This window comes from Orcinus orca, chromosome 11 (assembly GCF_937001465.1).
Source record: "Orcinus orca chromosome 11, mOrcOrc1.1, whole genome shotgun sequence".
Classification (NCBI taxonomy): Eukaryota; Metazoa; Chordata; class Mammalia; order Artiodactyla; family Delphinidae; genus Orcinus; species Orcinus orca.
The window spans coordinates 33,160,022-33,403,814 of record NC_064569.1 but is presented as its reverse complement, the minus strand read 5'-3'; the positions used below and the strand labels follow the sequence as shown (position 1 = coordinate 33,403,814).

The following is a 243,793-nucleotide window of genomic DNA, read 5'->3' as shown; positions in this document are numbered from 1 at the left end:
ACATGGCCATATATTTTCATTTTGAGAGGGTAAATACCTAAGAGAAGAATTGTTTGGGTTATGTGGTAAATTTATGTTTAACATTTTAAGAAACTACCAAAATATTTTCCAAAATGACTCTACCATTTTACATTCCTGCTAACAACATGTGAGGGTTCCAGTTTCTATACATCCTCACCAAGAACTGTTATTGTCTTTTTTTTATTAGAGTCATTTTTGTGGGTGTGAAGTGTCATCTCATTATAATTTTAATTTTCATTTTCCTAATAACTAATGATATTGAGCATATTTTCATGTACTTATTGGCCATTCATATATTCATTTTGCTGAAATGTCTATTGAAATCTTTCCCCATTATTTGTCTTATCATTGAGCTGTAAGAGCTCTTTATATATCATGGATACAAGTCCCTTATCAGATATATGATTTACAAATAGTTTCCAATGGATTGTCTTTTCACTTTCATATCATGTTTTCTGAAGGACAAGTTTTTAATTTTAATAAAGTCCAATTTATCAGTTTTTTCCTTCCATTGTTTGTGATTTTCATGTTCTTTCTAAGAAATCTTTGCCTAACCCAAGACCATGAAGATTTACTCCTATGTTTTCTGTTAGGATTTTCATAATTCTAGGTCTTACATTTATGTCTATGATCCATTTTGAGTTTATTTTTGTGTATGGTATGAGGCAAGGGTCTAAATTCATCATTTTGCATGTAGATATCTAATTATTCCAGCACTATTTGTTGAAAAACAATCTTCCCTTCCCTCACTGAACTGTCTTGGCACCTTTATTGAAAATCGACATAATAAATATGAGGGTTTATATCTGGACTCAAAAATATATCCATGACTTGTCAAATTCTAATGATAATTAGTACTTTACTTTTCTTGTGGTGCACTTTTATTCTACTTAACCTCTTCTATTGGTTTATATGCTAGTGTTATCATGTTTCAATTTCTATATATTTTGAACCCCCCCCCAAATCCTAGTATTATTATTTGATACAGTCCCTGTTTACTCAGATTTACCCATAGCTTTACCATTTTTGTGTTCTTCATTCCTTCTTGCATCTGGAAACTTCTACCTAGGACCATTCTCATTTTTTAACCTAGAGAACTCTCATTAGTATTTCCTTTAATACAAGTGTGCTGAAGATGGATTATCTTAGTTTTTATTTGTGTGAGACATTCCTGAGGAATATTTTCACTCGGTACAGAATTTTAGGTTAGTAGTTGTTTTCTTTCAAGCTCATTGAAAAGTGTGTTCCGTTATCTTCTGGCTTCCATTGTCTTTTAAAAAATATATTTTATTGGGACTTCCCTGGCAGTGCAGTGGTTAAGACTCCATGCTTCCACTGCAGGAGGCATGGGTTCAATTCCTGGTCAGGGAACTACAATCACACATGCCATACAGCACGGCCAAATATATATATATATATATATATATATATATATATATGATTATTACCTTTGGGATTTTTATTCTGAATATTCTCTTCCAGTTCTATCATCCAGATGAGTAATTACTTCTTAAACTTTGTCAAAAATTCTGTGAAATCAACATGTTGCAGTCTTAATTTTGTCCATAATGATTTATATTTCTAGAATTTTTTTCAAATTTGCAGTTGTTTAAGGATAGCCACAAATTCTTTGTTACACTTCCTATTGAGATATTAAGTCCAGCTCCTCTCTCTGAATCTGAGCTGACTTTAGTGATTTGCTTGGCTAATAGAATGCATTGGAAGTGATGTTCTGGGACTTCCAAGGTTAAATCATAAGAAGTTCTGCAACTTTGACCTGAAATGCTTGCTCTTGGGACACTTAGTACTCAAGATGCTCCCTTTGGGAGCCCAGCCATCATGTTAAACAAGCCATGTGGAGAATGTGTTGCCACTCGTCAGAAGTTCTAGCTGAGCTCCCAGCAGACAACAAGCATCAACTTGTCTGCTAATATCCATGCAAACAAGTTGTCTTGGATATTCAACCTGTTTAAATCGTCCAATAACTGTAGCCCCAGAATAGAATTCCTAAGTTTGCAGTTGGACACGGGAGCAGACTAGGATCAGCACTAGATTAGCCTCAGTGCTTCTCTTTCACTTTTCTTTTTCATGCCATCCTTCTCCCACATTTTTCTAATTAATTTTCAGAGTTTTCGAAACTCCATTTTTCTATTCCTTTTACTGCCACTCTTATACTTCTTTCTCTGGACATGAAAGTATCCATTTTAGACTATAAAGAGGTGATGGAAAATGGAGTTAAATAATACAATTGGAATTCAGGAGAGAAAACAATGTACATAAAATGTGCAGAATATTGAAAAGAATGGTTTTATTTTTTTAAGGCCAAATTTTACGAAGTTATTCTCTTAAGTTTAAAGATCAATGATTCAGAACTTGTACAAATTTTGGAAAACAATTAAACCAATTATACTGCCATAGTATGATGGAAATTACTTGCCTTACTAGACACAAATATACAGAAATCCTGGTGTTGGTGAGGAAAATTAATATCTTTTTTCGCCTAACATTATAATATTTGTTTTTCAGGGAAACATTATGTGACCCATCGCTTAAATAAAATAATAAATTAATGAGATTTTGTTTTAGGACAAGGTATAACTTTCAGTGGAAATGATTTGACACAGCACACAAATCTAAGTACTAAACAATCTGTGTTATAGGGACTTTAACATACTAATAATCTACAATGGAAGATTTTCTAGGGAACATTTAATTCAGGGAAAACTTTTTTAAACAATAAAAGGTATGGTGATAATAAGTACTACTTTATGTATTATGTATAACATTTTAAGTTTATTTTGTTTCCTTTGCTTAAGGGGTAGTAATTATATAATGTATTACTGAATGCTCACTAAATATTAATTGTGCCTAGGTTATTTTTAAGAAATTTTACTTTTTATTGATTAGGAAATATAAAATATTTTCTCCAAATTTTAGGCAGGTAAATTCTAAAACAATATGCCCTTTATTTATTTTCATATTACTACATATTAAGCCATCACTTCCCATATGCGGCTACTGCTACTGATAATATATATCCTATGTTGAATGCTTACAATGTGCCAAGAACTATTCTGAGCACTTGAAATGTATTTTCTAATTTAATCCTCCTAAGAATGGAAAGGGTAATGCCCATTTTACAGATGAAGAAACCAAGTCACTGAGAAGTTAAGTAATCTACATGTTTTATGGCTGTAATACTAGGTGACGCTTAAGTTTATGCAGAGTCAATCTAAATAACACATCTTGCTTAAATTATATAAATTACTTAAATTATATAAGTTATATAATTTTCTAATACCTTTTTTAAAAATGACTGTTAAGGACACTGCAATTAACTTCAGTAGAATGTCAGATGCTAATACCTAAAGGTTATGATAAAGTTAAAGGATAAAGATTAAATTGACCTGTGAAAACTTAAGCAATCAAAAAAATTCCAGCATAAATGAGAAAATACATCTTACTGGACTAGTCTTTTGAAACCCACATTTTCACCTCCATAGCAAATGTCAGGAATTCTAAGGTTGGACTTGAATGTTTTATGGCAGTATTAGGTGATGATCTCAGTATGAGCTTTTCCAACATTCTGCATTTTTCTTATACTGTCAAAATGTATGATAATTGGTCTTTAAAATCCTTGCTCAGAAAGATATCTGTATTTTTATAAAAGTTTTATGTTCTATAATAATAGTTTAGCCTGGAAAATGTCAAGATTCTTTTTAAATAGAACCTCTAACTCCTTTTTAAAAAATGTTCTTGCATACCTTCATTTAGTTCTCATCTGATAAATCTGAACATATAGCTTTAGATAATGTATGCCTTCACCATACCATTTGAAATTAAAGAATCAAATTGTAGAAACCCATATACATCAAATTATGAACTGCGTCTTTAAAATAACCTCTGAAAAAATATCTTTACTTGAATAAGCTAGAGAGATGATGATTCATGCCATAATTTTATCTCATGAAACTATAGCAAATCTCTTTTGGCTAACATCCCAGCCAAACTCTAAATGTGACTTAAATCTAGATGGAACATAGTTGTCAGATTCTGTACTCATTTTAAGTTTCTTAACTCTATACTCCAAAACTGTATTTGACCACCTGTAGCCACCAATTACAGAGAAGACTGAAAATAAAACCATGCTTTAGATTTTAAGCCCTAAGTATAGCTCTGGGAGGTGCAATAGTTACATTAAGCACTAAGTAATTTTTGCATTTTCATTCAGTTTTGTGTGTTTCTGTATCTAGCATAGAGGATTTTCTTAAATAATCATAATAGGAAAATGAAAAAAAGAGCTACAATTTGAGGATCTCTGCACCATGTACATTACATACGTTACTGCCAACGAGCATTACGATCCTGGAAGATAGGTGGTGCTCACAGGCAAAGGTGGTACTCGTTGCTCTAGTCTTTTGTCCTCTGACTCAGTCTATAAGGAGGAGTTTGGTTTGGCCTGGTTTGGTTTAAGGAACACTGCATTGGCCACATCCAGGGGCTCGGTGTATGGCCATTTATCAAATGCCGTACCAAGACTGGGATACCAATAAGAGCTAAGAATTAGTACTACACCTTTAAAATGGGACCAGCTCTTTCTCTTTTGATTTTATCCTCACAAGAGACCTACTACCTTGGAAATAAAATCGTCCCTTAAGAGTTGAAAAACACTTTATTCTGAATGTTGGCAGTAAGGAGTTAAAATATATGAAATGGCAACTTGTAGGGATGCAAGCCTCCTTAGTGCTAAAATGAACAGTTTTAGCTCATAGCTGAGACTCAATCTAAAAATTATAGAAATCACTTAGATTCACATATGGTGTCATTAATTACTCGAAGGAAAAACAATGAGATCTTTCTTTGCTAGATTTCTATCTATTAATTAAGTGGGCTAATAATCTGCATTCGTTTTGGGGAATAATAGCTCCAAGTTATTTCTAAAGGCAAGCGAAACACTTTCTCCTATGGATACCCAGCATTCAATTCATGTTATAAACAAAAGGATGGGAATTGAGAGAAGAAATCTTACTTTCAATCCATCCTCATTACAAGATGCTTACTTATAGATCATAATCCAAGATTGTAAACAAGCTTCAACTAAAAAGCCTACAAATAAACTCATTTTAGAAGATGGGAGGTCATAGGGGCTGATAAACCAGTTTACACTGTTCTAATGTAGCTCTCCTATCTCATGTTGCACGACGGATCAAAGTCTCTACAGACCATTAAGGAAAAACTAAAGCAAAAGTAGTCAGAGATTGAAACCAGATACAGAGAAGGGCACAAGCCGGTGCCCAATGAGATCTAGTGAAATAAAGCAAAAGCAGAATCAGTAACTGGCAAAGGACACAAACCAAGTTGCCCAAACGAAACAATAAAAACTAGTAGAGATAGAAAGAGCAGAGATCTAAAAGATAGTTAAGATTTAGATCTGCTTGGGCTAAAAGAATCAAATCAAAGAGAGCACACACACACAAAAATGTCTTTGTGGAATCCATCAAAGATGTGCTGTAGCAGCCTGAGCCAGAAAGCATGAGAATGAGTGTGAATCTCTCTCTGCTAATAAGACACAGCTCAAGGCACCTGACCCACCAGGATTAAATCAGAAGAGCCCTATCTGTATCATGTTACTAAGAGAAGGTATTGGCCCTTTTGCAAAGGTTCTGCCAATTGGCTCTTTCTAAATGTGGAAAAACACTTATCACCATTCTTGGGACCATTGGGGTTATTGGCTCTGACTTCAGATAAGTAGGATAAACAAACCTCAGCTCAAATGGAAGCTTCTTCTGTTGCATTCCTCCACACCAGGCTCTCACAGCTAATTCTGATTGAGAACTTCTAAAGGATTACCCATATCTATTTATTTGCTTTTCTCATGTGTCTGTATCTTCACATATACCTGGTTTAACGGACAGCTCTTAAGAGTGTTGTCATTTCAGGTATTTCCTAATGACTAAATATTTGCCCTATTTTGGCAGTGCTAATCAGCTCACCTGCAGATAGGGTTGTCCAGTGTATTTACTTTTTGCTTTTGTTTTGGGCAAGGGTCAAATAGCTTATGATGGGCCCCTTTTTAAAAGCATTAGTGATATATTTATTTAAATAATATTCTCACTTAAGTTATATGGGGACAGGCAGGATAAGGTATCAATCTGCCAATGGATAGGCTGATTTCACATGATCTCTCCACTAAAAATTATGAAATAGGAAATGGAAAACATTAAGATTTCTTTAGAATTCTCTTTTACGGTTATACACATTGCCCTACACCTACCATTCTATGCTTAAGATTGCTATGATAGAAAAGCAGGATGGTAGAAAATGACTGGGGGTAAAGTGCAAGAAAATGGAATGAATGAGAGAGCCACTTATAATTTGTTCAGATTTAAGTACTGGATTATCGATTTGCTAATAGGATGGTTCCCCCCCCATGGAAAATATATGCAAAGCTGACATATAATTTTTGGTTTTTTTAAATTGCTATATATTACTATACCTTACTTGTCTAAAAGACATTCAGCCAACAACCTCTCACCTCTGTATTATAACCAAGAAGCAGGAAGTAAGGGGGAAGGCTGTAATAAACCAAATGAGAAATTAAAAGTTTTGTCCTCTAGTGCTCACCCAGAAAACAACCCTTTGGATTTTCAGTCAGTCTCTGTTTTCCCTGCCTGTGGCAGCATAGAAGCAACAGATTAGAAAGGAAGACAAGGCAGGTAATAGAAAGCACAATGATAGCATAAGAAGTAGAATAATGAATATGAAGGAAGTGACAGCTGAATAATGAGGGAAGTGACAGGAAAAAATGCAAAAGCAGATTAAAGACCTTAAAAAATTTAGGCATCTGAGGGTATCTATTATATATACAAACAAATTACACATCTGAATAAGGGAATATCTTTTATATGATACTAAGGAGTTAGATAAGTAATTAGAAGTCATTAAAGACCTTTAAGTGTTAGAATAACACAGTCAGATTTAAATTTTAGTTTTAATCAAGCAGACAAGGAATATTTAGCAAGAACAATACTACCTGGGCTGGTACTAGGGCCACAGAGGTGAACAAGTTACACTCCCTGTTCTCGTGGTGTTTACAATGTGGAGAAGAAATTATAGAAGGAGTCAAAGGCACGAGACCAAGCAGAGGAATGGCTAAAATACAGAAGATGTTAAAGAGGTAAAAGCAACAAGACTTAGACGTGGATGTGGAAGGTGACAGGGTGCCAAGATTCTAAGATGAGTCCTGATTTCCAATGTGGGCAGCGGGGTAGATCATGATGACATTAAGCAGGATATGAGAAACAAGAGGAAAAATGTATTTTAGGGAAAGGATGAGTTCACGTTTGAGATGTTTACGGGACAGCCGGAAGTCAGAAATACTGTTGTGGAGTTCTAAAGAAAATTCTTGGCATTATCACTGATGGTTAATTTTATGTGTCAAACTGACTGAGCTAATGTCTGCTAGGATTACCGGTGAAACATTATTTCTGGGTGTGTCTGTGAACATGTTTCTGGAAGAGATGAGCATTTGAATCAGTAGACTGAGTAAAGTTCAGTGTGGGTAGGCATCATCCAGTCCATCAAGGGTCCAAATGGAACAAAAAGGCAGAGGGAGAGCAGATTCTCTCTCTCTTCTGGAGCTGGGATACCCACCTCCTCCTGCCCTCAGACATCAGAACTCCTGTTTCTGGGGCCTTTGGGCTCTGCCACTTGCACCAGGGGCCCCCAGGTTCTCAGGTCTTTGATCTCAGGCTGGGAGTTACAACATTGTCTCTCCTGGTTCTCAGACCTTTGGACTTTTAGTCTGAATTATACCATTGGCTTTCCTGGTTTACTAGCTTGCAGATGACACACTGTGGTGTATCTCAGCCTCTAGGATCACGTGAGCCAATTCCCATAATAAATCTCACATATACAGCTCCTACTGGTTCTGTTTCTCTGGAGAACCCTAACTAGTACACTCATGTATACATGATGAGGGAAGCTGGAGGTGAACATGAGAATACTGTATATAGAGTGAAAAGAAGATGAAGTCCAGGAACTTGAAACATCTATGTTTAAAATATGCATAGACGAGGACAAGTTAGGAAGGATATTGAGAAGGATTTTGTTCAAGGAATAGGAAGAGAATTAGGAGAGAATAGTGCTATGAAAACTAAGTAAAAGGTCAAGTAAGGTGAGTGTTGAGAAACGATTTTTGGATTTGACAACTAGGGCATCTTTAGTAAGCAGTGAAAGGGGGAACCAAAATCTAAAGGTTTGAAAAGTGAATGAAAATGGACAGAATGGGGAGAGCAATTGCAGACTTTCTCAAGAGGCTTGGCTATGAGGGTATGGCTGACAGTCTCTAAAATGGCCACCTGGTATCCATACCTTTGTGAAACCTCCTCCCCTTGAGTGTGAGCTGGACTTAGCAGCTTGTTTCTAGTGAATAGAATATAGCAAAAGTGATAGAATGTCACTTCCCAGATTGGGTTACAAAAAGACTAGATTCTGCCTTATTCACCCTTTCTTGTACACTCTGCTCATTCCAATGAAAACCATCTGCCATGCTGTGGGCTGTTCTGCAGAGAGGCCCACATGGCAAAGAACGCTGGAGGCTTCTAGCCAATACCCATTAAGGAAATGAGTCCCTTGGTCCAACAACCTGCAAGGAACTAAACCCTGTCATTACCAGATGAATGAACTTAGAAATGGATCCTCCTCTAGACAAGCTTTGAGATGACGGTCACCCCAGCAGATATCTTGATTACAGTCTTGTGGGAAACCCTGAGCCAGAGGACCTAGCTAAGCCATACCAGGGCTCTTGAGCCCCAGGAACAGTTATTTTTAAGTGCTAAGTATTAAGGCGATAGGTTAGACAGCAATGGATAACAAATACAGAAGATAAGGTGTGAGACAGTGATGCCCTAAGAAGAAAAGATTTTGGAAAGAGACTTTTTTTTTAAGATCAGAGAAATTCAAGCATTTTATATGCTGAAGAGCCAGTACAGAGAGTTTGAAATTAAATCAGGGAGGAAAGATAATTAATTGGTAGAGCAAAAGGAGATGAGAGGGTATCAAACAACAGCCTTGTTACTCCAAGTGTGGTCTGTGGACCAGCAATATCAGCATCGCCTGGAAGGTTGTCAGAACTGCACAATCTCTGGTCCCACTCCAGACCTGCTGAATCAGCATTTTAACAAGATCCTCTGATTATTCATGTGCACTGACCCAGAACACAAGTAAACAAAATAGACTGAGTCAGTAGGAAGGTAATCTCCACTTGACACTAGAGGGACTAGAGAAAGAGATGGAACTATAAATAAATTTGTAGATGAAGTTGAGAAAGTGAGAACTTGTTCACAAACATTGCTTCAGTATTTTCTATAAAATACAAATTCATTCAGAGCACAGAGCTTGAAATGAGTGGCAAAGAATTACAAAAACTACTAAAATGGATGGAAAAGGAAACTGGCCCAGAAAAATGTATAAGTATTTTGCAAAGAAGTACTAGGAGCTCAGCTGTGATGGGAGAGTAAGAATTTGCTGGGTGTGGGTTTAAATGGTTTCTGCAGTATTGCTCAGCAGCCTGTGCATAGCACCAGAAAAGGCAGATAGCAGAATCACTGCAAAGATGTGGTAGTAGATGGGAATTCCCTGGTGGTCCAGTGGTTAGGACTCTGAGCTTCCACTGCAGGGGGCATGGGGGTTCGATTCCTGGTTGGGGAACTAAGATCCCACATGTCGTGCAGTGTGGCCAAAAAAAAAAAAAAAAAGATGAGGTGGTAGAAATGGGATGGCAAATTGAAATAATGCACTAGAACATCTTGGCTGCAAAGGAAAAGAAGCTGAGCCCAAGCTGGGAAACACAAGATTTAATTGACTAGTGTCTAGAAGTGAATATGAAGAAACAATAAGAATACTGGGAAAATAGACAATTATATTTGGAAACCAAATTAAAAGAATACAAGATTTCAGAGGTGAAAAACTTGGACTGTGAAAATATTTCATCTTTCCCCTCCATTCTAAGTCCCTCTAAACAACAGAACAGATATAAAAATTGTAACCATATCATTTAACAAGCTCAACGTAGGTTATGATTGGTGAACTATGTTATCCCTTTAAAACTTATTAAGTGAGGGAAGTAGTTCTGTTGCCCCATTGAAATCTCCAGCAGGTCCCCAAGACTCTCTTGGTCTCTCTTTGGAAATAGACTCTTATGTTTACTTTAAGTCACCAAACACAGTCTGAATATGGAAATTAGTATGGTCAATTCTTTGCAGGAATAATAATTCTAAAACTGATTTGGAATGAAATCCTCTCTTCTCTTACAGTTAGGGCCAGCTTCAGGCAGGCCTCCTGACACGTGAAAGAGGAGATGTCATGACTTTCTTTTCCTTCTTTGTGTTTCCTCCCTCAGCGTGCTACTCATAACTTATGGTCCCTTGAGGGTTGGGCCACAAAGAGAGAGGAAAAGAAAGGGGACACAGAAAGTTCTCATTTGACAGATACTGTTATAAGTGACCTCCTTCTCTCTAGGTCTTGCAGGTGTTCAAAGTGGACTCTCTCATGGGTGTTCTGTAGGTCCTTTGCTGTGTTTATCCAATTGCATGTGCTGTGATGAATTCATTTCCCTCAGTGGGCCCTGCTACTTCTCCTCTAGAATCTCAGCCCACTCGCACAGACCCCCTCTTGAGAGGGTGTCTCTTTTCCTACGGCAGAAGCACTGGAACGCTTTTTTTAAAATATTTATTTATTTATTTTTGGCTGCATTGGGTCTTCGTTGCGGCATGTGGGCTTCACACTGTGGTGGCTTCTCTTGTTGCAGAGCATGGGCTCTAGGCGTGCGGGCTTCAGTAGTTGCGGCACGTGGGCCCAGTAGTTGTGGCTTGCGGGCTTAGTTGTCTTCCTGGACCAGGGATCATACCCATGTCCCCTGCACTGGCAGGTGGATTCTCAACCACTGTGCCACCAGGGAAGTCCCTGGAATGCTTTTAAAATGACCGTTGGCTGATATCCCTCCCAAGAGTTCTACACTTCATCCCTGATGGTTGTGCACTTTGGCTTGTGTCAGAAAGGAATGCAGTTACTTCTCAAAGCAGAAACATCTCTCTGTGGCTCTACCCTGACTCCCCAGCCCAATGGCAGATGCCAGACCAACGTGCTTCTCAAACTCCAGGGAACACATATCAAGCTCTCCAGTGGTCCCTTGAAGTCTACTCTGGCTAGGCTTGAGGGGATGAGGGAGTGGAGGGTTGTAGGACAGGAGTAGAATTAACATTATGGCAGTAGCTCTCCCCACAAAATCTCTCCACACATTTTCTCCCTCCTCTATTTTCTTAACCTGTTTATACCTTCATCGTGGGTCTGTTTTCTAACTGCTTTTCAATCTCCTGCTTTGAAAATCTTTATATGAGTCTATCACTTCACTTTGTGATCTGATTATCTACTGTCTTATGGTCTGGGTCAGAACTTCCAATTTCACAACCAGTCACACTATAAATAAATTCACGACAGTGTTGAAAGCAAGTAAAGATGCTCTTGGTGGGCCAAAAATTATGAAGCATCCCTCAAGGCAAAAAGTAGCTGGACTCAGTTTGAGGAAACAACCAAAGCCCAAAACAAAGAAAAAAGAGGACTGTTAAAAATATGGGAGTGGGACTTCCCTGGTGGTGCAGTGGTTAAGAATCCGCCTGGGGGCTTCCCTGGTGGTGCAGTGGTTGAGAGTCCGCCTACCGATGCAGGGGACACGGGTTCGTGCCCCCGGTCCGGGAAGATCCCACATGCCGCGGAGCGGCTGGGCCCGTGAGCCATGGCCACTGAGCCTGCGCGTCCAGAGCCTGTGCTCCACAACGGGAGAGGCCACAACAGTGAGAGGCCCGCGTACTGCAAAAAAAAAAAAAAAAAAAAATCCGCCTGCCATGCAGGGGACACGGGTTCGAGCCCTGGTCTGGGAAGATCCCACATGCCGCAGAGCAGCTAAGCCCGTGCACCACAACTACTGAGCCTGTGCTCTAGAGCCCATGAGCCACAACTACTGAGCCCACGTGCCACAACTACTGAAGCCCACGCAGCTAGAGCCCGTGCTCTGCAACAAGAGAAGCCACTCCAATGAGAAGCCCATGCACCACAGCGAAGAGTAGCCCCCACTCGCCGCAACTAGAGGAAGCCTGCATGCAGCAATGAAGACGCAACGCAGCCAAAAATAAAATTAATTAATTAACTTAAAAAAATATGGGAGAGGTTTTAGGGATGCTAAAGGTTCAGAAGGACTGTACAGGGGGAGCAAGAAAGAGCCCAATGAAACTGTCAGAAATACTGGTTGGAGTACAAGTAGCCAGAGAGCTTAGGTCCTCCCCCTTCTTGGTTTATGCCAAGCGGCAAATAGTGGAAACACACAGATCTCACATAGTCTAGCCATTCTACTCCTAGATATTTACCCAAGAGAACTGAAAACATATGTCTATACAAAGACCTGTACGTGAACATGCATAGCAACATTCCTGATAAAAGCCAAAAATTGGAAACAGTTCAAACATTCATCAACTCACTGATAAATGAATAAACAAAAAAATGGTATACCCGTACAAAGAATACTACTCAACAATAAACAGGAATTAGCAGCTGACACATGCAACAATGTGGATGAACCTCAAATTATTATGCTAAGTGAAAGAAGCCAGACACAAAGATTCCATATTGTATGATTGCAGTTACATGAAATTTCTAGAAAAGGCAAAACTATGGAGATAGAAAATCAATGTGTACCTGAAGCTGAGCGAGAGAGGGGATTGACTGCAAAAGGACATAATGACATTTCAGAGGATGATGAAAGAGTTCCAAAACTGAATTGTAGTGGTGGCTACACAATTGTATAAATTTGTAAAAAATTATTGAAAAATCATCCACTTACAATGGGTTTATTGTATGGCATATAAATTATATACCTCAATAAAACTGGAAAACAAAACCTTATTGGTTACTACCAAAATAGAAATAGAGTGTGTAACTCCTAAACAGTTAAAATAAAAATGAAATCAATAAAATCTGATTAACAGAAAGCAAAACAGGGATAAAATGAAACGAGAACATGTACATAATAAATATAATGGTAAAATTTCTCCAAACTTATAACTGTGAACATCAAAAATGGATTAATTTGCTAATTAAAAATGGACTACTCTTTTAAAAACTTAGGTATACATTAAAATTCTAAGAGTTATCTCTATACAAAGCAACACACAGACGAGCTCAAGGAGGCAACATGGTCCTGACTGTGGCTTTGGGAAGGGGCTGGTTGAAGGAAGTCAAGGAATGTCAAGATCAGGGTGTTGGATATAAGTACAGGCATACCTCGGAGACACTGCAGGTTTAGTTCCAGACCACTGCAAGAAAGCAAATGTTACAATAAAGTGAGTCACACTAACTTTTTGGCTTTCTAATGCATATAAAAGTTATGTTTACCCTATACTGTAGTCTATTATGTGTGCAAGAGCATTATGTCTAAAAAAAAGCAATGTACATATCTTAATTAAAAAATACTTTATTGGGCTTCCCTGGTGGCGCAGTGGTTGCAAGTCCGCCTGCCGATGCAGGGGACACGGGTTCGTGATCCGGTCCGGGAGGATCCCACATGCCGCGGAGCGGCTGGGCCTGTGAGCCATGGCCGCTGAGCCTGCGCATCCGGAGCCTGTGCTCCGCAACGGGAGAGGCCACAACAGTGAGAGGCCCGCGTACCGCAAAACAAAAACAAACTTTATTGCTAAAAAATGCTAACCATCGTCTGAGCCTTCAGTGAGTCATAAATTTTTTTTTTGCGGGTGAAGGGTCTTGACTCAATGCTGATGGCTGCTGCCTGATCAGGGCTGTGTTTGCTGAAGTCTGGGTGGCAATTTCTTAAAATAAAACAATAATGAAGTTTGCTGCATCAACTGACTCTTCCTTTCACAAACAATTTCTCTGCAGCAGGCAGTGCTGTTTGGATAGCCTTTTTTACCCACAATAGGACATCTTTCAAAATTGGAGTCAATCCTCTCAAACCCTACCGCTGCTTTATCAACCAAATTTATGTAATATTCTAAGTCCTTTGTTGTTATTTCAACAAGTTTCACAGCATCTTCACCAGGAATAGATTTCCTCTCAAGAAACCACTTTCTTTGCTCATCCATAGGAAGCAACTCCTCATCCATTAGTTTTACCATAAGATTGCAGCAGTTCAGTCCCATCTTCAGGCCTCACTTCTAACTCTTGTTCTCTTGCCATTTCCACCACATCTGCAGTTACTTCCTCCACTGAAGTCTTAAACCCCTCAAAGTCATCTGTGAGGGTTGGAATCAACTTCTTCCAAATTCCTGTTAATGTTAATATGTGGACTTCTTCCCATGAATCATGAATGCTCCGAATGGCATCTAGAATGGTGAATCCTTTCCAGAAGGTTTTCAATTAACTTTGCTTAGATCCATCAGAGAAATCACTATCTATGGCAGCTATAGCCTTATGAATTGTATTTCTTAAATAATAAGTCTTGAAAATCTAAATTATTCCTTGATGCATGGGTTGCAGAATGGATATTGTGTTAGCAGGTCTGAATACAACATTACTCTCATTGTACATTTCCATCAGAGCTCTTGGGTGACCAGGTGTATTGTCAACAGTCATTTTTTAATTTTTTATTCATTTAAGTCTATTTAATTATTTATTTTTTCGCAGTGTCGGGTCTTAGTTGTGGCACATGGGTTCTTCATCGTGGTGCTTGGGCTTCTCTCTAGTTGTGGCACGCAGGCTTAGTTGCCCTGCAGCATGTGGGATCTTAGTTCCCCTACCAGGGGTCAAACCGGCGTCCTCTGCATTGCAGGATGGATTTTTAACCACTGGACCACCAGGGAAGTCCCCTATTGTCAACAAACAGTCATGTTTTGAAAGGAACCTTTTTTTCTGAGCAGTAGGTCTCAATGATGGGCTTAAAATACTCAGCAGAAGTGTTGTAAACAGATGTGCTGTCATCCAAGCTTTTTTGTTCCATTTATAGAACAGAGGCAGAGTAGATTTAGAATGCTTAAGGGCCCTAGGATTTTCAGAAGGGTAAATGAGCACTGGCTTCAACTTAAGGTCACCAGCTGCATTAGCCCCTAATAAGAGAGTCAGCCTGTCCTTTGAAGCTTTCAAGCCAGGCATTGACTTCTCCTCCCTAGCCATGAAAGTCCTAGAGGCATCTTCTTCCGGTGAAAGGCTGGTTTATCTATATTGAAAGTCTGTTGTTTAGTGTAGCCACCTTCATTATTTATCTTAGCTAGATCCTCTGGATAACTTGCTGCAGCTTCTATATCAGCACTTACTGCTTCACCTGTGCTTTTGTATTATGGAGAGTTTCTTTCCTTCAACCTCATGAACCAACGTCTGCTAGCTTCAAACTTTTCTTCCACAGCTTCCTTACCTCTCTCAGACTTCACAGAATTGAAGAAAGTTGGGTCCTTGCTCTGCATTAGGCTTCGGCTTAAGGGGAATGTTGTGACTGGTTTGATCTTCTACCCAGACCACCAAAACTTTCTCCATAACAGCAATAAGGCTATTTTGCTTTCTTAACATTCCTGTGTTCACTGAAGTAGCAGTAACTTGTCTGTTTGGTGCAAGAGGCCTAGGCTTCAGCCTGTCTTGGCTTTCCACATGCCTACCTCACTAAGGTTAATCATTTCTACCTTTTGATTTAAAGTGAGAGATATGCAACTTCCTTTCACTTGAACACTTACAGGCCATTGTAGGGTTATTAATTGGTCTAATTTCAATAGTGTTATTTCTCAGGGAACAGGGAGGCCCAAGGGGAGGGAGAGAAATGGAGGGATGGCTAGTCAGTGGAGCCGTCAGCACACACACTACATTTATCAATTACGTTTGCCATCTTTATATGGGCATGGCTGGTGGCACTTCAAAACAATTATAATAGTAACATCGAAGTTCACTGATCACAGATCACCATAACAAATAATAATGGAAAAGTTTGAAATATTGTGAGAATCACCAAAATGTGGCACAGAGACAAAAAGTGAGCAAATGCTGTTGGAAGAATGGCGCCAATAGACTTGCTCCACATAGGGTTGCCACAAACTTTCAATTTGTAAAAAACACAGTATCTGTAAAGCGCAGACAAAGCAAAGTGCAATAAAATGAGGTATGCTTGCATTGAAACTGTCTGCAATGATTATGGAATTCGGGCTGGAGAGTGAGATTGAGGGGGATTCTCTGGGAGGTAGGACAATGATAGCAATAAGGAATGTTAAAGGGTGGAATCAGTGGTGTGTCCCTGGAAGAAGGAAGTGTTTTTGCATTAGAGTGGAAGAATGATGGTTAAAATTGACAAAGAGAAAGGCAGAGAAAGATGACTCCTCCTCTCAGGCCTTTGCTTTGTGGGGTATGAGAGAAGGAGCAACCTCTTCTCCATGGGCCTCTAGTGAAAATGGTGTGATAAGAAGGCAGCCAGTGAAAGCATGGGTTGGGGGAGGCACACCCACTGGGGGAGACAGAAATAGAGAGGGTATGTAAGAGCTAGGTCTGGATTTGCTAGTACGTAAGAGAATTTCGACCTACATTAAGCAAATGAGGAATTCCTTGATCTTATGAAATAAAAAGTCTCAGAAAAAGCATTGCAGGGTCGGTAAGATGACTTTACGAGATCATCAGAGAAGGATCATGCTTGCTTCTTGAGACACCATTCTTAGCACCTGGCTTTTGACCTCATCGTACCAAGATGGCTCCTGTAATGCCAGACATCAAGTTCTGTTTACAGAAGGAAGAAGAGAAAAAGGGCAAAAGTGTGTGCCAGGTTGAGTCTTTCCCTTTTAATAGCAAAATAATAGTTTTTCTGGAAACTCTGAAGTAGACTTGCGTCTACATCTCATTAGCTAAAATCATGTCAAATGACCACTCCTAGCTTTAAAGGAGCTTGAAAAATCAAAATTGTTTGACCTGGGGCACATTGATATTCCAAGTAAAATTGGTATTCTGTTAGTAAAGAATAAGAGATAATAGAATTCTGGATATGTAGTAAGTGAACACCAGAGTATTCATGTATTACGATCTCATGTTGTTCTAAAAGGTACTTAAGGAGGTTTTACAAAGATGTTAAAAACATAGCAAAGATTTTAAGAAGTCTTAGAGATAGGGACTTCCCTGGTGGTCCAGTGGTAAAGAATCCACCTTCCAGTGCAGGGGATGCAGGTTCGATCCCTGGTTGGGGAACTAAGATCCTACATGCCGCAGGGCAGCTAAACCCGCGCGCCACAACTACTGAGCCCTTGAGCCCTTGTGCCACCACGGCACAACTAGAGAGAGAAAACCCGCATGCCACATCCAGAGAGAAGCCCGCATGTCGCAACTAGAGAGAAGCCCACGTGCCTCAACGAAGACCCGACATAGCCAAAAAAATAAAAAGAAAAAATGTTTTAAAAGTCTTAGAGAAAAAGCAAAGGAGAAATAAAAATAAGATCATACATTGGAGATGGAAGTGGGATTCATTCACAGAAGTTGCTATAAGCTTTCTAGCAGCCAATTCAAAGAGGAAAGCACTTTAAAAAGGAAACTCCGTGTCGTTAGAAAAGGGTTTGTTTGGTTGGTTGGCTGGTTGGTTGGTTGTTGGGGGGAGCGCTCCAAAAGGCATAGTAAAAGGGCTAGGATGGGTGGGCAACCACCAGAGGTAGAGTGATTTATTGGGGAGAAAGTACAGAGCAGTAGCATGACAGCAGTACTTCAAAAGACAGTGTAAATACTGGTGGAGGAGGGAGATTATGGTTTGCCATTGTGAGAGTGATTGAAAATGACAGAGATTAGAAGCATGTTAGTATCAACTGGCTTTGAGGTTCAACACTGCTCCAGGCTAAGGCCTCTGATGGTGTCAGACCTGATGAGGCTGAAGTCTAGACCTCTGTCAAGAGTCTGCAGCCTTCCTCTTATACGCATTAGAACAGTGCATGGTCTGTGTTGTGAGCTCCTCAGGAGACATCCGGCCAGATGAGAGGGACGCGGTTCCTAAAGTGTTCTCTTGCTGAGTAACTGAGAGAGAAGGAGGCAGAAAGCTGTGTTAGTTCCAAGGATCTCACTTCTCAGTGTAGTTTGGGCCCAATGTGACTTAAAAGCTATAGTTTCCACTTAAGGAAATTAAAACTCTCTTCAATGTGCAAGTAGTACTCACATTCCTAAAGCTGTCTCTCCACAAACAAAAGTTTGTGGGTACTCGCACCACTTCCATAGATGGTAATAATATAAGTACTATTGATTCTAAGACATGATTGTATTTAGCTTATTTATCTGTGTGTCTTTTTTTAACATCTGCAGTATATTCTAAATGAATAAGGATCTAGTGTTTTAAATTCCTAGCATCTAGGACAATGCCTGATAAATAAATAATAATAAACATGGCTTAACAAATAAACATTTAGTTCTTTGTAGTTTTTGTATCTTTTATTTGCTTCTCATAGTATTTTAAAAACAGCATTATGGAAAATTCTGGGGACTTCCCTGGTGATCCAGTGGTTAAGACTCCTCATTTCTACTGCAGGGGGCGCAGGTTCGATCCCTGGTCAGGGAACAAAGATCCTGCATGCTGTGCAGCACGGCCAAGAAATTTAAAAAAAAAAAAAAAAAAGGAAAGAAAAGAAAAGAAAAATCTGGATGAAACCATAAAATAGCTTATTAAAGAAATTATTAATTTTTTAAAAAACCTGGGACAAAAGCTATTTCCAGAGCTAAGTGCTTTGGAATGTCAGATTTTCTTTTTGCAAACAAATAAAATTTAAAAAGTTAAAAATCCACATTCTAAATATACCTCTGATATTAGAATTTTAGAAAACAAATAATGCTGTGAACATACTGCTGCTCTAGTTGTCATGTAAGTACAAGGAAATGTTAGAAATTCTTTGTTGAAGTATCTTTCCTCTCAGTAGGTTCTTCCTGACTCTTCCCACGAGGCATACTATTGTCCATCGTCATCTGAAATCCATTTTCTTTTCTAAATATTCCTCTTAAATTTGGCAATAACATATGAAAAGCATTGTTAATTAAGTATATCTTTCTTTTAAGACTTTAGCCAATAGTGTGGTGGTTCCTCAAAAAATTAAACATAGATTTACAATGATCCAACAATTCCACATCTGGAGATATACCCAAAATAACCGAAAGCAGCGATTTGAACAGATACTTGTACGTTAGTGTTCAGAGCAGCATTATCCACAATAGCCAAAAGGAGGAAGCAATCTGAGTGTCTGTCAACAGATGAATGGATTAAAAAATGTGCTATATATATTTTACTCTCAAAAAGGAAGGAAATTCTGACATACGCTACAACATGGATGAACCTTGAAAACATTAAGTGAACTAAGCCAGTCACAAAAGGGCAGATAGCATGTGATTCCACTTGCATGAGGTGCTCAGAGCAGTCAAATTCATAGAGACAGAAAGCAGAACCGTGGTTGCCAGAGGCTGGGGTGGGTGTGAAGGGGGAATGGGGAGTTATTATTTAATGGGTACAGAGTTTCAGTTTGGGAAGATGAGAAAAGCTCTAGAGATGGATGGTGGTGATGGTTGCACAAGAATGTGAATGTACTTAATGCCCCTGAACTTAAAAATGGCTGTATACGTAAAAATGGTTAAAATGCAAATTTTATGTTATGTGTATTTTACCACAATCAATCAATTAGTCAATAAGACTTTAGCTCATGTAAAGATCTAAACAGTTACAAAATTAAAGGAAAAAAATCACCATTTTAATAGTTATAACTAAAGCAATAAATAAAAAGTGACCATAGCTTTGTGTCACTAAAACTTAATAGCAGAGAGTAATCTACTACAACATAAAATCACCTGGAAACAACGATTGCTGCAGAAAAAACTCCATTCTAAACATCTGTGTTAGGTTAGCTATGATAAGATGTCAGGTTGTATTTGGTAGAAGTGAAAGATTTGTTGCAGAAATTCAGAATCAGATAGTTGTATCCCAAAATAACCACAAATGTTAAAAAGTCAGTTCTTAACAAATTAATCTGTAGATTCACCCCCATTCTGATCAAAATCTCAGCAGGATTTCTTGTAGATATCAGCAAGCTGATTCTAAAATTTTTATGTAAAGGCAAAGGAACAAGTATAGCCAAAACAATTTTGAAAAAGAAGTTGGAGGACTCACACTATCTGATTTCAAGATTTACTATAAATCTATAGTAATCAAGACAGTGTGGTTTTGGCCAAAGGATAGACATATAGATCAATGGAACATACAGAGTCCAGAATTAAATCCTCAAAAATATGGTCAATTAATTTTTGACAGTGGTACAAAGGCAATTCAATGGAGAAAGGTTAGTCTTTTCAACAAATTGTGCTAGAACAATTGAATCCACATGCAAAATATAAACTTGATTCATACCTGACACTTTACATAAAAATTTGCTTAAAATGGATCATAGACCTAAAGCAAAATTTTAAACCATTAGAGGAACGCATAGGAGGAAATCTTTGTGACACTGGGTTAGGCAAACTGTTCTTAGGTATGACATCGAAACCATAGTTCTTAAAAGAAAAAAATGATCATTGGACTTCATCAAAACTAAAATTTTTCCTCTTTCAGAAACCTCAAAGAAAATGAAGATAAGCAACAGATTGCAAGAAAATATTTGCAACTTACATATATGGAAAAGGACTTGTAAACAGATGTAAAAAGAGCTCTTTAAACTCAATAATTAGATACAATGGAATATTATTCAGCCATTAAAAGGAATGCAACTTTGATATATGGTACAACATGGATGGACATTGAAACATTATGCTTAGGGAAATAAGCCAGACACAGAAGGACAAACATTCATTTATATGAGGCACCTAGAATAGGAAAATTAATAGAGACAAAAGGTAGAATAGAGGTTACTAGAGACTAGGGGAAGGTAGGGGAAAGGGGGTGTTAGTGTTTAATGGGTACAGAGTTTTTGTTGGGGATAATGAAAAACTTTTGGATATAGGTAATGGTGATGGTTATACAACATTGTGATTGTATTTAATACCAGTGAATTATATAATTATAAATGGTTTAAAAAGTTAAATATTATATATATTTTACTAAAATTTTGAAAACATTAATAAGAAATAACCACATTTTTAAAAATGCACAGAAGTTTTGAACAGATACGTCACCAAAGTAGATGTACAAATGGCTAACAAGCCCATGAAAAACTGCTCAACATTGTTCATCATAAAGGAAATGCAAATTGAAAACACAATGAGATGCTGCTATATACTCACAAGAATGACTGTAGTTAAAAAAAAAAAAGAAGACTGACATACCAAGTGCTGATGCATATTTGGAGCACCTGGAACTCACATACACAGCTGGTAGAAATGCAAAATGGTATGGAACTTTGGGAAGATGTTAGGCAGTTTCTTATAAATTTGAACATAAAATGCCACGTGACCCAACAATCCCAGTCCTAAGTATTTACCCAAGAGAAATGAAAATTTATATTCGCACAAAACCCTGCATGCAAATGTTTATAGCAGCTTTATTCACATCACCAGACTTGGAAACAACTCAGTGTCCTTATACTGGGGAATGGATAAACCACCTGGGAATTCTACTCAGCAATAAAAAGGAACAAACTATTGACACAAGGAATAGCACTGATGAATCTCAAAAGCATTATTCTAAGTGAAAGAAGCTGGACTGGAAAAGCTATATACATATATCTGTATGATTCCATCTATATAAAATGGTAGAAAGGGCAACTCTAGGGGTGGAGAACAGATCAGTAGTTGCCAGGAGTTAGAGATTGAGGGGAAGTTTGACTACAAAAGGGCTGAATGAAGGAAACTTTTTGGGTGATGAAATTGTTGTACATCTTTACTATTCCGGTGGTTCTGTGACTCTATGCGTTAGTCAAAACTCAAAGTAGAGTGAATTTTACTGTATTAAATTGAAATATAAGTTTTTAGAAATAATCACATATATGATAATGAAAAGTGTAGTTAATAATAATAATAATCCTACCAAAACGAGATGTGTAGGAGTGGAGACGTAGTACCTTCAAGTACATACCCCCAGGTAGAAAATCCACAAACTGGAGGATAATTACCATTTCAGAGGTTCTCCCCAAGGAGCAACAGGTCAGAGCCCCACATTAACCTCCACAGCCCAGGGTCCTGCACCATGAAGACAAGCCCCCAGAATGTATGGCTTTGAAGGCCAGCAGGGCTTAATTTCAGGAGAGATACAGGGTTGTGGGAAGTAAAGACTCAACTCTTAAAGAGCACACACAAAATCTCACCCGCTCTGAGATGCAGAGCAGATGCAGTAATTTGAAAGGAAACTTGGTCAGATGAACTTGCTGCTATTGGAGAGTCTCACAGAGAGTAAGGAGGCTATTGGGACTCACCTGGGGGCAAAGACGCTGGCAGCTGCCATTGTGGGAAGCTCATCCTACCACCAGGACACTGGTGGTGGCAAGAGCTATTTTGGAATCCATCCTCTAGCTTATTGGCACTGAAACCTGGTCCCATGCACCAGCTGGTCAACACAAGTCCTGGGATACCCCCAAACCAAGCAGCTAGCTGGGGAGGGACACAGCCGCACCAACAAGCAGGCCAGCTGCCTTAGGACCCCCTGAGTCCCAGCTGCCCCAGACCTGGTCCCACCCACCAGAGGGCCCAGGACCAGGCACCACATACCAGTGGGCCAGAACCCAGGCATCACAACTAGTCATCTGACACAGCCCTGCCCACCTGCAGTCCAACACCAGCTCCAGGAGCCCTGTGCCCCACAGCCAGAGACCCCAGGACCCTGCTTCACTTATCAGTGGGCCAGCACTAGGCCTGGGACCTGGCCTCCACTCCCAGGGGGTGGGTACCAGTTCTGGGACCCCTGTGGTCCCACAGTCAGCCCTGCAGCTAGCCATGTCAAGACCCAGTGCCTCCAGCAGGCTGGCACCACCCTAGGATTCCATGGACCCCCACCTCACCCACCAGTAGGCTGACAACAGTTCAAGGATACCTTGGGCTCCTCAGACAGCTGCCCCAGGATCTGGCCCTGCCCACCAGCAGGTCAACATTAGCTCTAGGACCCCTGGTCCTGCAGCCAGCTGCCTTGTGACCTGGCCTTGCCCACCAGCAGGCTGGCACCAGGCATGGGACTCCCTTGGCCATGCAGACAGCCATGCCAGGATGTGGCCTTGTCCATGAGTGGCCTGCAGCCTCTGCACAAGGCAGGGCCTGGCAACCAAACAGGCTGGGGACCAGTTATGCCTACCACACCACCCACAGTAGTCAGCTCACCACAACAGAAGGATACATGCAGCCCACATAGAGGGCACCCCTAGAGCACAGAGATCTGGTTACCAAAGGGAGTATGCTTCTGGGCCCCATGGGACATCTCTCCAAAACTGGGAAATGTAACCAAACTACCAAATACATAAAAATAAAATTAGGCAAAATGAGGTGACAGAGGAATATGTTTCAAATGAAGGAACAAGATAAAACTCCAGAAGAAGAACTAACTAAAGTTGAAGTAAACAATCTACCCCCAAAAGAGTTCAAGGTAATGTTCATAAAGATGCTCAAAGAACTCAGGAGAAGAATGGATAAACACAGTAAGAAGTTAAAAGTTTCTAACGAAGAGTCAGAAAATATAAAAAAGAACCAAACAGAGCTGAAGAATATAATAACTGAAATTAAAAAAATACGGTGGAAGGAATCAGCAGTAGATTCAGATGAAACAGAGGAATGAATGGATCAGCGACCTGGAAGACAGAATAGTGGAAGTCACTCAAGCTGAACAGAAAAAAGAAAAAAGAATTCTAAAAAATGAGGACAGTTTAAGAAACCTCTGGGAGAACATCAAGCATACTAACATTCACATTTTAGGGGTCCCAGAAGGAGAACAGAGGGAGAAAGCAGTAGAGAACATATTTGAAGACATAACAGCTGAAAAATTCTCTAACCTAGGAAAGGTAACAGATATCCAGGTCCAGGAAGCACCGAGAGTCCCAAAGAGGATCCACCTATAGAGGACCACACCAAGACACGTTGTAATTAAAATGGCAAAAATGAAAAATAAAGAAAGCATGTTAAAAACAGCAAGGGTTGGACTTCCCTGGTGGTGCAGTGGTTAAGAATCCGCCTGCCAATGCAGCGGACACAGGTTCAAGCTCTGGCCTGGGAAGATCCCACATGCCATGGAACAACTAAACCTGTGCACCACAGCTACTAAGCCTGCACTCTAGAGCCCGTGTGCCGCAACTACTGAGCCCGCGAGCCACAACTACTGAAGTCCACGTGCCTAGAGCCATTGTTCCGCAACAAGAGAAGCCACGATGATGAGAAGCCCGCACACCACAATGGAGTAGCCCCCGCTTGCCACAACTAGAGAAAGCCCGCGTGCAGCAACGAAGACCCAGTGCAGCCAAAAATAAATAAATAAAATAAATAAATTTAAAAACAACAAGGGAAAAGCAACAAGCTATGCACGAGAAAACTCCCATACAGCTATCAGCTGACTTTCCAGCAAAAACTCGGCAGGCCAGAAAGGAGTGGCATAATATATTTAAAGTGATGAAAGGGAAAAATCTACAAACAACAATACTCTACCTAGCAAGGTTATCATTCAGATTTGAAGGAGAGATGAAAAGTTTTACAAACAAGCAAAAGCTAAAAGAGTTCAGCACCACAAATCTGGCTTTATGAGAAAGAGACTTCTCTAAGCAGAAAATAAAAGACCACAACTAGACTATGAAAATTAGGAAAGGAAAAATCTCACTGGTAAAGGCAAATATACAGTGAAGGTAGTAGATCAGCCATGTATAAAGCTAGAAGGAAGGTAAAAAGGCAAAAGTAGTAAAATCATCTATATCCACAATAAATAGTTAAGAGTTACAAAAACCAAAAAGGTGTAAAATATAATGTCAAAAACAGTAGAGTTAATACTTATCTTTCTCAAGGTATTCCAAAAACTTGCAGAGAAAGAAATACTTCCAAACTCATTCTATGAGTACAGCATCACCCTGATACCAAAACCAGACAGAGATAGCACAAAAAAAGAAAATTATAGGCCAATATCACTGATGAACATAAATGTAAAAACCCTCAACAAAATATTAGCAAACTAAATTCAACAATACTTAAAAGAATCATATACTGTGATCAAGTGGGATTTATCCCAGGGTTGCAAGGATGGATCAATATCTGCAAATCAATCAGTGTGGTATACAAATTGTGTGATATACAAATCAGTGTGATTAACAAGTTGAAGAATAAAAAGTATATGATCATCTCAATAGATCTGGAAAAAGCATTTGACATAATTCAACATCCATTTATGATAAAAACTCTCAACAAAGTGGGAATATACTTCAACATAATAAAGGCCATATATGGCAAACCCTCAGCTGACATCATGCTTAATGGTGAAAAGCTGAAAGCATTTCCTCTAAGACCAGGAACAAGACAAGGATGCCTACTCTCACCACTTTTATTCAACGTAGCTTTGGAAGTCCTAGCCACAACAATCAGACAAGAAAAATAAAAGGAATCCTAATTGGAAAGGAAGAAGTAAAACTGTCACTGAAAAGATACTACACATAGAAAATTCCAAAGACGCCATCAAAAACTGCTGGAACTCCTCAAGGAATTTGGTAAAGTTTCAGTATACAAAATCAATATACAGAAATTTGTTGTATTTCTATACACTAACAATGGACTATTAGAAAGAGAAATTAAGAAAACAATCCCATTTACAATCACATCAAAAAGAATAAAATACCTAGGAATAAATCTATCTATGGAGGTAAAAGACCTGTACTCACAAAACTATCAGAAGCTGATGAAGGAAACTGAAGATGACACAAACAGATGGGAAGATATACTGCAGAACTAGAACAAATAAATCTAAAATTTGTACAGAAACACAAAAGACTCCAAATAGCCAAAACAACCTTGAGGAAGAAAAAGCTGGAGACGTTATGCTTCCTGATTCCAAAATATACTATAAAGCCCCAGTAATCATAACAGTATGGTACTGGGACAAAAACAAACACACAGATCAATGGAACAGAATAGTAGGCCCAGAAATGAACCCACACTTATATGGGCAATTAATCTACAACAAAGGAGCAAGAATATACAATGGAGAAAAGACAGCCTCTCTAATAAATAGTGTTGGGAAAACTGGAGAGCTACATGCAAAAGAATCAGTCTGGAATGCTTTCTCACACCACACACAAAAATTAACTCAAAATGGATTAGAGACTTAAATGTAAGACCTGAAACCATAAAACTTCTAGAAGGAAACATAAGCAGTATGATCTTTGACATTGGTCTTAGCAATATGCTTTGGATATACCTTCTCAGGCAAGGGAAACAGAAGCAAAATAAACAAATGGGACTACATCAAACTAAAAAGCTTTCACACAGCGAAGGAAATTGTCAGCAGAAGAGAAAGGCTGCCTACTGAACGGGAGAAGATATTTGCAAATGATATATTTGATAAAGGGTTAATGTCCAAAATATACAAAGAACTCATACAACTCCACATCAAAAAAACCAACCCAGTTAAAAAATGGTCAGAGTACATGAATAAACATTTTTCCAGAGAAGACATATGGATGGTGAACAGACACATGAAAAGATGCTCAACATCACTCACCATCAGGGAAATGCAAATCAAAACCACAAATATCACCTCACACCTGCCAGAATGGCTATTATCAAAAAGACAACAAATAACAAGTGTTAGCAAGGATGTGGAGAAAAGGGAATCCTTGTCCACTGTTGGTGGGAATGTAAATTGGTGTAGCCACTATGAAAAACAGTAAGGATATCCCTCAAAAGATTAAAAATAGAACTACCATATGATCCAGCAATTCCATGTCTGGGTATTTACTCAGAAAAAACAAAAACACTAATTCAAAAAGACATATGCACCCCAGTATTCACAGCAACATTATTTACAATAGCCAAGATACAGAAGCAAACTAAGTGCCCGCCAACTGAGGAATGGATAAAAAATGTGATATATATACACACACACATATATATACAGTGGAATATTACTCAGCCATAAAAAAGAAGCCTTGCCACTTGCGACAACATGGATGGACCTGGAGGGTATTATCCTAAGTGAAATAAGTCAGACAGATACTGTATGATTTCACTTATATGTGGGATCTAAACAACAAAGTAAATGGATGAACAAACATAACTAAATAGAAACAAACTCACAGATATAGAGAACAAACAGGTGGTTGCCAGAGAGGAGGGCAGTGGAAGGAGGAGAGAAATAGGTAAGAGAGATTGAGGGATACAAACTTCCAGTTATAAAATAAATAAAATGTACAGCTATGAAATGTACAGTGTGGGGAATACAGTGAGTAATTATGTAATATTTTTGTATGGTGATAGGTGGTAACTAGACTTATCATGTTGATAATTTTGAAATGCATAGAAATATCGAATCACTATGTTGTATGCCAGGAACTAATATAGTGTTATAGGTCAATTATACTTCTAAAACAAACAAGCAAGCAAACAAACTTATAGGAAAAAAGATCAGATTTGTGTTTACCAGAGGTTGGAGGGATGGGGGAGGCACAACTGGATGAAGGCAGTCAAAAGGTATAAACATCCAGTTACAGAATAAATAAGTACTAAGGCTGTAATGTACAACATGGTAAATACAATTAACACTGCTGTACATTTACATGAAAGTTGTTAAGAGAGTAAATCTTAAGAGTTCTCATCACAAGGAAAACATTTTTTTCTATTTCTTTAATTTTGTATCTCTATGATATGATGGATGTTCACTAAACTTATTGCAGTAATCATTTTGTGATGTATGTAAGTCAAATCATTTTGCTGTACACCTTAAACTTATACAGTGCTGTATGTCAATTATGTCTCAATAAAGCTTGAAGGAAAAAAATAATCCTGTAGATCAATTGAGGTGATTAGTGAAACAATGAGTATATGATCAAGAAACATGAAAAATATCAACACAGATACTGCACAGTATGTGAGGAGATGTGCTAATGTAAACATTTTGCCAGGTGTGATAAAGACAAGGTGATTCTGCACCAAAAGCTGTCTTTCAAATATGCATTGGTAAGTGGATCACTATACTACTGCAACGATAAACCCAAACCATATTTTAAAGAATACTATAGAATTAACCACTATATGACATACGAAGAGCCATAATAATATATGAACAAATTTTGCCAACAGATTAGTTTCTGCTATCTGATAAAACTAAAAGGCAGTGGAAAAAATGCCTTGCTATTAAAAACACCAGAGAAATTTATCTGGGAGTGGGGGGGGTGCAGTATGTGACACTAGCAGAGGAGCTGAAAGCAAATGTGGAAACTCAAAACCATCAAAGTAAAGCTGCTTATCCTCCTAGCAACTGGCATGACTTCATATACATGAAATCTTACTTGGACATCTTATCACATAGAAATGCTTTGATGTCAGTTTAGAATCAAGGACTTCTATATGCTTCTTAAATAACCAGAGGTTTCTATCTCCATAAACTGTTATAAAGTTCTTTTGTTAAAATAAGTTAAGATTGATTTTTTAAATGATCACATCTAGGGACTTCCCTGGTGGCACAGGGGTTAAGAATCTGCCTGCCAATGTAGGGGACACAGTTTCAAGCCCTGCTCCGGGAAGATCCCACATGCCACGGAGCAACTAAGCCCATGCGCCACAACTACTGAGCCTACGCTCTAGAGGCCGCAAGCCAAAACTACTGAGCCTGTGTGCTGCAACTACTGAAGCCTGTGCACCTAGAGCACGTGCTCCACAACAAGAGAAGCCACCGCAATGAGAAGCCCACGCATCACAACGAAGAGCAGCCCCTGCTCGCCGCAACTAGAGAAAGCCCATGCAGCAACGAAGACCCAACGCAGCCAAAAATAAATAAATAAAATTATTTTTAAAAAATCACATCTAGTGTTTGTAAAGTGTATTAACTGTGTGAAGAATATATATGTGTGTGCACATATATATATGTATATCTCCTCATTTAAACTTAGGTTGGAATTTTAAGGATTTTAGAAACTTTCAAACCTATAAAATTCTGTTATTCCAAAGTAGTTCAAGAGTTTTATGGCAATTTAGTCATGGAAATACATACATTATAAACATTCTAATTAACTTTGGTACTTTTTCTCCATAATAACAAGAAATTATAGGATTTGTAGAGACTTACAGTTTAGGCAGCTGCTACCAACAGTGCGTGGTATTTGAGCTGTGGACTTGATTCAAACAGCAACTGAGATTCCATCTCTCTCTCAGACCACACTATGTGGATAGAATGCTAGAATTTTAGAATTTTATACCTGGAAGGGACATGAGAGATTTTTTAGTACAATCCTCTCATTTTACAAGTAAGAAAACTGAGGACCAGAGAAGCTTAATGATAAATCATTTGACATATATTTAGATACCAAAAAACAACTAGATTAAAAATAGTTCCAGAGTAGGAAAACCAGAGCCAACTCAAATATGTTACAACCTTCAGCTGATTATATACCTCTCTCCTTGTTGTTTTCATCTAAAAGATAAATAATTTTTATTATCTGTAAACTTCTAGTTGTCTGAAGTGCACAGGGAACCCTGAGCAGAAGAAATCCCTGTGTTTGGCCTGGCTACCACATAGGAGCATCAGTGGGTCCAGGGAGGATGGGTTGCCTAAAAGTTCCACTAAGTTTTTAGGGCTTTCAACCCTCACTGGCATTCAGCTGCTGGTAAAAAGAAATGTTTACATAGTTTACTGTGTACTAACCATAGTACTTTATGTATATCAACCCACAATAATTCTACGAGGCAAGTATTAGTATCATTCCCATTTTATAGATGAGGAAACTGAGGTACAGTTTAAAAGGTTTAATAACTTGTCCAATGTTAACCAGGCAGTAGTAAATTGTAGAGCTGCGATTAGCAACTGTTAGTCTGGCTCTAGCCATTCTGTTGTTACCTCAGAAAAACTGCATCCTTTCTAAGGGCTTTACATATATCGATTTGTTTAACCTGCATAATAATCCTATAAATACCTAATATTATTAGCTCCATTTCATAGATGTGAAAGCTGAGGGACAGGTTAGGTAATTTGCCCAAGGTAACACAGCTAGTAAGTTTCAGAGCCAGAATTTGAATTCAAGCAAACTGCCTATGGATAACGCCCTTAACCACTGGTTAAGCAAACAGTTTTGTTTTGCTTATTGTCAAAATTTATTCATATTAAAATTTAAAAATATATTTAATCTGAGAAATATGAAGCAATAAATAACATGTAAAATATGTTACTTAAGTATATTACTGATATACTTTTGAGAATATACTAATGAAATGTACTGTTTAAATGGCAGTGTGTTTGCTGCAAGAAATCCTTGTAGGAATTGCTGGAGTTTTATTTATATTACTGCAAAAACCGATGCTAGTTCAATCACTTTCATATGAAGATATATGACAACAGATTGAAGTTTCTCCTTAAACATCTGTCTCCAAGATTATGTCTAAGGGAAATATTACTTTCACTAGTGAGAAATTTGACATTGCAGTTGTGTTTGTGCTATTGGCAGAAAGATTTGGGGCGCTTAATAAAATTTTCAGACGTTACAGTAGACTTTTCTGGGTCAAACATGTTAATATAAAAATGTTTAAAATATATTTGACTTTACTAGGGGTTCTAAGTGTAGCTATAGTATTTATATTTTGTATTGGAAGTCTATCAGATTACTTAATATATGATTGAGGATGAAACCTTTACAACTGTGGAGTCTATTAACATGCTCCTTTTTATAATAAATACAACACCATTAACTTACTTGGTTATAGGATATGCACATGGAGTTGCTTTCCTTGCACTCCTCTCATATTAAAGATGCAGATGTGTGAAGGCACCCAACAGAGTTAGTGATGCAGTATGACTGCAGTTAACAAAGACTATTTCAGTTTTGAACACTCTGATTGCTAGGAATATCAAAGTTATGACCTTCTCAACAGCTAATCCCACCATACTACATTAAATATTCTCATAGACTGTAAATTTTGCCATTGAATATCTATAAGATCTATAAGGATAAATATAAAAAACTTATCCCAGGGGCATGTGTTAAAAACTTAAAATGGAGCTAATAAGAACTAGTAGAAATGAAACAGAATTAGTAAGAAAATACAGAGATAAAAGTGGAGTTGGGAAAGAACAGGAAACCTAAGAAGAAAGTGTGTCAAATAGAAAACTAAAATAAAGGAGAAAAACTTGGAAACGAGCAATTGAAAAGGCAGTATCTGTAGAAAACAAAAGAAGGAAAACATAAGGAAAAATGAACATAAAATAATGAGAATGAAACCAAAACAAAATACTGAAGACCAGCAGATTAAAGAACACATTTTTAAAAACTTTTTATTTTATATTGGAGCATAGCCGATTAACAATGTTGTGATAGTTTCAGGTGCACAGCAAAGTGACTCATCCATACATATACATGTATCCAATTCTCCCCCAAACTCCCCTCCCATCCAGGCTGCCACATAACATTGAGCAGAGTTTCCTGTGCTATACAGTAGGTTCTTGTTGGTTATCCACTTTAAATATAGCAATCTGTACATGTCGATTCTAGACTCCCTAACTATCCCTTTCCCCCATCCTTCCCCTCGGTAACCGTAAGTTCAAAGAAAACACTTTTAACAAAAAGACTTCTTTTTTTTTGGCTGCGCTGTGCAGCTTGCAGGATCTTGGTTCCCTGGCCAGGGATCTAACCCATGCGCCCTGCAATGGAAGCGCAGAGTCCTAACCACTGGACTGCCAGGGAAGTCCCCAAGAAAAATTTTTAACAAGAAAAAAAATCTATAAGAATGGTGCTATTTAATACTCAAATAGCTGTACATATAAAATATTCACTCCATTGTGTAGTAAGCAGATATCCTTTGCACCAAAGGGAAATCACAGTGCAGACCGCTAGGGCTTTGGAGAAAATCCATGTTCCCTTTTTAGATAATTATTCTCCTTTTTAGGAAGAGCTCCAGTCTTGCTATTTAGCCCTGGGTAGAGACTGAATGCCTAACCATGGGACATCAAGTGACCACAATAACTGAGCTTCCTTTTATGAAATGAGTGCTATTTGGACCACCAAATGATAAGGCTGATTGTGCTTGGCAGCAATCTATCACCGAGTGGAAATTGTATATGATATTGGATTTGAGCAAAGATGGAAGGCACAAGTAATTGCATGAAGTGTCCTTCAACAGTGACTCTTCCTCTCCTTCAATCTATATTTACAGCCTTATGGGAGATTCTTATAACTGGTTTATTGAGGAGGAAGGTGAAAAACCCAGGACTGGTTTACAAATGGTTCTTCATGATATACTGGCATCAAGCTGGATGGTTGTATCATTACAGTTCCAATGGAGAGGTGGCCCTGGAGGGCAGTAGTGGAGGGAAATTCTCTTAACGAGCATAATCGAGAGCAACACATTGGACTGTCCACCTCCTCTGGACTGAAACACGATCAGAAGTATGGATCTTCAGTGATTCGTGAGCACTTGCTAACATTTAGATTGGACTGTCAGGGACTTGGAGAGGACAAGGTTGGAAAATTGATACAAGAAGGTCTGGGGAAGAGCTATATGGATAGACGTCTCAGAACAGGCACAGGGTATATGAAGATATTTATGTTCCATGCAAATTCTTACCAAAGGGCATCACTTGAAGAGGAGGCTTTCAATAATCAGGTGGACAAAATGATGCTCCCTTGATGTCTGTAAACCACTGTCCCCAGCCACCCTAGTGCTTTCTCAATGGACCCATGTGCAAAGTGGCCATGTGGCTGAAATGGAGGCTCTGCATGGGCACAGCAATATTATCTGCTCACCAAGGCTGACCTTGTAGCCTTGTTACATTGTCACTGCTGAGTGCCTAACTAATCAACAGCACAGACCAACACTGGGTCTTCTGTTTGACACTCTTCATTGGAAGGACAAACCAGCTACCTGCTGATTGGTTGATTATATTGGACTACTTCCCTCGTGGAAGATGACAGAGATCTTTTCACTGGAATATATATATATATATATATATATATTTTTATATATATGATATAGATTTGCCCTCCCTGCCTATAATGCTTCTGCTGGCACCACCGTCCATGGACTCACAAAATGCCTTATTCATTTTCATTCTATTCTGTACAACACTGCTTCTGATTAAGGGCCTGGCCAGATAGAACAGTGGAGTGGATTACTCAAGATTCAGTCAGTTTAAAGACAACATCCAGAAAGAATGTGGTTTCACATTTTACATCATCCACATCTTACATCTTAAAATGCAATATATGCTTTGAATCAGAGCCCAGTGTGTCGTGTGTCTCTCCCATAGCCAGACTAAACACGGGAATAAAAAGATGAAAGTGGGAGTGGCTCTTCTCACTATTATATGTAAAAACCTGATTGCAAAATTTTTGCTTTCCATCCTCCTAACATCAAACTACTGATCTGGAGATCTTGATTCCTGGGTTAAGAATGCTTCCAGGGCTTCCCTGGTGGCACAGTGGTTGAGAGTCTGCCTGCCGATGCAGGAGACACAGGTTCAGGCCCCGGTCCAGGAAGATCCCACAAGCCGTGGAGCGGATGGGCCTGTGAGCCATGGCCGCCGAGCCTGTGCGTCCAGAGCCTGTGCTCCGCAACAGGAGAGGCCACAACAGTGAGAGGCCCGCGTACAGCAAAAAAAAAAAAAAAGGATGCTTCAAAAAGGGGCCACAACATGGTTCTTCTACTGGACTAGAAGATGAAACTGCCAGTTGGGCATTTACTGCTCCTCATGCTACTGAGTCAGCAGATCAGCTTTTTTTGGATGGAGAGATTGATCCTGATTACAAAGGGAAAACTGGGTATCTGGTATACTGTGAGGGTAGGAAGGACATGTCTTCAACCCAGAACATTCTTGAGAGCACCTCTTAGTATTTCAATGTCCAAACGTAAAAGTTAACGCAAATTTCAGCAACCAAATCAAGGCAGGACCACTGAGCATTTAGGAATGAAATTTTGGGTCACCTTTTCAATCTGAATTCATTCTCAAATTCTTACAGATCCACAATCCTTTGTCCACAATTCTGTAATCTAAAAGCACTGAAACTTGAAAGCATTTTCACATTTTGCCTGTTCTAATTTAGCAGTAAAACCTGAGTAGAACTGATGTGAAGTAACTTATAGACTTTATTTTTCCACTTAGTGTGAAAATTTATATGTTTTGCAGAAACATTAATGCATTTGATTATAGGTCACTGTTTCAGAACCCACGTGGAGTGTTAGGTAATTACACAGTTTTGGACCATACTGCCTTTTGAAAAATCCCAAATGTGTTACTTATGAAACATATCCAGCCTTTAAGGGTTTCAGATGAGGACTGTGAATCTGTATCAGTAGTGTTACAAGAATGTGCTGGATATGTTTATTTAAAAAAATCTTTGTTGAACTTTTTCACTGGTGTAATGGGGTGAATTCTGTTCCCCCACCCAATTCATGTTGAAGCACTAACCCCTAGTACCCCAGAATGTGACTGTATTTGGAGACAGGGTCTTCAAAGAGGTAATTAAGATAAAATGAGGTCCTTAGGTTAGGCCCTACTCCAATATGACTGGTGTCCTTATAAGAAAATGAGGTTAGGACACATATACAGAGGAAAGACCAGATGAAGAAACAGAGAGAAGGCGGCCATCTGTAAGCCAAGGAGACAGCCCTCAGAAGAAACCAACCCTGCTGACACCTTGATCTTGGACTTCCAGCCTCCAGAATTGTTAGAAAATAAATTGCTGTTGCTTAAGCCACCCAGTCTGTGGTATTCTGTTTTGGCACCCCAGAAGCTAATACAACTGGTAACATATAATTTTTATGACCAACAAACATCAACAAAGGTATCTCCATTTTGTAAAAACAAAACACCAACTGACTAAACAAAAACCAATCAACCTTTTAAAATGTGATTGGTTTTACACCTGTAGCTTGCTATTGTTGTACTTCATTTTGAGTTCTTTCAGGGAAGGTTTGTAGCTTATTTCTGCCTCATTTATACCATTTTCCCCCTCAAATTCCAGTTGATAAACAAGATGGTACTTCTCATTTCAGGTAATAGCTCCTGTTGCCTAATAACTATATATAAAGCTTTAATACATAGTTTTTATTGCTGTTGTTATGCTCGCCTTGTTGATATAAACTCAGGACTAATCAGAACAGCCTGGGGTCTCTGGGATCCAAGGTCAGTTTCTTGATATAAGACAGGTGCACTCAATCTTTTTTATCCACCTCCACAGAGAACAGAATCCTGTGTGCAGGAGTCCATGCACGTTTCAGTAACTTCTCCAGTCTCTACCATTCTCGGAAGCATAAGAGAATGGAAGTTAATATTATTATATTGATGGCCCACGGATTTTTTTTTTTTGGCTGTGCCATGTGGCTTGTGGAATCTTAGTTCCCTGACAAGGGATCGAACCCTGGTACCCTGCAGTGGAAGCGTAGAGTCCTAACCACTGGACCACTAAGGAATCCAGGGATTATTTTAATTTTTAAAAGGTACAGCATTAGAAAACTTCAAGAATTTATTGTTAAATGGTTAAAAACTATTGTTAAACTGTACCATTTTACAAGTGACCCTAGTGAATTGCATGTCTAAAGTACTGAACTCTGGTGTACTAAAAGGATACATGAATGGGTAAGAACCTGCATCATCTAGTGACAAGCATCTTTCTCTTCTCCGCCAGCCACTCTTCCAGACAGGTAAGAAACACTTTAGGAAAAAGGTGTGATTTTTGTGGTGAAGTAGGAGAAGTAGCTCCTGTATCTCTGTCTCCATGGAAGCCTAGTACAGGAAGGGGTTTTTCTAAGATAAGCACCAATAAATGGGAGGCAGCGGGTACAGTGCAAGGGCATGTGCCTTGGTATTTCGCAGAAAATGGGTTTCTGGTTCTTCTACAGGGACTACATTGCAGAGTTGTAAAGTAGTTTGGAGAGTTGTACATTTCAGCAGTGATTGATGATCCACTGCTCAGAATGTGCTTAACAGGCTGTAAATCCTGGTATGAAAAAAAATTACCTCACTGTAGAATTGTGACACAGGTGAATGTATTCATTCTGAGAATATTTACTGACTGCCTACTATGTGTCAGACTATTCTAGGGGCTGGAGACGCAGTGATGAAGACAATGGATAAAAGTTCCTGCCCTTCTTGAATTTATGATTCAGAGGTGGAGCTTACTTTATAATGGTGGATGTTATATTCTAGCGAAATGGTGATTTGCACGTTGGGGATTTTTAGAGTGCTCCATTTGCTTTTCTTTTGATTTAAAAATACTTTGTTGCCATCACTTTTGCAAGTAGGCCACTTTTTGTTAATCTCCTTGATAATCTATCCAGCTGAGGAATTTAAAAACATCACAATACCTTAGACTTGGAAGGGACCTGCATTGAGATAATAGTTTTAACTCCTTTATCTTACAGATGGAAAAAAGGAAGTGACTTACCTAAATTTACCATTACATTACTGAGAGATTGAAGACTAGGCCTTAGATCTCTGTATGCTTTCCTCAATCATATTCCTCATGGTTTCTGGGTTTCTGAATTGAGGTCTGAGTCATAAGAAGCGATGCTTGCAAAAAACACAGATGGTGCGATGAGTTCAGAAACGGCTGTAGATTGCAAACCTGATTTGGTTAATCAGAAAGCAGGGCTTGAAAATAGAAACAGACTCACAGATATAAAAAACAAACTTGCTACCAAAGGCGAGAGAGAAGCAGGGAGAGACAAATTAGGGGTATGGGATTAATAGATACAAACTACTATGTATAAAGTAGATAAGCAACAAAGATATATTGTACAGCACAGGGAATTATAACCATTATCTTGTTATATTTATAATGGAGTATAATCTGTAAAAATACTGAATCACTATGCTGTAACCTGAAACTAATACTGTAAATCAACTATATTTCAATTAAAAAAAAAAAAGCAAGCATGACTTGGTGAAATACTGACGGGGTATCTGAGCTCTAATCCTGGCCAGTTCATTAAAGAAAACATTTAACCTGGTCCCTAAATTCCTTCTTTCAAATGTAGGGATAGGCTAGTTGATGAGAACATTTGCATAGTACTCTGAGCCCTTTAAAACATGCATTTATGTAAAGAGATTTACAAAGTGCCAGCACATAGTGGTAAAAAGTGTCATTAGGCTAAGAAGTCTCAGAGCCTTAGCAAAGTTCTTGATCAGCGTGGTGACATAATGTTACCCGCATTTATTATTAATCTGGTTGTGAATTACTGAATAGATTGAGGAGGTGGGGCTGGAGTTTCAGAGACCAGTTGGATGGGTTGCCAGAGTCCAGTACAACACGAGGGCATCCAGTACGCTACGGTAATGAGACCTGGGAGGAAAGTGTTCTTTTCTTAACAACGTTCAGGGCACATGCAATCTCGTTATTTACAAAGAAGAAAAAAGGTTTTATGAGTGTTTTTTGTTGTTGTTTCTTTATAAAGCAGCTACTGTAGAGGCCTGGGAGGCGAGAAGAGCGCATTTGGAATTAAACCAGGGTTAGATTCCTGGCTTTATCCTTTTCTAATTAGGTAATATAGAGGAAGTCACCTAACCTCTCGAGCCTCGGTTTCGTTTCCTCCAAATTAAGGGCGACAATCCCTACTTGGTAGAGCATTTGTGTGCACAAAACCAAGTGGCTTAAGGCACCTAGCAATGGCGCTCACTGGTGGCTGCCGCCTGCCCCCGGGTATCCTTCGAGCTAGGGCTGAGACGCCAAGGACCGCCCAGGCCCGGAAAGCGGTTCTACCTGGAGACCGCAGTCGCGCACTCTGCTCCGGAGTCGGGCTGACCTCTGAACGCCGGCCCCCGCCTTGGACCAGGCTTCGCGCAGGATGACAGAGCATCTCTCGCTGGAGGGGCTCCCAGGATGCCGACAGGAAGCGGGCGGCACCGGGCGGAGAGGCGGTGACCGCGCCTGAGGCTGCGGCGGCCACCCCCACGCGGCAGCCCGCGAACTCGCCGCGAGTGCTGGGCCGCGCTGGCCTCGTTTGAAGTCTCCGGCGCGGCCGCTGGTTGGCGGGCGCGGGTCACGTGGCCCAGGCAGGAGTTTCCCCGACAGCTGGAGGCTGCGTGGGATCCGGCGGCGGCTCCGGAGCTCGGCGGTGCGGCCTTCCCCGCCCCCTCCCTCCTCCCCCGCCCGCTTCCGCCCGTCTTATTATCCTCCTTATTGACAAATAGAGCGGCCGCGGCGGCGACTCTCGGCGTGCGTTTGTAGCCAAGCCATGGGAGACAAGAAGAGCCCCACCAGGTAACAGCGCCCGGGCCCCCGGGCCCGGACTGTGCAGGCGGCGGGGCCCTTGCGCCGGGCTTCAGGCGGCCGCCTCGCTCGCAGCCCGAGCAGCAGGGCGAAAACGGGGGCGGTGCCGCCGCTGCGCGAGCGCTGCCGCGTGAGGGGCCGGCGCCGGCCGCCCCACAATGGAGTCGCGATGGCGGCGGCCGGAGCGGCAGCTCGGGGTGTCCGAGCGGCGGTGGCGGCGACGGCGGCGGCGGCGGCGGCTGCTGCTGCGGCAGCGGCCGCGCTCACGCCCCCGCCTTCCTGACTCCCCTCCCCCTTCGAGCCGGAGCCTGGCGCGCTGGGGGCCTGCAGGGCTGGGGTCGCGGGACTGGGGCGGGGGGCGAGGCGGGGGCGGCCGCGGGGCCCGGGCGCGGCCCGCTGGTGACCCCGCGCCGCGTCGTGTCCGGGTTGTGTCCTGCAGGCCGAAGCGGCAGCCGAAGCCGTCCTCGGATGAGGGTTACTGGGACTGTAGCGTCTGCACCTTCCGGAACAGCGCCGAGGCCTTCAAGTGCATGATGTGCGATGTGCGGAAGGGCACCTCCACCCGGTGAGTCCCGGGCTTGCCCCGCGCGGCGCCTGCCCACCGGCTCGCGGCGCCGAGGACGCCCCTGCGGCCGCCGCCCCCTCCCGTGACACTGGCAGACCCGGCGGGCGGAGGCGAGCCTGAGGTGGTGGCCGCGATAGGAACTGGGTCAGATTGATCGCGACCCAAGCGATGCTTTGCGGTGAGGGGTAATTGAAGAGGCTGGAACGTTTTTTGCTGCCAAGAGAGAATAAATTGTTTAAGGGAGGCATTAGCTACTGCGATTTAATTCGTGTCGCTGGGTGTAATGCCCCCCCGCCCCCCACCCCTTCCCCACCACACAGTCCGGATGTAATAACGTTGGCTGCATTGTTGTGTTAGTGTGCAGGAATCAAAGAAAAACGATGAAATCCTCTTTAGGAGCGAAAGATGTAATTTAATGTCGTTCCTCAAAAAAGTATCTGATTATAGAATCCACAACAGATTAAGCTTCCTTTTTTTTTTACATAGACGTCTGGAAGGGTCAGATCAGGGGTTTGTGTAGTGTTTTTAATCCCAGGTCCTCTAATATTGTATAAATAAATAGTTGGAGGTGAGCCCAGTCACAGGGACACATTTTTTCTGAAAGTGTCTGAATATCTTTAGTTTGATTAGATGGCAATCTGTTAGACTATACAAATGGGATAAAATGATCTCTGCTTATTTTCAGTCTTTATTTTATTGTAAGCTTACAGTATGATAAGAGTCTTTTAAAAAACCACTTAAGTGTATTAAGTGGATAAAGAAAATCATTCAGAAAATTCAAAGTCTGTGGCATTCTTGATCTGCCAGCACTTAGTTACTGTGATTTATGGCCTAATATTTAGATGGCATATACTCTTGATTAAAGTCTGTTAGAAACTGGATTATCATGAGAATACTAATGCGTTATACTGTTGTTTTTAAAAAGGGCTATACAATAGTAACATTAGAGGAATAAATATATTCAGTAGGAGTTAGATTCCTAAAAATGAGATACCCAGATTTTTAAACACCATTTACAGCATTTTATTAAATTTTTAAATGTGAACACATAAATGGTTGTCAAAACTTGAAATTTTAAGATTTGCTGAGTGAAGCTAGCTGCTTTTGACATACCTGTCTTTTTGTAAACCACAATATGCTTTTCGTATATTAATTCTCATTACATTGGATAAAATATATTAAATATTTTAATCATGTCCTTTAAAAAGAAAATTTTCAAACAGCTGCTAAATTCAAGGGAATATAACAGAACATGCTAAAAAGAAAAAAGTACCATTTGCTAAAATGAATGTGGTAACTATTTTTGGACCCGTGATTTAAGTATTTTGAAAAGCAGAGTATCTTTGTATCTCTAAGTCTATATAAGGTTGGATTTGGCTTAGATTATATTTGTATATCTATGTTAGTACTTTGTACTTTTTTAAACGCTCAATAAGCAATTTTCAGAAAAGGCAGGAACTTTAATGTGGAGACAGTTTTTATAATCTTAATCTCTGGTGCGATATTGTTGCTTTTTGTTGTTCCCTCTCTATTTTCTTGTAGCCACTAGAAAAATACTGAAACTAGAAGAGCCTGTATGTTTATTTGCAGGGACAGCAAGGAAGGGGGGAAGCTGGTGTCCTACTCCACAGCCAGTCTTGGGGTTAGAGGAACCCTGAGAAATAGAGTAGGTGGTGGCAGCTCAGAAGAGAAGAAACAGGCCGAATACCTGGCACCTGGAAGAAGAAGGAATATAGTGCACAGGGGAGTTGGCCCAGGACAGAGAAGTGGGCCTAGTTTAAAAGAGGCTTGAGGCCCACATGGGGGCCCCTGATTTCTTACCAGTACATCTGAGCTCTTATAGATCCAATTTTTAGTGGTGGAAACATTACTTGAGAAGGACTCAGAGAAGCATTGTCATTTGGATTGAAACTGAAGAGGCTCTGGGCAACTCACCAGAAGTCTAAGGGACACTCTGTTCCTAAAAGTAAGTGTTCTACACTACGACCCTCTCAGCTTCTTCCTTCCTCTCTCTGAATTTGTCTCTTCTCTTTTGATTTTGGCCCTAAGTTAAACCTAAGAGCTCTAATTTCTCTGTTACCTGTTATTTTTCTCCCGTTGTTTCTGAAATTCAGAGTGGAATCCATGTTTGGGTAGAACAATGGAACAGGGCACTGTTAATAGGGCAGATATTGATTGCACCACAAAATATTTGTCTCTCTGGTAATATTAGAAAAACAGGATTAAAGGGCTACATAACACTGGAGAAGCAAAAGTTTCAGTAGTTAAAAGAAATAATTCTCTACGACTGACATGTTAATTAGCAGTTAGGGTAATTTCAAGAATAAGGTTGGCAATTACTAAAGCAGGGACTGGATAGCTGCAGAGCCCAGGGATGCAGTTTGCTAATTACTTGTTTTTGTGACTGACAAACAGGACTCGAATCCCTTGGGTCAGACTCACCTTTGAACTGATTTTGTCTTAGTCACCAAATGTGAGGCCAAGTCTAAGCCAATCCCAGAAATTTGAAAAATCTTCTTTTTAAACCTCCAGAGAAGATGGAGTCCATGACCTCCCTTTTTTTCTTTTTTCTTTTTTTTTTTTGTGGTACGCGGGCCAGTCACTGCCGTGGCCTCTCCGTTGCGGAGCACAGGCTCTGGACGCGCAGGCTCAGCGGCCATGGCTCACGGGCCTAGCCGCTCCGCGGCATGTGGGCTCTTCCCGGACCAGGGCACAAACCCGTGTCCCCTGCATCGGCAGGCGGACTCTCAACCACTGCGCCACGAGGGAAGCCCCATGACCTCCCTTTAAAGTCTTTCTGACAGTCTTTTTTGTTTAAAGGATATCTGATTCAAATCCTTTATATTGCAACAGATGACCTTTTCCTTTGGCAATATCCCTGGTAGGTTATGTTCTTCTGCAGAATAACTGTATGGAATGAAATGAGGTTATATTGATAGCAGTATTTCAAAATGAAATGTGATTTGAAGTAGCTTCAATTCCTAAATTGATAAATTATATTCTTTAAGTGTATGCCATTTCTCTGATTGAATTTTAATTTTGTACTTGCTGGCCTTAATTAGTTTAAATTTCACTAATCTTTTTTAAAATCTAGACTCTAAATAACTAGATAGTTCAAAAGTGAAGTTTTCTACAATGTGCTTTTGTGAAAGAATCAATGATAAATGTCAAACTGACAGGAAAAATGTAAAAATGAAAAAGTTACAGTGACAATTATTTTCAAAGGTACTACACAATTTCCTTCATCTTTATATTTGAAATTCTTTTAACGCAGTAAGTGTCTCAAATATAAACCTAAGAAACTTTAAGAAATCAAGAACCATTCTGAATCATCAGAGAAAAAGAAATATTTAGTATAGTGTGTGTGAGGGTAGTACAATCAATGTATTGAGTTAGACTAGTATCTTATTGCCACTTCATATAGAAATAGAAATTAATGCTTAATTCAGATCGCAGATACTTAAAAATGAAAATGTTAGAGCTATTTGTTTTGGTTTTGAACTGTGATCTAAATGAGAACCCATAAAACACCTAGTCCAGAGCAGGCTTTCAAATGTAATTTCAAGCGTAACAGGTAATGTTATATTTTCTCAGGATAAATTGTAGTAGTCCCTTTAGGTTTCTCAGAGATGTTATGTTAGAGAACGATGAGAAAGATTTCACATATTAGCAAGAGTACTGGGTGTTATACTAGGAGTCTGGCAGTGAATTCTTGTCTCATTTCAACCACTTCAACATTCAGCAGTTTTTATTGAACGTCTTACTTTGTACGAGGGCTGAGCTAGGTACTAGACATACAGTGGTGGGCAAAATAGATGTTTGTTTCTTCTGTAAAATTTTATGATTTGCTGTGAATTCAGAAACACTTTGAATTGTAACCAACTCTGTACATGAGGTAGTATTAGCTAATCTTTATGTGTGAGCTGAAGAGGTGAAATTTTCTTGTTAAAAGAAATAGTGTTTATAATTGAACAAGTATTATGGTTAGGATCTGACTGTTGTTAAAAAGAATGAGTTATTTCAGCTTCTATAAAATGGAAGTAAACAATATAAAATTCACATTTTGAAGAAAATTAAACCAGTTATCATCTGATAAAACTCTTTTCCAGTATCATTGTTGTCTTGTCATACTTGCTTTCTGTCTTCTAATTTGAGGCTTGGCAGATTCTCCTAGACCCTTGGTGTGGGAATGTGAGAAAAGAATTGCGGACCATCTCAGTCAGTCTGTTTTTCAGAATGCAGAGTTCTGAGCCTCCCTTACCTGAGGATCCTTTCCAGCTACCACACAGGTGTTGTTCAGAGACTCCTTATTCTAGGAGGTTGGTTGGTTTGTTTTTCTCTCTACATCTTGGGTTAGAGTAGTCACACGGGTTCATTGTTTAAGAGAAATTTTGAAAGTGGTTAGTGTTTGGATAGTAGTGGTTTTCAAAGTGTGATCTGATGAACCCTGAGGGTCCCTGAGGACCTTTCAGGGAGTTCATAATCATACTAAGATGTTATTTGCCTTTTTCACTGTGTTGACACTTGAGGAGGTGGTACAGAGGCAATGGTGAGTAAAACTGCTGGCTCTTTAGCATAAATCAAAGCAGTGGCACCACATTGCTATATTCATCGTAATCTTCACCACCATGCACATGCAGTAAAAATAATGCTAGTTTCACTTAAGAATATTGTTCATGAAGCAGTAAAAATGACTAATTTTAGCAAGTCTTGTGTCTTCTTTAATATTCTGTCTGATGAACTGGGAAGTACAAGTAAAGCACTCCTGCTGCATACCAAACTAGTGTGGGTGAGTCGCGAGAGAGCAGTTGGAGTTGTTTGTAGTTGTTTGAGTTTTGAGCAGAACTAGCTTTTTTCATAGAACGTTATTTTTATTTGAGAGAATGCCTGGCAAACTGTGGTTATTCAGACTTGGATATTTAGCAATTTTCTCAAAAATGAACACAGTAAGTTTGTCACTTCGGAGAAAACAATTGATAATATTTGTTGCCAATGATAAAAATTGAGCTTTCAAGTGAAAATTAGAATTTTTGAAAACTTGTAACCACTACAGTGAGCTTAAGAGCCTCCTAGTAGTTTAAAGATGAGATCAGATGGTTATATCAATGAATGTAATTTCTGATATTTTATTATGTGGTTTGTCAACATTTGGAAAATTTGCATCACTCAGTAAACCAGTATTTCCCAGTAACCAATGTATGATGTTACAAAACCATGCATAGATAATCCACTCAAAGTATAAAATAAACCAATGGATTTTAAGGGAACACTATGAAAACTTCATTGACGTGCTTCCAGATTTCACATGCAGCTAACGTTTGAGAAACAGCTCTTTGTTGTGCTTTTATTTAGTATCAAAGAAGAATATCCACAATTATCTGAAAAGCCTATTAAAATACTCCTCCCTTTTTCAACTACATAGTTGTGGGAGTCGAGATTTTCTTCATATTCTTGAAACAAAACAACACATTGCAACAAATTGAATGCAGAAGGAGATATGACAATCCAGATGTCTTCCATTAAGCTGGGTAGTTGAGTACTGCTAAGCTAAAAATATACAATTACAACTCTTCACACAAAGTTATCTTTGTTTTGGAAAATATAGAGTTTTCTCATAAAAGTATATTATTTATATTAAAATATGATTTTTTAAAAATGAAATAATGTATATTTAAGTTTTTTTCTCAGTTTTTATTTTTGATATAGTAATTTATTTCTTGATTTAGATAAGACCTAGATAAACAAAAGCTCTTTTAACTTTTGAGAGTATAAAGAGTTCCTGAGAGCAAAAAGTTTATACACTATTGGCATAGAGTCTTATTAGCTTTGGTTTCTGTATACAGCAGGTTTACTTCGGCAGGCATTCTTTCCCTTTCCTTTATCCTTTGTTGAGTGAGAGCTCTGATATAACCTAGTGACCTAGTTGTTAAACTCAGGGACCTAATCTCAGTCTTCTTTCCATGTCACCTCAGTAGTATTTGATGTTGGCAGCCTTTTTTTTTTTTTTTTTTTTTTTTTTTGCGGTACGTGGGCCTCTCACTGCTGTGGCCTCTTCCGTTGTGGAGCACAGGCTCCGGATGCTCAGGCTCAGCGGCCATGGCTCACGGGCCCAGCCGCTCCGCGGCATGTGGGATCTTCCCGGACGGGGGCACGAACCCGTGTCCCCTGCATCGGCAGGCAGACTCTCAACCACTGCACCACCAGGGAAGCCCTCCAATAACTTTTGCGATTATATTTGTAACAATATTACCAGATTATTTTGTCCATAATTTGTAGGTATTTATTGATTCAGCATTATTTTTATTTTCACAATTTTGCTTCATATTTTGATACTGTGTTATTTGATTAAAAGCACAATTTTTATAGTTAGATGAGTAACTGAGATGAGTGATTCTGAGTATTTAAACATGGGAATAGTATTTTTATAACACAGTATTTGATTATTTTGAAGATTAAATAAAAACATAAAGAACTTAGCACGTCTTACCATATTTTATTCTTATACACATTCTCAAAAGCATGTATGTGTACAAGAGAAAATAAAACTTTTATCCCAGTTTTAGAACATTTTTAGCTTTATCATTTTTTTGTATTGACATATAACATTATATAAGTTTCATGTTGTAGCATTATTTCAAGGATGACATTGTACATGAATACCTTAGCATTTTTAAGGTATAACTTTGGAAAATTGTGTATTTATTACCTCACAACATTTTCTTTAGGTCTTGTTATTTAGATTACTGAAATTTACTTAGTATAGCTGAAAATGAGAAGTATTTCTCCTAAACTACTGAAGTCATGAAAGAGTACAGCATATTATGAAATATATTTTATTACTCGATTAAATTGTGGGTTCTCTGTTAAATGATATTTAAAGTTAAAATAGTTGATGTCAAGAGCCTATCAAAAACTAAAATATACTAAACATAGATTTGTAGTATTTGTGATTGTTTAATTGAAAAATAGTTTAGAATTCAGATTTTGCATTTGTTTGAACTACACTGAATTTAAAATTAATGGGATGAATTAAATTTAATTATAATTCAAATGGAAGTAATTTTTACCTTATGATTGAGACAGTATTATGTTATCTATGAACATGTTACTTTCAAAGATAAATCAATTGTACAAATTAGCAGACACCTATATAACTATAGAAATAGGCAGACGTTGAAAAAAGAATTTTCCCTCATCTTGTGCTTCTTTATTATTTCTAATTGTTCAGTCAAGCTAAAAAGATTAGTCATTGATATCTTTCTAGAATTTGTTATTTTGCCTTGCTCGTTAACTGCTTATTCTTCAAGATCCAGCTCACATATCTAGTCCCTGTGACATTCTCCTAAGCCCATCCCAAACTTGCATTCCTTTGTGTTTTTTGTTGATATCTCTGATTGTGATCTCTATCTAACTTCAGCATTTCCTCATAAACCCAGAGTTGATTTTGTCTTTCTTATGAAGCTGAGTATTCTCTCTCAATGGGACAAATTAGCCAGAGAGAGGAGGATGGCTGTATTCTCTTCCTGGAATTAGTTCCTCAAAGTCAATTTGTGATGCTTACCTTTATTCTATCATTTAGCATACTATGGTTCTGTTAGATGTATGCATTTACTCTCGTTATGAGCTTCTTAAGAGGAATATGAGTTTTTCATTATCTTTTTCGAAGATGTTTAACCAAGTGCCTGGGAAATAATAGGTGTTCAGTAAAGTTTTGTTGAAAGAGGAATATAGGTATTAGAAAGGAAGTTATTATTTTTTTTTCAATAAGCTTTGAAAAAGTTGGAATTTTGATACAGGTTAAGTCATTATTTGGAAAAGAACCCTCCTATATACATGTGTGAATTATTGGAAATAAATTATCAGAAGTGAACAAAATTCTAGAATTCTGCACATGCTTATTCTAGGTTTCTTTGCTTATTCCTCTTTCCTTCAAGGTTGGATATCTGGCCAACATACTTTGGTAGAAAGATTAGCATTCTGTGGGGTATCAAGTTTTCATTCAATGAAACCTTAGGTGTTTTTTTTTTTAAAGACACATTTTCCTTAAATAATTATCTTTTATAACTTGTAATGTTAGTGGTTTTACAAGTGTGTAAAATATTATTATGTCATCGTGACTTTGAAACTAAATTATTCATTTAACAAATATTTACTGAACACTTAACAGTGTTTATTGGCTTTCATGATTGCTAAAATCTCTACCTTTTGTTATATATGACCTGTGGTTGATAATCGTCTGTTTTAAAAGATTCAGTAGGGGGGCTTCCCTGGTGGCGCAGTGGTTGAGAGTCCACCTGCCGATGCAGGGGACACGGGTTCGTGCCCCGGTCCGGGAGGACACCACAAGCCGCTGAGCGGCTCAGCCCGTGAGCCATGGCCGCTGAGCCTGCACGTCCGGAGCCTGTGCTCCGCGACGGGAGAGGCCGCGACAGTGAAAGGCCCACGTACCTCAAAAAAAAAAAAGAAAAAAAAAAGATTCAGTAGGCATTTTGTTCTGTAATGTTGTTTATTATGGAAATTTACAGAATTACTGAGAATTTTAGAGCTGGAAGGAACCTTTTAAGAGCTTCCAAAGTGTTTAGTCATTTTCTGAGAGAGGCTATTTTTTATTTCTTGAAACGTTAGTGGTAGAGATAAGATAATTTTCAGGGGGAAGATCTTGAGGGGTATGGGGTAGAGATGTTATTATTTAAACTTTTGAAATTGTTGAGGCCACAATTGTTTCCAAACCCTTTCCTCTGGGATTTTCAACTCTGGAGGATTCTTGCTGTCCTGCAGTCTTAGAGAACTGCCAGGTAATGCATAGCAATCTGCTGGGTGAGGTCTTTTCTATTTGTTGGAACTCATGGCTCTAGCTTAGTAGCCTCTTGACAAGTAAGAAAACAGGCCTGGAAAGATTGAGCTGTTCAAGGTCAATAGTTGGTTAGTGCTAGATTCAAATGTTTGGATTTCTAAGTCCTTTTTATTACCTTGCTGTGGTAGCATTCAAATTTGTAGCAAGTAACTTCTTAAGGATTTCTTCTTGTAAATTTCATCATACCTGCATCTAGTGCTGTACATCTTGAGAACTTCTAACATTAAACCTACTACTTACAACTGATATAAGAACTTATGTTAAAATCTGGGCTAGCACTATAGTGAATGAAAAACAAAATGACGGTCGGTTGTTTTCTCTATTTTAAGAAATATTTTTGAAGTTAAAATGTCAAACTTCATTTTGATGTCTTTTACAATAACGTTTATTGTGTATATCTTGACTTCTTTGATATCATAGTATTTCTTAGGAGAAAAATCTCAGTAAATATTATTTCCCTCTTTTATTTGTGATATAAATTCTAAGAATCTCTGATAGTATAACAAATTACAAATTTGAGTGTATGTGAATGTGTGTGTATGATAAAAAATTTGTACAGTTCTCTGACAGTTTTTAGACATGAGCTAAATCACTTCACCTTTACATAACTTATAGTCTGATCAGGGTTCTTTTACACAATATCATCCTTTATAGTATATACTAGCAATGATCAACCTAAAACAGCAGCAAGTAGATTATATTCAATGCCAGAGAAGTAGTTGCTCAGGAAGTAGAGCTCTATGTGTATTTGTAAAGTAGGCAAAGTTGTTTTGGTCCTTTTTTCATCTTTCTCCATCCTTTTTTTTATTTACTTTTTGTCTACCCAGGGCCCAAAGTCTCCTAGCCTACTTTCTAAAATGTTCTCATTCCTTTATTTACTAGAAAATCTTTCCTGTTTTAGGTAAATCTTAATAAAGTAGTAGTTTCAAGTGTGAACGTAAGTAACCTGGGCATGGGGGATAGAATTATTTATTTCTTTAAGATAATAACTCTTTTTCTGATGATAAAAGTGTTGCACGTTCATTGAAGATACTAAAGTGTAAGGAGGAAAATAAGAATGCCCACCATCATAACATCTCTCAGGCCAGAGAGATGTTAGCACAGCATTGAACGCACAGCCATCCATTCCTTTAGCCGTACTGTTCTTTCAGGGCCAGCTTTGGGAAGCCTCTTGTCAGAGAGCAAGTTGCAGGAAATAAGGGAGTAAGGAGGAGATGGGTTTGCCAGTAAGAATCAAGTAACAGGTTTCTTGGCATAGAGAGAGCTGTCCTTCCCTCAAAAGGGCCCAGAGGTTTTGAATTGTGCTCTTTGGAGCCCCGAGATCTCCTGAAATTATCTCAGTGGCTGCCAATGGGAGCAAACAAGTGGGACTTTGTGTTCCCACACTCCACTTCAACCAGATCATCTATGCTCTTATACATTTTATTTGTTAGGATTTCTCTTAATTTTTATTTCCTAAATGAGTTTTGCTATTAAAACCTTTTTTTTGAGAATCATTGCCCTGTTCCGTCCATTTAGCCTTCTACCACTCAAATTCTGCTCAGCACAGGCTGGATTAATTGTGTGACTAATTCTTAGCCTCACATTTCAAAGGGAAGAGCTAATAATGAGTTTTGTATAATGGTGGGGAGATTTGAAGCTTTTCCCTTTGAAAAGCCTTTTTTCTTTCTCCCTCCTTCCCTGTTCCTTTCCTTTTTTCTCACCCATCTTCTTAGACATTTTGCTTTCTTTTTTAAGACCAAGGCTGATAAGGCCCAGGGCTCTATAATCATTGATAAGTAATGAGCAGTACAACTTACAGATGAAAAATATTTTAAATTCATAATGTCATCAAATTGTACTTTTTGATAAAACTTAAGGCTATTTCATCATCTATATGAATGTGGTTATCAATTTTGCTCAGTATTCCCTTGTTGCCAACTTTTTGTAAACTTAATGTCTCTGATTCACACAGCACTTTTCTGTAATATTCCTTGGTAATTTACATTTTAATTGTAGTCTTGCCATCTTCCACTTATGTAGGATTTTATTATACATGTTTTTAGTGCAGGAAAATATATCTAGTTTTATTTTTCCACTGTGTATTTGTTTTTAATTTTTATGTGTACTCATGATAATGGAAAGCAGAAAAAAGAAAAGAATGTCTATATTTATGAGTTGCTTGCAATTATGTAGTATAGTGGTGAAGAGTTTTGATTCTGGAGCTCAACTATTTGTGCTTATATATTAGTCTCACCACTTACTGGCTGTGTGAACTTGTGAAAGTTACTAACTTTGAGCCTCAGTTCTTTCAGTTGTAAAATGGAGATGATAATAACAACCAAGTGTTGTGAGGATTAAATGAGATAATTCTTGTAAAGTACTTGGCACAGTGCCTGGCATACAGTAAGTCCTCAAAAAATATTAGCTGAAACAGTGAAATACATGAGTGGTAATATATTAATAGACTTCCATATATAACAGTCCCTATTGTCAAATGTGTGGATTCTAGTGGGTGACTGACAAAACCAGAACATAAGAAGTGTTTTCTACTAAAAAATAATACTTCCACAAATTGCTTCAGGGATATTTTCACCCTCTTACCCTCCTTTCCTCCCTCCCTCTCTGCCTGTTTCTTCTCTTCCCTTCGTGTGTGTGTGTGTGTGTGTATGTGTGTGTGTGTGTGTGTGTGTGTGTGTGTGTGTTAAGCTGATGTGTACTGTCACATAAACATTTGGGCCTTACCAGTAAAGTCTTTACATCTAGAAAGTACTTTGGTAGTGTAATAGTGGTAAGCAGTATATATAGACTTAAGAATTGAATAGTTAAAAGCAGCGTTGTTTGTTTTTTTTTTAACTATTTGTCAGAGTTAAAGAGTAAGTCTGCTTTCAAGGTTGGATGGTCAGACGGCATGGTCATGGTCTTTTTTAGGCCACAGTGTCTTGTTTATATTATTTCCTCTGCTTTGTACTCTCTTATCCTCCACAGTTTCTTTCTTACTCTTTATGATTGCTCAAGGCATCATCTCTCTCAAGAAGCATTTCTTTATCCATAGGCCAGAATGAATGCCCTTTCAATTACTCATAAAGCATTCTGTGCAAAATGTGATGATTATGTTTACACAGTGTATTGAAAATATTTCATTTTGTTTCTCTCTCCTTCCCTGAACTGTAATTTCCTTGAGAGTAGTGCGACCGGTCCAGAATCACATTTTAGTTTAAATCCCCACCATGCCATTTATGGTCATCTAACCATAGGGCTTTGTGGTGATGATTAAATGTGATAAATGATGTAAGGAACTTAACATAATTTTTAGTTAATAATAATGGTAATAATTGTAAATGATATTAATAAAAAATCCCAGTGTCTGTCTTTGTGTCTTGCGTAGGTACTGACAATGCTTAACCGAACTGCAAAGTCTCTTTATCATTTATCTGATTCTGTTGTTGCTTTAAACTGTTTTCCACTTGTTTTTAAGGAACATTTACATCATTTCATTTCATGGGCCTGTGAGTTGGGTAGAGTATGTCTAATTATGCACATTTACTTCATAAAAGAACTTGTGTCAACCTAAATTACCTTCATACTCAACTTTTTCAGCAGTTTAAAAAATGTTTTCTTTTGTCATCGACACAATACATAGTTGAAACCACAGCAAGTAGCATTTTATTCTACGTTGTGATTATTGTGTTGAATCTTAACTAGCGGTAGAGAAACCATTTGGTGGAAGCTGTTGCAGTAGTCTAGGCAAGAGACAGTAGTGGCCCAAACAAGGATAATGCCAGTAGGAGAGAGAAGTGAATGGATTCTAGATGTGTTTAGTAGAAAATGTATAGGACTTGATGGATGGTTGGATATGGTTGTGAGAGATAGGAATTTGGGTTTTAGAGAGGGAAGAATCAAGGATAAATCCCAGGATTCTGGCTTAATTATGCCGCTAGGTAAATGGTGGTACTTGTCACTGACCGGAAACAAGAGGAAGGACAGGTTTGGGGGAAGGTAGTGGTTCACTTTTAGGTTTGTTGAATTTCAAGCATCTGAGAGAAATCTGAGAAGGGGGATCTATGAGGCAGTTGGATATGTGGGGCTTAAGCTTAGGAAGGAGATGAGGGCTATAAATACATGTTTGTTTGTCATCAGCATACATGACCAAATTGAAGCCGTGGGAGTGAGACAGATCAAGGAGAGAATAGATAGAACAGCATGAGAAAAGAGAACCCAGGACAGAAACTTGAGAAACATCATCACTTCCTTGTGGTGGTGGAAGAAGAGAATCCTACAAAGATGAAGAAAGAAACAGAGGAGAAAGAAAAATTAAGTAGGGAGTGAGAAGCCCAGGAGAGTGTAATGTTATGGGAATAGAGGGAAGAGAATATTTTCAAAAGGAGGGGATGTGGTTGGCCATGGCAAATGGCTTTTACTTTCATCAAAATCTTAATTTTTCCTTTGCATTCTGTGTAATGTTTATTTTAACAAGTGTTGCATTAACATTTATATTTTAAATTGTAACAAGATTATAATCCTGCATAGTGCTTGCACTAAGCTTTCCATGGTAGTTACAACAGTTCTAAATTATATCTAATAAAGGAGATTAATAATGGTAGGTCAGGAGATGAGTAAAATTATGTTACTAACTTGTTTCAAGGAAGAGTGCTCTAATGATCTAGAGCATTCTTATCTAAATATCACCAAGCCTCTACTTTTACAGGTAACTCCTGGTTATAGAAATTAATAGAATTAATTTAAAAAATTGGGTCCATGTTGGTATCAAGAATTTTTTAAGTGGTAAGTACAACAACTTGGAATGCTTTCTTGGAAAACTGCATAGTTAATTGTGAGGGAGCGTGTATAGTTTGAAGAAGTCCTTATCTTCTGTTTTTAGAAGGAATGAATCATAGCATTAGGTCAGCTAACCAAGCAAATCACAGCACTTTTCATAAAACTGTACAGTATATTTGGTCTGTAAAGTGGTAGTCATTGTGGAGTGTATGGGATTTGATGTGATCCATGTTTCAGATTTTTTTTTTTTTTTTTTTTTTTTTTTTTTGCGGTACGCGGGCTTCTCACTCTTGTGGTCTCTCCCGTTGCGGAGCACAGGCTCTGGACGCGCAGGCTCAGCGGCCATGGCTCACGGGCCCAGCATGTGGGATCTTCCCGGACTGGGGCACCAACTCGTGTCCCCTGCATCGGCAGGCGGACTCTCAACCACTGCGCCACCAGGGAAGCCCCATGATTCAGATTTTTTTTAAGGCAAAAAATAATTTTGTGACCTTTTAATGCCATGCTAGACAAGCTCTAATAAGCCCACTTGTGGGTTATCTCTTTTGAGAAGTATAAGTTCATTTAACTTAATATCCATAATTCAGATTTTATGAGTGCTGAATAACAAAGTTATTATTTAGAATATAGTCAGTAGGTTGCACTATTACTGTTGACCTTAGACTATTTGAAACTTATTATATTAGAAAAATTTGCCATTGTTTTATAAATCAGTTTTACAGGACTTCCCTGGTGGCGCAGTGGTTAAGAATCTGCCTGCCAGTGCAGGGGACATGAGTTTGATCACTGGTCCGGGAAGATCCCATATGCCACGGAGTAACTAAGCCCGTGCACCACAACTACTGAGCCTGTGCTCTAGAGCCCGCAAGTCACAACTACTGAAGCCCGCATGCCTAGAGCCCGTGCTCTGCAACAAGAGAAGCCACCGCAATAGAAGCCCACGCAATGCAATGAAGAGTGGCCCCCGCTTGCCGCAACTAGAGAAAGCCCACGTGCAGCAACAAAGATCCAGTGCAGCCAAAATAAAAATAAAATAAATAAATTTGTTTAAAAATAAATGTTTTACATCAAGAATATGCACTTATGTTTTAGAGATAGTTATTAAGAATTGATTTGAAAATTAATACAGGGCTTAGAATCTCGTTAGATTAATTTTAATATGGTCAGAAAAGGTGAGAAAAAGAATTTGAAACTGCAAAGTAAAAGATTGATTTCCTTATCGTGTTGACATAATTGTTGACATGCAGAGTATTGTTAGCTGTTATTTTTGTGTATTGGGTTGGCCAAAAAGTGCCTTTGGTTTTTAAGTAAAAATAAAAGACATGTTTTTCATTTTTACCAAGAACTTTATTGAACAACATATCCACCCTTTTGTTCCACTACCTTCTGCCATTTTTCAGGCAACTTCGTAATTCTGTCTTCCCAAAAATTTTTATCTTTTTGAGCAAAGAACTGTTCCAGGTGCCTTTTACAGTCTTCCAGGGAATTGAAATTTTGTGCATTAAGAGAATTTTGTAAAGACTGAAATAAACGGAAATCTGAAGGTGCCATGTCTGGTGAATACGGCGGATGAATCAGAACTTCTCAGCCAAGCTGTAACAGTTTTTGCCTGGTCGTCAAAGAAACACACAGTCTTGTGTTATCCTGATGGAAGGTTATGCGTTTTCTGTTGACTAATATCAGACGCTCTTTGTCGAGTGCTGCTTTCACTTGGTCTAATTGGGAGCAGTACTTGTTGGAATTAATTGTTTGGTTTTCCAGAAGGAGCTCATATTAGAGGACTCCCTTCCAATCCCACCATATACACAACATCACTTTCTTTGGATGAAGACCGGCCTTTGGTGTGGTTGGTGGTGGTTCATTTCGCTTGCCCCACAATCTCTTCTGTTCCACATTATTGTACAGTATCCACTTTTCATTGCCTGTCACAATTTGTTTTCAAAACGGAATGTTTTCATTATGTTTCAGTAGAGAATCTCATGTGGAAATACAGTCAGGAAGGTTTTTTTCACTTAACTTACGTGGAACCCAAACATCAAAACGATTAACATAACCAAGCTGGTGCAAATGTTTTTCAATGCTTAATTTGGATATTTTGAGTATGTTGGCTATTTCCCGCGTGGTATATCGTTGATTGTTCTCAATTAATGCTCGATTTGATCAACTTCAACTGGTCTACCTGACCGTGGAGCATCGTCCAGTGAGAAATCTCCAGCATGAAACTTCAGAAAACTGCACAAATCTTTTTTGTGTGTTTCAGTTGCGTTTTTACCTTTCTTGAAACAATAAAACATAATATGCCGAAAATGTTGCTTATTTTCTTCCATCTTCAGTATTAAAATGGCTACACAGGGGCTTCCCTGGTGGCGCAGTGGTTGAGAGTCCGCCTGCCGATGCGGGGGACGCGGGGAGCCATGACCGCTGAGCCTGCGCGTCCGGAGCCTGTGCTCCGCAACGGGAGAGGCCACGGCGATGAGAGGCCCGCGTACCGCAAAAAAAAAAAAAAAAAAAAAATGGCTACACAGAAATTCACCAATTTGATAAGTCTTTTTTAAAATGCACGCTGATATGACAGCTGTCACATACAGTCTAACAAAATTGTTTCGAATGAAGTTAAAGACAACTAAGTGCTACTAGAGCCATCTTATGGAAAAAACCGAAGGAACGTTTTGGCCAACCGATCTTTAACTTGGATACTAACTATAATTAGCTAATGAAGGACTAATGCTTCTCGCATTTTGGACTAGGATCAGGAAAATGTTTCCTTGAACTAGAAACTATTAAGAATAGAGGATATTACTTTTCTACAGAAGTATCCCATTTTAAGATACGGTTTATAAAATGTGGTGCTTAATTATGGGACTAGGGTATTTGTCAAATTAGGAAGATCAGAATATTGTTGAAGATCAATTAATGTGATTAAGGTATCCTTAGGAAGAATGACTAGAACACAAAATAATATAAAAAGAAAAACCACACAGCCAACTGGTTAGTGTTTAGCATAGTACAGGAGGTGGTAGGAAGTGAGAGATTATTTGGGGGTTGCTAGAATGGTGCTTTATTCTGGAGTTGTAGTAATGTAGGCTTCTTTATATTTAAGTTAACTGCATCTTAAACTTTAAAAAATTTCAGTTAAAAAAAGTAGCTTGTAGACACAACAACCAGTTTTCAGGGCTGCTGCGTACTTAGACTGTGTGCATTATGCAGTTCTTTGTAATGCTTTGGTTCTGTCCAGATTTGTTGGGAAGGAAATGCCCTGGAAGGTGGTGTGTGGTTTATTAAGCAGTTTGAGGAGGTTGGTTGGTATAGTTCAGTTGAGTCTTACCTGCTTTAGCTTTAGGTTGAATTTTTGGACCTAAAAACCAAGAACCAAATTCCAAATTGGGCCCCCACCCATTAACTCATATTTTCTGTGAGTTCCTTTTTAGGAACCTAATTAATAGTCACTTTGCAACTTTTAGCGTAATACTAATTACTTTGTAATGCTTTCCATATTAGTTACCTGTTGCTTTATAACAAGTTACCACAAAACTCAGTGGCCAAAAACAATCAGCATTTATTATCTTCTCTCCCTCCCTCCCTCTCTCCCTTCCTTCCTTTCTTGCTCCTTTCCTTCCTTGTCAAGAATTCAGAAGCCGTTTAGCAGGTGGTTCTGGCTCAGGATCTCTCAGGCTCGACTGAGGGAGGATCCACAACTAAGCTCACTCAGGGTTGTCAGCAGACCTTAGAATACCTGCTTCCAGCTGTTGGCAGGCCTCAGGACTCTGGTTGTTGGCCAGATACATTAATTTATTGGTCATGTGGACCTGTCCATGGGGCTGCTCACAACATGGCAGCTTGCTTACCCCAAAGCAAGATATCTGGGTGAAAGTCACCAAAACGGGAGCCACTGTCTTTTTATAACCTAATTTTGGGAGTGACATCCATTACTTCTGCCAAATTCTGTTCCTTAGAAGTGAGTCACTAAATCCAGCCCATACTCAGAGGGAGGAGATTATACAGAAGGGCGTGCATACCAGGAGGTGGAATCATTGTGGACCATCTTAAAAGGCTGCTCATCACACAGTCCTTTAAAGTTTAAAACTTTCTGTGGTTGTTGCAGAATTCTTTCCTGAAAGGGAAGCTTATGGAGGAAACCCAAAATATAAAATAGATAAATGGAGAGCTGTTCTGTCCAGAGCAGTGGTTCTAAGGACCTAGAGCTTACCTGCTAGCATCCCTCCACTTCAGCTTTTCTGAACAGATTGAATATTAGTATCTTTACTGTCTAATGTCAGTCAAGAACATGAATATGTACTATTTTTCTCATACTTTTAGAATTTGTCAGCAGTTGCAGTTCTAAAATTCTAGCTTATAAATAAAAATCGGGTATTGGAACATTGAAAATTATTTGTGTAAATGTTTCTGGCAACTTTAACGGTCTGAGGAGCTTTCTTTACTAGTAAATCTAATGGAGTGACTGATTTTGTAATATTAGCAGATATAATTTCTATATTGGTAGGATAATGATAGTGACTTACTTAGTAACTACTGTCTAGAATGTTTCTTAACTATTTCCAAATTATATGTATTTTTGTATAAGTGGTATTTGCACTTTTAATATTCATGTGTTCTTGTATCTCTTTCATGCTGCACATCGTGATTCCTAATCAATACCATAAATTACTTATTTTCTTTATCTTGCAATATAAAGAATATAGTCTCAAAATAATAGTACAGTCATCCCTTGGAATCTGTGGGGGATTGGTTCTGGGACCCTCTTGGTTACCAAAATCTGAAGATGCTCAAGTCCCTTACTAAAATGGTGTAGGAGTTAAACATAAACCTGCATACATCCTCCCATATACTTTAAATCATCTCTGGGTTACTTATAATTCCTAATACAATATAAGTGCTATGTAAATAGTTGTTAGCATGTTTTGCTTTTTGGAACTTTGTAGAATTTTTTTCCCGAATATTTTTGATGTATGGTTGGTTGAATCTGTGGATGCAGAACCCCTGGATAAAGAGAGCCAGCTGTACCAAAATTAATACAAACACTAAATCTCTAAACTTAGAATTTTTTTAATAGTTCTTTAAAGATATATAAAATCATTTGAAAATAATTCCGTTTCTGGGTGGTTATGTTACAATTTGATATATGGTTAGATTCCAGGCATGGTTTTTAAATGCATTACTTATATTTTTATTAACTTAATCCTCACAATTGCTCTGTGAAGTAGGTTCTGCTGTTACCCCTATTTTACAGATAAATACAGTTTTTTCCATCTTGATTTTAGGTTAATTTATGTTAAGAAAATAGTACTCTTTTTGTTTGTTTCTTTATGGGTTCATGTAGAGCTAAGTAGTGGATAAGGCTGAAGGAAAGGAAAATTTAATTAAGAAACGGATTATCTGATGAGCTGTTTAAGGAGCAAAAAAGGATGACAGTTTCTGTAAATAACATTATTTAGTAAGTGTATAATTCACTTTTGACCTTATTTTGGTTAACTGAGGTACACACATCCCCCCATATTTATGAACCATCAATAATGTCACTGAAATATGTGTGAATATATGTATAATGTTGAATTTTATTACACTGCTAAAGGATTTCAAGTCCAGGATTTACCACGAACAACTTTCCACAGCTATAATACCTTACATTAGAATTTTAAATCTTAATTGAAAGTTAGAAAATAATGTACTTGGAATCACAAAACCAGTTGTAATTTAAGTTGCTTCTGGCCAAAATATAATGTCTAAACTAATGGGTAGTAGAAGTGAAAGTTAGCTAAATAACTCTTTTTTTCTGAACAGTTCTTTCAAAAGTTCAAATTGATTTTATGCAATAGATTCTCATTAGTGAAACACTTGATTAGGTTCTTGATTCCTAAGGAGTACCTTTTTGTGGATGGGCGTTACAATTATTAGAGCTTACAGAGGATACTTTTGAATAGAGTATCCTAATTTCTGGAATTTCTTTTCTCAGCTGTTCTGATAAAATCCATCTTAGTTGAGCTTATGCTATGATAACAACAACAAACAGCTTTGAATGCTGGTCTCTTAAGTGAACCTTTTGGTTACCTTAAAATATTTTCAAGATATTTTGATTCTCAAATTATTTTTTAAAATGCACTTGATTTTATTTTCAATTCATAAGATCTGAGTCTAAATGGAGACTGCATGTGTTACTATAAATTAAAATTGGAAGTTATCATTTAGTTTTTAATGACAACTTTTATACTAGCTTATACCATAAGGACAAAATATTTGGATTATTGCTCCTGTATCTGTTGCATCAATCCAAACACGTAGAACCTTCATGCCATGTACCTACTTACTTTTCAGGGAACAGATGTTAACTAGGAATCTAGTTAACTAGATGGCCCTTTTGGCGTTTATCTCTGTATTACAGTTAGAAATTGAGTTCTGTGTAGTGCCCCTGTTTGCCTGAGTGGGTCATTTGAAAGCTAATGCATTAAGCAGCTCATGCAGCTCAATATCAAAAAAACAAACAACCCAATCCAGAAATGGGAAGAAGACCTAAGTAGACATTTCTCCAAAGAAGATATACAGATTGCCAACAAACACATGAAAGGATGTTCAACATCACTAATCATTAGAGAAATACAAATCAAAACTGCAATGAGGTATCACCTCACACCAGTCAGAATGGCCATCAACAAAAAATCCACAAACAACAAATGCTGGAGAGGGTGTGGAGAAAATGGAAACCTCTTGCACTGTTGGTGGGAATGTAAACTGATACAGCCACTATGGGGAACGGTATGGAGGTTCCTTAAAAAACTAAAAATAGAACTACTATATGACCCAGCAATCTCACTACTGGGCATATACCCTGAGAAAACCGTAATTCAAAAAGAGACATGTACCACAATGTTCATTGCAGCACCATTTACAATAGCCAGGACATGGAAGCAACCTAAGTGTCCATTGACAGATTAATGGATAAAGAAGATGTGGCACATATATACAATGGAATATTACTCAGCCATAAGAAGAAACAAAATTGAGTTATTTGTAGTGAGGTGGATGGACCTAGAGTCTGTCATACAGAGTGAAGTAAGTCAGAAAGAAAAAAACAAATACTGTATGCTAACACATATGGAATCTAAAATAAAAAAGGTTCTGAAGAACCTAGGGGCAGGACAGGAACAAAGATGCAGACATAGAGAATGGACTTGAGGACACGGGGAGGGGGAAGGGTAAGCTGGGATGAAGTGAGAGAGTGGCATTGACATATATACACTGCTAAATGTAAAATAGATAGCTAATGGGAAGCAGCTGCATAGCACAGGGAGATTCAGCTGGGTGCTTTGTGACCACCTAGAGGTATGGGATAGGGAGGGTGAGAAGGAGACACAAGACAGAGGGGATATGTGGATATATGTATATGTATAGCTGATTCACTTTGTTATACAGCAGCAACTAACACAACAATGTAAACAATTATACTCCCAAAAAGATGTTACAAAAAAAAGTGAAAAGAAAATAAAAACAAAGGATCCTAATTCATCCAAAAAAAAAAGCTAATGCATTAATTATTATTATTTTTTAAAATTCAGATTTATATAAAAATGGATATAATTTATCTGAGACAATTTGTATTTTTAAGTGGGAATCTAGGAAAAATCAGTCGACATGGTGCTGTCAACCTTTACTAAATACAAATACTACCTTATAACAAGATTGACACTTAAGATTTTCATTAGAATTACATTTTCAGTTTGTTTTTGTTGAGTAATGATTTTATACCCAATTTTATCCTGTTTACTCTTAAAGGAAAAGCTATACATTATCTTTAATTTTTTCCATAGAACGAAGAACCATGAAACCATATGTTTCTTGAAGGTAGGGGATAATTATTAAATAGGAGCATAATGGTAGCAGGGAAGACTATAACTGAAACGTATCTGTATCTTCAGTAAGAGCTAGTGTTTGAAGTCATCACTGCTCTAGCACATTGAAATGAACATGTACCTGATTAATATGTATTGAGTTAAAGGTAAAGGCAGTCTTCATGTGAACCTGAAATAAAGTTCTGTTGAGGAGACTTTTCTTCTGTTAGGAATAGTTTTTTGTTTCTCAATGACAGGTCCAATTTAAAAAGTGTAACATGGGGGGCGGGTGGGAAGGGGAAGCTGGGAGGAGGTGAGAGAGTAGCATTGACATATATACACTACCAAATGTAACATAGATAGCTAGTGGGAAGCAGCTGCATAGGCACAGGGAGATCAGCTCGGTGGTTTGTGACCACCTAGAGGGGTGGGATAGGGAGGGTGGGAAGGAGATGCAAGAGGGAGGGGATATGGGGATATATGTATACGTATAGCTGATTCACTTTGTTATACAGCAGAAATTAATGCAACATTGTAAAGCAACTATACTCCAGTAAAGATGTAAAAAAGATAAATGAAATGGAAAAAAATTAAGTAAAATAAAATAATTTATTGCTATAAAAATAAAAAATATAACAGTTAATCAAAAATATTACTGTACTACTTTGTACAATTATTTACATTAAAATCAGCATCATTGTTTATCAGTGGCCTGGCATACTTTTTTTTTTTTTGTGGACATACTTGTATATGTGTATGTGGTTGGTTTGTTGTAGGTAACAAATGGTTATTTTAAAGACTTATTGACTGATGAATGGGAATTGCATTGATGCTCTTTATCTGAAGTCTTACAGATTGTTAATCCACTGTGGTGGCCTCTACACCAAAATTCAAGCAATGTTAATGACAATGGCTAGTTAAGAAATGGTAGATTTTGATCAACTAATTATCCTTTACTAATATTAAAAAATGATGGTGGTGTTTTAGTGAGATAGAATAGTCTGATAGCTGATTTTTTATATATTAAAATATAGCTCTTGTTACAGCTGGAGATTTTAAAATGAAACCATTCAAATCATTTTCTTTTCCTTGTGTTTCTGATAATGCCAGAAGTTTCTGTTGACCTCATAGTTAGCACATTGTTTCTGTATTTACTTTGGTGCATTCATATATAATAATCTGATGAATTTACAACTCTGTCCCCCGTAGTTCTACATGTATTAATAATCTCAAATGAATTTAAATAATTTTCTTATTCTGATAGAGAAGAAAAAGCTGGATCACTTACCAGTAACTGGAGTTCTCCTATTGGGTAATCTCCACAGATCCACATTCTTTGAAGTTATTGTGAATGCCTCGAGGACCAAGGGACCGTTGAAATTTCCAATTTCAGGAAGGTAAGCAAGCACACTGAAGCATGTCTCTAGCATCTCCCAAATCCCCTCCCCCCAACTTTCTTACATATGCGTCTGTACTGCATGCCCCCTCAGTTCCAGTGGATGCCCATCAGGAAGATTCTCATGCTGGACAGAAGGGCAAGAGAGGTGGATCTGTGAGGGAAAAGACCCAATAGGATAACTCAAGTTGCTGGTAAGTAATCTAGTTTTCACAGACTTAAGATTTTTTTCCCCACATTTCTTCTCTTTAGGAGTTCATTTAATTACAAAGAGAGGAAGTTGTTTGGGATAGCCTCTTTTTGTAAGTTTGATGTGGATTATAGAATTTACTGTATGGATGATAAATACCTAGTGCTTAATGGGTACATGAATAAATGTGACATTAATTTTAAAGTATACATTTACATAATAGCTGTTTATAAAAATTATATATTTATTGCCTTTTGATAAATAGTGCAATAGTTCTAAAGCAGTGTGAGGAAGCTATATGTTGAATTATTTTAATTCCTTTATTTGTGATGTTTGTTTTATTGAAGTAGATACTTGTACTGTAAAATTTCTGCTTATGTCAAATTCGGCCAAATTCTTTTGGCACAGTACTAAACAGCAAGAATAGTTTTACTTCTTACTGACCTAGTTTTCAGTGTACCTTTTAATTTCGTTGAAGGTATATTTGGAAATAATTCAGGGTGTGTTGCAATTATACTTACCACTTCATTATTCATAATGGATTGGCTTATTGATGTGAAGGGGTGACATAGTTGGTTCACTATGAGCTCTGTGATTCCTCATGTACCAACCCCATTTATTTATGTAAATGTTAGAATTGGACTGGGTTCCTTGCTTCCCATTTCTCTCTCACTCATTCTGCATTGTTACCAGGTTACCATTGTTAAAAGGCCACTTATAGCACATAAAGACCTGTAGTGGTGCTGTGCTCTTGCTGTTTATAAAATTTCATCCATTTGCTGGGTACTTAGGGCCTCCCGTAATCTAATCCCATCCTATTTATCCAGCCTTAATTTCTTCAATTTGAAACTTTTGTTTTGGTCTTACCAGGATACTTCTCATATTCATGCTTTGGCTTGTGCTTTTCCATTTTCTTGAAATGACCCTCTTTTCATTCTTCTTCTCTATACTTTAAGGTTGAGGTCAGGTCCTACCCCTTACATAAATCCTTTTATGCTGGCATCTCTGTTATTTCTGCTTCTTCAGTGGAAAAATGAGATTGTTATGAGGATTGAATTAACTAATTCTTGGAGTGTACTTAGAACAGTGCCTAGTGGCACATAGTAACTTCTCTTATTAGCTATTATTTGATTGTAGTTTGATCTTAAATATTTCTGTGATTGTAGGTATAATTCTTATCTGTATGACACAGTTTAGCTTTAAATATTAGCTTCAGGTTGTATTGATTGTTATTTCTTCTGATATAAAACTCTTAAGCTGACTTGTATGGTCTTTGAGAGCAAGGATAGGATTTTATTGTGCTATCTTACTTCCTAACATTAGTGACTGAGATTAAATCGTGCCCATTGAAAAATTAGTTTTTATGTAGAATCACAAATATACTTGCCAGTTTTTTCATTTATAAAACGGGTTCATTTGGGTAATCAATCCTGTTTGTACTGTGTATTTTTTTTTTTTTTTTTTTTTTTTTTTTTTTTGCCGTATGCGGGCCTCTCACTGTTGTGGCCTCTCCCGTTGCGGAGCACAGGCTCCGGACGCGCAGGCCCAGCGGCCATGGCCCACGGGCCCAGCCGCTCCGCGGCATGTGGGATCCTCCCAGACCGGGGCACGAACCTGTGTCCCCTGCATTGGCAGGCGGACTCTCAACCACTGCGCCACCAGGGAAGCCCCTGTACTGTGTATTTTTTCTTAAGAACAACAACTTTTTTCCTTCAAAGCTGGTATAGTGAAATTGTTTAATACACTATAAACTTCCATTGCACGTTAGAAAAGAATGTATAGCTTTGAGAGTGTTATTCAATTGTATTCACTTTAAGACTCTGTGTAGTATACTTGATTTTTGAGGTTGGAATATCTTAGAAGATTATTGCTTGATTTTTTCAGAAATGCTTGGATTTAAGATACCTGTCTGATGAAGCAGTAAATGAAATCTGATTTCAAGGTCACTGAAGGAAGGAAATGCTTTTTGACAGATTGATTGTCACTTCTAAATAATCACCAGAGAACCACTTCAGGTCTAATTAGACAAGCCAAAATGAAGAACAGTCAGTCAGATGATTTAAGTGTTTGATTTGAATCTGCCGACTCTTCAGTCTCCTGGTTTTTTTAGTGTGATATGGTATGAGAATGCCCTTGTTCTGTAGAGATGCATGCTGAAATATTTAGAAGTGAAATATCATGATGAGTTCAGAAGAATAATGTGTGGCTATCTGGATGTGGTGATATGTGTATGTAAAGAGAGAGAAAAGGAGAGAGAGAGCAGATCTGGAAAACTTTAACAGTTTAAAATCTAGGTGAAGGGTATGGTGGTATACATTGTACTTTCAACTTTTCTGTGCCTCTGATATTTTTCAAACAAAAGTTGGGGAGAAAGTATTTTATAAAGAACTTTATTGTGCTTCAGTTTCTCTAATTCTAAAATGGCAATAATAGGACTTATTCTTTCCATGCCTTGATGCAGGTAGGCACAGTGGGATAACATTCAGTGAATAGCATTCAAGAGAGCTCTTAAGAAGTATTTTTTTTTTTGACATTAAAGAAGAATTTTATAATGGAGAACTTTTCAAAGAACATTTCACCTAAAAGTATATTAGATTAAAGTATATCTATTCCTTTTTTATTATTCAGAGCATATTCCATTATAATTGAATAAGAACAGTCAAGAAAAAAATATATGTAGGTATATAAGTTAACCAATTGAAATCTTGAAAATGAAAAATATATCTAGTTATAAAATAATCATTGGGCGACTTCCCTGGTGGTGTAGTGGTTAAGAATCTGCCTGCCAATGCAGGGCACATGGGTTCGATCCCTGGTCTTGGAAGATCCCACATGCCACAGAGCAACTAAACCTGTGCGCTGCAACTACTGAAGCCCACGCGCCTAGAGCCCGTGCTCCACAGCAAGAGAAGCCACCGCAGTGAGAAGCCCATGCACCACAACTAAGAGTAGTCCACGCTCGCTGCAATGAAAGAAAGCCCATGTGCAGCAACAAAGACCCAGTGCAGCCAAACATAAATAAATAAAATAAATAAATTTTTAAAAAATCATTGGGCAAAATAGAAGATTAGATGTAGCTAAAGATAGAAGTTGTTAATTTCAAGATAAAACTGGTTAACTCTTCCAGGACTAGAGCACAGGGAGATAAAGAGATGAAAAATAGAAAATAAAAACTAAGACACCTTAGAAATAGATTGAAAAGCTCCAGGGTGTCTCTAATTAGAGTTTCAGAAGAGAGAATACAGAGAATGGTAGAGAAGCAATATTGAAGAAAAAATGACTAAGAATTTTCAAGGATTAAAAAAAAAAGTGGAAATTATGAAATAATTAGAACTGAATCACAACAAAAGCATTGTATCAGAACTTGAGGGATATAAGAAAAGTGGTGCTTAGGGGTAAACGTATAACCTTAAATGCATGTATTAGGTTGAAAGAAAATAAGTGACCCGGATATACAGCTCAAAAAACTAAAAAAAGTAAAAAGTAAAACCAAAGAAAGAAGGAAAGAGGAAAGGAAAATAAAAGTAGAATTTGATGAAATAGAAAGTAATCAACAATAGAAATAGTAGCAATGTTCATTCAAATTGAAGCTGGTTCTTTTCAGTTGATTAAGTTCTGGAAGTACTCACCAAGAAGCAGATGACACAAATAATAAAGTTATAAAATGGGATATAATTACAAATAGTAATTGTAATTTTTAAAACCATAAGAAATCACTATTAATTTATGTGTATATAAATTTTAAAAACCTGGTGAAATGGTCTGTTTTCTAGGGAAAAAATCATTCAAAAATTGTACAAGAAAAAGAAAACCCATAGGAACTAAAAACCACTAAGACATTGAAGCTATAGTAAATTTCCCCGAGAAGTTTTTTAAAATATCAACTTAATTGAGCTATAGTTCATAAACCATACCACCTACCCATTTAAAATGTACAATTTAATGGTTTTTAATATTTTTACAGAATTGTTCAATCATTACCACAGTCAATTTTAGAATATTTTCATCACCTCAGAAAGAAACCATGTACATATTAGCAGTCAGTCCCAGTTCTCCACAAACCCTCAAGCCTTAGACAACCACTAATCTACTCTTTGTTTCTATAGATTTGCCAGTTCTACACATTTCACACAATGGAATCATTCAGTTTATGGCCTTTTGTGGTTTACTACTTTCATTTAGCATAATATTTTTAAGGTCCAGCCATGTTGTAGCATGTATCAATATACTTCATTCCTTTTTATGGCCAAATAGTATTGCATTGTGTGGATATACCACATCAGTTGATGGGTATTTGGATTTTTTTTCCTATTTTTTGCCTATTATGAACAGTCCTGGTACCAACATTTGTGTGAAAGAGTTTGTGTGAACATGTGTTTTCATTTCTCTTGGGTGTATACCTAGGAGTAGAATTGCTGGGTTATATGGTAACTCTGTTTAACCTTTTGGGGGGCTACCAGACTGTTTTCCAGAGCAGCTGTACCATTTTACTTTTCCACCAGCAATGTATGAAGGTTCTAGTTTTTCTACACCCTCACCAACATTTTCATTATTTCTCTTTTTGATTAAAGCCATCCTAAAATTGGTGTGAAGTAGTATCAGAAGGATTAGTTTTAATTGTGATTTTGTAATCATAATTTCACATATACTTTTGGGGAACAGGTAATCCCAATTTTATACAAACTGACCCAGATAATAGAAAAAGAGGGAGAGCTGCCCTGTTGTTTATCAGACAAATTTAGCCTTGAAACCTAAACTGAAAAGAATATACAAGGGAAAATATATTACATTCAATCTCATTTATGAACAGAGATAAAAATTTTATTATTTTATTTTTTCTTGAAAAATTTTAATTAGGATAAGAATGTAAGGATAGTTCAATATTTGAAAATTATATCAATGTAATTTATATGGTAAGATTTAGGGAAAAAAATCTTGAAAGATTTGGTAAAAGTATATGATAAAACTCAGCACTCATTAATGTTTTTTAAAAAGGTAACCCTCAAACCATGAAGAGAAATGAACTTTTTTCTTCCAGTAAAGGCTGTCTTTCAAACAGCAAGTGTCATGCTGAATGGCGAAACCTTAGAAACATTCCCTTTAACGTCAGGAATAAGACAAATATATCTCTACTAATAAGATAAGAAAAAAATAGAAATAAAATACAAAAGGATTGGAAAGGAAGAAAAATGAGATGAACATATCCCTAGAAAAAATTTTTTAAAAAATCAACAGACTGTACTAATAAGAGAATTCAGTGTTACTGGATACAAGCTCAACATTCAAATTGACAACCAGTTAGAAAATGAAAAATACCTCTTATACAGCAAATTCTGTAAAGTACCCAAGGTTTTATTGAAGGACATAAAAGTAGACATGAATAAAAGGATATACTATAATTATTAGTGGGAAGTATACATATTGCTAAAAAATTAACTTCTCTGTGATTTATATGTAATTTCAGACAAAAATCTCAGTAGGAATTTTTTTCTTTTTTGGTGGAAAATGACCTTCATATACAAAAGTAAAGGCACATGAATAACCAAGACAGCTCTGAAAGAAGAAAAAGAACAAGGAAGAGGGAGTTGCGCTGTTGGATATCTAGACTAATCTTAAAATTATGATATATAGAGTAGAATCCTACATAGCATGAAAAAAAAATAAACTGCTACACACAACATGAGATGAAACTTCTAGACTAAATGTTGAGCAAAAGAAGTGAGACACAAAAGAGTTCATATTGTATGATTTCATTCCTAGGAAGCTCAAAAACAGAACTAATCTGTGGTGATCGAGATCAGAATAGTGGTTATCTTGGAAGCATGGTACTGACTGAGAAGGGATATGAGGAGCGTTCTGGAGCATGAGAAATGTTAATATCTTGATCTGAGTTGGATCACCCAGGGGTGTACATATTTAAAAATCAGGCTGTACATAGTACTTGAGTACTTGTATACTTTATATAAATTATACCTCAAAGAAAAGTAAAGCCTTATCGTATTTAAAACAGTATAGGCTTAATACAGGAAAAGACAGATTAATATAACAGAATAGAGAGTTCAGAAATGGATCCATATATATTTGAGAAGTTGTTAGGTGCTAGAGATGGCATTTTCTATCCCCAGGGAAAGAAAATGTGGACTGTTGAATTGGTTTTTCTATATGGGGGAAAACTAGATTTCTACTTCAGACCATATGCAGAAATAAATTCCGGTTGAATTGAACACTAAACATGAGAAACTGTTTTTAAAAAATAGGAAAGTATAGAAGACTGTGTATCTTTAGGATATGTAAGGCCTTCTTTAACAAGTCAAGAAAAAAAGAATGAACCTTCAAGGATAAAAAAACATCAAGGATTTGACTACCTTAAAAAGAAAAACTTAGGTTTAATGTAAGGCATCATAAACCAGACTAAAACATAATGTCACATCTGGCAGATATGTGTAATGTCTGTAATGTCCAGTGCATTTGTGTCCAGAATACGAAAAGATCAAAAGAGGTACTATAGGTGATACAAATAAAATGAACAATGGATAGTAAGGTAATTCACAGCAGAGGAAACTGGAAATTGGGCTGAGAAGATGCTTAGCCTCATTTGTAGGGAAATGTAGTTAAAAGCTTATGAACCATCGATTTTCACCCATTAGATTGCAAAGCTCCGGATCAGATAAGTGTTACACAATTTAAAATGTGCATACCTAGTATCCAGCAATTACTATTCAAGGTATTAGTCTAGAGAAACTTGCACATTTGCCCAGGGAGATTTATGCAGGGATATTCGTTTGGAAAAAATATCTAAATGTCTACAATAAGAGGCATGGATAAATAAAATAAGATATAAAAGTTATTTAATGAAGGATTACCTAGATCTATGATTAGGTTATTGTCAGTGATTTTTTTAAATTTAAGAAACAGATTCTACTGTCTATGCCCAGGAATTCTTCTAAGCATTTTATAAACATTAAGTATTTTAGTCCTCATGAGAACTTAGAAATAGGTACTGTCATTATTTCCATTTTATAGATGGGAATACTGAAGCATAGAGGGGTAAATAACCCTACCTACTCTCATAGGTAGTAGATAGCAGAGCTGGGATTCAAAGCCAGCATTGAACCTCAGTGGCCTGGCTCCAGAGCCCACTGTGCCATGCCACCTTTTGATGTTTATAAATATGGAGAGACCTCATAAATGCAAGGAAAAGGTATTGCAGAATGATGCATACAATATGATCTCATTTACACCAAACTCATGGTAGTTGTTACCTCTGGATGGGGTTGGGAGGTGAGGGAGATCTTAATGATGGTGGTAAAAAGAAACTAGCTTATGGAACTGCATGTTTTTCCTTAATATGAAAGTAATATAAGTAAAGTAATATGTACATTATAGCTTTTAAACATCTGCACTTAATGTATGTATATGCTTATTTTTGTAAAAGGAAACACTGGAAAGATTGACCTTTATTGTTTTAATCTTTATTTATTCTTGGTGTTGGTTATATAGAAAAAGAAAAAAGCAGTGGCCCTAGCAAAATGGCTGTAATTTAGTCTAGTTCTGCGATAGTGAGCAGCAGGTAAGTGCCAGACCCTGGGTTAGGTGCTGGGGATAGGGTGCTTTCACCCTCTCTCTTTAAGGAGTTCAGAGTGGAACAGGGAAAGAGATGAGAAAAATACTTTTAATTCAGTATGTTATGTCTCTATCTCTCCTTCCCTGTTTCTCCATCCCCACCCTTTCCCCTCCATATACAAATAGGAGAAGGGGGAAATGTCTTGAGTTGGGGCAAGAGAAACGGGCAATGAAATATTGATGGCAATCCTACTTCTTATTCTTTTACAAAACTATGAGAGAATAAATTCTATAATGGTCAGAGATTGTAGCTTGTTCACCATTATATCTCCAAAACTTAGTTTAATACCTTGTGCTTAGTAGACCCCTGGATGTTGAAATGAATGCACTTTGACACTTCGCTCTCAAATTAACTAACACCTGAGCCCAAAGTTCTCCTCTAGCCGTCTAGGGTGTCTTCCACTGGTTCCATTTTCTTCAACTGATTACCAAAGTCTAAGGCAGTTTGAGAATTATATATGAAGTCTTGAATTGTTTTGTGCCAAAGAATTCTGACTTGAGAAATATTTTAATCTGTAGGAAATATTGGATCTCTAAAATCCAATATAATTTTCTTTGTGCTGAGTCCAATACATTTTTTAAAAATTAGTAGTCTTGTAATATTGGGATAGTTCAGTTGTTTGTCTCAGATATTGCATTCTCTGTCTTTGAGTCAGTGCTATCTTGTAAAAGTTTTATGTTCTGTATCTTGTTTGTGAAATTCTTAATTTCCTAAAACAACATTCTTTTTAAGTTTCCAGATGGACCATGGAATGTTTCCAGATGGTATTAGTGTTTATGAGAATTGCACTATCTTTTAAAATCTGTCATGGTATCTCATAAAGAGTAATACAGTTATTTCCTTTCACCCTAATGAGAGAGGTGTGTTTTCCTTTATAGCAAATTGAAATTAGGCGAGCTCTTTCCTCAAAGGGTGAATTTGAATATCTGAAAATTGCTGAGAATGGGTAAGCTTGAATAAATCATAGTGAAAGATATTTATCTTACACTGTAAGTTTAACACTAGGATTGTAATTGAGAAAAATCCTAAAACAAAGTTTATTGTTATCCTGGATGGATTTGACTAAACTATTGGTCAAATCCTGTTCTATGTGTACATAGTGCTTCTTTCTTACTATGTAACCCTTTTGCCAGAGATAACATGAAGAGAGCCTGGCTAACATTGGGTGGAACAATCCTGCTGGCTCAAGCCCCTCCCCAGATATTTGATTCAGTCCATTTTCTGGACAGTCTGGTAAGCTGTCATTGTTCTTCACATTAAAATCATCTTATTCAGGATGTACCCAAGAGGAATTTAGTACTAAAGGAACAAACTATTAAGTTCAATGAAAATGTTAAAAATAGTCATATTAACTTAAGGCTTCACATTAAACATGACTAATTTATAACAGCACTGTCCAGTAGAAATACAATGCAAGCCACAAAAGGGACTTATATATATAATTTTAAAATTTCTTGTGGCCAAATTAAAATGTAACTCAATTTATCTAAAATATTACCCTTTCAGTTTTTAGCAGGATATTTCACAATCTTTTTCATATTAAGTGTTAAAAATCTGGGATGTATTTTATACTTAGAGCACATCTCAATTCAGATTAGCACATTTCAAGTGCTCAGGACCCACATATGGCTTCTGTATTATACAGTGCAGATTTGGAGCATCTGAAAAACATTTGGTTTTATATAGTTCTCCGTCTGTTACTTCTCATTAAAGATGCTTTGAGTATTTTTTTTTCTTTTATTGCTTCACCTGTTCATAGGTGCTTAGCTTTACTATTGATTATTGGTAACCTGAAACCCTACTATGCATTCCTAAATTTGACAGACCATTTAGGTCTTTCTGTAATGTTTTCTCATATACAGGCCTACTTAATTTCTTTAGATAAATTGTAAAGTTTCCTTCCTATAAGCTTTTAATCAGAGTATCAGTTCCTCCTTTCATCAGAATATCAGACTCAGATCTTCTACATGGGCATAGTAGGTAGCATTATACAGTTGACCTTTGAACTGCATGGGTCTGCTTATACGTGGATGTTTTTCAATAGTAAATACTGCAGTACTACACTCTGCCACTGATTGAATCCATGGATGTGCAGAAACCCTGGATACAAAGGGCCAACTATAAGTTATATTCAGATTTTTGACTGCATGGGGGTGGTCACCCCTAAGCCCTCTGTTTTTCAAGCGTTGACTGCACATTATTGTCATTGTTATTTCCCTCATCCCAGCAGGGTAACAAACCTCTCCTTTCTTGGTTCAAAGTCACTGCTCTGAAGCAGAAGTTTTCCTTACATGCAGACTTCTTTTTTATGAGGTGAGATCTAACATCTTACTTTACGGGAATTGAGTATCCATTCTTAAGATACTAAGGGCTTGGAGATTTTCAAATCAACCCATTTTTTCCCCTAGTTGATACTGTTTGAGAATGAACATACTGCAAAATAAAGCCATAACTAAGGTACAAGACATGTGACTTGACATTTTAATAGCTTTTTGGTTTCATCTTTCCTAGATGAGGGACATTTAAGAAGATTATTCTCAGTAAATGAATTTGTAACCTCTGATGGTTATCCATGTGTCCCAGTACCAGCGGAACAATCTTCTGTAAATTATTTCAGAGAGTGCCAAACCTTATTCTTCTAACATGAGATTACTTGGGCTCTGAATATATAAATGCTCAGATTCTGGGGTTTCCTGGGCTGTTTTCTTGTCTTAATTTTTGTTTAACTTTCGTACCTGTTTGGAGTTTCCAGTCTTTCTTAACCTACCTCTTTGTTACTCCATCTCCCTTCTAGTAGAATCTCAATCCCATTCTATTTTCTTCCTAACCCTACTATGTTCATAATACCCATTATGGTCAGTGCACGTCACTCAGCGTAGTGAGTGCAGCATTTGAGTGTTATTTATAGGTGATGTTAAGGTAGTTTTTATCTCTGCCTAAATTTCTTCCTCCATTTTGGACTTCTCCCATAGTGCATATATTTTAATTACTTGTGTATTTTTCTGTTTCTCACACTAAACTGTAAACTAAGGGTTAAAACCATGTCTGTCTTGTTTTAATCACCTGTTGGTATAATAGTTTAACTGATATTGGCATTTGGAAGGTCTTGCTATTTACCATATGCATGTTTAAGATGTGGCTGTAAAACAGTGAGTGTTTTCAATAAGTTAGATGTAAACATCTCCCACTTTTTTGAGTGTGAAACATTAGACAGTTATTTAGGCAACTCCACTTCGTGTCTTCCAGGTATCTCAATCTTTTTTTTTTTTTTTTAATTTATTTTTGGCTGCGTTGGGTCTTCATTTCTGCATGCAGGCTTTCTCTCGTTGGGGTGAGCGGGGTCTACTCTTTGTTGCAGTGCGTGGGCTTCTCATTGCGGTGGCTTCTCTTGTTGCAGAGCACGGGCTCTAGGTGCGCGGGCTTCAGTAGTTGTGGCACACTGGCTCAGTAGTTGTGGCACATGGCCTTAGTTGCTGTACGGTATGTGGGATCTTCCCGGACGAGGGCGCGATATCTTGTCTCCTGCATTGGCAGGCGGATTCTTAACCACTGTGCCACCAGGGAAGTCCTAGGTGTCTCAATCTTAATGTGCAAAATTGAACTTAGATTTCTCTCCCCAAATTCCTTCTTTCTGATGACACATTCTCTCTCCCCTCACTCTCTCTCTTATCCTTTACTTCCTATTCATCTACAAATCCTGTCTGCTGTACCTCCAAAATATATTTGGAATTCTGCCACTTCTTCCACACTCTGTTGTTGCCTTCCTAATATAAGCCACCATCATCTCCTGCCTGCCTATTGTAGTAAGTTCCTAACTGGTTTCTGTGATTACTCTCTGCTCCCCTACCATCTGGTCTCTAAATAGCAGCCAGGTAATTTTTTTTTTAAGTTTCCAGTGCTCATTTTAATTTGATCCTCACAAACCCCTTTGTAGAATGACTATTATTATTGTAATTATTTTCTCAAGAAAGCAGTGTCCAGAAAGGTTAAGTGACTTACATAAGAACAGAAGTCATTCAGTAGCAGAGCCAGAATTTAATTATAGATCTTCATGTCTCAGAGCTTTGCCTTGTGGACCACAAACTCTAAATGTGATTGACTTGGGAAACTATAAGAAGGACATTACCTTAAAATCTCCCCCAGACTGTTTTGCAAGGGGATATGTCATTCATACCATTTATATTCACTCTTCTAAAGCAATCAGTTTTTGTTTTTTAAATAGACTATTCTTTAGAGCTGTTTTAGGTTCAGAGCAAAACTGAGTGGAAGGTACAGAGATTTCCCATATATCCCCTGCCTCCACACTTGCATAGCTTCCCCCATTATCAACATCCCCACCAGAGTGGTACATTTGTTATAATTGATGAACCTGTATTGAAACATAATTATCCCCCAAAGTTCATTGTTTACATTAGGATTCACTCTTGGTGTTACACATTCTGTGGGTTTGGACAAATATATTATGGCATGTATTTACTATTATAACATCATGCAGAATAGCTTCACTGCCCTAAAAGTCTTCGGTTCTCTGCCTATTCCATCCTTCCCTCCTCCAACCCCTGGCAACCACTGATCTTTTTATTGTCTCTATACTTTCACCTTTTGCAGAAGGTCATATAGTTGGAATCATACAGTATTTGCCTTTTCAGATTGGCTTCTTTCACTTAGTAATATGCATTTAAGATTCCTCCATGTGTTTTGGTGGCTTGATAACTCATTTCTTTTTAGCACTGAATAATATTCCATTGTCTGCATGTACCACAGTTTATTTATCCATTCACCTATTGAAGGACATTTTGGTTTCTTCCAAGTTTTGGTAATTATGAATAAAGCTGCTGTAAACATCCATATGTAGGTTTTTGTGTGGACATAAGTTTTCAACTCCTTTGGTAAATACCAAAGAGCACGCTTGCTAGATTGTATGGTAAGAGTATATTTAGTTTTATAAAATGCTACCAAACTGTCTTCTTAAGTGACTGTACCTGAGAGTTCCTTTTGCTTCACATCCTCTCCAGCATTTGGTGTTGTCAGTGTTCTAGATTTTGACCATTCTAAGTAGGGCAACCAAGTAGTTTTGGTTTTAACTTTAGTCAGATCATGTTATTCTCCTATTCAGAACCTTCACATCCTACTTCATTTCCCATCCTACTTAGAATAAAATTCCAAGTTATCTCCATTGTAGAAAAGGAGGGCTTTGCATGGTCTGGTCCTTGGCCACCTCTTCAGACTGATTTTACCATTTTCTCTCTCACTCATTGCAGTTCAGACATTCTGGTCACCTTAGTGTTCTTTGAACATACCAGCCTTCTGCCTCAGGGCCTTTACAGTCGGTTTTGCCTTTCCTGGAATGTTTCACATCTAGATACCTGCATGGCTTCCTCCTGCACTTCGCTGAGGACTCTGCTTAAGAACTCTGCTTAAGAGTAACCTCATGAGAGGTGCTTACCTGATTTCCCTGCAGAAAAATAGCACTTCTGTGCTTCTTCCCATACCCTGCTTTATTTTTATTCTACTCCTACCTTCTACTCATACACACATATAATAATATATATGTGTATGCTTGTTTATAATAATACAGATAAATTATATATATATATATATTTGTGTGTGTGTGTGTGTCTGTGTGTGTGCCTATCTCTAGCAATTAATATGTGTGCTCATGAGGGGATATTTCTGTATACCTGTAGAGTAGGACCTGGTACATAGATGGTGTTTGGTAAATGTCTGTTGAGTGAATGAATGACTATACTACATCAAAAAATGCTTTAATGTTACCCGATTTAGAATATTATGGTAGGACATAATGAGATACATAAAGAAGACTTAGTTTTATTTTATTTCACAACATGTAAGCTCTGCAAGGCTAGGGATTTTTTTTTCTTTCTTGCTATATTCCCATGCCTAGAATGTTTCCTGGCAGTAATAAACATTTGATAAATATTTACTGAATGAATGAGTTTATGTAGCATGTCTTTTTACAAGCAACCAAATTATACTATATGTAAAAGTAATCTTGAATAGGTCTAAAAGTAGACCACATAACTCCAGAACTGGGAGAAGGGTAAGAGGAAGAGTGATAATACCACCTTGATTAAAATCTTTGGATCCATCTTCACCATTTGCCAACTACTCCAAGTCACCACCGTCTCCTGTCAGGGCTACTCTAATACTGTACCACTTGGTCTCTTCAGTTCCATACGTGTCACGCTTCATTCTCTACGTTTAAAATTTAAAAGTATTTCAGGATACCTATTGTACCTAAAATAAAGCCAAGATTCTTTCTTTAACTTGGCCCATTTGAAGACCTGATATGGCCTTTCTACCTCTTAATCTCATGTAGTTCTTCCCCCTTGCTCAATATCCTTCAGCCTTTCCTTCAGTTTCTATAGCCCACCGAGTTCTTTGCCACCTTTGTACACTCATTGCTTACTTTCTGCCCAATATAATCTTTCTCCCACTATTTCATTGGAGCACCTCCTTTGTGTTATTTAAGTCTGAGCATGTCAGATCATGTGAGCAATCTTCCTTGGAAGCCTTATCTATGCCAACTCCTGTTAGAATTGCTAATGGTATTTGAGTGGGGGTGGGGAAGAACAAAACCAGTTTGTAATTGTATGTATGTAGCTAACTTTTTTGTTTACCATTGTGTTCTTAACACTAAGTATGGTACTTGGCACATAGTAGGTGCTCAGTAAACATTTGTTTAATATGTGAATAACTGAGTAGCAAAAGATGGAAGATAAAAAGAATGAGCATGAAAGGAAAAACAGACCCAGAAAACATAGAAGCAAGATCATATGTGCTTATTAAAACAATAGAAGCCCATGACATAAGCTTAGCTGTTCAGCAAGACTCAGATTAGATAAAACACAAAACCCAGCTACACACTTGATGTTAGAGATATCTAGAACAAAATTACTAAGGGGGTTGGAGGTAAATGGATAGTCAAAACAAGATACTAGGCAAATAAAAACAAAAAATTAATCATTGGATGGTATTGCTCGACAGTGTTGAATTAAAAGCAGTAAACATCAGGTGAAAAAAAGAGAGGCCCTTTGTAATAATCAAGGATACAGTTACCAATATGAAGAGAACCACAAATCTTTATTTTCCGAAGATGAAGCATTGAAGTGTTTAAAGTGAAAACTGTAAATTCAAGGAGGAAGAGAAAGAAATATAACAGTAACGGGAGACTTTAAAACATCTTTCAGTCCTTGCCACATCAGAGAGATTAAATATGAGATATGGAGACTCGGAATTATATAGTCAATAAATCTGATATAATATATCATACTTTTTTATTGTAAAAAGAACGACACCTTTTTTATTCCCCATGTGACATTTTCAAAAATAAGTACTAGAAAGAAAACTGGGAGGAAAAAGGTGTTATCAACCATACACTCTACGATGAAAATTTAAGTTAATAAAAAAGCAAGAACTAGAAACCAAACCATGAAACCTTCCCAAACCTCAAAACAAAAAAACCTCAATTAATTGAGTTTAAAAATGTAAAAACATTCTCCTAAAAAATCTGGAAACAGTCTTTAATAAAACCATAACATAATTAAAATATGCACCTCAAAACCATAATCAGGAAAGTGCTTCATGGAGATATATTAGAAATTAAGTGATATTAATATTAGAAACAAGGCAAGGAAATTCTCTTCAGTATTATTTAACTTTGTTCTAGATGTACTAAGAGTTATAGAAATTAGAGAAGCGTGATATTGAAGTAATCCCCAAACCCTTGGGATAACATTCAGTGCTTTGTTCTGGGCATTCGGTTACTAGATTCAAGAACTATCCACCTTGTTGAATTTTCAGCCATTTTTCAGTAATTTCCACAAACACAGTCCTACAGTGTTTTTGGTTAGTTTATTTTAATAGTTTTCCCATTAAAAAAAAAATCTCATAGGGCTTCCCTGGTGGCGCAGTGGTTAAGAATCCGCCTGCCAGCACAGGGGACACGGGTTCGAGTCCTGGTCCGGGAAGATCCCACATGCTGTAGAGCAACTAAGCCCGTGTGCCACAACTACTGAGCCTGCGCTCTAGAGCCCGCGAGCCACAACTACTGAGCCCATGCACTACAACTAGTGAGCCCACGTGCCACAACTACTGAAGCCCGCTTACCTAAAGCCCGTGCTCTGCAACAAGAGAAGCCACCACGATGAGAAGCCCGCGCACCGCAACAAAGAGTAGCCCCCGCTCGCTGCAACTAGAGAAAGCCCGGAGTGTGGCAGTGAAGACCCAATGCAGCCAAAAATAAATAAATAAATTTATAAAAATGAAATCTCATATAATTTTGTTTGGAGCTCCAATTAATAAAGTGAAAGCAGAGCTGCTTTCATTGCAGAAGGGATAAGGAGCTCTGTAGTCACCTCTTCCTCATCATCCACATCTCCCCCATTAGCTTCTAGAGTGCTGTATGCAGCTTTAAGAATTACAACCGTATTCTGCTTCATGCAATTTTTTTGTGTCACAGTTGTTAACAGTGATGTAAAACAATTGTATAGAATATGATCACCAATTTGATAAGATCTTATTCTTGGCAATTTTCCCTTCTTCTTTGATTATGGTAGATATTAAATTAGAAGCAGCTTGGGGCTTGGAGTTGTGACTGAGAAGACTAAGGTTGCCCAAATCAGATATACGGAGAAGTGGTAGCTGACGCCAAGACAGGAGAGAAAAGAATCACCAGCTAGAATGAGACAGCATTCTGGAACTGCCATTTCAGATAAGGGGATAAGGGCAGATGTCCCCAAACATCTTAATGGCTTCAGAATAACATGCTGCATGAGGTTCTAAAAGGTGATTCTGAGTAAGCCAGACAAGACAGCCTTGTGACATGTTGTAAGTATGGGCTGTGGAAAGACAAATCCTGCATGGTGTCACATATATGTGGAATCTAAAAAAGTTGAACTCATAGAAGCAGAGCAGAATGGTTGCTTCCAGGGGCTGGGGGTGGGAGAAATGGGGAAATGTTGGTCAAACGGTACAAAGTTTCAGTTATGCAGGATGAGTAAGTTCTGGGGAATCTAATGTACAGCATGGTTACTGTAGTTAGTAATATTGTATACTGGAAATTTGCTAAAAGAGTAAATCTTTAATGTTCTCACCACCACAAAAACAGGTGACATGGGGTGATGGATATGTTAGTTTGTGGTAACCATTTCACAATGTATACGTATATCAAAATATCACGTCCACCTTAATTATATACAGTTTTGTCAGTTGTACCTTAATAAAGCTGGGGAAAAAAAAAAAGTACAGACTTTAGAGTCAGGCAGACCTGGAGTTGAGTATGACTTGGAATATGATCATTGCAGATGTCTTAAACATTTTGAGCCTTGGTTTCCTTGTCATATAAAAAGGAATTTGAAATTAAGTAAGTTAGTGAATGTAAAGAGCTTAGTATGATCCTTGGCACACATAAGACATCTTTTAAAAATTAATAGCTTTTATATGTTATACTATTTACTAAGACAGTGAAGCATGTAATAAATTTTAGGAACAAAATAAAAAAGATTTGTTTTTTTGAAATGTATATTTTAGTTAGCTGGAAAAATCAATTTTATCTAAATATTTCACCTTCAGTTACTCATAACTAAAGTCTTGCTACATTTAATTATTTAATTGAAGTGTAATTAACATACAATAAAATGCACAGGTCCTAAATGTTCAGTTTGACTACATTTAACTTTGAATATTAATGTATAGTATCTTTCATTTGCACTGAACTATTACTAGTGAATTGCTAAATATAGTTGATAACTTAGTAAATGCTATGTTAAGAAAGTGCTTTTATAGAAAGTTACTGTTATTTTTAAAAACCGAGTTGATTTGTAGTCATTGTTGGTCTCTATTAACTTAGTGGCAGTGTTTTTTAGTAAAATTTATTTGTGGCCTTGTCCACCAAAAATTTCTGCACATAGCTTCCATTTATTAGTACATAGTGTGTGTTAACTGCGTAAGATTTTAAGTTTGTCTTCTCAAATTTCTTTTTTATTTATCTCATTGGGCCTAATATACTTCTATTTTTCCTTATACTTTCCTTTTATCAAAAAGCAAAGATCTGAAGTAGTCATTTATGCCTGCTTGTTGATTTCTTGTATGTGTTTATAAATTTGTCATTTCAACCATACATTTGTGTTTTAGCTCTGTTCTAAAGTAAGTTTTGGCTAGTATGAATCAGATGGGGAACTATGGGATGGAACGGAAAATTACAACTATTTCCTCAGCTGATTTGGAAAGTAAATTTAACTTAAATCTCTTAGGATCATTAGAGATAGAGGATCCTGAACGGGTTTCCTTATTGTCTCTGGAAAGAGAAGCTGGGAGTTCACTTGTGTTTGGCTGAGACATGCCGAGAGTAGAGGACATTTGTCTTTCCTAAATCAGGACTCTGTTCATCACTAGAAATTCCTTCTGTAGTCTTTTCCTACCCTCTTTTACTTTAGGTAAGCCTCTTTTTGTTGCATGTTTCTTTATATTTGATGTTATCATTAAACCTTAAATTCCTCTTTTTAGTTATTTTGGCATATATCATTATAATCCATTCATTCTAAGTTAATTTAGTTCACTTCTGTACAACTTAAGTTGGTCACTTACTATTTTGTGATATACTTTAACTGATTAGAGCTAAATCTGTCTTGGCAAACATGTGGACATTTATTTACATTCAGAATACTGTTTTTATTCTAAGAAATGTGATATTCTGCCCTAAACTTCATATATAGTCATTAATCCAAATTTTGGAGACCTTTACAAAGGATGAATTAAATCTTCTGTTAGCGGACAGAAGATAATAACCATTTGTTGATTACTTATGCCTCTGAAAAATTAATATGTAGTATAATCAAAAGGAAACAGACTAGCAGTGATTTGTATTACTGGGCTCAATATTTTTTAAATCTTTCTAATTACAGGATAGGTATCTTTAAAAGAACATTCTTTAAATTAGAATGAGATCTCTGTGATTGTAGGCATCTTGAATTAAATAGAACAAACAATCTAAAGAAAATGACAAAAGCAAATTGTATGGCATCGTATAATATATTAAAACAGACAATTTTGATCACAATTTGTGATTAACATTTTCAAAATTAAATGTAGCTGCTTTTATTATTTAGAAAGTATATGCTACAGTGATATATATATATTATATAACCTGTTTTTTGTCTTGAACTGATTATTTGTATATGAATTATCAACAAAATGTGCTTATACTAGGGTAATTTTCTTCTGATACTTAGAGTGGGTTTGTTTACCTTCCCTGTCTATCTGTAGCGTATACCATCAGTTGGTACTTATGAAATCTCATCTAATATTAATATTAACCTAGGAAACATAATGAGAATAAAATTTCTAAGGATCTTATATCTGCTGCAAATGTTATATATTGTATATAACTTTTGTAATATATAATGTATGTAACATTTAAACATCAGATAATATATAGATAACTTGTATATATGTATGTGTTAGTACATATATACATATGTAAGGCCAAATAGCAAATTTTAAGTACGTCTCTGCTATTGTGGCATCATCATGCCCTTAGGCATCAGTTGTAAACCTTGATGTCATTGTTTACTCCTCCCCTCTGTCTCGACACCCCCAAATCCAAATAGACTTCTGAGTATTTTCCTTACATATGCTCTCTCACATAGCCCCTAAAGCCCTACTTTAGACACTTACCGCCTCTCTCTCAACTATAGTAATGATTTCTTAATGATTTTCCTTGCTTCCAGTCTGACCCTGATGCCCTTGCATTGTCAGCAATGAGGATTCAAAACAAGATTCAACTTTTAAACTTTTATTTCTATAACATTATGTAAAATTTCAAACATGCTAGAGAGAATAGCATATAGATTGAATTTGTGATAGCTCCTTATTCCTCCAGAATAAAATCCAGACTCCAGACGACTGACTCTATCAATCAGAACTCTGCTTAGTCTGGTTCCAACTTGCCGTTCCACCTTTGTCTCTACATGTAAGGCTCACTTTACTTACCAGCTCCTCAGGAAGGCTTCCCTGACACGTTTCTTTTCCACTCTGACTCTCCCAATTGTAGGTGTGCTCTTTTAGTATTTCCTACCCCTCATATTTATTCAACAAATATTTATTGAGAATATACCATGTTCTAGGCCATTATTGAGTTCTTCCTGACAGTTTCTCCTACTAAATTGAGGCTCCATGATGTTAGGAACCATGTCGTCTTCATCTTTTAGTCTCTTCTTACATTAAGCACAGTGCCTTGCATATAGGTGAAGCTTTTTTTTTTTTTAACATCTTTATTGGAGTATAATTGCTTTACAATGGTGTGTTAGTTTCTGCTTTATAACAAAGTGAATCAGTTATACATATGTTCCCATATCTCTTCCCTCTTGCGTCTCCCTCCCTCCCACCCTCCCTATCCCACCCCTCTAGGTGGTCACAAAGCACCGAGCTGATCTCCCTGTGCTGTGCAGCTGCTTCCCACTAGCTATCTATTTTACGTTTGGTAGTGTATATATGTCCATGCCACTCTCTCACTTTGTCACAGTTTACCCTTCCCCCTCCCCATATCCTCAAGTCCATGCCCTATTAGATCTGTGTCTTTATTCCCGTCTTGCCCCTAGGTTCTTTATGACCATTTATTTTATTTTTTATTTTTTTTTAGATTCCATGTATATGTGTTAGCATACGGTATTTGTTTTTCTCTTTCTGACTTACTTCACTCTGTATGACAAACTCTAGGTTCATCCACCTCACTACAAATAATAGCTGAAGCTTTGAAGTCAGTAGTGATCTCAACAGTTGACCTTCAGTTATTTTCAAGTAGATTATTACCTAATAAGATTATACACATGAAATTTAGAAAGTTTTTAGAATTAAAAAGCATATTTCTGTTTTTATTTTAAAAAGTAAGATAGATTGTTAAAAGTGTGGAAAATATAGAAAAGGACAAAGAAGAAAATTAAAATGATCTTTGAAACCTAGAGATAACAGCCTAAAACATTTTTAACACTTTGCATTGTTTTATTCTGTTACTTTGATTAGGTCTATTCCCATTCCTCTCCCTTTCCCTCTTCCATGTTCCCCTTTCCCACACCAGAAACCACTGTTTTTTCACCTGGATTTTTGGCAAACAGATTTATTATATATTCTGTGTAACAGCATTCCAAAACATTTATTTTCTTACAGTTTCTGTGAGTCAGGAATTTGGGAGCAGCTTGGCTTGGTAGTTCTGGCCTTGGGTTTATCATGAGGTTGCAATTAAGATGTTAACTGAGGCTTCAGTCATCTGAAGGCTTGACTCAGCTGCAATATCTGCTTCCAAGATGGTGCGCTCACACTGGCTGTTGTTGGCAGGAGGCCTCAGTGTCTTGCCACGTGTACTTCCCCCTAGGCTTGCATGAATGTTCTGATGACATAGCAGCTGGCTTCCCCAGAGTGAGTGATCAAGAGTGAGCAAGATAGAAGGCATAGTGTTGTTTATGACCTAGCCTCGAAAGTCCCACTTATAGCCATTTCTGCAGCATCCTTCTGTTGGTACAAATTAGCACTGTTCATTGTAGGAGGAGCCTGTTCAAGGGCATGAATGCCAAGAGATGTGAGACTGTCTTGGAGGCTAGCAGCAGTCATCTAACCTAACTCTGGAACTGGGAAACACAGAGGTGAAGTGAATAAACCAAATAGCTTTTAGTTTTTTCCAAATTGGGATTTTATAGTGTAGTATTGCCATTTTGTTTGAAGATGACAAAGTATGAAAAACTTAATCTCTTATAAGGATGTGTTCCTAAATCATATTTTAGTAGTACCTTCACATATTAGCTTTCAGATTTTTTTTTTTTGTGTGGTACGCTGGCCTCTCACTGCTGTGGCCTCTCCGTTGCGGAGCACAGGCTCCGGACGCGCAGGCTTAGCGGCCATGGTTCATGGGCCCAGCCGCTCCGCAGCTTGTGGGATCTTCCCGGACCGGGGCACGAACCCGCGTCCCCTGCATCGGCAGGCGGACTCTCAACCACTGCGCCACCAGGGAAGCCCTCAGATTTTTTATATACTCAATTGTTTGAATAACCTCAAAGAAGAAGAAAAAATAAGTTTATTCTTGTTCTTTGTTAATACTTATTATGTATAAGACAATGTGTTAATGTATTTTCATGCTCACAACTTTTACTCCCCACAATATTTACTTCCCACAGTTACGGTTTTATAAATGAGAAATGAGATTTTAAGTAAGTATCAGAGTAGGATTAGACTCCAGGTAATCTTATTTAAGAGCCAGACTCAAACATTATGTCACTGCATCTCAATCGTTTTGTATCCTTGGAACACAAAGGATATATAAGCATACCACTAGTTTTTGGTAAATTAAAAAAAAAATTATCACTGTAAAGTAATAAAAACAAAATAGTATTTTAAAAACTAATATTTATAATAAGTCACATCTGTGAAAGAGATGTTGTTTACTAGATGATCTATAGGGCTTGTGAGCTTGAACTCTATAGATCAGGTTACCCATATTGTATATTTCTTTTCCTGCTTAATTTCTGCTAACTTACAATTATAGGTTGCTGAAATGGTAACAAGCAATGGCTTGCTCAGATAATTCTGGATGTTAAAATTGAACATGACTCCAAAATTACAGATAGTTTCTTAAGCTGTTTCTTGAACTCTCAGATTCTTGATCAACTTTGTCTCATTAAAATGCTGAAAGTTTGCATATTTCAAATTGAGTCAGTGGTAAATGTAATATTAATTAACTTCCTGGTTATTTTTAGTGGGAAAGTCAATCTCTCGGTGATCAACCCCATATACCATATTTGGCTTTTTCTTAAACTAAAAATTAAATTTATTGTATTTTACCCTAAATCAACATATTCATACTATTCAAGATTTTAAACATATTGTTCAGATACATATACTACTTGAGCAAATCTCTAGAAATCATAGAAATGATCATTTCAGATGTTAACAAGTTTTTAAAGAAATCGAAATACTTTTTACTGCAACAGTTTATATTAAGGTGGAAAATTCAGTATATTCAATAATGTTTTCTTTGTATAGCAAAAAACCTTATGACCATTCTGATCACATTGAATCAAAATTGGGAGGTGTATTTTTGATTGCCAGCTATACACTGAACACTAAAGCAACGTGTAGTTAGGCAGTCAACTGCAATCTCCTTTATAGCTTGATATCTACACAAATAGCTGCTGTTCTATCAGTACTGACCCCAACCCACCTTTTGCAGCTGACATTGTGGTTCACAGTTTTTAATATAGTTTCACTCTATTGGAAATAACTTTTATGTAGCTTGGGATGTCAGTGATAAATCAAACAAAATCATTGATCATTTCTCTCTGAAATAGGTTGTCTATAATGATGTAAGAACTGCTTGATTTTTTTCACATTTATGGTTTTTTCCAACTGTGAAACAGAAATACCTGCTAGCATGCACAAGTAATAGTAATAATTATTCCCTTTAAATTATCATTGACTTTGTGAATTTTTTTTAAAAAAGCTTCTCTTTATAATATTTTTGATATTGTGTACAACTATGAACGCTGCCTTTGTAGTTTTTGACTTATCCGTTTTTGGTGACAGAGTGCATTGATTTTATACCAAAGAGCATATTTTGCCCTTGTTTTATAAAAACTTACTTGGTTTGCCAGAAAAGTACTATATTTTTGAAAATAATTTAAAAGCTTTAATGCTCATGCCACTATTTGAAAGAGGATTATACTGTGATCACGAAAGGTGACAGGATGCTGGTTTGTTAAAAAAAAAACAAAAACAGTTTTTATATATTTATCAGTATGCTTTCCATTCATAATTTTCTTTTCCAGGTGCTTGTGCATACACGTCAATACTTGCAGATTCACTTACCTGTCATACTGATTGACATTCTATATTCTAATGAAGCCCTGTTCAGTGAATTCTGGCATTTCTGGAATTATTTTCATCTCTACTTTTATGAGCTAAAACAACTTCTATGAGTTTGGATTATACATTACAAAATAACAAGTTTTCAGTGAAAAATCATAATTGATCTTACCTTTTAAATTTATGATTATACCAGGCTGTCTGTGGAGCAGGCAGATGACAGGGACCACTGGTGGTACATAAACCAGGCTTTGAAAACATGGCACTGAGCTGTTCCAGGAGCAGTTATTAAAACAGCCACAGATCTGATTATTACATAAGTAACAGGTCTGGCTGGTGAAAGGTAAAGGAGAGAGAAAAATGAAAGGAGCAGTACTGCTGCCTGGTGATGACTCTGAAAACCACTGTCTTACCCACACCAGGCCAAGAAGCAGAGGAAAAGCAATAGAGCAAGGAGTAAGGACAGACAACACAGAGTAAACTGCGTAACAAGAATAACTGACAGCACAGAATAAAGGTGAACATTACAAAGGAGTGAAAAGAAATACCAGTTGGAACACTGTATGAGAATGTTAAGTGAAGAACAAATCAAGTATTTACTTGAGTAACCTCAAGCACAGGACAACTTGTCCCACACTGAAGGTGCTATAATCTGATGGGTGACTTGTTGTAGTCCCCTGGTGAGCTAAGTCAGTACCATAACCTCTATGTAACATATAAAGATTCAGTGGATCAGAGCTAGGTGTATCAGAGAGACCATCCTCCAGTATGGGTATCAGATTTTCTGTAACGAAGGATGACATCTCAATACTTGGAATATAATAGGTGTCAATAAGTATATTAGTTATCTGTTGCTGCATAACAAATTACCTCAGAATTCAGCTGCTTAAAACAACAAACATAAACTGCCTCACCATTTCTGTGGGCCAAGAATCTGGGTATAGCTTAGCTGGGGCTTCTGACTCAGGGTCTCTCACGGGCTGTGGTCATCTAAAGGCATTCGTGGGAGAGGAATTTCTTCCATGCTTACTCAGGTGGCTGTTGGCAGGCCTCACTTCCTCACTGGGTGTTGAACAGAGGCTTCTTTGTCATGTGGGCCACTTTACAGAGGCGCTCACAAGGCAAGAAAAGGTGAGAGAGATAGAAGCTAGAGTCCTCTGGTAACCTGATTTTGGAAGTGGCATCAATCAATTTTGCTATATTCTATTCGTTAGAAGCACTTAATTAGGTCCAGTCACTCCCAGGAACATGAGACAAGAACAGGAATACCAGGGGGTGAGATTATTGGGGACATCTTAGAAGAAGGCTGCCTGCCACAATAAACATTTTCATGAATGAGTAAATGAATGAAGAAAAGAAGAGAAACTTAAGAAAAATTGCTTGTACTAGTAAGTCCTCCCTAAATACAGATTACTAGAAGGGAAGCTGGACCATAAAACAGAAAATTAATCTCTGGATAAGACTTGTTTTAGCTTAAAATAGACATTTTGATCAGTAAGTACAGTACGAGTTCATCAATATCATAAAAGAAAGGCTTGGAAAATATGAGTGCTGTTTTCTGCAGACTGTAACTTAACATCTTTTTAATGCTGCCAAATCCCTATATTTAGAAAAGGTAGAGCTTCCGAATTTGATGCATTTCAGTCATTGGTTCTCAGCTGTCCTGCACATTGGAAACGCCTTAGAAACTGAAAAACCAAGCTATCAATACAAAAGGATAGCTGGGCTCTATCCCAGGCTAAATAAATCACAACTCCTAAAGGTGGGGTCCAGACAAGGATATAGTTTCTTTTTTTTTTTTTTTTTTTTTTTTTTTGCGGTACGTGGGCCTCTCACTGCTGCAGCCTCTCCCGCCGCGGAGCACAGGCTCCGGACGCGCAGGCTCAGCGGCCATGGCCCACGGGCCCAGCTGCTCTGCGGCATGTGGGATCCTCCCGGACCGGGGCACAAACCCGTGTCCCCTGCATCGGCAGGCGGACTCTCAACCACTGCGCCACCAGGGAAGCCCAAGGATATAGTTTCTTAAAAGCTCCTCAGGTCGTCAGGGTTTGGGACCACTGATTTAAGTGGCTCTTAATGGAAAGATTCAAGCATGCACCCTTTCTCAGGTTTAGTACAAATTGAAAAGGGAAATAATTTTAGGAACAAACTTTCTTTATTCAACATGTATTTATTGTGTCCAGTATGTGCGTAGCATATGTGGGGGATTAAAAATATACATATAAGTAGTTTAAAATGGGACTAAGCTATACTTCATGGTATATATGTATTTACTATGGTTATCAGAAACAGTCCACATGTGCTGTAGGGTTTCAGAGAGGGGAGAGATGAATATAGGCTAGAGTAGATAAAGAATGCGATTTGGAAGAGATGGGATCATTAGGTACATTAGGAAAGTGTTACATTAGGGTACATTAGGAAAGTACATTAGGAAAGTACATTAGGTACATTAGGAAAGTATTACAAGGTGAAATGCAGTAATTTGCTTCACTTGACAGATCCTAGGGTCTGACTTGGAGAAATCTGACAGTTTAGATAGCACTTGGATCTTATTCTGTAGGCCAGTAGCTGCACAAGAGCAATTGAGGAGCTTTGAAAAATACCTGGAGAGTTTTCAAGTATTTTTATCTCCAGGTAAATACTCCTGGAGAAGTTTATTCAGTTGGTCTGGGTGGGGCCCAAGTATTGTACTTTTTAAAAGACTTCCTGTGATGCTGATGTGCAGCCAGGGTTGGGAAACTGCTGTAGGATCACCTAAGGTCCCTGGAAATTTTTGAGTAGGAGGGTTTCATATTCACCCATCCATTAAAAGCACATTAGGATGTGTTTTGTTTTTATGCCACAGGAAGAGGGCAAACAGCGTTGAACAAAATAAAACAGGAAAAAGGTGCCTGTTTACACTTATGGGGGTGGAAGGCAGCTTGTATTCTTTTTTGGTAAGGAAGACAGGCAATAAACTAATAATGCGTAATTTGGTAAGTAAAAACAAATGCTTTGAAGAAAATAAAGCATAATGAGGGAGACAGGAATAGGCAGAGAAGGGGAGTAGAGTTGGAGAGGAGAGTGCTATTTTATGTCAGGTTAGGAGGGACTTCCCTAACTGTTGGCATGTGTACAGAGACGTGGAAGAAGCGAGGGAGTGAGTAGGCAGAGGAGATCACAGGGGAAACGCCCAGGCAGGCACAGGCCAGTGAGGTTGGGTGCTGTGGACTACATTGTGCACACACACACACACACACACATACTGCCCCCCACCACCTCCCATTGTATATTGAAGCCTTAATCCCCAGTGTGACTGTATTTAGAGATAGGGCTTTTAGGAGGCAATGCAGGTTAAATGAGGTCATAAGGATAAGGTCCTAATGGGATAGGATTGGTGGCCTTTTAAGAAGAGGAAAAAGATCTCTCTCCCTCTGTCTGCCATGTGAGGAACAGTAAGGAGGCCTTCTGCAAGCCAGAAGGAGAGCACTCACCAGAAGCTGAACACTGACATACCTTGATGTTGGACTTTCTAGTCTTCAGAACTGTGAGAAAATAAATTTCTGTTCTTTCAGCCACCCACTCTACAGTATCTTGTTATGGCAGCCCTAGCCAACTAAGACTGCAGGAACAGAGGGTTCCAGAGGGGGGAGTATAGGAGATGAGGTAGGAAGAGGGACTCAAATCATGTGGGGCTGCAGTCTAGAGCAAGAATTTTGGATTTTCTTCTCAGTTGCCATATACTCTGGTTGCCAGAGTATAACTAGGGAAGGTGTTTGGGTGGGGAGGAGGAACCCATTGAATTGTTTTAGGAGAGGAGTGGTATAATTTGATTTATATCTAGAAGGATCAACTGGCTGCTTTGTGGGAGAATAGTCTGTAGCAAAACAGTTGAGGAGTCAGGGACATTAGTTATCTTCATAACTATTGCAAGGGTGGTTATCAGTGGGAGTAGTGTGAAATCATCCAATCCTAGATGTATTTTGAAGGTAGAGTGGACAGAAATTGCTGGTGAATTAGATGTGGGTGTGAGAGAAAGTGGGGAATGAAATATTGTGTCTTAAGTGTTTGGTCAAAGCAACTGAAAAAATGGAGTGCTATTTATTAAGATAGGAAGACTGTCAAAGAATGGAAGAATGGGAGGAGGGAGCAATCAAAATTATAAGCTAGTTTGAGTTGCTACTGAATATCCAGATGAAGATGTAAGTAGGCAGTTGGTTATATAAGTCTGGAGTTTCGGGGGAGACGCTGGGGCTGGTGATGCAACTTTTGGAGTATCGTATAGATCAGTAATTTTCAACCTTGGTTACACTTTATAATCAGCTTGGGAATTTTCAAAAAATTTCTGAGCCTGGTCCCACCCCTGTATATTCTTGTTTAACCTGGGAGTGGGGCTCAGGTATTTCTGTTTTAATTTGATTAGTGGTTAGGTTAAACATTTTTTTAAACAGCTTTTATTGAGGTATTATTGACATACGATACACTACGCACAAAGTGTACAATTTGATAAGTTTTGACAGATGAATACATCTGTGAAACCATCACCACAATTAAGGTATTGAACATACCCATCATCACCAGAAGTTTCTTTGTACCCCTTTTCAGTTCTTCCCTACTATCCCTACCTCCCTCCCATCTTCAGTCACTAGGCAACTACTGATCTGCTTTCTGTGTAGATTAGTTTGCATTTTCTAGAATTCTATAAATGAAATCTTACAGTGTGTACTCTTCTGTGTGGCTTCTTTAAGCATAATTGTTTTGATACTCGCCTATGTTGTTGCATGTATCAGTACTTGATTCCTTTCTGTTGCTGAGTAGTATTCCATTGTATGAACTTCTTTATTCAGCTGTTGATGAACATTCGGGTTGTTTTCAGTTTGGGGCCACTACAGATAAAGCTGCTGTGAACATTTGTGTACAAGTCTTTGTGTAGTCATGTATTTCCTTCTCTGGATAAATACCTTAGAGTGGAATAGCTGGGTCGTGTGGATCACATTTTTTCATATGTTTCAACATGAGGGGTTTTGTGTGTGTGTGTGTGAGTGTATGTATGTCCTTGAGGAAAACTTTTATGCCCAGAAAAGATTATTCAGACACTATTTTCATTATTAAAATTAATGTTCAGTTTATTAATTTCAGTTTAAATATCTAGTTTGTAAGGTTTAGCAAAATTTAAGTTCTTTTTTCCTAGGTGTAATTATTATTATTTTTTTTTTTTGCGGTACGCGGGCCTCTCACTGTTGTGGCTTCTCCCGTTGCGGAGCACAGGCTCCAGACGCGCAGGCTCAGTGGCCATGGCTCACGGGCCCAGCCACTCTGCGGCATGTGGGATCTTCCTGGACCGGGGCACGAACCCGTGTCCCCTGCATCGGCAGGCGGACTCTTAACCACTGCGCCACCAGGGAAGCCCCCTAGGTGTAATTATTTTTAAAAAGCAACGCAGGTTAATTCTAACGTGGAGCCAGGGCTGAGAACCATTGTACAGATGGTATTTAAAGCCAAGGATTGAATGAGATCACCTAGCACAGCCATTTCTCAAGCTTTTGCTTGCGTAAAAATACCCGTAGTTGGGGCAAGTTCTGAGAATTTGTATTTCTACGAGGCTCCCAGGTACTGATACCTGGGAGTTGGACTGATGGACCATACTTTGAGTAGCCCATCCTAGAGGGTTAGTGTAGATAAAAGAGATACCTGAAGATTAAGTCCTGGCCCCTCCAAAGTTTAGAAATTGGGAAGGAGAGGAAGGAACCAGTAAATAAGACTGTAAAAGAATAGCAGGTGGGACTTCGCTGGTGACGCAGTGGTTAAGAATCCACCTGCCAGTGCAGGGGACATGGGTTTGATCCTTGGCCCGGGAAGATCCCACATGCCACAGAGCAACTAAGCTCATGAGCCACAACTATTGAGCCTGTGCTCTAGAACCTGCTAGCCACAACTACTGAGCCTGCACGCCACAACTACTGAAGCCTGCGCACCATAACTACTGAGCCCGCATGCTGTAACTACTGAAGCCCATGTGCCTAGAGCCGGTGCTCCGCAACAAGAGAAGCCACCACAATGAGAAGCCCGCGTACTGCAAGGAAGAGTAGCCCCCGCTCACCACAACTAGAGAAAGCCTGCACACAGCAATGCAGACCCAACGCGGCCAAAAATAAATTAAAAAAAAAAAAGAAAAAGAAAGCTGGTGAGGCAGGAGAAAAACGAAAGAGTGTGGTGTTCTAGAGGCTTGTGAAGATAGTTTTGCAGGAGGGAAAGCATGATAAACTCTGTAAAATATGGCTTGAAAAGACCGAGCGAGATGTGAGTTACAGTTGACTAATGGATATGGTAAAGTGATTGTTGATGACCTTGAAAGAAATACTTTTGGTAGAATGTCCAGTCAGGGCAAAAACCTGATTGAGGTGAGCCCATGAAAGAAGGGAGGAAAGTAAGTATAGACAAATCACTTGATGCTTATTGTGGAAAAGAGAACAAAGAAATGGGGCAGTGGCTAGAAGGGGATGTGGAAGTAGGGATGGGTTTTCTTTTTTTTTCTTTTTAAGGTAAGAACTATCATAATGTGTTTGTATGCTGACAGGAATAACTTAGAGAAGGAAATATGGTTGGAGCAGGAGAGCAAGAGGTCAGTAGCAGGAGTGGTGTCCTGGAGAAGGGATCCAGTTGGCAGATAGAGTCATGGCCTTAAATAGGAATACGGAGAGGGAAGTTAGAGTATGTGGGCACGGATGGCAGCTTGTAGAAATGTTAATTGAATAGCTTCTATTTTCTCTGAAATAAGAATCAAAGTCACCCCATAATAAATAAACAAAGCACAATGAAAGTTTTGTTCAGTACTCTCTCCTCAGTGCTTAGAACAGTAGTTTGAACATAGTAAGTGCTTAGTAAATGTTTGTTAAATAAATGAATGTAAGGGAGAGTAACCCTGGATTGGAGGGAAGGAGGCAAGTGAGGTAGCGCAGAGGTGGCTGTCGGGTTAGGCGAGAGCAGTGCTCCTGGGAATGATGAGGGGAACCGTTCCAGTCATATGGAAGAAGAAGTGAAAGGACTTGATTTTTCTTCGGCTAAGGGGAAGGAAAAGTTGAGTATGACCTGTTTGTAGCTCTGGAGCATGTCCTTAGTCTTTCAAATGAGTGGACTGTGATGTTGTTTAATGATTTGAGGGATTTTTCAGAGACTTAATTGCTGAGCACTCTAACCTAGTTTGTATAAAGCTGATGTAGTCATCTATTTTGTCAGTACTTACCAGAAAGTATCTCTGTAGCTGCCAAGGAATCAAGTCTCTCCTGCCACCACCTCCCAGGAGTTTAGGGAAAATTTTGTCCTGGGCGTCTGCGGAAGTGTTTGATGTTGAAAATTAAATGTATGTAGACCTTGGAGTAAGAACTCTTCAAAATACTCAACATAGATTCTTAAACTGTTGAAGGATACTATTTACTGCATTCTATAAGCAAACTAAGGCAAGTGACCAGAAAGAGTGCATTGAACCTGAGGTGTAAATTTCATTAGTTTAGTGTGAATACCATGGATCAGCAGATTTTGAATTGTTTTTCTCAGAGCCACACCTCAGGGCTAACTGGGAGATGCAAGGATGAGCACTGAGTGGATGGGGGCTGAAGCGGATGTCTCCACATCAGCTTCAATAGAAGTTAGTTTGTTTTCCGTTTTATACACTGAGATTCCTTGTAAGATTTTATTTGCATGGTGATTCTACTGCAGAAACAATAACAGAGAAAGCATTTGAGTATCATCAGTGTAGGTAACATTTGAGTTTTGCTGGTAAGTCAGATAGTGCTGGTTTTATCAGAGTAGATTATTTCATTGTTTGGAGGTGGGGAAAACCACTTAGAAAGGCCTCTTTTATCCTTTGATTCAGTAATCAGTTTTTATGGAAAGCAGTGTACCTTAAGCCCTTCATTCCATTTTCATGAAAAAGGAAGTAAATGGCTCAAAAGCAAAATGACATCAGCAAATTCTTCAAGACAGTGAATCCTTGAAAGTTGGCGCCTAGTTAAATCAGTGTTTTACACAATTGATTTATAGTTGTATTTATGCATCATATTTAACTGGTATTTATAATTGTTAATATTAAGAGACATTTATTGAGTATCTAATACATGTAAGATCTACTGTACTAGGTGTTGGGGATATAGAAACAGGCAAGATGTGATCTTTTCCCACGCAGGGGTTAGAGTCCAGTTGGGGAAATAGAACACAGCCATAAAAAGATCAACAGCATTGCAGAAGAGTGTAGAAGACCACGAGTTTGCAGAGCTGCTGCAGGGGTTCCACAGATATGTGATGCACATTTCTTTTTAAAATATTAAATAACCCGTCAAATAAAAGTGTCCTATGCACCAAATATTAACGTGCACAGAAGAAAGACGACCACTAAAGCTCATTAATTTATTTTGTAGATTAATTCACTCTTTTTTTTTTTTTTTTACCATTTCAAAATAAAGTAGCAGATCCTTTATTTGTATTTCTCGAAGCTGTTGAAAAAAGTCACGTAGCAGCAGCAACATGTTTTGGCCATCATTTTCCCTCTTCCACCTCTGCCCTCCCAGAGGATTTTGGCCCCCAAGTCACACTCCTCACACCTCTTCAGGCCCCACAACAAAGCAAACCCTGTTTCAGCGGTTTCTTCCTAACTTCCTTTCCTTCTGATGATTCATCACAAAATCTCAAAAACGGATCTATCAGATAAGATCTACCTCAGAAATCCTGGGAAGGGAAGATACATTGAGCAGGCCAGTCCATAGAAAGCACTTCCCAGGGCCTGGGGAGAAATCCAGGGAATTCACGCTGAGTAACTTACAGCCCTTCATGCTTGTGAACGCTTTGTAGGCTGCATGGTGCTAGAGCTCTCTGAGCCTTCAAATGAGAATATCCTGGACGAATTTTTCCGCAAAGCCAAGAATCGTTATGTGAACAATGTATCTTTAAGGACTTAAGAAGGGAGTATGGTTTCTCATGAGGTGAACAGTCATTCAACAGAAAGGACTTTATCATGCAGTATTTTGTGACTGTGAACCTGAACCATCTTTGTTTTATCCTAGGATTAGGACAAGTGATGGATTTCTTTCATCTTCACTGATATTTGGCATCAAAATTTATTTGATACGATTCATAAGTGGACAGATGCTGAAGGGTAGGGATGTATACCTAGTCTAGAAATGGCAATGTTTGATAATTTTGGAACAAGGAATGGCTGTCCCCTTTTCAAAAAATTGTGAGCCATCAGGCTTTTCAAAGTAAAGTGTTTTGACAATGCAAGTGCAGGAAGTGGAAGTAAAGATAAGCCAAAGTCTATTAGAGATGTATTTGAAATCAGGAATCACTCACTGTTTACAAGATTAGATATGTTCCTAGGATTAGGCTTAACAGCTGATGGGGAATTAGTTACATTAATCTATATCAGGTCTATATACCTTCAAATGGAATAAAAAATTGGGTTTAACTACACTCTAAAGTCTTATTAAAATTTTTAATATTAATTGTTCCTTTGTTTCTTATTTCTGTAAATTATTCATAAAATGACTTAAAAAGGGGGGTGGCAGCCCATGGTGATGAACTAAACATGAACTAAAGTGCTTTCCACCCTGTAGTAAGTCCTCTAATTTTTAAAATCACAGCACACCGTTTTTTCCTTATTAGGGCTTCTGACAAAATTTATTTAGTTAGTTTCCTTTTGTGTGGCTTCTATCCCATGCACTAAACAAACTGTGAGGGCGAGGACTGTGTCTGTTTTGTTCATGGTGAGTCTCCGGCACCTTAGGTAGTGCCTGACACGTGTTAAGTGTGTAATACATTTGTCAAACAGGGGGCTTACTTATAAAAATCTTCCTTGGTTAGATTTTTGGACTTTTGTTAGCAGTGTATTAGCAGACTCACAACAGGTTTGGGTTAAGTTCAGCCTTTTAACTCATTGAGATTTATACTGCTTCAATTTACTATATATATTTTAGTGTTGGGAAGCAGATTGCCTCTTTCTGAGCTATGAATAATGCTGCCTCCTTTAGAAAAGAATCAACAATGGTTTTATATCGTATTTGTTTTGCCTGTCCAACTTGACAAAGCTAAATTGTTGTGATGAGGTTAATCAAGCTTAAAACATTTTTCTTATAGTATTTAGCATACAGGATTTTTGTTGTGGGGTGGAGGGCAGACACATAGTTAGAAACTATATCTGATGAATAATAGTTATCCGTAAACGGTTGTTGAAATGTTCCCCCCCTTTTTTCATGTCACAGTAAGTCAACAGACCTGCCAAACTTTACACAGACAGTCTGTTTGAGCTATTTATGAAGGATACATAGGGACACATAGGGATCTCAAAATTTTGGAACATCATATTTTACAAGTTACAGCTAATAATGACGTATGTGAACAAGTAGATGACAATAGAGTGCAGTTGGGATATGTCTGGATAGCACTGGATGACCTTTTTGTCCTCCTTATCACAGAACCTTTAGCATTGTAGGTGTACTGTCAAAATCATGAATGATAAATCGCTGAACATAAAAAAGGCACACCTTGTAAATAATACCCTGCCCCTTATATCCTAAGTTAACTATCTCCCACCTCTAAAATTCCCTACTATCCTCTAGATTTTTCTCACTAAGTAGAAAAAGGATCATAGTTAAACTTTTTTAAGATCCCTAGAGCTAGGAGGGCTTTCTTTTTAATAGAGCATGGTGAAGTTGAGTCACTTTATGATAGGGTACAAAGATCATCATAAGCTGTGTTCCTCCTGCCTTCGTTGAAGAATCTTTAAAACTCATTCAGGCCGTTAGAGAGCAGCAGAGAACTTTATTTCAATAGTTAAGCTGCGTGGAAACACATATTTTGTGCTTCTTTTCTCCCAAAGTTGAACCAGATCAAATAATCCTAGAAGAGAGGAGCAAAGTCATTATCTTAAGTGAAAAAAGAATGAATTACTACACATTTAGGAAAAGTTAGGATAAAAAGAGAGAGAAAGACATAACTACTGAAAAACAAAAATAATATTTTTCTTGAGGCAGAAGAGAACTACTATAGAAAATTTGTTGGTGATTAGAAACTAACAAAATCAACCACAGACAATGCCACGTACAGAAATTACTGGTTGCTTATCAGAACACTAGTCTTACATTTCCACTTGCCCCAGGGACACCTTTGCTTAAATTTTATAAAATCCACAAACCCAGCATGACCAGCACCATCGTTTCTAGTATGAAGTGGTGGTCTTCTAATTTGTCTCCTGACCGCAGTCTCTCACCTGACCAGGTCAGCTAATTGTTCTTTCTTTATTGGTTTTTACCTTGTAAGAGAGTATACATTTACTGAGTATTTTGTTCTTACCACTGAGAATATAACACTTAGAAGAATTCTAGATTCATAACTTGTTTTAAAATGTTAATTTAGGGACTTCCCAGGTGGGACAGTGGTTAAGAATCTGCCTGCCAATGCAGGGGAAACGGGTTCGAGCCCTGGTCCGGGAAGAAGCCACATGCTGTGGAGCAACTAAGCCCGTGCACCACAACTACTGAGCCTGTGCTCTAGGGCCCACATGCCGCAACTACTGAGCCTACGTGCTGCAACTGCTGAAGCCTGTGCACCTAGAGCTGGCACTCTACAACGAGAAGCCACCACAATGAGAAGCCTGCACTGTGCACTGCAATGAAGAGTAGCCCCCACTCGCTGCACCTAGAGAAAGCCCCCATGTAGCAACGAAGACCCAATGCAGCCAAAAATAACTAAATAAATCAATCTTTAAAAAATGTTAGTTTATTTAACTCTCCTCATGGTTTCATGGAGCAAATCATGCTGTACTGATATGCTTTCATTTTCAGATTTTTTTTTTTTTTTAAATTTTTGGCTGCATCGGGTCTTCATTGCTACACGCAGGCTTCCTCTAGTTGCGGTGAGCGGGGGCTGCTCTTCGCTGCGGTGCACGGGCTTCTCATTGCGGTGGCTTCTCTTGTTGCAAAGCACAGCCCAGCTCTGCGTGGGCTTCAGTAGTTGTGGCACATGGGCTCAGCAGTTGTGGCTCGTGGCCTCTAGAGCACAGACTCAGTAGTTGTGGTGCACAGGCTTAGTTGCTCCGTAGCATGTAGGATCTTCCCCGGGCCAGGGATTGAACCCATGTCCCCTGCATTGGCAGGTGGATTCTTAACCACTGCACCACCAGGGCGTTCCCTCATTTTCAGATTTATGGGCCATATGAAAAGGGAAAATGATTCTAGGAAGATTCTGGAGAGAGAAAACCTGTTAAATATGAAAAAGACGTGGCAGCAGTTGTAAGATCCATGAAGCTGGGGAATTAGGATTATCCCTTCTCTCACATAAAAGTGGGAGTGATTGAGGAACTGTGTCACATAATTGATGGACACCAACTTGGAGACAAATGCTGGAGGGGTGGGGGAGTGATTGATGATGTTATAAAAATATTCTGTACCTAACCACAGCACAATCGTTATATTCCTGAAAAGCTTCATGATCAGAGAATCCATGATTGAGACAGTTACATCTTATGGGAAAAACAGCACCGAGTACTGAGGTTATTAACGAATCCGGAAAAACTTAGAAGAATATTCAATTTTACTTAAAAAAGGCAGCACTAAATAAAGAGAATATAAATTATTATATATCTTAAGTTAGTGATAATGGTCTCTCAATAATGTCAATTTATTGATTGCTAGGAACTTCAGGATTTCTACTCTAGAATGTAAATTTATTTTAATGTTCACAATTTTCTTGTAATTTAGTTTAACATTTTTATAAATTCATTTTGCATTAAATTTTGGGACGAAGGGAGCAACAGTACAAACTATAATAAAGGATGTTGTCAAACTTTCATTTGTTATGGCAGGAAGAGATTCAGAGACCCATAATACCTTAGGAGACAAATGATGACTACCCCTCAATTCCATTGTATAGCTTGGAGTGACTCTTAATTTTAGGTGACTCACTGTTCACCAGGCACTAGTCTAACCAAACCTTTTCACAACCTGTCACACCTTTGTACTTTCTTTCTCTTTCCATATTCCGGCATAATTAAAAGAGGAATTAATTCTTGCTGCTCTTACTTTTCACTACTTGTTTACGTCTGTGTAGTGAGTGGTTGATCCTGGCCCGTGAGTAAGCATCGAGACAGTATTCCTTGTCTTTTAAAACATCTTCATTCCTCATTAAGCCTGATTTTATCATTCATTCATTTTTCAACAAATATTAAATATCTAGTATTTTTTCAGTACCGTGCTAGGTACTAGTTATCCAGTGATGTATAAACCTGAAACCATCCCTTTCCTTGTGGAGTGTATATCCTAGATGAGGAAACAGACAGTAACTCCTTCCTTAACACTCCCTGTGTTCCTTTATTTTTTTTTCCATAGCATTTATCAACATCTAAGACTTTATTTTTTGTTTGATTTCATCCACAGAACGTTGGTTACATGAGGACAAACAAGAATTTCTGTATGTTTTGCTAAAGGAATATTTTTTGGTTGAGAAGTGAGAAAGGCACGTTTAATTTGTCACCACGTCCCCTTGATTCTGCTTCTTCAACCTGTCTCTAAATAAGCCCACTGCCGCTTCCTTTTAGTTCAAGCCCTTTTTATTTTTACCTGGTCTATTAAAGTAGCTTTCCCTGCCTCTGTAGTACCTTTCCCCTCCAGATTGCTGCCAGTAATCTTTGTAAAATTGAAGTCTGAATTTCTTCAGTGATCTGCTGTCTTTTAAAGGTAAATCAGACTCCTTCGCTTTTCATTGTCGGGTTCCTTCCTATCTGTCCAGCCTTTTTTTTTTTTTCTTTCTCTGCCACTCCCTGCTCTCCATCTCAAACTTTATGCTGCAGTAGTATCAATATATTGCACTTCTTCAAGCTTCTCTGCTCAGTGTGGTGGCTGGACCAGAGGCTTCCCCTTAACTTGGAAGCTATTTAGAAATGCAAATTTTAGGCTCCACCCCGAGGCCTACTAAATAAGAACCCTGGGAGCAGAGCTAAGCAAGCTAAACAAGACTTCCCAGTAATCCTGATGTACATTAAATTTGAGAATCACTACTTTAGTCGTTTTTTTTTTTAAAGTTCATTTCCTTAACAAGCTCAGCCATTAATTACCATGCTTTTAATATCATTTTCATTTGTGTAACTCTTAATTTACATCATTGACCCTGGTATCTGTGTCAGTCCTGCTTTTTAAATTGTGTGTTGGACATCTTTCCTGGATATCCTTCCTGTACTTCAGACTCTGTAGGTTCTAAACAAAATTCATTACCCATCTATTAAGATGTTTTATATACTGCGTTTCCTATTTCCTCCTTCAAAGGATTCCTCCTTGCAGCTTTGAATCCTAGATTATGCAGTATTTTCTCTTTGGTTTCTATTTTGTCTTGCTTTAGAGAAACAAAGGAAAAGATTTTTTAATAACCCTACTGACCAGAATAGGGTCAGGATTTTCCAGGCAATAGATTACTGTTGTTTATAGACCATCTGTTAAAATGTGTTTTTTTAATGTATTTTTATCTTATTCTTCCTTGCTTTTTCCTTCCCACCTTTTTTCCCTCCTCAATTGTCTTTTTCTCTCTCATTTTAAGAACTTAGAGACCATTTACTTTGAATCTTGACCTCAGCTGCCCACGTTCTACCGTAAAGCTGGAGGCATCCTTGACCCTGGGCTAATAGAGTGACAACTTGTACCAAAAGTGACAACTGGTACCAAAGATTGTAGTCAGGCAACATTTCATCTATCTCGGTACAGTTTCTGCAGTAGGTTCTCAATAAATTTTTTTCTAATGAGTAAGTGAGTAAGTTAGGCAAGTCTCAAAGCACTGGACAGATCTCCAAGGTCAAAAAACCACAGTGAAATTGTGGCTGGATACATAAGGAACCTCAAAGATTTAAGCAGTAAGTGAGAAATTTTGACACTTAAATATTTATTCAGTGAATAAATGAAAGATTTTAAAGAAAAGAATAGCCATTGTAACAGATGGTGAGGTATTTCCTTCTCTGAGAGAAGAGGGATAAATTTAGATTTTATTTCAGTGTGAACTTTCAAGTTTAATTTTAAAAATTCATGTTTATGTGTGCTTCCCCATAAGCACAGTTTGATATACATTTTTAATAATTTTCGTGTCGATTTATGTAACAGTTACATTTTAATGGTTTGACTATATATCTTGGGCTATAACTTTTAACTGTTATTATAGTTCTATTTTTGTTGGATAGGAAAGACAGTAATGTATGTGTGTGTATATATATATCTGTTAAATTGCACATCTGAATTACCTTACATATGAGAAATTTTTATATGTGAAATCATATATCTATTCTCATAATTTGAGCTATTCTCTCATAAAAAATACATTCTTAAATTATAGTAATAAAAAAAACTTTCTTTTTAACATGCACACAGGAAACCTCGGCCTGTCTCCCAGTTGGTTGCACAGCAGGTTACTCAGCAGTTTGTGCCCCCTACACAGTCAAAGAAAGAGAAAAAAGATAAAGTAGAAAAAGAAAAAAGTGAAAAGGAAACAACTAGCAAAAAGAACAGTCATAAGAAAACCAGGTAAATTTAGAGTGTTTTAATGGCACTTTTGAAGTAATAAAATTAACCATTTAATATTGTCTTTTAACATCAATATATAAAGTATATAAAGTAGAAATAAAAGATTTCATCTCTTTTACTATATCATGAAAGTGTGTTTCTTAGTTGAAGGTATATTAGAAATTAAACACAGAGGCCACAAATACAAGTGTAAGTGTGAGGACACTTTCTGTTTTTTGTTTTTGTTTTACTAGATTACAAGACATTTGTGTTTGAAATGTTTCTTTTTCACTCATAAAGCCAGGAGTGATGTTCACAATACTGAACAGATATTTGCATGAGCTTTAACCAATCAAAATGGTCATGGGTCCAGGCAGAACAGACAGTCATGACGCCCTTATCATAAGTGCACATCAGTGGAGTAACAGCCCTGCATATAACTCAACCTTAGCTGTTGTCAGCTTCCTCTGTGATTCAGCTATGTCACTGCTGTTCTAAAACATTTATTTTAGTAAAATTGATAAGCTGTCTGCAAAATTATGATAAAGCTATAAAAGCACATTTAAGAGAACATTACTCCCAGAGTTTTTGGTCATGTTGAGGAAGATTCAGGAATGATTGGCTTGATTAATGTTAATGATTTCAAACATTTAATTATATTTTTGTGGCTAGTTACACATGAATATAGAGCTTTAAAGATAGATGTATTTGTTTTGTTATTTTTACCTAATTTAATATGCATTACATGCTCAGAAAGTTGGTAGAGAGAAAAGCTAGTTTAAAATTTTATCATCTTTTGTGTTTAGGCCAAGATTGAAAAATGTGGATCGGAGTAGTGCTCAACATTTGGAAGTTACCGTTGGAGATCTGACAGTCATTATTACAGACTTTAAGGAGAAAACGAAGTCACCGCCCGCATCTAGTGCTGCTTCTGCAGATCAACACAGTCAGAGTGGCTCCAGCTCTGATAACACAGAGAGGGGAATGTCCAGGTCATCTTCACCCAGAGGAGAAGCCTCATCATTGAACGGAGAATCTCATTAAAGTTTATTTTCTCCAATTTCCTAGTCACTTCTGTCATACCATGCAAATACACAGATTATGCCAAGAAGTACCACATTTTCATGACAAACATATTCATGCACAATCCATAATTTGCATTTTACATAAAATAGAAATTTGTTAGATTTTATTGCAATCTATGCCTACCAAACATTTCCAGACTTAACATTTTGGTCTCCACAGTTAAAGGTGCCATGAAAATGTGGTTGAATTACTCATTATGCAGTGTTATTGGTAAGTCTATTTTCACTTTTAGTTTAGTGAATTCTAACACATAATTCTTGAATTCTCTACTATTGGCATGTAATGAATTTAAATTTTTATAACATAGTGCAAGCTGCCTAAATATGTATTATTTGAGAATTGTGAAACAAATAGTTATATGTATACAAGTCAAAAATCAATTTAATCAACTGTTGCTACAACAGAATTTTCTTAATGGTTATCCTCTTAAATACACCTGCTGGTACTTGGTGTGGTTAAATAGGAAGATTGTTATTAAATAAAGAATTTGTATGAACCATTGCCAATGTTTTTGACACATTTTACTAAATTATTGTTCCTGAATTATGTTTTAGGTTTTATCTGTTTTTGGGGGGAATTTTTGCTTATCTTTCAAAACATTCATTTATTGTAATGTTTACTAGCAGACTAGTAAACAGTAAAACATTGATTACTTGGCTTTATAATTCAGATTTAGTGCTATTGTCATTGAACACTGGTATTTTCTGTATTATATAGAACATTAAAATTCAAGTAATTATAAGCATTTGGCAAAAACAGAAGAGAAGAAACCTGTCATATTTTAAAAGCTGCAGTTTTGGAAAAGCTTTAACTTAATAGTTTTATCACTGTTTCCTTGCCCCAGACTTATCCAGGGTCATAGAAGTGTGAATCTAATTAATACAGAAATGGGAACTGTTGCACAGAACTGAGAAATAACTAATCTTTAATCAGTTTAATTGGCCTCTTATTAAATATAACAATTCTTATAAAAATTATAGTACCCTATTTTCAGAAACAATTGCCAGTTTATGCATTTATCAATATCCTAAAATTTAAAAAGCATTTACAGCCCCACTTACTATTATGTAAATTTACCAATAAAATATTTTTATGACTACAGATTTTGCATTTTTGTTTACAACTAATAAAAGTGTTTTTTGTTGTTTCTAAAAATCCAACTTAGAAACCACACAGTACTTAAATTCTAGGGTCTCCTGCTTTCTCTTAGCCATTTGTTTAGTATGTATTCACCTATAGGAGACTTTTGAACTATAAATGAACTTTGAATCATAACTTGGATACAGAATATCACATAAAAACATCATGATAGCATTTGAAGAAAGAAATAAAACTGTAGACCCTGACAGTTGTGATATTTGGTGGTTTCATGTGGTAATGTAATTTTCTGTTTAATTGCAGTACTTTTTACAGGCACAATGGTACTGTCTTTTTTGTAAGATGCAAGTTGTGAAATACAGTTAATTGCATACAGTAAAAGTCTGTGATTAAAACATTTATATACCTCATTCTTTAGTGTTGTTAAATGAAAGAATTTTATTTGTTTTTAAGATACTTTCAGTGGAACCCCAAATGACTGGTATGTTCTTTTAAAACATGAAAATTTTTTTCTCTTATTTTATTCTTTTTCACATGTTCCAAATGTTTTATATATATACATATATATTCATTTTTAGACATAGTAAAAACTACAAGTACTAACTGTAATAGGGAAAATATTCTAATTTTTAAGTCAAAATTACTCTTTGGAGGTACTGGGTCTTATGATGATGATCAAATACTTTCTGGATATATTTTAAATGGATTGCAAGAGAGAAAAATCTGACAGAAGATGGGATTTTACCTGAACGGGGCATAGTCATCTTTCTAAATAGTAGGGAGACAGTTAGCATGGAATTTGAGAATGCTAACTGATGGCTGGTATCTGAATCTCTGTTGTAGAACCTAAGTGAGCTTGAGTAAGTCATTCAAGGTCATTTCCCGTCTATTAAACAGGGATAATGGTAATCATATCTAACTCATAGGGTTGTTGGGAGGATTAAATGTCAATCCATACAAAATTCTTAACAACTACCTGACACGTACTCTGTGCTCAGTAAATGTGAGCCTTTACTATCTTTATAGGTAAAATCCCATTACAGAAACATAATTTTTTTTGTAACAAAAATTGTTTCCATGCCTTCTTGGATGCCCAAAAGGAATTGTGTTCTGTAGGTTAAACTGAATTTTTTACATCAGATGTTTGCTCTGATCCCAGACCAGCTGTCTTTCTATAATTAAAGAACCTGATGGTATGCATTATGAGACAGGAGAAATGAGCTGAGTTGTCTACTTTGATACTTTGTTTTCCTTTCATTAATCACAGTTATCTTTTGCTGTCTTCATTTCACCCTACCTCAAATACACTTCCAAACCAGGAAACAGACTCAAATTCCATAAATACACCTAATGTTAAAATATGCAACAAGGTTCAGAGCCTGGGCTTAGGGTATATTTTTAGCTCTGGTTCATCAACTTACCCTATGGTTTTAATAGTGGGTTATTTTAGCCAAATTCTATACAAAAAGAGCATTTGGATGTTTTTCAGAGTTTATTAGCTTATTTTGATATAAGTAAGAGTGAAGATATAATTTGAGGCATACAAGAATACATATTCTTAAACCTTTTATATTACACAGTAGAAATAGTTGACAATAACTTAAAGGTTTTATTTTTATTAAATGCTTTCCTAAAATTATAGTGATGACTGTAGACAAAGTGAAAACATTAAAAAAGGAAGAAAAACCTTTGCTTTTCTAAGTTGATAACATTTATTACCCTTCTTTTAGAAAGAAGTTCTTATTGCCTGAAAAGAATATAGCTTATTCATATTATATACATTCATGCTGAGTGGTCTAAAAGTTTTAGTTTCCACTGAAACCCTTATTTTAATTATTTTCTTGGTCTGCCACTTATCTCTTTTCTGGAATCTTGAAGACCTGAAGTACGAACTGGGCCATTGATAGAAATTTCTGTACTGTACTTCGAAAATTAAGTGCAAACAGAAGAGTGAATGTGTGTGTAAGAAGAGTAATCATAAAGTAATACTTCGACTTACTAGCACTGGCTCCCCTCTTCAACCACAGGCACCTTCAGGTGTCTGGAACAACTGAAATGTAGAAAAACTGAAATGTAGAAAAGTCATCAGTGACAAAAATAGCTGAGTAGACTCAAGAGACAGTGAAGATTGCAGAATACAGGATGTGACTGATCATTTGTGAAAGCAGAAGGAAAAGAACACCCTCCCTGGCTATTGAGAGTGATGAAAAAGAAGATGCCCTAATAATAAAGGCAAGGAAGGTTAGAAATGGGGAAAAAAATGAGGGAGGAGGAAGGAGAAAAAGCAAAGATAGTAGCAGAAATTAGAAAATGGGGATTGTGATGTAGTCGATGATAGCAGAGAAGAATCACTCAGAAGGGAGAGAGAGAACAAATAGAATGTATAGCATCTCGGTCTCTTGAGAAAAATTTTAAAACAAGCTATGATAAATCATCTTTGTAATGACTCAGTCATTAAGTTTTCAGTTTTGTTTAGTAGACTGTTTACTAGAGCAGCAATATGTGTAATCACTATAAAATGATTTTCTTCAAAACCAGTTCATTTTTAGAAGTTGTCATAGAGATTTACCTTGAATTATATGAACACTTTACTTTCCTGAATGCACAGCCCTGCTAGCCCAGATAATTTAAATGTTATGTTTTTAATGTGGCTTTGTATTTAGCCAGTGCAGATATTCCAGCCTTTGTGGAATGGGCCAATTCTGGAGCATATGAAGTGCCACGATAAGACTAGGTACTTATATAGAAAAATCAAGTAGAGCTCTGAAAGCTTTTAGTTCTCTGGGACATGTTTCATGTTCTGAATTGTTTTTCACTGGTGATTTCTTTCCTCCCTGTCAGTAGGAGTTGTAGACTGTAGTAGCTATTTTACTGCTGTAATACTTTCATTATTTTCCTGATCTAGATTTTCTTTATGTCAGTTTTCAATTCAGTGAACATTTATTGAGTATGGTTTGTGTGCTAGGCACTGGTCTGGGGGTTGGTTGCAAAGAGGACAAAGATGTGGAACTCACATCTTAGAGGAGAGATCTGTAAATACAATGCCATTATTTCAACAATAAAAATACATATAAGATACAGAAGTAACAGAAGAGGGAGTGCTTGCCACCATTTTTTTTTTCTTTTTCCTTCTTTTTTTTTCCCCCCTAGAAAATTCAGCTTGGCCTGAGTATCCACTGTAAGCCCGCAATGGAGATGTTAGGATCTCATCTTGATAGTTGCAGCTGGTAATGTTGGGTGTCACCAGTAATTTTAGCCAGCTACCATTTCATTACTCCAGTTTGAATTTCCAAAGTTAAAGACTTTAAGGCATGTAATGTGAGATTATCATTTTCCTATACTAATTTTTAAAAATCAGTAAACAGCTAGCTGAATGAGGTCTCCTGTTGCCTTTTTGTGAGGATATTGAGGAAACATTACATCACTCAGAATCCAAATGAGAAAATTTATTCAGACCTGTTTCAGGAAAAGCTTTACTTCAACCTGAGAAATCAGTTTGCCTTTTTCTTGTGAACAATGCAAATCATCGATTGTCCTCAGTTTTTGCTTTAGTTGTGGGAAATCTCAGATTAAAATTAGGCATACTTTTAATAATTATGTAGAACTCAGTCATCTGCATATCCATATTCTAACTTGTTATTCTTCATCTAACTACATTTTTAACTTCATCTAACTACAGTTTTTATCTACTTAACGTTTTCCCTTGTGTTCTTATAAAGTTCCTCAAATCTCTTTTGTACATAAGGCTAAATAGTAATACTTTTTAAAAAAATCTCAAAAAAACTGCTTTATTTTAGTTGTGAGGATAAGCCCCTACGTGAAATTTTCAGTTCAAGGATCCAGTAAAATGGATCCAACTGGAATTCCTGAGGAGTGGAAATAATACACAAGTTTGGCAGGTCTTGAATTATACGCAGGTAAACCTGGATCTGCTGACTTACCTGGAAGTAGGGAATGTGGATGAAAGCTACCATCTCATCTTCATATTTTCATTAACTCTTTTTTCAAGAGAATTCAGAAACTAAACTGGGTACCAAGATTTACTAGTTTAGACTTTGTATGTGTATTATTTTCACTAACCTCTTTTAATTCAGACTAATAGCAACAATGAAATTAGCCTGTGTTCACTTCTGGAGTCAGCAAGATTGAGAAGAGTTGGGATACTGTATAAAACCAGTTTGGGAGAGGAAGACTCCTAAAGGACAAAAATGTAGTGAAAGCATTAAAAAGAAAAAGAAAAGTAGGCTGTTTTCAGAATTAAAAAACAGTGATCTGGCCTTAGGTCCAAGAGGTAGCTTTTGGTCTTTAATAAGAGAAAATGTAAAAGCCTATGATGTTTCCAGTATAGGATAAGATAAATAATTTAAGGGACACTTCAACTTAATTAGAAAGAAAAAACAGAATTTTTTTTACTTTATTAAAAATAAAATATAGACATGTGAAAAGAAAAACCATTTCAAAATATGAAACCTATTAATAATAAAAGCTATTAATATTAAAAAAAAGAAAAACCAAACATAACATAGGACTATTTAGGATGTAGCTTCTATACAGAAAGGAATATAGATAACAATAATTCTGACTTCATTTTTCAACTAAGTACTGTATTTCTGAAGTGTAATAGTATCAGAATTCTTAATTATTTTCATTTTTCAATTTTGGGGAATCGGGGTCCAGAGACTTATCTGTTACTTAATATTATAATCATGACCTTGATTGATGGCAGGTTTTGGTGAACTTGTGCACGTATGTTTTAATTCTAATTTTCCTCATGACTAAATTTCCCTGTAAATCTAGCTTTTAATTTCACTGACAGTATTTTAAAAAAATAACAGTAGGGCTTCCCTGGTGGCGCAGTGGTTGAGAGTCCGCCTGCTAATGCAGGGGTCGCGGGTTCATGCCCCGGTCCGGGAAGATCCCACATGCCGCAGAGCGGCTAGGCCCGTGAGCCATGGCCGCTGAGCCTGTGCGTCCGGAGCCTGTGCTCTGCAACGGGAGAAGCCACAACAGTGAGAAGCCCGCGTACCGCAAAAAAATAAATAAATAAATAAAATAATAATAGCTTATAATCTATTAATGGGAATGGAGGGTTCCTGGAGATTGAACCAGGGAGAAATGTAAGGATGGTCCATAGCATATTCGTTCTTTCCCTCCCCACTCTGCCCGCTTCGTAATCTCTCTCCTTTGTGGATGGAAATACTAGCTGAATTCTAGGATTATTTAGGAGTTAAAGTGTCCCCACTTAGTTTTCCACTGCCACTTTTTCTAATCTTATGATCTATAGCTGAGTTTTTTGAGCATGAAGAGAATCAGTTTACTCTTTCGTCTTCCCCCTTACCCTACCCTTTTCCCACATTTACTAGTCTGAATGAACACTTAAGATGAAATACTCTTTGCTCCAACTGACAACATACTTTTCCAACTTTTTCCTCCAGCCCAACAAGGTCTCTAGGAAATGGACTGTGAAAAATGAAGAAATTTCACTAGAGGCCAACAAGAGGAGAGAATGATTTTCAATTTTAGTGTGAATTTCTGATTCTTTGTGCTCTGCAACTAATCTGATTTGTATTTTTTTAATATAAATTTATTTATTTACTTATTTACTTATGGCTGCATTGGGTCTTTGTTGCTGCATGCAGGCTTTCTCTAGTTGGCAGCGAGCAGGGGCTACTCTTCGTTGCGGTGCACGGGCTTCTCATTGCGGTGGCTTCTCTTGTTGCAGAGCACCAGCTCTAGGCGCCCGGGCTTCAGTAGTTGTGGCGCAGGGGCTTAGTTGCTCCACAGCATGTGGGATCTTCCTGCACCAGGGCTTGAACCCGCGTCGCCCGCGGCGGATTCTTAACCACTGCGCCACCAGGGAAACCCCGTGATTTGTAGTTCTGTGATTGCAAGTTTAATTTGTTTTAATCCCCAAGACCAATCTAAGAGATTTTCATATAACATCTTTTTTGCTTTTTTGCTTTTACTTTTAATTTGCATCACTCAGTTTAGCATTTATTTTTTCACAGTGAGATAGCATGGTATAAGGGAAAAAACAAACATGCACTTTGGATCCTCAAAGATTTCCATTTGAATTATGGATCTTCATCATTAGCCATGTGGTTAACAAACTTCTCTGAATTTCAGGTTCCTTGTTTGTTAAAAGAATAAAGTATAATTGTTATCAGGATTAAGTTAGTTTATGCATAGACCTTTATAAAGTGGAAATTATGTTAAAAAGCTTTGAACTTTACTATGAAAAGGTATAGAATTTACCTTTTCCCCCACAGGATGTCTTTTTTTTTTTTTTTTTTTTAAAGTACTAAAAGGTAGAATTGGGAAGGAAATGCTGAGCAGGACCTAAATTTGCTCTAGAGTGTCTTGGAAAAGACATTTAAAACCCCCCAAAACTCATTAATTGAATGTCTACCATATATCCAGCATGTACTAGGAGCTATATGAAAAATCAAGATTAATCTTTTGAATATACGATTGTTGAGATTTGGATTATCCTGAATCCGAGAGTTTTTCAGGTCATGGAGAAGGTCTCTATCTCCATAATTTAAACAACTAATGTTGCTACTTTTAAATTTCTTTTTGTCCACCTAAATTTACCTTTTTTGACAGAATGAAGGGAAGATCAATATTGATTAAAAATTTGGATATAGGGGCTTCCCTGGTGCCGCAGTGGTTGGGAGTCCGCCTGCCGATGCAAGGCACGCGGGTTCGTGCCCCAGTCCGGGAAGATCTCACATGCCGCGGAGTGACTGGGCCCGTGAGCCATGGCCGCTGAGCCTGTGCGTCCGGAGCCTGTGTTCCGCAACGGAAGAGGCCACAACAGTGAGAGGCCCGCGTACTGTAAAAAAAAAAAAAAAAAATTTGGATATAGCCAGCCTGTCACTAGAGAATTAAGAGGGTGGTCTAGAGATGAAAAAATAGACTTAAGAACACATACATACACACAGTAAGTGAAAGAAATGCCTAACCATTATGGCAAAAAATATTTTCAATAATTTACAATTAATTTTAGGAATATCAAAATGTGTGAATCCTGGAAATGATCAGAAGTATTCACACAGCTCCTTATACTCCAGGATAACCAGTTGGGACAGTGTGTGGGTAATACAAAAATCATTTCTATTTTTGGAATGCCTTACATACTTTTCAACAGAATTTCCTTTTTAATTACAGGATTAAAAGGAACCTAAAGGGATGATATGGTCCAGAACCCTGATGTCAAGTAAATGGATGATTGTTCTTCCGGATATGCTCTTCCCATATATTGTTGCAGAAATGAATATTGCCATTCTAGTATTTTAAAAATCTCTGGGTCATTAAATTATTCTTTATTTTCATTACATTTAGTTTATTGAAATAGAAACAATTGTAGTTACCATCTCTTTAAGTTAAACGTACTTTGAGTGCTAGCTCTTACTCTAATTTCTTGGTACCATATCCTTTAGTTTTCTCTCTGAAAATCTATTTTCTGTTCTTATAAATGCTTTTGTCATCCATCTTTGTACCTCATTAAGTTTATCTTTATTTCTCTAAGAATTGTAAGGTGTAGTGAAAGGATTAACTTTATATTGTCATGGTTTTTACTTGCCTGTCTCCAGTTTTGGGGGCAGTACAGAATAGCCCCTTGTCTGGCATGTAGAATATATTCAATAAATGTTTATTGAATGAATAAGTGTGTGTTTTCATTCTATTCACAGCTTGATAGCATGCTAGTTTTCATTTTTTGTCAAGTAAGGCAAGAAATTTAATCCTTATAGGGTAAGAAACTGAGGCTTAAATTTGTTTAGTGACTTTCCCACGGTCACAGAGCCAGCACTTATTTGGTGTAGGGATTCCAAATGAAGAACTACCACTAATTATACAGCATTTCCCTATCTTGTTTCTCATGGCCAAACTCTTCAAAGCTCCAAATGCAATTTGAACAGTTTAACAGCATGATTTTTCTCCATGAAGAGAGAGAGAGAGAGAGAGAGAGAGTGTGTGTGTGTGTGTGTGTGTGTGTGTGTGTTTAAAGCCTCCTTTCCCTCACTTTTTGGCACTGTAGCTGCTTTCTGGCTCCAATCTCAATCTGTCCCAGCCTCTACACTGCAGCCAGAATCTGCTCTCCAAAAGGCAAATGTGACCATGTTATTTCCTAATTTAAAAACCCTTCAATGGTTCAACATTTTACGTTCAAGCTCCTTGCCAGATTATGTTCAAACTCCTTGCTGTACTAAATAAGGCATTCCGATATCTGGCCCCTTCAACCTCTAGTCTTATAGCTCATCTTCTCCTCTTTTGCATTCACTTAACTGGTGATATCAAACTTTTCACAGCTCCCTGACCCAAGAGCCTGTTTCACTGATTCCTCAGCCTGGAATTACTTCTCTTACCACACCCTAGACTCTAGGGCCACTTTTGCTACAGTCAAAAGTTCACAAAAAACAGAAGTAAAACCTGTGAGTCACTTACATAGTTATCAGTAAAAGTTTATTGTGTGTACACCAAAAAGACAGCAAACTGGGAGCACTCAAACCAAAATATGGAATGAGGCTCACGGGTATATTCTGTGAAGACTGAGTGTGTATTCTCTACAGTAACTGGTTAAAATATTATAATGTTCTCTTTTCCTTTCTTTTCATTTTTTTTGCAGTTTAAACTTCAAACGTTGAGTATTCAACTGCTTTTCTTTCTTTGTTTTTAAATTATTTTTTATTATATAAGTTTCAAGTGTACAGCATTATAATTCAACACCTATATACTCTGCAAAGTCATCACCACCACAAGTCTAATTATTGTCCATCACCGTAGAGTTGACCCTCTTCACCCATTAAAAAAAAAAAAAATGTATTTGGCTGCTCCGGGTCTTCGTTGTGGCACATGTGATCTTCCTAGTCGTGTGCGGGATCTTTAGTGGCGGCATGCGGGATCTAGTTCTCTGACCAGGGATCCAACCCGGGCACCCTGCACTGGGAGTGCAGAGTCTTAGCCACTGGACCACCAGGTAAGTCACCCCCGCTTCACCCATTTTGCCCACCCCTCCTAGACTTTTCTTAAATGAAAGGGAATTGGTTAGTGGTTACCTCATACCAATTTTCGGGAACTATTTAAGGTCTGCTTATGATTTTCACATGCATAAGCAAAAAGTGACCCAGGTCAAGTTAACCTCTTATCCCGCAAAATAAGCTAAATTAAGCTTTGCTTGTATGACTAACTGGTTTTGTCCGCTCAGGGAATTTTCAAGTCTGGCGTCTGTGTTTCATTTTAACATTATGAAGTGTCTCTTAACCATGCCCGCAGGCAGAACTGATTGCTCCGTTTTGTATGTGTGCCCACACCTTTACAGGCTTATAGCCTAATGTCTGTATGGTCGTATTGCACTTAACAAGTATCCACTGTCCCACCCCCATGCCCCAACTAGGCGTCTTTGTACCCCAAGGTACTCACACAGTGCTTGGCACATGCTTTGTAAATGTTCAATAAATGAATGGAGTGAAAATATGGCTGAGAAAGAGGGAAAAGAAATGGAAAGCTAAAGGCAAAGCTCTTTAGGGAGAATATTAATTGTTTTGGACATGCGAATGGTGAGCTGTGAGGAGGATCAAAAAGGCGTAATAGGTTGAACCTCATCAGCCTTATAGGAACTTACAACCTCGATGGGAGGCAAGATATGCATCCTAAAGGGCATTAGGAGGTAATTAGACATCTGGGTGAAAATGGCTCGTACCGACTGTATTATAGAATCTTAGAGGCTGGGGAAGTCCCTGCTGAGAAGGATGTAAGTGAGAAATGGCTCAATCAAGTGCCGTCTAAGTGCAAGGGTTTTTTCGTGCGTTAAGCAATTTGATCTTTACAAGCACCCTATGATGAGGATGTCATCTCCATTTTAGAGACGAAGAAACACGCTCAGAGAATTTAGGGCTTTCAGTGTCCCAAATTACCACGTGGAAGAACCATCATTTGAATTTGGGTCGGTTGCCTCAAATGCCCCAATCATTTCGCCCGCAGTTGGGAGCCACAGGGCTCGAGAGTCGCCCTCCCGGGGTCGCCGGTGGCCCAAGGCCCTGCGCCAGCCGCGTCCAGCGTCCCGCTGGCCCCAGCCCACCCGGCGCGCCCTGCCCCCCTCGCGCTCAGTGCGCCGGCGCGTCCGGCCGCCCACCTTCTGGGGAGAGGCCCGCGGCGGAGGCGGGGCCGGGGCTCCGGGGCGGGGTGTCCGCGCGCTCTCGAAGGTGGTGGGCGGAGAGCGAAGGGAGGCAGGGAGGAAGGGGGGCGGGCGCGAGGCCGTGGCGAAGGAGGAACTTGTTGCTCCGGCGGCTGCGTGGTGTCGCTCCCTCCGCGCCAGTTCGCCCGGGCGGGCGCGGCGGCGACGGCAGCGGCGGCGCGGCGACGGCGTGATGCGGCGCTACCTACGCGTCGTGGTGCTGTGCCTGGCCTGTGGCTTCTGCTCGCTCCTCTACGCCTTCAGCCAGCTCGCCGTGTCCTTGGAGGAAGGAGCGGGCGGCGGTGGCGGGAAGCCGCAGGCCGCAGCGGCTTCCTGGCTCGCGGGCGGCGGACGCGGCGCCGGGAGAGGGGCGGGCAGCGCGGGCTCCGCGGCGCATCCCGGCCGGTCTGACAGGTACGGGCCGTTCCCTGGCGGGGGGCGCGGGGGCGCTGGGCTACGCCCGGCCCGGGCTGCCTGCGGGTCAGCCCCGCGCCTCCCGACACCAGGCCCGCGTCTCCCGCTTCTTTGCCGCAGACTCTGATCCCCTTTGCTCGTTTCCCTCCTCCTCACCCTGGGGGTGAGCCCAGCGCTGCTCCAGCCCGAGAGCACCCCACGCTTTTTGTGTTTGTCTTCAGACCCATCCTTTAGGCACTATTCACAGCAGTTAAAAATTAATTTTCAACTCTTAGTTGACAGTTGCATTTTCTTTTTCCTTTTTTCTTAGAATTCGTTGAAAATAAGAGGGTCCTACCAAAGCCTTCTTGCTGTCTGGCTAGTGGGAATTCCCTCCTGTTTCCATGGCGTTCAAGTTGAGATATTTAAACATCGGGCTGGCGCCCTAGTTCAGTTTTTTCCCCCCTCCTGAATGGGACATTTAAATTTCCTGTTAACGCTTAAAATTTTCATTATTTGCCGGTTAGTTAAATTTGGATAGAGCATTTCTGCGGACTGTGAATTTTTCTTTAGGAAACGATCGGGCTGTCGTGAAACTTACAGCAAGTTAAGAAAAATAAGCGATACTTAACATGCCCACGTCTTTTGTGCGTTGGGATAGAGGTGTTTCTCTTTAAAAATCGGAATTTAAAAAGCATAATGACTTAAGTGGATTTACACAGATCACTGTCAGAGTTGGAATCAACATGAGATTTAAATGGGAAAAAAAAGCAACGCATTACGAATGCTTAACAAAATCTGAGCGTTTCCACTTCCTTGAAAACGAGGCTCCTCTGTTTGTGGGCACCTCTCTTACTCCGTGTGCTCCCTTAGTAAGAGGTAAAGGCTGCTTTGGTATGAAAAACTTCCTACGGGCTGATAGGAGGAGGGGGCGCAGATCAGCTGTAGGCTGTTAATGTTCTTCTGAGAGTTGATGGCCATTCCCAAAATGAAAGGGGACGTTTGGGCAGAGGAGCAGCATGGAAAAGCTGGATTGTCCTGTTTTCACCCTGTGATTTGATTACAGTCAGGACTCTGTTCATAAAAGCAGAACTACTTTCCAGAGCCAGGTTTGTCAACGCTATTATCTGTTCTGGGAGAGGCCGTGACTGAAGACCTGGATGAGCTCATGAAAAGCTAATGGTGGTCTGTTATGTTCCAGTGAAGCATTTATTTAAAGTTATGGGGAAGAAGCTATTTTTGCATTGGGTAGAATTGTCAGGAAGCAACATTTTTATCAAAACATTGAATGAAAGTGGACTATGATATTAGCATTTCAATCTGATAGAGTAACATTCATTTTTAGTGCCTTGTCTGAGATACTTAATATTTTGTGACAAATTTTTATAAATTGTATCTGCTTGGCTAGCTAATTTTAACAAAATTACATTATTTGAAATTCAGAAAGTAAGTGCTTCAGTTTTAATGAATGTTTTATAGAGCCATTACTGAAATCTGAAGTTTGATGTGTCAGAGTCGAGTCAGCTAAAAAGCTGTATACTACAGGTCCTCTGGGCAACATAATTACTCATTTTAAATGAGGCACACATTTGAGTTAAAACTGAAGGTGTATGGGCTTCCCTGGTGGCGCAGTGGTTGAGAGTCCGCCTGCCGATGCAGGGGACGCGGGTTCGTGCCCCGATTCGGGAGGATCCCACATGCCGCGGAGCGGCTGGGCTCGTGAGCCATGGCCGCTGAGCCTGCGCGTCTGGAGCCTGTGCTCCGCAACGGGATAGGCCGCAACAGTGAGAGGCCCGCGTACCGCAAAAAAAAAAAAAAAAACCACCTGAAGGTGTATCATTCTTTGTAAAGAAATGTGGGCAGAGGAGCACCCTGGAAAAGCTGGATTGTTTGTAGCCTATGATTTGATTAAGGTCAGAAGATTCCTAAGACATCAGGACTCTTCATTTTAAATATTATCATTTATAACATCTTTTTAGATTTCTCATAGAGTTCAGTCAACTTTTTTGGCTACCATGGGATATGGAGTAGGTATTCTTAACCTCTTTTCCTATGTATAGTTTGGTGGAGGTGCAGAGGGCATCAGTACCAGCATTAGAAACTATGTATCCTTTGATTGCTCTGCAAGTGCTCTTTCTATAAAGCTGCTGTGATAAGAACCTAGTCTAGATAGCGTTACATCAGTGGAAAATGGGGCTATGAGGCAAGCAACATCTTCCTTTTTTTGGTAGGACTTATCATTGCATTCTTACTTTTTTTAAAGCTGTCTTACCTCAAAGATTAAAACTATTATTTCTCTCTCTCATTTGAAACATGGGATTATGGTTATACCCAGTAGGTTCCAGTGGTCAAACCTTATAGAAAATATTCATTGCACAGAATTCCACGACAACAAAATACTTCGAAATGTCCTCGCACGTTCTCAAAGTAAAAACTAGAAAATGATGGAAACAATTTTTCAGTGAAATTTATTATTAGTGAGTTCATTTTGTTTGAATCCATTATTTTGGTATTTAGAAAATGGGTAGATCTTAGTGTCAGACAAACCTGTGGTCTCATTCTGGCCCTGTTTCCTGTGAAACCTTGACCACCTCTCTGCTTCACTTTTCTTACCTGTAAAATGTAGTTTGTATTTACCTTAATTAATTTATAGTAATCAGAATTCTTAGTTGTCAGTCACCAAAGTCCATTAAAAATGACTTCAGCAAAACAGATATTTATAGGCTTATATGGGTTGCTGGAAGGAACAGGATTGAAGGAAGAATTCCCCGGGCAGTTCCAGGGACCTCAAGGACTGGGGACTCTTTCTCTTCTGCTGTAGACAGGCTTTGTTCCTGGGGTCTTTCAACTTCTTGTAGTGTTTCATCTCTAATCTCAAGTAGAAAATTTTAGAAAAAGGCTCTCATTGGACTTGCATCACATGCCCATCCTTGGATCAGCCAATGTTGCCTGGGATGGGGGCCTCTGGTTCTCTGGGCTGTGTTCCTTGCACATCCATACTGCAGACAGAATCCCATGACTGGCGCTGGAGGGGAGTGCTGCGCCAGTGGAGAGGAATGCTCGGGAGGTAGTGGCTCTTCCACATAGAGGGACTCTCTGAAGGTGCTCAGTGTGGACAGACTGTATTTAAGGTTTTCAATCTAAAGCACTTATCTTAAAGCACTGACCAGATGTCAGTACTTCAGAAGGAGTTAAACCATGCTCTGGCTTTTTAGATACTCTGGGTGATTAAATTCTCACAGTTCACTGATGACAGCGATTATCAAGATTTCATCCCATTGAGGCTGTACAGCATATCGGTAGTAGGGAATCAAGAAACTACTAGGCATTTCAGTGATACCATTTCTGGACCCGTCATACCCTTACTGTGAATGACTGTTAACTGGGAGGTAGTCACCTTACTTTCCTTTTCAGATCTGGTCAGGCCATCAAGTTATGGTTTCTGCTGGGTCCCAGGAACACTAACTAGTAGGATATACTGAAAATGTAGAGTGGGAAGAGTCAGGGCTTTGGAAACAGACTTCAGCCTTGCCACTCACTGGCTGTGTTAACCTTGAACACATTTCCTCATCAGTTACAAAGAGGTAAGAGTATCTGTGATATTTGGGTTGTTTGTGGGAATTGAAAAAAATAGCTTGTGTAGATTACTTGGTATGGTGCCTGGCACAATAAAATTATAGCTAATTCAGTGATGGTTTTGATCATTTAAATTTTAAATGATTTTTTTTTTTTTTTCAGTTTCTGACCTCTGGGAAAAATGTCCTCAGGCCCCAGTCCAGACCTGCTAAACCAGAGTCCCTGGGAGTGGGGCTTGGGAGTCTATATTTTAGATATGTGCTCCAGGTTGTTGTTATAAAGCCAGAGATTGAGAACCATTGATTTAACTGAGAATGATTTGACCACTATTTTTGCGCTATTGTTTTTTGGGGGAGAAATTTTTTGCCTCTTCCCTGCAGTTATTTTTGAAGAAGAGAGGAGTTAGGCAGTGAACAGTGAAGAAGGCTGAATTATTTACTAAACCCACCTTAATCTCTGCTTTGTTGATGCAGAGACATCTTAGATAAAAACCAGTATTTTGCACCTTGTATTTCAGTTCACTGAAGATCATACTTCACATAGCTGTAAAGTGCTTAGCACAAACCTGACTAGTAAATTAATTAATTAATGTTGTTCTGTGCTTTTGAACGGGAAAGTGGTTAGGTTAATGAGAAAATAATGTGTACTTTTGACATAGAAATCCTATTTTAAAACATTAAGATTATTATCTGTGTGTCATACCTGTTGGAAATACTTCCCCCCAACATGTTAACTTAAATTTTTTTCAGAGTGTATGCCACGTGAAGTTTAAAATTTTTATGTGTTCAGATTGTCAGTTTTTTCCTTATCATTTTTATTTTTGTCATGCATAGAAAAACTTTCTACCAGTGGGTTTTTTCCCCTTTTTTTTTTCATTTAAATCTTTAATTTTTTTTTTTTCCGAGAGAGTTTAGGTTGTACAGTGTGATGCTAACTTATTTTTGAAATGGTTAGATAATTGTTCATTGCCATTTGCGTATAAGCAGTTCTTTTCACACTTCTTGAATATTCATGACACTAGATATTTATGAAAAAGAAGACCTGACTTAGATGTCTGAAGACAATTTTTAGTTGAAAAAGAGTTGTGCAGGAACCGATCTTTAAATAATGGTGGTTAGAACCATGGGAATGGTCTCCTTTAACATGGCTGTAAGCATCTTTATTTCTCTTGCAGTCACAGTGCAGGTATCCGTGCCTTTAGGGTGCATCTTTGGTGAGGCATCTCATTCAGACTTCCACATTCTTATGCTGGATATGCCTAGACTTATCACTGACTCTCCACTATGCAGATGGTTTTCACTAAAGCCTCATGGCTATCAGGGACATTTAGAAATGAAAAAAAATCTTTTTCAGTTTGATTTAAAAGTATGAAAGACCTTCTGCTGTTGCATTTAAGTAAACTTTAAGTTTGAGGACTGTTACTGTGGAGAGTGTTACTGTTAAATGCTCTGTTTAATCCAGAGCATGATGTCTCAATTTTTTTTATTTTTTATTTTTTTAATTTTTTTTTTTGTGGTATGCAGGCCTCCCACCACTGTGGCCTCTCCCATTGCGGAGCACAGGCTCCGGACGCGCAGGCTCAGCGGCCATGGCTCACGGGCCCATCCGCTGCGCGGCATGTGGCATCCTCCCGGACCAGGGCACGAACCCGTGTCCCCTGCATTGGCAGGCGGACTCTCAGCCACTGTGCCACCAGGGAAGCCCTTTTTTTTTTTAATTTTTAAATTTTATTTTATTTACTTTTTTATACAGTAGGTTCTTATTAGTCATCAGTTTTATACACATGCGTGTATACATGTGAATCCCACTTGCCCAGTTCATCACACCACCATCCCCACCCCTTCGCAGCTTTCCCCCCTTGGTGTCCATACGTTTGTTCTCTACAACTGTGTCTCAACTTCTGTCCTGCAAACCGGTTCATCTGTACCATTTTTCTAGGTTCCACATACATGCGTTAATGTATGATATTTGTTTTTCTCTTTCTGACTTAGTTCACTCTATGTGACAGTCTCTAGATCAATCCACGTCTCAACAAATGACCCAATTTTGTTCCTTTTTATGGCTGAGTAATATTCCATTGTATATATGTACCACATCTTCTTTATCCATTCATCTGTCGATGGGCATTTAGGTTGCTTCCATGACCTGGCTATTGTAAATACTGCTGCAGTGAACATTGGGGTGCATGTGTCTTTTTGAATTATGGTTTTCTTTGGATACATGCCCAGTAGTGGGATTTCTGGATCATATGGTAATTCTATTTTTAGTTTTTTAAGGAACCTCCATACTGTTCTCTGTAGTGGCTGTATAAATTTACATTCCCACCAACAGAGCAAGAGGGTTCCCTTTTCCCCACACCAGCATTTATTGTTTGTAGATTTTTTTGGTGATGGCCATTCTGACCAGTGTGAGGTGATACCTCATTGTAGTTTTGATTTGCATTTCTCTAATGATTAGTGATGTTGAGCAGCTTTTCATGTGCTTCTTGGCCATCTGTATGTCTTCTTTGGAGAAATATCTATTTAGGTTTTCTGCCCATTTCTGGATTGGGTTGTTTGTTTCTTTAATATTGAGCTGCATGAGCTGTTTATATATTTAGGAGATTAATCCTTTGTCCGTTGATTCATTGGCAAATATTTTCTCCCATTCTGAGGGTTGTCTTTTCATCTTGTTTATGGTTTCCTTTGCTGTGCAAAAGCTTTGAAGTTTCATTAGTTTCCATTTGTTTATTTTTGTTTTTATTTCCATTACTCTAGGAGGTGTATCAAAAAAGATCTTGCTGTGATTTATGTCAAAGAGTGTTCTTCCTATGTTTTCCTCTGAGAGTTTTATAGTGTCCGGTCTTATATTTAGGTCTTTAATCCATTTTGAGTTTATTTTTGTGTTTGGTGTTAGGGAGTGTTCTAATTTCATTCTTTTACATGTAGCTGTCCAGTTTTCCCAGCACCACTTATTGAAGAGGCTGTCTTTTCTCCATTGTATATCCTTGCCTCCTTTGTCATAGATTAGTTGACCATAGGTGTGTGGGTTTATCTCTGGGCTTTCTGTCTTGTTCCATTGATCTATGTTTCTGTTTTTGTGCCAGTACCATATTGTCTTGATTACTGTAGCTTTGTAGTATAGTCTGAAGTCAGGGAGTCTGATCCCTCCAGCTCCGTTTTTTCCCCTCAAGACTGCTTTGGCTATTCGGAGTCTTTTGTGTCTCCATACAAATTTTAAGATTATTTGCTCTAGTTCTGTAAAAAATGCCATTGGTAATTTGATAGGGATTGCACTGAATCTGTAGATTGCTTTGGGTAGTTTGGTCATTTTCACAATATTGATTCTTCCAATCCAAGAACATGATATATCTCTCCATCTGTTTGTATCATCTTTAATTTCTTTCATCAGTGTTTTATAGTTTTTTGCATACAGGTTTTTTGTCTCCCTAGGTAGGTTTATTCCTAGGTATTTTATTCTTTTTGTTGCAGTGGTAAATGGGAATGTTTCCTTAATTTCTCTTCCAGATTTTTCATCATTAGTGTATAGGAATGCAAGAGATTTCTGTGCATTAATTTTGTATTCTGCAACTTTACCAAATTCATTGATTAGCTCTAGTAGTTTTCTGTTGACACTTTTAGGATTCTCTATGTATAATATCATGTCATCTGCCAAGAGTGACAGTTTTACTTCTTCTTTTCCAATTTGTATTCCTTTTATTTCTTTTTCTTCTCTGATTGCGGTGGCTAGGACTTCCAAAACTATGTTGAATAATAGTGGTGAGAGTGGACATCCTTGTCTCGTTCCTGATCTTAGAGGAAATGCTTTCAGTTTTTCACCATTGAGAATGATGTTTGCTGTGGGTTTGTTGTATATGGCCTTTATTATGTTGAGGTAGATTCCCTTTCTGCCTGCTTTCTGGAGAGTTTTTATCATAAATGGGTGTTGAATTTTGTCAAAAGCTTTTTCTGCATCTATTGAGATGATCATATGGTTTTTATTCTTCAGTTTGCTAATATGGTGTATCACATTGATTGATTTGCGTGTATTGAAGAATCCTTGCATCCCCGGGATAAATCCCACTTGATCATGGTGTATGATCCTTTTAATATGTTGTTGGATTCTGTTTGCTAGTATTTTGTTGAGGATTTTTACATCTATATTCATCAGTGATATTGGTCTGTAATTTTCTTTTTTTGTAGTATCTTTGTCTGGTTTTGGTATCAGGGTGATGGTGGCTTCATAGAATGAGTTTGGGAGTGTTCCTTCCTCTGCAGTTTTTTGGAGGAGTTTGAGAAGGATGGGTGTTAGCTCTTCTCTAAACATTTGATAGAATTCACCTGTGAAGCCATCTGGTCCTGGACTTTTGTTTGTTGGAAGATTTTTAATCACAGTTTCAATTTCATTACTTGTGATTGGTCTATTCATATTTTCTATTTCTTCCTGGTTCAGTCTTGGAAGGTTATACCTAAGAATTTGTCCATTTCTTCCAGGTTGTCCATTTTATTGGCATAGATTTGCTTGTAGTAGTCTCTTAGGATGCTTTGTATTTCTGCAGTGTCTGTTGTAACTTCTCCTTTTTCATTTCTAATTTTATTGATTTGAGTCCTCTCCCTCTTAATGAGTCTGGCTAATGTTTTATCAGTTTTATCTTCTCAAAGAACCATTTTTAGTTTTATTGATCTTTGCTATTGTTTTCTTTGTTTCTATTTCATTTATTTCTGCTCTGATCTTTATGATTTCTTTCCTTCTACTAACTTTGGGTTTTGTTTGTGCTTCTTTCTCTAGTTCCTTTAGGTGTAAGTTTAGATTGTTTATATGAGACTTTTCTTGTTTCTTGAGGTAGGCTTGTATAGCTATAAACTTCCCTCCTAGAACTGCTTTTGCTGCATCCCATAGGTTTTGGATCGTCGTGTTTTCATTGTCATTTGTCTCTAGTATTTTTTTTTTTTTGTGCGGTACGTGGGCCTCTCACTGTTGTGGCCTCTCCCGTTGCGGAGCACAGGCTCCGGACGCGCAGGCTCAGCGGCCATGGCTCACAGGCCTAGCTGCTCCGCGGCATGTGGGATCTTCCTGGACTGGGGCACGAACCTGCGTCCCCTGCATCGGCAGGCGGACTCTCAACCACTGCGCCACCAGGGAAGCCCTCTAGTATTTTCTGATTTCCTCTTTGATTTCTTCAGTGATCTCTTGGTTATTTAGTAACGTATTGTTTAGCCTCCATGTGTTTGTGTTTTTTACGTTTTTTTCCCTGTAATTCATTTCTAATCTCATAGCATTGTAGTCAGAAAAGATGCTTGATATGATTCCAATTTCCTTAAATTTACTGAGGCTTGATTTGTGACCCAAGATGTGATCTGTCCTGGAGAATGGTCTGTGCACACTTGAGAAGAATATGTAATCTGCTGTTTTTGGATGGAATGTCCTGTAAATATCAATTAAATATATCTGGTCTATTGTGTCATTTAAAGCTTCTCTTTCCTTATTTACTTGCATTTTGAATGATCTGTGCATTGGTATAAGTGAGGTGTTAAAGTCCCCCACTATTAATTGTGTTACTGTTGATTTCCTCTTATAGCTGTTAGCAGTTGCCTTATGTATTGAGGTGCTCCTATGTTGGGTGAATATATATTTATAATTGTCATATCATTTTCTTGGATTGATTCCTTGATCATTATATAGTGTCCTTCCTTGTCTCTTGTAACATTCTTTATTGTAAAGTCTATTTTATCTGATATGAGAGTTGCTACTCCAGCTTTCTTTTGATTTCCCTTTGCATGGAATATCTTTTTCCATCCCCTCACTTTCAGTCTGTATGTGTCCCTAGGTCTGAAGTGGGTCTCTTGTAGACAGCAAATATATGGGTCTTGTTTTTGTATCCATTCAGCAAGCCTGTGTCTTTTGGTTGGACCATTAATCCATTCACATTTAATGTAATTATCGATATGTATGTTCCTATGGCCATTTTCTTAATTGTTTTGAGTTTGTTTTTGTAGGTCCTTTTCTTCTCTTGAGTTTCCCACTTAGAGAAGTTCTTTAGCATTTGTTGTAGAGCTGGTTTGGTGGTGCTGAATTCTGTTAGCTTTTGCTTGCCTGTAAAGCTTTTGATTTCTCCATCGAATCTGAATGAGATCCTTGCCAGGTAGAGTAATCGTGGTTGTAGTTTCTTCCCTTTCATCACTTTAAATATATCATGCCACTCCCTTCTGGCTTGTAGGGTTTCTGCTGAGAAATCGGCTGTTAACCTTATGGGAGTTCCCTTTTATGTTGTCATTTTTCCCTTGCTGGTTTCAGTAATTTTTCTTTGTCTGTAATTTTTGCCAGTTTGATTACTGTGTGTCTTGGCATGTTACTCCTTGGGTTTATCCTGTATGGGACTCACTGTGCTTCCTGGACTTGGGTGGCTATTTCCTTTCCCATGTTAGGGAAGTTTTTGACTATAATCTCTTCAGATAGTTTCTTGGGTCCTTTCTCTCTCTCTCCTCTCCTTTTGGGACCCCTGTAATGCGAATGTTGTTGTGTTGTTGTCCCAGAGGTCTCTTAGGCTGTCTTTATTTCTTTTCATTCTTTTTTCTTTAGTCTGTTCTGCAGCAGTGAATTCCACCATTCTGTCTTCCAGGTCACTTATCCGTTCTTCTGCCTCAGTTATTCTGCTGTTGATTCCTTCTAGCGAAGTTTTCATTTCAGTTATTGTATTGTTCATCTCTGTTTGTTTGTTCTTTAATTCTTCTAGGTCTTTGTTAAACATTTCTTGCATCTTCTCGATCTTTGCCTCCATTCTTTTTCTGAGGTCCTGGATCATCTTCACTATCATTATTCTGAATTCTTTTTTTGGGAGGTTGCCTATCTCCACTTCATTTAGTTATTTTTCTGGGGTTTTATCTTGTTCCTTCATCTGGTACCTAGCCCTCTGCCTTTTCATCTTGTCTATCTTTCTGTGAATGTGGTTTTTGTTCCACAGGCTGCAGGATTATAGTTCTTCTTGATTCTGATGTCTCTATTCTTAAAACATTTTTCAAGTACTGAAATTTGGAGGAATTTAATTTGTGATTCATTTATTGTTTTAAACTTTTGAAATAAATAAAAGTTCACAGGAAGCTTCATAGATACCCCATTTATCCTTCAGTCAGTTTTTCCCCAGTAGTAACATTTTACACGAGCTTAGTGTAATGCTACTGTATCTGGAATATATGTGTATCAACATAGTGGAATATTAGAACCCCAGAAATTGACATTGTACAACCCATAGACCATCTTCAGACATCACCAGTTTACCTGCACTCATGTGTATGTGCAGTTTTATGCTGTTGTATCACGTAAGTGAAATTCGTGTCATCACCCCCACAGTCAGGATACAGACTGTTGTATTACCACGGAGATCCCTGTGCTATCCCTTGATCAGTTTGCTTGTAGACAAGCCACCTAGAGCTAGAAATATTAAGCCGTATGAAACAGGGGGATGAGTCATGGTAAAGTTTTATTTCAGTTTGATCCACAGTGGAAAAACTTTGCATTTATGAACTTCACTGATTCTGGATGTCATTGTTTACTGAAGACATACCCATTTAGGTCAGCTACAGTTTTGCCCCATTAAAATTATTTAATAGAGTTACCTCTTTGAATTTTGTATGTCTAATATTCCATTTTCAATAGTCTTAAGGAATAAAAGCAAAAGCAACTAATAATCAGAACTTGGATAAGTACCTTTACTTTTCCAATATTTTTAAACTTTTTTTTTTCTGGCCTGAAAATACCAGTACTGTCTGTCTCAGATTAGTTGCTTTTCCTCATTTATTGCTTGTAGTGATAGTTATTGGTACGTAATGAGTTCTCAGTATGAGTTTCTACTCTCTATCTTAATCTTTAAAACCAAGTTTTCAGAAGTGAAAGAATGTAAATTTGGGAGATAAGAAACTGTGAATAAATTATGCCCCCTTTTGGTAGCAGCAGCTCAGTGTTTTATGTTTGTTTTGTTTTTTTAATGGTAAGGAGGATGTATACTCACTAGTGCATATGTTTTATATTTCCATTAAAGAAAGACAGAAAGAGAACATTCTTTCTGTAAACTGTGTTTTCTGACATTGAGTTATGGTCAAGAAAGTTACCTAAAACTTCACATTTTTTTCCCTGTAATTTCATCTGCATTAATCAGTTTACATTGATTACATGATCCAGCCATTCCTCTCGTAGGGGTGTGTGTGCGCATGTGTGTGTGTATATGTATGTGTGTGTGTGTGTGTGTGTGTGTGTGTGTGTGTATATATATACTCAAGAGAATAGAAAACATACGTTCACGTTAAAATTTTACATGGATGTTCATAAAAGTATTATTTATAATAACCAAAAAGTATCAACAACCCAAATGTTCATTAACTCATGAATGGATAAAGAAAATGTGGTATATCCATCCATTCATAAAAGGGAATGTTATTTGGCCATAAAAAGGAATGAAATGTGCTGATAAATGCTACAGTGGGTGAACCTTGAAAATACACTAAGTGAAAAAAGTCTGACTCAAAAGGTCACATATTATATGATTCCATTTATCTATGGAGACAGAAAATAGATGCATGATTGCCTAGGGTTGGGAGCAATACAAGTTGAGGCAGAAAATGGTATTAATACACAATTTCAAGCAGTCATTTTTACAAAAAAATTTAATTAGTCATTTTTTTTGAGACTTCATTTTTAATTTTCATTTTCTACTGTTGGAAGATTTGACAGAAGGAGATGGAATAACCAACTTATTTCCTTCCTGGAACAAAGGGGCACTTTAGGTGTTGATTATAAATAAATTGTGGATTTGTTGAAAGAAAGCTTTGATGATGTCTGTATCTGAAAGATGGAGATACCTATTTGAACAGGTTTGTTGTGAGGCTTAAATGGATGTGAGAACTCTTGAATCTGAAAAAAACTCTGTGTTAGTTGTTGCCACTTCCACTCAGCCTGTCTCTACAAATAAGTGCAAGACTTAAAAACTACATGACCACTCCTGGAAGGGGACCAACAAATTTCCTGATCAGGTTGTACATTTTACTGGCCTGCACACATTTTCTGACTTATCAACTAAGATATGTTAACTTTTTATGCTGTGCTTGAAAACGGTGTCCATTTCAAGAAAAAACAAATTATAGTGTCACTTTTTTCCATTGATTTAAAAATTCTGACGTAGTTCTTCATGCAGTAGTATACAGAATAACTTAGGCAGGATTTTAAAAGCAACCAGTGCCTGACCCTGTCCTCAGGGTTTCTGATTTAACAGGTCTGGTGTAGGGCTCTCTGGTGATTTCATTGTACATCCTGGATTGAGACCCCCTGTCTTAGCCTGTTGACATTTGTGAGAGGTGTGATCAGAGATGTTGCAAATATGAAATTTCATAGACCTTTCACTGTAAGAACAGTAACTTATAATTGAATTAATGGTGATGGGACATGAGGTGACCTGGTTTAGTGACTCACTCTGACTTCATACTTGCTTTAGTAAACCCAAGCCTCCACTGTACTGAATTTCCAGCTAGACTCTTGTTTTGAAAAGGAATAACAATGAAAAACATACTTCTTGTAATGTGAGCCGTTGTTGTGTATTTGTGGGGTTTTTTAGCTCCAACCTGCAATCTAAGAAGAAAGTCCACATTTGATCCCCCATTTTAGCTTGTGAAATATAGTGAAACTGAGACGTGTAGGTAATGAAACTGAGCCGTGAATATCAACTTGGTCTCTTATTTCCAACTTAAAACACGATACTTGGTGTTCTAAGCTTGGATTGAGGATTAATTTTAAAGCATTTAAAGATTCTCTCTTTCCTTTCTACCAGCATTTGTGGCTTAAATTTTGCTTCAGAATAAGCAAATGTTTTGTTTGGCAGAATGGATTTTATTCTAGGGGGGATATGTGCAGTTAATGAAGGAAGGAAAATTTTAGAAGTATTCCAATATTTTCTATGTCATCTTAGGAGGAGAGCTTAATATATTAAGAGCATTCATGACTAAAAAATGTTTCCAGTCTGTGGTATTTTTTGCCTAAAGGTTTTAAAGTTCTATTTAAAGTAGTGCTACCCTAAGTAAGGGAGAAATCAATTTCCAGAAATCTTCAAGTTACCATAGCAAGTTGGGTTTGCAGTTTTGTTGCTGTAAAATAGAACAGTAAGTTTTTATGTTATTGAGTAAATTCCTTGTTAGTTTTAAGCCAAAATACTCACATAGGACTATTTCTGTCTTACTCTGTTAGGTGTAAAGATTTCTCTCTGTGTTACTGGAATCCCTATTGGATGCTGCCCTCTGATGTTTGTGGAATGAACTGCTTTTGGGAAGCGGCTTTTAGGTAGGCACTTAATATTTAATTGGTAGATCAGTGTAGGTAAGATTAGATAGTAGCTAATAAATTTTTGAGTGTAATAAAAATGTGGTCATATGGTCATAAAAATGTTTCTTTTCCTGTAATATTATTATACAAGTAAATAATTTGTTTTCTGATTGGGTTTTCTATTCTTTTTTCCCACTTTGAAGTAGTTATGACTAATTTTTTAATACATACTGTCTATAAAATGATCTAAAAAATTTTAAAGATGTTACTAAGATAAACCATTGTTCTTAGGACAATTTATGATCAAATTTTAGGTAACAGGTAATGAAGTGGTAACCAGATAATAAAGGTAGATTTCCACTGACATTTACAGACATATAGCATTTATCTAACTTAAAGCTGGTATACTGAAAAAACATTTTGTAGGCAGATGGAGACAACTGGGGAAGGATTATATTGGTTATGAGCAGAGGGGTTGAATATTGGGGAATGGGAGGATAAAGATAAGTGTGTAATGAAGGAGCAAATGATATGACATTGTTTATTGGCCCTTTTTAAAAGTTTTTGACTAGTGCAGCTTTGGTCACGTCTCTGGACAATGAAGGCATTGGATTGACTGACTCTCAGGTCCCTTCCTGCTCTAACCTTCAAGGAAGGAAACAAGTATTCGTAGGAATGGGATATCAGACTCTCTGAGATAGTAGCAGGGGAGAGTGAGGCTGTAGCCTAAAGTGCCCTTCCCAAGAATAAAATTTCTTTATGATTCATTTGAATTTTAATTCTACTTATTCCATTTGCCAGGCACAGTGCTAGGTGCTAAGAATCAGACTGAGTCTGGTTAACATGGCCCCCTCCTTCTGGAGCTTACATTCTGATGGGAGCTTCACACTAGTCAACCTGAGACTCTAGTAGAGGGTGACAGGTTATAGCCACAAAGATGGGAGAAGCAGGTGGGAGGCATCAGGGAAGGCGTTTTCAAGGGAGTGACTGCATGACAAACAGGAAATTAGCCAGGCTTAAGGACAAGAGGTGACATATTCCAGGTGGGAAGAACTGCATTCTTAATAAATATTAGTAGTGTGTATTTTTAAATTCTTGTATTCCCAGTACATTATACATCCCATGGACAACTGGGAATGAATCATTGAAATCACATATTTTAATTGTATCTCATTGCTATGGAAAAGATTGGATGATTGAAATTCTAATATGGGTCAGTCGAGTCAGATTATGTAAACTTTTAAAAGCTAACTTTTTCAAGATAATCTTACCATTCAGCTTGTTCATAATTTTGGAGAATAGGAGCTCCATATTTTTCATCCTTTAAAGAGTTTTCTAGTGAATAGAGTAATGACAAGCACCACTTAGCTATCTCCGACCTGACATAAATCTGCTCACTCTGGGAGCTGGGTAAGGTTGAAAGCCCCTGTATACTCCGATTTATACAACCCAGGCCCTTTCGTAAGTTACGGCATGAGTAATGATCTTCCTACCTCCTCTGCTGCGGAAGTAGCCCAGGGAAGTTGACCTAGTCTGAATCCTGGAGCCTCTGCTTAGTATTCCTTTTCTTTGAGTCTCTCCAACTCACTATTTTCCCAAAGCTCCCAAGTATTCCCTGGAAGGAATTACATGTGGATAGATACGTGACATTGTAAACCCATGTGCTTTTTTACTCTCCTAAATTTGAGATTTTAAAAGTTATACTCTCTGCCTGTAATATTACATCCGTAGTATAAATCTGTAACCATTTTGTTACATGTATCATATCATTATGTAAAATCTCTTAAACTTAGTATGATCAGGCCACCCAAGATGGCTGTTCTCTTGCTCTCTGTACATCCCCTGCTCGACCAGTCCCTGCCTCACCTACACCCTACTCACATGACTGACCTTCCTACATACTTGCCCCTGCCCCAACTAGCGATGGTTCTGACCTTTAAATCAGAACATCTCCTCCATGATAGCTTATCAAAGGGATGGTGAGGCGCGTGCTCCTCTGCTAGTTTCCCTGGTAACCAGTGAGCCAACCTGAGGTCAGTTCTCCCTATAACTGATTACCCCTTCCCCCCGCCCCCCAGCAAACAATGCTGCCATGTCATCTGCACACAGTAGCGTGCTGCTCCAGGACCTTGCTTTCGACATGTAAGCTCCCCCATCCATTAAGTCATTGATGTCTCTGCTGGCCTGACTGGCCTCCTCCTTCGGTCTTGAAGCTGGGCAAGTACGGGGCTTGCAGGCCTGCATGCTGCAGCCTAACACTTAGTTTCTTACTTTGCTCTTGGGAATCCCTTATTTATTCAGTCTATTCCAATGTGCCGACAAGCTAAAGTGCTGTCCCATTGCCATGTCATTCTCCCCCTGCATTTCAGTATTTAAATAGCACCTCATTTTTGCCTGACTCTGCCCACCTGGGGAGGCTTCTCTGAAATCCCCTCGGCTACCATTAGCTCTCCCATTTTGCCTGGCACCAGTGAGCCCTTATAACTGGCACCATTTTCTTCTCCCCAGACTTGTCCCAGCGTTTCCAATTTGAATTCTTTATGTATTTTGATTAGACTTCTCTGGGGGGTTATTTCCTCCCAATTAATTTATTATACAGTGATCATAAAATAACATAAAAAAGCCCAAATCGCCTCAATACCCACCGCAAGTGTTTTCGCCGTTCCTGTGCGTGTGCTTCTAATAACTTGTATCTGCATGGGTTGTCTGCCCCTGACTGCTCCCCAGTGGCGTCACAGCGCTCACACCTCTTCTGCCTCTTCTGTCCTTGAAACAAACCAAAGTCCCTACCGCAGCTTGCTTCCAGCCCCTTTCCTTCAAGCATCCTTTGTTTGTTCTTTCTCGTCACCAGCAAACATTTATGAGTATCTGCTGGCTTTACTTCCTTAAAAAACAACAACAAAAAAAAGAACACCTTCACACCTCAGCCCGCTAGGAGCAGCACCCGGCCACCACCTGACGAAAAACCCGCTCTCACTGAAGTCACCTCTGACCTCGGAATTGTTCTTTGAGCCCTAATGTGCTTTCTTGTTACCACTTCCTCTTTCTTCTTTTCGACTCTGTCCGTCTCTGGCTCTTGTCGTCTCAGGTTTTGTTCCCGCCGCCTCTGGACTCTTCTCTCCAGTCCTAACTCCTTAGGACTCTGCTCTTTCTTCTGCTGCTCCCTGGATGGTTTAACTGATACCTTCATTCCAGAGCTGTTCTCTGAGCTACCGAGCTGTGTCTCCAGCTGCACGGTGGTGATTTTCGCCTTGCTGACTTGGGCTAGCCCCTTACACCTCCCCTCATCTGGGTTTTGTGTCTTGGTTCATGGTGGGCTTCCCACATGTCAGTCAGTCTGCAGTGACTTTTCCCGCCTGTCTCCTTTCATGCTGTTGCTCCTGCCGGCTTGTTCCTTTCTGTCCCTTAACTACCGTGGAATCACTTCTTATCCCGCCACTGTGACCTCCCTTCCGTGCCCACCGCTTCTCCCTTCTCTGTATCCTCCTAGTTACTGTACCTGCTGCATCTGTTGTGGTTGAGAATCATTACCCACTTCTGGAGTGTTGACTTCGCAGACGGACACCACGTGGTGTTCATTATTTAAGCCCCATTATTTGGCAAGGTGCTTGGCAACCAGTAAATGACTAGTAATTTTCCCCAGCAGTTTCAGACTAGGTTAGATGTTTGTGTAGTGAGCCCAGTTAGCAACCTTGATTGTTTTCTGTTTAAGCAATTACCATGCTTTCTGATTAAATCTTTCAAAAATCTGTCTTTTCACAACAGCTATAAATTGTGTGAGGTTAGGATTGTGGCTTTCTTGTTTATCCCCAGTGTCTAGCATGTGAAAGGAGTTCAAATATTCATTAAAAAGAATGGATATCACTTATGTTCTAAAAATTATACAGATTTAAGCCTGTACCAGCATTGTGTGAGTGTACTGGTGTCACCATAACCTTAACATTCATTATTGGGAGTTATAATTTTACCACTTATTAGAGTAAAATGATAGCTTATTATTGATTTATATTCATTGATTATTTCTTGAATATATATTTGCATTTATTTGGCTTCTTAAATTTTTGTTTGTATTTTCTGTATTGATATTTACCTATTGAGCTTTTTAATGCTTATTTTATGAACTCTTAGAATAACGCGTTCTACCTTTGCCATTGATTACAAATATTTTCCTTATTTCATTTTTTAATTGTAGTTTTCTTTTCATTATGTAATCTCTTAATTTTAATATTATTATGTGACTTGAGCTTTTAAAATATTTGATCTTTCTCTCTATGATGGGAATTGATTCTCAGTTCATAGTCTGTGTATTTGCTACCTGAACTGTTATCTTGAGTGGTCCCATGCTAGTTTTAAGAGGTATATTTTTACAGACTATTTTAAATTACATTTTAACAATTAATACTTACAAAATGTTGAATTTTTAGATTTTTTTAATCCTTTGCATAAAACCTTGCAGAGTTTTTTTAAGTATTATATTTTGTCCCCAGAGTGATTTATATACAACCTTTAAAGTAGTTTTACCTTAGTATGTTAATTCACCACAACTCTTTTTTTTATAGAAAGAGGAAAAACTTTTTTTTAAGAGCTACACATTAAGGAAATTATCATTAGTGTTTCTGAATATAGTTTTCCAATTTTGTTCAATTGCAAGTTTTTTTTTTTTTTTTTTTTTTTTTGCGATACGCGGGACTCTCACTGTTGTGGCTTCTCCCGTTGCGGAGCACAGGCTCCGGACGCACAGGCTCAGCGGCCATGGCTCACGGGCCTAGCCGCTCCGCGGCGTGTGGGATCTTCCCGGACCGGGGCACGAACTCGCGTCCCCTGCATCGGCAGGCGGACTCTCAACCACAGCGCCACCAGGGAAGCCCGCAAGTTTTTAAAGATAAGTTCGTGGCAGTTATTTTTCAGTTTGGGGAGATTGTTATCAGAAATTTAATCTGTTTACTTTGAGTCTGTGTACTTAATTATAATGCTAATTACTAGTCTAAATATTGTTATATGTTGTTTTCTTTTATAGAGAAAACACTAATTTAATTATAGGCTAGAAGAACACACTGGAAGCTTTTGATGCTAAATTTTGATTAAAAAATTTTTAATTTTGATTAAAAACTTTAATGTTTAAATTTTGATGCTGTCTAGAAAAAGAAAAATTATTATTCCTTTATAGCAGAAATGTTACTTAAAATAAGTCTATTCTTAAGGCTTGTAAGTCTGTTTACAGTATTTGTATTAGAATTTTCATCTAAAACATTGTGTTAACTTTTTTTTCTGGATTCCTCCTCTCAGCTTTTTACTTTGATAAGTTTTCAAATCTACAGAGGTTATAAGAATAGCATAGTGAGCCACTACATACCTGTCACTAGATATTTACCTATTAGTAACATTTTGCCACTTTTTGGCTGAACTGTTTGAGCGACAGCCTAAATATTCAGCATGTATTGCCAAAGAACAGGGATAGTCTCCAGTACCAACATAACAAAATTGGCACTTTCAAGTTACTTAACACTGACAGAATGTTATATTTATATATATTCATATTTCCTTATTTTCCTTTTAATGAACTTTGTATCTTTTCTACCCCATTCAGAACCCAGTCAAGGAACAAGTGCATTCAGTTATTAAATCTATTTAGTCTCCTTTTTTCTAGAACAATTCCCAGACATATTTTTGAGGGGGGGACAGGGCAGGGAGGCGTGGTGGTCGGTGTCTTTCTTTCATGACATGATAATTTTGTTTTGTTTCGCAGAATGTTCCTTTATTTGGATTTGCCTGTCTCCTTAGGATTAGATTCAGGATCTTTGGCAGGAATATTGTGCAGGAGATCTTGTGCTCTCTGGGCGTTCTATGGGGAGGCATGTGGTGGCAGACAGTTAACATGATTGGTTGTTTGATCCCCTGGTTAAGGTGGCGGTGTCACATTTCTACACCGTAACAGTATCTTTATCCCCTTTGTACTGTGTGGGGATAATACCTTGATACTCTGTGGTTTTAGCATCCATTAATTATTCTTGTTCAAATCATCTATTGCAATAGTGAGTGCAAAATAGTGTTTTTTGTAATTCTGTCATTCCTTCTACATTTATTGGTTGGTATTCATCTTTAAAGGAGGGTTCCCCCTCAGCCTTACTCTTTATTTAGTATCATTTTGGACTCACTGATTCAGTTTTTTAATAGAATGTGTTACCAATCATTGCTGTCACAATTCTAGTCTATGCTCAGGCTATGCCAGATTTAGTCATGGGGACCCTCAGGTGTTACCTTTGAATTATCTGAAGCATTTCTTCTAATCATACATCTGTAGAAAAGTAGGTTATGACTTTAAAATGTCCTTTTTGGATAACGTTTCTTTAAATCCACAGGGACTTTCTCTTATTCACACTGTAATTAATATATAGCATATTTTTGTAGATCCTGACAATATTAACACCATTCAGTTGGGACCAAAATTACTTGAATGGCTACTTCCCTACAGCTTCTTCGAGGGTTTTAGTTATCCCTTCCTCTAGTGTAAAAGCTTACTTTAGATTTCTTCCAGTTGCAGTTACTTCCTGTTCCTGGGTCTAGGGACAGGGTGATGAGCAGAGACATCTTTAGAATATGTTTTGTCTTGTCAGTTTAGCTGTTGGAGTCTGTACTGTATATAATGCTTTTGCTAAAAAGGGACACATAACAGAAAAACAAATGCAATATTGTTGACAGTACTACTACTTTTATAGAAATTGGTGGAAGGAGTGCTAGCAGTGTGATTAGAACAAGCCTTTCTGCAGTGCCTGAGAGCAGGAGTCCCTGGGACTGACCTTAGAAGGACTTTTTTTCCTTGAAGAACATTTGACTTATTTCTCTTGAGAAGGTTTATTATACTTCTGTATGTAGAGAGTTCTGTGCCAAACAGTACATGACTGTTACGGCTCACTCTTTAAATCTCTAGGCTTTTAGCTTTGGGGCAGGATCTAGTTATGGCCAGTTAAGCAATCCGAGCCCATTATAGATTCTCAAATCTTGGTGCTTTAATGAGGGTCTTTGTACGCTCATGAGTAACAGGACCTGGAGGCATTTATCAGAAAGCTGAGACAATGGAGAGCTCTGTGAGATTGTTGTGTGTCTTGATTGCCTTCTCTTTTACTTGTGTCGTTGTGGCTTCCACTGCTTTGAGGTGAACTGGGTTCATGTCCCCTTGTTTAGGTATAGAAAGTGTAGATAGTCTCCCCTCTGATAGGGCTCCAAAGTTATAAACTGAGGGGCTCAACAGAAACGAGGGGAATGGATAGAGGGTGCAGACGAGGATGCAGGCACTGCTTCTTTCTAATTCCTGTCAGTGGAAATGAACAGAGCTTTCAAAAGACCCAAGCTTATGCTGTACCTTGTGAGTGAAAGAGGTAGCACAGCAGGTGAGTGGTGGAAGGCTAAACTCTGGTAAACCTGTAACAGAAGATGGTTGGATAGCTGGATAGCCATGTGCAAAATTATGCAGTTGTCCCCTCCTCAAACCACTCATAAAAACCAGTCCCTGGTAGATTGATGTAAATTTTAAAGGCAAAGTATGTACCTGATGTTATATCTTAATTTAATGATAATCTTAATAACTTGATGAAGAATGAACTATCACCACCGCTTCTCGAATAGTAAATTCCCCTTCCAACAATACCACTTTTTATGTGACTTCTCCATCGAATACCATTAACAAAGTGGTGTAATAATGTTTAACTTCATGAATTATCCAGGGAAGGTTTCTTTTTCTTAAAAGCAGTTGTTGTTGTTTGTTTTTAAAAAACGTCATCTTTAGAATAATTGGCCCATTAGTCTGAATAAAGGGTAGGTTATCAAGGTATTGGGTTTCAGCCTCCCAGTTGAGGGATCAGGGAAGGAAATGACTCTTGTGTTTTCTAGGAGATAAGTATTCATGCTGAAAAGCCTTTCTGCTCCTTTGCTGAAGGCTGACAGTTACCAGTAATTGTGTAGGTAAGAGATGTCCCATGTAAGAGAAGTGAACCCATTTTCAGGCCTCAGAAACTCAGAGCAGAAAAGCGTCAGTTTCAACTGCTGTCCTTAAATGTCTCTGGGCCCTCGGCAAACAAGCTTGTTAATATGACTGAATAGATACATAGTAGATGCAGGAGCATGTTATATATATTCAGACTTTATCATTAATAGGATAAAAAATTAATAATTCCAAATGTTTAATGTTAAAACATTAAGTTGTATGAATTTGATATTTAGGTGTGTTTTATATAGTCAATTGTTTGTATTTAATGTTATTTAGCATCATTTTCTGTTTTCTCATATCCTGGCCAGTTGAGGGACTACCCATGAGCAAGACCAAGATTTTCCTCAGGAAACAGTTCTGGGTCCACTCTGACACACGGACACATGAATGAATACTCAAGATTCCAAAGTCCTGTGCTAAGGAACATAACCACGATAATTTTAGCTTATAAATTTAAGAAAAATGATTAATCACCCATCGCTGCTATTACAAAATTTCAGTAATGGATACATACAACTATTAACGTTAAACAGTATTATTTGTAATCCCCTTATACATTTTACAGAAAGGATCTCTGTAACTAAAAATGGAGTTAAAGTCAAATTTGTATGTTTTTAGTTTTGGAATGTTTGTACTTCATAATACTTTAATGTGCTACTAGGTTGTTTTATGTTGTCTTCCACTCCTACATACCTTTAGCTGTCAGTTCCAAAAAGATTATTTTATGTCCTAATTACAGATGAGGTCTTTATTTCATATTGTAAATGTTAATTGTTTAATAACAATGCAGTCACACATAATTAGTTCTGTTCCTTGTATGATGGTGGAGTATTACTGGTTCAGTGGTAAGGTGCTTGCACTGCTGCTCTGTGTTAGAGGTAGGGTCCAACATAGCCTAGGCTGATAACTGGGGTTTAGGAATCTTTCCTTCCTTCCAAAATGATGTGCTACTAGCGTTTGACTAGTATTTTTAGACCACCTCAGAAATTTTTACTTCTCACTGATTACTTGATAAATGGGACTGCACAGTAAAACAAAACAAAACAAAACAAAAAAACTTACGTGAAGGAAACTTCTTGTAATCAGCATGGTTGAAGATTGGATATAATACTGAAATATTTGTGGGTGAATTTATATCTGGGTTTGCTTCAAAATGATCTGTTGGTTAGTGGAAGGGGCTGTGGGGAGGGGTTTTAGAGGAAATAAGAATACCTTTGAATGGATAATTGTTGCAGCTGAGAGATGGGTACATGGAGGTTTACTGTTGTCTTCTCTCTACTTTGGTGTGTTGGAGATTTTTTTTTTTAAGTAAAATAGTTAAAAATTAAATGGAAGCCCTTCAAATCAGTGCTGCTCCCTTTCTCAAGTGGGGGTTTCCTTGAGAGAATTAAGCCCTAATGTCCTGCAGCATCCAGAGTGAGTAGTGAATTAACTTCTCTCCCGTGCATCCAGAATGATGCTAGTTATGTACCATTCTTGGGGGAATGTGGAAGTGGTGAGGAACGTTAGCTGAGAAAGGCTGGTTGAGGGTATAGATATATATATATATGATTGATTCAACATTATACTGTTTTGTAATTTGATGTGTCTTTGCCTTTTAAATAGAAGGTTCAAACTTCAGTTTTTTTTTGTTTTTTTTTTTCAATTGAACTATAGTTGATTTACAGTGTTGTTCTGGTTTCTGGTGTACAGCAAAGTGATTCAGTTATATATATATTCTCTTTCATATTCTTTTTCATTATGGTTTATTACAGGATATTGAATATAGTTCCCTCTGCTGTACAGTAGGACCTTGTTGTTCAAACCTCAATCTTTGAACACGGTCAGAATACCATGTCGTTAACATGTTACCCTGTACTAACACTGTTGGAAAATGTGGTTTTCTTTTCTATCAGGTATAGTCTGAAAATGCAGCCCGTTGAGGAAGTGCACCTAGCCGTAGTTGCCTGTGGGGAAAGACTGGAAGAAACTCTAACCATGTTGAAGTCAGCACTTATCTTCAGCATCAAACCTCTTCAGTTCCATATTTTTGCTGAAGATCAACTGCATGATAGTTTTAAAGGCATAGTAAGTATTTGAGACTTAGTCAAGCCTGTATAGTTGAATATTTAATGGTATATATAGTAAAATGTTGTTGAACAAAAATATGTATTCTAGGGCTTCCCTGGTGGCACAGTGGTTGAGAATCTGCCTGCCAATGCAGGGGACACGGGTTCGAGCCCTGGTCTGGGAAAATCCCACATGCTGCGGAGCAACTAGCCCCGTGAGCCACAGTTACTGAGCCTGGAGCCTGTGCTCTGCAACAAGAGAGGCCGCGATAGTGAGAGGCCCGCACGCCGCGATGAAGAGTGGCCCCCACTTGCCGCAACTAGAGAAAGCCCTCACACAGAAACATAGAGCCATACACAGCCATAAATAAATGAATAAAATTTAAAAAAAAAAAGGCAAAATTCCTTTAAAAAAAAAAATGTATTCTGCAGCTCTGCCCTCTAAGAGTGGGGACTGTTCCCTGCTGCCACTTCCATCTGCACTTCCAGATCTAGGGTGTAAGAGGAAGACTTGTTTTTGAAAAGGAGTTAGGCTACTTAGAGTCCTTTGCCAAGCATGGAGGTTTTATTTTACTGACTATATAGTTCCAGGATGTTTTGACTGAGAAGTCCTACTTCTTAATTGTGTTCCCATCCTTGGCTTGAGAGTGCCTCAATCAGAGTGTGCACAAAGGTTTTAATTCTGTTTTGAGTGGAGGGAACTCTTAATTGACAATATGGAGGGAAGTAGCTTCTTGCTCTGGTAAGAAAGTTTCTTATTTTGGTTTTGTATTAGTTACAGTCAGTTTGGCTGTAACGGCAGAAAACCCAAAATAACAGTGGCTTAAACAAGATAGAAGTTTATTTCTCTCTTATATAAAAGTAGGCAGTCTGTGGTATATGGCAGCACTGTGTCTTCAGGGATTCTGTTTTTTTCTCTCTTGTGGCTGAGCCATCTTTAACTTAAAGCTTCTACCTCATGATCCAAGATGGCTACTCAAGCTCCAGCCATCACACTCATATTCTAGCCAACATGAAGGAGGAAGGAGTGAAGAAGGGGGTTCTCCTCCTCCTTTCTAAGGAAACTTTCTAGAAGTTGCACATGACATTCCTGCCAGTATCTCATTGGTTTCAACTTAGTCATGTGACCATATCTAGTTTTTTGTGTGGGTTGACGATATACCCTTTTAATCAGGACTGCCACATAACCTTAACAAAAAAAATTATTCCTATGCAAGAAGAGGAGAACAGATAAATATAGGAGGGAGAACATATACGAAGAAGAAACTTCACCTGAAATCTCATTACCTTGTGTCCTGAGATGGTGGTGAAGAGGATAATGATTATCCCCGCACCATCTCTTATCTCTCTATCTACACTCAATTAAGCTGTCAAACTGATTTGGGTTTTTTGCTTGATCTATGTAGGAAAAGTGTATTCGATGTTTTTTTCAGGTTAAATTAGTTCATTTTGCATATTAAGTGAAAAACACTACTTGTGACCTCAAGTCTTTTAGATTTCTGCTAAAATCTTTGATTCCAAGAGGCTTAAAGCTTTACTTACTATTTTACAAGGAATGAAATTAGAACATTCTCTAACACCATACACAAAAATAAACTCAAAATGGATTAAAGACCTAAATGTAAGACCAGAAACCATAAAATTCCTAGAAGAAATCATAGGCAAAACACTCTTTGACATAAATTATAGCACTATTTTTTCGGATCTGTCTCCTAAAGGGCAAAGGAAATAAAAGCAAAAATAAACAAATGGGACCTAAGTAAACTTAAAAGCTTTTGCAAAGGAAACCATTGACAAAACGAAAAGACAACCTACTGAATGAGAGAAATATTTGCAAATGATATGACTAATAAGGGGTTAATATCCAAAATACATAAACAGCTCATACAACTCACCATCAAAAACAACAAACAACCTGATTAAAAAATGGGCAGAAGAACTGAATAGACAGTTCTCCAAAGAGGACATGCAGATGGACAAACAAGCACATGAAGAGATGCTCAACGTTGCTCATTAATCGTCAGGGAAATGCAAATCAAAACCACAATGAGAGGGGCTTCCCTGGTGGCGCAGTGGTTGAGAGTCTGCCTGCCGATGCAGGGGACGCGGGTTCGTGCCCCTGTCCAGGAAGATCCCACATGACGTGGAGCGGCTGGGCCCGTGAGCCATGGCCGCTGAGCCTGCGCGTCCGGAGCCTGTTGCTCCGCAACGGGAGAGGCCACAGCAGTGAGAGGCCCGCGGACTGCAAAAAAAAAAAAAAAAAAAACACAATGAGGACTTCCCTGGTGGAGCAGTGGTTGAGAGTCCGCCTGCCGATGCAGGGGATATGGGTTCGTGCCCCGGTCCGGGAAGATCCCACATGCCGCGGAGCGGCTGGGCCCGTGAGCCATGGCCGCGGAGCCTGTGCTCCGCAACGGGAGAGGCCACAACAGTGAGAGGCCTGCGTACCGCAAAAACAACAACAACAACAACAAAAAACCCACAATGAGATCTCACCTCCCACCTGTCATAATGGCTGTCTATCATCACAGAGACCACAAATAAATACTAGGATGTGGAGAAAAGGGAATCCTCATATGCTGTTGGTGGGCATGTAAATTGGTGTAGACACTGTTGAAAACAGTATGGAGGTTTCTCAAAAAATTAAAAATAGAACTACCATATGACTCAGCAGTCCACTCCTGGGTATATATTTGAAAAAAATAAAAACACTCATTAGAAAAGATACATGCACCCCAATGTTCATAGCAGCATTGTTTACAATTGCTAAGATATGGAAGCAACCTAAGTGTCCATCAACAGATGAATGGATAAACAGATGGTGTATACACACACACACACACACACACACACACAGTGGAATGCTACTCAGCCATAAAAAAGAATGAAAATTTTGCCATTTGCAGCAACATGGATGGACTTGGAGGGCATTGTGCTAAGTGAAGTAAGTCAGAGAAAAACAAATGCTGTATAATATCACTTATGTGTAGAATCTACAAATTACAACAAACTAGTGAATGTAACAAAAAAGAAACAGACTCACACTTAACAGAGAACAAACTAGTGGTTACCAGTGGGGAGAGGGAAAGGAGGACAGGCAATATAGGGGTAGGAGATTAAGAAGTACAAATTATTATGTATAAAATAAGCTACAGGATATATTTTACACCACAGTATATCCTATATATAGTGTGGGAATGTAGCCAATATTTTATAATAACTATAAATGGAGTGTAACCTTTAAAACTTGTGTACCTGTACCTTACATCTGTAACTTATATAATATTGTACACCAGCTGTACTTCAATTAAAAAACAATGCAGAAAAAAAGCTTTACTTACTGTTTTAAAATATTTCTGGTATCTGTACTTATGATATGTGCTTTTGTGGTCTTAATCTTATTATCTGGATTGTTTCCTAAAATATTAACTGAGGAATTAATCTCATCCTAACAGTTCAGAGAATAGTAAGAGATTGCTACCAACTGTGGAAACCTTTGAAAATGTAATATAAAAGTAAAATAAATTTATTGCTTCATCTTATATGCGGCTTCTGTGTTGTCTTCAAATCTGGCTGAGTTATTGCTTGTATAATATATACTATATTTTTAAACTTAGTTTTTCTTTAACTATCATGGTTAACTCTGAGACTGTTTGGTTTTGCTTTTGATGAAGGAGAATCAAATATTTTGTGGAATGTGCTTTTACTGCAGAAAAGATTCGATATTAGAATTTAAAAATGACTAAGATTTCATTTTGAAGTTGGTATTGAAAGGATCTTCTTTTAAAATTATTTATTTATTTATTTATTTACTTATTTTTAGCTGTGTCGGGTCTTAGTTGCGGCACATGGGATCTTTCGTTATGGTGCCTGGGCTCTTGGTTACAGTGTGTGGGCTTCTCTCCAGTTACAGCACGCAGGCTCAAGAGCGCGTGGGCTCTGTAGTTGTGAAGCGAAGTCCCTTGAAAGGATCTTTAAGTGATTTATAAGTCACGCAAGGAAAATAAAATACTAGTGTTTGAAACTAATTAACAGATACATCAAAACAGTGTGTTGGAAGTAAAGTTATTCCCTTAAACTATGTTGGAAGGCATTGATTGTGTGTGTGTGTATGTGTGAGAGAGAGAGAGAGAGAGAGAGAGAGAGAGGGAGAGGGAGGGAGGGAGAGAGAGGGAGGGAGAGAGAGGGAGGGAGAGAGAGGGAGAGAAAGAAGGAAAGAAAGAGGGAGGAATTAATGTTTTTAAAAATCCCTTGAACAGGGACTTCCCTGGTGGTCCAGTGGTTAAGAATCCGCCTTCCAATGAAGGGGATGTGGGTTCGATTCCTGGTCAGGGAACTAAGATCCCACATGCTGCGGGGCAACTAAGCCCTTGCACTGCAACTACTGAGCCCGCGCACCACAGCTAGAGAGCCTGCGTGCCACAACTACAGAGCCCATGCACTCTGGAGCCCATGCGCCACAACTAGAGAGCCCACATTGTCTGGAGCCTGCGTGCCACAAATAGCTCACGTGCTACAACTACTGTGCCCATTCACTTGAGCTCACACGCCACAAGTTGAGAGCCTGAGCGCCACAATGAAAGATCCTGTGTGCCGCAACTAAGACCCGATGCAACTGAAAATAAATAAAATAAAAATAAAACAATAAAAAATAGATATGTGTTGAGCATTTTAAAAAATTTTTAAAAAGTAAAAATTACTTGAACACAGACATAATTCAAAAAGAGATCATCTTCAGCCTGTTATATAAAATGCTTAGTTTTTTCTTCCTGCAAAAATTGTGAATGCTCTGTAGGAAATTTAAATCAACAATTCTGTTTAAGCAGCAGTGATAGGTAATACTTAAACTGAATTTGAAGCAATTCAGTGTCTTGAATTGCACTTGGGATGCCAAAGAGTAAACGTGTTCATTATAAATTTTCAGATCAGAAAATCAGATTTTGCTTTTTGTAATGATTTTTTTTAAAATCAGCACTGGATATGTATTTATCAAAATATTTTATAACCAGGAATATTGAATCTATATAGATAAATATTTTCTAATCAGTTTTTCACATTGGTCTGACTTGGATTGTAAATATTTTCTGTTATATCATACATACTGTGGTAATAAAATTAGTGCTTAATTTTTCTGAGTTTAACTTGTTCAGGGATTGAGAGGATTTATACATCAGGTCAAGCTGATGGAGGCGAACAGTTTGTAAGGCTCTTTCCACTTTGGTTTTGTGGTTGATATCCTTATAACTTCAATTGTCCCTCAGATCTTTACGGTGGAGTCTTTCTAGCATATTGGAATGACTTTAAGATTTTGAATGAAAACAAAATGGTGGGAAAGAAGAATCTAACTTTCTCTTAAGTGTGTATGACATACAATGTATAACATCTTAAATTTTAGCTTTTGAAAAATAATCTGTTGGTTTATGATTTTGCAGAGAAAGAGAAACAAATCTAAACTGAGTTTTTATTTTTTATTTGTTTTTTTATTTTAGCTTAACAGCTGGTCATTTCTACAAACATTTAATTATTCATTATACCCGATAACTTTTCCAAGTGAGAATGCAGCAGAATGGAAAAAGCTCTTTAAACCGTGTGCTTCCCAGAGATTGTTCTTGCCAGTAAGTTTTTTCTCCAGTGTTTTTTTTGTTTGTTTGCGTGTTGCTGTTACACACACAAGTTAATGAAGAGTTCCATATAGATCAGTTAAATAAACACACATGTATGATTTTCCCTTTGAACATTAGAAGAAAAAAAAACTTCCCATAGAACAAATAAAAGAATAAAAAAACCTCTGTTAAAAACGAAAAATGTAAATAATTTCTGTTGAAATACTATTTCTTACATTTTAATTTATTCAGTTGCTATAAACTTTCATCTCTAAGAAGGAGTTAGAGGTCATCAGGTCTTAATGGAGCCAAGTCTTTGCCAGGAGGAATGCAGTGGCAGGATCACCTGCCAGGTGCAGACTTCATTTATAATTTGGGAAATGAAGTAGATCATTAGATAATCATTTCTGTCTTAACAGCAAGCCAGTTCACCTTTTCTGGCTGATATTTTAACACAGACACAAAATTTGAGGCACGTGAACTCGAAGGGAAATGGGAACCATTTATTCAATGGGGCTGTTCTTTGGTGGTGGTCTCTGGTGATAAACCCTGATTATTTCTTTTTAATCTAAAAATATTCAGGGACTTCCCTGGCGGTCCAGTGGTTGGGACTCCGAGCTTCCACTGCAGGGGACACGGGTTTGATCTGTGGTCAGGAACTAAGATCCTGCAAGCCGCATGGTATAGCCAAAAAAGAAAAAATAAATAAAAATAAATAAAAATATTCAGAAGCCAGCTTACCTCTTCCATTTTGAATTGAATTCACTGATAGTTTTAAAATTCTCAGTAGTTGTTAGAACCACTGTAATGTTTAAAATAGTTACGGTAGTTAGAAATACTGAGTTTAAGAAGCTCACAAGTTTCTGGAAGGTGAATTACTGGGAAGAAACTTAAGTTACTTGTTATTATTAAGTGGATTAAGGCAATTCTTAGTATATTAAGAATAGAGTTGATCAAATCCAGGATGTCAGTTAAAATTTAAAATTAAGTTACATTTCAATAGCTGAGTCTGCCTAACCAGTAGCTTTATTGCTGAGCATAAAAAATCTGGATCCTAGGATATCTTTCTCATTACCTGCTTTCATTGTAAGAAGCACACAAATAAGGGATTAAAGGGGAAAAGCCTAAGAAGTTTTAGGTACTTAATGTAGGCCTTAAATTTTAAAAATTAACAAAAAATCTTATGTTGAATCATTGCAATGTTACATCATTTACTTAATAGTTTGAGTGCCTCTATTCTACCAAGTATCTGTAATGAAGTGCTGGGTATATAGGAATGAATGAAACAGATTGCTTGTTTTCATAGAGCCTGTTGTCTGATGTGGGAGGCTGACATTAAACAAGCACATTATGACATTAAATAAACACAGATATGTCACTGAAAAACAATGATGAAAGAAGCATGAGGTTACAGTCATTGCTCTTCTGTTTTATTCTGCATTATTAACAAGTTTAATTGTTGATGTCTTGATAGGAAATTTGCCAGATCATTTAATGATGTAATCTGGTTAAATTCCTAAATGGAATTTGAATACTAAAATTAAATACTTGAAGCCTGTCAGATTGTCCTCGACCTTCACTCTTACTTCTGCATCATTTTAACCAGATCTAAGTAAATTGATTCTTCATTTTTCTAAGTAAAATCCTTTTTTTTTTTACTAAGTTTCTCCTCTAAAATAGATGGATTAAAAGAACCAATGTAAGCTCTGCCAACTCCTTGTTCCGCCAAAAGGAACCATAGAAAAATACTGATGTGGTTATTATTTAACCTTATGTATGAACTCCAGTTGGCAGTGGCTCCCAACAGTAACCCTGGAGCTTCCTGTAGTGTCTTCCTAGATTGCTAACAATACAAAAGTCTGTAAACACACATTTGTCTCATGGTACAGAAGCAAAATGTTGATATAAAAACAATTTCCCTCACTATTCGCCCCTCAAAAAGAGAGAGAGGAACAGACATCCACATACATACATACCCTTTTAATTGTAGTCTTTGAACAAGTGAGCCTTCTCTACTCAGGCTCTGTAGCCAACTGTCAGATATTTTTCCCCAGCCTGATACTAAATCAGTGGGGGCATGGAGTGATTTCAGCTTCGTCACTGCTCACCTTCGTAACTGCAGGAGGAGGTAGCAGCTTTGAAAAGGAGCAGAATGAAGATCAAGCTCTTATAGTCTTTGTATTCTTAACCAAAACCCTTTAGGTTAACCTAATCATTGAGTCTTACTAATACACTGGGATAGGCAATACATTTAAATTCGCAGGAGTCACATTCTAAAGTATATGGGTAAGGCAGAAATAAAAACGTACCCTTGAAAATTCCTATAAGAGATGCATGTTGGAGGTTTAACGTCTCTCGGAAAGTGACATAGCGAGTCTTCCAAGATGAGTCTTGTCTTCGCCCTTGCTATGTGAGTGCACATTTTCTTTGATTTGTTGGGAGGTAGTAAGCTCAGAAATAAGAGCATGGGTTCTGGAGTTAGGTGGTCTGGATTTCAATTTTGGCTCTACCATTTGCTGGCTGAGCCCAGAATGAGGTGAAGGTGCTGGCCATTAGTGTTACAGGCTGAGGGGACGAGTTGAGATCTCCATTGGTACTGATTAATTTCTGTATTTACCTCAGGAAATTGAGATTCGATATGTCAGTTCACCGAAGCTAATGTTATTTTCCATTATGAAAAACATTTCCACCCTAGTCTTTGAGGCTACTGCTTTTATTTTTTCTTCCAATTTTTAGTATTGAGTTTTTGTTCTGATTTGTTTTTATAGCTTTTCTTCTCTAAAAGTTAATTAAAGAGATTAGCAGACCATCTATATATGCTCTTGTAAAAAATGAGAGACTTGGGAAAAACTACTTTTAAAAATTAATGTCAATTAGTTTCTCTCTTAGGTGTTTTTTAAATAATGAAAGCCTCTTTCATGTTTTATATTAAATAGAGTTACAGTTAATGATTCAAATATCTTTCCCCACAGTTAATCCTGAAAGAAGTTGACTCACTATTGTATGTCGACACTGATATCCTTTTTTTACGGCCCATTGATGATATTTGGTCTTTACTAAAGAAATTTAATTCCACACAAATTGCTGCAATGGCACCAGAACATGAAGAGCCTCGAATAGGCTGGTATAATCGCTTTGCCAGACATCCATACTATGGAAAAACTGGAGTGAACTCTGGAGTTATGTTGATGAACATGACCAGAATGAGAAGGAAGTATTTCAAGGTAAGTCACCGATCCAGGTTAACTTATCTCTCTTTTCCCTCCATATTGTTTGGTTTCCAATTTAATTTTGCTTTATTAAAAACTAGATCGAGCTATTCAGAATTTTTCCACTTATCTAGAATAATTGAAGAAAAGTGTGTTCTTAGTATTCTGTTTATTAGAGCATTACAGTAGGTCGGAGCAGATGGTGTTACAATGAAGTAACAGTGCAGCAAGTGTGAACATCACCTTCCTAGATTGGTATTCCAGGCAGGAGTTGTCATTTTGTAGTTGTGCAGCCTCATAATACTTGAATCTAAAGTGTGGTACGTCTTGGGGGAACACAGATTGTGGTTAAGAGCTAAGAACCGTTGGCTTGGTTCAGACGCTGAGATCTTGGGTAAGTTTTGAACATCTCTGGGCTTTGATTTCCTCATCTGTGAAATGGGATGATAGATAACAGTACCTATGTCATAGGGCTTTTGTGAGGGTTAAATTAGTTAGAAGGGAGGCTAACACATAGGAAACGTTGGCTATTTTGGTGCTATTGGAAGTTAACTTAAAAAAAAAAAAGTTCCTGTGTGTTTCTCATCTCTCAAATTGTGGGGTCAGTAGAAGAGTGAGGCTATTTAAATTCTCTTATTCTGCATATTCTGAACACATGAGTGTGTTGTACTGTTTACCAGTTTCATGCTGGTGAGTCCTTAAGTCGTTGTAGTCTGGGGGCATTGGGGTCAAGTGGTTTAGCCTTACGTTTAGCTTTGCCACCTGTTCACCACAACCACTAGCCAACTAGTTAACTTTCAAACGTCAGTGCTCTCAGCTGAAAAATAGAGATAATAAATGGACTTATGTAGGTTGTCTTTTTAAAAGAGACCCATTCAAAATGCTTAGTACAGAGCATGACACGTAGTAAGCACTGCAGTGTTAGCTAAAAGCAGTGGCTTCTGAAACACTGATATTCACTGTTTATCCTTTTACATCTAGTTAGTACTAAATCAAATATCAAGGGATATTATGTCTTTTATGGTATGAATATATATGTAATATATATGTATATTTGTCTGGTATTTTTCTTATGGCTTCTGGTGGACCAGAATTTACACCATTACTTATTACTCCTTTCTGCATGTCTGATTTAAATCTCTTGTCCCTTCTTATCCTTGCTCTAGGCAGCAGTACTGCTTGTAGCGTTCACCACTCACATCTCGCCATTTCATTAAGACAGTTAATACCCATCACTCTTGTCTTCTGTAAAGATCTAGTAAACCTAGGGTTTTTTTTAGCTTTCCCATTTTCTGTACCTTTCTGAAATCTTGATTTCATTTCACTTTTGTCTTCCACAAATGAATGCATTAATGAGGCCAGTGTAACCTTTGCTTTTGCTTACAAGTGAACATCTTTCTTCAATTACCCAATTTTTTGATATATTTTGAGTTTTAAAATTTCATGTACCATAAAGTTTTATTAAATAAAACAGGTGTCATACCATGAGTTTTCTTACTTTTCTGATGATTAGACTATGCACAGTAATATTATACCAGAAGATGGTGCTGTAAGATTATGTGCTAAGGAATAATGTGACTGCTCAGGAGCTCTTCATATGAAATTCTTAGAATTATGAGAAGTGTAGTGTTGCAATAACCTTAGAGATAATTTAGTGTAACACCATTACTTGATTTTTAAGAAAATTTCAAATTGCAGCTATATAGTTCAAATCTCTGATTATTTTTTATTTACCTTTTACTTACTTAAATATCATTCTTAAATATGTTTAACAGTTTCTCCCCTTTCCCTTTTCTTTTTGTCTGTGGCATGTTCTAAACCAGCTAGAGATGTAGATATAAGAGTTGAAATAATTTCTAAACTTTCAAGCTTTTGTTTTTTTCTATGTATTAATGACTTAATGAAGAAAAATATGAGGAGTGTGATAGTACATTAATTTAGTAGGCACAATTTACTTCATACCTACTATCCCTCTGTTTCAAACAACTCTATTCTTGCCCAGTGGGAACAACACAGATTTACTCTGTTTCTAAATATTGTATTTATGATTGCTGATATGTTTCTACAAAATTTATTGATTTTTAGTTCTGTTTTTCATATATCTTTCTTTATTTTTCCTGATTTCCAAACATACCTTTAGCAAACATTGCCTTGTTTTTTCCTACTAACTCTATAATTTCTGGCACAGATCTTAAATTTTAGAGCTCTAGTGATGTAACTGAATTACTTGTAATAACTTTTCAAACTGTTTCACGCAGATCCGTGAATGTTACCCCATAGTGCCTATCACATGAAAAGCTGTAAGATTACCCACTTAGGACAGTGGCCATGGCCATGTTTTAAAGTCTTTGCTTTGCTGTCACCCAGCCCTACCATTCATGATTATTCAGTTCCAACCTGATGTATTATAATTATATATTTTAAAAATTAAAATAGTAAAATTTTAACTTTTTTGTTTTTTTTCTCATAGTGCTTGATAGACATTGATATAACACTGGCTAAGATACTGCTTTGTATTTTGTATTATGATTGTATTTGCAGTGTTGAATCTCTATTAAGATATTTCTTAACCTTTTTCTATTTATTAGCTAAAAACCAGAGAATATAAATAAGGCATCTTGAGAATTTTTTTCTTGTATATTTACTGTACCCTGTTCATATCGTGCCATATATTACTTTGTAAAGTAATTTTTGCCTGTTTTCTTCATCTACTGAGGGCAGGGTGTGTCTTTTATGCAGCTTTGTATTCAGAATATTTAGCATGGAGTCTGGCGTAAAGTAGCAACTCAGTAGATAATTACTGGCAGAGGACAGACAGAAGTTTTAGAAACTAGGCCATTAATGAATTATTGAAAAATTAAAAAAAAGAGAATACTTATTGTGAGGTGGCTGTGAGGGTCGTTTTTACATATTTGAAAGATGTATGTGATGGAGGGCTTTTATTGTGTTACATGTAGAGCTTAAAACAATATCAATGAACATCTTACCAAAAGGGATGGAACTTTTCAGAGATTAGGAGAGTAACTAATCTTTGGGAATTGATGAATTCTCAGTTTCTAGCATTGTTGGAACATAATAGGAATAGCCACCTGTCAGTTTTATATTTGTTTGTAACCTAAACTGATGATACTAATGAGTCTGTCTGTTTTCAAAAGCATACATAGTTCTAGAAATGAAACTAATTTATCTTAATATAATGCATGTGCATTTTGGTAGGTTTGCTGAAATTAGTAAATTAGAACTACATCTTTTTAAAAAATTACAAAACTACTTCAGCTCTATCATCTCCCACCTCCTCTCCCTCCTCCGGTCAGTAACTCTTCTTGCCTGTTCACTTGATGCCAGTTCCTGTATGCCAGCTGTTGTACTGTACTACTGTACTTTTCAAGGTATTGTACTGTAAGATTAAAAATGTTTTCTTTAAAAAAAAATTTACAAAACTAAATCATGCTTATAAAAATTCAGGCAATTCATTGCATATAGAGTAAAAAGACAAGTCCCCCCTTTATACACCACTCTCCTCAGTTTCATTCCTTTGCCCAAATGGCATTATAAACTTTGCTGTGTATTCTTCAGACCCTTTAAAAAAGTATTTTGAAACAGATATACATGTACATTAGCATTTATATGTAGAATTCTTTTATATATCTTCAGTTTGCTTTTTTCACTTAGTAAATATATAAATGATTTTTATGTCAGTACATATAGTCTGTCACATTTAATATGTGTGATATTGTGGAGAAAGAATGTTTAGATTTTATTGTTTGTGTGTACTAGTATGAATATGTAGGTACATGGCTGAAAAATATCTCATGTATTTTAATTTTTACTCTCCTGACTGTACCACCAATGTGGGATGAAAATCTTTTCATACAAATTTTAGCCATTTTTGTTTCCTCCTTTGTGAATGGCTGTATGGCCATATCCTTTGACTATTTCTGTACTTTGCCGTTTTTCCATTTCTGTTGACTTGAGCTCTTTTTATATATGATGCCTCTTTATTAAACTCATTTCTCATAGTTTTCGTTGGTTGTCTTGGATATTCTAGGTTGTATCCTCAGCAAATAATACTAGTGTTATTGCTTCTTGTCCAGTATTTTTCTAGTAGGACTTCTCCTTTACGTGTATTATAAAGGTCCCCCCACCTCCCACCCCTTGATTTTTTTCTTTTTTCCCTAAAACTGCCCTGGACCTTGTAATTTTATCTTTCTTTTCTTTGAATAGATGTATTTCTTTGAATAGGTGTATTTCTGTCTCTCTATACATTTTTTTTTTCATAAGTAGAATCCAGTGAAGACTTGAACATTGACATGGTACAAGGGGTCCACCAGTCCTGTCTATTTAATCTGTTTCTGGTCTTGGTCCTTTTGAGCAATTCAGAAGTTTCCTTTTCAGATCCTAAGAACATTTAGTGAACATGATCTGTGACTTATTTCAGAGTCATCCTTTCAATAAAGTATTTTCTTAATATTTCCTTAAGTAAAAAACTTGTTTCAGTCATTTTCCAGATTTACTTCTGATTGTGTATAGTTTACTGTATTTACTGCATTCTGAGAAATTTCACACAAAGGTAATACAATTATAGCAGATTATATTTAGTTTAAGTACGTAGTTTTTTCCCCAGGAATTCTGACTTTTCTTTCTCGAAGGATAGATTGTTTATACCTCCATTGTGTTTGTTATATATCCTAGAATAGCTTGTAATAATGTTTTTTAAGCTATCTGTGGAGAAGAATCCGTGTTTTTTTAAACATTATTTACAATCTGTCATGAAGCAATGCTTTTCTAAAAATAATGTAAATAAATTACTAGGAAAATATTAGACTAAATAGACATAAAGTTGCTATAAAAGTTTCTAAATCTTACTCTTAATTTGTGTACTTAAATCTTGTAGAGGACATGAAAAATTCACTGATCAGCACACTGCAAACTGTACTTTGAGGAGTACTGGTTTAAGTCTGGAGAGTTTCAGAGAGTCAAATTGGTATAAAAGACTTAGTATTCAACTTCACCCCAGGTTCACATGATCCCCAGCCCTCTTTCAACTCTGTTGTTTCCTTAGGTATGAGCTATGAGTAGTTCCGTAGAGGCTGAAAAGGCATCTGACGAAATTCAGTATCTATTTTTGATTTATCAATTTCAAATGACCTCTTTGAAATGCCAGCTATAAAGGGTTGGCAAATCAGACTAAGAATAATAATGATCATGGTGATAATAATAGCTAACACTGTGCCAGGTACTTTTCCTAGTACTCTTTATTTATATATTAACAGGTTTGATCCTCAGCAGCTGTATGATAGAGACATAGGTACTGTGTCTAGACATAGGTACTAAAGCTATCTGCTTTTTAAGATGAGGTCACAGTCATAGTACTTAAACTACCACCTACTTTCTCTTTCCCTTTCCTCCCCGACGTCTGTTAGTTTTATCACTTCTTTGTGCAGCTTCAGATACCTTCTTTTGTTATCTTCTGCACTCCAGCTGGACAGTTTTACTGATACTTATGTTTACATTAGGGTCACTTGGTTTTGAAACAAAAGTTTACACTTCTGGGCTTCCCTGGTGGCGCAGTGGTTGGGAGTCTGCCTGCCGATGCAGGGGGCGCGGGTTCGTGCCCCGGTTCCGGGGGGATCCCGCATGCTGCGGAGTGGCTGGACCCGTGAGTCATGGCCACTGGGCCTGCGCGTCCGGAGCCTGTGCTCCGCGGCGGGAGAGGACACGGCAGTGAGAGGCCCGCATACCACAAAAAAAAAAAAAAAAAAAAAAAAGAAAGTTTACACTTCTCCCCTTGATCTGTAACAATTGCTAAGGGAAGAATGGGGAACTGTCATTATGCTGCCGTTTTACACCTGGAAGCCTGAGAATCTCATTAATGTATTTACCAACAGAATGATATGACCTCTGTGCGACTACGATGGGGAGATATACTTATGCCATTGCTTAAAAAATACAAACTGAACATCACATGGGGTGATCAAGATCTGTTGAATATCATATTTTTTCATAATCCAGGTAATCATTTAAATTTATTCTTTGCATTTGTAAAAAAAATCATAGTTAATATTTAGTCAGAACTGGAGAAATGCATTTATTTGATTTTGGCTTATACTAATGGCTATCACTCTTTTTTTTTAAGACAGAGTAAACTAAATTTAAACTAAAATTTTGCAAAGTATTAATTCTGTGGAATTAGGGTATGTTTGCTTTTTTGTTTTGTCTCTGCCTAGAAAGCCTTTTTGTTTTTCCGTGTCAATGGAATTATCGACCAGATCATTGCATATATGGAAGCAATTGCCAAGAAGCCGAAGAAGAAGGAATCTTTATTCTTCATGGGAACAGAGGTGTTTACCATGATGATAAGCAACCAGCGTTTAGAGCTATTTATGAAGCACTGAGAAATGTAAGCTTTTTTTAAAAAAATGTTTTTGTGGACATACTCGCAAGCTTACAGAGAATTTGCATATCCTTTACCCTAGTTCAAGAGTTATAAACCCAGCACTCCTTCCACATCTAGCTCTGGCACTTGGCGTTCTGCTGTAAGGAAGAGCACTCCCCTTTTCCCACTTATTGATCTATACATTATCAGTGTGAACTCACTGATATGTATTTTTTCCATGATTTATAATGCAGCATTCAATTTTATTTATATTGATGCTGAAGTTGTGCCAGATTTGGCGATTGGGAGCCCTTTTGGCTACCTCTTGTGCTCATTTGACATATTCCCATCATTATTTTGAGTACCTCCGCATTCTCTGTACAAACAAAATACCCCAGGCTCGTCTTGTTATACATTCCCTGCCCTCACCCTGAAATCAGCTGTCAAAGGAACTCTGATACTTATTGCTACAAGGGTGTCTTCCCTTCTAAGCCCTTTCAGCAGCAGAGCTGGGAAATACAGATATACAAACACACACAGTCATGTGCTCACACCAGTGCCTCCAGTTCCATTCCCTTAGGCCCCTTCCTTGCCTTCTCCTACTTTGTTTCTGTTTTATCTCATTTCTTCCACAATTAGAATCCTGGCTCCGAGCATAAAATATTTCCTCTTTTGCTTAGTTCTACAGTACACTTAAACTAATTTCAAAAATGCTGCATTCATACTGCTATCTCTGCTCCTCTGTTCTTGAAAAACCAGCCTACTATAAAGGATTTGTTTCTAGTCCTCCCCCCGCCCCTCCCCTGCCCCAGATGAGGGTGTGTACTCAGTACTATGTACAGAAGTTACTTGCGTCAGTTCTTTTCTCCTTCTTTCAGTGTGGTTATTCATTCATTGGAAATACAGTTGGGTTCATGTGTTTCTGTATGCTTTCAGTTTTAAGTTTTTTCCCCTCATCTTTGTTGATTTAACTTTAGTTTGATATGAGAAATATTAATATACTTCAAAAAGTCGAAACTATATAACGGTTTACTCAGAAGTAGCACTCCTTCCCCATCCTTCCACCCCAGGCCCCCCACCCCATCACCAATTTCATTTTCCGGTTTGTCCTTCCTGTACTGGTAAGTAGATACGTGTATGTTTTGTAATTCCCCTTTTCTTACATGAGAAGTAGCATACTGTTCATCTTTATTTGCGCTTTGCCTTTTTTACAGTATTCTGGAAATTTGGGCATTTATAAATATTTTCTTCATGCTTCTTTTCTTTAAACAGCTGTATGATATTCCATTTTGTGCATGTACCAGAGTTTATTCAATTAATCTCTTATGTTTGAACATTTTGGTCTTTTCCAGCGTTTTGAATAATAAATAACGTAGCAGTGCATAACTTTGCCATACATATATATGTATTGTTGGGAGATGTTTCTCCAGGGTAAATTCCTGGACATGGGATAATTTTAATTGAAGATACCGCCTGTTTTCCCTACATGGGGATTATTTGCATTCCCGCCAACAGTTCATGACGAGGCCTGTTACTCACAGCCTCCCTAACAGAGTGTATTATCAAGCTTGAAAAATTTTTGCCATTCTAACGAGTGAGAAATGGAATCTTAGTTTAATTTTAATTTGCCTTTCTCTTATGATTGAGATGAACATCTTTCTATATATTTAACAGCTGTTTTTACATCTTTTTTATTGATAACATATTTTATATACCACACAGTTCACCCATAGTATAAATAATTCAGTGGTTTTTAGCATGTTTACAGAGTTGTACAGTCATCACCATGAGGGAGTTTCGGTCTCTACTCCCCACCTCCCCACCATTTGTTGCAAGTTCCTTGTGTATTAAAGATGTTAGTTCTTTTTCTGTGACATCTCATGTAAATTTTTTCCCCAATTTGACTATTTATGGAATTTTTTACCATTCAAAGTTGTTTTTTAAAAATTTTATGTAATCAAATTTAAAACCTTTTTTTAAAAAAGTAGTAATTAGAAAGTCTTTCCTTACCTATACTCAGATTATAGAAAAATTCACCTATATACTTTTTCATTTATTACATTTAGCCTTCTGCTCAATTTGGAATTTACTCTTTTGAGAGAGGAATAGATCTAATTTGATCTTTTCCCAAATAGCTGTCTTGTCCCAACACCATTTATTTAAAAGTCTAAAAGATTTGAGATACTGACTTTATTATATACTAAAGTTCCATTTGTAATTTCTGGATTTTCTGTTTTGCTCCATTGGTCTGTCCATTTGTGTACTCTTGCACACTATTTTAATTATAAAGCCTTTGTGCTGTATTTTAATATCTGATAGGGTTACTTCCTCTTCGTAGCCTGTCCTTTCAGTGTTTTCCTACCTACTGTATTTTTATTTTTCCACAAATATCAACTCATTTAATTACATAAAAAACTTGTTTTTTTGTTGGGCGTGTATCATCTTCACATATTAACTTAGTGACTGCTGACATTTTAATGCTGTTGAGACATCTTAAGAACAAGGTCTGTCTTTCATTTGTGTCTTTCAGGAATGTTTAATAGTTTTCTTCATACTGTGGATTTTGAACATATCTTAAGTTTATCCTTAAGTATTTTATCTTCTTTGTTGCCTTTGTAAATGGGGTTTTCTCTTTTAAGCGTTTACTTTATATTGATTTTGGGAAAAAATTATACTGGCCCCACCACCCCAGATATCTGTTCTTCTCTCTTTTTTTTTCCTTGTTCTTACGGTGCTCTTGTTTAATTAAGGTGGATTGATAGGGGGAGATGATGCATGAACCAGGTTTCTGAATATGTTGGGGACCAAGACTTGGGGCAAATCCAAATAAGGACTGGATTTATGATTTTGCTTAAGGAGCATTATATCAAGTGCTATCCATGCAGCTAATTCACTGATACCTGGGGAGAAGTGTATGTGAGCACTCATCTCTCACGTGGGTGTGTTCACTGCTCTGCTAGACTGTGTCTAATCTTATGTGGACGTGAAGACAAAAACATAAGTAAAATAACAGGAGTGGTTTGGTGTAAGCGTGGGGGTCAGGAGAAGAGCTGATGCCCCTGTTTGCTAGATGCTCAGTATCTGCTCGTGACTGCTCTCATTGTTTGCTAGTACAGCCTCAGTAATAGGAATGGGGATAAAGATACTGAATTGTATGTAATCTACTGAGACACAGATTGTACTAGGACTGTGAAAGAGTGCAAGTTTTGCCCCGAAGAGCCAGGGAAGGCTTCGTTGATGAGGCATTTGAAGTGAGCCCTGAAGAATGAGTAAGAGTTTGCCAGGTGAGCAGGCTGGGCCAAAATTGCCTGAGAAAAAGCCTCAGGGGTTGTGGAAGGTCCGCGAGGAGGTCAGGCGTTGAGCTGTTTGGGGTGATGGGTGAAGGGAGGCAGCAGCAGGGCTGGGCTAGATGCGGTGATGATGTGCTGTGTAAGGTGACGGTCTGCAGTGACAAGGAGCTGAAGGTTTCTCCTGGAAATCTGAGTTTCTCAAACCTGGTGGTAGGCAAAGTGCTGACAGCATTGTAGGCTACAGTTTTAGTGTTTTTGCTAAGTTTCTTGTCCTATAAACCTGAGAGAGAAGGTTTCTGAATAATCAGTTTATCATGATACAGCTACACTCACTGAAGAATTATAAAATTTAGTGATGTTCATTTTCATGTAGCCGACCTTGTATGCCTTCAGAAATCAATATCGTATTTTAATAATGCTTTATCATGGGTTGTCAAGAGGTGATAAAAATGACAAAAGGTACATTTGGGGTTCTGAGACTTTGCAGGATAGAAAAGAAATGCACTCCTATAAAAATGTGATTTCTTTGTTGCCTTTGATCATTTAAAAAAAATTATTAAGGAATTAAATCTTACTGGTTTTATTTGATCTTTTCTGATCTTCTATAAATGTATACTTTAAAAAAATTGAGTATTGGTTTTAAGCTGATGAATTACACTTGGTTTTTAAAAAATAAATCTTATTTTAAAAACTATTTCAAATACTGAAGTAATTAAAGATTAATGTTTGTTTTGGGTCCATATTAATAGCCATATTACCCATTTTTCAACTTAATGAAGTTAATCAGTCTTTTTTGGTGCTCTTGGTTAGTGTTTTTATCTTGCCTTATCTATAATTCAGTGAGAAGTGTAATTTAAAAGAATTGCAGTTTAGACAAGGGCATTTATGCAAGTGTCAGACAGAAGCTTAGTCATAGCCATCGAATGCTGTGAACAATAAGGACGTGAACCATTTTTAAAATGTAAATGCATGGCTCTGTCTGCCAGCAAATCAGTTTTTACAGCCCACACATAGTTGTTAAATATTAGTTGCTGAGTGAATAAAAATACTAAGATTAAAAATTGCAGATTTGCAATGGGAACAAAATATTTTATTACTCTGTAAAATATTTTCTGCTTCTTGTATTTCATTTGAATTATTAGATTTCTTGGTGTTTCTGTGTTACCTATGATTTACTTCACACCCTTCTTCTATTTGCATAAGATGCAGTAGATTTGCAGAGATGCAAGGGATTCTCGACCATTTCCCTCCTGCACCACCTTCTTGTACATAGTTGGCACTCAGCATTTGTCAGATTGAACTGCCTGCCATTCTGCCATACTTTTAAAACATGTTCTGTTTTTCGAAAATGCCTTTAATTATCTACTTGTGGTCATCATAGCCTCACTATTTATTCACTGCCTTACAACTGACAGTCTTAGATATAAAACATGACCTTCCTAAAAGTTTGTGTGCTGGGTGCGGTGCCAGTGAAGAGGGAGGGAGTGATTAACTGTGTCAGGAGAGCTTCTCAGAGGAGCTGACTTTGGACTGAGCTGGAAGGCTGAGTACCAGGCAGGCAGGAATGGTGCAGACCAGTCAAACGTAGCACTCAGTATGGGAAGAGGCGCACAGTCAGGTAAGGGCCCATGTGGCCTCTGGGAAAGGGAACGTCTGGATGTGCGTTGCATGCTGCACAACTCCTGGCCACTGCAGAGTCTGTGGCTGGTGGAGGGCGTGACTTCCGGCTGTGTACTACAGGTGGACATCTGGGTGATTTATCACCTTCTCCCGTAAAGGGCAAATTACTTGTGTTATATGTTGGACTAAAAGAGCTCTAATTCATGAGGCACTATTTTTATTTTGGGAAAATACTCATCAAAAGAGTTTCCCAGTGAAGAAAAAAGAAATTTAACCACAAACTGGGATTTAAATCACATGAAAATGGATGAACTGAATCTCTAGTATTCCTGGGAGTTTACTTTTAAACACCTTTGTTATGTTTTCATTTTTTGTCATTGTAGAGTAAGAAAAAGACCACAGTTTGCTCTTCCCATTATTACTCGCCTCTCAGCCACAGTTGTCCAAGTATGTTGTTTATACACAGTGAAATGTTACTTGACAGTATCACTTAATACAGGTGTTAAACCTTGAAGAAGGTAAGGTAAACCTGACCTTCTTCAGCATAACCCCAGACAAATGTAGACGTGTCTGTATACAGCACAGCACAGTTTACCACTGTTAACAGAGCTGCATCTTTTAACAGAGTTTTTGAAACTGACTTGGCACAGTTGCGTTTGCTGTTTTGGATAAGCGGTGCTGTGTGGTTGTAAAGCTGTTGACTTTTTTTTTTTTTTTTAACATCTTTATTGGAGTATAATTGCTTTACAGTGGTGTGTTACTTTCTGCTTTATAACAAAGTGAATCAGCTCTACATATGCATATATCCCCATATCTCTTCCCTCTTGCATCTCCCTCCCTCCTACCCTCCCTATCCCACCCCTTTAGGTGGTCACAAAGCACGGAGCTGATCTCCCTGTGCTATGCGGCTGCTTCCCACTAGCTATCGATTTCTTTTCACAGCTGAGGTGGACTCCTGGCTTAGCCACCTAACTAGCGTTGTAACTGGGAGGATTCTCCCCCTGCCTTAAGTTGCTTTGTAAATAGTGATGTCCTGTTACATGAAGTTGGTATGAGGCTTAAGGGCATTAATACGTATAAAGCTCTTAGAACAATGCCTGGCATGTAGGAAGGGCCCTCTTTTAACCAGTCCAGCTTTCAGCAGTCTCTCCTAGATCCCTGTGTGCTAGCTGTTGTTATTTTCGTTACGTTCTTCCCAGTTAAGCCTCTCCTCTTTTTGTTTTTTTGGGGTTTTTTTTGGTTTTCAAAAATACTTCAAGATATTTATCTTCAGTATATGGGATTAGGTTTGAAAAACCACCCCAAGAGTGAAGGTTTCATGCAGTTAATGCTCATAGTTTTCTTGCACTAGAGGCACCCAGGTTTAGGATCTCTTTGCAGCTCTACACGTCCATGTTCTAAATTAGCATCTACGTTCAGCCTGTTCTCCCTAGATGGGCTGTGGCTTCCTACAGACTCACTAATTGTGATTCAAATGGTGCTTTTATTTCCTCTTCCTCAGTGGCAGCGTAGTGAACCTCAGGTCATATGCAGCCCTCCTAGATTTCAGGTTCTGAATTTCCTTCAGGATTTTTCATTTTTCACTGACTTCAAACTTTTCCCGTAAAATGTTCTGTTTTCAAGCCCCATCAGTCTTTCTGACTGTAGTTGCAAATACTAAATGAAAAAATGTACCTGGTTGAATATACTAAGCTCACAGGTTATTTGCACTTAACTATTACAACAGTGTTTTCCAAAATATATTCCTTGGGCTATTAATATATTTTATGGTGAAAAGGGTAAAAAGTATATTTTGGAATTAGTGGGCCAAACAATACCCAACAGATGTATTTTCTGTTTTTATAGTTTTTCATGTGCCACTGCGAATCCCCCCGAGAGTGTTTGGTATTTAGCAGTTCTCAAACATCTTTATCCTTGGGATCCCTTTGTGCAGTTAGAGTTCTGTGGGAAGCACTGACCTGTGCTGTCATTTTGCATTCCTCCCACTGTGTGCCTCCGTCTCACTCCTTCCCAGTCCAGCCTCACCAGTGTTATCAGAGTGATTCTTGGCTCTTATTAGTCTCTCTCAGACACCTCGAGCTTTTGGTTGTCACCTCACACCTGTCAGTATCTCTGGTCTTCTCTGCCCTTGACCATGTTCTTGCCTTGGCCTGGAGTGCCCTGCCTCCACGCTCCTCTCTGAAGGGCTCTCCCCAGTACCCCCAGTGAGTTACCCGTACTCTCTCCCTCCTCCTGTGAGATCGTAGTCTGTTAAACTCATTGAAATTATTTGTTCGGCACATACTTTCTGTGAGACTTTAAATGGAGGTTGTCAATGTCAAGTTGATTGAAGAAGAAGTTGTTGGGAATAGAGTGAAATTTTTATATATATCTTTGTCTTATTTTCTTTCTCTAGTGTTCTTTTGAAGATGACAACATCCATTCTTTATTAAAGCCTTTAGAACTGGAACTACAAAAGACAGTGCATACATACTGTGGAAAAATTTACAAAATATTTATCAAACAGCTGACGAAAAGCATACAAGATCGTTATGATAGACCACCAAAGGAAAGGTGATTCTTGATGACCGCTAAATCAAATGAATTAAAACAACAAAATATCAGAGGATGTGTGTGAAGGAATAGTCTTAGATGAAGTGTTCAGGAAAGAATTATTCATCTTCAGAATAATTTTTTTCCCGAAGAAGTTTAATGAGCAGTATTTTCATGTAATGAAGAATAAGTTGAAGTCTTGGACCCCAACAAGAAGATATTTTTGATTTCTGATGTTTTGTAATGCTATTTGCTATCATTCTAGTATTGATGAAGATATTATTGAATGGTTATAGCCTACAGACTTTGTTTGACTCTTACTCTCAAGTGGGTAAGAGCAGTAGGGATGTATGGTTGGAGAAAAATGTACCTCATACACAGTGGAAACACTCAAACTGTGAGTATAGCAATAATTTTATGTCAGCACTAACCTCACTTTAAACGTGTGAGAAAAGAAAGTTGTTTACAGGAGCAGAAAATGTTCTGTTTCTAAAGAAATGGGATGTAACTGATGTCACTATCGACAATCTGTGTGTGCCTTTATACATTTCATCTCTGTTTTAAAATATTTTTGTGACAATCATGCTTAAAATTATTTTTAGTTTATAAGTAAACTGCACATTTAAAATTGAGAGGGAAAACTGAAAGTTTTGATTATTAGTCTCTGTGTGTATTTGTGAAACGTAGAATTTTCATTTGTATGTGCTTAACTGTCTTGCCAAAAGTCATATCTAAGATTATTAGGTATTTTAGGAAATTTTTTATCACTTTAAATGAAAATTTTCAGCTTTACTGGGCATTCTGGACACAATAAATATACTGATAATAAAATGAGAACCTAACGAGTATACTTATATGATGGTGGAAAATGTGATGGACCAAAATGCATAAGCTATGTACTTCCTGTGAGCAGTCATTATAGTTACAGTGGAGCAGAAAAAAAGTGGTCCACTTAAACCTTTTTCCTTCTACCTCAAAATGGCTTTGCAAGATATTTTTGAAGAAGCAAATATACGTATAGAGCCTGACTTTAAGTTAGACAACTTTCATGGATGATTGGCTTCAGAAGATTGTCACATCTGATTATAGAAAAACTAGTTTTGATTTGGTTTGATGTGCATGTCCTCCTTCTTTGAATATCACTTAAGACAGTTATTTTTTTTTTATCTTGGCAATAAGAAAATATTACTTCTCTTAGTGTTTTTGACCTGTCTTCTATAGCTGTAGATTCTGAGCACTTAGCATGTACTGTGCTGGGGCACACGTCTCATTTTACCAAGTACTGTATGGTTAACTTCTTTTTCTCCTTTTGACATTTTAACGCTTAAATAGAGAAGAGAAAATCATGAAGGAAGACTATCACCTTTGTGAAAATAGTGGTGATTGGGTTTATGAAGACACAGTGCCCTCTGTGGAGACGTGGAAGACGGTCCTCGGTCTTTGCAGTTCAGTCAGGGACAAATTGGGAGAGGAAGGTGTTAAGAAAGGCAGATTAGAAGCTGATGGCCAGCCCAGCACTCTTGGACAGAAGCGTTCAGAGAGCACAGTCTGTGTGTCCCTGGCAGAGCACCGTGGTGACTGTGAGAACTTGTGAACTTGTTGAAGTTGATTTGCTAAATAAAAAATGAGGTCCCTAGAATTTTGAAGTTTGGAGGGTATAGGATCATTTTTAATGGTCCCCAGGTGAGACCATTGGCGGCCTGGCTACATTAGACTCTTGTGGGGACCTTGCTGAGAATGGATTCCTCACCTTTGGTGACTCTGGTCCCCCATGTCTAGATGGGTCTGCACATTACACAGAAGTAGAGAGAATAGTACAGTGGGACCCCTCATCCAGATCAGACACGTCAGTATCTTACCACATTTGTGTCATCTGTCCCTTTTTCCTTTGCTGAAGTATCTTAAAGAAAATGCCAGGCATCATGTTATTTCACCTCTGTGAACACTTCGGTAACTACAGTGACATCATATCTCCTTTGGCTTCGGTTAATATCCAGTTCTTAGGCAGATTTCCCTTACTGACTACAATGTTAGAATCAGAGTGCAAAAATAAGTCACATTATGATTCTATTTTTAATAAGCACCTCAGATGATTTTGGTGTCAGTCTGGGAACCCCTGGAAATCATTTTGCCAACTTGAAGGTTGAAGTTAGGACCACAATTCTCGGCACAGTTGGTGGATTATAAATGTGATTCTGAAACATTAGCGGAAGTACTTGGGGCTATTGACACGATACAAATTTATATTAGGAAGTTGCTTAGATTTAATTTCCTTAGTGAACAGAGACTCTTAGCCCCATAGGCTCTAGTATGATTGGGACTGGGTAGAGTGTGGTCATAGTTTAACTGGACTGTGTGCTGTGGTCTCACGCCTGTTGTACCTATTTACACGGTTACACACTCTACATTGTGGATCAGTTGGAAGGTTCTTCATGTGGTTTATTCAGACCTGACCTAATTGAGCGTTTTACCATAAATTGGTTTATGGCGAAAACTCTCCACTTAGGGACTGTGTTTACCTGAAAGTTAGGGTATCACAAAAAGTCCTTAACAATATTAAAATGAGTTTTCTGAGTTTATCTTTAGATAAGGTAACGTTTTCCTTGAGAAGTCTCAAGAAGTGCAGTTCTCAGCATTAATGAGGTTAAATTCTAGAACAGCTTAGAGAACGTTTTATATTTCTTTCCATAAGATGGTGTATCTATGCAGTTTGTACGAATTACATTCTATATCCTTTGAGTCTATGTGTTAGAACAATTCTGACCTCAGAACTATCTCTGGGCTGCAGTATTACCAAAGCGGAATGACTTTATAATGTAGCCAGCCCTCGTTTATATGAAGTAGCCACCTTAGAGGAACTTGGAAAACCTTTAGAAAATATATATTGTGATTTACATTTTAAGAAAATACATACTTTTTTTTTCCCTATGAAGAGTAGTTCATAATGTATACGGTAACCCACTTACCTTTGGACACTTCAGAGCCTGAAACAATACTACTGCTTACTCACTGCTCTCTCATCTTGCCTTCAGTCAGATGTTATTGGTGTAATGGAAGGAAAACCAGACTGTGAACTAGATCTGGATTCTCTTCTTGGTTAGGGACCCGAGGCATATCATTTAACCTTCTCTGTGCCATAAGTTTGTGAACAATCAATATGCCCTTCCCACCTCATAAGACTCAGAAGTCATGAAGTTGAGACCCAGAAGAGAGAATGGATTTGCTGCATGGCTTGTATCATGCCACACCAGCATTACTGTTGAAGTTCTGTGTTGCTCTGTTGTCTCCTGAACAGATCTTTCTGTTTTAGGCTGAATGTTTTTTATCTCTGGGGTGAATTTGCTTAGATTATGTAAGGAAGAATTTTTAAGGAAGAGAAAGCAAAGGAAAGAATGATGTAAAGGAATGATCAAAGGAAGAAGGAAAAGAGAGGAAGTGAGAAAAGTGAGGAGAGAGAAGGAAGAAGAGTGAGAATGGCCAAAGGCAGAGTGCAAGAAGAGAAGGGGTGAGAGTGGGGAAATCGAGAAGTAGAGGTAGAGAGCGGAGGTGTGGGGACAGTCGCTTTTTGAGTTGCAGCACCCCAGCCTGTACCACTGTCTGCTTGCCTTCCTCTGTTTCAGTTCACGAGGCCCTCTGGGCTCAGGAATTGTGCTGGCTTTCGTGGAAGGGGCAGCCAGGATACCTTGGTTTGATTTGTTGGTCCTAAAGGCTTTTCCCAGTCACTCTACTCACTGATCATTTAGTGCTGTGATTCAACATGGTATTTGTTTTTGTATTTTTTTGTTAATTGGATCCAAGTTTGTGAGCTAAGACCTGTCGAAACACGATGACAAATATCTTCCTTTTTAACATTCTTTTAGTCTTCCCAGATGCTGGATTATGCAGGACTGACCACATAGATAACACAGGAGGAGGGGATGGCCATATCAGATCTGAAGGCGGCCCAGGAATCTATCACAGTGGTTTTCCCAGATGATACTGATAAGAAGCTAGATTTGGGAACCACTGCCCTGCCTTGAATGAACGGCAGCTTAAACGGTACATCACATCTCCTGATTCCTCAATAGGCATACTTCCAGTTGAAGTGTTAGGAATGGATTAAAGAGAACAGGAGGCAGCAGGAGTACATTAAATGGAAAAACCTAAAAAGAAAGTATTCAGTGTCTTTTTCAGAAGTTTATATTGTAAGTAATAAACACCTTAGTGTTAATCAGGAGTGATTTAGGGAGACCACTGATTTTTTTTTTTTTTTTTAAATAACTTTTCATTCCTTAGAGTAAAATAGAGAAGAATTAGGGAAGCAGTATGTCAGGTGTGGGGCCAGTTATCATTTTATTAAATGTAATTTCAAGCATCTTAAACAATTGCCTTATTGAATTTTAATATTTAATAAAAGTAGATTAAATAATGATTAGTACTGCAACAGTTATCCTTTTATACATTGCCAAAGCAACCCTTTTTTGCCTGTTAAAGTCTGGCTAAACTGTCCTGGTGTTCGTCGTTTCTTAATTCATTGAACATGAAACTAGATTTTTAAAACTAAATTATATAAACTTAAGGCAGGTGTGAAAGGTGATGCAAGAATTTTTTTTAACTAAAAATGAATATGATGTTAATCCAAATATCTAGCAATTACAGAATTACGAGAACATGGAATAGCATATTGGACTAGGCAATTTAAAACTGATTACAAGTTGATGTCAAACTTCTAAATGGAAAATATCTATTGTCACGTCATCTCTACCAATTAATTCCAAATGTCTGATGGGATTGTTTCTTAAGAATTTTCTATGAACCCAGTTTTCAAACAAAAGAGAACCTTTGAAAAGATACGGAGAGAAAAAGAAAGGAAAATTTCTGTCACTTCTAATGCTGTGAATGTTATTTGGAGGGTCTGTGGTCAGACATTTTAATGCCAAACTGAAGACCTGATGTGGAGCCTCTGATGATGTGTAGTTTGCATATACAGTTTGAATTTGTGAGCATATTCAAACACATCATCATAGCAACTCCTTGTAAAAACTGAAGAAAAGCAACAGTGTACCTTTCATTTAAAATGTAAGTTGACTTTGACTATGATGGAAAATAGCTGTTTTCAACCTGTGTATAAAATCTCTTCAGGGAATATTGGAATGTTATGCAAAAATAATTCAGGGCTTGTAGCGTAGCTGTAAACTGTGTCATCCATTGCATCACATCCATTGTTGTCAGTATCTGAGAGCTGGGCCAGTGGCTTTTGATGGATGTTGTAACAGAAGATTTATGAAGGAGATGGTGGTTTGTACTTGTTCCTGAAGTCAGAAACTGGAAGGTGCTTCCATTTTTCACAAGCATTTTGCATAAATATGTTAATATTTTGAGTAGTAATGATTCTAAAGCTGCAGGAAGGCAGCTGTGGTGTACTGTGTTACACAGAGATTACTACTCTTAAATTGATTTTTACCTGAAAATATGACGGTTTTAGGATAATTTGGATATCTTCCTCCAAGTATTTTGTGTATCTTGACATTTATTAAAGGGAGGGTCAGTATAAGATTATAGATTGGGATGTAACCTGAGAATAATGGAAAGTTGCTCTGTTCTGTTTTGGGGGGATTCAAATCATCTTTTTCTTGAGAAACTTTGTGTTGTTCTTACTAAATAAACATCTACTCAATAAATACCTAATTTCTTCAAGTGATGTGTCTGAATTATTCTAGCAGTCAGAAGCAATTTTGGAATCTTTAGGCTTGGGAAGCTTGATAACTAAAAGGGCAGTTCCTGGACTGACTAATTCGGCAACTGGACAACGTCATCAGAAACCTAGGTACCTTTTGTCTTTACAGTACTGTTCTTACCATGTGAGCTGTGTCTCCCCCCACGGCCCCCAAGTGACAGCCAACATTCTGCGTCTCAGGTGACAACCAGATGCAAAAATATATCTTTTTATAAGAGGAAGGTGCCACCTGTCTCCATTCACTTGCTCTCATAGCCATAGCAATATCTGTGTCCAAAACAATTACTTTGCAAAGAGAATAAAACTTCAGTGGTTGGCTCAGACCATGATTTGCCCCAAACTTAAATATAGCCTCCCTTGAAGAATGTATACTCACAGGAAAGGAAATAACATCAGGGTTCTTTTAGAAGTCTGTGGGGTAGAAGGGTAGGGGCTTAGAAGATAGCTATTGGGTAGGCAACAGACCTGGATGATTTTACTGGCCCAAGTATTTCTTTTTATTATTATTATTTTCTTTTGGCTGCGCTAGGTCTTCACTGCTGCACACGGGCTTTCTCTAGTTGTGGCGAGCGGGGGCTACTCTTTGTTGCGGTGTGCAGGCTTCTCATTGCAGTGGCTTCTCTTGTTGCGGAACACGGGCTCTAGGGCGCACGGGCTTCAGTAGTCGTGGCATGCAGGCCCAGTAGTTGCGGCTCGCAGGCTCTAGAGCACAGGCTCAGTAGTTGTGGTGCACGGGCTTAGTTGCTCCGCAGCATGTGGGATCTTCCTGGACCAGGGATCGAACCCGTGTCCCCTGCATTGGCAGGCGGATTCTTAACCACTGCGCTACCAAAGAAGTCCCCAAGTATTTCTTAAAACTACCCAGAGGATCAAATTTCACATCTAGAGAAGAGTACCTTTTCTGTGCCAGGGTGTAATTGTGCTTTAATGGGTCTCGGTAATATTATGATCCAACAGTTCTCAGTTTTACATATTTTATTATTTATACAATGGTTTTCTGGTTACAGTGATAGCTTGAAGGTTTTAAAAGATTATTGAGGTGATGACTACTTCCAAGAGAGTTTAAAAGTTCTAAATTTATGTTGAGAAATGTATTAATAGTTATTAGCAACCTTTATCATATTTTTAATCATTTATAAGTTACAAAATGCCCTCACTGAAAAACATTCAAACAATACTGAAGAATTAAAAGTATATGAAGTAAAAAGTAAGACTCCTAACAATCCACCCCTAAGAGCATCTGGTGTGTATCCTCCCTGTCTTGCTGTGCACATGTACACACAGTGTACCCACACACGGGCTTGGTTCTACAAGGGCTTCTACAACTTGCCTTATTTCACACAGTATATTATGATATCTTTCCTTGTTGATACATTAGATCTACCTCGTTCTTTAGCTGCATATTATGTCACAGTAGTGTACTTAAGTAGAGATTAGCGTATGGACTTCTGAAGTATGAAAGCATAAGTAATGAGTTTTAACTTGTTAGGGGAAATAGTTGTTAACTACTTTTACCATTTTTCTAGTTGTCATTTAAGGTGCATTAAATCGTGAATAAACTGTAGTGTACCTTAAAAATCAAAGTAAATATCAGATTATTAAAATTTTAAAAAATTAAATGGGAAGTTTTTGTAAGTAATAATATAATATGTAATGTAAGAAATACATAATAATAAAATAACAATAATTACATTTCTGTGAGACTGGCATGTCTGAATATTGTTACTTCAGGGTTCTTTTACCTTTCCATTCTTTTTTAAAAATACATTTTGAATCGTCTTAAAATACATTTGAATAGCTCTAAAAAATTTATTTGTAGAAATTAACAAAATTTGACCCTCAGTTTTACCTGTGCTTTACCTACTGTTCTTTAGCATTTAAAATATTTTAAGTGGGCCATTTAACTGGTTAAAAGAGGTTTTTAATCTATTAGAACAGTGCTATCTGACAGTAATATAATGCAGACACATTTAATTTTAAATTTTCTAGTAGCCACATTAAAAGCGGTAAAAAGCACTTGCAATTAATTTTAATAATACATTTTACTTAATTCAGTATATCCAAAATATTATCATGTGGGCATGTAGTGAATATAAAAATGTTAGCGAGATCATATTTTTTCCATACTGTACTAAGCCTATGTTTTTCACATACAGCACATCTCAATTCAAATTTGCTACATTTCAAGTGGCCACTTGTGGCTCGTGGTTAACATCTTGGACAGCACAGCTCTATAGAGTACAAACTCTGGAGGCAAAAATCATTTGTTTGTTCAGTGGTGTCTGTCACTGTGACTGTACATGGTAGACACACAGATTTGCTCAGTGAATTTTTTTTTTTTTTTGCGGTACGCGGGCCTCTCACTGTTCTGGCCTCCCCCGTTGCGGAGCACAGGCTCCAGACACGCAGGCTCAGCGGCCGTGGCTCACGGGCCCAGCCACTCCGCGGCATGTGGGATCTTCCCGGACCGGGGCACGAACCCGTGTCCCCTGCATCAAGGTTATGGTGAAGCTACTACACAACTTCAGATGATAGTGAGGTCATATGATTCACATACCCTCAGAGCCCACTTTTTGGACCATTGATTACTCATGCACAAACATTGATCTCAAATCCATAATAAACCTGAGTCTGCTCCCATAGATTCTGGCTTCCCAGCGTTGCTACACCTCCCGTCTAAAGCCAGTCCCTTCATTTTGCACTAGACTTTTAACAGGTGGGGTGGGTTAGCTGTTAGCGCACACGGTGGTTACTCGCAGTGGTCCTCACAACAGAGAGTGCAGTGAGAGGCGGATCGTGGCCTTCTCTCCGGGGCCCCCCAGGCCCTGCGGCCTCGGGCCGGTGGCTGAGCTGGGAGCCCCAGGGACAGGCTGGGGGTGTGTCCTGCAGAGCTCCAGAGCCCTCGCCACGGCCGCCCACTGGCTGGGCTTAGGCCTTGAAGCAGCAGTGAACCTCTCCCCTATTCCCACCTCTGCGGCCTAATGCCGGCGGCTGTCTCCATGGGTCGCAGACCTCGGGACCCCAGCCCCTGTTTGGGTGGCCTGAGGGCCGGCTGGCTCCTGGGCACCTGGCTCCCTCAGTGATGACGGCTGGGCATGGTCTGGGGACCTGGCCCTGAGGGCACCTCCAGCTGAGATCTGCCTGCTTAGCTGGGCCTGGGCACCAGCAGGAAGACCCAGACTGGGTGCGGGACGAATGCTCTCAGGGTAACCGTCCTGTGCAGGGACCCCCTCCTCTTAGCCAGGGCCTGGACCTCAGAGGGCTAAAGTTAAGCCTTGGGACCTTGCCCTTTCTTGTCAGAACTGAAAATAACATTTGTTTTGGTGGAGGTTTACAGGAACATCGTGACCTGACTGTGACCTGACCTCAAGAACAAAGGATCCGGATCCGACACCGAGAAGTTTGCAGCAACTAACCACGCCCCTCCATCACTTCTCCTTTAAAAGGTCTTTGTTGAAAGCTTTTGGGGAGTGGGAGGACGTAGGGGGGTTAAGGCATGAGCCACCCGTTCTCCTTGCATGGCCCTGCAATAAACCTTTCTCTGCTCCAAACTCTGACATTTTGGTATTGTTTCGCCTCACTGTGCGTCGGGCACACACACTTGCATTCGGTAACAGATTCTGTCCTCTCTTGTGTAGCTCAAGAACAATGTTCCATCAATTCTTCCCGCTTTCTCTTTACCTTATAATTTTTTCCACTGTACTAGATCATTCTCAGGAAAACTCCTTGAAAGCGTTGTCTGTATTCTCTGTCTCCAGTTCTTCTCTTGTCAAGATCACCGATGACTTGTGTGTTCTTTTTTTTAAAATTATAGGTGATTTATAATATTGTATTAGTTTCAGGGTTCTATAAAAACATTGAATCACAGTGACTTGTGTTTTCTTCCTTCCTTCCTTCTTTCCTTCCTTCCTTCCTTCCTTCCTTCCTTCCTTCCTTCCTTCTCCCTCTCCCTCTCCCTCTCCCTCTCTCTTGCTTCATGGCTTGCAGGATCTTCATTCCCCAACCAGGGATGGAACCCGGGGCCTCAGCAGTGAAAGTGCCAAGTCCTAACCACTGAACTGCCGGGGAATTCCCAACTTGTGTGTTGTTAATTCCAATCTCCAATTGCCAATCCTCATCTTATTTGCCCTATTAGTAGCATGTGACAGAATTTGAAGAAGCACTTTCTTCATTGAAACATCTTCACCTGGCCTCCATTTCATTGTACTCTTTGTCTTCCTCTTTCCTCATTCAGTACTTCTTTCAGGTTTCTGTCTAGCACTCCATTTTCTTCCCACTCTCTTAATGCTAGAGTGTATCAGAGCCTCTCAGCAATCTCATCCGTTCGATGCCTTTACAAACATGGACCGTGTCCCCAGTTTGTATCATCAATCAAGATGTCTGCCAAATCCCAGTCTCCTCTACTACTTGTTTCTGCTTGCTATCTCTACTAGGATATCTAGTATTCATCCCAAACTTAACATACCCAAAACAGAATTCTTGATTTTTTTTCTTAAACCTACTCTATTTAGAATCTTCTTTACTTAGATGATGACAAATCTATCCTCCTAGCTGCTCAGGCTAAAATCTTTGGAGTCATTCTTTACTTTCGTCTTGTTCATACACGTGACACATCTAAGCTATTAAAAATGCTATTGCATCAACCTTTAAATTAAATCCAGAATCCAACAACTCCTCCCTACTTCTACTTCTACTACAATTGTCTAGACCATCATTACCTCTTATTTGAATTAATGCAACAGACTCCTAAATGGTGACCCTGTTGCCAGCAGCATCCAGCCACAGTCTATCCTTAACATGGCAGCTAGACTGATCCTTTTCAAAAGATGAGTCATATCATGTCATGTCTCTGCTCATCACTCAGTGACACACCATTCACTCATAGTAAAAGCCAAAGCCTTTAAGTGGCTACAAGACCTTACAGGATCTGCCAGCATTATTTCTCTAATTTTATTTAATACTGTTGCCTTGCTCACTCTTTCTCCACCACACTGGCATGCCCGACAAACTCCCAACTAGAAGATTTTGCACTGTTGTTTCCTTTCTCTGCAAATCTCTTAAATATTGCCCTGGCCAACTTTTTCATCTCCTTCAAATCTTTGGTTAAATGTCAATACCCAGTGAAACCTACCAGAAGAATAAGGGATGGCTGCAAATTTTTTGACACTCCTGTTGAGGGGAGAGTTTATTTCCCATCCTCTTGAATTAATAAGAATGGTTTGTGATGGCTTAGACCAGTAGAGCATGGAAGGCTTATGTTTGGGACTAACAACTTCCACCTTGGACTCTTAGAATCCTGAGTTTTCTTGTAAGAAGTCTGACTACCCTTCTGTAGAAACCACCTGGAGACATCCTGAGACTACATGAGGAGTGAGAGTCCCAGCTGAAACTAGGCTTCCAGCATCTCTGCCAAGTCCAGGCATGTGTGTGAAGACATCTTGAACCCTCTTCGACCAGTGAAGTCATACTGGATCATCCAGCCCAAACTTGCCACCAGTTGAAAACCACTGAGTGACTTCAGTTGACATCAGGTAGAACAGAAGCCCTGCCCAAATTCCTGACCCACAAAATCATATAATATAAAATGGTTGTTACTTGAAACCACTAAAGTTTTGGGGTAGTTTGTTACACAATGATAGACAACCAGAACACCTACACTTACTGCCTATTTAAAGTTGCAATTTGTACCTGTCTCTACCTTGGTACTCTCAATTCTCCTTACTTTGTTCTATTTTTTTTCTCCATATTACTTATCACCTTAACATGTAATATATTTACTATGTTTATTATTTATTATCATTCTCTTCTTAATCAATGACCCCTTCTCCCATTCACCAGAATATAAATGGGATTTTTTTTTCTGTTTTGTTCATTGATACATGCCTGGCACATAGGTGTTCAATAAAGTCTTGTTGGATGAATGAGAAGTAATTTACACTTTATCACAGGATATAGAGGATCTCATTAGAGCTGTCCAAGAATGAGCAAGATAAAATTTAAAAAGTGGCATGGTAACTATGGGGTCATACTACAGGAAAAAAAAAATCCAACCTAGAAGAAACTATATCCTAAAGAACAAATTTCCCTCAAGTGCTTCATACTAGGGAACAACTTATTAAGCTCATGAATTCATTAAGGTAAGCCTCAAATATGAAATAAAACAATTAAATGAGATTTTAAAAAGAGATTATAGGTCTAAGAAACAAGTTGAGGATCAAAAGGAGGTCATTAAAAGTTTGTTAAGTAAATTAGAAAGGAACAGAAAAGACAGTTGAAAATCAAATTGCTGACATAGAGGAAAAGTACAGTGAGTCAAATGCCAATGAAAAAGAAAGATCATCATAATTAGGAAAAATCCAAAAGGACCACAAACTAGAAATAGGGCATGAACACATGGAACAAGAAAGTTTCCTTGGAATGAAAATTATAAAAGAATAATCAGCAAGTTAAAAGAGCACATCTTATTTCAGGAAATTTTGTTTCTGAGTACTAACAGATATATTCTAGGTAAGTTGTAAAATTTCAAAAATAAAGACAGATTTCTTCAGATAAATCATTTTTTATTAGAAAAAGCAAATCATGCTCCTAGGCACCGCCCCCCCCCAAAAAAAAAGAATGAAAAAAGCAAAATCAAGCTATTTTTAGATTTCTGGAGAGCAACATTCAACAGACAGAGGAAATGTCTACAAGGTTTTGAATGAAAGAAAATGACTCTAACATTTATAACAAAGAAGATCTCATTCAAATATAAAGGCAAAATGCATATATTCTCAAACATGCATGAACTCAAAAGATGGTAAACCCTTGAGCTGTTCTTGAAAGACCTACTTATAAATGAAAGCAGACAACTAACTGATGAATCAATACAGAGACCTCAGCAGTGGAGACGCCATGATAAAAGAATTTACAATAAACTGTGAAGCATTCAGTTATGGGGCTAATTGGAAATAGTGGGGGTATTACGATAACATCTGAATCTAATCTAATAATGTAATCCACAAAAAATTGGGAGGTGGAAAGCCAAGCAGGGTATATAAAGTGTTAAGCCTTTACTAGTTTAAAAATGTATTAGGATATCAACCTCATTTAAAAATTTTTATTTATTTTAAAGTTTTAATCACAAAATTAGATGAATCACAATGCTTGGTGCAAGATACGCTCTTAGTTTTTGTCTATTTGTAATCTTTCATTCATTCCTTCATAACATGCATGGTATAACCCTATTTCATAAAAGTATTTCTACTTATCATTCCACCCGTATATATGTAGAGAAAGATCCGTGAAATGATGTTCACCTGATAGTGATAGTTATGTGGATGGTGGAGTTTGAGGTGATGATAGTTTTGTTAACTTTTTGCTGAGAAGTATAAGAGAAACTAAGGAGCCAGGGGTTTGGGGGTTGGGGGATTGAGACAGCAGCTCTGCCTCTCAATAACTGTAATTTTGAGCAAGTTAATAAATTTTAAGTTTCTGCATCTGTAAAATGGGTACAGTAATAGTCCTACTTCATCAAGCCATTGTGAGGATTAAATGAGTTAATATCCACAAAGTACTTAAAATAATGTTGACATATAAAGAGGTCTCAATAAATGTTAACTTTGTTTTTTTAACTGCCTTTCCTCTACTAGTCTTCTTCATGCTAGACATTCCTTAAAATAAGCATGTACCATTTTTATATAAACAAAATTAGTAAAATACAGACCAATATCTTGATGTTTGGTTTAAAAAAAAACTAGCTTCATGTTCTCTGTGAGAAATATATCTGGTAACTTTAGCAACAAAATGATAATGTAATTGTTGGAAAAATGCCCATGTCATTAGAGGATGTAATATTTCTTTATAGAAAAGGATGTGGAAATTTATGGATTTGTTTAGACAAGGCAGGAGATGACACAGAAAGCTGCCTGATGGTGGTATGGGCTATTTAGTCTCCAGTAATTTCCCTGGGACATACATTTGTGGGTATGAGTAGCTGCATTGCGTAAGGATTCTGGCAGATCTTATCTTGTCATTCTCACAGGATTTTCATCTCCTTCTTTTCCCCACCTCTGCCTATTCCCTCCTATCCTTACTGTTCTAGAAATTCAAACTCTGTGCCTTCCCACTCAGCAGAGACAAAATAATCCCACAATGTTTCTGAGTGCTTTCCATGAAAATGGGTGAATTTAAGAGCCATTTCCCAGCAGGCCTAGCACCCTTTGAAAGAGTTAGTCTTCTGACACTTTGAGGTTAATCCTGCAATACCTAAGCAAAGTGACAAAGGAAGAAGGAAAATACAGGAATGGGGAAAGGCATAGAAGAAAAATTTTTAAAGGAAATCAAATGTAATATTATCAGAAAGAGTAAAATCAAGATCCAAAGTTTAAAATGGGACAAAGAATTTTTTTTTAAATTTCATATAGTAGTCTACCAAAATATACACTAATTGTTATGCATCAAACATTATAGAAGATGTTTACATATAGCAAAATCTTCCAAAAATATATGACATTGATAAAGCCACCATCATAGTATCAATCTTTAATTAACTTTCAGAATTTGTACATCAAGAAGACCAAAAATATCAGATGTATTTATAGGATTTAAATAACACAATAAATAAAAACCATGTTATATATATCCATATTATATACATTTTTTAGAACTTAATAACTTGCAAAGAAAACCTTCCTAAGCTTGTGTATTAGGTTGGATTACCTGAGATGAGATTTGACTACAAGTGACAGAAACCAAAAATAATGATGACCTAAAGAAGATAGAAGCTTATTTCTCTCTCACATAAATGTGGGTTGTCAAGGCTAATTTGGAACATCAGGAACTTAGCCTCCCTCTTGGCTGCTTCTTTGTCATTCCCAATAAATGATTTCTAACAATGGTAACAAAATGCCCTCTGGTTCCATCTAGCGTGTCTATTTTCTAGCTAGCGTGGATGAAGAAACGGTAGGAGAAGGGCCTGCTCCCAGATTTTAAGAAAACTTCTGGGGACTCCCTGATCTCAAATTATACTACAAAGCTTCAGTAATCAGTACAGTATGGTACTGGCACAAAAACAGACACAAAGATCAATGAAACAGAATAGAGAGCCCAGACACGAACCCACACTTGTATGGTCGATTAAGCTATGACAATGGAGGCAAGAATATACTACGGGGAAACACAGCCTCTTCGATAAATTGTGTTGCGAAAACTGGATGGCTACATGCAGAAGAACCAAACTGGACTACTTTCTTACACCACATACAAAAAAAAAAAAAAACAAAAACAAAAAAACACCTCAAAATGGCTTAGGGACTTAAATGTAAGACATGAAACCATAAAACTTTTAGAAGAAAACATAGGCAGTAAGCTCTATGATATCATCGATCTTAGCAAATTTTTTGGATATGTCTCCTCAGGCAAGGGAAATAACAGTAAAAACAAACAAATGGGATGACGTCAAACTAAAAAGCTTTTTGCACAGTGAAGAAAACTGAACAAAATGAAAAGGCTACCTACAGAATAGGAGAAGATATCTGCAAATGATGCATCCGATAAGGGGTTAATATCCAAAATATACAAATAATTCCCACAGCTCAAGGTAAAAAAAAAAACCCAAACAACCTGATTAAAAAATGGTCAGAGGACCTGAATAGATATTTTACCAAAGAAGACATACAAATGGTGAACAGACACATGAAAAGATGCTCAACACTGCTGATCATCAAGGAAATGCAAATTAAAACCACAATGAGATATCACCTCACACCTGTCAGAATGGCATCAAAAAGACAACAAATAACAAGTGTTGGCAAAGATGTGGGGAAAAAGGAACCCTCATGCAGTGTTGGTGGGAATGCAAATTGGTACAGCCACTATGAAAACAGTATGAAGGTGTCCATGTGGGTGTATGCTTCTCCTGTTTTACTATCATTTTGGTGGAGTTTAGTGAAGAAACAAAGGTAAGTATGTGAGTTCAATTCGCTATGTTTAATTAGGCTATTTGTTGTTTTTAACATGAAGAGTTTTTTGTTGTGTTGTTGTTGTTTTGGCCGTGCTGTGAGGCATACGGGATCTTAGTTCCCCGACCAGGGATCGAACCTGAGCCCCCTGCAGTGGAAGTGCAGAGTCCTAACCACTGGACTGCCAAGGAAGTCCCAACATGAAGAGTTTTGATTTTCTTTTCTATCTATGCTTCTTACTTTAGTATCTTACATTTTTAGTGGCCCTAATTACACGTGAAAGACTCATTTAGCTAAACTCTGGGTGTTTTAAGCTCCATCTGCTTTCATAAATCTCCTTATTTCACCCCACACATGAGTTTATTAAAGGAGCTAAGCCTTTTCTAAGGTAGAGCACTAAATATGATGCTTTTTGCTTTATATTTATTATCTCATGAAATCTTTATGACAGTTCCAGGAGCTAGATAATACTATCCCCATTTTATAGATGGAGCAACTGAGAGACATGGTATGTTATTGGCCTAAGGCAAAGCAACTTATAAGCGGCAAAAGCAGACTTTAGTGCTCTTATTCTTAACCTCAAAGCAACAAATATGTATCCTTTTGCTTTGTTGTTGTGGTTCTTCCTTTTTCTACTACTATATTGTCTTTTGGGGAAAACGTAGTTAGCTACTGAATAAATCATTTAATTTTCTTTTCTAAAGGGACTTTCTGTTTGTTTTTATGTTAATACCACTTTAGGTCATTTGAGATGGGCAGTTTATTAGAGTGCTATAATGTGTTTTTCACTACCCTCGGGCTCTAGGAGTCCAATTCATCTCATACTTTTCCTTTTGATAGCTTAGCATCAGCATCATATCCACAGCTCTGTAATTACATGCTGCACCCTACAGATTCATTTGATAAAATGTTCATTTTTTAAAATATTTATTTATTTGGCTGTGGCATGCTGGATCTTCTTTGTGGTGTGTGGGATCTTTTAGATGAGCTGCACAGCCTCTTCATTGCGACACATGGACCCTCTAGTTGTGGCACATGGACTCTAGATTGCACCAGCTTAATGGCTCTGCACAGGCATGTGGGATCTTAGATTCCCCAATCAGGGATCAAACCCACCTCCCCTGCACTGGAAGGCAGATTCTTAACCACTGGACCATCAGGGAAGTCCCAAAATGTTCATTTTTAAACAATTGTCAAATCTGCTGACAATTTGCCAACCTTTTAATACCAAAATATCATCTGTAAAATTAATTTATAATATTTATATTAATTATTCCAAACATGTGCCCACTTGTCCTATAGAAAAATCAACCTATCCTGAAAAAGCAAACAAACAAAAAACCCCTTCCCACCCAAGACTGATCAAATCCATACAGAATCTCTATATATTCACAGATATCTTTGATCTTTATTTGGAATAGTTTTAGAAAAACATTAAATATAAAAATTTAATTTTTTAATTGACTCTCATTTGCCCTCTGTGTCAGTCTCTCTCTTTGTAAAATTAAGATTTATATACTAATTTTTCCAGGGTGAGAAAAGAATCAAGGAAGAAATGTGAAGGTGATAAAAAGTCTGAAAATTTATAATTATTCTGTATCTCTCCTTAAAAAAAACAACAAAATACCCATAATATTTCAAAGATACCTTAACTGCCCCAGGGAATAAATTGAGTAATTATGGCTGGATATTGGAGAGGAGGTTCTGATATTGATGCCAGCCAGTCTGAGTCCTATTCATTCTTGTTAGTGTTCCTGTGTAACAAATTATTAAGAATGGGTTGTTACTAGGCAACAAAACAAGTCTCAGTAAATTTGAGAAAATTCAAACCATCCCAAGCACGTTTTCTGACCAAAATGCTATGAGACTAGAAATCAAGTACAAGGAAAAAACTGCAAAAAACACAAACATGTGGAGGCTAAACAATACTAAACAAACATGGATCACCAAAGAAATCAAAGAAGGAATAAAAAAAATACCTGGAGACAAATGAAAACGAAAGCACAATGATCCCAAATCTCTGGGATGCAGCAAAATCAGTTCTAAGAGGGAATTTTTTAGCAATACAAGCTTACCTCAGGGAACAAGAAAAATCTCAAACAACCTACCCTTATACCTAAAGGAGCTAGAGAAAGAAGAACACACAAAACCCAAAATTAGTAGAAGAAAGTAAATCATAAAGATCAGAGCAGAAATAAACAGAGACAAAAAAAAGAAAGAAAGAAAGAAATGCCCAAAGAAACCAAGAGCTGATTCTTTGAAAAGATAAACAAAATTCATAAACCTTTAGCCAGAGTCATCAAGAAAAAAATAGAGAGCTCAAATCAATAAAGCCAGAAATGAAAAAGGAAATGTTAAAACCAATATCTCAGAAATACAAAGGATCATAAGAGATTACTACCAGCAATTATACCCCAATAAAATGGACAAGCTAGAATAAATGTACAATTATAAATTCTTATAAATGTATAATCTCCCAAGACTGTACCAGGGAGAAATAGAAAATATGAGTTAACAAATTTCCAGTAATGAAATTGAATTAGTAATAAAACAACTCTCAACAAACAAAAGTTCAGGGCCAGATAGCTTCACAGGTGAATTCTACCAAACATTTAGAGAGGAGTTAACACCTATCCTTCTCAAACTACTCCAAAAAATGCAGTAGAAGCAATGCTCTTGAATTCATTCTATGAGGCCAGCATCACCTTGATACCAAAACCAGACAAAGGTATCACAGAAAAAGAATATTACGGGTCAACAACATTGATGAACATAGATGCAAAAATCCTCAACCTATTAGCAAACTGAATTCAACAATACAATAAAAGGATCATACATGATGATCAAGTGGGATTTATCCCCAGCATGCAAAGATGTTCAAAATCTGTAAATCAAACAATATGATACACCACATTAACAAATTGAACAATAAAAATCATATGATTATCTCAATAGATGCAGAAAAAGCTTTTGATAAAATTCAACATCTATTTATGATAAAAACTATCAACAAAGTGGATATAGAGGGAACATACCTCAACATAATAATGGCAATATATGACAAACCTGCAGCTAACATCACACTGAACAGTGAAAAGCTAAATGAATTTTCTTTAAGATCAGGAAAAAGGCAAGGATGCCCACTCTTGCCACTTTTATTCAACATAGTATTGGATGTCCTAGCCACAGTAGTCAGACAAGAAAAAGAAATAAAAGGACTCCAAACTGGAAAGGAAGAAGTAAAACTGTCACTGTTTGCAGATAACATGATACTGTATGTAAAAATCCTAAAGAAGCCACCAAAAAACTACTAGAACTCATCAATGAATTTAGTAAAGTTGCAGGATACAAAATTTATATACAGAAATGTGTTGCATTTCTATACACTAACAACAAACTATCAGAGAAATTAAGTAAACAATCCTATTTACCATCACATCAAACAGAATAAAACACTTAGGAAAAATCTAACTAAGGAGGTAAAAGACCTTTACATGGAAAATTATAGACACTGATGAAAGAAACTGAAGATGACACAAACAAATAGAAAGATATGTCATGTTCTTAGATTGTAAGAAATAATATTGTTAAAATGTCCATACTACCGAAAGCAATCTGAAGATTTAATGCAATCCCTATCAAAATAGCCATGACATTTTCACAGAAATAGAACAAATAACCCTAAAATTTATATGGAATCACAAAAGACCTGTAATTGCTGAAGCAATCTTGAGAAAAAGAACAAAGCTGAAGATATCACATGTGCTGATTTTAGACTATATGACAAAGCTACAATAATCAAAACAGTATGGTACTGGAGCAAAAACAGGCACACAGATCAATGAAACAGAATAGAGAGGTCAGAAATAAACCCACTCACCTATGGCTGATTAATCTATGACAAAGGAGGCAAGAATATACAATGGGGAAAAGATAGTCTCTTCAACAAATGGTGACAGGAAAACTGTACAGCTACATGTAAAAGAATGAAATTAGACCATTTTCTCACACCATATGGAAAAATAAACTCAAAATGGTTTAAAGGCCTAAATGTAAGAGCAGAAACCAAAAAACTCCTAGAAGAAAACATTAGCAGAAAACTCTTTGACATAAATGGTAGCAATTTTTTCATGGATTTGTCTCTAAGACAAAGGAAACAAAAGCAAAAATAAACAAATGGGATCTAATTAAACTTAAAGGCTTTTTCACAGCAAGGGAAACCATTGACAGGAAATTCCCTGGTTGTCCAATGGTTAGGACTTGGCACTTTCACTGCCATGGCCCTGGGTTCACCAGGTTCATTTCCTGGTCAGGGAACTAAGATCCTGCAAGCTTCACAATGCGGAAAGAAAGAAAGAAGGAAAGAAAGAAAGAAAGGAAGGAAGGAAGGAAGGAAGGAAGGAAGGAAAGAAAGGAAGAAAGAAAGAAAACCATTGACAAAACTAAAAGACAACCTAACAAATGGGAGAAAATATTTGTAAATGATATGACCCATAAGTGGTTAATATTCAAAATATATAAACAGCTCATACAACTGAATATCAAAAAACAAACAAGCTGATTAAGAAATGGGCAGAAGACCTGAATAGACATTTTTTCAAAGAATACATCCAGATGGCCAACAGGCACATAAAAAAATGCTTAACATTGCTAATCATCAGAGAAATGTAAATCAAAACTACAACGAGTTGTCACCTCATACCTGTCAGAATGACTATCATCAAAAATACCACATATAACAAATGTTGGCAAGGATGTGGAGAAAAGGGAACCTTTGTGCACTGTTGGTGGGAATGTAATTTGGTGCAGCCACTATGGAAAATGGTATGGAGGTTCCTCAAAAAAAATTAAAAATAAAACTATCATATGATCCAGCAGTTCCACTCCTGGGTATATATCTGGAAAAAATGAAAACATTAATTTGAAAAGATATATGCACCCCTATGTTCATAGCAGTGTTAGCCAACATATATAAGATATATATATTATATACAATATTATATATATTATATACAATATATATAATGAAATATTACTCAGCCATAAAAAAGAACTATATTTTGCCATTTGCAACAACATGCATGGACCCGGAGGGTATTATGCTTAGTGAAATAAGTCAGACAGAGAAGACATAACATATAGTATGTACTATATGTTATCACATATGTGGAATCGAAAAGAATGAAATGAATGAATATAACAAAACAGAAACAAAGGTACAGATAGAGAACAAATAGTGATTAGGAGTAGGGAGAGGGAAGTGGGGAGGGGTAATATAGGGGAGGGGGATTATTACCATGTACAAAATAAATAAGCTACAATGATATATTGTACAGCATGAGAAATATAGCCAATATTTTATAATAAATTTAAAATGATTATAATTTGTAAAAATATTGAATCACTATGTTGTACACCTGAAACTAGTATTTTAAAAAAAGAATGGGTTGTTACTGGATTGTTGCCATGTAAAAGATATTTTTCTTTAATCATTTAAACTTAGTTAATCCATGGTCATTATTAAAAAAAAATTAAACACAGACAAATAAAAAGAAAAAAACCTTATAAGCCTACCACTCAGACATAATGAGGATTTCCATTTAGCACTTATCTTTTCAGACATTTTCCTACACACATTCATGTATTGTTTCAGTTAGGGTACAGTCAGGGAAGCAGAGTCGCCATGGATTTATAGAAGAAGGGGTTGGTTATAGGAATTAGACCATAACAGGTTATGGGGGGAGCTGGAGAAATGAGAGTCCAGAAGGGGAGTTGGAGGATTGAGAAAGAGCCACTAGCTACTCTCCTGAAGCACCAGTGTGGTTGGACAAGCAGAGCTTGCAGGAAATCTGAGAAGCCCTACCACATCCCACTACAAAGCTGAGGCTTGTGGTGAGGTCTCTGGGAAGCTGTTTCCTCTGGGGAGTGAAGGCTGGTATAGGGTACTGCTGTGGCAGCAGCAGAAGATTTGGGTGTGGAATGAGAATTAGGACAAGTTGGAAACCACCAGGCAAGTCTGGGTCTATCTGGCAGTGTATCTAACTGGGAATTCCTTCAGCGTGTGGCTGCCAACTCCAGCTCAGGGCCAGACAGGGAAGAGGTTTCTGGGAAACAGAGTTCCCAGGTTAACAAAGTTGACAATAACATGTGTGTGTGTATGTGTGTGTGTGTGTGTATAAGTGCATACATATATGTTTTGTGTATATATGTTTCTATATGTATATGTACCTATATGTGTGTATGTGTGTGTGTGTATGTATGAATTCATACTCTACAAGGAGTTCTGTAACCTACTTTTTCTCACTTCAACCATTGTAAACACTATTGTTTATATAGATCTTTAGCATAACTTTAATGGCTGCTTAGTATCCCATCATTTTGAGGAGTTATTTGATCCGTTCGTTAATCTTCTCAATTGTTTAACACTGAAAGTTTAGACTGGGGTGCTTCTGGTGATGGACTGATGCAGTGAGTGGGTCAGGTGAAGGACAGCATGCTCCTGGGTGCCCATGAGGCGGCCCCCTTTGGGGATTGCTCAGATATAGCTGGAGGACACTTAGGAAGGATTAATCTCCAAACCATAAGGCCAGGTGAGAAAGGGCTGAGAGAAGCTTCCTTAGTAATTCAGGTTAAGACTGAGGGTATCACAATGCATTTTATTTAACAGCATTCAGTTTTTACTTTGCATTGTGAGCAATCAGAAAGCATCATTCATGTTCAGCCATCTTTGTGTCTCCAGTGTCTAGAGAGTATATATACTGAAGCATGTTCAAACTGGGTAGCTGAGGAGTGGTAAATGAAGTTACAACTGTGTGGTCAAGGTTTAGGGAAAACAACACGGAATGTTGGAATATCCAGGGTTCATAGCGCTGGGGAACTATTATCACTTCTAAGCCCAAAGGGGCAGAGCAGGGAGGTAGAGGTTGCCAGAACCCAAAGAGCATCTCCCACTGGGCAAATCCAGCTAAAGACCAGAGAGCACAGAGCCCACTGATAGAGTCCTTAAAGACAGAACCCCAGAGATCAAACCGGGGTGAGGAAGGTGGTGGAGGCCAAACTGGAGGGACAAGTGGGATATACCCAGCACAAGGCATCATTAGACACAGGTGTTTTTGAGAAGATGAGCCCTGAGCTAGCCATTATGTATGTTTATATCTGTTATCACGAATTTTAGGTAAGTTTTCATTTTGATATATTTCAAACTAGAAAAGTTACAAGAATAGCACGAGGAACTCCTGTATACCCTTAATTCTTTTACATTTTGCCTCATTTGCCTTATCATTTCCCCCCACCCCACCCCTCTCTCTTGTGGTTCTGAGGTTTCCCTCAACCATTTGAGAGTAAGTTGGATACATTATGTCTCCTTTACCCTCAATACTTCAGTGTGTGTTTCCTAGACATAAGGACATTCTCTTACATAACCATCGTACAATAATTTAAATCAAGAAATTTAACAATGATACAATTCTATTCTATTGTTTTAAATACAGCCCATATTCAAATTTTATCAATCACCCCAATAATGTCCTTTATAGCTTTTTTTTCCTGGTTCAAGCTCTAATCCACACTCATACATTGTGTTAAATTGTCTTGTTTCTTTAGTCTCTTTGAATCTGGAATATTTCGTCAGCTTCTTGTAGTTCTTTTTGATCTTGACTTATTTTTTTTTGCTATTACTGTTACATTTAGGTTAAATCTATACTTTTGAATCCATGTCATCATAGAGTTGAGTTTAGGATTCCCCTCCCTCCTTTCCTTCCTTCCTTCTTTCCTTGAAAAGCTGGATGTTATTTAACCTATTGCACTGATGTGAAAACCAAGGCCCAGAGAGGGCAAGTAACTTGGTGTAGTTTGTAAGTGCAAAGTTGGTCCTGGAATCTAGAGCTTCATGAATCCACAAACCTGTGTTCTTAACCATCATGTTATAAGGTACATAGTCAAGTAATTTGGAAAGGGCTATTTTAGACAAAGTTATAAAATTACATTGATTTCTTCACTGTAAGACTTGTCGGAGATGTTATTATGCAAATGAACATTGGGAATTTCCAAGAGGGGAAGAGTATGCAGCATTTCTTAAATTTGTACTCACAGAAGCCGTTCCCCCACCTCCTAGCCCTCGGAATACTTCTCCTATGCAGTGCTGTTTATAAACATTGGGCTGGAAGGTGGAGCATCTGTGGCTTGAAGAGGGTGGAAGTACAGAGCTGTGGTTGAAAAAGGAAGGTTGAAGACTGTTAACGGGAGGATGGCCGAGGAAGTTGGAGTTTCCATGAATGAAGTCTGGCCTGGGTGCTCTAAGCCGCCATCTTCGGGTTGTCCCCTCAGCCTCTTTTTCGCTTTGCTACAGCTGCCTACACCCCTGCTACCCCTGCTACTGCAGCTAACACAGCCTTCAGGAAAGTTTTAAACTTGTGTTTAAAATGCTGACTCACAGTCAATCTAAAAGAATAGATTTAAATCTTTCAGATTTGAAAGATGAGAAGAGTTCTGGTGATGGGTTGCACAACAATGTGAATGTACCTGGTGCTACTGAACTGTTCACTTAAACATGGTTAAGATGTTAAATTGTATGGCATATGTATTATACCACACACACCATAAAGGCTGTAGTGATTGACATACTTCTCATCCCAGAATGCAGTTTGGGCAGACGGTCCCTCCTACCTCAGGGTTACCACCCTATTTATTGACAACACAATGCTTCTCAATAAAATGCCATAAAACCAGCAGAGGGGAAAACTGCCACCAGTGGAGAAAAGACAAAAATTCCAAGGACAAGCTTTGCTCTCAAAAATTACTTTTAAAGGGGAAGTTCTATTTGTATTTTAATTTACATTGTATTGATGTACAATTTAATTTGTTTTAATGAATTTCTTAAGATGTCAGTTGATGAGCAAAACATCTTTGAAGTATTCTCAATCCTGTTCAGATATTACTTGTGATGTAACCATGTTTATCACAATTTCAAAGAACAGTAAAAACATTTTATATAAGGAAAAATATCAACAAAGATGTAATTTTATTCAGAGCATTTTGAGAGTCTCTTTTTACTCCCAAGTCTAAAACATCTATAATTTATCCTTCTTTCTTCCCCTCCTACCCCCATCACCAACTCCCACTGCCCTAATGCAGTTTTATAAATGTGCTCATAGACAGAGTTGTAATCTCAAAGGAGTGGAGCTGTTCATGTATTTTGGCACTTGGTCCTCCTGTGTATGTCAGATCAGTACAAAGAGTGACTAAATTAACAGCAATATTAGGATAACAGAAAAATCCAAGTCGACATTCTGTTAAAAAAAATCATTTTGTGACACAAATGAAGACATGGGAAGGTCTGAATTTGCATCTTTGAATGACATGTATGGAAAAAATTCTCTGCTTTATAAAGCATATTATAGAGAAGTATCGTATTTTTTATACTTAATAATTCTTGAACAACAGAAAGTCCATTGTGTAGCAAAGACCAAACCAGTACAGTCAAGACTTTAGAAAGAACTTCCTTCCATCAACACAGAAGCAGATGGAGCCAGGTAGCGGAAATAATGGGAATCTCTTAGTGTCTGAATCGGTGTGACAACACCGAGGCATATTTGTAACCTCACATTGCTCCTTCTGTGGCCGGATGAAAATGTAGTAACAGGACACCAACTGCACATTCCAGGTTCAAGGGGGAAAACCCCACAATATAATAAAATAAGAAGTAAATCATATGTTTTGGAACTAGCCATAAAGGAGGCAGATGCTCTGACAATAATGCTGATATATCCAGGGAGGCATCAGGGATCTTGTAGGATGGTTCTTCCTCAGATTAGCACTGCCTAATTAAGAATAACTGAATTATGGGCACTGCTGGTGAGGCTTGTAGCATTTGTCTTGTTGATAGCAACTCCAAAACACCCACACTTGAATTAATTTGCTGGTAGTTATCATTGAAAGAGAAGTAAAATGGTTCAGCAGGCTAATCAGAAGGGCTGGAGAAGTGGAACGGAAAGCCATGCTGTCAGTCGCATACCGCAGCCCAGCTACGTCATGGAATATGTCATTGAACCATCAGTTGACACCTCTGCCTCAATTTCTTCGTGATGAAGCTGGAAAACACAGTGGCTCAGACCTACAGAGACTTCTGCTCATCTCAACAACACCACTGAACACCAGTGTCAAGTTTATTGGCTTCAAATTCCACTTTGATCCTGTAGAAGCAAAAAGTGACATTTTATCCTGCTTCCAACATGATTAGGCACATCGTATATGACAGTTAGAGAAAACATGTAATGCTCTGACATAAACCAAAAATAATGAGGTCACCTTGACTGGGTTTGGCCCCTGCATAGCAAAACCTTGAATATTTCCTGTAAACCATTTTATACTTGATATTTGCCATGTTGGTGTCTGAAGATACGTCGTGAGTTTTTGAATATGATAATCATGTGAGAAAGCTACTGTTTTTCCTTCATGGACAGACTAATGTAAACTCGGTAACCTGGGCAATTTTGCAGCTTTTAAATTTAAATACTTTGGCCAGCCAATTCTTCTGAAGTCTGACTCTCTTGCCCTCTTAGAAAATAAATGTTTGCTTTCCTTTTCTAAATGCTTCTTTCTCTGTCTTCCTCTGACAATCATCTCAAAAGCCTTTGTGCAGAACTAATGGTTTCTTGTTATTTATCCAATCAGATACAAATTCCTTTGGCTGATATGTCCTGGCTATTGAAAGCTGACCTTGAACTCTTTCTGTAAATTTCTGTCCCATTGTTCCCTCACACAAATCCCATTGCAGCCAGGAGGAGCATGATGCCTGGATTGCCACCTCTGCACCTTGGCCCATGCTACCTCTTCCTCTTGCAAAATCCTCCCAACATCGCTTTATCAATGCAAATTATATCCATCTCGTGGGGCACAGCTTAGGTCCTATATTGTCCGTGAAACTGACTGGGTGGCTCACAGTATTGTCCTCTCAAATCATAGTCTGTGCTACGCACTCAGCATTTAACCCTTTGTCCCTATGTGAAGTGTTTTGCATTAACGTTTAAGTCTGAGAACCGCATCCCTCTAGATAGACTGTAAACTTCAATCCACAAGAAAAATTGGCGTTTCTAATGCAGGTCTACTATTTAACAGAGGGATTGGAAACTGAGTACCGTATCGTTCTCTGCTTTTTACACAATTTTAACTACAATACATGGAAAACATTGGAGTACAAGCCGCCTTTAATAATTCTATGCCAAATACTACTTTCCAACCTCCTAACAACACCTTGGGCAAATCCTGTACCTTTCTGGTCAGTTTCTGTTATTAAAATAATCTAGTCCAGTTAAGAACTTCAATTTCATATCTGATCCAAAACTCTCCCCCAGTGCTGGTCAGACTTGTTACTCTTCCTCTGTCTTCTTTCTAGAGCTTGGGGAAGGGATGGCAGGGAAGGAAAGCACCCTTTGTCTTCTTTGGGTGATTACAATCTGCTCCTTGTTGCTTTTCTGGTAATGCTGATGGCAGATAACTCCTTGCAGAGTGCAGGTGCCGGCTTTCTGACGGGGTCCCCACTGCAAAGTCCCCTCTTATGGGATCTTTGGGTCCAGATCAGCCTCTTCCCTTGACCTCCTTTTACTGCCACACCACTTTCCTGGCAAATGGCTCCCTTGGGTGTTGTTCTGGTTGGATAATTCCAGCCCAAGCACTTTCACACAGCCACACAGAAAAGTCATGTTATTCATATGATGTAGCCCAAGTGCTGACTCCACTTGTGCTTTCTGTGTCCTGCTTCTTCCCTGTTCCCCTTCCTCTGCTCATGCCAGCCTGGGCGCAGATATGCAAGACTACTTTCTCAGCAGATACAAAGTGGGGAAAAACGACAGTGTCCTGACTTGTACACACCCACATTTTTTACATCTGTTCTTTTGCACACTCCTGATCAACCCTGGGCTTACATAACAAGATACCAATTTTGTGAAGCTCCTTTTCTAATAGCAGTTCTTGGTCAAAATTATCCTTGATCAAAATTGTAAAATGAGTAGCTGTTTCATTTCTAAATAAGGTAGTTCTAATGAAAGCCTAAGATGTCCTCAGGCATCCTATTATATTACATTATATTATATTCACAGGGGTCTTTGTTTCACTGAAAAAGAGACTATTTCAACAGTTTATTTTTCAGTCCTGAAAGTTTAAAAAATTTGTGATATACGAATTTTATTTTATTAGAGACAGTTTTGGACTCTGCCTAAATTTCAGACACGCTCCAGACAATACCATTATATTTTACAGTCACCCATTCTCCCTATAATTTTTCAGCTTAATTTGTGTTTCTAATTAAGTTTTTGTGTGTATTCTACCCCATCATCAGTGTAATCTTTTCCAGATTTTTACTTTGGGGTCACTATATGCTTCTTTTGTGCATTCTAATTTTATATTCTCTATCTGGTATTTCCAATAGCTGAAGTTCTTGAGGGCCTAATCTCTTATCTCAGCTAATTTTTCCTCATGGCTGGTGTGTTTTGTAATTTTGGATTGTGATTATCATGTTTGCCTGAACTTTATATGTTAATTTACTGTTTTGGGGTTTCCCAAACCAATTAGAGGCTGAATTTTAATCCCAAATGCAGATTCATAACCTGTAGTTATGAATCTCAGAGGTTATTATTATTATTTTTTTTGCGGTATGCGGGCCTCTCACTGTTGTGGCCTCTCCCGTTGCAGAGCACAGGTTCCGGACGTGCAGGCTCAGCGGCCATGGCTCACGGGCCTAGCCTATCCACGGTATGTGGGATCTTCCTGGACCGGGGGGTGAACCCGTGTCCCCTGCATTGGCAGGCGGACTCTCAACCACTGTGCCACCAGGGAAGCCCCTCAGAGGTTATTTTTATTTTTGAACACCCTAAGTCTGTGCCAAGACAGACAAATCTCTTTGTGTTTCCTCTTTGTTGATAGGCAGACAGCATTTTTCTAGCCTTCTTTTTCAGTGAGTGTGAGCACTGGGACTTCAACTCCAAATCCCTATCTTTTGCAAGTTCAAGGTCTTGTTTTCTGTCTCGAGGTTGCCCTTAAAACCCAAGCATTTAGAAAATGGGAAGTGTCAACTGCTTTAAAGCCAACTGCACTTTCAGTGTCAGCCTACAACTATGGGTTACAACTTGCTTTTTAGACTTGGCCCTTGGGAATTTTCCATACCTTTTTTTTTTTTTTTTAATGAATTCAGCTATGCGTTGGAAAGAATGACTATTATATTTGATCCAGTTTTTCTAAGAAAAGAATTTGAAAATATCTAGCCTGCTCTTCTTTTAAATTTTCAATCCTACCTACTTGCATTTCAGAATTTTTTCCATATCTTGTTCTGAAGCAATGTAATAATATTTATTGAATGCCTTTTATATGCAAAGTGTTTTATATTTGTGATCCCATTTTCTTGTCATCTTAACTGTAATTCTGATCATATCGTATAAATAAGACCCTATCTGTTACTTTCTGTGTCCACCCCTTGCGTATATCCTGCATAGTGCTATGATATTGACTTGTAATAAGAAATACATATTTGGTCTTCACCCAGTTGAGATCCTAAAACTCTTGGAATTTCCTAAGTGATGAGACCTATTACAGTGTTTCTTGTTATGTTAATTAGGTGACTTTTGGACCCCACCTAATTGGGGGCGCTGGTTGCCAGGAGAATAAGCCAGGTGATTAGAGGGTTGGAACTTACAGTCTTACAATCTGACCTCCTGGGATGGTAGAGAGTCTGGAGGTTGAATTCATCACCAATGGCCAATGATTTAGTCAAGCATTCCTATGTAATGGGCCTCCATAAAAACCCAAAAGGACAGGTTGGTGAACTCGTGGTGATTCAGAAAGAGTGGCGTGCCTAGAAAGGGCATGGAAGCTCTGGGCCCTTTCCCCATACTTTGCCCTATGCATCTCCTATTTGACTCTTCCTGAGTTATACCTTTTTATAATAAGCTGTTAATATAGCAAGTAAAATGTTTCTCTGAGTTCTGTGAGCCACTCTAGCAAATTAATCAAACCCAATTTGAGTCACTGGAACCTCCAATCCATAGCCAGTGACGGCAATGGTGATAGACACATAGGTAATATGTACCTATTTTCAGATAAGGACCTGCGACCAGGGAAGTGAAGTGACTTGTCCAAGTTTATAGAGGTAGTCAGGGATTGAGTTGTAATAAAAGATCAGATGCCCAAATCCATCCCCACTGCCACTGGGACGCTATTTATTTCATTAGTTTCTGGGAAGCCAAGGTGACTAGCTAAATTATGAAAGTGGTTTGATTAAATGATAACTGAAATAAATTTTCACATCATTAATTTCAAATTACATTTAATTTTAATACTGTTAGATGATTTATATTGTACAGAATTAAAGAAATTTCATAGAATCAGCATAACAGAGTAAAACTTCCAGGCCCTATTGATTATACATTGTGCCAATTTTTGTACCATCTCTGAAAAGTAGGTAACATCTATTTTGGAAGGTATTTTGAGTTCTTACCTCATGCAAGAGAAATATTAAAAACCATTGTGCTTTATTTCTTCCCTCCCCTACTTTTCTTAGTCCCTGATATAAAGGAGAAGATTGGCAAACTATTGTTTTTACTGAGTCCATTATAAAAATCAGTTTATTATTATTTCTAAAAAACCCATGAAAATTAGCAAGTTGAAAATGTCTTATTCTTAAAATTCTCTAAAATAGATAAAAGTGCCTTGCTTTGACTAATCTATTACAGTTTTCTGTAATAGATTTAAGATAAGGTATTTAAACTGGAGAACATTTTCTGCAGTAGAGGCTAAACTATCAAATTGGTGATCAAAGTCAAGTGAATATCACAAAGAATATCCATACCTGGAGAAAGTATGCAGCAAAGATTAGATTCTCAGAATAGATGGGTAGATACTGTATGCTGAGTAGAAGGCTATTTTGGGTCTTTTTAGGCTAAATCAGTCTGTAGCAAATTGTAGGTCACCGCTGCTGCGGTTCATTCTCAGATGGAATTTGAAATAAATGAATACATGTGCTCTCTGAGTATAAAGTTTCTGACTTATAGTGCCTTTTTCAGTTTTGTGCTATGAAAAAAGTGATTCCCATTGTCTGAAAGAGTAGTTTTCTGTAGGGTCTGGAAAACGTTCTTATACTTTTAATGGCAAATTTAAAAATGTTGTCTACAGGGTTCTATATTGTACAGCTGGAGTCCATTTTACAGGAAGCATGGAGCCTTGATTATCAGATGGGTTTTCATGGTGGCATGCACAGAGAACAGCTTTTCAGTCTTTAGAGTCAGAGTGTGTTTGCTTATGTTAGGTCATAAATCGATGCTATTTTAATTGCAAAAAAATGAAATACCAAATATTTTGGCAATATAATTTAAAAAAAAGTACACAAGGAGTTGTAAAAGCTAACATTTAGGGGAAAGAATCTTTCCAAAATAGGACAGTTTTGAGTGACAGTATGATTTTAACATGCCTTACTAATTACCATGCAACTCTTTATGTCAAGCACGACATTAGATTGAAGGCAGGGACATCTCTCCTTCATTTTTTATCGTCTCCGCTCCTTCTACACCTGGTCGGTCATGGATGAAGGTCTTTGGAGACATCCACCTAAATGATCACGGATGAGCCTCCGCTCGAACATTTGTCAACACAATTACCCCCACCACACCAGGCAGCCCATTCTGGTTTTGACGGCTTAGGCGGAAACTTTTTCTTCTCTTGAGTGAACATGTGCTCTCCTCTAACTGGAACTGAGCAGAACCCTGCAGTGCCCCCTACCCCCAAGAACAAAGGCCCCTCTATGTCCCCTGCCTCTCATTTGTAGAAAAGCTGAAGTCTCCCAGGCCTCCCAGAATCACAAGAGAGCAGGCTCAAGCAGTTAATGACTAGGACAATGGAGTCACAGACTCAGTGTCTGATGCAAGAATGGGATTAACACTATTGCTCATAATAATCTATATCTTTGTTGGCGTAAGAATGATTGTAGTTTGCTCTGCCCATGTATATAAGCAGGCAACTAAAACTGTCAGCAAAGAGATGCTACAGACCCATGTCGACATTTTTCACTCTAAGAATTTGATGCCCTCTTTCAGCAGGAAGCAGTTACAGCAGATGGGCCTTTGCCCCTAGTCTCATAGAAATGGAATGATGTCTGACAGTGGGGATTTGTAAGTGGCTTTTTTGCCCCTTTTCTGTTTGTTCGTCTCTGTTTTCCTCAGACCTTAATCATAAAAATGAGATCACTAGGTAACATTTAACCTAACTCCCGCCTTGCCTAACCTGTTGACTCCTTTCCTGGATTAAAAGGAGTAGGAATGAAGAATTAAGTAGTTAAAGAATGACTGACTCTCTACCCCCAGTATAGCAGATTTGCAGGCAGACCACAGGGTCCAGAGGACAGCCGGTTGCAGGTGGACCAGGTGGGCAAGACAGCATCCAAAGGAATCAGGAAAAGTCGGTGGGTCTGCACACAACGGAAAAATGACAATCTAATCTCTTACCTTAATGATTAACTGAGATTGTTTCCGCCTTTTCCTTTAAAATATCGCCATGGCTGAGCAGAATCTTTGGAGATGGTCTTTGGCCAAGAGTCCACCTCCTCCTCAGATTGCTGGCTTTTATGAATAAAGCAACTTTCCTTTCTACCGACACTTGCCCCTCGATTGTCTGCTTTTGAGTGGTGAGCAGCCGAACCTGAGTTCAGTAACATAACTTCCTCATGCCGGGTCTGTCCTCTGAGGCCTCAGAGAACAAGTCTGACCCTTCTTCCATGTCAAAATCCCTTTAGACATTTGAAGGCAAGTACAATGACACAAAATTTGAATTATGGTGAGGCAAGTATCACACCATAAATTCAGATTCTGACTTCTTCCTTTCAGGATTTTGAAGAGGTTTCTTCTATGGGTTACCTTCTCACTCATTTAAATCATATTAATCTTGTAGTCACCTAAAATCCCTGTGCCTTTCTTTCATGCTCTTAAACATTTCCACCCATCCTTGAGTAGTTAGACTTTGAAACTTGCATTTATCCCTCTTAAATTTCTTGTTGTATTTAGCTTATCATTTTGGCTTACCAGAATCTTCATGGATTCTTCTTATATTATCTAATGATCCCCTAACACTCTTTTAGTCTCATCTCTCATCACCCCCACCATCATATACCCTGCTCCATACATACAATCAGAAATATAATTCTTGGAACAGGTCATGCTGTATCTCAGTTTGAGTGAATTGAGACATTCTGTTGCACATACTGTTTTGTGATACTTTGCACATACTCTTGCACACACTGTTTTGTGATTGCACGTACTGTTTTGTTGCACATACTGTTTTGTGATACTTCTCCTTTTCTCCTCTGCTAACTTTTATTCTTCAAGGCTTGACTGAGACATCACTTTTTTTAGGACTTTGTTTATTACTGGGTGACGTGGCCCACTTCTGAGCTCCTATAGTACTCTGTATTTATGTTAATCCTAGCACTTATCAAACTACATTATAATGGTCATATCCTTGACTTCTTTTCCTCACTAACCTGTAAGATCCTGAATGCAGGAAGATATATTTTTTCACCATTGTATATTCAGTGCCTTGTACAATGCATGACATATAGTAGGCTTTTACTATGTATTTCTTGATTCAACTAGCCTCACCAAAGTAATAAGAAGCATATGTATACAACCAAGGAAGTTGCCTATGATGTGCCTCATTAAACCTTGCTCCCTCAATCCATAATCTGTGTTTTAGACTCTGGTCATTCAACCAGTTATGAATCCACCACACAGAGTCACTTCCAGCACAGGTCTTATCCCATGTCTAACAAGGTCATCACCAAATATAATGAAACTCTATCAAATGCCATTCTGAAATTCAGTGATATTGTGCAAATGGACTTCACCTGACCTATCAGTCCTAGAAATGAAACATTTGTGTCGATCTTGAACTATAATGGTATTTAATTCTTATGCCCAGTTTTTTGTTGATCTTTCCCTGTATTGTTTATAGAATACTTTAATCTCATCTCAGTTTTCTGTAGATTTTATTTGTATTTTCAAAACATCTTTAATAAATTTAGAATACCTGATTTTTTTAACAAATATTAAGTATGTTTATGTTACCACTGATCTTTGTTTTTTAACTCTACCTTACAACCCCCTTTCTTAAAATGAAACTTAAGTTTTATTTATAGTTTAAAGGAGTCTAGAGAAAGGGAATTAACCTTGATGAAGTACATGTATGCCAGATACTTCCCCCTTGAATTATTGCTTATTCCTCAGAAAATACTGCAAAGTAGATTTTATTAAACCTGTTTTATATAAGAGGGAAGTAGGACATGAAGCAAGGAAGGGACAGAGTTGACACTGGAATTCAGTTAGGTTTGATTCTAAAACAGAGAACCTCTGTGAGACTCTGATGAAAGCCATAGCCCGCTTCCCAGTAAATGTACGTAAGTCACATGTCTGTTGGTGTTCTCTGTTATAAGCTACAGAAATGAATCCGATTTTGAAATAGAAAGGAGACTTTATGTTTTTAAGACATTGGTAGCTCACAGAACCTCTGGGAGAGCTGTAGAATCAGGAATGAGACTAGGCAACCAGGAAGAAATGTCCAAACCCACCCTTGCAGAAGTGTCTGGTGAGGGATCCGTTGCTATACTTCTGTGAAGCACTAGAAGATGCAGTTTGCACTGCTATTTCTGGAATTTAGTGTTGTTGAAGCCACTGCTGCCACCCCATTTTTTTTTTTTTGGAAGTGGGTAAAATGTGTTTATTTTCTTCTATTTGTGTGTATGTATGTGTTTAAGGAAAAGGAGAAAAAACCTCCTCCCTTCCAGGACCCAGTGTCTACTGGGCTTGGAGGCAGGTGGAGCCAGGGCCAAGCACCCCTACTAGAAGTTGTAGAGTAGAAGGTGGTGGCGTTAACTCTGTAGTCCATGAGAAGGGGGTGCTGCATGTGTCTGAACCCTAGGCTGCCCCGCCCAGTGAAGAGAAGTGCCACAGCTTCATCAGGGTGAAGGTAGAGAAGCAGTTCTGAGCCAGGATCTCTGCCTTGGGTCAGTGCCAAAAGGAAGTCTTCCTTCAGAAGCTCCCAGCTCTTCCATAAGGAGCCCACACACAGGATGAGAAGGCCAGTCTCCTATTGGAACAAGACCTGGTCAATCCCAGGTAATATTGCCATGGTGTGTCTTCCCAGCATCCACGCGGCCTTCCTGAAGGTATAACAAGAAAGGAGAGGGACTTCCCTGGTGGCGCAGAGGATAGGACCCTGTGCTCCCAATGCAGGGAGTCCAGGTTCGATCCCTGATCAGGGAACTAGATCCCACATGCATGCTGCAACTAAGAGTTCGCATGCCACAACTAAGGAGCCTGCCTGCTGCAACTAAGGAGTCCACGTGCTGCAACTAAGGAGCCGGAGAGCCACAACTAAGGAGACTGTGAGCCTCAACTTAGGAGCCCACCTGCTGCAACTAAGACCCGGTGCAATGAAATAAATTAAAAAATGACAACAACAGCAACAAAACACTAATGTGTCTTAAAAAAAAAAAACAAGAAAGGGGAGCTACCTGCTGAGCACCTCCTGCAATTTTAACAGCAAAATCCAGTAAACCTGCATTTATCAAATATAGGTGAGTGAGGATTCCTAGCTGATCTGACCCCTGGAAATAGTTGAACATGGCGGGCAGTGTCATGAGGAGCTAGGCTGTGCATTGTCAAACACAAACACCCCACTAACTTGGTCCTGTAGCAACAAGCATCAGTACTTGTTGACATTACAAGTACATAGCAACCATCATCTGCACCTTGTTGACACTGCTAATAGGGCCTTCCTCCTGGGTCTGCAAGCTGAGCAGTTGCACAGGGTGCCATGTTCAGAAGGGCTCACACTTGGTTTAATGCTCTATTATCACCGCCTTGGATTGCTGAATCATTTTTGCACACTGGTCTCCACATTTTCACTTTGCACTAGGCCCTGTGAATTACGTAGCTGGTCCTGACTGCCCTCATGGTCCTGTAGCAACCACCACCAGCCCTGCATGGACATCGTGAACATGGACCTCGAACTACCCCCACTGCCATTAGACTGCCACTGCAAACATGTTCTGCTGCCACTGGGATCACCAACATGCCAACACCACAGATACAGTCCTGCAACAACCCCACTCCTACACCGAGAGAGAGAGAAACCCATGAAACACAAATTTTTTGTGAATATTTTAAGGTTCTTGGATTTCTAAAACCGCCTTTGTAGTCCCAGCTTAAGACTCTAGCTCTAAAGCCCATTTCCAGGACTAGAGCAAGAAAGATTTTTTTTCCAGTTTTATTGAGATATAATTGACATACAGCACTATATAAGTTTAAGGTGTACAGCATAAAGATCTGACTTACATCATGAAATAATTACCACAATAAGTCTAGTGAACATCCATCATCTCATATAGATACAATATTAAAGAAATAGCAAAAAAATATACTTTTTCCTTGTGATGAGAACTCTTCAGATTTACTCTCGACAACTTTCATTATAATATTGTGAGTGTTAATTGTCTTTATTATGTTGTACATTACATCCTTACTACTCATTTATCTTATAACGGGAAGTTTGTACCTTTTGACTACCTTCATCTAATTCCCCCTCATATGGTAGTTCTAATTTTAATTTTTTGAGGAAACTCTATACTGTTTTCCATAGCAACTGTACCAATTTACATTCCCACTAACAGTGCATGAAGGCTCCCTTTTCTCCACATCCTTGCAAACACTTGTTATTTGTTGTCTTTTTGATAATAGCCATCTGACAGGTGTGAGGTGATACCTCATTGTGGTTTTGATTTGCATTTTCCTGATAATGAGTGATGGTGAGAATATTTTCATGTGTTTGCTGGCCAGCTGTATGTCTTCTCTGGAAAAATGTCTATTCAGGTCCTCTGATCATTTTTTAATTGAGTTGTTTGCTTTTTTGATGTTGTATATTTTGGATATGAATCCCTTGTCAGATATATCATTTGCAAATGTCTTCTCCCATTCAGTAGGCAGTTTTTTGGTTTTGTTGATTATTTCCTTCTCTGTGCAATAGCTTTTTAGTGTGATGTAGTCCCACTTGTTTATTTTTGCTTTTGTTTCCCTTGCCTTAGGAGAGATCCAAAAAAAAAAAATATTGCTAAGACTGACATCAAAGAGTATGTTGCCTAGAAGAGCATACTCTTCTAGGATTTTTATGGTTTCAGTCTTACATGTAAGTCTTTAATCCATTTTGAGTTTATTTTTGTATATGCTGTGAGAAAGTGGTCCAGTTAGATTCTTTTGAATGTAGTTGTCCAGTTTCCCAATACTGTTTATTGAAGAGGCTATCTTTTCTTCAGTGTATATTCTTGCTCCTTTGTCATAGATTAATTGCTCATATAAATGTGGGTTTGCTTCTTGGTTCAATTGATCTATGTGTCTGTTTTTGTGCCAGTAGCATACTATTTTGATTACTGTAGCTTTGTAGTATAGTTTGAAATCAGGGAGTGTAATACCTCCTGTTCCATACTGCTTTTTTAAGATCGTTTTGGCTATTCGAAGTCTTTTGTGTTTCCATACAAATTTAAGAATTATTTGTTCTAGACCTGTGAAAAATGCCATTGGTATTTTGATAGGGATTGCACTGAATCTGTGGATTGCCTTGGGTAGAATGGGCACTTTAACAATGTTAATTCTTCCAATCCATGTGCACAGTATGTCTTTCCATTTGTTTGTGTCACCTTCAATTTCTTTCATCAGTGTCTATAGTTTTCCATACAAAGGTCTTTTACCTCCTTAGATTTATTCCCAGATATTTTATTCTTTTTGATGTGATTGTGAATCGGATTGTTAATTTCTCTTTCAGGTAGTTGGTTGTTAGTGTATAGGAATGCAACAGATTTCTGCATGTTAATTTTGTGTTCTGCAACTTTACCAAATTTATTGATGAATTCTAGTAATTTTTTGGTGGCATCTTTAGGATTTTCTTTGCATAGTATCATGCCATCTGCAAACAGTGACAGTTTTATTTCTTCCTTTCCAATTTGGATTCCTTTTATTTCTTTTTGTTGTCTGATTGTTGTGGCTAGGACTTCCAATACTATGTTGAATAAAAGTGATGAGAGTGGGCATCCTTGTCTTGTTCCTGATCTTAGAGAAAATGCTTTCAGCTTTTCACCATTGAGTATGATGTCAGCTGTGGGCTTGTCATATGTGGCTTTTATTGTGTTGAGGTATGTTCCTTCTATACCCACTTTGTTGAGGTTTTTATTGTAAATAGATGTTGAATTTTGTCAAGAGCTTTTTCTGTATTGATGGAGATGATCTTATGATTTTTATTCTTTAATTTGTTAATGTGGTGCATCACATTGATTGATTTGTGGATATTGAACCATCCTTGGATCCCTGGGAAAAGTCCCACTTGATCATGATGTATGATCCTTTTAACGTATTGTTGAGTTTGGTTTGCTAATATTTTGTTGAGAATTTTTGTATCTATTTTCATCAGTGTTATTGGCATGTGATATTTTTGGTTATGACATCTTTGTCTAATTTGTTATCAGGGTGATGCTGGCCTTGTAAAATGAGTTTGGAAGCATTCTTTCCTCTGCAGTTGTTCAGAATCATTTGAGAAGGACAGGTGTTAACTTTTCTCTAAATGTTTGGTAGAATTCACCTGTTTGATCATCTTGGTTCCAGATTTTTGTTTTTTAGGAGTTTTTTTTTTTAATTACTGATTCAATTTTATTACTGGTAATTGGTCTGTTTATATTTTCTGTTTTTTCCTTGTTCAGTCTTGGGAGATTGTACATTTCTAGGAATTTGTCCATTTTTTTCTAGGTTGTCCATTTTATTGGTATATAATTCTTCATAGTAATCTCTCTCTCTCTTTTTTTTTTTTTGCGGTATGCGGGCCTCTCACTGTTGTGGTCTCTCCCGTTGCGGAGTACAGGCTCAGGACGCGCAGGCTCAGCGGCCATGGCTCACGGGCCTAGCCGCTCCATGGCATGTGGGATCTTCCCGGACTGGGGCACGAACCCGTGTACCCTGCATTGGCAGGCGGACTCTCAACCACTGCGCCACCAGGAAAGCCCCATAATAATCTCTTAATGATCCTCAGTATTTCTGAGGTGTCAGATGTAACTTTTTTTAATTTCAGATTTTATTTATTTGAGCTCCCTCTCTTTTTTTTCTTGATGAGTTTGGCTAAAGGTTTACCAATTTTGTTTATCTTTTTGAAGAAACAGCTCTAAGTTTCATTGATCTTTTCTTTTGTTGTTGTTTTTAGTCTCTATTTTATTTATTTCTTCTCTGATCTTTATGGTTTCTTTTCTTCTAACTTTGAGTTTTGTGTGTTCCTTTTCTAGTTTCTTTAGGTGTAAGGTTAGGTTGTTTATTTGAGATTTTTCCTGTTTCTGAGATAGGCTTGTATAGCTATAAGCTTTCCTCTTAGAACTGCTTTTGCCTTATCCCATAGATTTTGGATAATTAGGTTTTAATTTTTATTCATCTCCAGGTATTTTTTTATTCCTCTTTAATTTCTTCAGTGACCCATTGGTTATTAGTAACATATTGTTTAGCCTCATTGTGTTTGTAGGTTTTGCATTTTTTTTTCTTGTACTTGATTTCTACTCTCATAGTATTATGGTCAGCAATGATGCTTGATATGATTTCAATTTTCTTAAACTTACTAAAACCTGTTTTGTGGCCTCGCATGTGATCTCTCCTGGAAAATGTTCCATGTACACTTGAAAATAATGTGTATTGTGCTGCTTTTGGCTGGAATGTTCTCTATATAATCTATTAAATCTATCTGATCTTATGTATTGTTTAAGGACAGTGTTTCCTTACTGATTATCTGTCTGGATGATCTGTCCATTGATGTAAGTAGGGTGTTAAAGTCCCTTACTACTACCATGTTACTATCAATTTCTCCCTTTATGTCTGTTAATATTTGCTTTCTGTATTTAGGTACTCCTATGTTGGGTGCATATATATTTTGAATTGTTATATTTTCTTGGATTGATGCCTTGATCATTATGTAATATCCTTCATTATATCTTGCTAAAGTCTTTGTTTTAAAGTTTATTTTGTCTGATATAAGTATTGCTACCTTGGCTTGCTTTTCATTTCCATTTGCATGGAATATATTTTTCCATTCCTTCGCTTTCAGATATGTGTGTCTTTAGATCTGAAATTAGCCTCTTGTAGACAGCATATATATGGGTCTTGTCTTTGTGTGCATTCATCCACTCCACGTCTTTTTGTTTTTTAATTTATTTATTTTTGGCTGCGTTGGGTCTTTGTTGCTGTGTGTGGGCTCTCTCTGGTTGCAGTGAGCAGGGGCTACTGTTCGTTGCAGTGTGCAGGCTTCTCATTGTGGTGGCTTCTCTTGTTGCAGAGCATGGACTCTAGGTGCACAGGCTTCAGTAGTTGTGGCATGTGGGCTCAGTAGTTGTGGCTCGTGGGCTCAAGAACACAGGCTCAGCAGTTGTGGCACATGGGTTTAGTTGTTCCATGGCATGTGGGATCTTCCCGGACCAGGGCTCGAACCCGTGTCTCCCATGTTGGCAGGCGGATTCTTAACCACTGTGCCAACAGGGAAGCCCCACTCTATGTCTTTTGATTGGAGTATTTAGTCTACTTACATCTAAAGTAATTATTGATAGGTATGTACTCATTTGCCATTTTGTTAATTGGTTTTATGGTTCTTTTTTGTTCCTGTCTTTTTCTTCTTTTGCTCTCTTTCCTTGTGACTGCCTTTTGTGTTATGTTTGGATTCCTTTCTCTTTTTTTGTGTGTGTGTATCTATTATAGAGTTTTGGTTTGTGGTTTCCATGAAGTTTATATATAGCAATCTATAGGTACATACACATGATTATTTTAGGTTGCTGATCTCTTAAGTTCAAATGCATTTTAACAGTTCTGCAGTGTTATTCCCCCTCTCCATGTTTATTGCTTGTGATATCATACTTTATATCCTTTTCTTTTGTACATCCCTTTCCTTATTGTGGATATAGGTGATTTCACTACTTTTTGTCTTAACCTTCCTATTAGCTTTATAAGTGGTTGATCTACTACCTTTACTGTATATTTGCCTTTACCAATGAGAATTTTCCTTTTGTGCTTTTCATATTTCTAGTTTTGGCCTTTTCTTTTCCACTTCGAGTACTTTTACCTTATTTCTTGTTTAGCTGGTTTAATGGTGCTGAACTCTTTTAACTTTTATCTCTCTATCAAATCTCAATGAAAGCCTTGCTGTGCAGAGTATGCTTGGTTGTTGGCTTTTTTTTTTCTTTTATTCCCTTTCATCACTTTGTATCATGCCACTCCCTGCAGAGTTTCTGCTGAAAATCAGCAGATAGCCTCATGGGAATTCCCTTGTACATAACTTGTTGATTTTCCCTTGCGGCTTTTAGTATTCTCTCTTTATCTTTAATTTTTGCCATTTTAATTACAGTGTGTCTTGGTATGGTCCTCTTTGGGTTGATTCTGTTTGGGACTCTTTGTACTTCCCTGGGCATGGCCAGGGTCCTGGGTATCCACTACGAGTGGTGCCAGCCTGCTGGTGGGTAATTTGGGTCTTGACTTGATTGTCTGTGAGGTGTGGTGGTCCAGGGGCTTGTGTTGGCCTGTTGGTGGGGGGGCTAATCTGATGGCTAGCTATGGGGGCCCCTGAGGGTCCTGGGGCAAGTGCAGGCTCATTGGTGGATGGGGCTAGGTCCTGGGCCCTCTGGTGGGCTGGGCCGGTTCCCAGGTTGGCTGGGTGCTCAGGGGGTCTTATGACAGTTGGCCTGCTGGTGGGTAGGGACCTGGCCTAGGGCATCCCAGGGCTGATGCTGACTGGCTATAGGGTGGGGCCAGGTCCCAGCACTAATAAGCTAGAGGGAGGATTACCAGTACCAGTGTCTTTGTGGTGGGATGAGCTTCCAAAAATGGCTGCTGCCAGGGTCTATATTCCCAGGATGAGTTTCAATTGCATTTGCCTCTCTAGGAGGCTCTCCAAGATTATCAGGTGGGTCTGACCCAGGCCCCTTTCAGTTTACTGCTTCTGCCCTGGGTCTCAGAGTGTGTGAGATTTTGTGTGTGCCCTCTAAGAGTGGAGTCTCTATTTCCCACAGCCCTCTGGCTCTCTTGAAAGTAAGCCCCACTGGCTTTCAAAAACAAATATTTTGGGGGTCTATCTTTCTGATGCAGGACCCCTGGCCTTGGGAGCCAATGTGGGGCTCAGACCCCTTGCTCCTTGGGGAGAACCTTTGTAATTATAATTATCCTCCCATTTGTGGGTTGCCTATCTGGGTGTGGGTCTTGACTGTATTGCATCTCTGCCCCATCTGCCTGTCTTGTTGTTGTTCTTAGCTGTAGGTCTTTTCTGCTAGTTTTCAGGTCACTTTCATGGATAATTGCTCTGTAAATAACTGCAGTTGTGGTTTGCCTGTGGAATGAGGTGAACTCAGGGTTTTCCTACTCCATCATCTTGACCACTCCTCTCTCTAGAGGAAAAAAGCTTTTGCTCACATGTGGATAAGGGATACTGTGAATTCTTGATCTTGAGCTGAGTGACTGTAAACCTAGAAAATAATTAAATGGTTATCATAGTAGAGCATATACTGTCTGTAGAATTGTGAAATACTGAAATATATTTTGTAAGTGAATTGAAGCCAGGAGCTTAGAGAATGGTTAGGAGTGGAGATCTGAGAGTCATCAACATAGATGCAGGAGCTGAGTTAATTAATTCAACAAATATACATTGAGTACCTACACATGCTGGGTGTCCTTTTAGGCATAGGCATAAAATTTTGAGAATTAACCCATGTTACTACATTTAGAGTTTATATCTAGGCACTAGAACCTTAGGGAGAACAGGTAGACTGAGTAGAGGAGATATTCTGATACTAATAATTAAAAGGATATGCTTATTCATGTAAATACAACTTTTAAGTTTTCTAGGAATTTAATTGTAAATCTGTCATTGACAACTGAAATCTGTAACTGCAATTCAAAAAGAGCAATGTCATATCTAAACATTTTGTGGGACATTAAAAAAATGGCATTTAAATTTATACATGAACTAAAAAATGAAACAAGTCCTATCATAATTTGACAGGCATAATCACTTATCCTGTAATGCAGACAGTAACCTAATAGCAAGATGCTAATAGTTCCTTGGTGCAGGTGTTGCTAATTAGCTATTGGATTAAGCTGAATCCTCTTCTTCTACCTGTGCATAATGTTTGTGCAGAATGCAAATGTGAGGTGTAAGCTGAAATGTTTTAAGTGCCAACCATGGCTCATGGATTGACCTTGAAACAATGAGATTTTGAATTGGGCAATAACCATAGCTGAATTGTAGCTTAGAGCTTAGTCAGATTCCTGGTTTTCCTGATGAGGAGGTTTGCCCTCTAATAGGAAGTTTAGTTAATTTGGGCTCTTGGTCAAGTGACTAGGTGAGAAGACAGAAGTCATTTCTTATTCTTTTCCTATCCATTTCTAGTAGTTGGATTGTTCTAGGAGAAATGGTAGCAATTACTAACATAATTAGGGATCATTTATTTGCTTATTCAGCAAATATTTATTGAGTGCCTACCATGTTCCTGCACTCAGCATATGGTAGGAGTGATATAAATATTTGTTGAATGAAAAATAATCACTTGAGAGTTTAAAAAGCCTTCCATAAATAATTTGCAAACTTTGGATTTACCTTAGTGAGGAAATTATTTCTATTTGTGTGATTGAAGTACGGAAGAGTTACTGAAATAGATTATTTTATTCTCCTACATTTTTTCAGCCTCTTTTCAGTTGAGAGGGAGAAAATACTAGTTCTGGCTAATGAGATATGAGTTTACTTCTGGGCTGAGACTGTAGGAAACCCAGTGATCAAGGAGGGAGGCTGTTTTCTGGATGATGAAAAAGATGGTGGAACTCTGTGGAGCAAAAGCCCTTGCTGATTCCTGCAGGCTGTGTCACATGAGTAAGAAACAAACTCTTGCTGTATTAAGAGAATCTGAGAGTTTAGTAAAGGGTTTCGGGGTTGTTCTTTTAACACAATGTTACCTAGTCTATCCTGACTAATATAAGCTCTATTGTGTACTTTCTATTCTAGAGGATTTTATGTTGCTCTTGTAGCATTGTATATTGTAACAAAAGACTGTAGATAATTAAATGACCATTGATAACAGGTAGCTTAGATAAGTTATAGTATCCTGTACTATAGAATATCAACCAGCCATTTAAAAGAATGTGCTGATATTGAATTCTCTCTAAGATATGTTGTCATGAGAAGAAAAGAAGGTTCAGAACAGTGTTCACAGCTTCAATTAGTACAAAAAAGAGAGGCTCTATCATCTATTGATCTATCTATTATCTATTTACATGCATGCACAAATGAACACATGTGGTCTTTTTTATTGTAGTAAAATATACTTACCATAAAATTTAACCATTTTTAAATGTACGGTTTGGTAGAATGAAATATATTCACATTCTTGTGCCTATCACCACCATCCATCTTCAGAACATTTTTCATCTTCTCAAATGGAAACTGTATGCCCTTGGACAGTAACTCCCCATTTCCCCCTTACCCCAGCATCTGGTAACCATCATTCCACTTTCTGTCTCTATGAGTTTGACTACTCTAGTACCTCATATATGTGGAATTATGCAGTATTTGTTCATTTGTGATTGGCATATTTCACTTAGTAAAATGTCTTCAATGTTCATCCGTGTTGAACATGTGTCAGAATATCCTCCTTTTTTAAAGCTGAATAATATTCCCATTATATGTATATATGACATTTTGTTTATCCAATCACCTATTAGTGAATACTTAGGTTGCATCCACTTTTTGGCTATTGTGAATAATGCTGCTTTGAATACGCGTGTACAAATGTCTGTTCAGATCCCTGTTTTTAATTCCTTCTGGTATATACCCAGAAGTGGCATTGCTAGATCATATGGCAATTCTACGTTTAATTTTTTTTTTTTTTTTTTGCAGTACACGGGCCTCTCACTGTTGTGGCCTCTCCCGTTGCGGAGCACAGGCTCCGGACGCGCAGGGTCAGCGGCCATGGCTCAGGGGCCTAGCCGCTCCACAGCATCTTCCTGGACCGGGGCATGAACCCGTGTCCCCTGCATTGGCAGGCGGACTCTCAACCACTGCGCCACCAGGGAAGCCCTATTTGCAGCTTTGACCCATGAATTTTCTCACATTTTCCTTAAAATTTGAGTGGTACCATTGTGTAGTGCTTAAAAGTATAACTTCTAGAGCCAGGCTACTTGAGTTCAAAGCCTGGCTCTGCTACTTACTAGCTGTGTGACTATGGGCCAGTTACTTAATCTTTCTATGTTTTGGTTTACTCTTCTGTAAAATGGGAATGATATTGGTACCTAACTCAGAGGGTATTGTGAACACTAAATAAATAAATATATGTAAATCACTTGGAACAATTCCTGGGACACAGTGAATACTAAATGTATTATTTACTATTATAGTTAAGTTTAAATATTGTGAACTATTTGGTAATAGTGCAGCACATGTTTATATGTATTTGGAAAATACGTTCACAGTGTTATTCAGATCTCAAGCAAGGGAGTAAAATAGTCTATTCATTATGGCTTCTGGAGAAGAGTCTATGGCTTTGAATAGAAGGATTTATTTGGCTTGTGTTAGTCAATAAAAAGTAGCTGAAAGTCACCTTTAGTACTTCTCTTAAAAGTAACTAATCTTTTGATACCATGGGGCCTTGAATCAATGGTTGCAGATCAATATTTTCTATATACAACTATTGTTTCCTTTCACCTTATACACGATGGGCTGAAAATCAACACACTGTAGACCGAGAAAATCAATGGGGTATATTTGTGGTTTAGAGAACACTGGATAGGAGACTATGTCCTTTTGGAAAACACATACAAAGAAAATTATGTAAGCACTCTCATAGGAATCCTAGGCAATTACTGGATGAATCTGTGACCCAACAGGTTTCTCCTCAATTACGCATAGAGAACACATCAATTCATTTAACTTGCAGTAAACAGCCTACCTCAAGCTTCCAAATAAAGACACCAAGATTGTCTCTGTTACAGTAATTGGCTCTGGTGGGCCCAAACTCAGAATTTACATCCTGCTTCTCATTTCTGGCCCATTTGGCCTTGATTTTCAGGGACAATTACTACTTACTGCTTTGAAAGGAATCTTATTTTCAGTAGTCTCAAGGAAAGAAGTCTGAATGGTTTTGAGCTTTCTGTGTTAGTGGAACCAGATGAATTACTATCAGAAGCTAATTCACATTGTGAATTATGTCTCTTTAACAAATGCACTCCCTCTTGGGGAATTAACAAAGCTATGCCATCGTTTTAAAGTCAGGACCTCAAGAGTGCTGGCTGGCCCTTGTACTGGGAGTTAGCTCTGCAAAAGCTTTCAAGAAAGAAACATATTTCTGTGGTTTGAATGGGGAGTAGAGCTTAATGCTATGCTCTCTGAATCCTCGCATGCTGTTTACTGGGTGAAGTTTGTGTTGGGATAGATATGCTGTGAGGTTTTCCCAAGTGGATGACCACGTCTTTCATATAGGAGAAAGGCTGAGAGGAAGAATTAATATTTTTATTTTCTGAATGTACTAGAATATTCATGATGGGTTGCTTGTATTATCATTTGCAAATTAGATTCACACAATTAAGATAGAAAACTTATCCTTCATTGTGTTTTTATCAGCTAGCATCTGAGTTAGTTCAAGCTCTGCCACATTCTAGCTAAGATATTGGGCAACTCATTCATTCAGTCATTTCATTGCACAAATACACTGTATGTCGAGTGGCAACTAGGTGCTGGGGATACAGCAGTGAACAAACAAAATCTGGTTCCTTATGAATCTTATAATCTAGTTGGGGAGAGTGGATTGTTTTAATCTTCTCAGGATGCCATAACAGTATACCACAGACTGGGTGGTTTCAACAACAGAAGTTTATTTTCTCATAGTTCTGGAGGCTAGGAAGTTCAAAATCAAGGTGTGGGCAGATTCAGTTCCTGGTGAAGCCCTCTTTCTGGCTTGCAGATGGCTGCCTTCTAGCTTGTCCTCACATGGCAGAGAAAGAGGAAGCAAGGTCTCTGGTGTCTCTTATAAGAGCATTAATCCTATCATGAGGACCTCATTCTCATGACCTCATCTAACCCTGATTAACTCTCAAAGGACCTGTCTCCAAACATCATCACATTGGGGCTTAGGGCTTCACATAGGAACCTTAGAGAGATGCAGCACAGTCCACAGCAGAGAAATAGACTACTACATAAATACATAGTAGTTAGATGGTGATAGACACTAAGGGGTATGCTGATGGGGTTGTTGTTTTATAAAAGGTGGTCAGGGCAAACCTTTGTGATAACAAATGAAACGGAGTCATTGTAGAATTCTGAGCAGAGAAGTGATGTGATCTAAGGTATGTTGTATGTTTTAGGTGGATCCCTCTGCCTATTGTACTGGGAATAGACTTGGGGTGGGGTGGATTAGGAGACCATTGCAGAAATCCAGATGGGAACTTGCACAGGGATACAGAGGTAGAGGTGATGAGATGTGGACAGACTCTTGACATATCTTGAGCATAGAGCTGATAGGGTTTGGTGATGCATCGGCTTTGGGATGAGAGAAAAATAAAATAACGACTGTTGATATGAGCAAATGGTGTTGTTATTTATTGAGATGCGGGAGGCTGAGGGAGAACTTTTTCTTGGGGGTAATCAAGAGTTTGATTTGGGCTACTAGACGTGTGAGCAGAGAAGAGGGCACTTGGATACATGAGTCAAGAGTTTTGGGTCATCTGAGCTGGAGACGTATATTAGGGAGTCATCTGTACACAGATATTATATAAAGTCATAAGACCAGGTGAGATCAGCAAGGAGGTCCCAGGACTGATCTCTGGGAGATGAAGAGGAAGCAGCAAAAAAGACTGAGAAATAGAAACTAGGTAAAATGTGATCCAAGAGAAAGTGATATTTCAGAACCCAAGGGAAGAATGTATTTTGAAAAGAAGGAAGCAGCCAACTGTGTCCAATGCTAAAGGTTTTGGTGGAGGACCGAGAGTGAAGTTCCCTGTACTAGATTGTTCATTCCCAACTAGGCACCATGTAAAGCTGGAACTACATTTCTCAGAAACTCTTTCCCTGTATGGCGAGAGTTGGGCAAGAGAGAAACTTGTATTGAGATTTTGAAAGTGAAAGCAAGAGCCATTATTCACAGCAAGTCAGGCGGCCACACGTGATGGCTTGGCAGGTTTCTCTAGAGCTCCCCCTGCCGGTGTTGGTGGCCACGAGCAACAGTTTCTCAGGCTTCCCTATGTGAGCTCTGGCTACTTCTCTTCCACTGCCTTAGTTTAAATCGAGGTTGTTAGTCACTATTTTTCTTCTTTTTCAGCTGCAGACTTTAATTCCTATGTTAAACACCTTATTTCTTAAAACTTGTAGTGGCTCTGTTCTCTGACCAAATCCAGACTGATAAATCCTGCTTGGATCTTTTTGGAGTCACTTCAAATATGTTAGCTACTTCTTGGGACTAATTAAAAAGGTAATGAAGCCCCTGAAGGGCTTTTGTAAATTCCTCTTTTATGTTGCTCCCAGAAATTCTGAAATGGGTCAAGGAAGAGCATTAATTAAATAAACCTGAAGACTACATACACAATAAATTCTGGTAGAGGTAGAAGTCTCTCTACCCTGGAGAATTCACTCATTTCCTTTGTCTCTAGAGCACGGGACATATCTGCCAGCAATACACCTCGAATTTGATTTGAGCATCCCCTGACTGTCAAGTAAACACCTGGATTTCACAGAAAAGTTTAAGTTCCTCTTCTCATTAATATCATATTTTTTTCTATTAGAAAGTTAAAGCACACTTGACTATTAAATCTTTCTTCTGTTGTTCAAAACAAAGTACAAAAAGTGGATTTTCCTTCTTCTCATCGCCATAATAAAATTAAAGTCCCACTGTGATATTGTGATTTATAAGAAATATATTTTTGGTCATTCACTTAACCAAATATATTTCTCATATATATTTGGTTTTCATCCACATCACTGGATTGTTTTTTCAAGGGGGTAGATAGAATTGAATACAGCAAGGAACCAGAACCTGAGCCATCAGTGTCAGGCGTGAGTGAAATTGCAACTTGCCCTCTGTCTCCTTTTGCTGACGATCCTTCACCTCTACCATCTCCCACCTCTTCTCCCTCCTCCAGTCAGTAACTCTTCTTGCCTGTTCACTTGATGCCAGCCCCTGTATGCCAGCTGTTGTACTGTACTACTGTACTTTTCAAGGTACTGTACTGTAAGATTAAAAAAGTTTTCTTTATTTTTTGTGTGTATTTGTTTTTTATGCATTATTTGTGTGAAAAGTATTATAAATCTATTACATTATAGTACTATACAGCCGATTGTGTTAGTTGGGTACCTAGGCTAACTTTGTTGGACTTACGAACAAATCGGACTTACAAACATGCTCTCGGAACGGAACTTGTTCATGTGTAGGGGACTTACTGTAGTCTTATAGTCTCATCTCAAACAAAAGAAATGATCCAAGAATCCAATCATATATTTTAGACCCACATTAATTTCATCAACCACAGACCATAGACAGAAACAGTATTTTGTGGGGAAGGAGGTAAAAAGAGGAAATAGCAAAGAGAAAACTAGAAAGGTATTTTGGCCTCAGCATGGCCATGGTGCCAGTTAAACCATCCGGTTGGCTAGAATACAGGGTCTGTGAACTTAAAATTCAACTGGAAGAGAGATTGACACAAATGGTTGCATACTATCATGATATTCTGCACCTTGTTTTTTTTTTTTAACTGTAGTAACTTGGAGGTTATTCATACTGGTGCATATAGAGGTGCATCAGTCTTTATGCCAGCTGTATAGTATTCCATTGTTTTTATGTGTCATAGTTTATTTAACCAGTCCCTTGTTGAGTGACACTTATATTGTTTTAAAGTATTTTCCTATTAAATACAATACTGGAATGGATGATCTTTGTATCATTTGAGGACCATTTTGAAAGACAGAATTTATTGTGTATTTCAAACAGAGGGAATTCAACATAGGAAACTGGTTAGAAAGGTCCTAGAAGGGTTGGAACAGCAAAAGTTAGAAGATTTAGGGAGCCCTGGGAAACATGGAAGATGGCGTGATAATCTGAGATCAGAAGGCACTAATACCCCTGAGTAGAAACCCGCACCAGCGCTGTTCTGTTGGAGATACTATTGCAGCCAGTTGCTTCTGGACCTGCTGAATCTGTGCACTTAGGTCAGCACTGAAATAGCTGAAAAGATGGTTCTTGGGGTACTGAATTCGGACTTCTGCTGCCGTGACAGTATATGCCAGCCACCAGCAGTAACTACCACACTGGCTGAGCCAGAAATAGAAGGTTTGTCTTTTTTCTCCGGCCTTCTCATTACCTTCCAGGATCTCTTACTGGCAGAACCAAATGGGAAGCCAGCTGACAAGGGTGGCTGGAAAATGCAGTTTGCACACTGAGAGTCTCAGTAGCACAGAACAGAGTATAGAAGGGTGGGGAGGGTGGCTGAGGATAACTAGCTCAGTCTATGCCGTAGCATACTCAGCCTTATAAAGGTCCTTCTACCTAAATTTTGCCTTTTGTGAATAAATTTATAGGACAAACTCCTCAAGTGGAATTGTCCAGCCAATGGATACATACCTTTGAAAATCTGAAACATATAACCAAATTACTGTCCCTAGAGGAATATTTGAGAGTGCTTATTTTTCCATGCCCTTGCTAAATCCATGTACCTGCCGCTCTGGTAGAACTGGTCAATCTCTAAATCCATATCAGTCATGCACCAAAGCCTTTGTTCTCGGCAAATACCATGCTCATCACTCCTAAAAAAATCATTCTTAAAAAATGCCTGAAATCCCCTTAATTAGAGACTCATGGTTAATAATATTAAAATAAATGCACACCTGGAAGTGTTAAGGCTATCTATCATGCATTCACACAGTCCTATGAATTAGTTCAACAGTTTTCTGTCTTAAAGGGAGGTAGGAAGATTTCAAAGGTATTCATAAACTTTGCTAAGAGGTTTTGCAACCAACTTCCAATGTGGGGGAAAGGGGTTCCCACACCAACAAGCAATTCTCTGACAGCAGCTGGGTGTCCTACAATTCAGGCCAATTCTGATACTATCTACCAGGAGGTAGAGTCAGATCCAACAGGTTAAGGGCTTAGTCTTATAAGACTGCATCCACTCCACTTCAGATGCCAGTGGCAACTCTAGGTGGTCACCTGTGCTTCTGACAGACCAGCTATAGATCCAGAGTTCCAATGATCCCCTCCTTGGGCTCAATTTATTTGCTAAAGCGGTCCTCTGAACTCAGAGAAACATTTACTTACTAGATATAGAAAAGATGCATAGGGTGAGGTGTGGGGAAATGTCTCAGATCTTGCATGCCCTCTCCAGGAGTGCTACTCTTCTGAATCTCTACATGTTCACCAACCCGGAAGCTCTCTGAATCCCGTCTCTTCTGTTTTTTATGGAGACTTTGTAACGTAGGCATGATTGATTAAATCATTGGGAATTGGTGATTGAATTCAATCTCTAGCCTCTCTCCCCTTCCTGGAGGTCTGAGAGTGGCATTAAATATTCCAACCCTTTAATCACATGGCTTGTTCTCCTGGCAACCAGTTCCCATCTTTAGGTAGGGTCCAAAGTCACCTAATTAACATAACAAGAGACACCTTAATCCCTCTCACCTCTTAGGAAATTCCAAGGGTTTTAGGAGCTCTGTGCCAGAAATGGGGATGAAGAACAAATGTATATATATCTTATTATAAATCACAATGTCACAATTGCCTAGGACTGACTCTACAGTGACTGGAAGCAGGGAGTAATTCTTTAGAGCTGGATGGGAGGCTGGATGTCATCTAATCAAAATCCTTTATTGTGTTGATAAAGAAAGGCCTGGAGAGGTGAAGTCACTTGTGAACAGAGGCAGAGTCGGCAACAGAAGGAGACTGGGGAGGACTGCACTGTAGATGGATGAAGCATGTCATATTTTTTAATATTTAACAACAAAATTATTATTCATTATGAGAAAAATAAAGACTGTTGAGTTTAGTTTATGACTTAGTATTGTTTTAATTTTTAATTACATATTGGTGAAGGGGTACCATTCACTATTTATGGCCTCAGTAGGTCTTATTTCAGCCTGAAATATAGGTCTCTTGGGTCCTAGTTCGTTCTTTCCTCCTCAACATGTTGTCTCTGAGCACCACTAGACATTATGATATACCAGAAAAAAATGACATTTCTGGCACTTCAGTATTTATTTTGATTTTAAGTGAAATGAACACTGAAATACATGTATCACCTATAATTTATTTAAAACAAAATTTCATAATTCTTAAAATTCAGTTGGATTAAAAAGTAATACATTTCAAATATAAAAATTATAAACCTAGAAAACCTCAAGTAAAATATAAATTCATGAAAATAAATAAGCATTATAATAGTAAAATTATTAAAAAATGAAATATATAAAATAATGCTTTACTTAAATGGGCTCTTTATAAAATGAAGAAAATTAGTCACAAAATGTAAAATCAAATATCTGTTGTAATTTATAGTTCTTTTAAGAAGCACTAACTTAAAAGAAATGAGGTCAACGGTATCATTATTCAGTTGCAAGCATGTTTTTGTACAAATTTTTTCAGCTGCTCATAATGCTCTTTCTATGTACCTGTCAGAAGTGGAGAAGCAAGTTAGAAGCTAACTCCAGACATTTACTTTTGACTCTTTCATCTTCAAACAATGCCATCTCTTTGAGGAGTACTTTTTGAATATTTTTGAGACTGACAATCTTTTTATTATCATAAGCTTCAATATTTTGTTTTGAAAAAAACATTTCGGGTTTGTCTTTTCTTTTCTTAGTGTCTTAAAGACTGAGATTGAGAGATCTTTATCAATGTCAATACTGACAGATTCATATTTTACTTGCTCAGAAAGTCTTTGAATTGGAAGAAGACTTACCCTTTCAGTGGAAGCCTTGCAATTGCACATTTGGTTACTTATTGCAACCTTTTGGGTGTGGTCTTACCCAGCTCTAAAAAACGAGCACAGGTTTGTTTCGTGGCGTAAATTGAAGAATTGAGTCACTGATTTTTGAATACATAAAGGATTCAGATTTCACATTTTTTCAAATATTGAAGCAACAGTATTATCCAGAACTAAATATGTATTTTAGTACTTAAAAATAACATAGTATGGCAGACTACTGTAAATGGTGTCACGAACACTAAGTATCACAATGCCACGTTTTGATCCTTTTCCTTCTCCTTTTTAGCTTTCTGTTTCCTGGGCTTGCCATTTTGGTTTGTAAAATAACGTCATAATGTAACTGTATGATGAATTACGCAGACTCATGAATTGGCTTGGGAAATTAACCACTTTTTATTTCTTTGAGGAGGTACTTTCTTACCTTCAAGCAACTGCCTTAAAAATGGACTTTTGCAACATAGCATATCTATTAGTTAATTTCATATGTAGTTCTTATCTATATTATAACACAAAAGATTTGACAGAAACTTAATTAGTAAAGAAGGATGAGAAACTAAGTCTTAACACCCAAATTGATAGCCCCTCCTGGAAGCTTATTTGAGTCAGTGTATTCTGTTTGATAAAACTCATGAAGCAAGCTAAAATATTTGACAAACTTAATGTTGCATAAACATGGCTTCGGCTGTGAACAAACTTTGTGCGGTTAAAAACTGCACTTACAAGGAATGTTATTCACTAGTCACATCCATGTTAGTGTACCTTTCCTCGAGTTTCCTATTTCCTAAGTGGTATGTGAAATTGCCTTATTTAAGGTAAAAAATAGTCAAGTAGCAGTAGTTTCTTATGGCTTAATTTAGAATTTGTTTCATGAATACTATTTCTAGCACCTTGTTCTTTCCCAATATTTTTGGGAATATTTATGATAAAAAACAAGCATTGTTTATCTCTTGCTGTCACTCCTACCTCAAGTTATAGGAGTAGAAACTTAGTAAAAATCAACACCTGGAATAAAATGTTGGCAGGGGATGCCAGAGGAAGCTGCCTTTGGGCTTCTCTGTCCAGGTCTCTGCTGTGGTCTCAATCCAGAATTTTAGGGCTGGCTGTACATTAGGTAAGGGTTCCGAGACTTTTGTGGCTGTTCTTGACATCCTGTTTACCATTTTTTTCTGGTCACATAAGCCCTAAATCATCCAAGTTAGAGACCAGTATCTAGTCCTGTCTAGGACATATTCATTCATAGTTGAAAGAATCCCAGTGCACCACTGTCAGCTCTGAAAATAGGCTTCGTTAAAATAGAATTACATACTGAATCCAGCTAAGGAAAGATCAGTAACACAGTGCAAAACCTCAGCAATTTTTTTTTTTTTCGGTACGTGGGCCTCTCACTGTTGTGGCCTCTCCCGTTGCGGAGCACAGGCTCCAGACGCGCAGGCTCAGGGGCCATGGCTCACGTGCCTAGCCACTCCGCGGCATGTGGGATCTTCCCGGACCGAGGCACGAACCCGTGTCCCCTGCATCGGCAGGCGGACTCTCAACCACTGCGCCACCAGAGGAGCCCAAAACCTCAGCTATTTTAAGGAAAGAAGACTACTTTTGAATCATTCTTTAAGTTCTAATATGTTATTTTAAAAATATTTATCTTAACTCAAAAGATGCTGTTTTATAACATTGTTTGAATACATTATCCCTCTGCAATATTTCCCTTTGTGTATGGCATTAATTTTGTGGTATTTAAAATGAATGCAAAGGAAAGAACTGTAATTAAGGTCAGATGCTTTATTAAAAAAATGTATGCTGTGATTAAAAAAAATGTATGCTGTGATTCTATGACATTCATAAATATTATAAACTAGATTTTAAACTTCAAACCTCATTTTCGTCTGAGACCCTTATCTAGAATATCACACATAAATAAATAATAAAAATTTAACAAGTAAATTTCATGTATTCGTTGATATCAGAGAGAATTGCTTTACAGAACGTGGAAGAAACACCTTCAGAACACAGAAGTAATTCCTTCGCAGTGTCAGCTCTCCCCTCAGGCAGACAGCAGATGGCGCTGCGCTTCCCCTTTTGCCTGCCTTCGGTAATGGGACTGGAACCCAATTTTGGCAGAGCTGAGCTGAAGACTGTAAACAACATATTCAGAACTGGGTGAGCAATTGAAGCTACGTTTTAGCATCATAATTCACCTCACTTCATACCGATTTGTGCTCTCATGGACATAGTTTTTGTTATCCTTGATCTAGGGGGCTTAATGCATTGGGTTAACAGTGCTCATTACCGCTAAGGGAACCAGCTGCTTATCAGGAGAAAGGACCCGATCGTTGCCGTGGGAGGTTGAAAGACTGTTCTCAGCAGCCCCCAACAGATACCAAGAAAAGGATGCTCTCTTCTTTCTCGTAACCAGTTTGTATTTATTAAGGGTCCCTTGATGCTTGGTAGTGAGCTGCAATGACAAGATGTGACTCGTAACTTTGAGAAGTTTGTGGCTGCGACGGTGACGGGCAGATATTCAGTCAAAACGATTTTCTGCCCATTGATACTAAACAAGCAGTTTCATTTTGCTGTGTTCCAGCATTACTGTGCTAATTGCATCTGATGCTCACCAGCAATCTCTCCTCTCTTTTAGTCTTTTGGTCTGCGTCTGTTTCTTCTTCTGGGTCTGTTTCTTTTGTTAAATTGCACTTGTTGCACAGATACACAGATACGTTATTGCACAGATACGTTTAGCTTTATTTCCTTAAATAATGGAATAAAAATGCTTTTGTGGGAAAATGACAACAGTTCAGTATAATAATCATATAATTTTCAGCTAGATGAGATCTTAGAGATTATTTAACCCAACTGGTTAAATAATAAGGTAGGAAAGTGATGCTTAGAAGTGTACAAGGGTTCTCTCAAGTGCCCGTAGATTCAGAATGAGAACTTTGACCCAGGTGTCTTGAACAGTCTAACAACCCACTTTACTTTATGCCCTATTGCATTTTAAAACAGGTTCGGATCAGAAACGTCAAAGTTAATTTCTGTCACTGACATGCTGATCATGGGTAGATTTTGGCTGGTCACAGTCATCACACACAGCTGTACATGCGAAGCCTTCCTCAGCTTTCCTGCCACAGCCAACCGTCAGTGCTCTGCTTCTGTTCCCTTTGCACGTGCCTAGGCTGGCCCGGGGCCCCATTGTACTGGAGTTCGTCTGTGGTCTACCTCTAGGCTATGAGCTGGTTGGGAACAGGCTTTTCATCTCACTCACGTTTATGTCATCCCCTGTGTCTTGCATACTGCCTGACACCTCTTAAGGATTCAAACATGTTGATTGAATGAGTGAATGAACTTTTTTATGGAGACTACCCTGAAAATGGCAAACTTGGGTGCTATGGGAAGCCCTCTTCAGGTTCTGAACACAGAGACATGCTGGATTCAATGTAGGAGAAACCCTTAACTATAGCTGAGCTTGAAAGCAAGAAAACAAATCCTCAAATACTAAAAGCAAGCAAAAGCCAAAATTCAGAATGCTGCAGAGAGAGCAGAACAGGACATGCGTAGGAGATATTTTCAACTAGATGAATATCAAGTGAGTTTTTATTCATAGACTCTTCGATGGCAAGGAACCATTAAACTGAGCTATTTCTTATATAATAAGGAAAGGCCCTGGCACCAGGGCACAAAAACTTGCTTAATGACTGTGTGCCTTGGGAACCCCTTCTTCTGTGTGTCTCCAAGGAGCCATACAAGTTGTTTTGATGTCACATACTTGGGATGGTAATTGGTGTTAGAGACCAGTAAGTCAGTAAAGACAGGGGCACCCCAAAGTCACTTTAAACAACTGAGGTCTGTACAGGAAACAAAGGAGAAGCATACATTAGCCAACAGTCTGCCTGATAAACTGAGTGCCTCATTCCACAGCAAAGGTTGCCCTTATAACTCAAATATATGATTTTTCTGGATGTTTGGCATCTTATTTTTTCCTCATTCACAGGTGGAAAAAAATTTGCAATCACAAAATAAGATCTGCAAGAAATTTCATATTTTTTCATTAAAAAAAGTCAACACAAAACTTGGAAGCAACCAAGATGTCCTTCAGTAGGTGAACAGTTAAATAAGCTGTGGTACATCCAGACAATAGAATATTATTCAGCACTAAAAAGAAATGAACTTATCAAGCCATAAAAAGACATGGAGGAAACTTAAATGCCTATCACTAATTGAAAGAAGTCACTCTGAAGAGGCTACATATTGTATGATTCCAACTCTATGACATTCTGGAAAAGACGAAAGTATAGAGACAATAGAAAGATCAGTGGTTGTCAGGGGTTGGGGGGTGAAAGGATAGGTGAATAAACAGAGCACAGAGAATTTTTAGGACAGTAAAAATACTCCATGTGATACCATAATGGTGAATACATGTCATTATACATTGGTCCCAAGAATGCACAACACCGAGAGTGAACCCTAGTGGTAATTACGGACTTTGCACGATTATGATATGTCCATGTAGGCTCATCCATTGAAACATTGAAACAAATGTACCACTCTGGTGAGGAATGTTGATAACAGGGGGGAAGCGATGCACGTGTAGGGGCATAGGGGGTATATGTAAAATCTCTATACCTTCACCACAATTTTGCTGTGAACTTTACTCTAAAAAAATTCTCTTAATTTAAAAACAAACAAGGAGTCAACATCAACATAACTGTGGGTGCTTATCTCCCAAGGTGAGCAAGACACTTACTTATAGTCATTATTGGGGTTTCTTCCAACTCCCTTGGGTTGACAAGAACCCAGGAGGCTCAGTGGTGCCTTGCTTTTTGGGGAGGACCATCCAGTATCAGTCCCGTGTGGTCACAGCTGGCATCTGCGCTAAGCCCTGTGCCTTGGAGGCAGGCAGCTCTGTGGCTTCTGGGCAAAGCCTGGGCACAAAAACCTTGCCCGTCTCTGAAAGCTCCACTCCTAGGGGCCTGATCAGCCTGAGTCTTAACCACTTTATCCCTTCCTTCCCTGTAGCACAAATGCAGACAGAAAAAACACAACGCAGTATCTTAAGCACATTTTTCCTCTCTCTCCCTGTCTCCGGGATGCTGACAAGATTGCGTGACGTGGGGTCTGTGAAAGCATGTTCTCAACTGTGGGGTGGTGGACACTGGAGGAGCCACAGCTCTGGGCAGGTGCCATGTGGGGCCTGTCATTGTCCCTCCCTGGGGTTTTTCCTCCTATAGCTAATAGATGGTTGTTTCCCTGGGTTGAGCATGAGATGAACTAGTTAATCTGTGTTGAGGAGTTTGTTGTCCCAAAATACAAACCTTTAAATCTTCAAATCACATTCAGTAAGATGAGATGCTCCATGATGAAAGCATCTGAGGACAGAGGTAAACTTAGTGGATAGTGTGGTCCTGTCCCTAATCATTTGCTCCTTCCATGGCGTGTTTGTATTCAAAGGGTGGGTCAGAGATATTGCCTGCACTTCTTAAATGGTTTCTCCTTGGCTTTTCCTTCTATCTGTATTTTTCCCTTTTCTTTTTTTCTATATAATTGAATTCAAGTTTAATCTGAATATGATGTGGCGGATTGTATTAAAGAGAATCAAAGATTTGAAATCAAAAGCCAAGTATTCAGGTTGCAGGCCTGCCGCTTACACGTGTGTAATCTTGGCAAAACACTTTTCTTAGTGCCCTTTTTCTCACTTGTGAACTTTGGGCTGACAATGCCGAGCTCGTAGTGCTGTTGAAAGGCAGAAATGAGGCCATGGACGCACATTGTGAATGTAAAGTGCTTGACAGGAATGAGTTACTGTGGCTGACTGTCGGTTTTATTGTTATTTTGTTATTATTATTATTTTTTTTGCGGTACGCGAGCCTCTCACTGCCGCGGCCTCTCCCGTTGCGGAGCACAGGCTCCGGACGCGCAGGCTCAGCGGCCATGGCTTACGGGCCCAGCTGCTCTGCGGCACGTGGGATCCTCCCAGACCGGGGCACGAACCCGTGTCCCCTGCATCGCCAGGCGGACTCCCAACCACTGGGCCACCAGGGAAGCCCTGTTGTTATTTTGGACTTGCATCTTTGATAGTCTGTGACCACTGTTTAACCAGCAGTTTGTTAGATTGTCTTTTGTCTCTTACCCAAGAATGTTACGATCATCAAAAACAAGCTAGCTTTTAAGTCCATGGAAAGGTTTTTCCTAAAGTGGAAGTTCATATTTTGAGTTTCTTTAAGTGGTTGGGGACCCTACTAGGAGTGGCGGTTTAAAGGCCTCTTTAAAACTCTCCTGGGAGCTAGGTGTCCCCAGGCTCCCTCCCACTGAGAAAGAGGGGCTTCAACAGGGGTCCAGGGGCAAAGGAGTTCCCAGGGATACACCTGGGCCGCAAGGCTCCAGGGCAGGCCTTTCAGAGTGGAGGTAGGGCCTGAAGTTTACATCCTTGGAGGTTCTTCTCCTGTATAGCTTCTTTCCCTGTTAGCCCATGAGGCTGGTGTCACACGACAGGCTTGAGCTATTTCCAACTTGGTGCAAGTGACTTGGAGGGACTCTTGCCCTCCAATGTATAGGGGCTGGATAACCACAGAATTTATCTTTCAAACCTGGGTGTGCTTGGGAGAGGGTGTCTTATTAATAATTATGCCAGGATTGACCTAGGAGTGTGGTTTAGGGAAGGCCTTTCTCTTCTTCAGCATCCCTTTTCTGTACATCTTCTTTCCATGGAGTGGTAGAACTTTAAGAGCCAGGATCAGAGTGGATGGACCCAGAAGAGGCCATGGAGATCTCTTGGCCTGGGCTTTTGGTCCAGGCACACCAGGGTTAGGTGTTCCACATAAGGCTCGTGGCCAGAACTTAGAGTGACCAGAAGTGGACATGTGCCTGGCCTTGACGTCTGTCTTCCTCAGGGGCCCAGCTGGAGCTAGAGGCTGGCTGTGGTAGGATGGGTATCAGAATCCTCATTTCCATTCCGCTTATCACAAGTTTTCCTGGGGACACAAAATGAACAATAATTATAAGAGCTAATACGTACCCAACACTTACAAAGCAGGTTTGCTAAGCATTTCACATGGATTATTTCACTTAATTCATACAACCATTCCTCCAGGGAAGTTATTGTTCTGTCCATTTGGCAGAAGAAGAAGCTGCAGCTTAGCGGGTAACAGAGCCAGGAAGTAGCAGACCTGGACTTGAATTTGGGGTCTGCCTCTAGAACAAGCTGTTAATCATGATACTGTCAGTCACAGGCCTTGCCTTGAAGGGCTTATGGACTCGTGGAAACTGTGGGCCACGAAGTAGACTGTACTGTAAAAAGCACTGGAATGTAGACATATGCTAGTGAGAAAAGGAGCACAGAACAGGGGGTAATTCCCCTGCCAGGAGGGGCTGAGAGGCCGGCAGAGACATGACATTTCTAACCTCCTCTCTTCTACTGGCTTCTACTAGCTTCCCAGGAAGCTGGCTTGTTCCTTGTTTCACTTGATGCTTCAGCCTGACAACATAGTTAGGCTTCTCCTTGACTCCTCTCACCTCTCCTTAAAGGTGGGAACTGCTCGGGACTTGGGCATGTTTCCTTCCAATGCTGGGTGCCTAGAAATTCATGAGGCGGAGGTCATGAGAAAGCCACGGGAGGGGAGACATTTGTTAAGACTTTCAGGTATTCTGTGTGAAAATGTTTTCACACATTTCACTAGGGACGGCTTCCCAACTAATTCCCACTGAAACTCAGGGCTGGAAATACATTTTAAATGCTTGGTCGTTCTCCTAGGCTTAGATAAATGATGCATCAAAACAACAGCAAAAATAGACACTTGCAGCAGAAATGGGTCAACTTAGAAAATTTGTCTTATAGCAAACATTTACATAGTTTGCTTTGTTTTTTAAAGTAAGAGTTAGGGGGCTTCCCTGGTGGCGCAGTGGTTGAGAATCTGCCTGCCGATGCAGGGGACACAGGTTCGAGTCCTGGTCTGGGAAGATCCCACATGCCGCGGAGCAACTAGACCTGTGAGCCACAACTACTGAGCCTGCACGTCTGGAGCCTGTGCTCCGCAACAAGAGAGGCCGCGACAGTGAGAGGCCCGTGCACCGCGATGAAGAGTGGCCCCCGCTCGCCGCAACTAGAGAAAGCCCTCGCACAGAAACGAAGACCCAACACAGCCAAAAATAAATAAATAAATAAATAAATAAATAAATAAATAAATAAATAAATAAATAAAGTAAGAGTCAGATCACTGGAAGACAACTGATACTTTAAATCAAAACATGTCACCCAGTGTACTTGTTAAAAATCCAGTCTTGGATTTTTACTTGTTAAAATCTGCATCCAATCCAGGACTTATTAAGTAAACATTTTGGGGGGAATGGGGTCCAGGAATCCATATTTAAAAAAGATTGCAGGTAATTTCTTTTAATGCCAACTAAAGCTTGGGAGCCACTGCTTTAAATTAATTAGTTAATTAATCCAGTCATTCAATATTTACTGAACCCCATGATCTGCTATTCATTGCATGGGTTATAAAGACAGACCCCTCCATTTCAAGCACTTACATTTCAGCCAGTGACATGTAGGGAGGGTTCATGAGAAGCTGAGCTATTTAACCACTCTAGAACTCTGGAAGCTCTTGGCTGACTATGGAGGTATGCAATGAGGGCCTGGTAAGTGAGCTTCTTGGGTGAAATGCTGCAGAGGACTGAAACATCAGTTTGAGAATCATTGGGAGCATACTCTCATAGCAGGGTCAAAGGTGAACCCTGGGTTTTAGGAGGACTGAGAGGACAGCCGGGGAAGTCCTCATCAAGGGGGCTCAGCCTGCTCTCTGGGGCCCCGGGCTGCAGTTGGCCAGGAGAGGTGTTTGGTGCTGCCTCGCCAGTGTCTTCTCGTTTGGTGCCAGGTGCCAGGGGAACTTAAAAATACATGCAAGAGCTGGGGTCCCCCTTTGTGGAATTCTGGCTACGTGAGAACCTTATCCCACCGGCGAGAGAGGCAGCTGCCGAAGTAGGGATGGGAAGCCGTGAAGGGCCTTCGATTTGCATGTGTCCACAGGCGTCAGTTCAGTTCAATGAGCTGATGAAATTGATTTTCTCACTGCATTGACTGGTTGTCATACTGAATTGCTGAGGTGATTGACTAGTTCAGTATCTTGCAGATATAGCCACAAACTCCAGTGATTCGGTCGCATTCTAAAAAATAAATTGTAGAAATGCTGTTTTTTCCCTTTATCAGGTTTCAACCAGTCTAAGAAAGTTTGCTAAGAAATAGGTAAAAATCTCTCATTCAGTGGCATCGGCAAACACTTGGAATCGGGTAAGAGTTAACTCAGCTAAACTTTATGCTGATTTGACTTTGAGAATAATATGAGTGATAACTAAAGAAATTAGATCGATTCTACTTTGCATTCAATAGGTTAGCTGATTGGGGTTTTAAAAAATCTGCTGTAACTACCTTCAAATTTTGTGAGTCAATATGCTGTTAATTGAAGTTTGGGACCAAATTGTGAAAGGCCCTCAATGCCGATCAGGAAGATAGCTTTTCCATAAACCATCATTTTTGCCTGAATTGCTAGACACTCATTTGAAATTTTCAAAGTCTGTGTAGAAAACAAATATACTTTGCTTTCAAGTAGGCTATGCATGACGAGAACTCTCAAATGATATTAGTCCCACTCATATAGCATTAGTGAAATCCCTGTCATTAGGAAATGTTATTTTATATAAAAAAGTTGATAATAAGATATAAAGATGCTAATATGATTAGGTGATGAGCTGATAATGGGAATTTGTTTTCGTATCAGTGATTTTCATTTGTCACCAGCAACTCTGATCTCCCTAATATGATATGATATTATAATAAAACTCAGGCAGAGAGTCAGCAGTGAAATTTATGATGCACAAGAAAAGTCAATAGCATTATAAATCTTAGAAACTGATTATATTTCAGCTGTCAATGTTCTTGGCTGGAAAATCTCCTTTAATTCTCATGTCTTAGTCCTATTTACTTTAGTGATACCAAGAAAGGAAATGAAATAGATTTAAATCTTTATCTTAAGGATAACTTTAATGAGTGACAGTCAATTCCACATGGCCTGGTGACTGCAGATCTGCACCTTTGCCTGGATAAACTCCCATCTAATTAAGTGTACATTTAAATGCAAGTAGTTGGCAGGGAGTAGTCAGCAGAATTTAATTCTACAAGATATAAATGTCGTTTTCTCTGGTATCATGGTTTTAAGTAATAAATGGCTGCCTGAAGGTGTGGGACAGTCATTTCAGCATCATCAAAGGTAGGCCCTTCTTTTCAGTGACGATGTAGTGTGGCCAATGAGTATTTTTAGAAAAGAAGGTCTCTGGATGGGGATAGGGGGCAAAAAGCAATGAGATTCATTCGAACCACCTAATCATCCAACTACGATCTCTTGAGTTTAAACAAAAATATATAAGACATTCACATCAAGGTCGTGAATAGATGACGGCTGTGGCTATCAGTGTATTGGGGAAATTCTCAAGGGACCAGCAGTCCTAGCAAGCTGTTTCTTGTTTGGTGGCACTAACAGAATAGGAAATGCACCAGAATGGGAATGTTAAATGACAGCTCTCTCTTCTAGCTTATAAATTAAGAAAGGGTAAGTATATAAAAGTTACTCTCAACAATATAACAAATACTGTATGTAATAAGACGTGAATGTCTTACTGTGAGTCTAATTTCAGTGGTTAATGCATTGTCTATAAATCATTTTTCAACACTATTAATGCATAGCACCAAACATGACGATGATGAAGACAGGCTACTTGCGGAGCTGTAGGTATAGTCCAAGAACCGGGAAAAATGCTATTACTGAAAAAGCATTACGCACTGGAGTCCTAATACATAAGAAGAGCTACTGCAGTGTGGAATGCAGACGTAGGCAGGTCTATCAGTCTTCTATCAATCTTTCAAAAAAAGCTTTATATTGGAGTGTTTTGTTGGAACCTTATTTTACCCATGACATACCAGGGTTATGATACCCAGAGAGGGGTCCTGTCCATGGAACTTTCATAAATATTTTCACCCTCAGAGTTTCCTAAACTCATTATAAAGCAGGTTCCATGGTTCTGCTCATGTGTATAAGTCTTGTTGGCTTCAGAGTATGGGAATGAAACCTCATGCATGATGTTTGCTGGACCACTTCACCTCATGAGATGGTCACTTGCATAGTTTAGGGCCAGAGAACTCCCTTCCTTCCTTTCACTAAAAGATTTCAATTTAGCAGAATTTCAGTTCCTACATTGAGCTCTTAGCTGGGCTGAACTTGGGTTTGACTGGACTAAGCTTGGGTCAGAAGCCACACCAGTGTAGTTTTCTACTCCAGGTAGGGGAAGAATTGCTTAGAATAGGCAGTAAGAAGAACAGCCCCAAGAAAGCCAGCAGAATCTTTTCTGTGAACTTCCAATACTTCTGCTATTTGACCTTTGGCTTCTGCCCAGTTTGGTTTCCTGCCCCCCATTTATTTAGTCTACCGTTGTTACCCTAACTGCGCAGACTGAATTCAGAAGTTCTTTTGGTTCCTAATTATCTGCTCTGTGTTGGCCTGCAGCCCATCTTCCTCCTGCACTCCTGGGCTTCAGACCTGATCTGCCCACTTTGCACTCAGATACTGCTTTTCACTCATTATACCCTAGAGCCCACTTTGTCAATTTAGTCCCAAGAAATGTGGCAAGTGGACCAGAACTGACCCACCACGTGTGATTAATACGTAGTAGTTGACTCCTGGCTTATTTGTCATGTACGGGTTCTTAAGAATTTTTGAAAAAAGATACTTAATGATAATAGGGCTACTTTTTAAGTTTTTCATTTTCTTCCAACAATATCATGTCCCTTAAATTTTGTTTGACATTAATAAATTTTTTTTTTGCATGAGCAAATGTTAAAATTCATCTTTCCAGTAAGTTTCTACCTATAGACGCTTCCCAGCCACAACCGGGTCTGGCATTGTAGCAATCCATCCATTCAAGTACAATAGAAGATGACGTGAGGGGAGGGATGGGGGAGGAGGCTGGGAGCCAGAAGAAAGGAGAGAGTCAGCTAGAGCTGTGATCCCAGTGTTACAGCAACTATAAGGGCTCACTGCTTCTGAGTCCTGAGCGTCTGCCATGCATGTTCTTGTGCAATCCTGGGAACTGCTCTGTCAAGGCCATTTCCATCGCCAAGTTAGAGGTAGAGAAATCGAGGCTTAGTGATTTTCTCAAGGCTGCACAACCAATAGGTGTCAGTATTTAAATTCAGAGCTGTCTGACAGCAGAGCTTGAACTCCTAATCACCTTGTTAAATTGCTTATACATTTTTATGAGCTGACTGAAAAATATTTAATGACTAAAATTTACTAAGAATTCAATATGAGCTTCAATAAATTAGTATTCTAGCTATTACACATAGAAAAACTTGAAAAATAGCAGTTCTCCCACCCCGAATCGAAATCGAATCGCCCTCCCTTTCAATCAGGCTAGCACTGTGAGTTGCTTGACTAATAGAATGAGGTGGAAACGACACTGTGTGGTGTCCAAGACAAGGTCATAAGAAGCTTTGCTGCTTCCATCTGGCTCTTTGTAATGGTCCCTTTGGTGGGTGCTACCTTTTTCAGCCCCGCCACCCAACTAAGAAGCCCAATCTACATAGAGATTCCATGTGTAGGTGCTTTGGTTGACATCTTCAGCTGAACTGCCGGCCAAGAGTCAACAAGAGGCAGCCAGGTAAGTGAGCCATTTTGGACGCTCCAGCCCAGTCAAGTCCCCGGATGACTGCGGCCATCCTGGAGCTCTAGCTAACACCAGGTGGAGTGGCAGAACCCTTGGTCAACCCACAGAATTATGGGAGAGAATACATTTTGTTTTAAACCTCTGAGTTTTGGGGTGGCTGTTATTATTCGTATACAGTAATAGATAACTGGAACACACATCCTTTGTGATAATATGCTTTTTGCACTCTGCACACTGTGGATGACTGTGTTCATATTGATTCAAGGATCCCTTGGCGGCAACTCTGTAGCTCTGTGAGTTCTGAGGTCCACTCTCTGGGACCAGGAAAATGTTCATGGGAAGCTTCCTATAGTGCCACATCCCATGCATATTGGATACCTCCAAATCCCTTCTTGTCCCAGACAGTAATTTTTTTTTGTTTTTTTGCGGTACGTGGGTCTCTCACTGTTGTGGCCTCTCCTTTTGTGGAGCACAGGCTCCGGACGCGCAGGCTCAGAGGCCATGGCTAACTGGCCCAGCCGCTCTGCAGCATGTGGGATCTTCCCGGACGGGGACACGAACCTGTGTCCCCTGCATTGGCAGGCAGACTCTCAACCACTGAGCCACCAGGGAAGCCCCCAGACAGTATTCTTAACTGTCTCATAGGGGTAGAAAAACTCCTACGAGGTGCTGTGGAAAGCTGAGTTAAAATGTGCACACACATGTACACATACACAAAAATATATAGATGACCTCAAATGAACACTATGTATCTGGGTGACCTTTGAAAGAAGCAGCCATTTGGATTTCTCTCTTCCAAAGACCAGATATGGGCTAAATGATGCATCAGTAAGTGCCTTCCACAGGCATTCTTAATAGCTACAGTTTATATGCCTATAATTCTAACATGGGCTTTCAGAATGCAATAAACAAAGAACAAAGTGCAACCATTTTATGATATTACTAAAATAGTGCATATAATTGTTGTCTAGTAATCAGAATATTTTAAAAGATACTTGATTATAATGAGGGCTCTGTTTTAAATGTTTTTCTTCTTTCAACATTGGTTCACTTATATAGAAAGTTTTAAATTTATTCTTTTAAAAACATGATCTAAACCTTTAAGCTTTGGTTATATTCTTTTGGTTCTAATGATAGCTCCTGTTTTTTGAGCACCTTTGTGCCCTACATCATGGTGAATCCCTATGCAATCTTGTGAGGGAATTATTACTACCCCTTTTATAGCTGGAGATACTGAGGCTTAGAGAGTTAAATCACTTGCCCAAGGTTACTTGGTTAATAAATGAAGAGCCGGGATTTGAACCACAGTCTTTCTGATTCCAAAGCCATGCACTCCTGCTGCCTTAATGATGACTGCATCTCCTACTGCCCTTCTAAAAAGCTTATGATTCAAAAGTCAATTAATAATAAAGAGCCAGAGTGGAATTGAGGTTTTAAAAGCACTGCCTGCTCTTTCAGGTATGAAACATTTTGTTAGAAGCAATAACAGCATAATTATAGCAAATGTCTCCACCTTCACTGTTGCCACTGCACACGGGTCTAGGTTACAAGTTTGAAATTCTACTGATTATTGGCACATAATTGGCTTCATGTAGATGATAAATGTATTGCTGATTGATTATCATGACTTGGTCATATCTGAAATGTCAAAGTAGAAAATTGAATTGTCATATTATTGCATGTTCTCATTCAAGCACCAGATAAATATTACAAATGATGATTTTTCCACTGAGTACTATATAAAGAATTTATGGAATATTAATAATACTGTTATCCACAACCTTCATGCTCCGTGGATGACCCCAAACTGAAATCATGTTTGACATTTGAGAAATAAACCTCAAGAATGATCTGCTTTAACCCACTTCCCTGCTGCCTACAGTTTTATAGTGTAACTATTTCTAAGGACAATGCTCGCCTCCCTTAGCGAGAACTGGACATTTATGAGATACTTGACAATGCTTTTTTTCCTCATCCTTTTACTACCTATCATGCTTTAAGCCGGTCAAGGTGGCCTCTGGGGTGAAATCAGATCTTTGCAGAGGATGAAGTAGTTGCTCTGAGCCAGTCTAGGTTCAGTCCCCAATTCTAAACATGGTGAAGACCTTGACAGCTTTAAAAAATGCTGCTGTAGGGCTTCCCTGGTGGCGCAGTGGTTGAGAGTCCGCCTGCCGATGCAGGGGACACGGGTTCGTGCCCCGGTCCGGGAGGATCCCACATGCCGCGGAGCGGCTGGGCCCGTGAGCCATGGCCGCTGAGCCTGCGCGTCCGGAGCCTGTTGCTCCGCAACGGGAGAGGCCACAACGGTGAGAGGCCCGCGTACCGCAAAAAAAAAAAAAATTGCTGCTGTAAACCATCTGTAGAAACCCAGCGTTTGCTGCCAGCCTTCCCACTTCCTAACACGTCTGACCTCCTTGTTTTCACTGGGGCACTAGGGCTGTCTTTCCACAGACCAGTTAATGAGAAGAGCCTGGGAGGCAATCCCTCGAGATGACAGGCTGGGGCAACAGATCTTAGCCTGTGGGACTCAAGCCTCTGCTTCTGACCCTTGAAATTATTAAAAAGAACTTCAAATTCCCCAGTGCACCAAGAGTGGTCTGTAGCCTGAATAAACCACATGATTTAACTAACTGCTTTTTAGATATATGTAGAAGGCAGATACTGCTGTGCTTAATGAAACACAAGTTATTTTAAGATAATACTGAATTTGTTACCTTTCAACGATATGCATTTTCTTAACCGATACTACAAAAATAATGTTATGGAAGATGCATGGATTTTTTTTTTTTTCTCACATCGACTGGGCCTAGGAACCATTTGTGCAATCACAGGTGCTCTGGAGAGCTAGGAGGGCTGCTAGGAGGAGAGAGTTCCTGCTCCCTAAACCTTGCTAGTTGATGAAGCAGTTGAGGAAAACTTACAGTCCACTGGTTTTATTATTTCTTTGATCAGACTGAATGAAGATGCTCCCTAAATGCTCCAGATCTGCTCCAGGTGTCAGCTTAATCATTCTTTCAGATACTGTCATCTTTAGGTCTTCATGGGCATTAAGTCTAAATATTTTTCAAATCCCTATTTCACTGTCTGATTTATACATACTAGCTGCTCAGTAAATGTTTATTAATGTTGACGAAGAAGCTGCGTACGCCTGTCATCAAATCATCGTTGTTAATCATATTCATATTTAGAGAGGTATCTGTGAAATGAATGGAGTATCCCTGGGTTAGAAGGAAAGGAAAATCAATGCTTCATAAATGTTATTGAAAATGTGTCTATTCTGCTCCTCCTTGATATTCAGAAAAGAAACAAAATATATTTTAATTTGAATTAGCCACCTGGCTTTTAGAAGTGGCTTCTTACAGAGCTTGATTTAAATCTCTGGTATCCATTTTCCTTTCTTACACATCTATATGTTTGAAGTGGAAATGCCAAAAGGGTATGCATACTCTTTGACTTGTAAATACACAGTAAACATGAACCCCAGGAAATAAGTGTTTTTCAAGGCACCATGTTCTTTTTTACTTTGAGTTCTGTACCTAATCTTTCTTCAGTTATCAGTACCAAGGTTCAACTGGTTCCATAGTTAAACCACATTATGAATAATCCTGCTTTGGTTGGCCAACCTAAGAGCCCAATAATAGATTATAATTCATTGGATTAGGGGTGGGACACAGGAGACTACATTTATTTATTTTCACATCTTTACTGGAGTATAATTGCTTTACAATGTTGTGTTAGTTTCTGCTGTGTAACAAAGTGAATCAGCTATATGTATACATATAAACCAGCCACCTTAGGTCATTTTGAGGCCTGTGTGTCCTGATGTAAAGGGCTGCAGGTGGGGCAGGGAAGGTGGAGACTGCTGCTTTGGAACACAATTAGGATTTGGAGGGAAAAGAAGGCTTTCAAGAGTGGGAACAAGCATGAGTGGAAGGACAGAGGAGCACATTAGTGGGAACGTTAGTTAGGTAGTAAAGCATGGAGTTAGGGGTGTGGCCTCTGTCTGACAAACCTGGTTCTGAATCCACCTGCTCCACCACTGGGGACCTGTCAGACTTGGACCAGTTACTTCACCCTCTCTGATCCCCAGTCTCTTCATCTCTACCACTGGATAATAATGGCATCTGCCCATCTGCAGGGCTGGTGTGAGGATGAAATGAGAAAGTGCAGTGAATGTGCTCTGCCTCAGTTAGATCCTTCATAAATATTATATTAGCTTTTTTTGTGCATATGCATACAAAAAAAAGTTGCATTTAAAATTTCTTTTTCTCCCTGAAGTCACAGAATCTATATTTTGAGAGTTTTCCTTTTTTTTTTTTTTTGTTCTGAGAGTCACCAAGTCATGTGGAGAAGTAGGGGAAATACCCTGAGTCTGGTGAAAGTCAACATATTCTCTTGGGGAAAAAAAAAAAGGATCCCTGAAAGTGACATATTTTGAAATGAGAGCCAGGGCCAAGCTGGAGGAGGGCACAGGCCACAGGCTCTAAGTACTCTGAGCTCTGGCTTTGCCACTTGCCTGCTATACAGTTTTGGGTAATTAGTCAGCACGCTTCTCTTGCCTCAGTTTCCTCATTAATCAGTTAGAGGGTGCTAAGGGCTTATGCCCGCGGGGCATTGTGCGTGCTTCTGAGGAGGGTGTAGGTCCCAGTGCGTGTGCAGAGTCGGACTCTGGGGCAGAACTGCCAGCTCTTGACTCCCTCCGCGGTTATAACTGCAGCTGTGGGCCCCCTATGTCAGCTTTTTCCATTTCAGTTTCTTCATCTGTAAAGTGGGGGTCATTATTATCAGGCCTATCTCAGTGGATTATCCTACTCATAATAATAAGCAATGAATACATATGAAGCAATTAATACATAACAAAATGTTTAAAATGGCTCCTGGCACATATGGGTACTCAGCAAACGTCAGCTATTGGTATATGGATGTATTGTAAGTTTGGGAGCAAAATATTCCTTCTAGGGAAAATCTTATCGGGAGGATTAATCTCCCAATAAGATTAGTCTCAAGTCCTCACCAAGGACGCCCCTTATCTTTCACTGTTTCTCAGGCTGAATCTTTTCTTTCTGCGTGAGCGCTCTTCACTGTTCTCCCCAAATTCCACTACTCTTACTGAGAGCTTAATATATGTCAGCAAATCACTCTTACAGCACCGTCACAGGGAATCTTCACCACAGCCCCACAAAGAGTGCATTTTTCTGCCCTCACCTGAAGGTCACGTATCCAGTACGTGGCAACGAGTGCTCCGAAGCTCATGCCGTTCACCTCTTTGTTTTACTCTCTCATAAGCCTTCACCGTCTGTGCTATTGTCCATTCTACCCCCTACCCCACCCAACCTCAGTACTTCCCTCTTTTCAAACTCTTCTTGGGGGGTTCCCTGCTGCTCCATCTCGCTTCGGAGTAGCACTTATTTTCTCTACTGGACCTCCTATTACTCTCTGTCTCATCCATGTATGTGTCTTTCTAAGAAACTGTAAGTTCCTTGAAGAAAGGGTCCACAACATCTCCCTAACAGTATAGTTTTATGTCAGGCATAGATTTGTCAGGCAATCATTTGTTTAATTGAATGTAACATGCATGTGTATTAGTTTGCTATAGCAGTCATAACTACAGACTGGGTGGCTTAAACAACAGAAATTAATTTTCCCACAGTTCTGGAGGCTAGAAGTCCAAGATCAAGGTTTCAGCAGGTTTGGTGTCTTCTGAGGCCTCTATCCTTGGCTTGAAGATTGCCACCTTCTTGCTGTGTCTCCACATGGCCCTTCCTCTGTGCACATACATCCTTGGTGTCACTCTGTATGTCTGAATTTCCTCGTTTTATAAGGACACCAGTCACACTGGATTAGGGCCCACCTTAATGGCCTCATTTTAACTCAGTCACCTCTTTAAAGGCCTATTTCTGAATACAGTCATATTATGAGGTCCTGGGGGACAGGGCTTGAACATTGAAGTGTAGGGGAGGCACAATTCAGCCCATAACAGTATATATCGCTAAAATGACACACAGTTGTACTGAATGTGAAATGCTGACCAAAAATTTAGAATTTCTATAAATATATGATCTCACATAAATGTATGATCTATATATGAGGCATGCATTGAGAGTATCTCATACGATACATGGAGATATCCTCATTAAATCTCCCATATAGGGAGATTCAATGAAAATTAATTCCAGAATTTATCAGGCAGATTACAGTAATTTCCAGGTGTCTAACAGGTAAGCTGATGATAGCTATGTGGGCTGCTTAATCACAGCCCATTGGAGATTTTTAAATAACATTTCTTTTACACAGTTAGTTAGCACATATATCATGGATCCATAAGGCCTAACTACCCACCCAGCTCTACTCCCTCCTTCTAGGTGTCACATCAGCTGGTGTGAATCAAATTAGCAATTTGTTATGGAAACTGAATGCAATCAATTACATCATTCTGAGCTGTTCAGATTTAATTCCATTAAATTATATCATGAAACTGGTCTATAAGAAGTATTGAAAATAAGATGGCAAGAAGCATGCATAAAGGCCTGTCACTGGGAAAATGCAGTTATGAGAGAGGTTATGAGAATATGGTCTTTTGATTCCTCCAGGCCTGGGTGTGAGTCCTAGCTCTGTCACTTAGTAGTTGTATGACTTTGGGCAAGTTTCTTCACTGGACGAATGCTCAGTTTCCTCACCTGGAAAGTGGAAATAATACACACTGCCGATGTGTGTTGTGAGAATTAAATGAGATGATGAAGGAAAAAAAACAATTGTTTGGTGTGTGAACAGCATGAGAGCAAGGAGTTTGTCTCTTTTCTTCATTACTGTATCCCTGGTGTTTACAACAAAGCTGGAAAATGGAGGTGCTACGTTTTAATAAACAAACATTTATTTATTTAAATAAATGAATTAATGAGTAAATGAATTAACAAAACAAAAGAAAGAACTCCCACAGAGCAATAATGATATTTTCCATGGATGAAAGCAGTGGTTCTCAAATCTGGCTGCACTTTCAAATCATTTGGAGAGCTTCTGAAAAATATTTATGCCAGGACCTCACGCCCACAGAATCTGACTTATTGGTTTGCATTTGGCCTCTAACACAGGAATTTTTTTTGCGGTACGCGGGCCTCTTACTGTTGTGGCCTCTCCCGTTGCGGAGCACAGGCTCCGGACACGCAGGCTCAGCGGCCATGGCTCACGGACCCAGCCGCTCCGCAGCATGTGGGATCCTCCCGGACCGGGGCACGAACCCGTGTCCCCTGCATCGGCAGGCGGACTCTCAACCATTGCGCCACGAGGGAAGCCCGTCTAACACTGGCATTTTAAATAGCATTTATTATCTTCTAATATACTAGTTAATCAGTACCTATAAGATATAATCTTATGGCATACATAATATATTAAATGTAATAATATAACAAGAAGTATTATGTTTATTTGTTATAGTCTTTCTCCTCCCTCCAGTATGTAAGCTTCATGGTGCAGAAAATTTTTTTTGTTATTTAATTTATTTATTTTATACAGCAGGTTCTTATTAGTTATCCATTTTATACATATTAGTGTGTATATGTCAATCCCAACCCTAGTTACCCACTCAGCTCTGGACCCATCCAAGCTCACAGTCCAGAGCAATGCTGTCCAGCAGAACCTTATGTGATGATGGATGTGTTCTATACCTTCACTGTCCAATATGGTAACTGTTAGCACATGTGACTATTGAGCACTTAGGATGTGGCTGGTGAGACTGAGGAAATGAACTTTTAATTAATTCTAATTTGGATAGCCTCAAGGTAGGAAGCTCATTCAGTGGGAAAGATGAAAAAGAATGAAGGTTTGTTAGATTTTGAATTTTCAAACAGGTTTTGCAGGAACTAACCCTAGGAGAAACTGTGGCAAGAATAAAGTTTGTTGTTAGCATGCTTTCAGCTTTACTTCTACTTCCTTTCCATATATATATTTAACATGTCAGAAGCTACTTTCTCAGCTCCCCACAGCAGTGCTTAGCCCAGACCTGCTTTGCCCTGCCTCTCCTTGGAGCACCTACAATGTGTGTCACAACTTGTCCCCACACCAAGCTGGGATTGAGCACTAGGCAAATAAAACAGAGGAGACAGGGCCACACAGGGACAGGGCCAATCGAACAAAACTGTCCAGCTGGCCGCCTGCAGGGGAATGAAAATTCTAAATCTCACTCTAAGTCCTGCTCTAGGTTTTTTCCATAGCATTTTAATGTTCTGAAATATTACATAATTTAACTATGTTGTGTTTATTATTTAATGCTTCTCTCCCCATGCAAGAATGTGTACAGGAAATTTTGTGTATATTGTTCACTGATATACCAAGTTACCTAGAGCTGAGTCTCTTGAATAAATGAACTGGACCTGGTGAGGCAGACATGGACTGTGCAAGTGGTACAGGGAGGCATCAAGATTCTAGGAGTGAGTTTAAACTAGAACAGGATCCCAGACAGTAACTGAAGGGTGCGGAAATAGGATTTAGCTCAGGACTTGACCAAAGGGTAAATCCTGGGTGCCATTCCAAAGAATAGTAGTTCCTGACCACTAGGTTAGGAAGGACTGTGAAACCAACCCTGAGCCAAGCAAAAGAGCATTGTAATCAATTAGTTATGTCTGCCATGAGTGCAGGACTGATTGCCCAAGTGCCCCCTATTTGTCTATCTTGACTAGTGTAATGAAGAACTAAGGGTCCAGCCCAAGGGCCTGTGATTCGGGCCAGGTGTCCAATCCAGTGAGGAAACTTGAGGTCACTGAAAAACACAAAAGCACTCACCTAATCATCCAATCTATTAAACACAGCAGGGTAATATTAGGAAGACAGGCCAGTTAGAAAGACAAGAGATGCCGGTGTCCCCCACAGACAAAACACAGTTCAAAATAAAGGCGTCAAGATGCATTCATTGATTTGACCGACGTCTATTTATTATCTCTGTTCCAAGCATTATTCTAGGCACACTTATTATAGAAGACACGGCATGAATAAAACACAGAATTCCCTACCTTCATGTAGCTTACGTTCTAGCGATAATACTCAAAATAACCAAAATATATAGTATGATAAATAGCAGTAAGAATTAAGCAAGACAGGGTTTAGGAAGTATGTATGGGAGTACAGTTGTTGAAATTTCAGATAGAGTAGCTGGGAGGGCTACACATAGCTGATAAATTCAAGATCCACCTCTTGAGGGCTGGAAATCCTAATTACTACAGAATTGCATTGGGTTGGCCCAAGTATCTTGGTGAAACTGGGCTTGCAGAGACCAGACTTGGCACCTAGAGAACACTCGCTAGAGGGGAGCAGGATGCGGCTCTTCTTGTTGTGAGTCTGGTCTCGGATGTTTCTTTGGAGTCACCCAGCAGCAAGGACTTCCCACTGTACTCTCTCCTGGTACAAATAATGCCATGGGCCTCCTTAGCAATCTGATGATGCCGGAACTCCTTTTTAGAGTAATGTTTTTGAAAGCATAAAATACAATACATGGTATTACAGGACTTCCCTGGCTGTCCAGTGTTTGGGATTCCATGCTTCCACTGCGGAGGGCGTGGGTTCGATCCCTGGCTGGAGAACTAGGATCCCACAATGTGTGGTGTAGCCAAAAAATAAATTAATTTAATTTAATTTAAAAATACATAGTATTACAAAGGAAGCAAAATATATTGAAATGTCAAATATTTTTAACAAATTTGTGATATAGTAGAATATATGATTCTTTATTAATGCATTAAATAATAAAATCTAGAGACCGGTGTAATACCTACCATAATTTTGAAGTGGGAATAATTGAAAATATTTTGATATATCTGAAACAATAACATGATATGAAAAAATTGTGATTTCTATTGCTAACAAAGTCTCTTGCAGTTCGTTGCCTACATTTGTAGCTGAATAAAATGCTAAATTTCAGCTAGAGGTAAGTTAAAATAAAATAGTAGTCTTTCCCCCATCCAAGTTCATCGACTCCCTGAATTAAGAGCCACCAACCTAGTAGAATGAGTTTGGGAGTGTTCCTCCCTCTGCTATATTTTGGAAGGGTTTGAGAAGGATAGGTGTTAGCTCTTCTCTAAATGTTTGATAGAATTTGCCTGTGAAGCCATCTGGTCCTGGGCTTATGTTTGTTGGAAGATTTTTAATCACACTTTCAATTTCAGCCCTTGTGATTGGTAGTTTATATTTTCTATTTCTTCTTGGTTCAGTCTCGGAAGGTTGTGCTTTTCTAAGAATTTGTCCATTTTTTCCAGGTTATCCATTTTACTGGCATATAGTTGCTTGTAGTAATCTCTCATGATCCTTTGTATTTCTGCTGTGTCATCTGTTACTTCTCCTTTTTCATTTCTAATTCTGCTGATTTGAGTCTTCTTTTTTTTTCCTGATGAGTCTGGCTAATGGTTTATCAATTTTGTTTATCTTCTCTAAGAACCAGCTTTTAGTTTTATTGATCTTTGGTATTGTTTCCTTCATTTCTTTTTCATTTATTTCTGCTCTGATCTTTATGATTTCTTTCCTTCTGCTAACTTTGGTTTCTTTTTTTGTTCTTCTTTCTCTAATTGCCTAAGTGTAAGATTAGGTTGTTTATTTGAGATTTTTCTTGTTTCTTGAGGTAAGATTGTATTGCTATAAACTTCCCTCTTAGAACTGCTTTTGCTGCATCCCATAGGTTTTGGGTCATTGTGTTTTCATTGTCATTTGTTTAAGGCCAGACACTATAAAACTCTTAGAGGAAAACATAGGAAGAACACTCTTTGACATAAATCACAGCAAGATTCTTTTTGACCCACCTCCTAGAGAAATGGAAATAAAAACAAAAATAAACAAATGGGACCTAATGAAACTTAAAAGCTTTTGCACAGCAAAGGAAACCATAAACAAGATGAAAAGACAACACTCAGAAAGTGAGAAAATATTTGCAAATGAAGCAACGGACAAAGGATTAAACTCCAAAATATACAAGCAACTCATGCAGCTCAATATCCAAAAAACAAACAACCCAATCTAAAAATGGGCAGAAGACCTAAATAGACATTTCTCCAATGAAGAAATACAGATTGTCAACAAACACATGAAAGAATGCTCAACATCACTAATCATTAGAGAAATGCAAATCAACCACAATGAGGTATCACCTCACACCAGTCAGAATGGCCATCATCAACAAATCTACAAACAGTAAATGCTGGAGAGGGTGTGGAGCAAAGGGAACCCTCTTGCACTGTTGGTGGGAATGTAAATTGATACAGCCACTATGGAGAACAGTATGGAGGTTCCTTAAAAAACTAAAATGACCCAGCAATCCCACTACAGGGCATATACCCTGAGAAAACCCAGCAATCTCACTACAGGGCATATACCCTGAGAAAACCATAATTCAAAAAGAGTCATGTACCACAATGTTCATTGCAGCACTATTTACAATAGCAAGGACCTGGAAGCATCCTAAAAGTGTTCATTGACAGATGAATGGATAAAGAAGATGTGACACATATATACAATGGAATATTACTCAGCCATAAAAAGAAAAGAGCCACCAGCCTAGTCCTATCATGCCTGTCTTCATGTCCACAGTAGGCAGATGCTACTGAAAGCAAAACTAACACAGAGTGTTGATTCAGAGGGCAATTACCTTTCACTTGGAGGGTGAAAATGGTTGAACTAATTTGACTTGCTGAGCCTTTTCTATTCCCCAATAAAACCTGATTATACATGGTCATGAGCAAGACAGTCATGGATAACTTGTGGAGACCATCTCATTAATCTATAGTCAGTTTTCATAAAATTTATTAATTCAGCAGATATGTATTGAGCACCTATTATATGCCATGCACTGTTCTATATACTAGGGATACATCAGTGAACAAATAGACCCCCCCCCAAAAAAAAAAGCCCTTCTCTCATGACCCTGATATTCCAGGGGAGAGTGGTTGGGGGAGGGGCTGGTAGGAGTGGGGGTCAGACAATAAACACAAACAAATTATATAAATGATATCATAGGCAGGGAGATGATAAGTGCTGTGAGAATATATATATATATAACAGTGTAAGGTGTACAGGGAGCTAGAGGGAGACTTGAAACTTTAAATGAAGTGATCAGGGTAAAGTTGATTAGGAAAATGAGGGTGAAATTTAAGAAAAGACTTGAAGGAGGTGAAATTAATCAAATGAGTTCTCTCTCCCAAAGTGACCAAGTTCTTCTGTGTCAATAGGCAGCGTGGGTTAACCGAAGGAGCACAAGAATGGATTCAAGCATCCTTGTCTCTGTTCTCTCTCTGCCAGTTGACTTCTCCTGGACTTGGTTTCCTCATCTATGAAAGGAGAGAGTCCTAACTAGGTCAGCTGTTATAGAGCCGTGATTGGCATGACCTTGGGGTGGTGGAGGTACTTTGGGGATGAGGGAGGTACTTTGGAGGGAGATACCGCTGTTAGAGGCTAAGTAGGCCAAGATTTGAGTCACTTCCCCAGCTTCAACCTTTGACCCGTTTTACATAACGTGGCTGCAAATCAGATTTTGTTTGAAAAAAGCGTTTCACTACAACCCCCCCACAAAAATGTCTGAAAACTATAAATAGTAATTATAGATTTTTATCTTTGAAATAACTGCCATAATTATTCAGAAGAAAAATCACGACAGCGTTGTATGTACTGCTGCCGTGATTCTTCACTGCTCACAGCTTGCCATGATTTCACTACTTCTTTTGGCTTTATTTCATTACTTTCCACACAGAGGTATTTATAGTGATGATAATGAGTTTCAGAACAAATCTAATGAAATGTGCATTTCTGTAGAATTTTGAGTTCCTAGAATAAACAAGCATTGATTTAGGGAACCAAATTCCACAGCAACCAGGTGAGGAGTCTGCCCCAGGAAGGTGACTGTGCAGCCTGCCCGTCCTTGCCGTCCTGGCACTGTGCTGCCCCAGATATCCCTACCTGCTCCACCAATGCATTCCGGATTGATTCTATTAAAGGATCATCTATCTGATCATTCCCATTAAAAATAGTCCTCCAGCTGACACAGGCGCGTGCTCACCTAGAGGAATTTTCTAATAGGCGATAGATCCTCAGTACAGGGTGCCGCTCAGTCAGCCGTCAGACACAGCATACCCACATAACGGATTAGATTGCCCTCCCCATAAATATTCCACCACCAAAGAAGAGATTTACGATACTGTATCTTCAGTTCAATTTTCAGAACGATTTACAGCTCACACACATCCAAAAACTCATTACCAACTGCATTATTTGAAAACAAAGCGATAACTTGCTCTCCTCCGAGAGGACAAGGGGAGCCTTCCCCGGCACTTTCCCTCCTCCACTATCTCTGCCACTGCTCTTACCAGGATATATATATAACAAACCTCTTAAGTGAAGTTACAAAGCACACATGCTGCACGGCGTGTAGTAGTCTATTAAGTGAAAAGCTTTTAGAGGATCACATATTTGTCTTCAAACTGGGAACCTTGACAGAACTTTTCAAGAAACTGAGAGGCCTAGAGCAGAGGTTGTGCTGAGAATCCATGAGGCCCCGGGAGCATCCCCCAGCTAACCAGTGACACCACTGCATGGACACCGAGTTCAGTCAATAGCAATGCTCTACGTGCACCTGACTTCATGGCTTCCTGTCCATGGGCGGCCCGGGTGACCTCGCAGCAGCGTCCCCAAGCCCTGGCTATACATCAGAACCCCCAAGGGAACTTTACAAGAAAAGACTGGCCCCCCAGCCCCATATTTAGTGATTCTGGTTTAATTGATCTAGGGTAGAGCCCAGACATCAGTATTTTCAAAAGCAGAACTCTCCAGAGGTTTCTTCATGTCTCTGGCTTTAGTTTCCTCAGCGGTGACCTACAGTAGGCACTTGCTCTGACAAGCTGGGTGAATGTACACACAAGTCTGGCTTGTTAACCATTGTAGCTCACGCTATTGCCTGGCACACATTAGTAGCTCACTAAATATGAGTTGAATTAACCAGTGAATAAACATCAAGTCCTGGGCACAGTTCAATCAGTGACAGCTAATATTGCTAATCAAAATGCCTTTTTACAACCTTTTAATTTACAGTTTTTATCAACAAAAATGTTCTTATTTGACTCTTGCTTTCCCATTCCAAAGGCACTGTTTCTTCTCAGAACCAACTTTTTTGTTGTCACATTATCACGTAATAGGGAGAATCATGTATGTATGTATTTATTTATTTATTTTTATTGTTTTGTGGTACTCGGGCCTCTCACTGTTGTGGCCTCTCCCCTTGCGGAGCACAGGCTCCAGATGCGCAGGCTCAGCGGCCATGGTTCATGGGCCCAGCTGCTCCGCGGCATGTGGGATCTTCCCGGACAGGGGCACGAACCTGTGTCCCCTGCATCGGCAGGTGGACTCTCAACCACCGCGCCACCAGAGAAGCCCGAGAATTATGAAATCAGATACTGTAAGAAAAGTACCAGCATCCGGCACTGACACATACCTTTGTATCCTAAAATATTTGCCTGTGTCCTGTTTCAGTGATACATTGGAGAAGAAATGCTCCTTGTCTCCGTTTGCCATTCCTCATTTTATTGAGAACATATTTTTCCCATAACTAACTTCATACCATGATGGAAAAGGAAAACTATATCTCAAAACTCAACATTCTTGCAAAAAATATGTTTGTAGAGGCAAACATCACAACATGAAAAATTTCAAATTAAAATGTCCATTTTCATTTTAGTTCCAATAGCATCAAAGTCCTTTGCTAATCAAGTAGGAGTGGGACACTGATCGTGCCTCCACATGAAATGCACCTCCTTGTAGTGCAGACACACAGATGCACTGCTTAGTCATTCTGGCCCACTTCATTGATTGGTGCCGGTAGCCACACCAACAGTCCCACTGGGGAAGTAACCCTGATGACCAGCATTGGTAATGAAGGCAGCTGGAAGAGTTAGTGCCACTGAGCTGAGATCCAGGGACCATAAACGGACCCAACTGCAGGCTCAATTATATCAGAGAAGGGGGATTCTAAAAAAGTAGCCACTGATGTGGTCCACACAATTAATCAGCCCATTTAATTGAGATTCATCCCCAATTCTTCCTTCTGTTTTCTCAGTTTGAATTCCTCTCCACATCACTTAGGTGGCGCTGTGATTCACTTATACTAAATCATCTTTTTAAAATCAGGTCCTTCATAGTCGCGATTTAAAACTTTCGAGTTTTATTCAGATTTGGTCCCTTTGAAAGCCAACTTCAGACTGCTCTTTAAAATATGAATAATTTTCACCGCCTCAGCCAATCAGGTCGACCCCTGCCACATTCTTTTGAGGTGCGTGTTCCCCCAGGATTGCCTCCAATGCTTTTGCATCTTTGAAAAATAGCTGTAATAAAAATTCAAATACAATAAAAAATGAACATAAATAAAACACAATTTCCTCCAAATGATTTATGAAACACTAAACCTTCACTTCCCTGTCTTCCTGCCTGTCAAGAGTGCCGCAGCCTATATCCTTGGGGTGATGGGACTGCTCTGTGTTCCCCTGCCGAGTCTTCCATGGGTGCTGCCTTGACAACGGAGAATGCCCGGAAGCCTGCCAGCTCTCAGAGAATGTCGATCTCCCTTTATCCATCAAAGCACCAGGATGATTTCATCCATGGCGAGAAGGTACAGCCCTCCTCCTCAGAGGGCTCTAATTTTAGCAAAAATGCTGGGATGAAAAATCTGTCAGGACAGCAACAGGTGGGGGATGGAAGAGTGATTCACCTTATCCCACATGGATTTTACTAGTGCCCGAATCTTAGAAAAAGGCACTGTGGAGCTAGATTCACTCCTCGTCAACCGTCCACCCACCTCAGCTGTCCCCATTCCCTGCCAGTCCCCAATCCCCTGCCTTAGTAACCACAGAGATACCTGGAGTGGGTCTTTGACAGTGGTTGACATGCACAGAATCCCCTGGAAGGAATGTGGAAACACAGGTTGCTGGGGTCCTGTAGAGTTTGATTCAGTAGCTCTGTGGTGAGGCCTGAGAACCTGCACTTCTTTTTCCCCCAACTTTATTAAGATATAATTGAGAGAATTTCCTGGTGGTCCAGTGGTGAGAACTCCATGCTTCCATTGCAGGGCACACAAGTTCTATCCCTGGTCAGGGAACTAAGATCCTGCAACCCGCAGAGTGGCCAAACAACAACAACAATTATATATATGTATATATGTATATGTGTATATGTGTGTGTATATATATATATGTATATATGTATATGTGTGTATATATATATAACTGACATATAACATTGTGTAAGTTTGTTACACAACTTACACAATGTTGTAAGTTTGTTATACAACATCATGATTTGATATACATATATTGCAAAATGATTATCACAATAAGGTTAGTTAACACATCCATCACCTCACATAGTTGTGTGTGTGTATGTGTGTGATAAGAACTTTTAAGATCTATAGTCTTAGCAGCTTTCAAGTGTTCGATACAGCATTGTTAACTATAGTTATCATGCTGTACGTGATATTCATCTTATAATGGGAAGTTTGTACCCTTTGACCACCTTCACCGATTTCCCCCAATCCCCAAACCTGGCAACCACCAATCTACTCTCTGTTTCTATGAGTTCAGTTTTTGGGGGATTCCACATATAAGTGAGATCATACTATTTGTCTTTGTCTGGCTTATTTCACTTAGCATAATGCCCTCAAGATCTATCCATGTTGTTACAAAAGGCAAGATTTCCTTCTTTTTTATGACTAATTAATATTCCATTGTATATATACAGGCATACCTCCAAGGCATTATGGGTTTCATTCCAGACCAGGACCTTCCTGGACCGGGGCACGAACCCTTGTCTCCTGCATCGGCAGGCAGACTCTCAACCACTGCGCCACCAGGGAAGCCCTACATTTGCTATCTTTATATGGTCGTGGTTTGTGGCACCCCAAAACAATTATAATAGTAACATCAAAGATCACTGATCAGAGTCTAAGTAGACATTTCTCCAAATGTCTACATTTGGACATACAGATGGCCAACAGGCACATGAAAAGATGCTTAACATCACTAATTATTAGAGAAGTGCAAATCAAAACTACAATGCGGTATCACCTCACTGCAGTCAGAATGGCCATCATCAAAAAGTCTACAAATAATAAATGCTGAAAAAGGTATGGAGAAAAGAGAATGTTCCTACACTGTTGGTGGGAATGTAAATTGGTACAGCCACTATGCATGGAGGTTCCCTAAAAAACTAAAAATAGAGTTACCATTATGATCCAGCAATCCCACTCCTGGGCATATATCCGGAGAAAACCATAATTCGAAAAGATACATTCACCCCAATGTTCATTGAAGCACTATTTACAAGAGCCAAGACATGGAAGCAACCTAAATGTCTATCAACAGATGAATGGATAAAGAAGATGTGGTACATATATACAGTAGAATATTACTCAGCCATTAAAAAGAATGAAATAGGGCTTCCCTGGTGGCACAGTGGTTGAGAGTCCGCCTACCGATGCAGGGGACATGGGTTCGTGCCACGGTCCGGGAAGATCCCACATGCTGCAGAGTGGCTAGGCCCATGAGCCATGGCCACTGAGCCTGTGCATCCGGAGCCTGTGCTCCGCAATGGGAGAGGCCACAACAGTGAGAGGCCCGCGTACCACAAAAAAAAAAGAATGAAATAATGCCATATGCAGCAACATGAATGTACATAAAAATTGTCATACTAAATGAAGTAAGCCAGACAGAGAAAGACAAATATCATATGATATCATTTATATGTGGAATCTAAAAAAAAAAACAAAAACAAATGAACTTATTTACAAAACAGCTAGACCCACAGACATAGAAAGCAAACTTATGTTTACCAAAGAGGAAAGTGAGATGGAGGGATAAACTAGGAGTTTGGGATCAACATATACACACTACTATATATAAAATAGATAACCAACAAGGACCTACTGTATAGCTCTACACAGTATAGTAACTATATTGGATATTTTTTAATAACTTATAAAGGAAAAGAATCTGAAAAAATATACATATATGTATACATATATGTATATATGTATAACTGAACCACTGTGCTGTACGCCTGAAACTAACACATTATAAATCAACTATACTTCAGTTTAAAAAAAAATTTTTAAAAATTTAAAAATTAAAAAAAAATTTAAAGATCACTTATCACAGATCACCATAGCAAATGTAAT

General features: G+C 38.4%; 3 protein-coding genes and 1 pseudogene across 12 annotated transcripts; 2 read left to right on the top strand and 2 right to left on the bottom strand.

Annotated features, from left to right (window-relative positions):
* Window positions 1-3,046: 3,046 nt before the first annotated feature.
* Window positions 3,047-38,318, bottom strand: LOC125960460 (uncharacterized). The gene is made up of 4 exons (XM_049694464.1): window positions 38,302-38,318; window positions 37,842-38,219; window positions 13,247-13,388; window positions 3,047-3,386 (listed from the first exon to the last, which is right to left on the bottom strand). The coding sequence occupies exons 1-4, from the start codon at window positions 38,316-38,318 to the stop codon at window positions 3,249-3,251; spliced, it is 675 nt and encodes a 224-aa protein (XP_049550421.1). The 3' UTR covers window positions 3,047-3,248.
* YAF2 (YY1 associated factor 2) lies at window positions 38,164-103,139 on the top strand. Of its 9 annotated transcripts, none has more exons than XM_049694073.1 (7): window positions 38,872-38,916; window positions 61,695-61,766; window positions 61,860-61,959; window positions 69,456-70,812; window positions 71,807-71,892; window positions 100,821-100,973; window positions 101,759-103,139. In XM_049694073.1, the coding sequence occupies exons 4-7, from the start codon at window positions 70,720-70,722 to the stop codon at window positions 101,994-101,996; spliced, it is 570 nt and encodes a 189-aa protein (XP_049550030.1). In that variant the 5' UTR covers window positions 38,872-38,916; window positions 61,695-61,766; window positions 61,860-61,959; window positions 69,456-70,719; the 3' UTR covers window positions 101,997-103,139. The 9 variants fall into 9 exon arrangements, with proteins under 9 accessions (XP_004274497.1, XP_004274494.1, XP_004274495.1 ...); XM_049694074.1 differs by lacking the exon at window positions 38,872-38,916 and adding an exon at window positions 40,773-40,882; XM_049694075.1 differs by lacking the exon at window positions 38,872-38,916 and adding an exon at window positions 40,773-40,882 and having other exon boundaries at window positions 61,634-61,766; window positions 71,810-71,892.
* A 10,154-nt stretch (window positions 103,140-113,293) lies between these two features.
* Window positions 113,294-165,901, top strand: GXYLT1 (glucoside xylosyltransferase 1). 2 transcript variants are annotated; one of them, XM_004274450.3, is made up of 8 exons: window positions 113,294-113,727; window positions 127,489-127,581; window positions 137,443-137,614; window positions 143,085-143,210; window positions 146,171-146,422; window positions 152,296-152,419; window positions 152,635-152,807; window positions 160,089-165,901. In XM_004274450.3, exons 1-8 carry the CDS (start codon window positions 113,507-113,509, stop codon window positions 160,248-160,250), a joined length of 1,323 nt encoding a protein of 440 aa, XP_004274498.1. In that variant the 5' UTR covers window positions 113,294-113,506; the 3' UTR covers window positions 160,251-165,901. The 2 variants fall into 2 exon arrangements, with proteins under 2 accessions (XP_004274498.1, XP_004274499.1); XM_004274451.4 differs by lacking the exon at window positions 127,489-127,581 and having other exon boundaries at window positions 113,372-113,727.
* Window positions 165,902-184,009: 18,108 nt separating this feature from the next.
* LOC117203032 (N-acetyl-D-glucosamine kinase-like) lies at window positions 184,010-195,533 on the bottom strand (annotated as a pseudogene).
* Window positions 195,534-243,793: the final 48,260 nt, after the last annotated feature.

Excerpts from the sequence above, each read along its gene's own strand:
- YAF2 (XM_004274446.3), top strand. The coding sequence starts at position 38,317 with ATGGGAGACAAGAAGAGCCCCACCAG. Across the intron at positions 38,343-38,790 it reads GACAAGAAGAGCCCCACCAG|GCCGAAGCGGCAGCCGAAGC; the intron begins GTAACAGCGCCC and ends TGTGTCCTGCAG. Across the intron at positions 61,767-100,820 it reads AAATTTCCAATTTCAGGAAG|GAAACCTCGGCCTGTCTCCC; the intron begins GTAAGCAAGCAC and ends ACATGCACACAG.
- GXYLT1 (XM_004274450.3), top strand. The coding sequence starts at position 113,507 with ATGCGGCGCTACCTACGCGTCGTGGTGCTGTGCCTGGCCTGTGGCTTC. Across the intron at positions 127,582-137,442 it reads TTTTGGGAAGCGGCTTTTAG|GTATAGTCTGAAAATGCAGC; the intron begins GTAGGCACTTAA and ends CTTTTCTATCAG. Across the intron at positions 152,808-160,088 it reads TTTATGAAGCACTGAGAAAT|TGTTCTTTTGAAGATGACAA; the intron begins GTAAGCTTTTTT and ends TTCTTTCTCTAG.
- LOC125960460 (XM_049694464.1), bottom strand. Across the intron at positions 13,389-37,841 it reads TGCGCGACTGCGGTCTCCAG|TGGTCTGGAACTAAACCTGC; the intron begins GTAGAACCGCTT and ends GCTTTCTTGCAG. Across the intron at positions 3,387-13,246 it reads TTGCCTCCTTGAGCTCGTCT|GTATTAGCATCTGACATTCT; the intron begins GTGTGTTGCTTT and ends CATAACCTTTAG.